At 44.8% G+C, this 245290-nt stretch overlaps 3 protein-coding genes and 1 non-coding gene across 7 annotated transcripts; 3 read left to right on the top strand and 1 right to left on the bottom strand.

Moving 5' to 3' along the window:
• Positions 1-54729: 54729 nt before the first annotated feature.
• PHLDA2 (pleckstrin homology like domain family A member 2) lies at positions 54730-58491 on the top strand. The gene is made up of 2 exons (XM_059722591.1): positions 54730-55240; positions 58057-58491. The coding sequence occupies exon 1, from the start codon at positions 54801-54803 to the stop codon at positions 55224-55226; it is 426 nt and encodes a 141-aa protein (XP_059578574.1). The 5' UTR covers positions 54730-54800; the 3' UTR covers positions 55227-55240; positions 58057-58491.
• Positions 58492-59320: 829 nt separating this feature from the next.
• Positions 59321-169003, bottom strand: SLC22A18 (solute carrier family 22 member 18). Of its 4 annotated transcripts, XM_059722589.1 has the most exons (12): positions 168894-169002; positions 166998-167202; positions 163588-163685; positions 160035-160180; positions 158704-158836; positions 106185-106300; positions 104805-104915; positions 97277-97377; positions 76765-76866; positions 72975-73095; positions 71244-71459; positions 59321-60988 (listed from the first exon to the last, which is right to left on the bottom strand). In XM_059722589.1, the coding sequence occupies exons 2-12, from the start codon at positions 167160-167162 to the stop codon at positions 60801-60803; spliced, it is 1497 nt and encodes a 498-aa protein (XP_059578572.1). In that variant the 5' UTR covers positions 167163-167202; positions 168894-169002; the 3' UTR covers positions 59321-60800. The 4 variants fall into 4 exon arrangements, with proteins under 4 accessions (XP_059578572.1, XP_006271257.1, XP_019332658.2 ...); XM_006271195.4 differs by lacking the exon at positions 71244-71459; XM_019477113.2 differs by lacking the exon at positions 104805-104915.
• A 39727-nt stretch (positions 169004-208730) lies between these two features.
• CDKN1C (cyclin dependent kinase inhibitor 1C) lies at positions 208731-211610 on the top strand. Its single transcript, XM_019477210.2, has 3 exons — positions 208731-209340; positions 209909-210035; positions 210788-211610. The coding sequence occupies exons 1-2, from the start codon at positions 208791-208793 to the stop codon at positions 210028-210030; spliced, it is 672 nt and encodes a 223-aa protein (XP_019332755.1). The 5' UTR covers positions 208731-208790; the 3' UTR covers positions 210031-210035; positions 210788-211610.
• A 33270-nt stretch (positions 211611-244880) lies between these two features.
• LOC132248924 (U6 spliceosomal RNA) lies at positions 244881-244991 on the top strand. Its single transcript, XR_009460396.1, has one exon. It is a non-coding gene; the product is annotated as a U6 spliceosomal RNA (small nuclear RNA).
• The last annotated feature ends 299 nt before the right edge of the window (positions 244992-245290 follow it).

Here is a 245290-nt window from a genome sequence, read left to right as displayed (position 1 = left end):
TGTGGAGGTTACAGAGGGATTGCATTGCTGTCCAACCCCGGGCAAGATAATTGCAAGGCCCCTCCTGAATAGTCTCCTTCCACTTGCTGAAGAGCTCCTCCTACAATCTGCGTGGGCATCAAGAGGCACAACTGACATGATCTTCATAGCTTGCCAGCTACAAGAAAAATGCTGGGAACAACATAAACTTCTCTACATGGCCTTCTATGACCTTACAAAAAAGCCCTTGATTCTATCAACAAAGTAGTGGTGTGGAGAATCCTTCTGAAATATGGTTGCTCACTGAAATTGGTCACCATCCTTTGCCTGCTCTGTGACAGTATGCAAGCAGTGATTCTCAGTAAGGGATCTATTGCAGTTTCCTTTGAGGTTAAGGTGGGAATTAAACAAGGCTGTATCATTGCTCCAACACTCTTCTCTATTCCTTACTGCGATGCTACATCTGACCACCAACCAGTATCCAGTTGGAGTGGAGTTAAACTACTGAATGGATAGTAAGATGTTTAACTTCAGCTGACTCTGAGCCAAAACCAAGACCACCCTGACCTCAATCATCCAGTTTCAGCGTGCTGATGATGCTGTAGAATGTGCTTACTCAGAAGTAGACCTTCAGGCAATCATCAACATCTTTACCTAGGCATACGAGAAAATGGGACTGATGCTTAACGTTCAAAAGACTAAAGTCTGCCATCAACAACCCCTTTAATGAGCAGTCCCCAGCTCTGGTAATTCAGATTTTCAGTAAGGTTCTGGAGAACACTGAGTATTTCCTATACCTCATAAGCCATCTCTCACAAGGTTGATATTGATGAAGAAACCCAACATTGCCTCAAATGTGCAAGTGTAGCCTCTGAATGCCTCAGTAAATGGCTGTTTGAGGATTGCACTATCAGATTTGAAACTCATCTTACGGTTTATCAAGCAGTTGTGATCCCCACCTTTCTGTATGGAGCTGGGACAAGGACAACGTACAGGAGACACTAAGTCATTGGAGAAGTATCTTCTGTTGATGGTCCTTCAAGTCCAGTGGAAAGATACCAACACTATCGTTCTCCCGCAAGCAAATATCATGAGCATTGAGGCAATGATAATTGAGGCAACATCAACCTTGTTGGGCCAGCCACGTCATCTAGATGTCCAACTTCAGACTCCCGAAGCATGTTTTATTCTCCCAGGTCAGTCAAACCACACCTGCAAGAGGAGGACAGAGGAAGCACTTCAGGGATGTTCTCAAGGCCCACTTGAAAAAAAAAAATCAACATTGACATCACCTCAAGAGAAACTATTGCCCAGGACTGCCCCAAAGGAAGGAAGAGTCTGCTGAAAAGATCTCAGTATTTTCAAACATGTTGATGACAGGAGATGGAAAAGCAAGAGCAGCATGCTTCATGCTTATTACATAATTATCCATGAAAGGTGCTACCGTTGTATCTAAAGCATTTTGGCTTCAGCCTTTGTGGAGGGAAGACATCTGTCTCTGCATGCATTATTAGTCTGATCAGATATAAGATCTGGCCTGTCTAGTTGAGTCTGGCAATGGACTGGTAGATTCTGAATGTCATATATTTGACTCTTGTCTGTAACACTGTTCAGAAATAAGCTCCACAATGGAAGCTTTTATTGTTGATTTTTAGGAAATGAAACTTTAATTATGAGCTGATCATGAAATGTCGTCTTCCTAAAGATAGCCTGACAAAGTGCCTGTAAGAGAGCTGTGGGTGACCTTGTTTGGGGCATTCTTGCCACCAAAAGCCAAATGTCAAAAATAGCTTGCTGCTGATCTGTTTATTGGAAGCATCCAGTAATATGCTTTCAAACTCAAACCACTGGTGTGCTACTCCAATCACATAATGCATCAGTAAATGCAACTAGGGCAGAGAGCTGAAAAGCAGCAGTAAGGCCTGTTCTCAGGACAATTCAGGCTACTTCATTGCCTTCTTTCTGGAGTTTGGTGCCTGTGGAGTAGGACTCAGTTTGGGTGGGTTTGGCTTCTTGGCGTTCTCCCAGTTCTGGTCATAATGGCAGTGTAGACGGATATGCCCTCATGCAAGCATTCAAAGGTTAAACAGGCAATGGAGAAGTCTGAAGTCCTCAGCATTCTCACATTATTCACATAAGTAGAACTGGAAATTAAAGTGACAAGTGTGCACATGCGCCTTGGACAGAGATCTGAGAACCTTAACTTTTCCATCTCCCAGACTTTCTTTGTGACATTAATAGTTATCTGTACTTAATACTTCCCCAGGCTGCACTCTCAAGTAGCTGTGATGTCTTGTGGCCCAGAGATGGGAATCCCAAATGACAGCTGTCAGTGGGAGGCATTAGCCTCCTGCTTTCCAACAATAATGATTAAGCTCCTCAGGTTTGACAAGCATCCAAAAGCAACTTCTTGCTCATGAAGTTTTATGTGAAGGCCAAGCTGTTTGTTCATTGCCAGATTTGTTTCTACCCTGGTTTCTGTGCTCTGCTTGCTCATCTCTTACACAAGAAAATTTTATTCTCCACCCATCAGAGCATTCACTTGTTACACAATCCACGTTACTGTAGGGTTTTTACCGTGGGAATCTGTACGCCACACAAGGAAGCCAAATCAGCCTATTAAAAGCATAGTGAACATGCAACTTCATTTGTCAGTTGGATTGCATGTACCTTGCTAGTTCCTATGAATGAGCCACTGATAATTGTTTCTCTGCCAAATTACACCCTTATTCCTTTCTAAAAATACCTGTCCTTAGCTCTTCTCTTTTCATCACATAGCCACTCCCCCAAAATATATAGAAGCTATATACAAATGGACCTTAGACCTTTCTTTAGGTCAGGAAAGGGAATCCCTTTCTCTGGCAGGTGAGACCGGATTCTAACAACAAATAGAAATAAGTAGTGCTATCAAGTTGGTCTGTGTACTTGTGCAAAGTACAAAGCTTCACTTCTGTTCAAAAGGTAATGCATCATGCCAACATTTCAAGAGCGCTGCCTATTTCACTAAGTGCAAAGTTTCATTCGGCTACTTATAAGATTGTAATTTGGTTTGTTTTGCAGCAAATGGTTTCTTACAAATGTACATGCCGTGTGTGTGTGCATGCGCATGCACTATACCTAAGTCTCTCTGGTTGAAGAAGTAATACAAATGAGACAAATTCCTATGGGTGATGAAAGAAATGTGTGCAAACTCTGTCAGTTGTCAGACTCAAATAGCCGTTCAGGGGAAAAAAAACTCGGCAGCTTCTAAACATGGGTAGAGATGCATATGGTTCTGGATGCAAAGCAGAAATTACCTATATAACGTTGGATTTCCATATGCAAATACATGCCATGCAGAGATGACTGTATTGGTATGTGTTTTGCATCCCCTGTTCAAGGGGTTCAATTGGAAACCTTGGCCTGTAGTACCTTGCTTCTTGGTTGGCCTGAGAGTGTTTAGAACATTTGCATGAAGGTAGGAAAAAAATGCCCTTACTGCCAGTCTGAGCCCATTGCTTTGTACAAAAAGAATAAACGGGTTTGTCTTGAAGAAGGTGGTCTTCACCTGCAACAGAAAATTGAGCTATTAGAAGAGGCTACTGATAATCTGGCATCTGAACTATATTAAGAACAGTTCTTCTGTAAGTATAGATACGAGGCCTAACCATGAGAAGCACTGTTAAAATTAAGTGTTTTTGAAACCTAAACCTATCCTGATCAGTGTTTAGAAAGGCCATTGTTAAGAAAGTAACTTTGAAGCCCTGATTCAGAATGCTCCTTAAAAGCATATTCTCTTTATTCATAGCCATTTGAGTTCTTATCTTGTGTTAAATTCCTGTCTGGAATCCTTGTTTGTGTGTTGCTTGACAACTATCAAAAATTGACTTTATGCTCCTCCTCTGCAAACACAGAAGAGGATGACTTTTCTTATGGTGTTGCAGTGTTACTCACCATGCATGACTGTACAAAGAGAAACCTGCTAGTTCCTAATTCCAGGTAGCCATGGTTGCATTGAAGGTGAATGATCTGCCATCACCTAACTATGCTAGCTGTCCATTGGGCTAAGACCTACCAGTTTTTGTAGCCAGTGGTGCCCAAAGGAGAAAGATACTTAAACAGCTCTGCCACAGTGTACCTGTCTGTGCATAGTACTGGTCCAGAAATAGCCAGGTGAGGTGATGGGAGGTTCTCTATGAGACCTTTCTTTGTGGTGAACAGTTACAAAATAATCTTCATTAATGTTCTTCAGGTTCAGGATCATCTCACAAACTGGCCTGACATATTTAGGAATCATATGTTTCGGTCTTGATGTGGATAACTTTAATTCTAGGGAGACTGTAACATGTTGGTGTGCCAGGGGTGGCCATGACGGGGGGGGGGGTGTCCTCCTCCCCCCCCTCCGGTGGCTCTGTGGCTGTGCCTCACTCTATCCCTAGGGCTTCTTCCTGTCTTCTCTGATGTGCCTTGATGGGACTATAACAATAAATAAGGAGGCTGTCCATGGGCCAGTGAGCCCCTGCTAGGGTCCCCAATACCCTACTGGTCCTCAGTAACTGTGCCACCAGAGGACACCTCAAGCCTTAAGGGTTGCATGGCTCTAAATTCTCCCCTACACCACACTCCATGCCTTGTGGGTGTTACTTGTCATTGCTGCTGGGGCTTCAGCTTCCCCAGCCTCTGCCCCTTTAATCTGTCTAGGTCTTCTACCCTAGGCCCACCTTCTCAAACCTGGCTTTAAGGCTCTAGCTTGCTAGCCTCTTCTGTCACCAGGCCTCTGGCCCCTGTGTGTCTGTGCCCCCCTCTGGCACCAGGCCCCTGTCTCTGTGCCTTGCACTATACCCACTCTGGACTTGATACTTACTAGAGCCTTGAGCCTGCCCCTGGCACGGCTCAAGGCCATTATGTGCCCTGTGGGCACTAATGGGACCTCCTTAACTGCCCCTTACAGCTCCATCTCAAACTGCTGGTATAAACACAACAACTATAAGCCCATAAGCCATAATATAAAGGGATAATAGCCCTCTGTCCCTTTAAGAAGGCAATCCTTTCTTCCCTAGTACGGCATGCCTCCTAGCCTAAGTGCTTTGTGAGCTCCCTGAGCCTTCCTGTTGCAGGCAGTGAAGCGGTTGGCCCAGCATCCCTGGGTGGCTTTCTTGGGCTGCTGCCAGGGAGAGACTCCCACACCAGTCCCAGCCTTGGGCTTTTATGTTCCCAGGGCCCTGCCTACATCCGGTCAGTTGACTGCTTGCGGGTGCCTGCTAATCCATTAGCCTGTTGCTCTGACCTGCTGCTGCTGCACCTTGCTCAGCCTGCAGAGCTCCCTGGGTAGACTGCTGCTTCTCCCAAAGGAACAGAGAGCCTGGGACTTTGTTACAGTGGCCAGACATCCCGGTTTGGCCAGGACAGTTCTGGATTCTATAGGCTGGTCCTGGCCAGTTGGTCAAATGTCCCGGGCCAGGGTCCAGCAGGGAGGCAGAGTGGCATGGTGGACCAGGCAGGCATCTGGGCATGCATTGCTGCCACTGTGCGAGAGCCAAGAATGTAGGATCCTCGGATATGGCACCTTAGGGTGACACTGCGTCCACCCACCTTGCTCCCACACAACAGCAGTGGTGCCTACTCGCCTGCCTGTCTGGTGCACTATGCTCTGCCTCCTGGCTGGACTCAGGCCGGGGACTTCTGACTACCCAGCTGGAAGCTGCATGTGGAATCCAGGACTGTCGGCCAAACCGGGATGTATGGTCACCCTGTTTAAATCTAGACGGATTAGGTTTGTGCCCTGGCAAGCATCAAGGTGCATATTGTTTTAAGTTAGGTACCAAGTCAAAATTTGTAGTCGCTTGACATTTATTCTTTGGTTTGGATTTTATCTTCACTTTGAGGAAAAAAATGAGGACAGATCACAATTGCAGGAATACAGCAATGTTCTTACTCAGAACTTGAAGATATTTTTCTCTTGGAACTGATTATGAAAATTGGAGCCAGCCCTGTTCCCTGATGCAACTCCCTTTCTCCTATTGTGATCATACTGCCCTTGATTGGCATAGTGTTAGGATTCTTTGGAAGCTTGTGAGAATATTGCTGATCAGTTTTACATAAAAGGATGGCAGGTTTTTTGTGCTAACACCACCTTTCCATTACATTGGAAATTGGCAAAGATTGAAACTTGCTTCTGGAGAGTAGCAGAAGCAGGCAACACTTTCTCTGTGGGGGAGTCCATTTGTACTTCATTGTTCTGAAGTTCCTAGGTTAGCTTGTGTTTATGTTCCTATGTAGTAGGATAGGGGTCTTCACTGGTAACCAGGGATCCTGGTTTTCTCCAACTTAAAAAAAATAAGCTGTTTTGGGAAATTGGAATCTCTTTTTAAATTTGTGGAATTTTTTCGCAAATAAGACCCTGTGATGGAAAAATGAGCTTGAAGCAAGACATCAGCAAACAAAAGCAAATACCACTAATTGTTAGAGTTGCTTCTGATGAGGAACCAATTAAGATGACATAATTACAAGCAAAGAACACAACTTTTTACACTCCTGTCCAATGTAGACACACTTTATGCTGGCCACTCATCTAGAGATTGCTTGATGACTATACTACTTTAAATTCTATGCTCAGGGCTGTGCCACTGCAGCTCTTATGATGGTGGAAACCTGGTGTAGAGTGCAGAGGGTGAGGCCGTTCTCACCCTCTGCACTCACTCCAGTTGCCCATAGGTTGCCTGTTAGTTTCTGTACTCCCCTCAAGCACTATTGACTCATTAACACAGCTCCCCCATACCATAAGTTGATGTGATGCTACCAATTCCTGAAAAGCCACAGGAGCTAAAGGGCTATAACGGTCCATTTTATTTAGAAAAAGAAATGCGTGACCAACATTACGAACAGCTCAAGTTTTACATCAGTGGTCACCAACCCGGGGATCGCAATCGACCAGTTGATCCCTGAGCCTCTTCAGGTCGATCCTGGGCTGGGGGGGGACAGCTGAGTATGCACGCACCTTTCGACCCCAGCCCCAGCAGGTCAACCTGTGTGGGAGGGAAAGGGCAGGGACCAGATTGTGGCCCCTGCGGTGAGGGACTGACCTGCAGCTGAGCCAGGAGTAGGGGAAGGAAGGTAAGTAGGGTCCCAGCCTCATTGGGTGGTGGGAGGATTGGCACCACGGGGGGCTTCTCCAGGGGCATGAGGGACTCCCTCCCCATCTCTGCAGGGCCAGAGGTGGCAGAGGTGGCTGCTGCTGAGCCTCAAGCCCTGCTGCAGCTGGCCATGTGCAGCTCAGCTCAGCAATGGGGACTGATGTAGCATCAGGTCTTGGCCCGGCCAGGTCTGGGACTGCCATCCAGAAGCACGTGGCAGGGTCTCCTGCCACTGGGCACAGCCCAGTAGGGGCTCCCCCTCCTGTGCTCCGAGATAAAGTGGTTACTGCTGCGGGCTGGCTTTTGCACCCAGAACATGGGGCAGGGAGGGGACATGGGCCTCCAAAGCACAAGTGGGTGGGCACAGGCTCCCAGGTCTCCACCAGGCTGTGCACAGTGGCAGGAGCCCCCCTCCCCTTGCCATGCATCCCTGGGCGGTAGAGAGTCCCAGACTTGGCTGGGCCAGGACCTGGCACCATGTTCCTGTGACTGCTGGACGGGTGCAGCTTAGTTCAGCGTCGGCAGAGAACTGGGGTCAGGCCCTTGTAAGACCTTGTTGTGTAGTCCCAGTCATGCTTTTTATTATTTTCTTTTAAAAATAATCCACTACTAGTTGTTCTAGAAAACTTGTGCTTAAAAATGGCACTGCTTTTGTGAAAATGCTGATGTCTAGCTTGGCATGACCCATCATCGGAGATTGTAGATGCAGTGGTTCTCTTGTTCTTATCTTTTTCGTACCAGGACCGATTCGCCAAGATTGGCTTGTCCCAACCGACACATCCCTGGCCCTGCTAGTGCCTGATCCACAGTCCCCTGGCCCTGCTGTTGCCTCTTGCTCCTGATCTGTAGGCCCCTGCCCCCCAGCCCTGCCAGAGAGGGCTGCCTCCATCCCACTTGGGCCAGAGCGTGAGCAGTGATTGCAGGCCCCTGCATGTATGGGCTCTGGACCCGTGCTGCTGGCCCAGGCACACAGCTCCCCGCTACGAAGGACCACCCCAGCCTCCTTCCCCCACTGAGGGGCCAGGTGCCTTCCAGCCAGTTGCAGGTGGGAACACTGCCAGCTAGGGCTGTGTGAAATTTCATCGACTGTTTCATTTCAACGCTGTTTCAATTTGTTTTGAGCTCAAAACAGCATAATTGAGATGAAACAAAGGGCTTCGAAACAGCCTTAAAACAAAACGAGGGCAGTCAAGACATTTTGAAACTTTCAAAATGTTTGGAAGCTGAAGCTTGGCTTGCCTGCAGGGAAACAGAAAATAAGGAGAGGTGGACCGGGGGAAGGACTGCTCTGACAGATTGTGACTGTTTGGCTGCCTGAGATGCTGTTGATGCTACTGTGCTGCTTACTAAGTTATTACTTGTTGTCATTTTAAAGTGGTGGATCAGGCTGAGGCTGTAGGGGAGGGGGAGACCTCATTGGGGCAGACTACCATGTTATATAGAGGCCCCAGTGCCAACGAGGGTGTGCCTTAACACGCATGGTCACACGTCATGAGTTTTGCTTGTCAGCAGCCTCGGGCAGTTTCCCAGAAACCCCTACACCTGTCTCCTTGAAACTTGGCAGACTTCGTGCCCTCAGAAGGGGCAACCATCCCTGCTGTTTTCATCCAAATCTACCAAAAAATGACAATGTTATAGGTAGTTTCGTGCTTCCCCATTATAGCCTATGGGCGAACATTGAAACAGTTTGGACTAAACAAAATGGAACGGTGGCTTTGAAACGAAACAAAACTCGAAATGAAACACTGTCCTGTCAAAATGGTGAAACGGAAATTAAAACAAAACGGTGCTCTTTCGCACAGCCCTGCTGCTAGCCTACAAGGGGAAACCCGTGCTTTCACGAGTTTTTCTGAGGACTTGCTCGTGACCATTTCAAATTATTCTTGAGACTCACTTTTGTGTCGCGACCCACTGGTTGAGAAACGCTGTCTAAAGCACTGGGTTTGTTGGAACCAAGGTAGCCAGGTCATTATGCTTCTTCTGAGTATATGTGGAAAAGCTGATGTCATTCTCACTAAAACTTAATGCATGCACATTGCAAACCCATTTCTCGGTGGATACACAGTTTAGGTAAGGCACTGCAAGGATCTTACCCCTCTTACTTTAGAGCAATGTTGGCAAGCCTCAGGTACTAAGTTCCCTCTCCCAGGTCTGAGTAATAAGCAGATTACAATCTTTGTTAAATACGAGGTAGAAACGTTACTTCTATTTAACCCCAGTATGTAAAAGAAAATGTTCACTTAAAAAGAAAAAAAGCAGTATGCCACCTATGAAATGAAGAAAAATTAGCAGAAGTAGCTATGGATCAAGTAAAAGAGCGGAGATAGATAAACATAGTTGTAGAAAACTTTCAGGCCATTCAAAAGGGAAGAGAGTCCTCATTACCTGTGGAGTACAGAGAGGTTAGCAGAAGAAGCACGTAAACAGTAATGAGCTATAAAACCATTTTCTGTGTTCACTCCCTTGTTTTTAATATTCAGAAAAGTTATGTATTTTTCTTCCCAGGACCACCTTCTGAAGGTTTCTCTTCAGGATAATAACTGCGAGGTCAGAGAGAGAGTTATTCTGTACAACATATTCTCCTGCTAGTATTTGGGTTGTCCTTCATCATTTTTCTGAGGCAGTTTATTCTGGAGCATAGTAGTTCAGTGTTACCCATATGGTTTCCATGTTGGCATTTGGTGTACTAGAGCTGTCATTTTTTGATTAATTCATAGATGTTTGGGTCAGAAGGGACCTCAGTAGATCATTGAGTCTGACCCCCATACATAGATTTGTATGTAGAATCCATGGATTCTGATGATTTTGTTGTGGGATATGCTAATTGTAGTGATGTATTAGCAGGTTTTATATACTGCTGTTTAGGAAGGGTTTAGATTTCATTTAATAGATTTCATAGACATTAGGGCTGGAAGGGGCCTCGAAAGATCGAGTCCAGCCCCCCTGCCCCAGGGGCAGGAAGTCAGCTGGGGTCATAGGATCCCAGCAAGATAAGCATCTAATTTTCTCTTGAAGGTATTCAATGTAGATGCTTGAACCACCTTCAATGGCAGGCCATTCCAGACCTTGGGGGCTCAGACAGTAAAGAAATTCTTCCTTACGTCCAGCCTGACACGGTTTTGCAGTAGTTTATAACCATTTGACTTTGTCATCCCTTGGTGTGCTCTGGTGAACAAATGTTCTCCCAGATACTGGTGGTCACCCCTGATAAACTTTATAGGTGGCCATCAGATTGCCCCTGAGCCTGAGCTCTTCCAGGCTAAAGAGCCCCATAGCTTTCAGCCTGTTCTCATAAGGTCTGTTTTTCCGACCTCTGATCATGTACGTGGCTCTTCGCTGGACTCTCTCAAGCTTCTCCACATGCTTTTTGAATTGTGGGGCCCAAAACTGGACACAGTACTCCAGGTGCGGCCTTACCAAGGCTGAGTACAAGGGGAGGATGACGTCCCAGGATTTGTTTGAGAAGCATCTATGGACGCAAGTCAGCGTTTTGGTCGCTTTACTAGCTGCAGCATCGCATTGAAGGCTCATGTTCATCTTGTGGTCAATGATGACCCCCAAGTCTTTCTTCCGTAGTGTTAGCCAGTGTAGCACTGCCAAGCCTATAAGGATGCTGCAGGTTTTTCCTCCCAAGGTGGAGAAACTTGCATTTTTCAGTGTTAAACACAATCAGGTTCCTGTCTGCCCATTTGCTGAGCCTGTCCCGGTCAGCCTGGATCGCCCTCCTGTCTTCAGGTGTGGATGCTTTCCCACAAAGTCTGGTGTCATCGGTGAACTTGGCCAGTCCACTTCTGACTCCAGTGTCCACATCATTAATGAAGATGTTGAACAGTATGGGTCCAAGGACAGAGCCTTGGGGGACCCCACTGGTCACAGGGCACCATGATGATTGACTTCTGTCAACCACCACCCTCTGGGTCCGACCACAGAGACAATTTCCAGCCAGTGGATCGTGGTGGACCCAAGGCCACAATTGGCCATATTTTTGCCAAGAGGCGATCATGGGATACCAGATGGGAGGCTTTTTTTAAAGTCAAGATATATGACATCAATCTCTTCTCCCTTGTCCAGGTGATAGGTTATCTGGTCGTAAAGGGAAATGAGATTGGTCAAGCAAGACCTACCCGCAACAAACCTGTGCTGGCTATCCCTCAGGATGTTGGCGTTGGCCAGTCCATTAAGGATGGCCTCTTTAATAAACTTTTCTAAGACCTTCCCCAGGATAGAGGTCAGACTGCTGGGCCTATAGTTAGCTGGATCCACTTTCCTCCCTTTCTTGAAGATAGGTACCACATTGGCCTTCTTCCAGTCTTTGGGCACTTCACCAGAGCGCCAGGAGTTCTCAAAGATCCGTGCTAGGGTCTAAGACCTCTCCCACCTATGTAATGGCCTAATAAAAATATTGCCAAATAAATCTTGCTGCTCATATATTATCTAAGATAGTGGCTTCTCTGATTTGACATCATGTTAATTTCATGGTCCCTTTTCAAATGTTTGTCTCTGGTACTTTTTTACATTCAGCAGCATTAGTTAGGGAGAGGTTTGCTCAGTACTTCTAGCTATATAGTAGTTGGGATTTTACAACACATTTGGGTCATTCAGGCATGTTATTGCAGGAAGAGTTGATTCAATGGGATTACAGAACATAAGCCTGCTTCTTAGTTACTTAATTTCTGTTTGTGGACAGGGGTAGAGTGGGGCCCAGGAAAGGTGCCTTTAGTATACTCTTAGGAGGCTGTTTCTACTTACTTTAACGCCTTCTTGGAATGTCACAGCACCATAAAAGGACCTCGGTATAACTGACGAGTGTGTCCAGTTGGCCCGCACTCGGATGATAACCCACTGAGAAACACGGCCTTCTCTTGCATGCAGATTTTTAAAAATAATGCAACTGCCAACTTTAAGCCATCTGTTCCTAGCAGAGGCATGTGGCAGAGTTGGTTTATAAGTAGAGACCTACCAAATTCAGGGTGGCTGCCCCTGATTTTTTTCTGTGGTCTGAGTGCAGTGCCAGCTGCCACCTTCATGGTAAGAGTGTGGTAGTCTTTCTGCCCCCCCCCCCCCCCCAGTCATGCCTGTGGCTGAGAGGCCCTGGAGATTGAAATATGGCATGGTGGGGCAAGGTGGCCGCTGTGCTCCACTGCAAAAATCCCCTCCCCCCCCCCCCCCCCCCTTGCTGTGCTTCAGTACATGAGGACTTCTCGCTGTTTTCTGTTTGCAGTTCCCTCTCCACCCCTGCCTCCTCCCCCAGCTCACTAGCTGTTTTCTCACTTTTTTTTCATCATCCCCACACTTTTTAATAGGGACTGGGCTTTTTTTGCAGGGGACATACTGATTTTTACAGTTTCCATTAATATAGCAATTTCAGTAGATCCCTACTTTTAAGCTATCAAACTCACTGTCTTGAAAGCAGAGCTGGTTTTCCTTGTGTGGTCCCTGGATTGCTCTTTCTCACTTGCTCTGTGCCTGAACTTCAGCAGATTTGCCAGCATAAGCAAGGGCAGTGGAAAGGTTAGTGAATGGAGATGTACAACTGAGATGAAGCCTGACACTGGTGTGATGACAGCAGGCTGCCCCCTCCCACTTTTTCCCACAGTAGCCAGCCTGCCTCTCAGGGTGTGGAGCATGAGTGACTCTCAGGCTTAGCTGCAACCCTGTTCAACCAGTAGTCTATTTGCTGAGGGCAGGAAACCTGAAAAGGACATTTCACAGGAGTCTAATTTCAAAGTAAACACTGATTTAAAACGTTGGATTAAAGCAAAGCAAATAAACACCTTAATTGTGTGTTGCCTCCTCCCTTGTCAGTCTGATTTTACTTTAGTGAAGAGACAATGACATGATTTCAATTTTTAATTGATGGGTGAGTGGGGCTGGGGAGGGGTAGGTGGAGAGAAGAAGTATCTTTAAGCTGCGACTACTTAAAGCACAACAATTTTGATTGGCAATCTGAGATCACACCACTGGGGGTGGCATGGGGTGAGAGGGGGGAGGGCATTATTCATCTTGGCACCTGACGAGGCAAAGCAAGCTATGGCAGACCTGAAGAGTGTCTGCAGTACGCTATATGAAGACTGTATATGGCCTGGCTATCGGAATACTTGCTATTTGGCTTATCTAGGTAGGGGGCTATAGGGAAACCAAGAAGAATGACTCATGTAGGCCACTACCCAGTAACACTTCAGGTTTAAGACATAATGCCTGGACAGCTATTGGATATGAAGATCCTCAAGGCCTCTGGGATCTAGCCAAGGTTTAAAACTTCTGCTATGTGATGCCTGAGGCTTGACACTTAAAGGGATGGGGACAGCAATGCAGCAAGCTTTATAACCTGTCACAGGCCCTATGCTTGCTCCAAAATTCCTCACACAAGACATGAGCAATTGCTGCTTTATATCTACCTGGTCTACTATCACCACTATCAGTCTAGATGAGAGGTTGGCAGCGTATAACTTGTGGAACACATTTGGCCTACAGATCTACTGGATCCAGCCCACAGATGTTTGGTGGTGAGTGTTTCCTCCATGCCACAGCAAGGAGAACCTAGGGTGGCAGGTGCTTCCCTTATGCTGAGGTAGTGTTGGCAGTGGCTGGGTCCTAGCACTCACTTTCCCACCTCTGACCTGAACTGGGTCATTCCAGTCTGCAGCTTGCAAAGGTTGCTGACCTGTCATCTAAATATTCAAAAGGGAGATGGTGTTTGAGTAGCCTCCTTGAGTCTCCTTTGAAGTGGCTCAACTTCTGAGTGTCCTAACTCAACCTTTTTTTAAATCGGCCCTTTTTATCTCTAGATGGATATCTATAATCCTTAGTCATTCTTGAAAGTCCTAGCATCATTTTCAGTCAAGCTTGCTATTTATAAAGATGGCACCAGTTAATCTGAGGCAACACAGCAATATTATGGCAGGCATCACCAAGTGACATTCTTACATATCATCTATGCTTGCTTTGTGTCACCAAGTTTTGCTGGGAAGATTTGCTTTGTTGTTTAGGATTTGGTTACTTTTCCTGTGGAGAGGCAACCTTGGGGAGAAAAAGAGCAGGAAGTCTAAGTGAATCTGAGCTCTGAGTTATGAGCTCTGGCAATCCATTTTAGAGGCAGAGTTGCTTCTTAGAAACTGGGGTGAGATACCTGATGCTTGAATTGCTTTACTACATGATGTTTGACTACCTCCCTCTCAGGACTGCTCTGTATTGTAAATAAAGCAAGTTACACATAGAGGGCACCTGGACTCCACATGCCTCCTCCCTGGGATGCTGACCTGCAGGGCTGCAGCCTAGGTAACTTTGCAGAGGGGTGACACTGTCTGAATGGGGTACTGGTGCTGAAAGAATGGGCAACAGCATGTGGTAAAACCTGTAGTATTGCTCCCTCAGACATTTGATGGTTGCTGGCTGAGCCCCACACTTGCTTGGAGAGAGTAAATAATAAAGCCCAGGATTTTTGTCTTATCAATGCGCAGGACTCTATCGCTGCTTGAGATAGGTGCTAAAGTTAGCTTCCTGTGAATTGAACCTTAAAGGCTATCCACTCCCATGCATTTGAGCTGGTCTGGCTAGTTACTAGGGGTGTGCGAAGCAGGCCCTATTCTATTAGGATTTGGATTCAGCCCAAATTGCAGACGGTGATTTGATTCGTTGATTTGGATCACTGTCCCTGATTCGATTCGGCTGAACCCGAATCTGAAGATTTGATGCTGATTTGGCTATAGACACAGCTTTAAATGTTTTTTCTACCTACCTTGAGGTGCCAGCACGGCTTGTGAACGCTGCGTTGCTGGGGCACATGGAGCATCCCACAGGAGTGCGGGGGCCCTCCACGTGCTTGGCAGCGAACCCGGAAGTGGACTGAAAGTACTTCTGGTCTGCTTTTGAGCGCGCTCCATGCGCCCCAGCATTGCAGTGTTCACGAGTCACCTGCTACTTTAAAGGTATGTAGAAAGAACACTTAAAGCTGTGTTTATGTCCGAATCACCAGTTCTTTCCAAATTGATCAGAGGGCTCCAGTTTGATTCGGAGAGATTAAAGGGTCCTCTGGTTTGATTCAGAGATTCAGCCACTGAATCGGGCTGAGTCTCCGCCGAATCGAATCGGAGACCAAAGCTTCACACAGCCCTAGCATCTACTCCATGTAGATGCATCTTTCTTTAGCAACTGCATTCCAGTTGCAATTGACTGGAAACTATCAACACTGGAGTGGATTTCTCCCTATTTTTCTACCACCTCCAATTTCAGTTGTGTTGGTTGCTTTACTTAAGAAACCTGACGGGAAGAAAGGAGAAAGTGAGAGACGCTGAGCCTCCTGCTATACAACTCCTATATGGCTTCCATTAAACCAAAGGGAATCAAAGGGGCTTTCACTTTGGTTAGTCACTATGGCCACTTTGCCCTCACTCTATCCACGTGTCAAGTGTGGGAAGAATCTAGGGTGATGCCAAAATGTGGTGAGTGAGGCAGTTCCTAAGTTGTCATTGGCAATGAATTAGCTGAAAATACTATGGTGAGGTGCAGAGATTTGTTTCTGTTCCCTGCACTTTCTCAATGGTTACTCCTATTTGCTCCATTGAAACAGCCTGTATTTAAGTTACTCACCCTAGATCTGGCCCTCTTCTCCTTGCGACAGTATCTAAGCACCCCAACAAAGTGGCTGGTCCCATCAGGATCTGGAGCCCCTGGTTCTGTTTTTTGAGTTACTGAAGACTTTTCTTTTGTGGGATTTAAAAATCCCTAGTTTTCCCTCCCTTCACCCCAACTTAGGATCAGAAGAATGAATATATGCCTCTGTCATCCACTTTGTTCTTGGCTCTTTCAGGTAAGAACAAACACAGATGCTACTCTTCTCTCCCTGCTGTCAGTTCACCCTGTGTTTAGGCATGTCTGAAGCACAGCCCTTTGGATCTGGTGGGATCTGGGAGATGGGTTTTCCCTTGCATTAGGGCTGGCTGTGCTGTACTTATGATGCCCCGAGGCTCAATACCCCACAATAGAGAGATGGACCTAAGGCATTTTCTGGCATAAAGCTGATCCAACAGCTCTAGGACCTTTGCCTCATTGTAAGTGGCTGTTGGGAGTGTGGCTATGCTTCCCTGCACCTCCCCACTCCCTGACTGATATAACAGCCCTGTCAAGTTGCTCCAGTTTACCTGGGAGCTACCAAGTGGGTTTGAAAGGATTGAAACAGGAGGGGGAGTCCTCATCTTGCTAGTCCAGATAGAAATAAACAGCAGCTCCCCCATGCCAGGGTGAAGATGGAAAGTTGTGCTGCTTCTTTCCTTTAAGCACGTAGCTGTCCCAGTGTCAGAGCAGCACAGGGGTAGCTTCAAGGTACTTTCGCATCCCTCCTTGCCCCTCTTTGGTTGAACTGTGCGCTGAGAACTGGGACTTAGGGCTCGCAAGTAAACGACAGATACAGTCCCAAGGCAACTGATTCTTTAATGTCACTAAGTTAGGTGCTCTGCCTGCTGGAAATGCTTTAGAAAGAACCAGATAGTTCTGGGGCACAGGGCCCTCCCCACTGCTGATGTGAATCAGGGTTGCTCCATTGACATGAACAGCGCTGCACTTATTTGCACCTGCGGACAATATGGCTCTTCCTTGCTTCTTAATTTCAAATATCCCTGTGACACTTTCCATACTCCTTCCTCTGGCAGACTAGCCGGGTGAAACTTGAACTACCTTTTAAAGTGGCTATATAATCAACTCGTAGAAAAAATTACTCCTATCAGTCACGGACTGAGGGTGCTTCTAGTTGCAGATCTATTACAGGAATTGGCATTTATGATCCCAGAACTTTGGCCTATGACTGTCCTTGTACACTGGGAATTTTTTCTTCCACTTGCTCAATAAAATGCACAATCTCTTTCTGACTTCCTACTGTCAGAAATAAAATGATCCCTTCTTGGAAAGCCGCCCCCCCCTGTGTGCCAGTGGCATTTCCTCTACTGAAGTTACTACGCAGGGCCTGACCCTCCTCCTTTTTGAAGTCCATGGTGATTTTGCCCTTGACTTGAGCCAGATCTGGCATCGCGCTTTGAACAGTCCAAGATTTATTAGACCATAAAAGCTATTCATGAACAACAGCTCTGACTAGAAAGTATGCAGCAGAAATGTCTTTCTGTGACGTGCCTAAATATCTTTTCCGATAGGGCCAGATTATCCTCCCCAGTCACAGAGTGCATTTAGCCTCAGGATAGAAGCTAGCCCTTAGTAGGAATAAAAACTCTCTTTATACAACATATATTCCTTCATTTCATCTGTGCATAGTCCTGTATCTCTCCAAGATGCACAGTCCCTGTTTGAGAAGCCATCTCAATAAGGGACTTCATTTTTAGCCCTGGTTGTACCACTCAGCTGCTGTGTGCATTCTCTGTGCTTCTGTTCTCTCTTCAGTCCTTAGTCTAAATAGCTACCCTTTTTGGCAGGCATGCCACAACTTAAACCACTCCAATTCTTTTCCCCTGCCCAATCTGCTGCTCTGCTTTCTGCTCCATGCCCTGTACTCCCTCACTGTACCCCCTCTGCTTTATGCTTCCTGCCCTATCTGCTGCACTGATTTCTCCTCCCTGTACTATCTTCTGTGGTGCTACCTGCCTCCTTCCTGATCTGTTGCATGCCACACTTGTGGCACTTGTATTGTAGGTGGACTGCCCCGATCTAGATTAGAAGTACTTTGGGATATGTGCAAGGCACCCAAGCCATTGGGTCTCTGATCTTAGCTGGAGCCCCTAGATGTTACTGTACTCTAAATAATAAGGCAAGCTCCAGGGCAGTTGGCATGCAGGTGGTCTGTGGGTTCAGGTTAAGGGAGCAGCCTGATGGTCACCCTTCCTCCAGATGGAACATACTACCCTCAAGCAAGACGGTACACAAAAGAACATGCAATTATACTCCAGTGCCAGTATGAATGGGGGATTAGCATTACAGCAGAGCCAGGAAAATCAGGACAGGGTACTTTCTTGAAATAGATTCACTTGCTACGTAATCACCATTTCAGTAGTATCAAAGGCTGCTCTGTGGGCGGGCTGAGTCATAAAAACTCTGTTTATACAGCATATATTCCTGCCTATTGGACTATGAGTTTTGTGCCAGATGGAAGAGCTGTGTTCCTTTTAGAACAATAGATTGAGAAAATTAGGGGAATTAGGAGACATTCCCAATTAGGAGAAAATTCAGAATTGAACCAAATCCAGCAGCTATGAGCTAAATGCCTCTCAACTTTGAAGTCCAGAGCTGGGATCCTGTTTCAGACTTTGCAACCAGTCCTTACCTGATCCCATAAACGTCTAGGGTAAAAAGTCCTTTGATTGTAATGGAGTCAGGTCTTAACTTCCTGCTAAGCCAAATTGAATCAACTTGGTGCTGCTGTATAAATGATGATATCCTTGGTTTTGAACACCCGTGGACTTGGGTACAGTTCTAGTCTATGTCCCAGCTCTAAGACTCAGGTCTGTCTAATCTTAAGTTGTCTACCACCTGAAAGTTAGAGCTCAGTGAACCTGAAATGGAGATAGAAAAAACAGAGGTTGACTTCTGGGTGAAAGTGTCAGGGGGTGGAATTGCTTCACTGGATCTAGTTTGCTCATGCATTGGATATATTCCACTTTGTTGCCTGTTGGTGAAAGGTTGAGTGAGAAGGAAGACATTGTAGAGGGACCATTAACTTGGTTCAAGGAGTTTTTATTGCTACATAAACCATGGACATTATTGCAAACATGCAAAACACTGAGACCTGTCTATGGTAGATACCACCTGTTCAAGGAGGCCAGCTAGCCAGTATTTGGGGTTTGAGTTTGCATTCAGTGTCTGTTCCTGGCTGCTACATAGCGTGATGCAGCACAATGCTCTCCTTTCTCCTAGGGCTCAAGACAGTTTTTCCTCGTGACTCTCTTTGGGTAGTCCTTTATGAGTCAGTATAATCTGAGGTAATAGCTTCCACATGCTGCCCTGCATCTTAAATGGTGTAGTAGAAAGTTCTTTGTCATGATCATTGCACAATTGCCGTTTTTCCAATTTGGATTGTGCTTAGCACTGCCCAGTATCCACCAATTTGGTTAAGGATACTGATTTCACAATTTCAAAGATGCTGCCTTTGTGAGGTAGCCTGTTAGGAAGGTAGGTCTACAAGGGAATCTGACCTAAGTCAGAGATTTCCAAACTTTTTGAATCAACAAACCAGTAGTAAACCTTCAAACTTTCTTATGGACAGCTATGGACCTTTATCATAAAACTGTTAATGGAAAACATTGTCATGGTGATATAAATTAAAATAAAGTCCTACATTTGCAATTGTAAAATTCTTACTTAGCTTTTTTTTCTTTGAGTAATATGAATGAAATGGCTATTACTAGTTCAGCAAAACCAGTGCATCACTGTTGGGTTCTAATGTGTTCTGGGGGCCGCTTTGACTTCACTCATGGTCTGTGGGCTACAGTTTGGGAACTATTGGTCTAAACTGTTGCTGCTTGTAATTTGTGGTACATAGGCAAGTATTTTATTTACTTGTTCAAGAGCCTGAGAATTCATGGTCAAGATCTATCCCAGGGGTGTTAAACATATGGCCCTCCAGTGGGAACCAGCCTGTGGAGCTGTTCCATCTAGCCCATGGGGCTCCTGGCAGGTCAAGGAATTTGGGGGCATGGTTAGCAGGGGGTGGGGGCCTGTTGCACTGGGGTCCCAGACCCCTGTTGGGCATGGCTGCTGACAGCAAGGTGGTGAGTGAGGGCTATGCCAGCACAGCCCGCTTGCTCCACAGCCACTTGGCCCACAACCACTTGTCCCACTCTGACTTCCACTGCAGCCACTGGTCCTGCTGCTGTTTACTCTGCCTGTCCCGTGGTTTGGGCCCATGAGGAGTCCTGAAGTCAGGTGCGGCCCAGGGCACATCCTATTCTGCTTCTGTGGTGGGATGCTGAACTTTGAATATATGGATATATTTGGAGGGAGAGTGGAGAGGGGAAGGTGGTGAGGATAAAATAAATTTCTTATAAGAAAGGGGAAAATATTTTGAAGCAAAGAAGCTACAAAGCAGAGGGAAATGTTGCTTGTAGCAGCAATCCAGTTGTGGTGATCATTTTTTTTTTTTTTTCCCCCCCCCTTCAAGTGACAGAGTGAGTTGGGAAGGGAAGTGGGTTTGGTTCCTGAAATTACATACCATTTGTGTGCTGGAAACTGTACCATTAAATGGTTAAATCCTAATAGGAATCTCCAGGAATCCTGGGACACTATATGACTAACCTGTAGTCCAAGGGTGAGTACTGTACTGAGTTGGTGTGAATCATTAATTACACTCTGGTGTGGGTGTATGTTGCTGTTCCATAGCAACATAGCAGTGTGTTGCCCTCCAAATCTCTCTTCACTTAGGGCTCCAGTATTGACTTCGTATGGTTTTTTATCATTTTACAAAGTGGCATGAGCGGAAGGACATCCAGGGGTAAGACAAGCTGAAGTGCAGTCTGCGATATAGGAAAAAAATTCTAGACGCTGGACTCTCCAAGGCAGTGGTTCCCAACCTTTTTTTGCCATGACCCGCTGTTGGGAGCAGAGTGCGGTGGTGGCAGGGGCGGGGGAGCTCCCGGCATACAGTGCGGCTCGTCCTTTGTGTGCGGCGCTGCTGGCTTTGGCCCTGCAATCCTCATTTGGGTAGCGACCTAAGGTTGGGAACTGTGGCTCTAGAGTCTAGGAAACTCCTCTAGGAAAATTCAGCAGAAGTATGAAGTGCCATTCATCAATGGAGTGATTCTGATCCTGACTTACACTAGCAAAGGATGTGGCCTGTTGGGTCTGAACAGTGCTAGAAAGAAACTCTTGTTTTTCTTTTTTTTTTTCTTTTTTTCTTTTTTTTTAAGTACCTCTTGCCACTGAAAAACCACTGCTTTCAGTTGTGGGTTTCTTTGCAAGATACAACTATGGTTTGCTTCATGTCCTAAGGCAGCAGAAACCTAATGCATTAAACCTAGTCTTATTGTCCAAGGGTTCAATGATACTTGGAATGAATAAATGGAGTCGGACTATCTTTGTGTGACTTCTGGGAGCAGTAAGAGATGGGATTGCCACCTGAGGAAGGGGTGTTCAAAACTTCTAGGAAAGCAACACACACATCAGTCATGGGTGAGGGCTAATCAGCTCTCCAGCTTGGGAAGTGACATTTGATTTTCCTGGCAGAGCAGAAAAACACTCCTTACACATCAAAGTGCATTATTGTTCCACACCTAGGTTCCATTTTGCCTATTGGTCATGATGATTATCACTGGTTGTGTTATGACACTGCCTATAGGCCTCCAACCAAAACAAAGTTTCCATTATGCTAGACACAGAACATATACATGGTATAAGACAGTGCCCTGCCCAAATGACCTGGGAATTCATTAACTTGTATCTATAAAGACTTGACTCCCATTTTCAGGTCTTATCATGATGCTGTTGTGCTTTGGTCTATTCCAGAGCTGCCAGAATTGGAGCAATGGAGAAGGCACAGGGCAGGACTGAAATGTATTGTCTAAACGTGGGAAAAGCTTAAACACTGCCTTGGCCACACACAGCCTAGCTACAGCACCTGCCCTGGTTAACTGGGTACTACATTCCCATATAGTCTAGTTTGCTTCAGAGGTAATTAGACAACTTGTCATACACATGTCAGCTGTTCTAGAGTCTGAATCTATTTTATACTGGGCAAGGTACCAACATTAGAGGTGTTTGGGGAAAATGCCATCACAGGAGCTAGCCTTTTCACTTTAGCTCAGTGGTTGTCAACCGGGGGGAGTACACGTATCCCTAGGGGTACTTAAAAAGGTCATAGGAGGTATAGAGGGGTTCCTGCCACTGTGCTCCTCAGCTGCCAGGCTGTGCTTGCCCCCTGTCTACCTGGTGGCAGGATGCACTTAGCATTGCATCACTTCTGGATCAGCTGCAGCAGCGCACAGAGCCCAGTGTGCAGTGGCAGCCACCTCTGCCCTGTGCACAGATGTGGGGGAATGTCCCCCAGGCCTCTGCTGGTGTGTGCACAGCAATGGAAGCCCCTCCACGCCCCTGGATGAACCACCTGGGCTCCCATTGTCCCATGGCCCGGCCCAGCTGGGGCCCCATTCCCCCCTGCCCCTTTCTGGACCCTATTCTTCCTCACTGTGGGGGCCTTGATCTGTGTGCCCCCCACCCCCACTGCCCTTTCTTCTCCCCCACAGACTTACCTGCTGGGGAGGTGTCCCCAAATAATTTTAATATAAAGGGGTATATGAGCTGAAACTTAGAGACTGAAGGGGTACACTTGTTAAAAAAGGTTGCAAACCCCTGGTTTAGCTTATATCTCTTGAGAGTTTTAAGCTAAACCAGAAAAAAAGCCATGCTTGAGGCTGAAAAATAGTGTCTGTATAGGGAGTCATAGTGGGAGGAGAGGAAGCAGGGATCCATATAATGAAACCTATCTAACTAGTTGCTAAAAGTCTGCTAAAGAGAGAGATCTGCTTTGATTCCCAAAGAAATGAAACTGGTGAGCTTCTAGAACCTGCTTGAATTAAATGTTTTCACCCACATTTAATTGGCATAGCCTTCAAGGAAACCTAGGCAAATTCTGCAAAGGGCAACTTGAGTTTAAAGCGAGGAAGAAGCATTAATTAATAAGTCACTACAGGTAAGAGGTCAGCATCCTTCTCTTATCAGCCTGCACTGCAGTAAGAAGGTGAGGTTGGCCCCATAGTGCACCTTCATCATTCCAAAGTTCACTGTGCTCAGTGAAGAATTGCACCAAAGCCCACAGAAACCTGTGGAAAGACTCACCTTGACTTCAATGGGCTTTGAACGAGGCTCTGGTAGAGCTACATTCAGCCACCAGGTGAAGGTGACACTTTGAACTCCTGTGTCAAATGTCTGGCTTCTCTACTCTATTGACCATTTTTCACTGGCATGTAGCTCAACCAGCACACATTGACAATTTCCAGTCATGCTGCAAGTCAATACAGAAAGATATGGTAGCTAAATAAATGGCAGGTGATAAAGCAGCTGGGCGGGCAGATGAAAAACATTTGTATTGCTACTTGTTCTGCTTTCCTGTCAGGTGAACAGAAAACTGTCCAGAGAGCCTGATACACAGAGTGAGTTATCTTGGATATAACCATGCAAACAAGTTTTCAGTTCAATGGTCAAACTAGAGGGAAAAATAAACAGGGGAAGCAATGCATAATGCACCTTTGGAGTATTTTCTTACCGAGCCAAACTACTGCAACATCTCATTCCAAGGTGAATGTAACATTTCATGTTCAAGCACGTGAAAGCGATAGCACTGGTTGCCATTTTACCTACTAAGAGGGAGGCTGAAGATTTCAATTCCCTTCAATTCTCTTCTGCCTAAAGGGATTTCAACCTAAATCCCAGGATCATGCTGTAATCACTGTACTTTTTGTGGTGGGATGTGGGTTCAAATCCCATCAGGCAGAAGGAATTGGATCTGGCTTTCTACCCCTGCTAGCCCTCAGGCTATTGGGTAAAAGGGAAATGGAGCTGTCATTACCATGCTTTGGTGCCTTGGCTTTTACTGAAATGTTTCTGCATGTTTTCTTGTTTTTCATTTCAACCAACACTGTTCAGCAAATTCAATCCAAATTCACAAATAGTTTCAACTGCCCTAAAACTTCACTTAAGAATATGTGATTTGCTAAAAAGTCACCCCCAACTCTTATCTTGATTTTTTTTTTTTTCCAACAAGTCTCTTAAAATGCAGTTAAATTGTTAAGTGGAATGCATGCACATCTGTACAAATGCACCCCATTGTCTGCTCTCTGTTTTTGCGTCGTCCTTTAACTTTCATTATATTGCCATCCCTTGAGTGGTACAATGAAATCTTCATAAAGATCAATTTTCAGAGCATTGAAATACCTGAATCGCATGGGCCCAATGTTCTCTACTGACTCTGCAGTTCCTCTACCAGACCTTCATGCTCTTCCCCAGCTTAGCCCCATCACATCGGTAGTATACAGCTTCCTTAGTTCCTTTTTTCTGGAATTTCAGACACAAGGAGAGATTACTAATTTCCATATGTCTGTTTCAGTAGAGCTAATTTGCCTGAGCATGGTACTGTGTGACCATCATAAGAACATGGCTACCTCCCCTCTTGGAAGCAGTATAACCATATACACATTCCCCTCCACTGGGCTAATTACCTCTGCTTATTGACACACAGCAAGGTGCTAACTGCCACCATGGATTTGCAAGAAAGCAGCAAGTTGAAGCCATTTTTTTAAGTCCACAATTTGGAGAAAAACCTCTAATTTCTGGGGCTCTCTGGGGACACCAGGACACAGCCCTGAAATTCAGAACTGTTCTAGAAAACGTGAGAATCTTTTGCTTTACGAAGCTGCTATACCTTGTTTGGGGCAAACACACTTGTTTGGAATGAGTAATTTGTACCTTTGTGACCTCTGGTGAAAACTGTTAGACTACTAACAGATCAAAGAGCAGGAGGAAGTGCTATTTCACTTTTTCTATTGATACTTTTCTAGTAAGCGCAACTAGAAACAAACTTCCCCTGTGCATACATAATCCACATGGTTGACTATGTGAAGCCTAATCTTACATTTCTTACTTCCAAGGTCCCATCAAAGCTAATGGAGCTCTCAATGAACGGAGGAGCAGAGTTTGGACTTGCACTGATTCAGTGCCACAATTGCACCCCTTTCCTTCCTTCTTCATGTTGCTTACTCATTGCTGAGCAACTAAGCGCCAGGTGGCTCATCCATTAAAATGTATGGTTTTAGGATGCATGTGCTTATTCGGACCACGCTACAGCATGAGTCATATTTAAATCCATAACACCTTAGAAACCCCAAGCTAAAAGTGGCCCACATCTGGTCAACAGACTGGATTCCACAAGCAGGGTTGATCTGCTGGCCAGATCCAGCATGGGGTCAGTCCATGGGTCTGACCTGGCACAATGGGGAAGCTCTGCTGTGGTTTTTCCAGAGCTGCAGCAATAAACACTACTACTACTACCTCCACACCCCCAAACATCTGAACCTATGAGGAACCCTGCAGTTTGGATGACATGGCCCTACAGACTGGAGGGTGAGCATCAGTGGGTTAACATATCAGCTTTAATAAAACATGCAGGAAGGGGGAGGAAAAGAATGGCTGGGAAAACCACCCAGGAATAAAGTAGCAGCTCTTGTTGTGAGACCTTCTGAGCTAGAAACAGGGAAATACTGGGCATGTCTACACATTCATTAGTGTGCTGTAATTACAGCACATTAAGTTTAGTACCTGCAATAACAGGTACTAACTTAATGCGCCATAATCAACACTACTGCTCATTAGTACAGATGAACACTTTTGCATGATGTTTAATGCCCATTGGACTAATCTACTGCACATTAGTGCATTAGCATGGTTTTTGCCAGGCATGCTAATGTGCAGTAGAATTAGGTTAATGGACATTACTTGTATTGTGTAGATGTGCCCGCTGAGACTTAGAACTTTAGTGCATGTGGTATGGCAATCCCTCGCAGTTGAGGATGATTGTCTTCTGTGATTGTCTAATCTGTGGGTCCAAAAATGGCTGATGAGGCCAATCTAGGATTGACAGTCTCTGCTGCAACTTGGGCAAATGTTTCCATGCTGGATGGGTGGCTCCAGATTCTTGTTTTGGTCCACAACATGCTGTTTATGCCACTCCCACTTTTCTGTCTCCTGTTGTAAGGCTTTAAAGTCCTGAGTCTACCACAACTTGATGTCAATGTTGCACTTTTTCACGTTGGCCTTGAGGACATCCTTGAAAGTTTTCTCTGTTGTCCTCTTGAGGGTATGGCTTGACTGAGCTGGGAGAATTAAATTTTCTTCAGGAGTCTGGAGTCAGACATATGAATGATGTTGCAGGCCCAGTAGAGGTAATGTTGGATGACAATCTACTTGATGCTCATGGTGTTTGCTTGCAAGAGGATGTTAATGTTGGTGCATCTGTCTTCCTACTAGAGTCAAAGAATCTTCTGCAAGCAACACTGATGATACTTATTGAGGTGTCTCCTGTACATTTTCTACATCTGAGCCCCATACAGTAAGTTGGGGATCACATGGGAAAGAGATCAAGGCTGGGAAAAAGTCCTGAGGAATCTGTGAGGGGATTACTCACTGCAGGTGTGGAGGAGAGCCCAGTCAGTACTGGGAGTAGGCTGGCATGCTTCCGCAGCACTTGCTTCCTCTGGATTGGTGGACAGAGCCCAGAGAGAAGTATTTTCAGCTCCAGAAAGGGACAGTTGGAGGAGGACTACAGCTGGCTTGGAGAGGGAACACTAGGGACCTTCCCAGTTAGCAGTGCCCTGTGGCCATCCATGGCTGAAGAGGGTGAGCACACTGGCCCAGGGTAATTGGAGGATCACTAACAAAGCCCTGGACACAGCACTAGGCAGCTGCTTGGATCCAGTGGACAGAAGACTGGAGCAGCAAGGAGGGAGGCAAGAAGCCAGCAGAGAGAGAGGGAGAGAGAACGGCCACTGTGAGTGAGTCTGCAGGTTATTAAGGGCCCAGCACCAATTTGGGTTTTTTGTGTTCTTTGTCTAGGGTGTGTTTTCTTTTTTTTTTTTGCTCTTCTCTCACTGTACTGGGGAAGTGGGCAGGAGGGGAGTTCCCTCCTTGCTGAAGCCCTGTTGGTCCCGGCCCTGAGGAACCAAGCCAGGGTGGAACTGACGTTGAAGGAAAGAACATTCTTCCTGTGATGGAGCAATGTAATTTGGCCAAGACCCCCACAAATGGGGATGAGTTGATTTAAGTTGATTGTTTTATGGGCCCTTGCCAAACTGATCTAAAGTGAGTGACTTATGAACCTGGGATAGATTTAATTTAAATTGATTGTCCTATGGACCTTAAATGAATTGATCTAAATTGATTGGCCCATGAATCAGGGGTGAATTGATTTAAACTGACTGTTGTATGGACCCTTAAATGAACTGATTTAATTTGATTGATCCATGGGCCTATAATGAACTGATTCAAGTTGATGGCCTTATGGAACTGGATAAATCAATTTGAACATATGAATGCATTCATTTAATAACCCAGTGATTAACTACCAGTGGCACAGCCAGTTGGTGCAAGATCAAGACCCTGATGTATATCATCCAACTGGATGTGGTAAGGGTGGAGTGTAAGGGGAGGAGGAGCCCCACAAAGAAACCCCCAAGGAAAGGACTCAGCAGAATCATCATCCAGCCTACATCCAACTCCCAATAATAAAAATAGAACCATCAAGACATGGTGGGTAAGAGCAGAACACCAGAGGTAAGTGATGGCAATATTTTCCCAATGGTGCATGGAAATAGAACATCAGGCAGGCAGAGGCCCTGGCCTTATAATATCCACCCCTGATAGGGATCACAACTGCTTGATAAACCATAAACTGCTTGGTTTTGGGTATGATCTTGTGATCTTCAAACACCTGTTTCCTCAGGTGTCCAAAGGCTGCACTTGCACATTTGAGGCGATGTTGGATTTCTTTGTTGATTTTAGCCTTCTGTGAGAGATGGCTTCTGAGGTATGGAAAATACTCAGCATTCTCCAGAGTTTCAGCATGAATCTCAGTTACTGGAGCTGGAGACTCCTCATGAAAAGCTTGTTGATTGAGAACCTTCATGTTCTGAATGTTAAACATCAGTTCCATTTTCTTGTATGCCTTGGTAAAGATGTCGATGATTGCCTTGAAGGTCTGCTTCTGAGTGAGCACAAAGTACAGTATTGTTAGCACACTGGAGCTCAGCTAAGATTAACCAGCTTACCATTCATTTGGTAGTTTAGCTCCACTCTGATAGAAAGCTTGTTGGTAATCAGATGTAGCATCCTGGTAAGGAATCTCAGGCAGAGTGTTGGAGTAATGATGTAGCCTTGCCTAACTCCCATCTTAACCTCAAAGGGATCTGTGATAGATCCATTATTGAGAACCACCATTTGCATACTGTCATGGAGCAGTCAGAGAATGGTGACAAATTTCTGTGGGCATCTGTACTTCAGAAGGATCCTCCACAGTGCTTCTCAGATGACAAAATTTAAGGCTTTCCTGAGGTCAAAGAAAGCCATGTAGAGAGATTTATGTTGTTCCCAGCATTTTTGCTGTAGCTGGCAAGCTGTGAAGATCGTGTCAGTTGTGCCTCTTAATGACCTAAATCCACACTGAGATTCTGGGAGGAGCTCTTCAGCAAGTGGAAGGAGACTGTTCAGGAGGGTTCTCACAGTGATTTTTCCTGTGGTGGGCAGCAAGGTGATCCTTCTGTAATTTCCACAGTCAGACTTGTCTCCTTTCTTGAAGATTGTCACAGTTATGGCATCCCTCAGGTCATCTGGGATTTTCTCATTCTTCCAAATCCTTAAGATGAGGGCACAGAGCTGTGAAGTGAGCTCCTCTCTCCCCTGTGTTAAGATTTTGGCAGGGATTCCATCAGCCCCAGATGCCTTGTCATTCTGTATCTGCTTAATGGCTTTCTTCACCTTGTCAAGGGTTAGAGGAATTCCGAGATTGTGTCTGACTGGATGTTATGGGATGGAGTTGAGAACACTCTTATCAACAAATCTTGATTGAGAAGGTCTTCCAAATGCTCCTTCCAACAGGTATTGATGGCTCCTCTTTCCTTAATCAGGTCCTTAGATTTCAAGGGTGTTGGTCCCTGAGTGTTTGGACCATAGTTGGGTTTGGTGGCATTGAAAAAAACTAAACAAATTGTGGATATCAGTGAGATGTTGAATCTCCTTCTCCTTGTGTTCCCACCATCTTTTCTTCATATCAGGACCTCTGCCTTGGTTTGTTGGAGATTCAATTTCTTTTGCTTGGAGTTGATATCATTCTGCCAAGCACAAAAGGCCTAGTGCTTGCAATCAATCAATTCTTGGATCTCCTGGTCACTCTCATCAAACCAGTCTTGATGTTTCCTGCTAGATTATCAAAGTGTCTTTTTGCAGGTGCTGATCATTTTAAACTTGAAGGCACCTCAAGTGCCGCCAACATTCTCCTATTGTTGTTGATTGTAATTTGCCATTTTTTCATTGAGGTACTGGTGGAAGAAGTATTGCTTGATTGGGTCCTTGGGTCAAGGGCTCCAGTGGGTCAAGGACTCAAGTACATAGGGTGGATGTTTTAACCATCCACTCACAACCTTAAATGACTGGCACTGAGAAGTGATTAGAGCTTACTTCTGACAAGATAGAAGGGACCAAATTCTGCTGTCAACCTGAAATGCCTGCAGTGCCAGTCAGTGGAATTATTATCTATTCACAGCAGTTGATTTAAGAAAAGAACCCAGCCTATGGTTATTTTTTCCTAGCATGCCCATTTCCTCTCTGTGTATTACCTTTCTGTTTTATCACTGATTGTAGCTTTTGATCTTTTTCCACTCATAAAAATGCTTTGCAGGCTCTCCAATCCTTTTACATGCCTAGAGAGGACTGCTAAACTGAGAAACTACTCTTGGGGTTGTGTGTTTATGTTTCATGATGTTTCTCAAGCAGCCCCTGTTCTCAGGTGTAGACCTTGAGCCACATAGTTGAGATGTGGACCAGAGCCTCTTCAAAACTCAGAGGCATTCTGTGTCAAGACTTTTCATATGGCTCAGTTCCAGGGTGAGGGGAGGAGTGAGGCAGGCTACTCCCACCTTTATAAGAAGCTACTAAATTAGTATCTAAAACTTTGGGAGATGGGAAATGGGGCAGTGTCTGATCTGGAATTTGGGGATGGGTCTGTATCTAAATGTAACCTGTTGCTGATATTTTACACCACTGGAAGTTCTGTCTTGATTTTCATATAAATAATTTCATACCATACTCAGTAACGCATTTTTGAATTTCTTAGGAGTTACATCATCAGAAACTCAATTTGCTGTCTGCCCATATCTAATTTTTATATCCTTTCTCCATTATAATTACCTCTGTCTTTTATGACGTGCTCCTTCCTCACCTAAGACAAATCAGCCCATATATAGTAAAAGAGCTTGTTGACACAACTCCCATGAACTGTGAAGAAGTGAGTAACCTCAACATTGCTGAGTGTTGCGTCATAAATTACTAATTGCATCAGGACAATTACCATCATCCAGCAGAGCGTAATCTGAGATGCTTATGACAGTGTTTGCTAAGGTGTGGCCAGTGGTTCACAGAAAATCTGAATAACTGACTGAGGCAAAAGAAAGTTATGAATTATAGCTCCATCAGTAAATATTAGCTGAGTAAATGCAAAAGAATGAAACCTGCATTCTCCACTTACTGTATGAAACAAAAGACAAAGGAGAGAAGCAATTATGTGGCACCTGGCACTTGTAAATAACAGATGCTAAAAGTATGGCTCAACGTTATTAAACTCTCTCAACTCTGATTTGCTGGGATGGGAAATCAGTAAAATTCCAAGTTTTCAGGACATAAAATAGGAAAAAAATATTTCAGCCTCCTCACCATTTGTTCTTCCCCCAACCAGTACTCCTGTGTCCATTCATGGTCTTAAAATTGAGTTTGAAATTTACATCTTTAGCCACTGGCTGGCTAGCTACTGAAGTTGATACATTGGATGCAACTGCTATTACAAGCCTATCTGTTGCTATGTAAATAACCCCAGTATGACTTGTGCAATAAACAGCTTCACTTCACCATTTATTGGGCATTGTCATTTATTCTGATAGGTATTTATAGCTGCTCTTACTTCAGTAAAAGGAGACTAACTACAGCAGGTTTTATAGCTAATATGACTGGTTATATGTGGTTATAACTATGACAAATAACAATAATTAAGCCCGCATGAAAATTGTAGCACGGTAGCTAATGATCACAGGAAGTGGACCTTCAAGAGTATGGGAAAACCTTTGAGCTTTGGAGAACTTGGGAACAGAAGAAGCTGGGACATGGTAATTGTCACACTTGATATCAGATCAGCACCCTACATGTAAGGGAGAAGTCTGCAGTAGTGGTTGTAACAGATAACGCTTGCCCTGTTACTGTGAGAAGGCTCGGGGGGCAAACAGAACTTGCAAGAGCCCTTAAAGAGCAGGATTTTTGTGGGTCAGAGGGATGAGCACTCAATGGAGGAAAAGACACTTATAAGGGCCATTAGGGAGAAGCCCCAGGTGGCAAGCAGCAAAAAGGAGAAGAGATAATGTCCCTGAAATAGCCAGTAGCCCTGCCCCAGGAGGACTGAACTAAAATGGGACTGTAGCCAAAGAGCAGGCAGCTGCCAGGGCTTCAGGGGTTGCTTATCTTCCATGGCTGTAAAAGTGTCCAGATTCTCAATGGGTCTGGCTGGCAGGAAAGGGAAGGGCTTGTGGGAATAAAAGGCTTTCCCTTAAGCTAGTGAAGGTACTCTATGCCTGGCTGCAGAGCTCCCAGTTAGGCCATAGTAGTATCTGGAAGTGCAGTAAGGGGAACCCTGGAGTGTAAGAGCTTAGAAGTTTCTTTTCCATTTTCCCCCAAGTGGACCCAGAAGAGATACAGATATAAATTCACGTGGGTTTTAGTTGTGAGTGCCCAGAGGGGCAATATTTTGTTTGGGTTTAAATTACTAAACATCAGAGCACTGGGATAAACAGCAGGGAAGGGAGGTTTGGAGGCTGTATTGCAGGCACGTTGAAGTGCCCTGCAAGTATTAACCTCTTTTAGGCCCAAGGGCCAGAGAAAGAGAGAAAGAGGTAAGTGCTATGAGGGCTAAGAAGGCCAAGAGAAGGAAAGGGAGATGAAGAACTTAACCCCCTTGAGGCCAGAGGGCTGGGGGTCCAGAAACTAGTTTGTGGGGTCTTAAATCCTCAGTTTAGTAGCTGCTGCCAAGGAACTGAGGCCAGAATAAGGAGGCCTAGGGCTGAAGGTAGCAGTGAGAGTAAGCAGGCCAAGACCAAGAAGGTCAAGGTTTAGATAAGCACAAAGGTTGGAGCCAGGGCACCCAAAGTAAAAATACTAGTCTGAGGCTTGGGACACATCCTGTAGAAGTAGTTATTCCATCAAGGCATGGCAAGCAAGAAAAGCTGGACTGGGGGCAAACTAGCTGGCTGCTGTGTGTTGCTACTGCCCAGCAGGGCTAGCTAGCCCTGTCACATAGTACAGTAATGAACATTAGGTAAGACACCATCTCTATGTCCTGTCACCTCACAACTCTCGTTCTATGCAGAGAAGCAAAGTGGTAGAGAGAGAGATTTTTTTTTTAACATAGATGGGAGCAGGAAATTCTGAAAATCTCAGAGAATAACCTGATCTTATGAGATTTTTTAGCCTAATTTTGCAGATCCAAGAAACTGGACAAGTTTGTTGAGTTTGGATAAGTCTTCAGATTTTGCAAAGTTTGAGAGCATACCCTGAAGTTCAGACTTTGCTACTAGAAATCAAAGCTGTTAATTAACTTTCCAACATTAAATATGCTCAATTCATGCCCTTTTAAAAGAAAAATAAAAACACCTGTTTTCAAATGCTCTTTTTAGTTGCTCTTATTTGAATCCAAGTATTTTTGTGCTCTGCATTTTTTATTACTGTAGCATTAGAGTGATGTTATAGGTCCAGGAATTATGTGAGAAGCAAGGATTTTGGGGCTGTGATATCTTTTGGACAGGGACCATCACTTCCTGTCTTTTACTGGACCAACTGCACAGTTAGAATAAAGTTAGGCAAGCTTTTGAATGCAAGACATTCTTCATCAGATTTGAGGAGAGAAGCAAGTAACAATGGCCGATGTCCAGAGCCGAGAGTAGAACTTCTTCACGGTTGTACTCAGCTCTGGACATTAGCTATTTTTACTTGCTTCTCTCCTCAGACCTGATGAAGGATGTCTTGCATTCAAAAGTTTGTCTGACTGTATTTCAACCATGCAGTTGGTCTAATAAAACATATAACCTACCCCCAACCCCAAAGATCCTTGCTTCTTGTATTATTAATTGTCACTCACTTCCTGTGGGGGTGGATGATAATGATGGTCCCTGTCCTGAAAAGCTTGTTGTTCAGGCTCATTCCTCATTATATTATGACACTTTTACAGCCAAGGAAAGATGGGGTTCTGTTCATAAGATCATTACATGAATAATGAGTGGATTACTAAATTATCAGAGCTTAATTTGCATTAGCAACCTGAAGGTGAGAACATTTTCATCTTGTTTTAGTCCTCTGAACCCATCAGTGATCTGAAATACTTTCACTTTATGAACCTCAGCACAGCTGCATACAAACTTGCTTCAGCCCAGGGTCCAACTTCACTGATTTCTGAAATCAGTATGAGCCTTTCCATTGTCTTCGGAGGAAATTGGACTGAATTCCATTTGAGAGATCATAATAGTTTCCTTTCTCAAATCCAGGGCCGGCCCACAGTTTTTTTTGGGCCCCCTGCAAGTTATCATTTTGGGGCCCCCTGATGCGGAAAAAGCAGATGGGGCGGGGGGGGGGGGTGAGTGTCCGCAGGAGCCATGGTGGGTAGGGTGGGGTGTGGTGGTGCCACAGTGTTCATGGCCGCAGGGGGCTGCTTAGCTGCAGGACTGCCTGTAGCCACAGGTTTCACAGGATAAGATGGGCTGGCCCTCCTCAAAGCTTCTTTCTTTGTGTTCAGGAGAGAAGTGTAATGGATTTGAAGTAGTTAGTATTAATAATCATCAATAGTAACAATTGATGGAAGAGTTACCATATTTACTCGAATATAAGACAACACTGATTATAAGATTATTTTGAATTTGTTCCCCTTCCACTGCTACAGCAGGAAAAATAAATAAGGTAGCCCCCTTGCCTTTGCCTCTCCTCAACTTCTTCTCCCTCTTTGCTATCAGACCCTGCTCTCCCTGATCACATAGAAGTGAGGAGCAAATTTGAAAACACGGACCTTGAAATAAACATACCTGTAGTAATTTGCATAGGGTACCCATAGACTTAGTTCATCCAGAATTGATGCATTTTACCTTTTTTTTAAACTGCTGCAACTTTTAGCACAGGTACTCCATAAACACACATTTAAGCATCACTTTGGCACCTACATACATACATACATATACATATTGCATTTGGAACTGATTTGACCTTGATAAAGATGATATATACATACATATGTATGATGGATACATACATATATATGTATATCTAACTGATTTAATCTTTATCTTTGTCAAGTCACATCAGTTCCAAATTCAATTGGGGAAAGCCCAGTAGTCAGGTTCCAAAATTTGACTGAGCAGAACTCAGTCATTAAATGTGTGGCTCTACTACTGGGCAAGTAACCTCCCTCCCAGGCCCATTGCCCTGGAGTTTTGGATACTTCCCAAACTCAGGCAGGCAACTTATGTGCAAGCCCTGGGCCCAGAGACTTTGTGGTTATCTGAAATATATCACTCGATATAGTATTTTTTTGGGGGGTGGGGGGGATATATATAGATAGATAGATATCTACATATATAGATATAGATATTCACTTTACAAATCTGCCAGTCTTTAAAACACAGTTACAGAATCATATTACAAGGCCCAATAATGATATAGTCACTTGATACAATATAAACTATACATGATATTAATCCAAAGCCAAAAGGCTCATGATTTACCACACAGTTCATTGGGATGGGCCCCAGAACTCAACAGGATTTAATGTCATGGTGACCCCATAGCTCAGTACTGCTCAGTATCTGTGTGTACTCCAGATACCCCACACAAAGGATCCATGTACTAATTAGGCCCCTCTCATGACTGGAACTAGGTGTTCTTGTCATAAGTCCTGAGATCCTTCAAAAATGTGTATGCATATGGGGCACAAAGCAACCTGGTCTGGCGTCACCTCATGGAGGGCAGGACCATACTAATTGTGCAACAGGCTGAGAGGGGGATGACAGAAGGATTCCAGGTGAACTGTTTGGGGCCTTGTCTGGTGATGTTTGCCAGATATTTAAGGCTTGTGAAGAAACAGGAATGATTGGAAATGGAAAGAAAAGCAGTTTAACTATGGGAGTGAAGAAGAGAAAGTCTAAATAATACAATGTAGTGGCTCACCATGACTTGAAAAAGAGTCAATGGTGATGGAGACTGCACTCAATGGGCTCTGCCATATATTTTATTCATGTAAGCTGTACTAACTTATCCTTGTGGTAGGTTCCCTTCAGTATGGTTACTCAATATGGGCTATGTTTTATAGCCATGCTCAGTGATGACTCCATTTAATCTACTTTATAGTTGGTTTCCATTACTGGGCACACACTGCTTTTGGCAGCAGTTCAATGATTGACAATCTATTTAATGAGGTTTTCTTGTATATGAATGTTAGATGAGAGATTTTTTTTTCCCCTGTGCTGATTGGGGGGAAAAAATCTCTAGTATTAGAGTAAATATGGGAGCTTGATGTGATATGGTATTTATATGCATAATGCAAACATTGAGAGAATTCTATAGCAGGTTTATTGGGAAATGCTTCCAGAAGAGAGGAGTGGACTGAATCTTCCTATATGTTTCTCCACAGACATTTGTGACAATGCAGGAAGAGTTCACTTTGTGCTGGCTTGACCATTTGGAGAGCTCAAACTGCTTTTGATCAGTAGGTCCAAGTGTGTGCCCTGACAGAACAGAGACCTTGGCCTGGGCTCGAGATAGGCCTTTCGGGGGGGAGACTGAGTGTATGCACTAAGGTAAATCCAGACTCCAGTGGTTGGGGAAAGCTGGAGGAAGTTTGACCTACTATACTGTTCCAAAGGAGCATGGTTGGGAGAGTTCAGTGGCCTGTCTGTATACATACATACATACACATATATATATATATATATATATATATATATATATATATATATACAATAGCTTTTGAATAATGCATCAGATAAATTCCAAGAGTCGAAGGGATATACTAGATATCAGTGGACAGAAATCCATTGGTGCTTGGGAAAAATGGAGCACTGAAATGTAAAAAAAACAATAAACGTTCTCAGCTCTGTCTATCCTCCCAATGGAGCAGGGGTGGCCAGCTTATGACATGGGTACCACAAATGGCACAGACTGCCTCTGTGTGGCATGTAGCAGATTGGGGAAAGGATGGGCAGTACAGTGGCAGATAGGGCAGGAACAGAAAGCAAAGCATCAAATTGGTCAGGGAGCAGGAGAAAGCTCCTAGTGGGGGTGCGAATCGGGGCAACTGCCCCAGCCCTGTACTTTGGGGGCCCTGCAGACAGTGCCATACAGGCCCTGCGTGCTGGCTCTGCACTTGCCCCTCCCCCCCCCACTCTGGCCACTCACCACCCTCCCCTGCCCCCTTCTCTGGCCTCCTGCCATCCCCTGGCCCCACACGGGCTGATATGCCCTGGGCCCCACACAACCATAGGGACAGCTCTGGGAGAAAGGAAGAAGAAAGCAAAGCATCAGGGCTGGAAACAGAAAGCAGAGCAGTGGATTGGACAGGAGAATGGGATTTAAGTGGCACTTGAGGAGGGTATCAGGCTAATTTGTGGGACACCTGTCAAAAAGGTTGCAATAGAGTATACGTGTTGTCAGGCAGAACAATTGATCTCCCAAAGTAATGGAAGAAAAGTGATGAGGGAATGGGTGCATGCACATACTTTCTGATATAGTGGAGGGGAAAGAAGTGCATTGGTATGCAGGGGAAAATGATACAGAGAGAGGGGAGGGGGGGGACTGGTGGAACCTGATTTGGGGCAAGGAAGAGAACATAAAGACCCTGGCATGGGATGAATGGGCAAATAAGATATATCCAGAGTCCCTGACATGGGGGACAGACTGGTGGTCTCTGGGATGGGGTGGGAGAGAGGGGAATAAGGTTCACAGAATCCCCATATAGAAGGCGGTGGGGACTCTGGTTGGAAGGGAAGCACACTACAGGACTCTGGCTTGAAGGGGTGGGGAACTCCACCATATAGAACTCAAGGCTGCGGGAGCTGCAGGTATCCTGAAAATGGAGGGAGCTGGGAGGGTGGCCCGCACGGAGCTCATGGAAGGAATGAAGGGAGCCTGGTGTGTGTGCAATATGGCTTGGTCTGTGGAAGGTCTGAGATATATGACTCCCATAGTAAGACTCAGGGTAAGGTTAACATGCATGTGGTCATTTTGTTGTTAAAAGAATCATTCCTCTTATGTTTATGCTTCCTTCTTCCTGTTACCCAGTACTTTGCCTAAAGAAGGCTGTTTGTGCTGGGCCACCATGGGTGCCTATACATGAGCACAGAGGCTACTCTTATGCGCTGTAATTATAGCATGTCAGGGCAGACTCAATTAATCAAATCTGCTGGAGTGTGGTAATTACTGTGCTCCAGCCAGCCTCTGTATCTCATGTATGTATCAGGGTCTCTGTACTTCAAAATGGCGGCGGGGGCACTTTTTCTAAAGCTTGTCAAACGACAGCTTTAGGGGCAGGCTATCTAAAGTGGGTGGTCTCTAATTTAGCATGTGATGGTCATATGAGATCATAGCTCATAGTTGCAGTTTTCACCACTGAATACTGTACTGTAACACTGGGGAGCCCACCAAGGTAGACAAAGGTTAGTTGTGGGACAGAAGAGCCACGTCAGACTGATTTGTAATCAGTATGGACTACTGTAGTCAAGGAGTACCTCAAGGGCAGATCCAGCATAAAGTCCCAGAGGTTTATTACTGTTCCCATAAAATGAATGTATCCAAATATTTACACTGTATAAACTTGGCTTTGGAGACTAAACATACGGGGTTGGGAACATTCTCTCATTTTAAAATTGTGAGATGCAGTTAAATGTGTTCTGATCTCATTAATAAGAAGTAAACTTTCCATATATTCTCATGGGCAGATATTTTGGGAAAGGGTTAGTAATGATAAGGCGTGTGTCTGTTCCAAGCTGAAGGAAAACCTTTGTGCCAGGACAAGTAGTGAGTCACTGAGCTGTTTCCTGGGAAGCATTACACTCCAGCTTTGTCGTATCTGATGACTGTGATCATAGAAAAAGATTTTAGGAAAAAACCTTCTCCAGATGTCATGCTTGTTAAACAATATCATAAAGAAGATCCCGGCAATGGGCTAGGTCGCATAAGGGTCTAATACTTACTTTTTTTTTTTTGTGCCCAGAGTAGAATCCACAACCCTAAGTGAATCTTCCCAAACAGTGCCTGATAGTAGAGTGGATTGCTTCACAGAGGCAATCTGTAACATCTCATATGTTTAGCAGGGAACTGCATAAGGCTGGACAGGAGGGAATCACTGAGCACAGGAATATTTCTGAAATCCTATCCCTCTCATCATCTCAGATCCCGAAGTCAAAGTTGCAGGCAGACACCTGTCCCTTTGTACTCCAGGGAGCTGAATCCTCTCCTGAGGGTACGTGCCTACTGCTGTTCTTTGAAAGAATCCAAACAGAATGTCATTGTTGGTGCCATACTATTCTGTGATAGCCTAGTGGTTAGAGAAAGCAGCCAAGAAGTCAGGGACCCAGATTCAATACCCTCAGCATGGAGGAGGAACGATCAAAACACACATCCCCTGCCCCATTCTGCTAGGGTAGCTTAGCCTAGTGGCTAGCTCTGAAGGCCCTAACAGGTAGTCAGGACCAAGGCAGAAGTCAGCATGCAAAATCAATAGCCAGGTATCCAAGTCCAAGCAAGAGTGAGAGGCGAGTCCAAGATATTGGGCCAAAGTCAGGTGCCAAGGGTCTGCAACCTGGACATTAAGTCAAGGTTCTTAACCAAGGACTGAAAACCAGTAGGCACCCAGAAGACAGTAGCCAGAGTCACAAAGCAGAGAAACAAGCCAAGGACAGGATGATGTTTTAGAGGTGATGGATGAAGGGTTGTAGCCTGGTCCACTTGATGTAGGCATGGGGTAGGGTCTTTCTTTTGATAGAGAAAAGGGTTGAGGGACTCTGAGAACCAACCAGGAAACAGGAATGTGCTCAAGACTCTGTGAAGGACCCATGGTGGGACATGGAATCAGGTCAGAGCAGAAATATGATCACCAAAGTTTCTTGCCATCCATATGTGTCAGGAGGTCCATCCATTTTATGTTGTAGGGGTGGGACATGACATTGAGCAAGGGGGTGGTCTGGAGCACAAGCCTATAAGGATGTTATTTGGAGTGTGGTTCAGAGGTAGACTGACTTGCTTTTTGGTCAACTTACTACAATGTTGTACAAGGGGTAGCTGAGGAGGCTTGTGGGGACAGGAACCTGATGATAAGACCTGGAAGGCAAGGAACTTAGGGGGGGCAGGGATCAGGATTTGCTTGAGGTGGGAGAGTGTGGCATGGGGTCAGGCTGTCCTCAACCATAGAATATACAGTGGGGGACATCCTGGGTGGCCTTCTTCATATGGGAACTGAGGCTGAAGCCACCCTAAACTCCAAATTGGACTGGGGCAGTTCTGAGCATGTGCAGAAGCTAAACAGTGCGTGCCCAGAATGCTATCAGGCAAATTGGGAGATGTCTAATGTGTTGAGCCTCTAGGATAAGGCAGCCACTGAGGGGGTGAGTGTTTTTGCATCACAATTTGGGACTTGGGCTTATCTAAAATTCACCTGAGTCTTGATTTAGGTACCCTAGTCCTTCAGTGAATCTGGGCCAATCAGCCAAAGAAGGAAACAGCTTACTGGAACTAGCTTGTGGCTTCCTCTCCCTACTTTACTGTTGTATTGCAGCATACCTGTTTTCTGTATATAACAATAACAGTAACATATTAGGTTAGTCTCAACAGAGGTTTAGAATTGCTTAAGAGAAAGGAATTGTAGATTCATAAATATTAGTAAAATAAGTAATGAGAGCTATGTGATGTCACTGATTAGGAGATGACATTTGTATCTCACAGATTGAGCAAATATGCTTCCGTTATCCTCCTTGTTTAAAGGCTACCAAGGTCAAACATTTGCAGAATCCAAAATGACTCAAGCTATAGGTATTTCATCTACTGTGTTTGCTGAACGATCACTAAGTAATTCTTACTTCACCTGCCATCAGGCTTTGTGATTTACATGTCTACAATTAATTTAAACTGGTCCTTCAGATCATTTGCAAAGATAAAGAGCTGAAAACTGCTCAGAGTCTGGAGTATAGTTTTTATACCTTAATTGACATGAAATAATAAGCTTTCAATTTCCTAGCAAATAGCTAGATATTCAAATATAGTACACATCACCCAGCTATATTATAATAATATATGGATTTATGGAATATGGATGTTTTAGGAGACTAACCAGCATATACACTCATATATACCCATATTTATGTCTATAACTATAATAAACACTTACTTATTATGGCCCCGTGAATCAGGGAATACATACTTCTGCTTTTACATAAATATATTACCATTGTATACTGTAAATGGTTATATTTTAATATAAGATTGGCGGACAGAGTAAGGTATAAAATTTTAAGCTGTACAGCTAATGCTCACCTGACCCCCTTTCCATTGCTCTACCTCAGCTGAGACTACTGTTATTCCAACAACAGTTTTGTTTTTGTAGCTGTGATAGTTCAGGGTTATAAGAAAAACAAGACTGGTAAGGTGAGGTAATATCTTTTCTTGGCCCAACGTATATAGTTAGGGCAAAGATGAAGCATCTAATGTTCTTCAGCCAGTCTCTGAAAGATGCAGTTGTGAATCCAAACTAGGCACAAGTTAGAACAATTGCTGTAATTTAATTCATGTTCATTAATGAATCTGACCACTTCAAAGGTAATTGGAAAGCTATCACTTGTGGACTCAAGAGATACTAGCAGCAATAGTTGCAGTCCAAACTAAGTACAGGTTACAAATTCTAGAAAGTTTCTTTCCCACTACAGTTCCTATTTTTTAAATAAAAAGAAATAACCATGAGAAGAAGAAAGCTGGGCTTGATTCTTTAATCAGTCACACCAGTAAAAATCATGGGCGACCCTGCTGCAATTAATGGAGTTCCACCAATGTAAAAGTGGTTTGAGAGCGAGGAAAGTCAGGTCCATTGTCTGGAAACAGGGCAGATTCAGTGAAAACAAGAACTGAAGGTTACAGTGGTGGAAACTCCAGTTCCCTGGATAATATGAATAACTTCTAGTGAAGTCAGTGAGAATTATTTGTGACTCCTAGGGTGCAAAAAGAAAAGTTAAAACTACCCAGTTCTCTCTGGACAAGACAACGAGGCATAGAAAACTTCTATAGCCCATTGGAGGGTTGGAATTCCTAGCTTGAGGGAATGTATCCGGATAGGAAGATCATTTCCTGATGTAAATTGTTATACTTGCTTACTTCTGAAGATCTGCAACCTAGTTTGTAGCTTTGTCAGTATACAAAATGTCAGCTTTCAGCTCACATTGCCATCTGCAGACAGTCTATTAGGGTATTTAAAAAAAGGGTATTTTTTCCTCAGCATGCTGTTGGTATAACTAGTTTGTGTTAGATATAGGTTTCCCTCACTTTATGTGGGTTCTGTATGTCCAAATTTGCTCTTATGCAATGACCCTTTTTATACCAAAAATGTGTTATATGCGAGGTAAATTCACTCTTATGTGATTGGTGTGGTAGAAGCCTGCAGTCAGCTGCTTTGTGCAGTGCATTGTGGGAGTGATGAGCACCAAAATATAGTCTCCTGTGTGGATCTGTGCTCCTCGCTCATCTGCTACACGTGTTTCTGTAGTTGCCATCCCCATTATGATAGTGCCCTGTGCTTGTGTGTACTGTCTACTGTTGGTGAGTACCAAAATTGTGTTGTAAAAGTAGTAGAAATGGGTCTGGGGGTCAGTACAGTCGAGGTCTTGGAACATATCCATATTTGTTACATTGTAAAGTGGGTTTCCTTTATGCATAAAGTGAAGGAAACCTGTACTATGATTCATGGTAACTAAGGCAACTGGATTTTGTAGGAAGAAGGGTACAAAATATTTTTAAACTCTTTAAAAATGCACCCAATAAACAATGTGAAGGTGTCCAGATTGTACAAGCACGATTTATGGCTGATGTACACAGACTTACATTAATTCTCTAGTACCTTTCTTGGCTGTAATGTCTTCATACCAAACCCATGCTATGAAAAAAATTACACCCAACTACACGATAAATTATGTACACTGGGCCAATCTTGCTCCCAGGCATTTCAGTGGGATCTTTTTTTTCCTATCACCATTGATAAGATGAGTTTTAGGTCTCATTAATATAGCTGTGGGTGTATGTGTTTGTAATTAATCCTGCTGCTCTTCATAACAGAAATTGCTTTATAGGATACTTACATGAAATGCTTAGAATGTGTCAGATTTGGTGTCTGCTATCTCATAAATGAAATAGCATTGGTAAACTAGAGAAAAGTACATAGCTGTGTGTACATTAGCTATGTACATACTGGGCTGCATTAGTAAGTGCATTGCCAGCAGATCAAGAGAAGTGATTACTCCCCTCTATTCAGCACTGGTGAGGCCACATCTGGAGTACTGTGTCCAGCTTTGGGCCCTCCATGACAGAAAAGATGTGGACAAATTGGTGAGAGTCTAGTGGAGGGCAATGGAAATGGTTCGGGGACTGAGGCATACAGAGCCAACTCTAGTCGGTGTGGGGCCCTATTTCTTTTTATTTTCCAAGTTTCAGCTTGTCGGTTTTAAGACTGCTTTTTAGAAACTTTGGAAATGAGGAGAGGGAGCAGCCTTGAAATGGATTAGGCTTCTAATAACAGCATTTTGACAATTGCCTGTACTTCTCCTTCACTGTGTCAGGCCCAGTTAAAGGAAGTAAAATTAATTACAGAGTTCAAAGTTACAGTCAGTATGCCATTAACCAGACCACAATTACATACCAGGTAGACAGCAGGGCTGAAAATATACTATGCTTTTAAGTGGATTATGCATTTTACTGATATACAAGTGGCTAACGTTTGTTACGATGTAAGCAATAGCTAATAAACTGTGACTAGCACTGTCACAGAGTAATGCAACTAAGCACTTATTTGTTATGCATATAACTGGAATATACTGCTTGTGTAAATGCCTCTCAATACAGGCAATCAGGACTCTTGGTAGACGTGATATCTTTTATTAGACCAACAAGATTTTTGCAATAAAATTCTTTAATTGCAAGCTTTGGGGCACAAACAACCTTCATCAGGCATTGGAGAAAAGATTGTAAAAGTTCTCCTGTGTAGAAATGAAAATTTGTATTTCATAGGATTTCACAGAGGAGCCAACAGATGGAAAACTTCTCTGGGCAGGCAGTTCATGACTGGTATGGAGTCTCTCACCTCTTGTGAGGTTCTGTGATGATGCAAATCACCTTGAAACAAAGGCAGGAGCAGTATCTCAGGTTCCAGATGGTCACAGCTGCTTCCTCCTTTAAGATTTCATTTAAAAAATCAGTGAAAATCAGTGAAAATTCAATATCTTCCATGTGTTGGGAATCCAGGTTGTAACCGTATTGGTCTAGAGCGCATTCGTCACCAACCAGTGGATCTTGATCCACTGGTAGATCTTGAAGCCTCTTGCAGTAGATCTTGGAGCCTCTTGGAGTTGATCAGAGGCTGAGGTGGAGGGCTGAGTGCCTGCGTGCATGCACGCAGTGCACCGTAGCTCAGCAGGTCAGTCTATGGGGGAGGGAAGGGATGGGGACTAGATTGAGGCCCCCGCAGTGAGGGACAGTGCCGCAGAGGCAGGAGTAGGGGTAAGTTGAGTGGGGCCCTGGCCAGGTGGGATTTATCTGCTGGGGAGGCATACCCCCAAATAATTTTTTCTCCCTCTTCCTTGATCTGCCCCCCTCTTCCATCCCCACAGACTTACCTGCTGGGTGGGGGTGCATGGTAGATCTTAGGTTGCTTTTAAATGCCAAAGGTGATCTCCTACTTAAAAAGGTTGGAGACCACTGGTTTAGAGGAAAAAGCAATACAGCTACAACCTGACCAACATAGCTACAACCTGGATACCTGCCTCCATACATGTGTTTTCTATGTGTGCTCATTCAGCAACAACAATATGTGGCCTTTTGCATCACTAAATGTCGCAGGTTTACACTCAGCACTGACAGATCTGCTCATTACAGAATGTAACCAGAACTGATCTTGCAATGAGGCTACAGAGGAATTACTCACAACATATAATGTTAAGCACAGGCATAAGTGTTTTTTAGATTGGAGCCCTAGTTTTCAGTAAGTATAAATTAGAAGAACTTATATCAACCAACACAAACCTTATAGGCAGACAAATATGCAAATGCACAAAAGAGAAGTTACATTTCTGTCTTGCATTTGAGACCTTTTCTAACTTTATCCCAACTACACAGTCAGCCCAATAAAATATAGTACCTGAAGAAATCCTTGCCTTTGTTATCATGGGCATACTAAAATTTCCCCAAATGGTTACAAAAGCTTCATTACTATTATTAAGAATAGCTCAAAAGGCATAGCAAGTCTTGGAGGCCCATAACCGACAAATAGCTTAAACCAGAGTAAATCTCAGTAGAGAACAAGTCTCAGCAACAGCAACACACCAATTTGAAAGGACTGAGAAACAGCCATTAATTAGTTAAAGGTAAATGCCATAGCCTTAATCTTTCTCCATGATTTTGCATTAAGCTGTTATTATCATATTATGTGTAGGAACTGCTTTGCTCAGACTTAGGTATGTAATTGAGAAAAGAGAAAAATCACACATGTGCATATTATTGTCGTACCCTTTAATACAAAAAAGAGGTTAAAATGAAATAGCTTTTTTATAGCAACAACATAATGTTAATTGCATTTGCAATGCTTAGGGTAGCAAATACAATGCAAGTCCTCATCACACACTGGCACAGAAATCCAGTACAATCTTGATTTTCCAAATGTCATGGGGAAAACTGAATAGATCTAGATAATTGACAGTTTGGATAATTAAGGGAATTTTCATGTCAGAGGACATAACCCCATTTCAGATAACACTGCATTTTGGATAATTGCAGTTCAGATCATCACTGTTGTACAGTATACAGGAAAAGCAAGTCTTTTTTTTTGGCTAAGAAAGCAGGTCATTGTTGCTTCCTTACTTAGTGATTCAGAGTCTGTAAGCTAGATATGGGAATTTGCATTAAGCAGCAAAACTCTGAGTAGGGTTTATCTTCAATCATCCCTGCTATCAGGCCTGTGTGCTGGCAGGCAGTACATGGATTTGTATAATGTAACTACAATGGATGCCCATTAAAAAGTCAGCTTTCATTATGTTTGTCTATGTTTACTGCTCTGTCTAAAATTTTGCATCTCCCCTACGTGCATCATAGATTATGAATATACTTTGCCGGCAGTGTGGAGACAGCTATGCCAAGAAAGCTGCACTTCACCTTGATTCCAGGAAACGCTCCCCATGCTCTCCCTTCCTCGCATCCCAGCATAACAAGCTGTAGGGGTCAGGGCAAAAAGTTGCAATGGTTCAGCGAGGCAAAATGTGTTTGGTAACAGCTTTCATTGGACCTATTTTATAGTTGAGAGAAATGTGTTGGTCCAATGAAAACTATTACCAAATACCTGTTGCTTCTCAGTTATGTCAGTCAGGGATTACACTTCAATACCTGCAATATAGCTATCTCAATAGAAGTCCAGGGTATAGCTATGGGCTAAGCTACCTTGTGTGAGCACTCTTGGCAAATGCAAGAGTGAACCACAGTATCCTTCTACTTAGCATAGGAGAGCCCTGTGGTAACAAGAAAGAAGTATGGTCACTAATGACTAGAAAAGGGAACACCATATACTGGTATTCAGATCTTATAAAACAACAAGCCATTCTGTCAATATCATAGAATCATACAAAATTAGGGTTGGAAAGGACCTCAGGAGGTCATCTAATCCAACCTCCTCCTCAAAGCTGGATCATCCCAATGAGATCATTCCAGCCAAGGCTTTGTCAAGCCAGGCCTTAAAAACCTTCAAGGATGGAGTTTCCACTACCTCTCTAGGTAACTTTTTCCAGTGCTTCAGCACCCTCCTAATGAGAAAGTTTTCCCTAATATCTAACCTAAACTTCCCTTGCTGCAACCTGAGACAGTTGCTCCTTGTTCTGTCATCTGTCACCACTGAGAACAGTCTAGCTGCATCCTCTTTGGAACCACCCTTGGGGGTATTTGAAGGCTGCTTCTTTCACCACTGAGGGCTGCTCACCTTCTTCCCAAATTGCACTGCCCAGTGCAGTAGTCTGACAGCTGACCTTGTCTGTAAAGACTGAGGTAAAAAAAACATTGAGCACTTCAGCCTTTTCCTCAACATCTATAGCTAGTTTGCTTCACCCATTCAGTAAGGGACCCACACTTTGCCTGATCTTCTTCTTGTTGCTGACATACTTGTAGAAACCCTTCTTGTTACCCTTCACATCCCTTGCTAGCTGCAACTCCAATTGTGCTTTCCTGATTTCATCCCTGCATGCACAAGCATATTCTTATACTCTTCCCTAGTCCTCTGTCCAAGCTTTCACTTCTTGTAAGCTTCTTGTTTTGTGTTTAAGCTCACAGAACAGTTATCTGCTAAACCAAGCTGGTCACCTGCCATACTTGCTGGTCTTCCTGCATGTTGGGATGGTTTGTTCCTGCATCCTCAGTAACGTTCCTTTAAAGTACAGCCAGCTCTCCTGGACTCCTTCCCCACTCTGACTGGCCTCCCAGGGGATCCTGCCCATCAGTTCCCTGAGGGAATCAAAGTTTGCTTTTCTGAAGTCCAGGATCCATACTCTGCTACTTTCCTTTCTTCCTTTTGTCAAAATCCTAAACTTGATCATCTTGTAGTCACTGTTGCCCAAGGTGCCATCACTACTACATCCCCCAACAATGCTTCCCTGTTTGTGAGCTGCAGGTCAAGAGTATGGCCCCTAGTTGGTCTCTCCAACATTTGCACCAGGAAATTATCTTCAATGCTCTCCAAAAACTTCCTAGATTGCCTGTCCACTGGTGTATTGCCCTCCCAGCTTATGTCAGAGTGATTGAAGTCCCCCATGGGAACCAGGGCCTGTGATCTGGAAACTTCCACTAGTTATCTGAAAGCTTCATCTACCTCATCCTCTTGGTTTGGTGGTCTATAGCATATATGCACCACAATAGACCTTTTCCTCTCTCCTCTAACCTTAACCCAGAGACTTTCTTTAGGTGTATCCCCAGTGTCATAGTGGAGCTCTGAGCAACCATACAGCTCTTGTACAGCACAACTCCTTCTCCTCTTCTGCCCTGCCTGTACTTCCTGAACAGTTTGTACCCATCCATGACAGTGCTCCAGTCATGTGAGCTGTCCCACCAAGTCTCTGTTATTCCAATCATGTCATAGTTCCTTGGCTGTGTGAGGGCTTCCAGTTCTTCCTGTTGGTTTCCCAGGCTCCGTGCATTCATGTACGGACATCTGAGGTAACTAGCCAATCGCCATACTTTCTGAGGAAGAATGAGAAGGTCTCCCCTGTTGCCCCCTCTTCCTTGTGCTTCCTCCAGATCTCCCACTTCTCTGCTTACCTCAGGGCTTTGGTCTCCATTCCCCAGCAAACCTAGTTTAAAGCCCTCTTCATTAGGTTAGCAAGCCTGTCTGCGAAGATGCTCTTCCCTCTCTTCATCAGGTGGATCCTTCCTTGTCCTAGGATTTTCCTTCTCCTTCTTCTTGGAACAACATCCTGTGGATGAAGAAGCCGAATCCCTGCCGACAACACCACTTGTGCAGTCATGTATTGATCTGTAGGATGCATCCGCTCCTGCCCAGGCCCTTCCCCTTGACTGGGGAAGACAATCTATCAAAAATTAGTGTCCTTTAAAAAAATAGTAAAATTCATATTACTGGTAATCAATCATTTCTGGAGCATTTCTAAGACAAGGATCTCAGAGCACAAATCACACAATTAATTATGCATCAAATACCCATTGTGAGTTATGTATTATTATTCAAAAAGGAGAAATTGAGTCTTGGAGCAGTTTAATTGATTCATCTAAACTCACACAGTGCTGAGAAGAGAACCTCTGCCTTCTGTCTCCCTTCTATATTTATTTCTTAGTCCGCTACTCAAACTTCTTAAAGTAGGTTAAGCAAGTGGCCTACAGTGGAGTTAAACCAATACCTGAAACAAGCATATGACCTCAGTCTTTTCTTACCTAAGTTGGTTTTCTGTCCTAACAACTCTTATTTTTCACTTTTCTGTTTGCCAACAGGATGGAAACAAATCTAGGAGCATGATTTGTGCATGTCTTGCATTCAAAAACATGTCTAATTCTATCCCAACTGTGCAATTGGTCCAGTAAAATATACCACCCTAAGAAATCCTTGCCCCTCATTTTATTATAGACACATTTTTTGTTGGGTGAGGCCCCTGGCTTTTTAAAATGAATAAGAACCCCCCCAGGGGAGCAAGCAATTCAACGCAAAAAAAGCACAAGTGCGATACTGAGTGTGCATCTAGAAAAGCAAATGCATTTTTAAAATACTTCAGGGAACTGGAACAGGGTGTGTGCAGACATGTATCTTCCTGTAGACCTAATGCTCATCTGAATCTCCCTCCCAGTGCTCCCTTTTCCACTCTTCCTGGACAGACCTCCACTTTCTGTGCACAAAGTAATTCCCTATTCTACTCCATAGCTATTATAAACTCACCTTCTGTTTAGACATCCAACCCTAATCTCTTCCCAACTAATGTCAGTCACCCTCCACCTGCTTCACCTCATCCTAGATAGTTTGTACTTGTCCAAAGTGAAGTGTGATCTTATGTTAGCCAAAAGTGCTACTGTAAGCAGGCTTGGCCAGTGTCTCATTTGAGTGACTTTGTTAAAGAAGTAATGTATGCATAGTAGTATGTCCTGGCACATAGTTTAGTTACAAGTGGACAGCTGCTCTCACTGATGGAAAAAATACCCCACTACAAATCACTAAACTCATAAATTTTGCTTACTTTCTGTCTAGATTTTAGTGGAAGTGTACTTTGGTAGTTCATACATAAACTAAACCAGAAGGCAGGGCAGTGTGGCTCCTAATAAATGAACTAATTCAAAGAGGCTTCAGCTTTCATAGTCTACAGTCTCTTTCATCAGAGGCTAAGAAACTGGGTTCATAGGTCAAACTAAGTTTGATTTTTGAAGCCAGGGCACTGGCTTTTAAGGTTAAAATGTTCTGTTTCTATTCCTATTCCAAGACTAGCTAGACAGGCGATGGAGCTACCTATTCTCTTATTTGGGTTTATTGTGCTGGTCCTAATTATGTCTGAACTCAATAGAAGTATTTTCAGAGGGGCTAGCCAGCATGAGTAAAGGTGGAAGAATAAGTGCCTACAGCAAGACATACAAGCCAGTGCATAGGGCCCTCCTCAGTGCTGAATTCTCACTATTCAATACTGAAGCTGTGTGTGGTATAGAAGTTTTGCCTTTGGGCTGCCTCCTGCCAGAAGTGCACTCCCTTGCGAATAACCAAAAAAGGAATGTTGTGTTCTATGTATTGAGTCAATTTGCATAGGAAATGGATTTGGTAGCTGCAACAATTGGATATTTAGGATAAAAACCTGGTCCCACTGAACGTAAAGGGCCTTTTGCCATTGGCTTCAATGAAACTAAGAATTATTTGAACAGGATATACTTTATTCCTACTATTTGTTATGCCTGGGTAGACTCTTGAGCCCACATGTTACCCCAGGAATACCAATGGGACATCCTACAGGATGGAAATCTGAGTCCACATACAACAAAGGGTTCTGATCTTGCAGTGGCTTGCAGGATTTGGGCCTACAACAGTGATTCTCACCTGGGGTTGAGGCACCCTTGGGGGTGCCTTGAGATACTTTCAAGGGTGCTGTGGGGCTGCTACAAAATATCAGCACTGTTAGGTGGTCAAACATGATTCACAAGCTAAAGCCAGAGATTTCAAATAGGGATCAATAGTGTCAAAGATATTTAGACTTGCCACGGTTTTTCAGAGTTCTTTGCAACAAAAGAATGGCTTGATTGTTTTTCTGTAGTCAAGACGTGAGTGAAAACTAGAACTGGTATTTTCTGAAGGGTGAGCCAGTGAGGGGTGGTCTGAATCAAAATAGGGGTGCCTTGAGTCTACAAAAGCTGGGAACCACTAGCTTACGAACACCAAACTACTGTGCAAAATAAAAGCTTCTCATGTGCCTCAGTGTCAGTGTATTGCCTTGCTCATGGGCAGACCCAGGGTTTTGAAAAGTGGGGTGCAGAATCTGGGGCACATCATTACATATATGACACGACACATTTTTTCTGCAGTTCAAGAGAAATTAGATGCTTTACTAATCTGCTAGGGGGGTAGTGCTATATTCTTCAGTTTAAGATCAGAGCAAAAACAAGTATAACTAGGGGAATGTGCACTAATTTGCTAGGTTATGTATAAAGTTTAAAAGACACCCGGTACATGAGGCAAATGGTCAAAACAAAACAAAAAACTAGGCAAAAAACAAAAATGCAACAACCTAGGCAAATAGTCAAAAAGAGACGGTGTCCTGACTCCTGTCATTAAATATACATCACTTCTTCAGCTCCACAAAACAGAATTGAGCCTTCTTGAGTGTTTTGACAGTGCCTCTAATACTTCGGTGTCAGTCATTTCTATACCTGAGTTAATATTACCAAGCCTGAGATACAGTTTTTAGCTAGAGCTAAAAACAGCCTGCAGGGCTGTGATAAAAGTATGGGGCTGTGCAACAGGAGGGAGACATTACCAACAGTGGCTAAGAGGCAGCACAACTACTGGAGGAAAAACTAGTTTGAATAGTGGAACCTCAAGGGTTTTAAAAAGGAGAGAGGAGTCTTAACACCTGTGGAGTGGAGAGTTTAGGAGGAATGAGGGAGATGACAACAAGCCACAAAGCCAATGGCTCCCTCAGTGCCGCCTGAGTAGAAATACTGCTGCCCGTGCCAGGCAGGTGGCTTTCAAGTGAGGGTGAAGCAGGAATCCAAGGGGGCAACTGCACCACTGTGGCCAGATTGGTGTGGACTGTGGGGAGTTTTACCTTTCTCTGTTGTTGGGGGGGAGAATAGGGTGCAGCCCTCTACCTGGGACCTCTTGAGCATATATTGCCATAATTTTATAGAAGCAGGACGTTGCCTGCCGTGGTTCCCCTGCTTTACCTGCTTTACCTGTGGCAAATTAGGGTGTTAGGTCTGTGCTGAGTCAGAATTGAGGGGAGACTTAGTAGAGTTTAGATTATGGATGTATGGGATGGTTTGGATAGGGGTGATCCTGCCTCAGGCAGGGATGGGGGTGGTTGGACTAGATCGGGGTTTCTCAGGCTGTGGGTCGTGACCCAAAAGTGAGTTGTAAGAATATATGAAAGGGTCACAGACAAACTTTTAAAATGGTTTTTCCTTTAAAGGACAAAAATGTGGGAAACAATGGCTTTTCCCTTGCAGGTTGGCAGAGTTCCAGCTTCCAAGGGGCTGTTTGGGCCCTCCCCCCCACTCCATACTCTGGGGGGGCTGGGGCCTGGGGTGGGGCGCAGTGGGTTGGGAGTGAAGGGCACTGGGACTGCCCATTGATGTTTACAAATGTGTCCTGGTACAAGAAAGGTTGGGAACCACCCAACTAGATGACCTCTGGAGACGCCTTCCAGCCCTACTTCTGTATGACACTGCACCCCCTCCATCTGAAAAGGATGAGCAGGCATCTTCTGAAGGGCACCTTGTGTCTAGCAAGGGGCACTCTGAAGCTAACTGGGGCGCCTTCAATCTCTAAAACCTGAGCCGTGCTAGCCTTGCGTTGCCCTGGGTTAGCCAGAGGGCTTCAGAACCTGACCGAGGTTGGGGCCAGGTCCTGGGCTGCAAGTACTCCCACTGCCAGCCCCAAGCACCTGGTATGTGTGTGGGAAGGCTCTCCCTGCTCCTGGCTCTCTCTTCAACTCAGCGAGCAGGTGAGGCTCCCAACAGCTTGGAGCTGGGTAGGTTTGACAGGTCTTAAATATGAAATTATCATATTGGATGCTCAAAATTATTGCATTTGCTGAAAAACTATTGAACACTGAAAAACTATGCAAATAAATATGCAAATAAATCTTCTTCTTTACTTTATATCATTCGCTAGAAGTCGCCAGTAAGTGTGTGAACTGGGTCATCAAAGTAGAAGCATTTCTTTATTTGAGGCAAGCAATCATAGAAAAGTGCTGATAACAAACCCAAAAGTTAGTTAAGATTTCCTGAGAGTGACCTGGGTTTTGCATATGCTGCATCCATTAGCTGAACTAACTGCCTCTAAAGTTATATGGGGTATAGGGTTTAGCCACGTTGGTCTAAGGTTCTTTGTGTAAATCTTCTATTAGACCAACTAAAATAGTTGGAAAAATGGCAAGCTGTTGGGTACAGGCCTGATGAAGGGTGTTTGTACCCAAAAGCTTGCAAAGAAGAATTTTTCCAAGTATTTTAGGTAGACAAGTTTAGTTGGGTAAATCTGATATCTTTTATTATTGGTCTAATAAGATATATTGGATTTACCCTTGTCTGCCTATGTCCTTAGACCAGCAGTTCCCAATCTGTGGTATGAGTACCACCAGTGGCATGCAGACAACCTGTCAGTGGTACACGTTAACAGATTTATTATAATTACTTTATATGACAAAGGTTTGCTGGTGGTACTTAAGGCTGAACTGAAAAATTTGCTGGTGGTACTTAAAGCTGTATCATTATAAATTGGTGGTGTGCAATCTGTCAGAATTTGGGAACTGCTGCCTTAGACCAATGTGTCTACAACCTATATGCCCCTCCAACTATTTGAATTGGTCTAATGAAAGATATGGGGAGAAGTGGACACGCCGGAGGGCAGGGAACAGCTGCAGGCAGACCTGGATAGGTTGGACAAGTGGGCAGAAAACAACAGGATGCAGTTCAACAAGGAGAAATGCAAAGTGCTGCACCTAGGGAGGAAAAATGTCCAGCACACCTACAGTCTAGGGAATGACCTGCTGGGTGGCACAGAGGTGGAAAGGGATCTTGGAGTCCTAGTGGACTCCAAGATGAACATGAGCCGGCAGTGTGACGAAGCCATCAGAAAAGCCAATGGCACTTTATCGTGCATCAGCAGATGCATGACAAATAGGTCCAGGGAGGTGATACTTCCCCTCTATAGGGCGCTGGTCAGACCGCAGTTGGAGTACTGCGTGCAATTCTGGGCGCCACACTTCAAGAAGGATGCGGATAACCTGGAGAGGGTCCAGAGAAGGGCCACTCGTATGGTCAAGGGCCTGCAGACCAAGCCCTACGAGGAGAGACTAGAGAAACTGGACCTTTTCAGCCTCCGCAAGAGAAGGTTAAGAGGCGATCTTGTGGCTGCCTTTAAGTTCATCACGGGGGCACAGAAGGGAATTGGTGAGTATTTATTCACCAAGGCGCCCCCGGGGGTTACAAGAAACAATGGCCACAAGCTAGCAGAGAGCAGATTTAGATTGGACATTAGGAAGAACTTCTTCACAGTTCGAGTGGCCAAGGTCTGGAACGGGCTCCCAAGGGAGGTGGTGCTCTCCCCTACCCTGGGGGTCTTCAAGAGGAGGTTAGATGAGCATCTAGCTGGGGTCATCTAGACCCAGCACTCTTTCCTGCTTATGCAGGGGGTCGGACTCGATGATCTATTGAGGTCCCTTCCGACCCTAACATCTATGAATCTATATCAAAAGTTCTTGTACAGTTGGCAGACAAGGGTCTTTGGGTAAATCTGATATCTTTTATTATTGGTCTAATAAAAGATATTACATTTACCCTTGTCCGCCTATGCCCTTGTCATCCATCCTGGCACACCAACATCTTACAAGTTGAAGTTGTGGGTGTTTTCGGCACTCTGCCCAAAAATGTTGCTGACCCCTGCTTTGGACCAATACTGCTACAAGCTATATACCCCTCCAATCATTTGAGTTGGCCTAATAAAAGCTATCAAAAGTTCTCGTACAGTTGACAGACAAGGGTCTTTGGGTAAATCTGATATCTTTTATTGTTGTTCTAAAAGAAGATATCAGATTTACCCTTGTCTGCCTATGCCCTTAGACCAACACGGCTACAACCTATATACCCCTCCAACTATCTGAGTTGGCCTAATAAAAGCAATCAAAAGCTCTTGTACAGTTGGCAGACAAGGGTCTTTGGATAAGTCCAGTATCTTTTATTAGACCAATAATAAAAGAGCTTGGGTTTACCCAAAGACCCTTGTCTGCCTAAAATCCTTGGAGGGTGTACTTGGTGGCCATGTTGGCCTGAGACAAGAAGACATAAAAAAAACAACTAGAACTCTTGGTTCCAGAATGATACCTTTTATTAGATGGAGAAAAATCTTGCGATTTCCCAGTCGGTCTAATAAAAGGTATCATTTTGGAACCAAGAGTTCTAGTTTTTTGTGTATTAAATTCTTGGGAAAATTCCTCCCTGCCAGCTTTTGGGTACAAACACCCTTGGTCAGGCTGGGGAAGCGCCTGCAAGCTGGCCTGCACTCTTCCTGGAGGGAGTCCTAAAAGAAGCCTGGGCTGGTAGGCAAGTAAGAGAGCTGGTCAGGGGCGATGTAAATGGATAGCAGTCGGTGTTGAGACTGAGGTGGTCACCGGGTGAGAGACAGGTGGGTGGGGAGAGGGGAATGAACGCGGCTAGTAAAATGTGGAACGGTTTTTGAGTGTCCACTCTTGAGGATACATTCGTACCCATACAACCCTTTTGAGTATCCAGTACTGAGTACAGCATGCATCGTGCCAGGATTGAAACACTTCTGGAGACGGGCTCACGCTTGGGCCGGGCCAGCAGGCCGCAGAGGGCGCTGGCGGGGCCGGGGCCGGGGCCGGGGCCAGGGCGGGCGGGCGCGGGGAGGAGCGGGGGCCGGGCCGGGCCGGGCCGGGCCGGGCCGGAAGCACGAGGCGGCGCGGGGCTATATGAGGGCGGCGGCGCGGGAGCCCGGCTCAGCAGCTCAGGATGAAGCCGGTGCAGGCGGAGGGCGCGGTGCTGCGCGAGGGGGAGCTGGAGAAGCGCAGCGACAGCCTGTTCCAGCTGTGGAAGAAGAAGCTGGTGGTGCTGACGGCCGAGAGCCTCAGCCTGTTCCCCGACGGGCCGCCGGGCAAGCGCGCCGCGCGCGCCAAGGAGCTGGGCTTCGGCTCCATCCTGAAGGTGGACTGCGTGGAGCGCACCGGCAAGTACATCTACTTCACCATCGTCACCACGGAGCGCAAGGAGATCGACTTCCGCTGCCCGGCCACCAGCCGCTGGAACGCCTCCATCACCATGGCCCTCATCGACTTCCAGAACCGCCGCGCCATACAGACCTTCCGCGCCCGCCGCGACCCCGCGCTGCCGCTCGACCCGCCGCCCGCCCCCGAGCGCCGCCCGGCCCGCGCCTCCTGAGCCCGCCCGCCAAGGTGCGTGCCACCCCAGCGGCCACCTCCACCCACCCCCATGCGTCCACTCTGGCCTCGTGTCTCTCCGGGGGCACGGGACCAGCTGCCGCTCTCCATGCCACTCCAGAGTCCACCGCCACCCCCCGTGGGTCTGCCCCGGGCTGCCTCTCTGGGGTGGCACTGGAGAGAGGTAGTTCACCCCGCTGGCCTGAAGGCAGGGAGCACCTCTCTACACTGATTAAATGAGGTCTATGTAGAGAGCAGGAGCTGTTGCCTGCCAAGCCTAGTCAGCTTTATCAGAGGCTGGGAGAAGGCACAGAAAGTGGAGTGTTGGTAAGAGGGAGAAGTTGGAGTACAAAAAACAGGGGACACGGAGGGAGGAGGGCAGTGTTAGGAGAAAAAAGCAAAGGAGCCTAGGAACAAAGTGGGTTGCAAAAGCTAACCGAGGGATGGGATAAGAATCTGGGCTTGCCTCTGGCAGGGAAGCTGGGGGAGGTGAATGGGATGTCAGTGGAGAGGTGGCTAGTCCTGTTTATGGGGTGGGGGGGAGAGCTGTATCTCTAGACCAGCTACATACGATCTATTTAGAGAGAGCACACTGTAGCTCACTTCATCAGAGGCTGGGACAAGACGTGCAGAAAGCAGTGTTGGGGGAGAGAGAAGTTGGAGTACAAAAGACCAGATGGGGAAAGGCAGTTCTACGAGGGAAAGCAAAGGAGCAGTAAACCCATAGGTGCAAAGCAGGGCATGAAAGCTAGCCCAGGTATTGAGAGAAGAATTCATAATCCCTGTTTAAACTGTACTTTATGGGGGGAGGGGGAGGACTTCTGGTTCCAGTTTCCCTTTTAGATTAGTTTTTAAAAGCTTTTTGGCCTAAGAACAGCAATGCTGAGATCAGCAATGGAGTGTCCAGGGAGGTTGAAGTGTTCTGCTGCAGGCTTCCGTCTTCCCCAGTGGATGGCACAGCAGTCGGTGTTCATTCATTTTTTCACATCCAGAGATGGCCCTGTCTCACCCTATGTAGCTGCCAGGGTGAATAGATGATCTGCCCCCGCAGATGCCTTTATTCAGCTATAAAAACCTGCCTTGCTTCTGGTTACTCTGCATCCACAGCCCTGCTGCTCTGGGATTGTGTACATGTAATTCCAAACAAGGCTTTGGACATGCGGAGAATGTGCCCTGAAGTGAGGGTGTGAATTGTCAGCCCACTAACTAGAACTAACTCCCTTGGTGTTTGGCGATACTGTGCACAGAGGCCAGTGTAGCTTACTCGAGTCCAGAAACAGTTCCCAAAATGGGAGATATTGTAGGGATAGCTAGGTTGTGCATCTGATACATTGCTTCCTCTGCATGAATGTCCCAGGCCTCAGAGCCCTGATGACAAACTGAAGTTGTCTGCACTTGAAATGAGCTGTTGGAGGGAAGAACAGAGGAACAAAACTTGGCCACTTTACTTGTGAATTGCAGTGTCTGCATAGGGATTCAGTACAGCTTAATCCTCTTTGAATGGTGATTCAGACAATTTTCAGGAGTGTTTCTGTATAGACACGTCTCCAATTTGTGCATGGGTGCAAGATCTAATTATTCTGCCTTCATAGTACTTCATATTGTTGAAAGCCAGCCCTTAATTAGTTGAAACTAGAGAACAGTTTAACTGCTTTGGAAAACAGAAAAGTTGGTCTTAAGCTGATCTAACTTTGTGGAGACAATTTTCTTCAGTGCCCCCCACCCCCCAAGAAACTAACATGGTTAGTTCTTTCAAGCTTGGTTCTCTCAGGCTTTTGCTTGTGGTGTGCTTAAAAGGTGCTTTATCCTAATTCTGTCTAACTGTATGTAGACTCCTAATGTCTTGAAAAGGAGCCACAGGCTTTTCCTGTAGGGCTGAACAGTGCTCGTTTTAGACTTGTTCTTAGCAGCCACACATTTAAGTGAACATCCGGATTGAGGGAATTGGCAGAGTCTTTCTGGGTGCTAAAGGGCTGAATGAATTGTACTGTCCTGCAAGTTCCATTAGAGAGCCAACCTCCTGTTTCCCAGAAAGCAGATATGTAGCATTTTATGCAAAAAACTTTAATTGGAGCACATTTATGACTTTGCTATACCAGTGTCTGGTGGTCTGTAGTAAAAAGTGGATTTTTATTTAGATGTGTGCAGTATACAGGGGGTGTACGTGCTGTGTGTTTTTTGTTTTTTTGCCTTGAGACCACTGCTAATGAAAGCATGGCAAGTAGCTCCATCTAGGTTAGCTCTGTGTAGATGAGAACTGCCACTGGGACTCTGGTCTGTTTCTGCTCCTACTTGGGTATCCTCTAGTTGTAACAGTGATGGCCATTCCTGTAGTTTTTCCCTTGCCTTATGGTGGTTTACTTGATTCTGAGGCTAGTAGTACTAGGTGTGGATGACTCATGGTTGCAGTGAAGTGCTAAGCTATTTTGCCCACCAGGGAATACTAAAGAAAAATTATAGATGTGGGTCCATGTCCTTTTAAAAGTGCAGCTGTTCAGCTTCTGCTGCAACCAGGGATTTAGGTCTTGGTGTCCCATCCTGCAGGCAGAGGTTTTCTCTCCTATGTTTCTATGGACAGCGGGGACCCTCTGTGTTATATTGCAATTTCATTAGTGACTAACAGGTGCAATTTTGAATAATTATTCAAATTAGCTGAGGATACAAGAAAGGACACTTTTAATAGAGATTTCTTTAAGGGAATGTGCATCTAGATTGAAGTCATTTGTAAGAAGGGTGCTAAACTCCTTTGAGCTCCTTTTGAAAATTCATACTTGTAAAGAATGCTATTCTCTTACGTGGTTACTGACCAACTTCTCTCTCACTCTCTTTAGAACTTACCGCTGGATCAAAAACAAGATCAAGTGTCTTGGACTGAAGTGTGACAGGGTACCAATGAAGGAATACAAAGAAGAAAGCTGGAAGCACCGTGACTTCCTTCAAGTCTGTTGAGGCTGCTAAGGAAAGAGCCCTGAGCTTTGTATGAGATTTAATCTTAAAAACCAAAGACTTTCTTGAAAGGACTTCTTGTGAAGCTTCCGTGTGTTTTAAGTGGTTCCGCTTTGCAAACTATTCTTTTCTATTTATGGGATGCAAAGAATATTCAGCACCTATAGGTGTAAAAAGTTAAATTATTTGTAGTATCTATATTTGTATTTATTTTGATGAATGTTGTTAAGCAGTTATTGGTCTTAATATTGCTTTTTTTTTTTTTTTTTTTTTTTTTTTTGCATTAATGTGTCCATTCCAAATAAATTACTTGAAATGTTCACTTTTTTTATTACTATACAATTTGGTACAGTAATTTTTATTGCGTCATGCTGTGGCATTAAGAGTTCACAGACTCCATCTGGAGAGGGAATATAGTAACAGACACTTCTGCTAGCACTAAAATTACCAATGTTCTCTGGCACCAGAAAGCTTTTCTATCTGGGGGGAATGGAGGGGACAGGGGAGAAGGTCCTGTCTCAATTGGTTTCCAAACAAAAAACTCAGTGGGGGCTACATGTCTACATGTTCATTAATGTGCTGTAATTACAACATATTAAGTTTAGTACCTGTAATTATAGATACTACCTTAATGCATCATAATCAGCACTACTGTGCATTAGCACTGGCACATGCTTTTTTTGGTGATGCTAATGTGTGGTAGACTAATTCTACTGTGCAATAGCACGGGTTTTGTCCACTGAACTAATGCACAGTAGAATTAGTGTACTGCACTTCAAGCATCTTGTGTAGACACGCACAGTTGTATCTAAACTAATGACACTGGAAATTGTTGCAATACACTAAGCCTCTGGTCCATCTAACCAGGAATCCAGTGGCTATTGCTTTAATTTTCCTCTGAAACATCCCTATACCATAGAGGGGACAGGATAACCTGCCTTAACCCTCAAAATAAGCAAGTACTTTCCCACTTATTGAAGCAGAGATATGGATTACCTGTTTCAGGATAACAGAAGGACTGACCTGAAATGTCAGGTTTTGAAAGGCATGCATGTATACACATGCACCTATCTTGTCTTCCATCTCCCTATGTATCCACAGTTTCTAGATCCAGCAAAGTTCAGGCATGGTGAAGGAAAGAGGCTACTCTCAGGTGTTTCCAATTTTAATGCAAAAGCTGGAATTGCCATTGGATTGTTTGCTCTTAACACATACATAATCTAAGGGCTTGAAGAACTTTTGGGTGTACTGAAGTAAAATCTTACAAGACTTAACTCATCACCAATTCTGTTAACATAAAATGATAGCCTCTACAGCTACAATGCTGGGAAAGCGGGGTATAAGGATGGGGTGGTGCAGGGGAAGCAATCAGCACTAAAAGCTGACTTGAATGCAAGATCTTCAGGCCAGTAGTAGGCAACTGAACCTGAAATTGTTAACCAGCTAAAATGACTTGCTTCAATTCTTGCTTGAGGGCATTGCAGGGAATTACAAGTAATAAAAACAGCATGTAGCAACCAAAAGCAATGTAAGCAGAAATGAGTTTAACAAAAAGGGGCGGACAAAACCAGGGTCCTGGGAAAGAATATGGTTGTGCAAAACCAAGAGGACTAGTGAAGTCAAGTGTGAGTCAAGGCCTGGGTAAGTAATTTTGCTGGGTGAAGCTGGCTTGTAGATGTCATCTCTTGGGATGTACAGAAGAAAGACCTAGTTCTCTACCTGTGTATGGATGGTAGGTGGAGAGAAACATGTATAGAGATGTCTGAATACTGAAGTAGGATAAAGTACTGTTTCCTTGTCTTCTGCTCCACCCCGGCTTGTTTCTTCCCCTCTGCCTTGTATTACTGCATTTTAGGCTGCCTGCCTTCCCTCCTCTAGTGAGGTTTTTATATGCCACATGAAAAAGCAACATGTACAGCCCTTGTATACTACACACATCTAAATAAAAAGCTGTGTTTTATTACAGATTACCAGATGCTGGCTTAGCATTAAGTCATAAATGCTTTCTCCACTTATATCTTTTTGTGCAAAATGCTATATAAACTATATATGCCGCATGGTTTAAGTATGGATTTAGGGAACCAATAGTAGGGACACTTCCCCTGAAAATCTTGGCCAATGTGCCTTTACCTCCACACTAGTAGTGCAAGAGATGATGCCTGTGTCTATTGGTAAACTGAATGGAATCATTGGTTCTGATATCTTTTGTCACTAACATTTGCCATATGGGCCTCATGGAGGCACTGATTACAACAGAGAGAAGTGGAGGGGAGGGGATTTCCAGTTGCTATCCATCCGTGTAGCCCCATTGACTTCAGTGGAGGTATCCTGATTAACAACAGCTGATGGTCCAGTTCTGTCTGTTAAGTGCTTGCTATACAATTACAAATGACTTTTTCATCTGTGAAGGCTCTGGAGCATCTGCAATCTGTCAGCTCCATGAATTATTGCAAGGCTTTGTAAGCAGTAGCTTTCTAAGTATATCCACTGCAGAAATATGAAGCAGTGGTTTAATGTATTTTATTTTCAATCTTGGTTGCTGCAGTCAAAATACACTCATATATGGGTTTTTTTTTTAAGTGCTTTTTAATTTTTGTGGACAAAAGGATAACATTCTGTGTAACCTGAATTATTGAACTTTTTCCTCTTTAGGAGGGATTTTATTCTTTGAAAGATACAAAAACAGAACTAGGTTGACAGCCAGCTGCAAGTAACCAAAGGATGAGACTCCAAATTGTTTGTACAAAAGTCCACCTATTGTTGGGCCCACAGTCCGCATCAGGGGATGAACTGATGCACATATCCCAAGCATGGCACCTGGAGAAGATAACAGAGAGCAAACATGGAGAAGGTATAAGTTAATTGTAGTTACGAAGGAACATAGAGCTGGAATGAACCTTGTGTCACAGGGTCTAGTTTCCTGCTATCAATCACAGGCAATTGCATCACATAATTCCTCTTATCTATCTACACTGTAGTCCATGCCACGCAACACTGCTGCCTTTGTATCTAAATTACTTTATTTCTTTTTGTTTAGTGTCCCTGCATTCTGCAAGTCTGTCGGCATTTTTGACTGGTTAGGAAGAACAAGAGTCCTGTTTTCAGGTATAGGGGCTGCACCCTGAGCTCTGTCTAGATAGCACAATATGTAAGCACACCTGCACTATTCCATTTTAGTGGTTTAGACTGAATACTGGAGTAGCAGGGATCTGGATCAAAACAGAGACTCTGAATCCTTTTGTTGCAGGACAGAGAATAGTGGAAATCTAACCACGTGTCACATTAATGGGGGTTGAGGAGTGCTGCACTTTCATCCAGAGTGCTAAAAACTAGTTGAGAAATAAGCCAATAAAGAGGGGGTGGGGGTGAGAGGAAATATCTCTGGGAGCCTTCTGGGGGCTGCTACCAGCAAATGAATAATACCATTGGCCATTGTTTGTGTGATTGTTGGTCCCCTTGTGTAGGCTTGGATGAAACAGAACATGTGTGTTGGTGTTCTGACTGTTTAGGAAGAACAAAAGGGTCTGTTCTCAGATTTGGGGATCATGCATGGGGCTATCCCATGAGATGTGTGGATCCCAAAGCTGCCAGTTCTCCTGTGGGAACAACCACACAGATTCTTTCTATCTTTTCCCCCCTCCCCCCTAGCCAGGCATTTGAACTAACCTCATTATTATACACAACTGCTAAACTGGTTTTTAACAGTTGAGCTGGCACTCTTTCTTTCTAAAGCAGAGATCTGGCTTCTAAACTGGCTGGGTTGCCAGGTTTGCACCTCTGAGACACTGAAATCTGCAGTAAGGTAGTAGTGATTTCTGTTTCCTAAAAAACTAGATGGGTCAAAATTAGATCCCGTAGCTGTAAGCACCATTGAGCTTTGGGAGGTTTCAATCTATGGTCCACCTCTAGAATGAGCTTGCATTTGTAGGGCTCAAAGTGAAGCGCTTACCAGTACCATTCTAAAAAGTGTCTCATTAAGCCAAATATCTATATGCTGTCTACCTTTCATTCTAACTTGGAAGCAGGCCACGTAATGCCAGAAATGGCAGTTGCATTAATTCTTTCTGTGACTACCCCACCTTTCTTTCTGCATGGTCCCTCTCCCTACAATTCTTCCCTCTTCCCAGCCATTTCCCTTGTCTCACACTACAAGTGACCTGTTCTCATTTCCCTTTCCTTGATTTGTTCCCAGCCTCTCACCCTACCTTGTCCAACTCAGCCCCATAATCTCTCTGACTCAGTTTTCCAAATCACTCGCTATAGACTTTAGGGTTTAGACCCAAAGGTGTCTACTAGGCAAGGGCAGTGAGGTCATTGGCCTCCCCTTGGTGCTTTTACTTGAGCTCCTACATTTCTGAATACTCTAGCCACCCTCCTTTTTTGATTTTTATCATGCTACCATGCTAGGTGTCACGGCAGAGCCCTCTAGGAGGGCCGTGATCTCCTTGAGGCCCTCTCACCACGCTACTTCAGCCCGAGGGCACCCTCCATTCTCGCCTGCCACGTCTTGCTGGAATATGTAATAGGGAGGCTGCCTTGTGTTTCCTCGGGCACGTAAGCTCCTGGACCCCTCGTGGGTCGCCCCGTACGATGGGTGCTACTCAAGCACCCCAGCCTTATGGGCTGTGCGTGGCTCCTACCAGCCCCTAATACCATGCCCCAAGCCTCGCAGATGTAATGGACGTTGTTAGGTCTGTACGCCCGCTTCCCGGGCCTCCTCTAAAGTGTAGCCCACTCAGGGCTCTCTCTCTTGCACCCAGCCTCTCACTGGGACTCTCCTGATGGTGCGGTCCCGCTCAGGGACTCCCTAGTGGGCCCCGGCCCTTCCGGCCAACCGCATGGGCACCCTCTCTGACACCGGCTCACCGTGCTGCTACTCCCTGTCTTTTTGGGGGCAACCGCAGCGCCCTGCCTCGGTCTGAGGGGTGTTGCTGTACTAGCCTGCGGCTGGGCTCGCTATGCCCATCTCAGGCTCCTCAATATGGCCCCGCTCTAGGGCATGCCCGCCTCGGGCTCCTCAGTAATGGCCCCGCTCCCGGGCTCCTCAGTAATGGCGCTCCCCCTCTTTGGGGCTCGCCATGCCCCCATGGGGCTTCTCAAGAATACAATGTGGCGTTCCCCCTTTTTGGGGCTCGCCGTGCCCCCACGAGGCTTCTCAAGAATATAATGTGGCGCTCCCCCTCTTTGGGGCTCGCCGTGCCCCCATGGGGCTTCTCAATAATACAACGTGGCACTCCCCCTCTTTGGGGCTCGCCGTGCCCACCCGGGGCTTCTCAATGAAATTGCCCCTCGCTCTGGGGCTGGGGTCTATGTACCCCCCCACGCGATCCGGGGTCTATGTCCCCCCCGTCTGCAACCTACTGGTTGCACCCGCAACCCACTGGCCGCACTCCTTGCCGCCAGTTGCTCCCGCACTGGCGTGCAAACTGCGCCTTCACTGGCGCTGTGAAATTAATGTGCCCTCTTGGCGCTAGGGCTCCCCACACTCTCTGGGGTCCCTATGAGGACACTGCGCCCTCTTATGAGGCCTCCTCCAACCCCTACAGCCTCACCCAAGCCTTCGGGTGTAATAACAAAGTCAAACAAACTCAAGCCTCCTGGCTGTAACACAAACCTAAAGCCCCCTGGCTAAACCCTAGTGCCCATCCTCTCAGGGCTATCATGAGCTGTACTTGCAAGTCATGCTCCTTTCCACATCCTCGCTCCCAGAGCTCCTGCCTCCCAGGCTGCTGGCAGAGAACTGCTAGCCTGGCTTCAGCCCTGGGCTTCATAAGGGCCAGGCCCTGCCCCCTACAGGCAGCTGGCTCCCCTTAGTTGCTCCGGCAACTCGCAGCTGTGCTCAATTGGCTCTGCCAGGGCTCTCTCCCTGGCAGTTTCTCCTCTCTAGGAGCAGGCACTAAGGTGCCCTGCGACACACCTCCCCCCTTAAGATCGAACTCACCGAGGGAGATCTTCATCCATTCAAATCCAGTTGGCTTCGGCGTCTCTTCTCGGCCTCTCTTCCCGCACCCGCCGTTTTCTACACAAGTGGCAGAGGTTTTAAGGCGCCCCCTGCTCGCCTTTTCCCCAGGGTGCACCGCGTGGGATTTTCCGGGAGTTACCCTGCCAAAGGTAGTCCCTCCACACTAGCTTGTCCCTGGTAGGGTGCTACTCAGGCCTCTCTCTCATTCTCTATTACCGCCTTTACCCTGTGGAGCCAAAGCCCCTTCTCTCTTACTGGGAGAGCTGTTTCCTGCTACATGGGGTGTCTCGCCCCTCTTCCTCCGTCTGTGTCCCAGGTCTTCTCTTTTCCGTGTTCTATTCCATACCTCCCTCCTTTCCTTGGCTTCCTGGCAATCCTGGAGCTTTCCCCAAAGCTCCCACTGCACCTTAAGTGCCTGCCGGGCATTTTCCATCCTCCAAAACTCTATTTTCCCCTGGCCAGTCGGTCTTCCACCGGGCCCTGTATATATTTTCACCCATGCTACCCCTCCGACTCTGGTCTCTACTATTTTCCTTAGGTTCCTCCACCTGACTTGCCGTGGGAGATTATTAATATAAACATAAGGTCGTCTTTCTCTCCTTTGTCTTGTCTCCCCCTGAGTTGCTTTAGTCATAGCTGGACCTTCTACCTTTTTAGTTGGACCTGCCATCTGGGTTTGACACGGTTCCTTTTGCTTCACAGAGCTGGGTAGCTCCGCTCTAGGGTACAGCTTGGGATGCACCTCTCCTCCCCCCTTAGCTTCCTTGGGGTTTCGGTTTCTCTGCTCCTCTTCAGGCCTCTGGACTCTTCTCTCACCAGGAGATTCTATCGCCTTCTCCCCTATAGCAGCCGCCCCTTGTCTGCTATACACCTGAATCTGAGCTGTCTCCGGCCCCTGGTCTAGTTTCTTCTGTTGCTTTTGTTTTAGGGCTGCCAATCTTGCAGCATCACCCCCACTAGCAACTTTTCCCAGCTTTTCCCGGAGGTCACTCATTTCAGTAGTGTATTGGACCACCCACTGACTCCATCTCTGATTGAGATCCTCCATAACTGCAGTGGTGATCTCTTCTTTCAACTTCATGGGGTTCACCCCTAAGAGTACCTCCCCCTTTGCATTCTTTTCTTGCTGCTCAAGTTCCTTTCCTTCTCTAAGGATCTGTAAACTTTCCGTTCTAGGTGGCTCCTGACTCTTTTCCTCTTTCAGGAGCATGGGCTGCACCGCTTTTAGCATTTTCTCTGCATCTACTAACACCTCTTTCAGGCCTTTAAGCTCCTGCAGGTGCTCCTCATATCCTGCCTTGACCCTGGAGGCATGTCCCTCCAACTGACCTTATTATGACTAGTCTTCTGCAAGGTATCTGAGCGGTCTGTACGGGCTGTTGTACCACCCTCTCTTGCAATGCCAGTTCCCTGGCTGTGCTTTCTTTTAACAGAGTCTTTAGGGACTGGATCTCTTCCCCCTTTTGGTCGTGGTCCTTTTCTGCTTCTTGCAATCGAGCTCGCAATTCTACACCCTCCTTGGTGCCGGCTCCCACCTCCATTAGCAGGGACTGTCTCTGTTCCTGGAACGTTTTAATCTGTTCCTCTAAGGCCTGTACCTGCCGTCTCGAGGTTTGCATCTGCTGCCGTAGCTGCTCCCTCTCAGTGTTGGTTGCTGCCTCTTTAGCTGCACTCTCTTCTAGAAGGGCTTTAAGGTGCTGTACCTGGTCTTCCAGGCAGTCGTTTTCCACTTCTGTGGTCTGCAGCTGAGACTGCAGCTTCATGTGCTCTGCCGCTTTATCCTCCAGGTGGGTTTTAAGGGCCCGTATCTGTTCTTCGCAGAGGTCCTTTTCCACTGCCCCTCTTTCCAACTGGGCCCGCAACTCTTCAGTCTCTCTCAGCTTGGCCTCTAATTCTTTCTCTCCCCTCTGACACTGGGCCTGCAGCTTTATATGCTCCTCTGTTTTGGCTTTCATCTCAGCCTCAAGGGACTGCTTCTGTGCTTCTAAAGCCTCCTCCCTGGCCGTATATTCTTTCACTCTCTCCATTTCTCTTATTATCACCTTCCTGGTTTCTTCTACCTGGGTGTGATTCCCTGTCAGCTTCTTTCTAAGCTCTTCAGCCATGCGTTCTGCCTGGTCGCATCTCTCTCGCCAGAGCCCCCGGCTCTCCTCCAGGCTTTCTATCTGTTCCACCTGACTGTGGACTTCTTTCTGGAGGGTTGCTATAAGGCGCTTAGATATTTCGAGCTTTTGCATTGCCTCCTTTTGTTCTCCTGTTTGGTGCCTCTCAGGCTCTGGGGACCTCCTCCTCCATTCAGCCAACTCCTCCTGCATTTCTCGTAGCTGCTCCTCTCGCTGTCTGCTCTTTTTGGCCTGCTCTGCCACGAGCCGTTCTAATGCTCGAGTCTTTTCTGCTCCTGATGCCATCAGGTGCCTTATCTCTTTGGAACCGCCTTCTTTCTTCCTGGGTTGCACCCGCAACTCTAAAGCGGCCACCTTTGCCTCGACTTGCTCCTTCTTTGACCTTGTCACTTCTAGCTCCAACTCTAGACGGGCAGCTTTTTCCTCTGCCTCATCCACCTGCAACTGCCAGGTGAAGGCTTCTTGCCACCTGCCTTCTAGAGCTACTATTCCTGCCATAGCTAAGCCTTTTTTTTTCTTTCTAGACCTAACCCAATGTCTTTCTATCTGCAACTCTGACTAGCAGTCTTGTGATTGACCTGGGCTTATCCTCTCAAGCCCCTCAATCTTACTGCCTTGTCTTCTCTGCAGATATGTCTTAGTCCTAAGGTTCGTTTCCCTTGTAAGGGACACGGGTTCTTTCCCCGTGCACGGCCGTTCCCGGCCAATGCACCAGTGTCACGGCAGAGTCCTCTAGGAGGGCCGTGATCTCCTTGAGGCCCTCTCACCGCGCTACTTCGGCCCAAGGGCACCCTCCATTCTCGCCCACCACGTCTTGCTGGAATATGTAATAGGGAGGCTGCCTTGTGTTTCCTCAGGCACGTAAGCTCCTGGACCCCTTGTGGGTCGCCCCGTACGATGGGTGCTACTCAAGCACCCCAGCCTTATGGGCTGTGCGTGGCTCCTACCAGCCCCTAATACCACGCCCCAAGCCTCGCGGATGTAATGGACGTTGTTAGGTCTGTACGCCCACTTCCCGGGCCTCCTCTAAAGTGTAGCCCACTCGGGGCTCTCTCTCTCGCACCCAGCCTCTCACTGGGACTCTCCTGATGGTGCGGTTCCGCTCAGGGACTCCCTAGCGGGCCCCGGCCCTTCCAGCCAACCACACGGGTACCCTCTCTGACCCCGGCTCACTGCGCTGCTACTCTGTCTTCTCGGGGGCAACCGCAGCACCCTGCCTCGGTCTGAGGGGTGTTGCCGCACTAGCCTGCGGCCGGGCTCGCTATGCCCATCTCAGGCTCCTCAATATGGCCCCGCTCTAGGGCATGCCCGCCTCAGGCTCCTCAGTAATGGCCCCCCTCCCGGGCTCCTCAGTAATGGCACTCCCCTTCTTTGGGGCTCGCCGTGCCCCCACGGGGCTTCTCAAGAATACAATGTGGCGCTCCCCCTCTTTGGGGCTCGCCGTGCCCCCACGGGGCTTCTCAAGAATACAATGTGGCGCTCCCCCTCTTTGGGGCTCGCCGTGCCCCCACGGGGCTTCTCAAGAATACAATGTGGCGCTCCCCCTCTTTAGGGCTCGCCGTGCCCCCACGGGGCTTCTCAATAATACAACATGGCACTCCCCCTCTTTGGGGCTCGCTGTGCTCCCACGGGGCTTCTCAATGAAATTGCCCCTCGCTCTGGGGCTGGGGTCTATGTACCCCGCACGCGATCCGGGGTCTATGTCCCCCCCCGTCTGCAACCTGCTGGTTGCGCCCACGACCCACTGGCCACGCTCCTTGCCACCAGTTGCTCCCGCACTGGCGTGCAAGCTGCGCCTTCACTGGCGCTGTGAAATTAATGCGCCCTCTTGGCGCTAGGGCTCCCCACACTCTCTGGGGTCATTATGAGGACACTGCGCCCTCTTACGAGGCCTCTTCCAACCCCTACAGCCTCACCCAAGCCTCCGGGTGTAATAACAAAGTCAAACAAACTCAAGCCTCCTGGCTGTAACACAAACCTAAAGCCCCCTGGCTAAACCCTAGTGCCCATCCTCTCAGGGCTATCATGAGCTGTACTTGCAAGTCATGCTCCTTTCCGCATCCTTGCTCCCAGAGCTCCTGCCTCCCAGGCTGCTGGCAGAGAACTGCTAGCCTGGCTTCAGCCCTGGGCTTCATAAGGGCCAGGCCCTGCCCCCTACAGGCAGCTGGCTCCCCTTAGTTGCTCCGGCAACTCGCAGCTGTGCTCAATTGGCTCTGCCAGGGCTCTCTCCCTGGCAGTTTCTCCTCTCTAGGAGCAGGCACTAAGGTGCCCTGTGACACTAGGATTATAGTGCTGCTCTAGACCAGTTCTCAGATCATCACGCTGTAGTGTAGTTTAATTCAAATGTCAGGCAGGTAGCAGGCTATGGATCAGCAGTCTGAATAATGGAGAGAAGCCACACTGAGCTAGGAAAACCAAACAGGGTATGCCCCATCTGTTCCAAGAGCAGGGTCATGTAGCAGGATGCAGGCTGCTGGAATGCAGCAATATAGGGTAGGCTGCCATATTGCTGGATACTGGATAAAAGCAGAGCTGAGAGCTCAATTTGTTCAAGCTCCATTTTAATCTCTGGCTATTCTCATACCATTGAACAGAATCACCACCTATGGTGCCATGAAGCAATGAGCCTGTGAAAGGAGACCCCTAAACAGAAACACCTCCCCTCTAAGAGAGGGGATTGAGTTCTGTCAGGCATTGTGCGAAGACAAACTGTGACTGCTTGAACCAGCATTCCCATCGGCTCTTGCATGTAGATAAATGGCACTCAAACATAGTGTAAAATGCCTTCCTGCCTTTGAAGAGACAAAATCAAAGGGAAATGAATGAAATAATTTCCAGTCTGTTCCTTTCAGCTGAAAGCCCCAGTGATAAGTTAAAACTGAATGGTAAAGTCATCAGCCCTAATTGGAAATGGCTTTAGGAATTCAAGCTCTCATCCACAGAGATGAATGCCTACTGCAAGTAGTGATTAGCATCCTAGAGTGTACATATTTCCTGAGAAATCTACCTATCTAGAAAAGGCAGAGAGCATATCACATTTAGAGCCAGTGGAAAAGAATAATCTATCCCGCCCATCCCTTTGATGAGAGAGGCACCCTATTTTGTGGGTGGGTCCTCTCTCTCTTGTCATGACTCAACCCTCAGGAAAGTCAGTGGAGAGATTGATTCCTCTGTAGTGGATGCTGAAAAGCTCTACAGAGGACTGTAAATGCAGGGCAGGAATTCCACTGGTGAATACAGCAATCACGTGAATGTGGCTAAAGTGAAATGCTAACACCACATCCTGAATTTTTTATATGAAAAAGCTTGACTATCAACTGTAGCATCAAGGCAGGGCAGGGTGGGACCTTATAAACTCACTCTCACTGACTAATAAAAAGATGAAAATGTAACTAAAAATGACTAATTTGCAGTGTAAATTTCATGTTTGCATAGTCAGGAGATTAGTGTAGCTGATATGTGGGTGGAACAGGTAGTGTGTGGTGCCACCCATGATCGGAAATGGGTGGCAGGCACTTTAATAGCTGTGCCTCTCCATGAGACACCCATGCTGCTATTCCAACCTGCTGCTCCAAAGGACCTGATCACACATGCATTGCCCTGTTGTGTTCAGCCCTCTGGACTGAATGGCTGCCCCTGCCTGAGTGGACTTTATTGTTAAAACGTTTTTTTTTTTTTAATGCAAAAACATAAAAAGGTGAACAGATGGCATTTGGCTTTCGGATCTGGACATGTGACTTTTATCCCTGGTTTTTCCCTTTCCCTGGTCACCTGCCTTTGCTAAAGCACTGCAATCCACATCTTCCAGCTGCACCCTCTGTTTATCTAGCCCTAAGCCCAAACATCAGACCACCTGTTATTTGCACTGCTGAAGGGCTTGAGTAGTTGTGGCCCACTGTGCTAGGCACTGTACAAACATGCACTTCATTCCTAACCTGTTATAGTTCCTACCAGTTTACCCCTCAGCCCACACACAACTCCCTTATTGCAAAGCAATCTTTTCTTGCAACCCACCCTGGAGTGTCACTCTCTCCTCAGTTCCTGTGAAGAGTCTACCAATCTGGCTGAATTGCATGGTGACCTAATAACATACGCAAATAAGGATAAGGATGAGGCCACTGAATTCTCTCATTTGTGTCTGACCGTAGCCCCTGGGCTTTAAAATCAGAGCATGTTCCGTTTCCCCCTGCTCACAAAAGCCCTTTTGAGAGTTATCTGGATAAGTTCCAACTTCGCTCTATGTTTAAATGCCATTTACTGCCCTTCCCCCACAGCTTTCACTCTTCACTGAACATTTCTTAAATGTCTTGAAACTGAAAATTTTAATTTGAGCAGAACTGAGCGCCCAGGAAAATGTAGGCCTTTACCTCAGGAACAGCTAAATGGTTTATACCAAACAAACGTTAAGCTTTCATCTATGGTGCATTCAATGGGAATTCTTTCAGCTTTACAAATAAGTCAAGGATGTGACCTTTCCAAAGGTTTTCACCCAGAAGGAATCCAAAAGTGCTTTAAGAAACTTTCCTGACAGGTTTTACAATCTGTGGGTAAAATTGCAACAGGGGTTTGCAAACACCCATGCCTGTGTGTGTGGGGAGGGGAGGGTGCATGTGCAAGCCAGAATTTGGAGTTTGACTCTTCCAACACTGGATCCCCTAAAGGAGGGAAACTGCATCTATGTGGTGACCAGAACCATGTGTGCAGTGCTTAAGAGATGGGAAGCATGGTCTGCAGATAAGGACAGCCCAGTTCAGTACGCTCCATTCCACACAAAAGGACTCCTGGCTTCTACGCAGGAAGAAAGTAGATGGAAAAGGCGAGGGCTATGGAAGGCTTACAGTAATATGACTGGGGTAGCCTTAAGGTACATGCATTTCTAGCTGTACCTTGAGAAACAAATAGATACAACAACATCTGTGTTTACCACTGATTTGCAGCCACTTCTACACTGAAATGTAGAAATGTCTAACAGCCCCTAGAAACACACCAAAACGGGTAGGCAACTGTATCCAACTGCAATCCAGATTGTAGATGTTCTTCTGAGATGGCTGGATACATAGTAGTTGGCTCTTCTTCTTTGGGAGTCTTCTTTCACTACAGCAAGGCTTGGAGCTCCAGCTGAGGTTAGCTTGATGCTTAGAAACCCCTTCAGCCTCTTCACCCTTCCTTTCCAATAATGTGATGACTGAGTATCTAACATAACCTACAGCAATCAAGAATTCTTATAAAATTCATCCTTGCAGCATCCCTGTGCAAGTGTGTGCGAGAGAAACTGCATTTTAACTCTGACTGCATAGCTGTTTATGGTAGCAAGATGCATGGCCAGAAGCATTTAAATGTTAAAAAAAACTATGTAAACCTTTCTTTATTGATGGGAATATATGGCCACATGGACTGATATTTGCAAGTGCTACAGAAGTGCCAGCAGCCTGTGCCTTAATGACAATTTGGAATGGGCAGTTGTAAGTGCAGTGTTGCTTGATACTGCGTCATTAATACTGCATGGGTTCATTTCCGTTGCCAACATTCACTGCATGCAGCTGTCCAAACCAGATTTCTCAGGCAATGGCATGTTTAATATAACTAGACCAGTGCCTCAGTGTTAAAGCACCACAAGTGTACTTACGTAACAGTGACAGGGCATAAGGAAGTGCAATAGCCCTAAATCAGGGCTGTCCAACTTCTGAGTGGCTGAGAGGCCACAGACCACATGGGCTGCACACCACACTACACTATGTGGGTTCTCCATCATGTTCCTGCACTGCATCAGTGCCCCTGCATCCTGTGGGCTCCTGCCATGCTGTGAGCCACTTGTTGCTACACTGGGCTGGTGCACCCTCACCACATAAGGTCACCAGGTCTCTTTTCTGCTCCTGGTCCCTCAGCCCAGTGAACTGCACCACCCTAGCCCGCCCTCAAGTGTGGGGGCAGGCAATAGAAGCCAGGGAAGGGACAGGGAGCCTGGAGACTCTGGTAGTGGTGGTGGCAGCAGCAGCTGAAGTGATGGGGTGGGAAGAGGTACCCAGACTGGGAGCTTAGAGGCCCCAGGTTAAGCCCTCAGGGGCTGCATGTGACCTGCAGACCACTCGCTGCCCTAAATCATGACCTGCCACTTGCTTCCATCGCAGCCTTCTCAAGGACCAGAGCCATCATTAATTTTCTGTTTCTGAGGACAGATTTGTTGTGAGGGGGGTGGGGGGAGGGCGGTGGTGTTGAAATGCGACTGAACACACAGGACTGATGCAAGGCCCTGCTGAGCCAAGCCCTTAAACATATGCAGAACTATGCACAGACCCTCTGTGCTGGGGCAGATTTCAGACTACGTCAAAGCTCCACGATTTAGCCTCTTGTTATGTTTCTGGCAGTGCCAATTGCTGCTGGTTGCTGGCTCACTGCAGGCACCCTTGTAACTCTAGCCATGCTCATTCTAAGCAATGTTCATAGGCTGGCAAAGATGTGGGACTAATATAGGTTACCCTTTGTTCTAAGGCAAATTATGCCTGATGTGATGTGCTCAGCCCTTGGAACTCGGCATTCTTCCCGCAGATCTCTAAGTCTCGGCTGACAGCGTCGGGTTCAGCAGCACACAGAGGGTTTGTGCACAGGCCAGCTTGCAGTTTAAGCTCGCAGGCTCTAAAAGTCACAAGCCCCGAGCTGGAGTAGGAGGAGCAGCTGACTGAATTTAGGGAAGGATAAAAACCCCATTAAGGAGGCTTACCGGTGTCTGAAGTGGGAACGGCCTTGGTGAGAATGCTGTCTGTGATGATGCCCACAGTGCAGAATGCAAACACCATGGGGAGAGAGATGATGCAGTAATGGAACACGTTGGTCATCAGAGCCTGGGTGGCAGAACAGAAAACATCATAGCCTCTTAGAGAGCCAGCTCTTGGGCAGCACAAGTGGCACTGTCCTATCAGTGAGATGCAATCCCCACAGCACTTAATAAAAACACTGTGCCAGACCCTTAGCTGGTAGAAACTGATACTGGGCCAATGGAACAAAACTGATTTCCACCATATGAGAAGCTGGCACGTTCAGGTCTCTTATCCTACCTTTGTGTTTGTTTAATGCATTATTATGTACACTCAGCACATGTCACAAATTATATCCTACAGAACAAGTCAAAGTCACATTTAGCCTAGCTTTGCTAATTCACAAAGTCTGACAATTCTCGTAACCCCTACCCTTCTCCCCACCCCCTTGGTTGTCTCTCCCAACCTCGTGGGAAAGGTTTAATAGCAGGGTAGCATGGTCTCATTAAGTCTTTATTACTTACACAAAACCACCTAACTCATTATCATAAATAATTAAAGCTTAACTACACTTGCCAAAATAACCCAACAAGGTAGGTTATGTAATGCTGTTCTCTGGGATTTCTAATCCAGTTTGTTTATTTACTTGCCAATAGCTTCTCTGTGTTTAGTAATCTGGAGTGGGTCTCCTGGTCATAAGTGTATCACTGTAAAAATCTTCTTATTGAACAATCCTTAAGGGAGACATCCTCCCAGCTGCTTAGTACTGTGAGAGGTACTGAACACACAGGTGATGGGGCTAAAGTAGCTTTCAATTCACTCACAATCCTCACCGGTCAAATTAACTCATTTCTCTGGGGCATGGAAAGGAAATTACTCTCTCCCCTGCTCTCGGATGTCTCATCCTAGGGTTAACTTTCAAGGTGTATTTCTTCTATTGTGGTCTAGAAATCCTTTTTATCCTTTGTTAAGCCGGAAGTTTTACTCATTGTATCATACCAACTGGATTTTTCTTTAATAAAATCCAGTCAGTGCCTCTTGGCTACAGAGTTAAAACAAGCCCAGAAACATTTCTAACTCATGATTTGGTAATGCTGAGGTTAAGAACAAGTTTTTTTTTTTTTAACTGGATTAAGATCTACAGATTAATTCACTGTCTAGAGACCTGAGAGATAATGGTTGTGACTCTGAGGGGACCTTTGCCTCAGTGTTGGAGGAAGGAGTGCAAGTTCTAGTCCTTGGTGTGCAAGATAGTCAGAACAAAGCAAGGATAACAAAAGCACCTTTTCTAGAGCAAATGCTGGCAGGAACCAAACAGGGATCAGAAATGTACACAGCTACAGCAACCAGCTGTTTCCCAGACATTGTGGTAGCTGTAGTGAACGGTCAGAGCAGATCAATACCAGGATGATAGCTCCTGAATGCTGTGTGGGCCCATCAATCCTGAGCACTAAGATGAGGGAAATGACATAAACATGGAATTGCTGCTGAGGAGAATGCCTCCTCCACTTCCTGATGATCTAGGCTAGGGACAGACATTCAAAAAAGCCTGAATTGATCATTTTGTAACTACAGATATCCCCTCTGACCTGATAAAATGCTGGCACATGCCTGCAGTGGTTCAGGCTGGAAGCTGGGGGGTGCTAGAGCAGCCCTCCCTTCCCTGCTACAGGGCTGAGCAGAGGGGGGCATGGCCAGGCCCCAGCAGGATGCTGTGATTAGGGAGGGAGTCCCCTCACATCTTCATGACAGAGCAATTATCATTTCTGTTATCAGCATTTAGCACCCCATCAGAAGACAAAGCCTTGCTCATTAGTTCAAGCTCTTCTTAAACAGCTTTTTCCAAAGGGAGGAATGCAGGGACATCACCAGCTGAGCTGTTGATTAGCTCCAAAAGCCCTCACCTGTCTTATCTGCCTTACACAGCATTAGCTAGCATACCGCATGCTGGCTACGGTCCGTGCTGTGGGAGAGAGGAGGAAGGGGATCTCTGCTTAAGCAGTGAGGTGGGGAAGGGGGAGGTAGGGCAGGGGGAAGCCAGCAGACCTTGTACTGCCTGCAAATCTCTCTGCCAGAGCTGCAGCCAGGGAGCAGAGGGGAGGGGCCAGCTCTGCTGTGAAGCAGAGAGCCCCTCCCAACCCAGAGAACATGCCAGGATGCTGGGGGAGTCTGATTTAACTTAAACCAGCAAGGGGTCTGGGACAGACATTGCATAAACTGGTTTGACCCAAGTGAGTTAAGGCTGATATTACATTCAACCAGGTTTATCTCAAGCCAGTTTCAGCCATTTTCAAACAGGTTTATGTGTGCTGAACATCTGTTCTGTTACAGGTTTAAGTCAGTTTCTGATCACTTAAACCAGTTTATGTGTAATGTTTGTCCCTAGCTGGAAGGCCACAGTCTCTGATGTACATTAGGGTATGCCTGGATGCTGGGACTTGAATTTGTTTTTAAACTAGTTTGTAGACTCAGCATCTTTCTGGAAAGTTAAATGGCTATCTTTTTGTGTATGGCCAAACATACATTTTTATCTGCTTTAAAAGGGGAGGAAGGACTGCTGTTTGGATAAGCACATCAGTTGTTATGATGTAATCGCTATATTTGCATAAGCCTTTGATGATAGAAGTGAGCTAAATTAGCTTTGACCCTGAATGAAGCAGGGTTATAGTTGGAGTGGTTCTGTTATGCTCTGGCATTACAGCCCTATCCCCACAGCTTGTATGAGTATCCCTTGATAGTAATACAATTTTTACCTCTGCACCCTTTGACACTCTCCCTTGCAGCATGGAGGAAGAGGGTCCAAGTAAAAAAACACCTTCTGCCCCAATAGCTGTAATCAGTGCATTGAGGTCCTGCTGATGACAAGTTGCCTCCACACAGCTTATTTCTGCCATGACCTCCGTTATGAAAAGCCACCCCAGAAACGGATGTTTTCTTGGCAACGCCTTGAACAGAGTGCTTTTTAATAAGCTTGACTTGGCGAAAAGGCCTGCAGCTGCCTTTTCCTATGAATAGTTCTCATGGGAAGTCATTCCTGACCCTTGTCTCTCTCAAGCCCAAGCTGTCAGGATGTCCTAAGCCCTCTGGGCACGGTCTAATTGCCAGCTCTGTAATCCTTCCACTCCAACCCCCCTCAGCAGCCACCAGGATCCTCTCAGGCCTGGATTGCTTCCAAATCTGTCATATTAAGCCACAGTGAGTGTCTTCTCTGCATGAACACAGTGATCGATGCAGTGAAATTTTAATAAGGCTATTTAAATTACTGTGCTTTTACTCATTTCTCATTGTTATTGCTGAAGACATGCCTAGCAAGCTTATGCAGCCTCATTCATACTATTCTTGATACTGTTTAATGCTGCTGCATCCAGCAAATGCATTTAATGAATAAAAGATAACATCTCACTCACTTTGCTTCTCATTTTCTCTTTAAGGCCCTCATTCCTCAGTTGTTTCAATTAATTAAACTGTTGTGCCTTGATAGGAATGTTAAGATGCCTCAATCTGCTGCATCACTCACAAGACAGCAAGATTAAGGTGGAAACTCAGACTGCCCTTGGGTTCTGCAGCTCAAGTGGTTTGATCCAAATATAAGGTTTGTATTGGTATAACCATTCTGGTTAGTGATAGTGGGCTCACACCTCCCCTTCCTTACAGGAAGAGTTATCATGCTGCTGCTGTAGTTGAAGTGATACCGCCCACATGATGGATACTTTTGTCCTCTTCAGGCATTTTTGAAAATCTCATCTTGACTCTTACCAAGGCTAGCCCCACGCCACCAAAAACGACAACGCCCAACATGAGTAGGGTACGCTCTGTGTAGTAACTAGTTAGCCTTCCAATTACCAGGCCCTGGATCACCTAGAAGAAGGGTGAATAAGAAAAGTTAAATTCTTAGCTGAAATTCCTTATATCAACCAGTAGGACGGAGCTCTTGCTAGTGTTGCAGGCCAAGAACTGAGAATCGTAACTCTGGTGTTGTCATTCTGACTGTCACTTCACTGAGTGATCTCAGGTGAGATCAGTTCCCATCTCTGCTTCAATTTTCTTGTCTGAAAAATGGAAATAAGGTTACTTCACTATCTCAGTTGGTGGCTGTGAGACATCATTCATCAATGTGCATAACATACCCTAGGCTGGATCCTATGTCCTCTGTATGTGCCTAAGGGGTGGTTTTTTGGTCCTTACAAACAGTTTGGATTCTTTTTACATTTGTGTAGTTATGCTCACCCTGCACCTCTTCTTTGGAGCATGTTCAATAGGCTTCATTATGGGTGTTCAGGCACCTAGGTGGCAAGGAATCATTTGGGAACATGTGGAATGCAGAGCAAGTCCCAAGACACTAGTCACAGACAAACCATGATTAACAGATCCCACAGAAAGATGAGAGCAGTTCTCCCATTTTCTACCCCAATAACATAGTAGTTGAAGAAGTCATTTACTTGCTCAGGGAGGAACATGTGGGTTTTTAGCCCTGGCCCTCCTTCTCTCATTACTTATAGTGGATTTGGACCTCAATCTCTCACTTCCTAATTCTGCAACCACTAAGCCAAGGGATAGACATTACCCAGAATGCTCCCAAGCCCTCCTCTTGAAGCTGGCCTACTGGGCAGCCAGTAGGGGAAGAAATGTGGAGCCAAGCAAGAGGAGAACAAATAATTACAGGATGGCTGGCTCAGTGAGATGAATGTTGCCTCAGAGAGGAGGAGGGCCCTGGGTTCTGTCTGTAGCCCCAAGCATCCGGCTCAGACTATGACCTGTTTCTGCCTTGGAAGATTTAGACACACTGGCAGATATATAAGCCTAGGAACCTGGGTTAGGCAGAGGCTTGTCCTACTTCAAAGAGTTGTTTCAGCTGGGAAAGACCTTGCTTCACAGGGGGAATTCACTGAGGCAGGAGCCTATTTCAAGCCAGAAAGTTTTTTTGTTCAGTGTAAACACAGGCTTGTTCCTACTCTGCGGCTTTTGCTTCAGCTTGCAACATGCTGGCATGGGAATATTTTGAACCACAGGAGTTATAGTAAAATTAAAATCTACAGAAAGGAAATTCAAAATAAACCAGAAATATAATACATACATCCCAAGTTACTAAACAGAAAAAACCCAAAACATCAAAGAAATTAACATTAAACAAAAAATAGATATATACTACTAATGTATACACAGAAAGAATATATATATAAATGTAAAGTTCAAATTGAAACAAAACATTTCAATTGATCCAAAATGAGTTTTTGAATATGTTGTTTAATGGTCAAAAGTTTAATCAGCTATGTCCCTAAATCTCCCCTGCCTTCAATCCTCCACTGCTTGCTCCACCTCTCTGCTTCATGGTAACAGAGTGTATGATGCTACATTTTCATGTTAATTGGGGCATTATACACTACTATATGGTATGGAAGTCAGATACTAGGTTACAAGTTCAAATCTGAATTGGGTGGTTTAGTGATGTGCACTGCTACTGCCTTGTTCAGCAGTTGAGTAACCTACTGTGAAATGAATTTGGAGGGTTCAGCTCACTTCCTATTGGGAAATAACCTCCCCCTTTAGGAACCCCCCCTCCCCCCCAAACTGAGTACCGCATCTGGTGTTAACTGAATGTCTGGTTGGCAGGCTCATCTGAGAGCCCATGGACAGAACAGGCATGAAGAATTGAATCCTCCCTGACTGCAGAAAAAAGCAGGGATGAGACATAATAATGGGCAGCATAGGGAAGGCTGTATTAAGGCAGTTCTTTGCAACTCAGCTGCCAGTCATGGGTGTCAAGCTGACTCCGGTCATGATTCCTCCTGGGAGATTAATAAAAGAAGTATCCAGCTTAATGTAGGGAAACTTAAAAGGGCCCCTCAGGTGTCTATCACAAACTATTGTCCCTAACCCATCCTCATTTTGACTCTGTAACACACTGTAATGCTTAAGTACCAATCCCAGGGTTAACTAACATTCCAAGCCAGCTAATCATCTTGCTGTTATGCAATGCTGAGCTGGAAAACCCATCAGAGGTGACTGATATATTACAAGTACACAGTAAGTAAGCCTTTCCATTCATTAACAAGGATTAGCTAACAAAGGCATGTTCAAAGGCAGGGAAAGATCATTAGGAAACTGCAAGGCAAAGAAAATAATAGTGCAGGGGAAAAAATAAAGTATATGGTCTAGATCCTCAGCTAGGTGAGATAAGCTCTTATGGAGCTACTACCATTTATACCAGTTTGGTATCTGCCCCATACTTAGGATTTTTTTTTCCTTCAAAGCTTGTTGTTTGTGGCTATTGTGGCCCTTTATCTTCCAAGCAACTAGATGGAGGGAAGGGAGAAGAAATGCTATATCTCTGCTCTCTCACTAATAGGAAGATGGGAAAGGATGGTCAACACCCTCCTACATTCCAATTGCCAGGAGCACAGATGACAAAGAAACGAGAATGCGGCAGTGAGCCACAGGCTATTGTGCAAAATCCTACCACTGACCTTCAATTCCTGCATTATGAAGCTGTGTCAATATGTGGAGTGCCTTTGAGGCCTTGTCTACATTAAGCTGGTTCAGATGGCAGAAGTTCCAGCAGCAAATAGCAGCAGCTGCTGCCTGGCTGCCAGAAAGCATTCACAGCCTTACACTTCTGGTACCTCCACCCAGCTTCACTGCAGCAGCTGTACTAGCAGAGTGTAACTACAGGAAGGGACAGACAAGAATCTTTGGGTAGATGTGTTATCTTTGATTAGACCAACAAAATAGTTGGAAAATTGTTCTTTGCAAGCTTTTGGGCACAAACACCCTTCTTCAGTTGAAAGTTTTAAGTTCAAAGAATCAGCTGAAGAAGCTTTTGTGCCCAAAAGTTTGCGAAGAACAATTTTTCCAACTATTTCATTGGTCTAATAAAAGAAAGATATCACATCTACCGAAATAACCTTGTCTGCCTATATTCTTAGATCAACTTGGCTACAACTAACCACCCTGGAAAGGTAGCACTAAAGAAGGTAGAAGGCACGGGAGCATCTACATGTGCCTTCTGTTGGGTATTGCATCATCGCAGAAACCTACTATCATTCAACAAAAATGGGGATTCAACTGCTATAGAGAAGCTTTGAGTATGGATGCATTCAAAGCTCTGACAGCCTGACAGTGTAGTATAAATTAGGTCACCGTAATGCAACTGAAAAAATTATGCTATAAAGGCTGTACAAAGACAGGAGGAAGTTACTGTAAAAGTATCAGCAATTTGTGGCTCCTTTCTAAGGTAGGTGGAGAAGGGGCTGAGTCACTAGGTGAATCAAACACCCTTTTATGGGTGTCATGATCAGTCTTTTGCAACTTTCCAATCTCTACCAATCAGATGTCAAGGAGCTGCACACCACAAACGCCTGCAGCTGCTGGATTGGACATGCCACCTGTGCTTAGTCAGGCCTGCTCATCCAACAGGTACCATAATAAGACCTGGGAGGTGAGCCCAGTCCCAGGATATGGTCTGAGTTCTGTGTGCCTGACTCAGCAACAGGTGCATTCCAATCTAGATTTAGCAGCTTAAGTTACACACCCCTTCACATCTGATCCCTGCAAGAAGAAGAAGAAACCGTTCCCAATTAGGCGAGACTTGGACAGAGTGTTCCGTGGGACAAATTCAACCTATTTTCCTGTTTTAAATTGTCCATTGTCTGTTTGATCAGGGTGTGCCCTCAGAGAACAGCATCAAAATGCACAGGAGAAATCCAACCTGGTCAGACAGAAGAAACTTGGCTGAAACATCCTGTTGCAAAAGTAGAAAAAATGAATGATTCCAAGAAAAAAGTTTTAAGCTCAAAGAATCAGGACACAAGAAAGGTCAAATTCTACTCAGCATGGTTCTCCTGAGCTAGGCTGATAGACACCAGCTGAGCACCAGGCCCAGTGTGCTTAGGAAGCAGGAGGAAGGGGGATAAAAAAAATAAGACATTACCTCTTAGCCAAAAAGATTACTGTTACTCACAGGGAGAGAAATTCAAAGATGAAACAGTATTTAACCTTTGCTGAGCATTTAGTTCACTGGCTTTCAACCTTTTTGGACTCGAGGAACCCATCACTGGACTTGAGGCATCCTTCCATAACTTTTGTGAATTGAGTGGCACCCAATTTCAAAAACTAATTTATATATTACAGTACTAATCTCCTTGCAGAGCGGCTGGGCAGTGGGGGTGGGGGATTGCCCAGTCTGTACCTATGTACCTCCTTACACTTAGCTCCTCACAACTGAACCCTTCGAAGGATCTGGGGGTACCCAAGGATGCCCTGGCATCCTAGTTTAGAACGACTGGTTTAGCTCTTGTCTGCCAGTGGAATCAGAAGAAGAATGCTCAGCGTTAGCCTGCCTACCACTAATAAATGGCTTTGCACAGGGAATGCATTCTTCGGCATGGTGATATACCATTTACTTTTCTCTGTTGAGTGGATTTAGAGGTGGTCTTTGTGCAGGTAAATGTTTCCTTGGTTTGATCTCTTCTACCTACCTTCACCTCCCTTAGCAGTGCCCCTTCCCCTCCTCTCCATTTCCCTATCCTTTGTATATAAATGGCCTTTCAATTTACTGTCCCTGCTCTCTACAAGTCCATTTATTCATTGCATCTGACAAAGCAGGGTCTAGCCTATGGTGTGCCTCTCTGACTGAGGTGATCTAGTCTATAAGGTGCCACCTTGTCTTCCTTCTGCAATTCAGAGTTCAGCATTCAACTTAAGATCTGTTATGGACTTTGCTGAACCTACAGTTTGAATTCACAGGGTAGATCTTCAAACACGGCACCGTAAAAAGGCTGCGCAAAAATGAACTAACTCTCATGGAACTGCACACTGCAGTGTTCCACTTTTTGCCACATCAGGGTCCAAGGTTTGTCACTTGTGTGAAGGTATTTGGTTAAAAGAATGACACAGGCACATGCTTTTACCATGAACCCGGTTCTGGGTTTGGTTTTAGTTCTAAACAAGCAGGCATAACATTACATTCTCTGCTCACTCCAGGGGCAGATTAAAGCATGGGCCTGCAGGGCCTGGGCCCAGGGGCCCCTGTCAATCAAGGGCCCCCTGGGGAGCCAGGGTCAGCATGGCCCAGTTGGGCACTCTGGCCACAGACATCTGGGGTGGGCAGCGTGTGCCTCCTCCTGGCCAGGGGGCTTGCTCCAGATGTGCTGAGGAGGCTGGATGGGCCCAGCTGCAGCCCCCTGGCAGGTGCAGTGAGAACCTGCCCTCACCTCATGGGGAGCCTCCAATTTTCTGTTTGCCCAGGGTCCCAGTAAATCTTAGTCCAACACTGGCTCACTTTGCTGCCTTCTGGCCTTTTGTGAAAGACGCAATGTAATTAAAGGAATTTTTTTTTGGTTTTGCTTGCAAAAAGCCATGAATATCCCTGAGGAAGCCACCTGCAATAGTTTTATTACTGAAGGGAAAAGTTTACAGCTTCAATGAGAGAACATTTTCTGCAGGAACAACTCAGCCAAATGAAATTGAAAACTACCTCATTTCACCTCAGTGTCAAACGTATTAAGTCGCAAACTTCAATCCATTAACTTCAGTGTTAAATAGTTCAAACAACAATGTTCAGACCAGAAAAGCATTGCATTTCAGATCCATTTAAGTGGCAAACCTAACCCCATTGCGGTGTCCATTATCAAAGGTATATCAAATATCCTTATAAGCTTAATGCTTAAGAAGTACCACATTTTAGCTCACATCTGTTTCAAATCTCAGACCATTGCAGTGCCAGGACTCAGACCACAAAAAGGCTAAAATGCTAAACTTTAGGTCACATGCTGTGAGGCCAGGACTAAGGGACTGTGATTGGGTTAGGAAAGGGCAGCAGATGGGTGCACGGGGGCACGAGTCCATTTATTGTAACAGGTACGCGGTTTCTTAATGTGGTTTAAGGTGTGTGATGAAAAGTTTTATGTTAGATGATATATATATTTAACTATATATAGATAGATATAGAAATATATTTTTCCAAAAAAAAAAAATTAAAATAGCAATAATACTTTTTAGGCAAGCCTTAGTTAGCTCACTTAAATATTTTAACCTCTAACACTAACGTCCCAAAGAGAGGTATTTTTTTAGTTTGACTTAAGCGATAAACTTGACTCCATTTTACTTGCATCTACTGATTTCTAATGATTGTTTCTAATGGTAACTTTCTGGCCACTTAACACCACATTTAAAAAAATGTAAATAGCAATCTAAACCCCTGGACACTTGGATAGTTTTTAAAGCTAGCACTTAAATTGTCTGGGGCTTGGACTGCTAGCTTAGTTGCAGCTTTTAAAGGATTTAAGTGCCAACCTGATGCTATTCCTCTTGAGTACAAAACAAATGTCAAGAGGCAAACCTCAAAATCATAATTGCAGCAGTAAACCTCACTCTTCTGATGGGGAAGTGGCAAACTTCCCTTCAGTTGGTATAAGCTGGTTTTAGTGACAGAAGACAGAGACATCATTACTAAAAAGCTGGATTCTCAATCAGCCATGCTGATGGGAGGATCCTGCTCAGGACTTCTAGCCTTCTCTTCTATACCCTTTTCAAAAAGCTGTTTGGGGATGCTACTGCGCAGTAACACTGATTACTACAGTCACTTAGTACTTAAAAGTACTAAAAGTATTTCCACTGAAAAGGAAGCAATAGAAAGCAAATAGCACTTTCTCAGTTTGGATGTTTTAGGGGACTTTTTCCTTGCATTCAACCTCCATTTCAAACAGCAAGCAATCCGTTGTTTCCCTTGGATTTATTCTTGTCCATATGGTGCTGGCCTTTGTAACCTGATCTCTTTTGAAGTGCTGAGAAAAGAGCTTCTACCTTGCAGGAATCTGTTCTGTCATCAATAAACAAAAGAGGAAGGAAATAGTTTGCAAGTAAAATAACAAGAGCTGCCCATGGCTCTGTACACGTCAGAGGTTAAACTAATTGATCTGTTTTTTTCAGATAAGCTTCGGAACTTGCACAGAAAATATTTAATTGGAAACTCCCAACCAATAGAGTAAAGGAGTGATTTTTTTCCCCTCCCTTCAAGCTCCATTTGCTATGGTTGCTGTGGTGCAAATTCAGTTGGCAAAGTAGAAAAGTACTGGTCTCTTGTTGGCCATGCTTAGGAAGGTCTTGCAAAATGGGAAAGACTTCCCTTTCCTAAGGTTTAAAGGCCGGATTTCTCAGAAAGGGTTTCTGATAAGCAAGCAACAGCCTTGTTGCCTGGAGCCCTCTGATGACTTACATCTGACCTAGGCCAGGGCTTACAAGTGGCTATCCAGGCAGGTGTTTGGATTGCTCACTTGGAACAAGTTGGTGCAGTCAGTGCAGCTGGATGGCTGCTGTCCATTCTGTGCTATGGCTAGAGTGAGTCAGATGCATGCAACCTGTCTGCAAACCCGGTCAGGAGCCAGAGGCCAACTGAGAGAGGAAAACGTGGCTTTGGAATCAGCTCCTGCCTGAAATTTTAGGGGGAATACAAAAGAGCTGGGGAGACAAGGCTATTTCTGGAGTGGAGCTGTCAGAGAATGACAACTTCAGAAGGCAAGAAGCTTCTGAACCACCGAATGTATGTAAGACCTGGACCTTGTTTCTGTTTGAAGAGAGTTACTGGTATAACTATGCCCAAGTAGCTACACTGGCAAACATCCTTATCGAGAGATGGCCAACCTGTGGCACAAGTGGCATGGACAGCTGTGTGCGTGGCATGAGGCAGATGGGAAGGGGCAGGCAGTACAGCGGCAGATATGGCAAGGAGCAGAAAACAGAGCAAAAGATCGGGCAGGGGGCACAAAGTGGGGAGCAGAACAAAGAGCAGCTGATGGGGAAGGGGAGTGGCAGGCAGGGAGGACATGGGGCTAATTTGTGGCATACCTGCTCTCCCCCACTGCCTTAGTGCAATATTTATGCCAGTTTCCCCAAAGCTCTACCGGATAAAAGATTCCCTCCCCTGCCCCAGTATAACTGACTTTACACCGGACTTTATATGTGCCTAGTAATGTCAGCTGTGTGTGTGTTGTGGGGGTTAATCACACCCTTGACAGACACATCTATGCTGGTAAAATGTTTCAGTGTATAGCAGGCAGGCAAGGTTCTTTGGGTAGGTTTGATATCTTTTTTTAGACCAGCTGAGTAGTTGGGAAAAAGTTCTTTGCAAGCTTTTGGGTGCAATCACCCTTCAGTGTATACTAGGCCTGAGAGAAGCCCATGAATGTATTGAGAGGGGGGGGAGGGAATAAGGACCTGTTCGGAGCTGAACATGGCAGCTTGCCTGAGAGAGTAATGGGATTTTTTAATATTTGGCCGCTTTTGTAGTTAGCAAGCTCCAGGCTCTCATTCATCCCCTCTCCCCCCCGGACTTAAATTCTTCAAACCAAGGAAACTGAAGAACTTTCTGTTTGTTGTTTCAAGCCCTCTCACCAAGAGGATATTTCCTTAGGCCTACTTGGCAATAATTAAGTCCCCAGGCCTTTAATCATCAGTCTATTACACAGAAGAAAAAGCAAGGAGGACAGAGTGGGTGATGAGGTTATATATAACTAAAATCCCTCCTCCCAGTGACTCTGTCTCCCATCTTCTCCAAATCAACCAGTCACAGCATGTTGCCTCCAGAGGTTGCACAGCTGGAGGTATAGTTTCTACAACAAGAAGTACATTTAATGAAGGGGCTAGAATGTCTCATTTTCCTTGAGCCTCAGGGTAATAAATATCTACCTCTGTCACTCCTCCAGGTTTTTTTTTTTAATACTGTGTGGAATTTTAGTGTTTTTTCCTACTGTTTAAAATCATGCCAGCAATTTCAGGTGTTTCACCTAATCTTCAAACAGCAGATCCCATGCTGTGAGTTTTCCAGTTCCATAGGCTAGAATTTCTCTATATAGCAATGTATACAACTCTAAGGAAAACAGGAGTATAACAGCTTTCCAATTAAGCCACCTTCAACCAATTATGCAGTAGAAAAAGACCTTTTGTAGAAAGAATGGATGAGATATGCACCTCCAGGCAAAAGTTTTCATTCAGTAAATGTACTTCAAGGGGGATTTGAACTTTATGATATTAAACCAATGGCCCTGATTGAGAAGGAATTTGCATTTTTGAAGAGCATTCAAACCTCTTGATGAAACTCCCTACAGAGATTAGATATAGGTGCCTACTGTAATGTATTATATATCTGGGTGTCTCCTAACACTAAACAGATAGTGTGGAAGTGTCTGCTTACAAAGCTCTGAAACTTATTTATTTTTGTTACCTTTTATCAGGTCCTCCCTCCTAAAGCTATACAGGGCCTAACTACAAATAAGTACACATCATCATGATTTCGTAACAACTTCCTTATTACTGTGATTCTGGCTTGGGCAGGGGGTTGGAGTAGACGACCTCTGCAGGTCCCTTCCAACCCTACTTCTCTATGATTCTATGATTCAGCCCCTGGCTTTCTTTTACTTCAGGGGTGCTAAACATATGGCTGGCAGGCAAAATCCAGCCCACAGATCTCTGCCATCCAGACCCTGATGCTGCCCTTGGATTTGATCAGACTAACACGGAGCATGGTGTGTGCTGGACCAGCCACGTGGGCAGGGCCTGGGACATGCTACACACAGCACCCGCTCTGCCACTATGGAACTGTGTTGCATGGGTGGGTGTGGTGTGTGAAGCAGTCCACCCAGGGGCATGTAGTATGGGTCCCACACTGGCTGGAGCAGGCCCAGGCTCTGGGAGATGCACTGCATGTAGTGCCTGCCCCATGAATGACGTATGCCCCCCGGCAGCTGGTGGGGCATGGCAGTGGTGGGAGCACGGAGGCAGGAGCATGGAGGCAGTAAGCGTGGGAGCTCCCACAGATGGCACCTTTTTGTAGGGGGTGCACTGCCACACTCGGGGGGTGCACATGCACCTGCATGCACTCCCTATGCATCACCCTGGCCTGCCCTAATAGCTCTGGGGCCATGCAGCACATGGCATCCTTTCCAGCCAGTCTGAGACCCATGCTACATGTGGCATCTGAGAGCACCACATGCAGCGCGGGTCGTGGACCAGCTAGAGTAGGCATTGTGTGTGATATGGCTCCCAAAGTGGACACTGTGTGGGGTGCAGTCCAGCCAAGCCAGGCAGTGCCCAGGGCAGATACCACATGCAGTGCAAAGCTTGCTCTGGCTAGTCTGGGATCTATGCTACGTGACCCTGACGAGACTGCACCACACACACTGCCTATTCTTGCCACTCTGGGATCTGTACTGCAGGCAGTGTGGTTCCCAGACCAGCTGCAGCAGGTGTTGGCTGCAGTATGCTGGGAGAGGGGAGGGGAGAAAGTCTTTGAGCCTGATCCTGCCCATGGACTGGCTCCATGACATTCTTGTAACTTTATGTCTTGTGCCAATGAGTTTGACACCCTTGTTATACTTCATTTGCCCCTGCCATTTTCATGTATTCACCAGACTTGTGCAATTCCAATTTTGGTCATATTCTACTTTCTAAATAACTGATTCCTTTGTCCTCTGGTCAAAACCCTTTTGTTGGTCTTGCCTTTAAGTTGTTGCATTCCAGAACCTTGTTGTCATTCTCTGATCTTATTTCACTCTTCATTTTACCAGAACGTAACTCCTCCCTATCTCCCTGCGCCCCACTCCACCCCTACTCCCTGGCCCAAGCCTCATTACTTTACTTTATTTTAAGGCCACACAACATTTAATAATATCCTATATTATTAAACTGTGCCCTTGGCTTAACTGGAAACAGAGGTATCTGAAAATTATTTCTAAACAAATAATCATTAAAAAGTTGAAAACTTTCAGTTAGGCATAGATCTAGATGTGCTTCTACAGGATTTAAAATATTCCTACATTTCGCTATGGGAGTGGCTGCAAGTCAATGGTGAACAGTTTACTCTTGTACCATTAAACTGTGCAATCTGAAGCTGATAAACAACCCACATAATGCTATTTATTCCCAGATGTTCATATGCTTCACAAAGGAAGGGTAGAACCAATACTGTCATTTTAGAGAGAATCTGAAACAGAAAATATTTGATCTAAGATCAAGCAGCAAGCTAGCAGCAGATTTAGAACAAGAATTCAGGTTGTTCTTATGTGCAGGCCAGTGGTCAAGTTTTTCAGGGAGGACGTATAGGGTGCCTGTAGACATGCAGGGACACTGCTCTGATGTGCTGTAATTAATCAAGTCTGCTGGAGTGTGATAATTAGCATGCTCCAGTAGCATCTGCATCTTGTGTAAGGTATATTCAGCATCCTTGTGCTTCCAAATGGCGGTGGGGATGCTTTAGCTAAAGCTCATCGAATGAACTTTAGTTAAAACACCCCTGCTACCATTTTGAAGCATGGGGACACTGAATACATGAGATGCGGACATGCTGAATACACAAGACACTGTCCCACAAGGCATGTCCTACACGGCAGGCACTTTCATTAAAGCAGCTCTCACTGAAGTGCCCCATCCCCCACCCCCAGAGCACATGTAAAGATGCCCATTTAGGCCACATTCTCAGCTGCTGAATGTGAGCTCCAGAGCATTAACATACCCAAACTGAGGCTGTTGGCACTGGAAGCCAAAGAACAGAGGACTAGATAATTTGGGTCAATTAAGAAGTCAAGATGCACAACCTTCAGGCCTGGTGGATGCTGCTTTGTAGATATTAAGCATTCTGTTCTGGCCAGATTCCATCCTGGGATGAGGCTGATCCCACAATTACATTTTAGAGGGTCCTTTTATAAAAATAAAATCTATTTTGTTAACTTTTTAAGAACAAAATAAATGGGAAATGAAGCTATATCAGACCTGTTGGCTATAAAAAGAGGCCCAATACATCAGAGAATATGTATTTTTCACAACATGGTATTAGATAAAACAATAATGTGCCAAGGGTGCATCTACACATGCAAATGCTCCAGGGTAGGTTTACTCTGGAGTCAACCTACCCCAGGCTGGTGTCTACATGTGCAGGGAAGCTGAAGCAGATATGCTGCTCATGACAGCAATCTGCTTCTGCCTCCACTGGCCCTGCACCAGCCCCCTGCAGCAGCCAGGGGGAACTCTAGGCTCCCCTTGAGTGCTAGCCCAGGGGCTGGCAGGGAGTATGGGGCCAGGAGACAGCTGTCTTCTGGCAGGGGCTGGGAAATCGCTGCCTTCCCCTGGGAGCTCCCTGCCACCAAGGCAGGCTCCACCCATGGGAGCCTGGGGGGGGGGGGGGGGCGGTGACACAATATCTCCCTTCCCCAGCAGCAAAGAGTACCCAACCCTTGCTCCACTGATCAAGAAGTGGGGGCCAGGATAGTCTCATCTCTCAGCCCTGGCTTCCTGATCATGGAGCCCGGGCTGGGAGATAAGAATCTCCTGGCCCCTGCTCCACAATGGTGATTACAGAGCGGGGGCTAGGAGTTCCCAGCTGTCAGGGCAGAGGGACATTGTCCCCACCCAGGCTTCAGTGATGGAGCCTGCCCAGGCAGCAGGCAGCTCCCAGGGGTAGGGAGCTAGCTCCCACTCCCTGCTACCCAGTGCACATTTGCTCCTGTTCAGCCATCTACATGTATTGTACAGTGCAGTAAGTAATCGTAAGTAAATTTGCTACTTGTATTTACAGGTAGCAAATTTACTCATGATTAAAGCAAATTACTGCTCAGTAAGTGTCTGCAGGTGTAGACAGTGATGCTTACTACACAGTAACTTGCTTTAATCCCAAATAAATCATCTTGTGTAGCTGAGCCCCAAGACTTGTAGACCCTGCTCTTCATAGGCCACGTGACAACTGTGCACCCACCACTTATCTTACCCCCCTTCTCAATACATGCAGTTTGAATTGTATTCATGCTGTTGCATTTCTGTCTTGAAACCAGGACTGAATTGTAGTTGTTCAGCTAGCTCACAACAGGATATCTTGTGAAAATCATGGCAGCTTTCTTATAGTACTTAAGTATGGGATAATGCATCCAGAGCACATGCACACAGAGCAGTGCCAGCCTGTCATGGAAGTATCCTATCAGACAGCAAGAACTGGGATGAAGGAAATCTAGCCAGACTGGCCACACAGACTTACAGTGAGTGTCCTAGGTATGAAGTAAAAGAAACAGCGAGTCCAGGCAGTTAGAAGATGATAGTGATGTCAAACATCAAGAGCTGTAACAGTTACTAACCAAGTACTGCACACGGGGTACATCCCACAGGGGATGTACACAATCATGCAGAAATCTAGATCCAGCATGCCAGAGTGCTGAGAGCAGTGAAAGGTGGCCACAGCCAGGGATAGTACAGGAAGGGATGGAAGAGAGTTTTCTCCACCCCTTCCTCACAGAAAGGACAGGTCACTGATACCACTGGGTCTAAGTGATGGACAATGGTGCCCGTGGCCAGAGCCCCGTGCATCAGTTGTCACTGCAGGTTACCAATTGTTTTGGGGATGAGATGCTTGTATAGGGAGCACAAGGCCAGGTGGGCTTGCTCTGGTGTTGCTGCCACTAGGTGAACACATCTGGACTTGGGAGGCGGGAGCCTGTGCAAGGGGTATGACTGGCACACATCTCTATTGAGACTCCCTGGGCATGCCTACATGTGATATTAATGTGATGCAGTAAACTCTGGTGCAGTTTGTGTTGGAGTTTATTGATCCCAGATGCAGTGTTTACATGTGCTCCTGGGACTGCAACACACCAAGCTGGGGCAGTGCAGCCCCAGCTGGCAGGGTACCTGGGGGTCAGTCTGCCAGCCTGGAGCTGCTCCACCACACCACACCACACCACACCACACCACACCACACCACACCACACCACACCACACCACACATGTAGACAGTGAGCAGGGCTAGCTGGGGCATGATGGTGCTGCAGTGTGGGGCTAGCCATCAGGCAGCCCCTGCACAGTAGCACCCTTGTGCCCTAGCCAGCCCTGGTCACTGTCTACATGTGTGGTGAGGTGGAGTAAATAACTCCACCATAGGATAGTACTTATGTTGGGCAGTACTATCCTACAGCAGAGTTAATTAATTTGTTCCAGCTTAACAGCACCACATATGTCGATGGTGATGCTTTACTGAGGAGCTAATTAGTCAGCTCCGCAGTAAAGCATCTTGTGTAGATGCACCCCCTGTGCAAGAAGCTAAAAGGAGTGGCAGGACTGTGAACTGGAGACTACATCTCCATCTAGTCTTCCTACTGTCACAGGTCTGCCTTGAGGTTCACATAGAGGTCTACAACTTGGAGGAAGGAGTCAGCTCTCCTCCAGGCTGAGCAGTAGGTCTATGGATTTGGCTTTAAAGGCCAGTTCTATAATACACTAACTGCAATTTGAGTCTTTGGATATTCAATCTGAAAGAGCAATAAAACATTCAGGGAGGCCTTCATTAAGCCTGCCTGATACCCCGCTAACTTGATGTTTGCCAGCTGCTCTAATGTGTCTATTTTAGTTTCTTGAACAATTTACAGGCAACAAGGTGATATATCTATTATCTCCTGGGTGGTTCGTCTCACACTGGTCCTGCTGTGGCAGCTGGCTATTTCAAACTGCCTCCAAATTGCTTTTTTAGCATAATGCAGTTGCAACTATATTTTCTACAAAATATTTCCCCCTCCAATTGACAAAAGACTATTTTACATCTCCTTTCTTAATGCTTTTAAGGAGTGCTGGACTTGGATGAATGGTGCTGGTGAATGGGTATTGTTGGCATCTACACCACACCCTCCATTCCTCACTGCTGCTTGCTAACAATGGCTGAAAGGCTGAAGACAAAATAAAAAAAAAATCAAAAGGTTTAAGTGGCTAAAGCATATAATCTTTTGCAGGACCAGGGAAGGGGGCATGGGGGATAAAAGGACATTTTTAATTTTACAGGCTATAGGAAGCAATAGTCATTCTGTTCTGTAAGCAAAGGGCTACCTGATGGAAGTTTTTTTGTACAAGATGAAAATATCAGTATTGCATTAAAAGAAAAATATAAGCCAAACCTCAAAAGTCATGAGGTTTGCCTAAAATCAATGAGCTTTAAAAATAATTTGTGGGGTCTTCCATTTTTGAGCTTTTAGGGGGTCATGTTGTCTTCCTCTTCATTCTACCCATGTAGGTAGATATTACATGAAAAATTAAGTTGAGATCCTCATACAATCACATAATTACTACAGCTGTGGATTTAAGACTTCAAACAGAAATGCCTTGTCTTCACTTTCAAAGCCCTTCATTGTCCCCCTCAATCAAAAAGAGAGCTCCTTCAATACTGAGAAGCCAGTTCCCACCTCTAACCGGCCCACGATACTACCTTTCCCTGCCCAAGTGTTAAATTTTCAGTCACCTTTGTGTTTTCTCTCATGCTGTCTCTCATGTTTTTGAGGAGCTCTCACCAACAGTATCTCATCATCTATCTTCAAATCCCTCATTAACCTCTCCTTTGCCATGATGCAAAAGTCCCTGAAAATAAGGTCCAACTGCTGATATGCTGAGACCAACGCCTACCACATGAACCAACGGTTTATCATCATCCTCTTGTTTGCTCTGTCTGCCTGTATCTATCTCTTCACTTATATGCTTCAGATGGTAAAGGACTTCGGGCAAGGCCTAATAATTGGGACTAATAATTGTCCTTGTTGTTGCTTTTGTTCAGCACCTAGTACTATGGGATCTGGGTTTATGACTAGGGCCCTTAACTGCTACAGTAACGCAAGCAAGGAGCACAAGACAATAAAGTTACAAGACTTTACAGATCTGCATCCAGCTCATACCCTCACTTGCTCCTTTCGTTCCAAACCTGCACACATCTGTTTGCCACTGAGCATGTGAAATGTAGGTTAAGACGACAAACAAGAAACACTGCCCGCTTCCCATCAGCCCAGAGGCTGGTTTGTTTCTGAAACACAATGGTTATGTGTGCATGTGTACGTTTAGCTTGCTGTATAACCAAGCTATTCCGTTTTGAATATCGACAGAGAGAGGTTTAAAGTAAACAGGACACTGCCTGGTTTTTTTCCATTCATTGTATGACATCAGCAGCCACCTTCCTAGCCTGTCCCTTAAAAGTGAATAACCCACCGCTTTACAGACCTGTGGGTGGTCACCTGTGTTATCACTCATTCGCAGAGCTCAAAGAAAGTTAGACAGGAAAAAACAAGCAGGTTTTTCTGAGAGGGAAGAATATGAAAAGAAAGAAACAAATTAAATCTACAGTTGAGGATCTAGTTGATTTACTTAATTGAAAAATACATTGTACTTGTTATGACTAAGCCTGGAATTCACTCAGCAAAGTAGGCAAACCAGTCAACAGTTGTTCATCAGCATTCATCCATGCCACCAGGTGGAATTCGCCTGCACTTTAAGGACCCATAAATATCCCGTCAGTATTAACTGACCCTCTCTTGGAAACAAATGTATCTGAAATGCCTATCTAAGAAAGGTGTGGGTATGCAAGCCAAAAGGCCCTTTCTGACAGAGTCAGTACTAGCAAGTGTTCAGAAGCCCTCAAGCACAATGAACTCAATAGAAGATGTTTCTAAGCAATTAACCTGTCATGACTGTAATTTCCATCAGCCACATGTGGACTCTTTTATTTAGTGACTAGAGCAGAAAAGAGAACATTAATTCTTGCTCAATACAAGTATGTTTTAGACCAGATTCTCAGGGGACGTGTCTACTTGTGCTTTTATGTGCGCCTAAACTTAATGTACATTTGCCTAATGCGCATTAAGGTGATTTAGGCTCGTGTCAACATGTGCATGCTTTAAGGTGCATTAACAGGGTATGCGGACTGACTTGGGACTAAAGTTAATCCCAAGTCAGTCAGCATACACAGCGTTAATGTGTCTACATGTGCGTGAAGGTGCTTTAGCTTTTCATGCTTAAATCTGATACCTGCAAATTCATATATTTACGCATGAATAACCTAAAATTGCTATTTTAAGGCACATTAAGGGCATGCACATGTAGATGTGTGCCCTTAATGTGCCTTAAAGTGGGCTAAAGTGCCTTAAATCAGCACGTGTAGATGCACCCAGGGAACTATTCTGATTTGTATTCATGAAGATTTGGTCCTGTGCACCTAAACGCAGTTGCTAGAGTGGAACTTCAGAGAGCAATTACATGAAAAAAATTAAATCAAAATATAACAGAAAGCAATAACCTAAAACACCTTCACATAACAAAAACAAAACAACTCTTAAACTTGAGTTGTTCCCAGATCAGATATCTAAGCAGGATTCCCTTGCTCATCAGGCTGCGAAAGGGAGGGAAGAGAGTGCAGGAATCAGTTTTACTAAGTATTCCCCTTACTGCATTTTATCCTGGGGCTTTTGGCACCCTGACAATATCCCAGAATGCAAGATGACAAAGAAAAGCTCTGCAATGCACAAAAATCCTGGTGTTTGGGATGTCCACAATAATATGTTCAAGGATACAGTCAGAAAAAATGGAAATGTACAATTTCATTTTATGGAGGGAAAAAAAATTATAAAGTGATTGGTTAAAACTTATTTCCATGCTGAATGTCTCTTTGCAAGGCCTCTGACCAAACAAACTCAGCATATGCCTCTGCAGACACAGCCAGGTTACAGTTTGATAATGGATACAATCTGATAGGCTTCAGTCAACCTATGCTTGGTTATGAAGCATTAATTGTTTGCAGGCTGAAGTCCTCAGTTAACACCAAAATCTGATTATTGTTACTGGTAGGGTCACAAGCCCTGTGTGTGCATTCAGGGTACATCTACACCAGTAGGTCTCACCTGGGGTGCCATGAGACCCTTTTGTTGGTGCCACCACAATGGCCAGATGAAACTGCCCCACCCATCTCATGCACCCGCAGATTGGGAAGTGGCTGTAGCAGAAGGGGTGCTCTTCCCCGTGTTAAGTTTCTCAGATAAATCTAATGCAGGCAGGAGCACCTGCTCTTGCCAGAGCCTTTTGCAGTTTGGCCATGCACACTCCCCCTGGAAGCAGAGGCACATGGGGCAGTTCCATTTGGTGGCAGCAGCAGCAGCAGCAGCATGGTGATGTGGCAGCTCGCAGAAACACAGGAAAGACAGAGATAAGTCTTTAGGTTGCCTGGCTGCTCTCACCACCACCAGGTGGAACTGCCCCGTGTGTCTCTGTTTTCAGGGGGAGCTGGACGGGGAGGGCTGCAGCAAGAACAGGCACTCCTGCCCACATTAGATTTATATCAGGTAGGAACACCTGCTCTTGCTGCAGCTGCTTCCTGGTCTGGCTCCACATAAGGTGTGTACTGTGTAGGGCAATTTCAGCTGGTGGCAGTTGTGGCAGTATCCCAGTTGAGAAGCACCAAGGTAAGCTGAGGCAGTACAGCAGTAGTCCTCAACCAGGGTGACATTAAATTAAAAAAACTGATGGAGAAATACCTTGAATCTAAAACGTTTAATAACCACTGGTCTATGCTGTAACCAAAGGTGTGTGCATACACAGCAGTGATTCTCAACTAGGGGATCACGACACCCTACACAGGTGCTTTGAAGGGTGCCACTAGGTGTGAGGAGATAAATGAAGAGTAAGGAGATAAGCAGATAAGATAAGCCAGGCTCAGGCTTGTCCCTTCCTGGATGATTCTCCCACCCTTACTGTCCAGTCCATGTATAAGGAGGTTAGCACTGTAATCTATAAATTATTTTTTGAAATGGATGCAGGTCAATTGACAAAAATAATGGAGGGGTGCCTCGAGTCCAGTGTGAGGTGCCTCAAGCCCACAAAAGTGGCAAACCCCTAGTGTATAGCACAAGGAGGCACACCCATTTGTGACAGACTATGGGATTTATTGTAATATTTCTGTAATATTTTCATGTTGTTACAATGTTGCATAGCTCAGTTTACCCAGAAAACTAGTACATGGGAAAGGAACAGGTTAAGAGACAGCGAAGCAAGAGATCTGTCTAAGCGTGGGACAGGTCAAGATGGACATTTAGCATCAACAGAGACTTGAACAACCTTGGTGACACATCAACAAATGTGAGAAAGTCAACACCCTGCAGATGGGAAATAAGCCAAATAAGATGAGCATAACGATGGAGGGGGGAGTGTAAACGAGGGGTGGTGGGGAAAGGAGAGAGACCAGCAGAGCAGTTTGGGGCTCAGGAGCTGGGCTGACTGGAAAGAGAACAGTGGAGCGAGCTTTCAAGGGCACTTTAGGCTGTGTGGACTATACTGGGGACAGAAGAACTGTTTAACTCTTCCAAGCCAGGGCAGAGAACCACTGGCTAGTTGACCTTCGCCCAATAAACACCTTTATTGGTGAGGAACCATATGCTAGCTCTTTGAATAAGGGCTATGGAGAAACAAGGAGAGTAAGAATCTGAAAGGCCAGGCAGGGTCTCAGTGTATGCTAGACACCATGCCTGGGCTGGCTTCGGGGGACAGTCTCACAGACCAGACAAGGCTGTGGCAGCCCTGAGCAAACACTGCCTTGGTGGGGACTTTGTGACATCACTCCAGTTTCAATCTAGCATCAGCAGCAGTAAAGATACAGCAGTGTATAGTGTTGACCTATAAAGCAAGTACTTACCCAGAGTCCCTTGCAGGCTTGCACAACTTATGCTGAAGTCCTTACCGCAGCATCTTGTTAACTACAGTAGCTAAATTAAACAAAGTGCAGAGATGTCTACCCATCTTGAAATCACACCTTTGAACGCAGCATAGACATATGATGATAGACACTCCCTGTGCCCAAGAGCTTATAATATAAACACTGCCATTTTCCAGGTGGGAAACTTGAGACACAAGGAGATTAAGGGCTAGCTCTTCAAAGGTATTTAGTTACTCAACTCCTACTTAAACTTCTCATTTCCACTGAAGTCAAATGAATGTAGGAAAGTCAACGCCTTTGTGGCTCTAGGCCTGAATGACTTGTTCAAAGTCACATAGGAACGCTGTGGTAGAGCCAGGAACTGAACCCAGATTTCTTAAGACCCCAATTCAGTGCTTTAACTACAACATCATCTTTCTTCAGGACATAATTCTAATTTTTACCTTGAAATTTGCCTTCAAACTATCATTGCTATTTCTGCATTGCCTTCAGCCTTAGAGTGATTTTATGGCTAATATTCAGCCTGAAGTGATCCTGAAGCATTTACTGCAGTAAAAGCGGAGTGAAAAGCATGGATAATGCTAGCTTGGCAACAGCTGGACTTTCCTTCAGCTCACCTAATGGAGGAGTCTTCTCAAGATTTTGCAGGGCTTAGTGCAAGTCTCAGCTGCTATGGGGAGTGCTTCTTACAAGTTCATCTAATCTAGCCACAAAACAAGGTCTCTGCTGAGCATCTGGATGCGGCATGAGGAGTATAATAGGTCAAATAATTCCATCATTTTCACTTACCATTTGAAGAACACCAAAATATGCCAGGAGATACCCAGACTCTGCTGCCTCCAGTCCAAAGAAATCCATAGAGATGATGGAGAACATAATCAGGAACAAACCTGAATGGTAGTTATTGGAAAGAAAAACTTTTTGGAGGACTACAGTTATAGTGCAATATTATCATACAAATAAAGGGCCAGACCTTGCTATCAGCCATTACTGGTATAGAGTCAAGAGATTTACTTTGGACTCCAAGTGACTGGGCGTAGACAATAGGTGAATCAGGCTCAAAGTCAATCGAATAGATTTTTTGGATTTTTCAATTTTTAATGTGAGCCTATTTTTTAAATCTTTAATATCCTTATAACTTTTACCATTAAAGCAATACCTCTGTGTAACAGAGAGCCTGGGGATCCTTGTATAAAGGCAGCCCAGCCAGGGACCTCTGCAGGCTAGCAGCTGCAGGTTGCTGGGGCACCAAGCTACTGGGCAATTAGCAGACATTTGCAGGTGGTCAGCTGGCCGGAGATAGGCAGGGCCCTGCGGGCATATAAAGCTGGGGCTTGGGTTGGCAAGCCAGTCTAGTTCTGTCAGCTGCAGGATTAGCAGCTCCTGCCCAGGAGCCCCAGCAACCCAGGCATGCTAGGTAGATTGCTCTGCTGCATTCAGGAATGCTGAGGCTCGGGGAGTTCACAAGGAGCCTGCGCTGGGAGGTATGCTGGCACAAGAGGTGAAAGAAGGTTTGCCCTCTTAAAGGACCAGAGGGCTGCTTCCATTATTGCTGTTTATGTTACAGCCCAGGGGCTTATGGTTTACATTACTGTTTCTACCAGCAGTTTGTGTTGGTATTGTAAGGGGAGCTAAACAGAGGTCCCATTAGTGTCTGAGCAGTACACGACTGCCTTGAGTCCTGTGAGGGGCAGGCTCAAGGCCCTAGTGAGTATTGAGCACAGAGTAGGCGTAGTGCTAGGCACAGAGTGAACAGGATCCCAGTGCCCAAGAGGGTCCCAGTGCCCAGTGCCAGAGGCCTGGTGCCTGAGAGGGGCACAAGCACATAGGGGCCAGGATCCCTGCAGATGGGGGCCAGGGGCCTGGTGACTGGAAAGGGACGAATTGGAGTTAGCGCCTCAAAACCAGGTCCAATATAGTGGGCCTGGTTTTGAGGCGCTAACTCCAATTAGTGCCTCAAAGTTTAGCTAAAGTAAAGGGGTGGAGGCCGAAGCCCCAACAGTAACACCCATGAGGCATGGGGCATGGTGTAAGGAAGGATTTGGAGCCACCCAATTAGCCCTTAAAGCTTTGGGTGCCCTGCAGGGCACAGTTGACTTAAGAAGCCCTGTGAGGAACTTGAGGCCCAGTGGGCTGCTGGGAAACCCTAGTGGAGGTTCAGGCAAAATGGGGCCACACAAAGACCTGCAGGCAGCCTCCCTATTTGTATCATATTTCCATTAAGGTGTGGCAGAAAAGAGTGGAGGGTGCCCTAGAGGGGCATGATTGTAGAGCTGGCAGCGGCCATCAAGGCTGCTCCTGGGACCCTGACCTTGTTATACTCTGGGAGTTAGATAGAGCTGCTTGTTGAAAGTTGCTCTGTTGTTTTGTTGTGCAATTCAGGCTAAATGTTAGCACAGCACAAATAAAAAAACATTTGTTCAGACAAGATGGTAACTTTGGAATAATTTCATAAAAATCCTCATTCCTTTTTGCCTAACTTGAGATTTTCACCACTGGACATAGTGTCTGGGAAACCATCTGGTGGCATTACATTAAATACAGTGGTTTTACTGTACCCATAGTCAATGACTTCACTGGCACATGGAGTTTCTCTCTGTCTCTCATGCATCTCTAATGTTGTTAGCACACAGAGGCAGTAAGTGAAGCACGGACAGACACAGCATATACTGACTCTACTTTTCAATTTAATTTTCTGAAAAGGATATTAGAAAAATGCTCACTCACTGATCCTTATATAAAAATAATGTTTGTATTTCTCCCTTCCTCAAGTATGCACACCCTCTCTCTCTCTCCCTCATTCATGCATGCCCCCACACTGAACCAGACGACAAATATCCTCCAAAAGCTATGAGACTCTTAAGCCATTCCATAATGCATACTATCACATAACATGAAATTGTAGTTTTATGGTTTTGTATCTAAACATCAAGACATCATGAATTAGAAGTACACTGACCTATTAACTGTAGGGTTTATAGGCTGGCACATAATTAGGAAAAAATAAACTATACCACAAGATGTTTGAGGATTGGAAAACAGTTTGTGGCTTGTCATGACTCACAAATCCTATTACAGTAGAAAGATCTTGTACAGTTATCCTGTATTTGTGAGGCGAAAGATAATAATTTCCTCTTTATAATGCTGTACATTCACCCAAAGGCTAATTCTATTCTGCTTGTCTAGGCCTATAGCTAGATTATTGCTTATTGTAGCTTTTGAAGTATCTTGACACACAAATATATGGCTAATGGAAGAATTCCATTAAAGGGAAGTTTTAGCTTAAGGTTATGGTGTCTGGAAGAATGCAGCATGTCTGTAGGACATAATGGCCAAGATCGTCAGTGGAGGCAAATCAGTGTAATTTTACTGAAGTCCATAGAGCTACACCAATTTACATTAACCAAACCTTTGGACTAGATGACTGCATCATTCATAACTTTTCAGCCTTGGTCTATCTTGGCCAGTCATCAGAATTCAGAAGGCTATTGAAGTACCACCAAGTGATATATCACTTCTACATTGTCTGGGATGTACAGATAGAGGGCATATATGTTGCCTATCAGCATCAATAGCAATTGGGGACTGTGGTGTGCTCATTTTGGCTAGGGACAAGTTACACATAAACCGGTTTAAGTGATTGGAAACTGGTTTAAACCTATAACAAAACAGCAGTTCAGTGCACATAAACCAGTTTCAAAATGGCTGAAACTGGTATAAGATGAACCTGGTTGAATGCAGTATTAGGCTTAACTGATTTGGGTCAAACTGGTTTATGAAACTTCTGTTCTAGACCCCTTCCTAGTTCAAGTTAAATCACAGTCCCCCAGCATGCTTTCCAGCCTTAGGCTGGGCTGGGCTGGGCTGGGCTAGGCTGTGCTGTCTGCTCCAGCAGAGAAGGGTTGGGAAGGTAGGGAGGAGGCAGGGACAGCCCCTCCCTCCCTGCCCACAGGCAAACCCCATCTGGGGCCAGGGAGTGGGGGTTAAACTTCCTTTTCCCTGAGTACAGAGCTGCCCTACCCTGCCCTGCTAAAAACTTACTACTGCCTGTGACTGTGGACCACAAGTCCTAGAAGCACCTGTAAGCAGAAAAAGGAAGTCATGAGCAACTTTGCAGAGTCCTGCTTCTGTGATTATGGACTGCAAATCCCAGAGACCTCAGGGAAAGAAGGAAGAAGTAGTGAATACACAGCCCATACTGACTATGTGCCAAAGAGGTCCCTGATTCAATTTGGTGGAGATTCAGCCTGATTCAGTGGCCGAATCTCTGAATCAAATCAGGAGACCCTTTAATCTCTCTGAATCAAATTGGAACACCCTGAATTGATTCAGAGAGATTCAGAAATTCGAACATAGACACCTGTTTAAATGTTTTTTCTACATACCTTAAGGTAGCAGGCGGCTCATGAATGCTGTGATCCTGGGGCAGATGGAGCATCACACAGGAGCGCAGTGGGGTCCCCAGCGTGCTCGGCAGCAGACCTGGAAGTGGACCAGAAGCACTTCTGGTCCACTTCCAGGTCCACTGGAGAACGCGCTGGAGACCCCTGGTGCCCCTCTGGCTCAGCGACTGGTGCCTCCTGGGTCTGTTGGGGGCACCCAGGGTCCCCTCTCAGCCAACTGCTGAGCCAGGCAGGGTGTGGGGTGGGGGAGCCCCTGTGGGCTCCCCGGCAGACCTGGAAGTGGACCAGTACTTCTGGTCCACTTCCAGGCTCACCTCCAAGCATGTGCCCCCGCCCCCCACATACACACACTCCTGTGGGACGTTCCATCCACTCCAGCATCACAGAGTTCACGAGCCATGCTTGGTACCTCGAGGTATATAGAAAAATCATTTAAAGCTGTGTTTATGTCCAAATCGCTGATTCTCTGAATCAGCATCGAATCTTTGGGTTCAGCTGAATCAAATCAGGGACAGTAATCCAAATCAATGAATCGAATCACTGTCCCTGATTCAGGTCAAATCTGAATCCAAATTGAATACAGCTCATTTTGCACACCCCTAATTCCTATACCTAACTTCCTGTCCAGTGGAAAAATACCTCTATGGATCTGTCCAGCCCTAACTGCCTGCCCTAAATCAAGCTCTATTGATTCAAATGGTGTCAGGTATCTCCATGCTTTGGAAAGTCCTAGCTGATGCTTGTCTGTATCTTTGGCCACCAACTCTTAAATATCTGCCCATTTGAAAATTTTAACCTTTATCCATTTTGCTTTCTGTCTTTCCCCTGCCTACAATGTTTTAATGGGGCATAGTTCCCAATTAAGCAGAGAATGTAGTATTGGCCTACATGGTAGAATGCCCCACCCCATCAGTGACTGGTAGAGGCTTCCATTATTAACTGGGTCATTCCATCTTTACTTCTGGGTGAAGCATTGAGAGATTCACAACCCTTCTTTTAACATACCTTAGTTGGTAAGGCTCTAATTGTTTTACTCAAACTAATTATAGAAAAGAGCAAGATAAATGAGGGACTGCAGACTTGCCCTTTATATCATCACAAGCTTGTTTACGTGGTAAATAAAAGTAGGCCTATAATCTAGACAATAGAATTAACTCATAATTATATGGCTGCAGGAGAGAGATGAAGATAAATAAGAAGGTTTCTTTGGAGTTTAGCCTCCAGCAGTGAAGTGCAAAGAAGTGAACAACAGTCAAATTGCCTCTGGCTAGGGATTATCTGGTCAGAAATGTGAAGAGAGACCTGAAGTGAGGGATTAGGAGTGACAGAAATGTAAAAGGTGTCACTCTTTCTTGTGTGTCAATGATTTGCTATGCCAATGTGGCGCATAACAGGAGACTGTCATTCAAATGAGACCCTGACTGCTTCTGTCATTGAAAAATCTGACATTTTTTTCAAGTGTTAAATTATAATCCCCTGCAAGATGCCCAAATGCCAGCTTCATTAACTACATTCTACTTTCCTAATATTTCCCTTGATTTTTTGTTCTTGCTGGAAATGTTATTCCTTATTTTTTCCTTTCACTGGAATAATGAATTGCTGCCTGTTTAGAATAGTTGGTGTGTTCCACAACACTGGATGTTGCACTTCAGAAGTGCTGCATAATGCTTAGAGATAAAGTGCATTTTAGGGTTCCTTTGGAGGAAAGCTGCTGCAAGGACTGATATATGATATCGTACTGCAGATTGTACTGGGCTGTAGTTTCAGGTTTATTAAAATATGACTATAAACCAACATCTGGATTCAGGAACCCCTTTAAGAGTGCCACGTTGTTCTGTAAAACACACTGTAGTTTTATAAATGGCTCAATACCTGCAACTAATGTCAAACTGCATTCAGTTGAGGGATTGGGTTTTCCTTTGGCCTTACTTGCTTGCTGTTCTTTCTTCTGGTAGATTTTCTTTGGATAGAGGTGTTAGGTTGCACAAAGCTCAGTTTTCTCAGTCAAATCAAAGTGCAAACAAAAAGAGACATCCAGCAATCCTTTCCTCCTTTTAAGGTTCCTCTAGAAAATTAGTCAGCTCTGTTTCTCATCCAATTAGGAGATTTCCCAGGGAATACAAGAAGCATTTTATGAGGCCCAGGAAGGCTGAAATGTTATCTCACTCATTTGTTCTGCTTCAACCCCTCCCAAAATATCTATTTTCACAAACAAATTAAATTTTGTTCTACTTAGACACAAAGGCTGCCTATACATGTGCTCAGAGGTGGGGGTGGAACATTTTAATTACAGCAGTTCCTGGACAGCTACTGTAATCAAAATGGCTCACAGTCATGTGTATTAAGTACCCATGTTTTAAAATGGCTGCAGGATGCTTTATCTAAAGCTTATTTGATAAGGTTTTGATAAAGCGCCCCTGTGGCCATTTAGAAACATGTGGGGGTTAAATACACACGATGATGAAGCAGCGTTGGAGCATTCTAATTAGAATGTGGAGCAGACTTGATTGAGTCTGCTCCGACGTGCTCTAATTAGAACACAAACAAGCACGTGTATAGGCAGCCTAAGGGCTTATCTACAAAGGGACAAATTGACGAAAGCTGTGAAATTAATGCATATAAAGGGCCATCATTCCAATAGGGACGGTCTCATTTAGAGGTACACTGGTTTATGTTTATTTAGACTAGACTACAGCAAACTTAAATCACTTACTTTAGTGTAAGAATGCCCACATAAGGGTTTAATATGCTACCTTACATGGATTGACTCCCCCACTTTCAAAGTTACTGTGTTTGAAATTTCCTGAGTGTCTCCGTGTGAGATAAGAGATTCCTTTTTTAAAGGGCCTCCACCTTTCTGCAAGTGTACAACAGCTTGCATATCCATCACAGTTTCTATGGCCAGAGTCTGGAACTTGCTCAATGTTTTAGTTCCTGAATCTGCATGGACTTTTATGGTGCTTTTGCACACTTTTAGCAAAAAAGAATCTTGAGGATTCTCCAAGTGAGACAGGCTGAGAATCCTCCCCACTTCCTTATGTCATCATTTACACATTTCAGGTGCTGGCTTAATGCAGACTTATGCAGTCTCTATGCAGACTTTCAGAATGCCTTAAAGTAAAGAGAACTCAAAAGGTGCTAAATTGTGAGCAAAGAACTTTTAGACTGGCAAAGCGGAGGCAGGACCAGGCAAAGACTACCACCAACTCAAGGGAAGCAACATGATAAACAGATTCTTTGTTCATATACAGGATGTTGGCAGCTTCCTAACACAACATGTGGAAGGCAAGAGGAATATTTTTTTGAGCAATGTAATATTCACTAATAAGCAATACCATCAAGGGAAAGGAAAATCATGGACTCTGTCGACTCATCAATATGTATATATCAATTAAGAAACATTGTTGGAATAGTAGCTGCTGCATATCTAGTTTGTTCCCTCCTCATTGTTTAAAATACATTATTACTTTGTTCTTAGAGGCCTCCTGTTGAAATCAGGACATGCTGTCCTAGGCACAGTGCAAACAATTTGGTCTAGTTTCTGCCCTGAAAAGTTTATAGTCTAAATAAACCAAACAGGGGGAGGAAGAAATTAAATTATCTTTTTCTCCCAGTTCTACCAAGGAGGAACTAAGGTAGCAAGATTAAACGATATGTCTAAGGACACATAGGAAGTATGTGGGAGAAAATCTGCTGTTATAAATTAAATCTAGAATTACTGTCTTGAAGTATGTAACCACCAAATTAGATATAGCTTCAGCAGAACAAATAGCAGTTCCACTCCTTTCTAAGACCCTAAAGACCAAATGTAAAGGGCCTTTAAGCAACTCACAAAAAACAAATAGATCTGGATTTGTGCTTTATGCCATGTCATTTCAAATATTTTAATGATCACAGATTAAGTGGGGAAGTACCTGTAGGAAGTCCAGAAAGGACCTTGATTATGAAAACTTCCATTACTCCTGGAAGCTTCAGCAGGCGTAGGATTTCTCTGAAGCTAAACACACTACCAGACTGTGATGCATCTACGGAAATAACAGAGAATCACCTCCTATTTACACAGTCTAAAAGCAAGAAACATGAAACCAATACATTGCCTGATCATGTTCACAGCCAAATCTGCACAGGGAAAAATTCCTTCTGTCTTTTCTGCATCTCAGCCAGAGCCATAACCAGGCATTTTGGCACCCACTGAGGTCACATGCACAGCACTCCCCCTCCCCCCGCAACCGGATGTGCTACTACATAATTACCTCTATTTGAGTTGGCCAATGTGACGGTGCCTGATACCAGTATGCTACTGGCACTTCCCTTGCTACACTACTGGTCTCAGATTCTCCTGCCCCACTGGCACTGGTTCTATGCTTGGGGAACCACACTGGTCCCAGTGGGTTTTTGGTGTCCAAAGCAAATGCAGAATGCTAAATGGGACTAGAAGGAACCTCAGTGAGTCATCTAGTCCAACCTCCTTCTCAAACTACGGTGATCGTACCTTGAGCAGGGAGTTGGACTAGACAACCTCTTGAAATCCCTTCCAGTCCTATTTTTCTATGATTCTGTGAATGTGCAGTAGATGCTTACAGTGCAGGTGAGAGACCTGACTGGAGAGGATGATGTTGCATTTCAAAAATCCTACGATCCATTCCCATTTTATATCCTACCAGCTCCAGGTATTTGGTAACATGAGAGGACATTTTCATGACATTTCTATTTTCTCACCCTTTCTCATTCTCACAATCATCCTTTTCATTTTTAGCTCCACACACTATTATTTTTTTAAATACTCTCAAGAAGGCTTCTGCAATGTGGCATAACAAACTAGTCAATGTATATGGAATATACTTTCCATATGCCATTGTCTACAGAGTATACTTTCCATATGCCATTGTCTACAGAGTAAACTCTTGAAAGGATCAGTGAAGGCTGGATGAATATCTTTGGAGCATTAGACTCATCTACAAACTAATGTGGTTTGTAGAGTGGATTATAAAGGATCAGTGTTTGGCCTAGTTCAAGTGCTTAATGGGTTGGTTTTAACTGAAAAGCAGCTAGGTAGTCTTATCTTTACTATCACTGTAAACTTTATTCTCTGCTGAAAACTTGTACCATGAACCCTGTCTTCTCAGGTAAGAATGAGGAACCAGGATTGAGGTGTTCTGGGACAGCAGATGAAGGTGAAGTTTGCTTCTGTTTACCCCTAGGCACAACTAGAATCTTTCAATTCTGTCTTTAAATTAATGTAAACTGCCCTTCTACATTCCTACAACTATTGTTCACAAATAGTTAACACTCACTTGGCTGCATGGCACGTCCTTCTGACTTTGGCTTCGTGTGAGCAGGAATGCAGGTCATTACTATCACTGTGTTTATGAGACTTCCCACTAGTGCAATGTATGAAGGAAAGTAAATGCTGTGAACAGAAAGAGCATTAACAATATAAATGCAATGGATCTAATTTAATGAAGGAAAAGTATTTTTGTCCTGACCCTGCAGCAAGTTAAGTGCATGAGAAGTATTCCCACTAAAATCACAATGAGAAAGGTTATGCAGGTATTTAAGTGTTTGCAAGATCAGGATTTTATATGATTGTCCATGGTCTGACAATGCTTTTTTACCTGTAAGTGCTAGAAAGTGCCACCTTATAAATATAACAAGTTGTTCAGTAGGATTCATTCAGTCCTGCAATGGGACAGATTCTGATACCCTTTTTATTCACTCTGGCACCTTATTATGAAGACAGTTCTATTGATTTCAATGGAAGCCCACAATTCATCATAAGTACGGAATAGTTCAAAAGCGCGCCACCGCCACTTTCTCAGTGCTGACGTGCATTTCGCCGTTTATACAAATGCATGCCCTTCAGCACAGGGCTCTTTTAAAAGCGCCTGGTGCTGCAGTGCAAACATGTACAAATGCCCTGTATGTACAGGTACTAGAAAACAGCACATTAGAAAAAAGGTTTTAAAAGTCAAGTTGTGTGTTTGATTTTCAGGTTCTTTATTATGTTTCATACTTGGATGAATCAGTTGTGTTTATTGATGATAATGCAGCTCCCTTAATAATTTGCTAGGGAGTTAGGATATAAATTAATATTAATGGGAAAGGGTGTCAAAGAAGGTCTCCTGCCTAACCAAGAAAACAGGCTAATGCCAGCACAGCGCACTGTAAAAGCCTGGACAGAAACTCTTGATAATTTAGACTAGGGCTTTTTTTTCTTTTCTTTTTAAGATGATGCAACACCTTTTAACAGAGGCATTGTCCAACAGGCTACATCCTGTTCCCAGCTATGATCTCAGAACCTGCCTCCCCTCTCATTCACAATCACATAGCATCTCTGTGGCTCCCTCTGCAATTACTTTCAAAGAACAGCAGTCTCAGGAGTAAATCAAATGTATGTTTAGCCATAATTTGTTGCAGTTTAACTGCGGAAGACAAACATGAGATCACTACCATATAGCATACTGACTCCCCATGGACCATCAGGGTTCACTTTGAGAAGCTGTGGAGATGAAAGAAGTACCTTTGCGGATGAAACACGGTCTGTTCAGAACTCCTATGACAATCGGAACCAATATATAAACAGGCTTATGTTTTTCCAGGATTTTTCCCCGCATTTTTGGATTTTCCAGGGAGCTTTGCATTTACAGGTGGTGGGTTCTGTATTTCAACCATGCCTTTGACATGGAAAGGAAATTGTCACAGAGATGTGCTTTGCTGTGTACTGAGGGAAGGTAATATTGACACCTTCCCCAGCCACCTGGCAAAGCTTTTATCCCAGGGAAAGAGTCCAATAACTGTCAGCACTGCAAAACAGCTTTCTATGATGATTGGTATTTCATTGTGCCTGATCATCTTGTGATGATTGTTTTGTGGTTTATTTAGGTGAGGGCTGGAAGATTGCTAATACCAGCAGAACAAATAGTGGACATTCCAGGCTCCTGTTAGTTAAGAACACATATAGGCAGCTATTTACACTGCCAGGTAACAGGATAACATATCATAGAGTATGAAAATAACCCAATAAAGTATGGTACATGCAATCCATGGGACTAAATTGACAGAGTCTTACAAACATACATGCACTGTAGTCATGGAATCAAATCTTTGCTGCTATAACTGGACAAAATTCCATTGAGCTCTACCCATTTTGCACCAACAGAAAATCTGAACCCAGTATTAAGCAATAATGGTTTCAGGTGTACAAGTAGGGTGTAATTATTATCACCTGGAGACTATTGTTTTGTTAACTTGATACATTTTTCTGTACATTTTCTGACCATACCCTTTTATCTCTTCCTGAGGCAATAAAAATGCTGTAGGAAAGAACAGTCTACTGGTAGAAGGGAGACAAGATGTTCTAATAGTAATAACTTCTTGGGGAATGGTGTCTGAAAGGCTACTGAAGAAGGGAAGCCATTTGCCTCTACTGCAGTTACATATTAATATGAAAAAACAAAACAAAACAACAGAGGTATTGTGAGATCTCTCTTCCTACTCATCTGATGTGTCCTGGGCTTGCTGGTATCAGGCCTGTGGAACACAGATCACCTTCCTGACTTCTTGGCTTAAAGAGAAGCTAGCACACCTCCCACCATTAAAGGACCATTAAAGGATGCAAGTAATGTAAGCCAAGCACACACTACTTCCATTACCTCTGCCTGTACCTAAGCCAGGACTTTTGGGATTTGGATGAAGAGATCTATTAGGTAAGCTCAAAGGGAGAATCATCCTTGCTGAACCAGCAAGAGCTGCACTAAGGTTGTCTGAACTGGACACTATTCTTCTCATAAGAAGGAAACTTGAGCAAAGAGCCTAGAACACACACAGTCTACAATGTTAGCAAAGCCATGCTTAAATCATATGACTGGTTCCTTCTTTGAGACAATTAGGTGCTCTTGAACTTGATAGCATCCTGTTCGCTCACCTGGATTGTTGTATTTGTAAGAAAAGAATGAGAGCTAGAAGTTCCCTGTGATAACAGACCCTATCATCCCCTCCTCCCCACCCATTTCTTCTCTATCTGATTGAACTCTGTGCTTACAAACCACATCAGTCAAGCATGATACAGTGTCTGACATGAATTTTGGATGGGAATCCTACATCACGAATGCAGGATGATGGCTTTGGATTGTTTGTAAGCAATACACATCAGCCTCTGTTTCACAAGCATGTCAACATGCAGTAAGAGATGGAGATGATGCACCAGGCTTACGCCAGACAGCCATGCAGTGCCTAGCTGGGGGAATGTGCCTTTGCTAGGCCCACATAATATGCTGTTTATATTTTGTGTAAACTGCTAAAGCTAAGTCAGTTTGCTGTAAACATTTATATTACAACATCAGCTTCATAGCCTGTGGCAATGGTGGGCCACTGGATGGAAGAAACATTTTTCCATCTGGAAGCCCTGTCCTTGTACTAACTGGAAGGCAGAACTTGCAATGCATGGTTAGGAAGTAATGTCACGGTAAAGAGATTAAATCCAAAGAAAATATTATTATTCAAGGCTGGCTAAAATGGGGTTGAATTTCTTCTCATCCAATACACCAAGCAGCATCTGTAAACACTTTAAGATGACAGTAAATCCTAAAATACACCAAGCTTCCTGGATGATGCAATAAAGGGGATGTATTGTATGCTATACCCCAAGGAATCGTATGGATTGCAGACTATGGTTTGATCTTTGCCATTTCGAGTAACCCTAAACATCAAAAATATGCGGAGGAAGGAAAACATGCATATGGCTCACTTAAGTGCACAGGAAACAGCGTGTTTGTGATAGAAGGTGATTTAAATTCAGTAATTCCAGTAAAGCTGCAAAGCTTTAGGTCAGAGAATGAGTTAGAACCTTGTTCAGGTTAAGCACTGCAAATGCTATCAGTTGGTACAAACCGTTTGGGTGAGACAAACAGAAGTCTGGAGTTCTCTTTGGCCTGAATGAGAGCTGTATATTGTATTCCAGTTGGAATCCATTCTTATTAGAACAACAGCATTGACATGATGAGGATTCAGTTTCTAGAGAAATGCCTTGAAGGATAACAGAGTAACACAGCAGGCCTGATTCTGTTTTTGCTTGCCTTTGTTTGCACTGGTGACTTCAGTTGAGGTACTCATTATATAAAGTTATATAAATGACAGTTATATAAATGAGAGGAGTGTCAAGCCCCTAATCTCAAGTAAACTCATTATCTCAGCATATATTCCAAGCCATCTAGCATTTTGCATGTATGTGGTTTACGCATCTTGGATGTGAATGGACAGGCAGAATTGCACCCTTCCAAAAGTTCACATAACAATCTCATCTTGCTGATCAGACCAAATACCAGGATGGAATTCCACAGCCTTTACAGCAAAAAGCCTTGAAGAATAACAGGATTCTTGTCATATAAACCACATATGGATAATACCATTACAGATCATAAGAGAAATATAAAATGATGTAACCCTTAGGAAAATAACAAGTCATTCAAAAAGAAAGAGAAGTTTTGGCAATTAATAGGGAGAGATGTGAGGGTGAAATAAGAGTTGTTCATAGCTAGACTCAGCTGGATTTATGTATGGCACAGAGAAGAGGCAAGGCACTTTTACAAGGGGGTTTGCTCTTTACTTTTAGGTCTATACTTTGCACCCATATACTGAGAAGGTTTATGTCAGAGACTGAGTTAGAATCTTGTTCAAGTTAAGCACTGCAAATGCTATTAATTGATACAAACAGTTTGGTTGCCAGAGAATGCCATCTTTTATTTCCCATATAGCCCCTAACATCCTAAAAAAGAAACAAATGAACCAAAAACTGACACTGGTTTCTTTTGGATATGCAGATAAAGGAGACATAAAGGCAACAAGGTTTTGTCTCCTGCCTGACAACTGAACTAACAACTCCAGCCAAAATTACAAAAATCCCGTCCAGCAGCACTGGAAGATAAGAAGTGCAAGGACTGACAAGCAAGATAGGTGAGAGCTATCACAGGAGATAAAAAAAAACACCTCAGTGTGAGGAGTTCTCCAGCCTAGAAATCTGGACAGGATTGTGAGTAATGGACTTTGAGATCTAGCCCCTGCTGTGTGACCGTAGACAAGTCACTTTATCACTCTGTGCCTCAGTTTCCTCCATGAAATATTGATAATGCTTACTGCAGTGCATGTAGCTAGGATTCAGAATGCAGCCTTGTAAGCATGTGGTTGAATGAATGTCCTCAACCCAGCAACAATATTGCCAACTTTAAGCATTCAGAAATCATGACTTTCAAAACCTATTGGCTTCCTGTCACAAAAGAAAAGGAAAGAATCAACTTGCCCCTTTCACAGGGGAAGGGGAAAGCTCTTCCTTGGGACTCCCCCAAGAAGCAGCTTTATCCAGTCTCCCTCTCCTGTGAGGACCCCCTGCAGCCAGCCCTAGTGTGGCTTCACAAGGGTTAAGCCTCTGACTTTGAGACCCTGGTTCTTCTCAGTCCCGGGCTTCCCTGGTGATCTGTAGCAGCCCCACCTCTCAGAGCTCCTTCTTTTTGGTAAGCTCCTGGGAAGGAGGGTGGGTATTTTCTTCCTTAAATGAAGAGGGTTATCAGAGTGACAATGTCCCAGCTGGCACAGCAGACACAGCTTTGAAACAGTCTTTATTGAGCCATTCCAGTTCCTTCTGTCCGCAGTGGGACGTTACTCTGACTGCCCTGGAACCATTCTTTCTCTCTGTCTGCCCTGGGACCTTCCCTCTTGAGCCAGCCTGGGACCTTTTCCTCTCTTCAGCTCTCTCAGAGCTTCACTCATTCTCCTCAGGCTCAGACAGCCACACTTGCAAGAAAACATTAAGTCATGGAGAACCAACAGAGAGCAGTCTCTGGGCTCTGCTGCCAGGCCCAGACTGTCATCTGCCCCAGGAGTGAAAAGGGTATATAGATGACTGATTTAGGGAACACGTTACAAGTATTGTTTACAGTAAAAGCTGCCCACATGGAGACTCCCAAAGTGCTCCCCACTGGAACTGCAGGCTAGAATCCAGCTCACCAAGCCTCCTTTGTCACATTTGCAACTGAGACTATTGCACAAATTAATACAATTTGGACTCTTTATTTTGTCTTCTGGTCTTTGAGCCATTCTGAAGCTTTTCTTGCAATGACAATGAAAAGTTTCCATGACAATGAAAAGCAAAATCATGACAATGAGTGACATTCTACAAGTGATATATCTGTGGTGTTTAAGAAATGAGGGGGGATGGAGGAGGCCTTTATTAATGGAAGGCCAAACAGGTGCATGATAACTTAGAAACTTACTTTAATAAAGAACTGGGATTCTTCTATAAATAGCTGACTCCATCACCAATGCTAAAATTCAGTGGTTTGGAATTAAGTGGATTCAACAGTATAATTCCAAAACATGATAAAGATCTCATGCTGGTGGCCAGCTACCGAACAACTGCACTACTGTCTGTGTGCTGCAAGGTCTTTGAGTGCCTCATTTTGCAATGGATATCCCCAGAAGTAGAGACCATCCTTAGCATCGAACAACCCAGATTCCACAAGGGCCGCAGCACATGCCATCAACTACTGGCACTTACAGCCTACATCGAAAATGGTTTTTAGTAGAACCTGAAGACAGGTGTAGTGCTGCTGCACCTTACAGCTGCCTACAGTACAGCATGGTGCACTGGCCTGCTTCTAAAGCTGTCAAAAGTAGTTCCAAGCTGGGTCATTATAATCATCGAAACGCTCCTCCATAATATATGATTCAGAGTCCACCTTGATCAGGGGATAAGCACATGGGCTCAGTGTTGGTCCCAACTTTGTTCAACTCATACATAAACAATCTACCAACAACCACATCTCACAAGTTCATCTATGCTGATGAAATCTGCTGCACCACTCAAGCTCCATCTTTCCGCACTCTGGACCATACCCTGAACAAAGATGCGACAAAGCTGGAAAAGTACTGCACCAAATGGCAGCTCATGCCGAGTCCTGCAAAAAACTGTGTCCAGTGTATTACATCTCCACAATGCCAGTGCCAAAAAAGAACTTAACATCTATATGGGTGGTCAGAGACTAAAGCATGATCCCTGCCCAACATACTTGGGAGTGTCTTTAGACAGAGCCCTGACTTTCCAGGAACACCTAAAGAAAACAGCAGCAAAGGTCAAATCCCAAAACAACTTGCTAGCCAAGCTTTCTGGATCAATGTAGGGAGCCACAGCCACAACACTCTGGGCCTCAGCTCTTGCCCTGTCATACTCAGCAGCAGAGAATTGTGCATCTGTCTGTCAAAGGTCATCACACACACATCTTGTTGACACTCAGTTGAACACAACCATGCGTATCATAACTGGAACCCTCCACTCAATACCCCTCCCCTGGCTTCTTGTCCTTGCAAATATCACTCCCTCACACATCCATTGACTGATGATGACCTGAAAGTTGGTTAAAACCATCTGTGCTGCACCTTACCTACCACTCTACAATGACTTTGCTCAATCCACCCAAGGCCTACCTTTCTTTGTGATGCCCCTTATGGAGCAACCTCCCTGACCAGCAGATCTGGTCTGCAGATGCCCTCTGGATCAAGAAATGGGAATCCCAGGAAGTCACAAAAAAGTTCCTTGAGACAAATCCCATTCGCCAACCTGCTGGCTTTGAACTATCATGATGAGAGTGGTCCCTGCTAAACAGGTTCAGGACAGGCCAAAGCCCCTGTGCAGCCAACCTTCACCACTAGGGCCTCAGTGTGCACTTGCAGAGAGATGCAAACCATGCTGCACATCACTGAGGAGTGTCCACTCTACAAACTAAGCGGTGGATTAATAACTTTTAACTCATCTAACAAGGAGGCTACTGCTTGGCTTTGCAAATTTGCATTTGCTAAACAAACAAACAAACAAACAAACAAACAGTATAATGGGAATTTTACAGATGTAATATGAAGGAACTGTATGGACACACTGAAGGGATGGGGCAAAAAACAATGTCTTCTAATTATACACAACAACTGAGGCAAGCCAGGGCTGGACAACTTCCTGCCCAACCTGCACTGTAGCCAGGGGGCGGGGAGAATTGGCACCAGCATGGATGTGGCATCTAGCGGCCCGGCCTCTGATTGGGTCCCCACTGACTGGGGTGCAATTGGGCTGCGGGAAGCAGGGGTAGTGCCTGGCCCTGGTGCAGGTGTAGGCAGAACCCCTCACTTCTGATGTGCTACTGAAGTCATGCCAGACTAGGGCTGCATTGGTCCAGCTCGCAGCTTATAAATGTTGCTGACCCCTGATCCACAGGATTTTTAAGCGGCATTTAAACCATAAGACCAAAACCATTAAAACCATACCACGACACATACAGTATGAAGAATACAACCAGCAATGCATGAGGTAAGGGGCTACTGACAGCTGGCTGCCACATGGCCATGCTTACAGGGATTCTAGCCAAGAGTGTTTTAACTGCTTCTGTGCAACTTAACACACAAGGTCCAAACCCCTGGAAATGCCATCATTCCAGTGGCTGCTGGTATGTAAGAGGCCTGTCACTTTCTACAGGAGCATCAGGAAAATTCAGCTTTTAATATATGTGGTTTTCAGTGTGACCAAAGCAGCAAGTGTCTTCAACAATTAGAAAATTAAAACACTAAAAGGTATGGATGAAGGGATCCCAATAAAATTTCAGCCCCAAGCTACCCCCTGTAAAGCCTGGGGTGGTTTAGTTAGTTACTTACCTAGAAAGGGGTCTAACAAAAGTGTATTCTGCTAATAGCTGATGGCACAGTAGTATAAGCTCAGCTGCTTTCAGCTTCAGACTCCAATAGCTGCCCGGCGCTTCATGCTCTGCATGACAAGAGCTGAAGAAAATCCATAGGTAATTATAAAATTAAATTTTGCAGCTGGTGTTCATTTAGTTTTAGAAGGTTGCCCTTCCCAGTGGTCCTCTCAGGATTCAAGGGTCTGGGTGTGTCTCCTCAGTGAATGGCGTTGTATTTATTTTCTTTCCCTTTTTCTTAAAAAAGTCAAAGTTGAGAGTGGAGAAAGTGCAAATTGTTTTTTAGTGACTCACTCCTACTTCAAAACAATGCTGCATAAAGCTCGCATTCATGGCAGGCTCAGATTCCTTGAAGAGCTCTAAGAAGACTCTTAAATATTCCTTTGATTGTGTTCCAGAACGCTATCTTCTCAAACACTTCAGCCTTCTGCGAGAGGACAGCTGTAGGTGAAAGAGGTTCGCTGAACACAAAATGGGTCCAGCTAGAAGCCAAGAGGAAAAAAAGTACTGATGAAACTTTGACAATGAGTGACACTCTACAAGTGTTATATCTGCATAGTTAAAGAAACTGAGGGCTGGATGAGGCCTTTATTAATGGAAGGCCAAGCACATGCATGACAACTCTAAGATGTATTAAAGCAACACTAGTTGGCACATATGGAGGATGAAAAAATCAGTTTAGTTCAAGAGCTATTTTAGCTGCAGTGACCATACTTGAGATACTTGCATCTCAACTTTGACCCAAAGAACCTGCTCAGAAGTGTAAAGATTCCCCATAGGGATGACTGAACTGTCACAAAATTTTACACAAAGCCTGGACCCAAAGCCCAAACATTTTTATTTCTAAAAGATCAAAACTAATTCAGTTAGCCTGTTTGTACAAAGTTCATGCATTTCTGAACCTTGCTCATAAATACATAGCTCCCTAGGGTGCACCCAAGATGAGGGAAAAACTGGTCTGGCTTGCAGAAATCTTGCTTTTGTGCCAGTACAGGTCTGTCAGTAGCATTCACACCACCCTTTATTCATGTCTCTGTACGAGTCAAATCTCCTCATTGTGTGAGGAACATACTGCCCCTTAGGCAGGATTATGCAGTAGAAATCTTGCAGCATTGACTCAGCTGTCCCCACAGAGAGGATTTCAAGCAAAGGCACGAATAGAAGTGGCATGAATTCTCCTTTTGGGCTGCCTTGCCTAAGGAAATGCTTCCATTAGCATCACATGCAAGCACCATGCTAAATGAAGCAGCAACAAGTCCCACACTGAAGCCAACCAAGCGCGGGAGGAGGGGAGGCTGCCAAGGAAGGAGATGCCTGTTTCCAGTACACATCATGAAGCTGTGTTAGCGGATCCTTCAGAAGGGCAGGGCATTAAGATTCCCCCACCTCACTGAAGCCTGATTGCCTATGAGCAGGGTTCATTTGTCTGATTTTTGTCACTGCCCCGCCACAGTCATTCCCCCATTTAATCTCTTAGCGTTATGAGTTCTATTTACATGTCAACCCGAGTTTCGCCGTGAGGTTTTGTTCATTGCTCAGAAGCAGCAGGTAGTGATAGAGCTTGTTAATTTCTTCCCTAATGAAACTGGAAATCATTTCTGAGATGTCAGTTTGGCACATTTATTCTTCTATTGAAGAAACAAAAAGCCAGAAGGGGGCTCTCAGCATGGGGCATTTGAGGCTTTCAGTCTTCACTGACCTGAATAAAAGACTCTTCATCATTCATGAAGTAAGCTACGTCACTTCCAGGGCTGACCTTAGAAGCTGGGGAAATGTAACAATCATTCACATACTAAGAGTTATATCAACATGGCTTAAGAGGGCTATTTGACCAGTGGATGTCAAGTGTCATCTCACAGCCTATATTTGTTCCCACTACAAAACTTGTACACAATATTTTTTTTACCATTTGCTATTCAAAATTTATTTTACGCTAGTACCCAAAGACTCAGAGCAGGATCAAGCTCCCACTGTGGAAACTGGAAGTAGACATGGCCTGAATCCAAGAGTCTTTCAGTCTCAGACTGATATTTTCTTCTGGAGAAACCTAAAACTGAATTGTGAAAGAAGAGGCACAACTTGAATGGCAGCAACTACTTCAAGTCAGAATGGAAGCGGGTTGGCAAAACCAGGGCTGTGTCAGAAATTACCATGACAGGGTCAGGAACAAGGTGCATGAGTGTCACGTGGCTAGAGGAATCCTTTGTCCTCCCTCAAAAGCAATTTTATGTTTTCTTTTTGCCTCCTGCACAGGGCAAAGGGGAACTTAGCTTTGCCTAACTTTTGCCTGTTACATGAGTGACTACACAGTGCATTATATATCAGTACATTATGTTAAATTAATAAGCTAGCATTTCCAGGGGGCTTTCATCAGAGAATCGCTCTCTGTAGGTAGCACAGGGTGAAGTGATATGAATATCTGAGTATGTGAGGAGTTTCTGAGGGGTGAGGTTGCATGCTTTCTGCAAGTGTTTTGTTAGCAAGGAAACAAAACAGTAAAATAGTGCTGTGCTAACTGGCACCTGCTGTCATACCACCCTGAGTGTAATAGCATCTCCTGCCTCTTTGTGGAATCAATGAATTACTTGTGGCAGAATGCTCTCTCTCAAGGCAGCTGGGAGCAGCATCTTTACCAATTCACTTTACTCCTTGATCTGATGCATCACTATTATAAGGAACTCTGCTAGCCACAGGAAGAGGCATATCTGTTACACTCAAATAAAAAGTGGATGGATTTGCACATTACTGTAATCCAGTAATATTAATCCTGAGAGTCAAACATTTTAGTGCCCAGTGCTCTGGGTAAAATACTCTATTTCAGAATAGAACATGTTACTTATTCAAGCTTGCACTTCCCTGTGTTATTATTACTGTTGCTTCCTGTTGTGTGTCTTCGAAAATTCCATTGGCATCTTTGCCTGCCAAATACCTCAACATTTACATTCATTTATAACAAATAGAAGAGCAGGCTTTGCTCCCTTAAATCAGTGGCTTTCAATCTGTGGTCCACAGACCCTTGGGGGGTCCACAGACTATGTCTAAGAGGTTCATGAAAGATGACTATGATCAATCAAAAGTACAAATACCCACACTTACAATTTAAAGGGGTCCGCATCTCCATTCAAATTTTTGAAAGGGTCGGTCCACCAGTGTAAAAAGGTTAAAAACCTCTGCCTTGAAGGCCAACTGGAGAACTAGATCCCTGACTGGGCCCCTCTTATTTGTTGCTTGCTTTGCCTTCCATATCTGGAAAGCAGAAAGTACTGGCAAGGATCAAGGCAGGTGGGTTTCTCTTAGTTAAGGCTCAGAACAGGGACTCTTCTGGCTCTGACACCCAGCTCTGCAACAGGTTTTCTGTTTCACTTTGAGCATGTTACTTAGGCCCAGAGCCACAAGAAAACTTGAGTATCTTGTTCCCACAGCAGAGTCTACAGCTCTGAATTAGGTACTTACACTCCCTAAACAAATCATTATGGAGGCTTGAGCATCTCACAGTGGGATGCACAAAAGCCAGCATGTGGAAGGGAAGCTGTCTAACTTAATGTAGCCAAGAGGAAATGCTGAAGATGGGGGGGTGTCTTAAATCCCATCCCTCTCCAAGGCTTAGGTTCCTGAACCTCACAGCATGACTCCAACATACAAGGACTAGGGGGCATAAAATGATACTGTCAGGTATTAAGTTTTAAAATAACAAAATGAAGTTATTTTTCACAGAGTGCGTAATTAATTTTTGGAACTCATTACCACAAGCTGTTGTAGATGCCAGCTGGAAGGGGGATTGAATCAGTTCTTGGACAAAAGGTCCGTCAGTGGGTATTGAACATGGTAGATAGAAGTGCAACCTCTGAATCAGAACTTCCTAAATCTCTAATTTTTAGAAGATGCAACATGAGAAGAAGATTCTGGATATGCCCTGTTAACCCTCTCTCTCTACCACTTATGACACAGACTATTGAGCTGGATAGATGTAGGGTCTGACCCAGTAAATGTTCTTATGTTCCTAATACTGGGAGAGTCCTCACAGCACTGAATCCTCTCCTGAAGGTAGGTTTCTAAGCAATTTATTCTAAAAACCAAGCAGAAATCAGTCTGCATTTTAAAAACACAAATGCAGGAGACATGAGGAGGTAGTGTTACCAGCATTTTATGTAACAGTTCGGGGTATATCTAAACTCTGGTCAAGGCCAGGAAACTGAAGTAATAAGTCCAACCTACTTGCTCCTATCTTGTGCCTGGCAGAGGTCAATAATTAGGCAGTGTAGATGACTCAGAACAGCCAGGTACCTCCAAAATGTAGAAGACTGAGCATGGTGCTTGGGCATGCACTCTGGGCTGCTCTGAGCCAAGGAGGCTGCTTAATTAGGGGCCTGGCCATGCACACTGCAGGAGCAAGTGTGTGGGACGTTTCTTGGTAGCACTTTTGAGATAACCTTGGAGGCAGCCAAGACAGGTTGCAGTTCTCACTGGGGACATGCAAAACCCTCTTCTGAGAAGATGCACACATATACATTTCACGGAAGAGCACCCTAATCTTACCTGGCTAGAGGCCATCTGGGGTGTGAGCAGCTCTCCCCCCACCCTCTATTACCATTTCTATTGTTAAAGCTGCTCCACTTTGCACTGAATACCTGTGTCACTGGTTTTCAAACTTCCTAAAGTCATGGTACCCTTCATATCACTATTCCTGCAGCAGAAGCTCTACTTCTATCCTGTGAGCTGATGCGGAGCTAGGTGACACAACCCAGCAATGGTGGCACACTGCCTCCCTGCCCATTCTGCCATTACCCACAATGTCTTTATGGAATCCCTAATGATCTACCTCAAAACCCCATGGTTCTGTGAAACACAGTTTGAAAACCACTGACCTAAGTATTCATTGAGCCAGAGAGAGCATTACAAAGGACTATCAAGCCTCCTGGTTCAGGTACTGCAGAGGAAAGAGATAGGGGGAGTCCTAGGCTCCAAGATCTGTTTACGTATTTGTCCAGTGCCCATTTAATATAAAATGCAGGCACAGTTGCCATCAGTAAAACAAGGATAACAATACTTTCTTACTCCTAACCATTTTACCTGTTTAGACTATAAGCTTTTTTGAGGCAAGGAATGACTTGTATTTGGTGCCTAGCACAATGGGTCTGCTGCTGTTGTATCTAGAAGCTATAACAGCAGCAGCACCTTCGATATCAGTGCAAGACCTGGTGCATTCCAAGGTAAAATAAACTGGGCTGGGAACTCTCATTTCAGCTCGTTACTTTTAATCTCAGATTCCTAGCATTATTAAAATTCAGGCTTACGGTGCACCATTCCTTGCAGACACTTTATTTTTGCTAGTAAAACAGTAGATGTATCAGAAAATTGAATACTGCTGTTGTTTGACTTTGGTAACTTTTAAAAAAATCCCCTATCTCACCTTATTTGGAGAGTGTAGCCTGTCACTGGTTTTGCACAGCACAGAAATACAAAGAATGCTTTATTTAGCTATGACAAAATGCAAAACTCTAGATCTCTTGGTTCAGAGATGGTACCTTTTATTAGACCAACTAAGACATTGCCAAAAATCATCTTTTTCTGCTATGAAACATCTGCTATGAAATTTCTGCTTATTTAGCTATGAATGTTTTATATATTCCTGAACAGAATGGTCTGTCAATTTTCATAGTAGGCAGTAAAGGATTTAAATACAAAGATTTTTAAAAATTTAAGTAACAACCCTAAAAACTCTTCTCCCTAATTAGGCATATGGAATAAAATAAGAACACTCAGTCTAGGTGTGTCATTGCATAAGGACCAACACACAGAGAATGGCTGGCAGGTGAGCAGTGCATGCTGCAACTTATCCAATGACTCTGAACTGAAGACATCATTGTGTTACAGCACCTCTGACTTCATCATTCTGTAGGTGGTAAAATCTGTTTGCAAGGTCAGACTTTTGTTAACCATCACATCCGGTATAAGTTACATACTTCAAAGAAAGGGGATCACCGACTCCCATAAGAATCAACCAGGCAGAAGACTGACTGAGTGCTTGCCACAACCATTTGGACTATGGTCATTATTGAACAGGAACCAGGTCACCACAGTGGCTTGGATGAGATGCAAATTGTCTGCCAGCTGAGTTTGTGATTTTTTACCCATCTAAGCCATCTCATCTACCTCCTCCAGGGTTTCTTGAACCATATCTGACACTGGCCATTTTTGTTGGATCATCAATCTAATTTACTATCTATGTTCTTCTGGCCCCAACTCTAGACCTCAAGCCTAATAACGTAAATAAGGTCAGACAGTGGTTTCACTGTCTGAAATCTGAATTCAGTCTTGACCAGGACTCCACTCAAGTGAATGAAATGTTTAGGCCATATCTTGGCTGGAAAAAAAGTACACTAAGCTTTCTAAATGTGAATTCCTAGTGGAAACAAAGTACAAGTTGTTTTTTCCCTTGATTTAACTAGCTGAAGTCAATCCTGTGCACCTAACCTCAGGTCAGTCTTAACTAGCTAAGCAAGATAAGAACTTCAGTGCCTTGTTTCGACTAGAATTTTGCAATAAGGTTGCAATCAAGCTATAAATAACATGGGTTCTTTCAGCAAAGATATAGTCAGAGATGTTTTAAGCAACTAATTCAATTCCATGAACAATTTTACCTCAGAAGCAGGTATCTACATAGGAATGAGTCACTTAATTTAAATAAACAGAAGGGCGAAACCATCAATTAAGGCGTACAGTTTGCCTGCTTGTACAGGCTCCTTCTGTTTGAGCCACAAGTAGCCTTTCTGTTACTATTTATACAGAGCTCCTCTGATAAAGGTATTTTGCTTGCTTGATATCATAATGAGTACGGTTGCTTTACATTAAATACATTTAAAACGTGGTTTGCTCTGCATTTGATATGTGTGAATCTAGTCAACTGGCTCTTCACTGTTACTTTTTCTTCTGGTGGCAGTTTATCAGTTTCTTCTGATAAACACTAATCAATGAACGGCTGAGACTTCAAACAGACTATTGTCCTTTGAGCATTTTATTTCCACAGTACAAGATAGACTTGGGTGTAAATCAAGGAAATATTTATCTTAATGTATACACTGACCTTATCGTTTTTTCAGAGGATAGCTGGAAAAAGATTTTGAGTAGACCACACCTATCAAAGGTGAACGCTTACTTTTCTGCTCATATTATTGTGTTTCTAAGTGGATCTCAATAATTCCATAGGCCTTGGTTTGCCCAGTGAACAGACACTGTTGGCAGCAGCGCTACAAGTTTTCCCTAAACGAAATGAGCAATTGTAACTCTCAGTAAAGGGCCTCATCTCTAAGATACAGTCTTTTCCATTTCTATAACCTGTTCAGTCCTAACTCCTCTCTTGAGACCATCCATGAGAATGACCACTACCTTGTGTCGTATTATTACACAAGTGCTCATCAGGGATCACACCCCCCTCTTGTTCAGGTTCTGGTGAACAACCTTCCATCCCAACCAGGATCAAGTACTCCTGAGGCATATGCAATTCTCTTCATGGACAAACAAATAGCAGGGTATTTACTATATTATTTGGAGTGCAGTTTAGCAACAGGGAGAAAGGAAAGGTGAGTATTGTGTGACCAACCTGTTCTCTGCACAACACAGTCTGGCATGCCTTGATACACATATTTCTGTAAAACTCATAATTAGCAGCATTGGCCAACAGCGCAGCTGGATTTTGATATACCTCAGAGCCTTACATTACAGTCCATCTGGTATATCAAAGAAATATGATTCCAAAGCAAATGTGTTTGCAGCATGTCTGTCATCTTTGGGAGCAGTTACATTTTACAAGGGTAGACACAGAAACTATTCAAAGCAACCCAATCAGAGATTATTGGACAGTATTCTTAAATGTTAGGCCAGGATGATGGTGACAGATTGGGTCTTTTGAAGGGTGATCTTTTGGAAATTCTCAGGTCACGGCTATTCTTAGGCACTTTCTTTCTTCCAAATACAGGTGGCAACAGGTGTACCTGCTAAATTGCAAACACACAGATCTAGTGACTGCACACTTCTTTGTGTACATATTCACTAGCCCAAATACAGGTTTTCTTTTCGGAATGAGAAAACTGAATGAGATCTGCCTCTTTGACCAAATATGGATGCATTTGAAAATTTAGAATCTGGAGCACTGCCAAGTGGATGCAAGAACCAGAGGCAGAAGAAAGGAAATAAAAGGATACCACGAAGAAAGGGGAAGGTCTCATGAAACCCGACTTTGCCTTATCCATGTCACAAGATCACCCTAGCTGATCCCATCTAAATGCTTTCAAGAAAACTATTCTTCCCCAAAATCCCTGTACTATTTTTCTGCCTTAGGTATTTGGCCCATTATTGGAGTATCCAAGCTCCTTTAATGTATGTCTTTAATATATTTATGCTCATAACACCCATCCAGTATAAGAAATCATAGAAATGAAGTGCAGAAAAGCTAAATGACTTGCCCCAGGTCACACACAAAGGTGGTAGAAAAGAAGGGACTTCAACCCAGCTCTTCAGAGGCATGGTGTCATTGAAGTGAGAATAAGCCACACATGCACACGCTTTAAACCAAGTTATATTTCCAGAACCATGTCTTGAAAGCCTTGCTTGCTGCAAGCTTACTGTACCTCCCCAACCAGATAGCTGTGTCCCCATGGTGTGAAGGGCAAGCTAATTAGCAGCGAGGAGTGACAGTTACCCCCTCCCCACTATTGCATGGATATAGTCATGTAGCTTCTGGCTGGGAACCAGCACACATGGAACAGAATGGCATTTTGAGGTGCCACTGTTAATCATTGTGAGTTTGCCAGTTAATATGGACTTTGTCATCACTGGGTGGCTTCAACTAGCCCAGGTCCAATGACTTAACCCTCTGGAATAAGTCCTCAAATTCTTACACAATCAAGGTTTACATTAAAATTCAGTGGAAGCTTTGCCTGAATGAGAACTGAATATTTTACTGCAAATTGTCCTGTATGCAGTGGAGCCTGAAGGAGGTAGTTGAGGGGAGTAATTCTTAAGGAGGCTTCCCTTGCATCACTCTTCAGTCATCCTGGTGGAGAGCAGAGTTTGGAGTGCTGGGTGCTCAATCTAAAAGGATGACCAGGGAGCCACATAGACTCCAGGAAATCAGGGGATAGCACTGTGCTCCTATTCACTCCCTGCTATGCTCTACTTTGAGTCTGAGTCAGTTCTACAAAGGTGATGAGGATGCACCAAAAATACCTTGCGAGGCTGGTTGTATACAACCCTGTCTGATCCCTGCCAATATTGCTCCTGCCAGCAACAGTCCTAGGAGAGAAGGGGACACCATGTTCTGAGAACATGGTGCAAAAATGGCTCAGCACCATGAAGACCTGGTGAGATGCCAATAGGAATTGAAGGAGATTTCTATAATCTGGCACAGGCCTAGCAGACTAAGTTTCCTGTTGGCAAACAGCAACAAAGTGGCAGCTCTTGGTGACAAACACTGTAGTTATACCCAGTATTAGAGCTATTAAAAGTGGCAGGGAGGTACTAGATCTTAACGCAGCAGTTCCTCTTTAATAAATTATCAGGTGGCAGAAAGAGATAAAGTGTAGAGGAGAAAGGTGCAGCGGCCTAAGTTTTGCCTTGATATATTTTATCTTCAGACTGATTTAATCAGAGGTAATATTTAAACTGGCTTTGGACAAAGGAAGTTTTATACAAAGCAAATGTAAACTAAATAAAGCAAATGGTATTTCCTGATATGATCAAGGGACCCACTATTTTAGATATACTAATAATCAGATTGCCTTAAAGCAAAACATTGGTTGTATTTGGAGTATGGATTTACAGACATGCCATTCAGTTTTTCCATTGCTCAAAGTAAGTGGGATGTTGATGTTTAATTCATTTCACAGGCCTGTTTCTTGTTAAGTAGAAACATGTTTGAAAAAAGAGAAGAAGGAACATTACAGGAAGAAGACCACCACTTGGCAGCAAATATGAGCCCACAGGGAAAAAGAAAAAACATCTGATGAAAGGCCTACCTAACAAACACTGAAACAGAGCAAATGGATTAAAAAGTGTACTGATGGGAGACAAGAGATAGGTACTAAACCTCTGTCCTGGGTGGTACCTAGAGAAATAGTGTATCCTACAGTCCAGGGTTAGTGCGACTGAGACATGCAGAATTCCAAAGAGTACCTCACTGGGTGCATCTGCACGTATGCTTTAACGTGCATTAGTCTGTGCTCATTAAAGCATTACAAAAAACTGGGCATTTATACACGTACCTTTTTGTCCCGTGATGCACCAAAGATCCACCACTTCAGAGCAGATTCAATTAACTGAGTCTGATCTGCACATGAGCTGACATGCACTGCACTGTACCACGCACAGTTGCATAAGTGGCACAATGCCCGTCAGTGAGCAGAAAATGGTGGCGGTGCGCTTTTGAGCTAAAGCATATCTGAGGTGTTTTAGTTTAAAAGTTCACCACTGCCATTTTTTTCACACCAATGCTTTTGCCACTTATACAATTGTATGCGTCGCAGCACTGGGCACTTTTCCAAGAGACCAGTGCTGCGGCACTTGCACATGTAAAAACGCTCTGTGCTCTTTCGCTAATGAGCATTAAAATAAGCTACTGCGCATTTTTTCTAGTACTTCACAATGGAGGTACTAGATTTAATGCCCATTACCTAAAGTGCAGTAATGAACATGTAGAGGCGCCTGCTGTGTCATACTGGGGAGCATATGGAGCTGGTTAATCCCAACTTCTGTTTCTGATTAATCCTCATTACCCTAGCCAGCAACATTGGCCCAATGCCCCCTCCCCTGCATCAGGAAACGCCAGCACAGGCGATCCTACATCTGTTATTGAGTCATAATTGGTGTCCTTCTGCCCCTGGTCATGAGCAGCCTTGGACATAAGAGGTATGCCTGAGATGAGCCAGATCAGGGGTAGGCAACCCCCGGCACGGGTGCCAGAATGTGGCACGCAAAGGCATTTTGCTTGGCACACGTGCCTTGGGGTGGACAGTGGGGAAGAGGCCAGGGCTGCACTGTCACAACAAAGATGTTGTCTCTCATGGCTCCCTCGCCATCCACCCCAGCACTCCAACATCTTACAAGTCAAGGTGGTGGGTGGTTTTGGCACCCTGCCTAAAAAGGTTGCTGACCCCTGACCTAGACGAATAGGAAGGAGGATTAGCTAGGATGGACCCTGGGATTTCTCTGCTTCAGTAAAGCCCTGAAGCAAGATGATATCCTGGGTTGTACTAGGGGCTTTGCTGGTCTCTATATTCCCTGAACAGGGGAGATACAAGCACTCTTTCCCTCCACCTATATATTATCCCATTTGCTAGTCACTGGAAAGTTTCATCACTGACTCAGAAGCTTCAGCCGCTCGGAAATCCTAGTTATTAATGCTGCCCGCAAGAGGAAGAACAAATGGGGAGAGACTGGGCAGGGCAAGCCTAGGCAAGCCCAGCTCCCTCCCAGCCATGTTGTAAATATCCACATTCCTCAGAGGAGGAGAGAGATCAAAAGAGACAATAAAACTCTTTTCAGTAATCTTTGCCCAGGCAGGAATGTCCTTTGAACAGAACTGAAATGATTCCAAGAGGTAAGATGACAGGAAATTAAATAGTCCCCTTCAATACCATATCACCACAAAAATGAAAGCTTTGCCTCAGACTTTGTATAGGGTTTATTTGAGGAACTGTGTTCATTTATATCAACAGGTCTAACGTGGAAGGGGTCATGAGCTTAATGTTCCCAAAGTCTGTTACTACTTCTTCCTGCTGTACCACAGTCATATTATCCTCTCAAGCTATGCAATACTCATTTTCTTCTATGGACAGGTGGCACTATCACAAGATCCAGGTAAATTCGATCATATTATTTAAAAGACACTGTATCTGAGGTACCAGTACTCTTGGAAATGACCAGTACAGAAATACATAGACCTATGGGCACCTAGGATTTTGAAAAGGGGGGAGGGGGGGTAGGGGCAGAGAGCAGAGGATGTGGTACATCATCACATACAGCACAACACACATTTTTCTCCAGTTAAAGAGAAACTAGATGCTCTACTAATATGCTAGGGCTCTAGCATTATATTATTCAATTTAAGTTAGACTCCTTCAGTGCAACCTGAATAGAAATGCTGCTGCACTTCCCAGACAAGTGGTTTTAACATTTGGATGGAGCAGGAATCAAAGCAGGGTGCAAATGAGTCACTGTATCCCTTCTCCCCTCCCTGGATATACCTAAAAGTCTAACAATCTAGTGAAATTTACACCAAACAATGGCTAAAAATGTTTTATAGTTTATTCAGTTCAATCCTGTTAATAGCTGTTGGCTTCTTAAGCCTCTATGGAGCAGAGGAGACCCCCTTGAAGACCCTTATAACCAAAGCAACAATAACCTTCCACTCAGATGAAGGAATGAACAACTGACGCCCAGGAAAAAGCCAACCTATTAAATGGGTACTTTGCGTCTGTCTTTCATCAGTCCCATGGGATGCCCATGCTTGCTACAGGACAGGGAAGTCCGGGTGAGGGTGATCCCCTGCCCTCCATTAATGCTGACCTCGTGAAGGAACATCTTGAGAAGCTGGATACCTTCAAGTCAGCCGGCCCTGACAATCTACACCCCAGGGTAATCAAGGAGCTGGTGAGCATCATAGCCCAGCATCTAGCATGAATCTTTGAAAACTCTTGGTGCTCTGGTGTAGTGCCCGAAGACTGGAAGAAGGCCAATGTGGTGCCTATCTTCAAGAAAGGGAGGAAAGTGGATCCGGCTAACTATAGGCCCATCAGCCTGACTTCTATCCCGGGGAAGATCTTAGAAAAGTTTATTAAAGAGGCCATCCTTAATGGACTGGCCGACGCCAACATCTTAAGGTATAGCCAGCACGGGTTTGTCGCGGGAAGGTCTTGCTTGACCAATCTCATTTCCTTCTACGACCAGGTGACCTATCACCTGGACAAGGGAGAAGAGATTGATGTCATATATCTTGACTTTAAAAAAGCCTTCGATCTGGTATCCCATCATCACCTCTTGGTGAAACTGGCCAATTGTCACCTTGGGTCCACCACGAACCACTGACTGGAAAATTGACTCCATGGTCGGACCCAGAGGGTAGTAATTGATGGAAATCACTCATCATGGTGTCCTGTGACCAGTGGGGTCCCCCAAGGCTCTGTCCTTGGACCCATATTGTTTAACATCTTCATTAATGATGTGGACACTGGAGTCAGAAGCAGATTGACCAAGTTTGCCAATGACACCAAACTTTGGGGCAAAGCATCCACACCAGAAGACAGGTGGGTGATCCAGGCTAACCTGGACAGGCTCAGCAAGTGGGCGGACGAGAATCTGATGGTGTTCAATGCCGATAAATGCAAGGTTCTCCACCTTGGGAAGAAAAACGCGCAGCATCCTTATAGGCTCGGCAGCACTACGCTGGCTAGCACTATGGAAGAAAGAGACTAGGGGGTCATCATTGACCACAAGATGAACATGAGCCTGCAATGCGATGCTGCGGCTAGTAAAGCGACCAAAACGTTAGCTTGCATCCATAGATGCTTCTCAAGCAAGTCCCGGGACGTCATTCTCCCCTTGTACTCGGCCTCAGGGAGGCCGCACCTGGAGTACTGCGTCCAGTTTTGGGCCGCACAATTCAAAAAGCATGTGGAGAAGCTTGAGAGAGTCCAGAGAAGAGCCACGCACATGATCAGAGGACAGGGAAGCAGACCCTACGATGACAGGCTGAGAGCCCTGGGGCTCTTTAGCCTGGAAAAGCGCAGGCTCAGGGGTGATCTGATGGCCACCTATAAGTTTATCAGGGGTGACCACCAGTATCTGGGGGAACGTTTGTTCACCAGAGCGCCCCAAGGGATGACGACTAGGTTGAACGGTCATAAACTACTACAAAACCGTTTCAGGCTGGACATAAGGAAGAATTTCTTTACTGTCTGAGCCCCCAAGGTCTGGAACAGCCTGCCACCGGAGGTGGTTCAAGCGCCTACATTGAACACCTTCAAGAGCAAACTGGATGCTTATCTTGCTGGGATCCTATGACCACAGCTGACTTCCTGCCCTTTGGGCAGGGGGCTGGACTCGATGATCTTCCAAGGTCGCTTCCAGCCCTAATGTCTATGAAATCTATGAAATCTATGAATACAATTCAACTAATGAAGAGATAAAACAAGGGCAAGAGAAAAGTCAGATCACTGAAAGATGCTACACAGGGCTAGCCTTTGAAAAGCCTATCTGAGAGGAGATCCATAAATAGATCCCATCCACCCATGGCTCCACCATTAGTCAGAGGAAATAGAGAACCTGGACAAAACTTGTTGAAACAAAGGAAACACAGGACTAGAGGTCTAGAGTCAAAACACAAAGGATGTCAATGGAGAATGAGAAAAAAAAAAAGCACTTGAAAGCTTAAAAGGTTGGAAAGGTAGTAGCCCGTACAATCCAGCTGGAGGTAATGAAGCTACCTCTCAAAAAACAAAATCAACAAAATACTACTCCTTCAAAAGAAAGAATAAGGTAAGAAGCCAGAGATGGGAGAGTGTGGGCAAAGGACCAAAAATAAAGACCAAAATGGCAAGAGTAGATAAAAGCTAAAGAAAACAGCCCAGGAACAGGAGTGAGGTCACATGCTCAGATCTTCCAGAGAAAGACAACCAGCAGAGAAAATTCCTGGCTTAAGGAAATCCAAGAAGACTACATCCCTTAAACAATGAGGCAGCTATCAAACCCAGGACATAAACATAAACATTTAAGGGAAAAAGAATGAGAGATTGGAAAAAGCTGCAAGTCCCAAGATCAAAATGAGCATTCGAGAGGGGGACACTGTGCAAAGGCGCTCAAAACAATATGGTTTGACCACCCGGCAGGACAAAGCCCACTTTTTATCTACACAAGTACAGAGCATTGGGTTTGGGGAGGAGGGGGAGGGGGGTGATATTTCCATACTTCATCTGTTTAAAATATGGGCGGTCTCTGGTCAGGTAACTAGGAAGCACGTTATTTAGTGCTACAGCTTTATGCCATGGCCACAAAGTATTGAACAGAAACCTTTATGGCACAGCCCTTTAACATGATGCCTCCCTACAACCATTTACCTGACAGCTATCAAGTCCATAGCTTTTTACCGAACCACCCAGGCTACCACTAGTTAGAAAGGTTACTATAAAATTAACAAACAGACCTTCTTTTTTATCTTTACTAAAGCTATTATATGGAACAACGGGTCCAACTCAGTATTTGAGTGTAATCTCTGCTCATCTAGTGTGTTGTGTTAATATCCTCCTACAATCCGAGACAGTAATTACCGGACTGGTACCCATTTGGAAAAAAAACAAACCATGAAAGCAATTTCCACTCTTCTAAAGTAAAGCAGACCAATTTTCTAATTATAGCTTTGCTATATCAGGTTTGAAATATCCAACAGTTAATGCTTTAGACCAAATCCCTTTGTATGTTTTGCTTTTTTAAAAATGTATTTCACTGCATCGGGGAATTTCTCTTTCTCTTTCCTCATTATATAGCAGTTAGGAAGCAGACATATGGATGAAAGAGCCATGAACAATCATAGAGAATTTTCCAGAATGAGGCAGTAATGTAAAAGGTCTTTCTTCTTTGCCTTCTGATGGGGGTGGCATTTGCATCACTAAGTGATGACATCATCAGTCTGCAAACAACAAACCTTTATATTCTCATGGGCTGCTTTTGCAATTTCTCACAGATGACTTGGTTCTTCATTTGTATACAAGCATCAAATTTTGGGAAAGGGAGTTTAAAATCATTTGTACTGGAGGGAGTGGCTTCTAATTTTTTTAATGCCCAGTGAAAGTAAAAATAAAACAAAAATTTTATTACCGAAATACCCAAACCAAACAAAACCACACCCCCACAGCTTGTGCTAAAATGAACAGTACTATTTTCAGTTTCACAGAATCACGTCACTCAAAACTGACTTGTAGCCACCAAGAGAGGCCATGAAATAAAGGGTTTAAACAGATTTTTACACACTGGGACTACTCACTTGCTTAATATTAGGTTCATACTTATCCAAACTGGGACCAGAGAGAAAAAGTGGCAGTTCAAGAGCATTTGCTAACAGAACATGATGGCTAAGAACAGGAACTGAAGAATGCAGTGGAAACCATACATGAACCCCAAGCTGCATTATGCTGACTCAATTTTATTGGGTTCTTTGGGCTTGATCCAGAGCTCCTTTAAGTTAGTAGAAAGATTCCTAAATGCTGAATAGAGTTTGGTTCCTGCCCTTAGTCTGTCTGGGCTAAGACAACTCATATTTTATTCCATTCAGCTGTTATATCCCCTGATATTTTCCCATGTTCTAATAAAATTTGCTTTGTCTAGGGCATTATGGATTTATACAGGTGCTAGTTTTGGCTTGCAGCATTTGTCCCAATCTGCTGAGAAGAAAGACCAAGCTCAGGATGTTAATTCATAAGTCTTGTTCAGCCAGCTGCCAAAGATGACTGGAGGCTGGAAGTGCTCATTTGGGACACACAGAAATCTGTAAGACTTAGAGGTGCTAAAAGCAGAGGGAAGAAGAGTTTCCTTTGGAATGGATTTCTCACTCTCCAGAACCAATGGCAGGAACAAACTGATGCAGGAAACCTAGGCCTTGCTCAGAAATTGTGAGCCTTGCCCCCATAATTCACTCAGCTCCTCCTGGCCTGGCAGTAGGGTGACGATCATAGAGGATGGTCCGGTTATTCTCTGTCCTCCATTGATACGAAACCGGATGCCTTTATGTCCTCTATTATTGTCTTGAAGAAACCAGATACCTTTATATCTTCAAGAGAAAAATAAAGGATATAAAGGCATTGGGCTTCATATCAATAGAGGGCAGAGTAGCAGAAAACCAGAATGTCCTCTATGATGGCCACCCTACCTGGCAGCAAAACCGGTCTCAAACACAGACATGAGCACAATTCCACACAACAAGTTGTGCTATTGCTAGACAAACAGGTGGCTCAATACAGTACACACATTTGCTGCTATGTTTGCAGTTTTTACACTGAGTGGAGAATTTCTGTAACATTTTGTAGAAAGTATCTACAACAGGTACATGGCAGCCCACTAGACCTGAAGGGTTAATCTCTTCCTGGAATAGGGAAAGAAGAGTTGTTTTTTGGCATGTACGAAGGTCTAGGCTGAAATCAATGAGAGAAGTAATATTTGTGAGGTAAGGTAATACCTTTCATTGTGCCACAATTTATGGTTAGGACTTCAAATAAGAGGTTTGCTGCCCAGTGCACTGGGAGAGATGAAATGTTGTGTATGTTGGGTTAGAGAGGCAAGGGATAATCTGCCAGAGGGGAGCAGGTGTATTAGCTATGCTCTTCCATTCTAATCTAAGGACCCCAAAATTATATTCTAGTTGACTAATAGAAGCTGTCTTGGTTTGAAAACGCTGTTGTAGATTGCTGGAAACATCTAGCTCATTCGGTAGCTCCCAAAAGTGGGGTAAAGTCTCTAATATGGCCATGTCCACATGAGCCTGGACATTTGGTTCCCTGGGGACAGCCAGCAGTGACACATCTTGTGCTGCTGCTGGCTGTCCACAGGGAACGACTGTGCCATGTGCCCTCTGGTGCCCTAGGTGGAGTAGGGGAGACTGGGACCAGCACTGGGCTGTACCTGGGGCCCTGGGGGTCTCCTGGGGCTGCAGTAGTGGCGACCTTGCCACTTGGAGTCTGGTCGGCAGCCACAGTGTGGCTCTGGCTGGCCAGGCTCCAGTTTTAAGTGGTGCACACCGCCCCCAGGTGCGCCACTCTGCTTCTTTTTTGCACAGGTTTTATTAACCCCTGGATATCCAGGGGTCAAACTCCCCCTTGCAGCATGGAGAACAGCTGAATGTGTGGTATGTGACACATCTGTGGCACCACATACTGCACAGCTGTGCTCATCTGGATGTGGCCTGTGAATTCAGGTTCTTTCGGGTTCATTGAAAGAGTCACATTGAGAAACAGAAATACTGAAGGTAATGATGTTGTGGTAGAGTAGCAGAGTGATACAGCTTAATCACACAAAAGAGGTTTGGCACTCAAGGATTATACGCTAGAGACTGGAGACACAACAGCCACCATGTAGCTCCTTCAAGAGGCTATTAAACCTGTTAGGGTCAAATTAAAAATAATGTATTATTATTATATTGGGACATTTAAACCACAAAAATGAAATACAAAATCTTAGCTTCACAACACATATGTGTCTCATGAAGCATTGACAGCTTACAAAAATTACACTTTATTTTATATACAGTTCACTGATATAATACCCCAAACCCTAGCTAATGTACTTATCTTCCTGCCGTTATTAAAAATAACCAGAGGGTTCAGCAGTGACTTAAAAGGATCACAGTCAGCTAGTTCTGGCCCTTACCGAAGGCTGGCAAAGCAGTTCTGTGACTCTGAAGCAGACAATGATGGCCTCTGAATCAAAACCAGCCTCCTAAGCCTGCGGGTGTTTGCTCATTCTTCTGGGAACCAGGAAGCCATTTCTCACCAGTGTAGGAAGTTAAATGCTTGGCAGCAGTTGAAACTCAGTTCTGTCGAAACCATGGTTATATAAGCAGCTGCATCTCTTGGATTTCAACATGGCTTGCTTGCTGCTCCAGAAATAATTTCCTGTTTGATTTGATATAGCTAGCAGGGAAGAGAGAGCACAGCAGGAATAATTGCACCATTTCAAGCTGTGTCCAGCTAGTCATCACTTCTAGAAAAAAACCCCAAATTGCTTTCTTCTGCCAGACAGGGATGACTTCACAGGAGGAAAAGGTAATTGGAGTGATGCTGAAAGCTTTTTCCTTCCTCCTCAGAGACATGCTGTGACCCAAGTCTGGCCCGCAGCACCTGCTATTTGCAGTCTTTGTCCTCTGGGGCCTCTCTTTTCATTCTGGGCTTCTGCAGCCCTGCTCACTGCTACATTTGCCTACAACATATACAAGCAAGACCCAGTCAGCTTAAAGGGAGGAAAAGCCAGCAGAAAATCTCACAATAAATCAGTTCCTTGCTCTGGAAGGGTACCAGGGCTCTCAAAGTACCACAAGAAACAGGTAAAAATGTCCTTGCTGTGATCCTGCCTTTACCTGGGGGCTAGACTTGATGACCTCATGAAGCCCCTTCAGTTCTAATTTTCTATGATTATACAGGTGATTTCTTGTTCCTCCTCCTATCTGCCCTGTCATAAGAGTCTTCTTAGAGACAGAAGAAGGTTTGTTGCTACAGAGGTTTGAGCTGGCCTTGATAATGAAATGGTCCATAGGCTGGGCCACTCTTCCCCAGAGAACAACACAGAATTTGACTCAGACAATGTACTTCATGACCATTATGATGGGCACTTGCAAGCTGCAGACTCATCAAGTTCTCTCTGCAATTCCCACTTGAAATATGGTAGAGGGTTAATGTATGTCCAGGACCTGGCTAGACACATCAACATCCTTCTCAATAAAAAAGGAGGAGGATAGAAGTATCCTCAATAGCACTAAAATAACCCTAGCATTTGCAGCTCCTCACCTGCAGATCCAAAAATATTTTACAGGGGCACTTTACGAACTGAAGCACATAAAAGTAAAAGAACTTGTATTCAAGACTCATACAGAGAAACAAACAGCAGAAAACCCCAAATCCAGGCCTCCTACACATAGGCTGGTGCCCCAGCCACTATACCACACTGCCTCAAGGCATCCCAGTCCTTCCTGACAGACTGGTCAAAAAGAAGGTGTGGACAAAAAGAGGGTGTGACGTCTTAAGGAGGCTCCCAGCTGATGTCTTCCCCCAGAGGCAGAGGAGCAAAAGAAGCCACTTCCGTGATGCTTCTGCCATCAGCTGGCTCAGAAACAGGAGCTCATCCCAGCACCACCCAAGAGAAACTGTTGGTGCTCTTCTGTTTAGTGCCAGAGAGAAAAGAGAAAAAGGATAGAGTCCAAATCATACAGTGTTATCCTCTTACAGTCAGACATCTTAAGCCCAGAAGTAACCATTATGATAATTTAGTCAGACCTATTGCACAATACAAGCCAGATAATCTCACAGAAAAATTTCTGCCTTAAGCCTCTCGCTTGAACTACCTTATGTCTTTTAAGAAGATACCCAGTCCTGACTTAAGAATCAAGTACAGGCGATGGAGAATTGATGGGTCTGGTAGGGCATTTAGGTTTGGGACAGAAGTTTCATAAACCGGATTGACCTAAATCAATTAAGCCTGATACTACATTCAACCACGTTTATCTTAAACCAGTTTCAGCCATTTTGAAACTGGTTTATGTGCACTGAGCTTCTGTTCTGTTACAGAACAGTATTCTGTATATTTTTAACAGTATTCTGTTACAGGTTTAAAGCAGTCTCTGATCACTTAAACTGGTTTATGTGTAACTTCTGTCCCTAGCCTTAAAGAGAATGAAATGCTACCTAGAGATAACTGAAGTGCTAAGCCCCATATTGCGTCAATGAGCATGGAAAGACTAATTCTGCTAAAAGTGAAGCTGAATTCCTTTTCCAAAATTGGCTAATGTGCCTGGAATGAAGCCGAGTATCAGCTACCTGACAGGTGTGGAGCAGTGCATTCCAAAGAGGCTCTCTCACCCTCTTTCATGTGGCCAGGAGAGAGGAGGGGCTTTACGTCCATCTCTAAGAAAAGAGTTCCCCTGCAGCTCTGGGAACAGTGAAGTCCTCCCAAAGTTGCAGGAAACAAAAAGAAACCCTAACTCAAGTCTCCAGTCTTCTGCAAGCTACAGGGGAAAAGGGGCTCCTCACTAATGTTCCTGCCTGTAGTATGAGCATTTCAGATGCCAGTCAAAAAATGACACATGCATGAGGTGCACAGGACCTGGTTGTCTTACATGTGTGTGGGGATAACCTCATGGAGCTCCAGAAAGCAGCTGGACTGGTATTCAACCCTCTCAACTGCCAAGGAGGTAAAGGTGGTGGAAATGATGAGGTAGCAGTAGTATCTGTTGCTCAGCTGTCCAAGCTCTGCAGCTGCTGCTGCTCCCTCACCCTTGGGGAATAACGGCAGGTTTCACTCTGAGCAGTGCTGCCTCTTTACAGCCCTGAGGCTAGGCTTTTCCAAAGCATGAGTGAGAGTTTGGCATCTATTCTTGCAGGAAACCAGGTGTTGGAACGGTTCATCTAAGGTACCCACTATGCTGCATTAGAACATACTTGAAAGAGCTAGCGAAGACAGGCTAAAAACATGGATTCCTGGAAAAGACAGTTGTTCTTAAGACCATATCTCGTTAGTAATGGGCTTAAGACAAAATGCTGCACCTGAACTCCGCAGGACTGCTTTGGGGAGTGAGCTATAACTTCAACTGAGATCTAAATTTTGGAGTTGGCCAATTAAGTTGGATCCAGGTGGTGGAGTCAAACAGTATGGGCTTTTTCCTGTTCAAAATGGTGAGATTTTGGCCTCACTTGATCACCCTGCCAATTCTTTAAATTGAGAGTGTTTATGCATCCCTTACGTCCTTAGACATGTAGAGAGAGCCATAGCTATAGGGTTTGTTCAAAACACCATTTCACTGTAAGTGGGTTAATCCATTTGGAGTTCTAACCTCTATGTAGTCTTAGTTCCATGGTGCAGTGGTGATCCTATCTGCTTTTTACATGCACAAGATCCTTGGTTTGAGACCCAGTTTATAAGACCTTCAGCAACTTTCTCACTATGAGGTTGGCCAAGCATTGGAATGGGCTGCCTAAGGAAGTTGTGGAATCTCCATTCCTAGGAACTTTCAAGCACAGGATAGATAGACACTTGGCTGGGATGGTTTAGTCAGGGATGAGCCTGCCTTGAGCAGGGAGCTGGACTAGATGATCTCATGAGGTCTCTTCCAACCCAATTTTCATATGATCCTATCTGGGGTCAGACATTAGTATGAATGGGTAGAGAAAACAGGGAACACTCTCCTTATAAAATACTATCACAACAACAAAGAAAAATTATTGATGCTGCACAAAGTACCAGTGGAATCTGAAGGACCAATGCAACTGAAAAAAGCTCAAGCTTAAGTAAAGAAGTGCTTAAGTAAAGAAGGCTGCACAATTGATATAGAAAGAAATGCCTTAGATATGTCAGTGTATGTTCTGAAATAAGATGGTTGTTATGTACTCTTTCACCTATGGAATAAGCAGTTTTCTTATGAGCCAACCATAAAGTAAGATCTCTACTTATGAAAACTTATGCTATACACCTCTGATTTAGCTAGGCTATAAGATATAAAACTACTTGGCTTTCCAACTCACAAAAGGATCAGAGAATCTCTTAGAAAATGGCCAAGGCCCTACAGTCTGTCAATAAGGGAATGGACTGGCATGCACAGCAAATGTCCTAATATTAAATGTGTTTGAGTTACAAATGTGGGGGGTTTTAAGCCTTCTCTAAAAGTTGTAACATGGCATTATAGTTGTGCCCTTGCACAAGGGCCATCAAATGCTCAAAAGCAGTTACTTCAGTGATGGAGAAGTATCTTCTACATTTCTATGGAAACTTCAGCTTAAATAGTTCTCAGACACACACAGATGTGCCAAAGTATGGCTCAGGCTTCAGAGGAAAGAAAAATAACTGCCCCAAGCAAAGGGTGAAACTCAGCCCTCACACCTGCAGTTTGAACCTTGACTCTCATACACAGCCCTGTACTAGAGCCCCACAGCAGAATGACTTCCAAGCACATGTACCCAACAGCAGTGGTAGACCGGGGATGCTCACTAGACTCTGTGCAAGACAACTGTAACATCAGTAGATTGACTTCTTTTTTCCTGCCTGTCCAACATGGAAGCCAATGGAATGTGTGTGGCTGAGCCTTAAGCAACACCTCATTTATTTCCTTTTCTTCTGCGTTTTAGATTTTATGCTAACAATCAAGGCACATGTCTCAAATAAATACCAGCATAGCAGCCACAAAAACCTGCCCCTGTCATAGGCGTGTCTTGCATTCCAGAGAGCTTTCAGTGCCTGGCTAAATATTTGCACTTGGATGGCTCATTTCCAAAGTCCAAAAATAGATCATGATCCAGGGCTAGAAAACATCCAGGTCTGTCAGCTAATTGCTTCAGTGCCCATTTAGTATTGTATTTTAAATCCTTAGAGATTTACTTTTCACATGGTACTGACTGAGGCCCCTGGCACATGTTCATTTAAAGGCGCCATGGGATATGATCCCAATAATCATGCCTCCTGCCATGCCACGCATACAGGGCAGGAGGTGCAATTCTGGGATCAGGGATCAGATCTCAATCATGCCCCTTTCTTTTTGCTAGTGTAGGGAGAGCCCAGGCTCATGATCTTAGGCTTCTTCTGCACTGGCAAGTTGAAAACCAGGTGCCTGCAGTCTCATGACCCTGGGCCCTCCTGGGGTCAGGGCCATTCAAAGACTTCTCCCCAAGGAGTTTAAAACCCACGCCTAGCAGCTCCCTCTGGGGACTTTAAACCACAGGTATTGGGCGTGCCTTTAGCAACCTCCTCTAGGAGCCCCGTGGCACAGCACATTAATCACGGCATAAATGTAATATGTAGAGGGGTCCTAACTTGCAGCCTAAATGTTATCAAGGTTCTGGGTAAAGGCTGACCCAGACAGCTGTAGAATAGCTTTGTCTGTATATTAAGGTCAGGCCTTACAGTTCTTAGTGGCAATTTTGGCAATTTTTTAAATACCATCTGACCCTGGGTCCTGTTGCATTAAGCTAAGGCTTCCTAGTGACCAGCCTCTTTCTCTTTCTTCTTTTTCCCCCTCTTTTTTCTCTTTCTCAATGGACTCTACTAGACAGGGCTCCATCCTCCCCATTCATTTAGAAAAGCATAAATTGGCACAAGTTTGTGAATATGAAATTGGGATTTGCAATGTAAGTGCTTGCACATAACAGTTGTTGTGATAATAAATATTGGGCATGCAGTTTTATGAAGCACTTGGACCAAAACCACTATGGGCCAAGCTTAGAAAAAAATCATCCTTTGTCTCTAGTTATTTTAGATCCTTATCGAATGGCATTCAACCCATATTCAGAAAAAAAATCAAGCCCTCTGTAGCTGCACAGAAAAGTCTTTTGAGGATCCTTAGACAACTGCAGATGACAAATGGAAAATCACTGCCGTGCAGTATCCAGGTGAATAAAATGAAATAATGCAACTTTTGAAAGTGTAGATGAAAAACCATGCTTGAGCAACAGGACACAATAGTTCATGCAGCCTTATGCAACAAAAGCTCATCTTTGTGTGAGTTTCATCAGCCACCAAGGTGTGAACCTGTTGCATGATGCCACAAGATCCTTCTGTTGCCTTGAAGGTTTATTTTCCTTTTTTTATCTAACAAGCCTTTTAGAAGTAAGGGTCCCCCTACCATGAGAAGCAAAACTGGAATTTGTGCTGTATCATAATAGAAAGGATCTGCCATAAAGGATTGCCTCTTCTTTGACCTTGCAGCTGTCATTACATGCTACATCCATGTTAAACAAAAGGGAGAAAAATGCCAACAACCAAGGATGCACCAAATCAGATCCAGAATTCTGCGAGTGGGGACAATTTTTTTCCTGCAGGGTATTAACTTTAAGACCTGAAGCATAAAATCTGCTTCTCATAATTTCTCAGCCGGTCTAATTAAAGCACGTGGAATGTCTCATGTATCAGTGTCCTCACGCTTTAAAATGGCGGTAGGGGGGCTTTACCTAAAGCTTGTCCAATGAGCTTTAGTTAAAGTGTCCCTGTTGCCATTTTGAAGGGCTGGGATGCTGATACATGAGACGTGGAGGCTGGCTGGAGTGCAGTAATTATCACACTCCAGCAGACGTGATTAATCCAGTCTACTCTAACGCACTGTAATTACAGGAGTGTTTTTTTTGACTTGAGTGGTCTTTAAAGGTATCTATACACAAGCTGGGAGGGTGCTCTGATGTGCTGTAATTACAGTGCATCGGAGCAGCCTCCTGGCTCATGCACAGGCACCCTTAAAATCCACTCAAGTTAAAAGAAACACTCCCACTGACTGCAGTGAACTTTAGATCAGATACACAAGGGTAAAAAAAAAAGGGGTGGCAGGGAGCCAAATTTTGAAAAAAATTAAACAAAGCAGATTTTAAAAAACTTTAAAGCAAAGTTCTGTATTGATTCCAATCCAGTCCAAGTATCTTAGTTAAGGGCATTAGAAAATAAGGAAATACTAAATGGGACTGAGAAAGCTAATAATGTATATGGGCTCAAAAAAGGTGTTAACACACATACACAGGGCATGTCTACATGTTCATTAATGTACTTACTGCATTTTTAAGTTAGTACTTGCTAAATGCACAGTAACTTGCACTACTGCGCAGTAGTGCCAGCACACACTTTTTTTGTGACGCTTACTGCACAGTAGTGTATTAACACAGTTTTTGACCAGCATGCTACTGTGCAGTGTTATTAGGTTACTGTACAGTAAGCGTCTCATGTAGACACGCTCACAGAGTATTCCTTTGGAATAAAGAAATATTACACATAAAAGCAAAAGATGCTATAAAGCTAGCCAACACTTTTCAAAGTAGTTAAAGATTTTTGGCCCCTAACTGTAGATACCTAAAGATATCTGAAGGGGGGTTCATTTTCAGACAGTGTGAGCACCCACTTTTTGAAAATCAAGTCCCTTTAAAATGATTCAAGTTGGACACCCAGAAGCAGAGGCACCCCTAGCCACCAGTTACTTCAGGGAATCCCAGTCCCTGCTTTTATTTAGAGAATCACAAGGGTGCATAGTACTTCATGAATGGAGAAGGTATCTCTGGGTGCATCTACACATCACCCTACAGCAATGTAGTGATGTGCTATGTCGCTGTATGGTACGCTATAGTAACATAGCAATTAAGTGGGATTGCTAGCTTATAGCATGCCACTACAGCGACATAGATTTAAGTGTGCGCCACCCATATGGCACAGTATAGGTGGTTACTGCACCTTCCTTTTGGAAGTGCTAAAACATGGTGCAGTAACAACATCACCATAAGGTGACATGTAGACACACCCTCTGTGTCACAGATGGTTTCAGAGTGATACCTTGCAGACACGGTGAGGACAGCACTGGCAGTGGAAGGAGGTTTCATAAGGAAACGTGTTTTCCACCCAGGGATTTGGAGGAGACAGAGGACTCATGGGGCACTGACATGGGAGGTAGTTACAATTATGAAAGAGGGAAGGCCCTGGGCACAAGAACATTATGAGAAGAGGGGATTTGCTATAATCCTATAATCACTCCACTCCTTTTCTTACATCAGCAGCAGTCCAGCCCTTCCCTTCTTTGTGCCATTTCCTCCCTTGGGAGCCTTTTGTTTTCTATCTAAGTAGAATCATAGAAAATGAGGGATGGAAGGGACCTCAGGAGGCCATCTAGTCCAACCCCTGCTCAAAGCAGGACCATCCCCAACTAGATCATCCCAGACAAAGCTTTGTCTAGCAAGGTTTTAACAAACCTCCAAGGATGGAGATTCCACAACTTCTTTGGGTAACCTGTTCCACTGCTTTGCTAGCTGCCCATGCCTTTTACTGTGTCTATGAGGTACCAGGTTACTTGCAGTTTGAAGCCTTTCTTACAAACTGGGGCAATGCCTGAGGCTAAGGCAGCAGCCATTTCCAATACAACACAAGATCATGGTTAGGGGCAGAATCCTGCACTTTGTCTTGGCAGCAAGGGGAGGAGCTTGAGGCTTGTCTTGCTAATGTAAGACAAGATACCAGAAGAAGCACAGGAAATGGAACAGCATGCCCCCTGCTAAGGGAAGATACTAGCTACTGGCTTGCAATATCTTGCGACCGTGGCTGCTCTAGCACACTTATTAGATTGGAATCTGGTCTTGCTGCTTTGTGAGTGCCCTTGGGCAGGGGGATACAGAAGAGGAAGAGAAGAGGTTTCCTTCCCTCTATTCCTCCAGCCTACCTGCTCAGCATAGAACAGGATCTGGCTCAAGGAGTGCAAGTCTTTGGAACTCAAATGCTATAAAGAACATTTCTTCTCAAAAACTCTCCCCTCCCCACAACTCCTTCCTCCCCCGCAATTGCTGAGACACATCACTAGCTAGGTAAAAGACAAGCTTAACAAGCACTTCAGTCTGGTTAGCATGGAGATGACTAGTCAAAAACCACTTTGGCCTGCTGGATGTAGGAGGCATTCACTGCCCAGATGCTTCTCTCATACTCTTGCCATATGCAGGTCTGAAAGGTTGGTGTGCTGGCCAATTGAAATCATTCATAAAGTGTGTTGAAATGCAAACCTGTGCTGACCCCTGTTAACTGGGTATAGTTCATGATGAACCGGCTAAGGCCGCATGCTCCAGGACCATGGTTGTCATGGGTGACTTCAACTACCCAAGCATCTCGTGGGAGGATCACTCAGTAAAATCTGAGCGGTCGCAAAGCTTCCTATCACATGTGGATGACCTCTACCCAACTCAAGAAGTCTACGGGCCAACGAGAGGTAAAGTGCTGTTTGACCTGGTACTGGCTACTGGGGATGACCTAATTGGTGACCTAATGATCAATGGGAAGCTGGGTGACAGTGACCATGAGCTGATCACCTTCACCATCCACCGTAAAGCTGGCAAGTCAGTCAGCAACACTGAAGTCCTTGACTTCAGGAAAGCTGACTTTGACAAGCTCAGGAGGCTTGTCAGTGAGGCCCTAAGGGACCATGACCCCAGGGGGAGGGGAGTCCAGGAAGAGTGATTGCTCCTCAAGGGAGCGATCCTCAATGCACAAGCTAATTCTATTCCATCTCAGAGGAAAGGCAGCAAGAGGGCACAGCAGCCCCCCTGGCTCGCCAGGGATCTAGCAGACCTCCTGAAGCTAAAAAGAAAGGCCTACAAAGGATGGAGGATGGGATTCACCTCCAAGGAGGAATATTCTACTCTGGTCTGGTCCTGCAGAGAGCAAACCAGGAAAGCCAAGGCTGCAACTGAACTCCAACTAGCTTCTAGTATCAAGGACAATAAAAGGTCCTTTTTCAGATATGTGGGGAGCCGGACGAAAAGCAAGGGCAACATTGGACCCCTGCTGAACCAGATGGGACAACTGACAACTGACGCCCAGGAAAAAGCCAACCTATTAAATGGGTACTTTGTGTCGGTCTTTCATCAATCCCATGGGACGCCCATGCCCACTATGGGACAGAGAGGTCTGGGTGAGGGAGATTCCCTGCCCTCCATCAAAGCTGACCTCGTGAAGGAACACCTTGAGAGGCTGGACACCTTCAAGTCAGCTGGCCCTGATAATCTACACCCCAGGGTACTCAAGGAGCTGGCGAGCATCATAGCCCAGCCTCTAGCACGGATCTTTGACAACTCCTGGTGCTCTGGTGTAGTGCCCGAAGACTGGAAGAAGGCCAATGTGGTGCCTATCTTCACGAAAGGGAGGAAAGTGGATCCGGCTAACTATAGGCCCATCAGCCTGACCTCAATCCCAGGGAAGGTCTTAGAAAAGTTTATTAAAGAGGCCATCCTTAATGGACTGGCCGATGCCAACATCCTGAGGGATAGCCAGCACGGGTTTTTGTGGGTAGGTCTTGCTTGACCAATCTCATTTCCCTTTACGACCAGGTAACCTATCACCTGGACAAGGGAGAAGAGATTGATGTCATATATCTTGACTTTAAAAAAGCCTTCGATCTGGTATCCCATGATCACCTCTTGGCAAAAAACTGGCCAATTGTGGCCTTGGGTCCACCACAATCCACTGGCTGGAAATTGGCTCGGTGGTCGGACCCAGAGGGTGGTAATTGACGGAAGTCAATCATCGTGGTGCCCTGTGACCAGTGGGGTCCCCCAAGGCTCTGTCCTTGGACCCATATTGTTCAACATCTTCATTAATGATGTGGACACTGGAGTCAGAAGCGGACTGGCCAAGTTCGCCAATGACACCAAACTTTGGGACAAAGCATCCACATCTGAAGATAGGAGGGTGATCCAGGCTGACCTGGACAGGCTCAGCAAATGGGCAGACAAGAACCTAATGGTGTTTAACACTGAAAAATGCAAGGTTCTCCACTATGGGAGGAAAAACCCGCAGCATCCTTACAGGGTCAGCAGTGCTACGCTGGCTAGCACTACGGAAGAAAGAAACTTGAGGGTCATCATTGACCACAAGATGAACATGAGCCTTCAATGCAATTCTGTGGCTAGTAAAGTGACCAAAACGCTGGCTTGCATCCATAGATACCTCTCAAGCAAATTCCAGGAAGTCATTCTCTCCTTGTACTCGGCCTTGGGGAGGCCGCACCTGGAGTACTGCGTCCAGTTTTGGGCTCCACAATTCAAAAAGGATGTGGAGAAGCTTGAGAGAGTCCAGAGAAGAGCTAGGCGCAAGATCAGAGGTCAGGAAAACAGACCTTACGACGACAGGCTGAGAGCTATGGGGCTCTTTAGCCTGGAAAAGTACAGGCTCAGGGGTGATCTGATGGCCACCTATAAGTTTATCAGGGGTGACCACCAGTATCTGGGGGAACATTTGTTCACTAGAGCACCCCAAGGGATGATGAGGTTGAACGGTTATAAACTACTGCAAGACTGTTTCAGGCTGGACATAAGGAAGAATTTCTTTACTGTCTGAGCCCCCAAGGTCTGGAATAGCCTGCCATCCGAGGTGGTTCAAGCACCTATATTGAACACCTTCAAGAGTAAAGTGGATGCTTATCTTGCTGGGATCCTATGACCCCAGCTGACTTCCTGCCCTTTGGGCGGGGGGCTGGGCTCGATGATCTTCTGAGGTCCCTTCCAGCCCCAATGTCTATGAAATCTATGAAGTCACCCAGCTCTCAGTCTTCTTTATACACCCTTTTCAAACAGCGTGGTTTCCACCTGAGGACTGTAGGGGGCAAGAAGTTTGTGTGGATGTGGAAGCGGAAGACTGGGTTGCAGGACGGAAGTGCCTGAAAAGATTGACACCCAGGGCTCCAATCCCAAATACTCACCTTAAAGAGTTCCTCTTCAACATGCAACTTTTCCCCAGAAGTGTTAATTATCTACATACACATTGGAGGATCCAACCTCCCTCCTTCCCCAGTGTTTTACTATCTAAACAGACAAGTCAGACAAAGGGTTGGAGAAAGAAAACCCTACTATCCCCATGTTACAGATAGGGACTAAGGCACCAAGAGATGATAAGACTGACCCTGATAATGCAGGAAGTCTGTGGCAGAGCTGGGAACTACAGTAAAATCTCTCAAGTCCCAGGCCAGAGCCTTAACCACAAGCCCACCCTTCCTTCTTATTTTGGGTTAACAGTACCCCACTTGGCCTCCGCCCCAGTATTTTCCCCCATAGTAATGTCATGGCTACAGTTCAGTCATGGAATTTCCCATTACTGGGATGGCCAGATGAAGCTCCAGTGATTCATGACTACTTCTCTATGACTCTATGAGTAAACGCTGCGGTATTATCTCACCTGCACATCAGGGTCCAAACCCTGCCCTCAGATGCTACTCCCATTGGCACTGGGCCAGAGTCCAGCCTCAAGTCCTTTGGCTCCTTCCAAAACAGTCCCAGCTTTTGGAAGTATGCTGAAGTGACATCATATTTTAATTATTTCCAGGGTTCTAGCTTTTTCCACTGACACATAGCTTGGCTGTGTAAAACTACTGCCTCCTATCAATCTAGTCTGGCAGAATTTCTATAGAAAAAAACATTCGAGAGTCACTGATAATACCTCCAGGAGCTGCTGTGTTTTCAAAGACTAGGTGGAGGGTATTTAAATTTCATGACTACTTTGTACAGGTAACCTAAGAAACTACTGGTAATCTACTGACTGGCATTTAATCAGTAAAGTGTTTAAAAGAAAAAAAGGTCCACGCATCCTTCACCCCCTCACTCTCCGGATACAAGCATCTCACCCTCCCTGCCTTGAGAGCAGGACTTTCCTGTCCCACTGCATAGGCTTGGGCTTTTTTTCTTGCCCTTTAATCTCTGACAGAGTCCCCATTTCATTTCCCAAGCATCCTTCCTCTGCTGTAATTGCAGCCACCATGCTAATCCTAGCCTAGAAGATTGGCTGAGACTTGTCTAATAACAGCATATTGCATGGCCTTGATGGACCATGTGATGTTAAATGCACATCACAACCTACACTTGCTAACAACCTAGCAGACAGCTTTGCAGCGTTGAGGTTCTGGTGTTCCAGGAGTTGAGGCTGGAATTTGCCATGCTGGAGACTCATCTCACAGCCTTTTAATTATTTCATATGTTACCTACTAATATGTATTACTGCCGGATCCTTTCATATATGTTACCTACTAATGTGTACTACTGCTGGATCCAAAGACGTAAAACATGGTCTGGGCTAGTTTTCAAGCATAAAAGGGAAGCTCAGACAGTCACATTTTAGTGCAGTGGGGGTCAACTTTTATGGCAGGCATGCAACCAATTAGCCCTACACCCTCCCTGAGTACCACTCTGATCCCTTTTCCTATCTGTTGCTCTGCTTTCTGCTCCCTACTCAGTACTCCCTGCCTAATTGCTTCCTGCCCTATCAGCTGATATGCTGCCTGTTCCCTCCCTGATCTAGGTATTACATACAGAGGCTGCCAGTGGCATTCATGCCACAGGTTGGCCACCCCTACTTTAGCTCATTCCATCCCTACAGCCTGAACAGCAGAGGAAAGACAGCCACATAAAGGAGCAGCTGGCCTGTTCCTATCTCCCGACATGCTGTGTTTGGCTCCCACCTGCTAGCAGGTCAAGGTCACATCAAAGCTAACAAAAGAAAACATATGCCTAAAAACCCACGCACTCTGTAGACTCAGCGTGGTAGATTCCTGCAGCACTAGTTCAAGCAGGTCATTCCCCCCACAGACACATGATACACAGCCAAAGCAGTGGTGTGACTGGGTACTGTGAGCTCCTGTGCTGTAATCCCAGTTCTGACACTGGTTCTCTCTGAAGCCCTAAGCTATCAATGCTGAGTGAATGATATCTTTTCCCCCAAACACACGAGTCCCTAAACCAAACTCTGAAACTGAACACCTGTAAGGTCTTGGAGAGCTGAAATTAGATTGGTATCCAAAATGTTGCAAATTCATCTCTATTTTACTTCCGTTCCCTGACCCTGCCTACAGCCTCTCAATTCCTTCCTCTGAGCTGCTGTGATCAGGATTGCTTGACAGTACCTAATGCAGTGATTCTCACCTTTTTCAGACTCTAGGCCCCCATGGACAGACTCGAGGCATCCCTCAGAAAATACCAGCTCTTAGTTTTCACTCTTTTTTGGAATGCAGAAAATAATAGAGCAGCTTTTCTGTTGCAAAGAACTCAGGAAGTGCACAACTATAGGTTTCTATTTGGAATCTTTGGGTTTATCTTGTGAATTATGTTTGCAAACCTCACAGTGGGGCACCCCATGGCACCCCTGAAAGGATCTCATCGCACCCTGGTTGAGACTCACTGATTTAGTACATCATTGGGGTACAGTCAGACAGATGCTATATAAAATAAAGTGGAATCATACTGCACTATATCAAAGAGAGCGATGGGACTAAAAAAATTAATGCTTGGCAGATGGGAAGATTGTTAAAAAAATATAAGTAACGTCCAAAGCACTGTATGCTCTGTTGCTGGGCAAGGTACTGTGCTTCTGGAGGCACTGCACCTGGTTTTCCATTGTATGATTTCAAAGAGCCAACAAGGGAGTGTTACTTTTTTATGAATGAAATAAGCAGTCTCTTATCTTGCACTTAAGCCTCATTCATGAGGTGCAGTGCCCTGGAAAGAGGAAATGCTTATCTGAAATACCATACTCATCAAACAGGGAGGGGCAGGTGCCAGCAGGTGCTGCAGGCTGGAGAGAAAGCAGGAAATCCCCTGAGAGTCCTTGACACAGTCAGAGTGTAATGTGTGTCACTGTGAGAGAAATGGAGACTTTAAAGAAGAAACAGGCAGTTTCTGACACGTCCCCAAAGGGCTGTTAGACACCAAGAGTCACAAGATTTCAACCATTCAACAGCACTCTTGACTTCCTGCACAGCCCTTATATATACCAAGGGACATAGTCCCTGAGCATAAGGATCTGAGGCAAGAAGGAGGCTCTTTGAGAGTTCCCTCTCTAACTTTGTGAGTTCCCTCAAGCCACTTTCGCTGGGGATGAGTCCGGCCATAACAATTAGCAAGGTCTTTCAAAGCAAAGACATTTACTGCTCCCCAGAAAAGCCAGCACTGGCACCATTTTTCTTCTACAACTGCAGGCACAAGGCACTGAAGCTATTCTTCACATCTTCTTTCCCAAGGAGACCAGGATTGATGCAGGCCCTCAAGTCATGGTGGTACCATGCAGAGATGACCAGCCTGTGCAGGGCCTAGATGCAGTAGTGGCAGGGGGCGGGGGATTGGGGTGGCAAGTGGCCAGACATGAAGCCGGCCGGATCCGTGGGGCCCCCCCAAAGTGCAGGACCCAGGGCAGTTGCCCCTATTTGTGCCTGCCCCCTGCCTGCCCCCCCCCACCGGGGTGGCCCAGGTACCATGATCCCATGATCTCTAGGAATTAAATCAGTACTAGGCAACGGGGAGGAAAGGGAGGGGAAGTGGGGGAGGAAATGATAACACTTGGGTGCAAATAATTGTAATTTTGCAGGTCCTGCTTTTTCTAGCCAGCCAGTCAAAATCAACCTGCCCCTCCTTCACAAATGTTTTGAAAGAGTTAATTTGCCTCCGAGGAGGCTCTATTCCAACTCTCATCTGATAGCTCCACTTGACAAATAGCCCATTATTCCCTTCCCTGTTCTCCTACAACGGCACGGAACAGGAACTCCAATGACAGGCTGTGCTGAGAGGCCAGGCCAGTTCAGCAGGCTGGACATCAGCTACAACAACCTCACTCTCCAAAGCTGCTCGACATATAGAACAAAGGAACATTTGTGTCAGTGGTCACCAACGCAAGTGCCTTGGCAAATCATCATCATCTCAGGCTGAGACTTGCCAGAGCTTCTACTGGAAGACAGCGTGCGAGATTCCAGTCATCAGAATGGCTGGCATTGTGTAGCAACCGAGTGCAGGCCCACAGCCCTTTACCATGTTCTGACCCTTGCTTCCAGTATCTTCTTCCCTATTAAAACCCACAACTGTTCCATTCTGCAAGTCAGCAAGAGAAGCAACGGGAAATGCTGAAATATTCCCCGCAGGAGACACTGTTCCATCAGGCGGTGGAAAAAAAAATGCAATGCTCTGCTTCAGGCAAGACAACCCCACTTTTCCCGGTGAGGAAGAATAGTACAACAAAACATGCATACACCCTCCCGCCACTTCCCACCACTACCCGAAACTCATTCTACTAACAGTAAATAAGAGACCAAAAAGATTCAGTGACCAGAATCCCAAATTCAAAGAATTACTGTCCCCAGAGATTTAAATTTAAAATCGAGTGGCTAAAATGGAAGCTCCTCCTCCCCCTCCCCTTAGAAGCCAGGTAAACCGTGGGATCACACAGCAGAGCCTCCATTATGGCCTAGCTAACAGGAGGCAAATTGACATTAGTCCCAGAAGAAAGTCCACACCATTACACTATGCAAGTTAATTACTGCCCTTTGGAAACTAACCCACTCTCTTTTCTTCCCACTAAATTAACAGCATTGAAACAGAGTTTATGACACTGAAGCATCCTGAGCCATTTAGGTGTTTATAACCTGGTTTTACACACTTTTCATTGAGCAGGTGGGTGACCTGGAAAAGATGGTATGAAAAAATGGATACACTTAAAATGAAAACAATCTATGAACATGAAGCTGGGTTTGTGATTGTTCACAGATACTGTGAAAGAGTCCTGGGCCAGATCATGCACTGAGTACCAGTGAGGCCTTACCATGGTTGGATCTAGGAATTTGAAAAGGGGAGTGCAGGAGATGCTGCAAGTGCTACATGAGGATTGCGCCCTTTCCCCATCTTGTGGGAAGGCCATGCCATGGCAGCAGCAGCCGGGGACTTTTTGGAGTCCTATAAACGGGGATCCTTACCCTGTTACTGAACCCAGGCGGAAGAGAGAGAGATGGAGAGGCAGGAGTCAGAGTGGTTCAAAAGAAAGAGAGTGAGAGGTATACCTATGCTAGGGAGCAAGGTCCTGTTGCTTTAACAAAGGAGCAGCAGAGTGGCATTGATGGCCCATAAATTAAATGATTAGTAGCTTATTAACAGGTGATCAAAGGCAAGCTGTGGAGAAGGGGGAAGGATGCCTATATAGTTAAACCCCTACCAGAGGGCTGAAAAAGGATGAGGTGGAATTCTATCCATGTGGGAGGAGGCCCAGCAACCATTGAGGAAGGAGGGAGATGCTGTAGCTCAGCGCTCGAGAAGCCAGAACACTAAAATTCAGAAGCAGAGAATGAGAGCAAGGCTGCCTGGCAGGGCACGGCAGACCACTGGTGAAGTTTGAGTACTCAAAGAGAAACTACATTTGGAAGGGTTATCACTTTTGCTTTCTTTTTTGGTTGTGCTTTATGTTGTAAATGAGGGGAAAGGAATTTCTGTTACTAAACAGATGCTTAATTTTTTTTTTTTTTTTTGTAAAATTGATCCGGCCATATGGCAGTAACTATAAAGGGGAGGAGAAGTCACAGGGTGCCTGCAGGTATATTAGGTCCAGTCCCAGGGTGCAAAGATTAGATTTGGTAAGCCTGGCTACCTGGAGTTGAGAGCAGGTCACAAGAAGGTGGGCCGGGGGCTCAGGAACTGGGGACAGAACAGTGGACCCAAGTTAGGGGGCCCAAGCAGAGAAAAAGGAGTCCAAGGCCAGGGAGGCTGAGACCCTGGCAAAGTTTACGGAGGCTGGAAGACCAAAAAGACAGGAAGTCTAGAACCATTTCTCCATAAGACCCGGGGATGCCACACCCAGCAAGACTACCCCGCCTCTCCTAGTAGCTCTCCAAACATACAACTTAGAAAGACCAAGACATGGCAGGTGAAATAGGAGGCAAGATGGGCCAGGGGGTTGTGAGCAAGTGACTCTAATAGGCAAGGGGCTTCTAGGAACAGGCAGAGTGCCTGTTAGCTGTCACAGTCCCCAAACCAGTTGAGACCCCCCACACTGCTCTCAGAGCCCCCTCCCCTCCAGTGCAAGTACACAACCTGGCCTCCCATTCCCCTCTCGCTTTCTCCAGCAAGAGTAGATCTGGGTGTAAGAAGGGGAGACCCAACCACTGGCCCCACTGGCCCTAGCTGACCCAGGGGCAGGGGAGACCCAGGGCTCTTCCTGCCCCACTCCAGCCAAAGACTTTGGTAACTGGCAGTCAGAGCCGTTCCTAGAGTATGGTGAATCATGGTGAGCACCCCAGGCCCCGTGCTTGGTGAGGGGGAGAAGGGGGAGGGATCCCACAGAACCAGGTGTGGCCCCTTCCGTGGGACTGCCTGGAGCTGGCGGCTCAGCCCTACACCGTAGAAGAAGCACAGAGACTCCCCTCAACCTGTGCGTGGGTACCATGTCCCCGTGCAGTGTTAAGAGGGCCCTGCACAGGCTGATTTGCCCTGGGTCCTGCACCCCCTAGGGTCAGTTCAGCTGGCAGTGACAGATGCCAGGCTTGGCTGGGGATAGTGGCAGTGATGGACAGGCTCACCAAATCTAGTCTTTCCACCCTGTGGCTGCTTCCAGACTGTGGGGAGCACCTGGGGTCAGCAGGGAGCAGAAGCAGGCCATACTTACTTTCACTGGCTGAGAAGCTGGCCTCCCCATGGCACCATTTAAAAGACCACTTCACTTTTGTACGGTTTCATTCATTCCATTATAGAAGCGGTTCCCTCCCTGTTTCCAGTGAACAGAATGTGCTTTGCTTTCTGTGGCAAACTGCTCTGCAGTGTTGCTGGGTGCTGTAATGGCTGTCACACTTCACCATTCTGCATATGGATGGATGAATACCGTGCTATGGGCGAGATCTACAGCAAATTGATACAGCAAGTGAAAGAGCCTAACAGCAACATCTCTCTTAAGTTACTATAGTTAGATCCACACAACACTGGAAAACCACCACTTGATCTCTAATGGTCACAGCTCCTTTGCTACAAATTTACACAAAGTTTGGACAATAAGGAAAAATATTGCAGCATTTTGTAGAGAGAAATGTGGGCGACTTGGAACGAAATCAATCAACAAGCTTCTACACCTCCCTTGTGCCATCTGCTACCTGGGGTTAATAAATAGTTCCATAAATGTTCACAGGGACATTGCAAAGACAGAGGGATTATTTTGTAAGGTGCTTTCAGAAGCACAATTTACATTGTTATATGAGAATAAGGCATAACAAATGGTATAAGACAGCTCCACTGTAGTCAATGCTATCTCAAAACTACTTTGGCTGAGGAACGGAGCCAGTCATTTCCATCTCCCACCCCAGCACACAAATATTTGACCACCACAAAAATATGAATAATATTATAAACAACAAGACAGAACATTGGCCAAGTTTGGGGGAGGGACAGGAAATGCAGACTGGACAAATCTCTAGTTGCATTCTTCTTCAGTGACATCACAGCAAAGTTTTTTCCTTCACAGTCAGTGAATGGACAATTTTTTCTGTCAAAAATGAAGGGCCATGAAAAAGTTTTAAAGCAACTATGCAAATCAAAGTACAACTGAGGCATTCTCATATGGATCTGAGGGCTTTAGGATGGCAGATTGTACCGTAAGTACTTGGCAGGTGTCATGCCCTTACTGCTAGTGCAAAAGAACTCTTGGACTTAATAGTATGAAGATATTATCATGCAAGTGAAGAGCTTTGTTTCCTTGTAATGTAATGAGGAGTCTTTTACCTCTAGGCTGATTCCAGTGTAGCAGATCTTTCTGATGACCCTTTGAAGTCTGTTTGGTGACCTATGATGGCTTTTCCCTGATGCCCAGGGAACAAAATTTGCATGGCAAAATTCATCACCACAGTCAGTGGTTAATGTCAATCCCACTGGAAGGAACTGTTCTTGAATGAGCATGAAGACTAGTCTGCCACATGTTTATAGCAGAAGTTTGATTCTAAGATATAGATATTCTGTAAACCAGAAGGAGGACTCCAGTCTTCAAACTTCTGATACCCTTCTTTGGCTCTGCATCTGCTGTTATAAAGTCAAACTAACATTCCCAATGTCATGGAATCTCCTACTATGAGAAGTCATGGCATTAGGAGTGGTAGTTTCCTGCTAGCATGTTCCCACACAGAAGCTGGGGAGCAGCCAGAGGTCAAGAATGAACTGTAAGCCAAAGCTGCTCGCTACAGGAGAGAGGTGAAACCACCGTCTTGAGTACTAAAATTCAAAGCTAAGTAATTTTAGAAGAATTGGTGCCAGCACTTCCCCAAGATTACCTTTCATCTTTGTTAGGATTAAGTGTGGAAAATGCAAGGGCCAAAGATTTTTCAGGGGTTATGAGTGATATTCTAAGCCCAAAATGAGCAGCCCCCATCTAATTATCAGACCCCTTGCAAGATTCCCAAATTGGGCACCCAAATTCTCTTTTAAAAATCATCCCATTACTGGCCAAATGAGTTTGGGAGTCTACCTAAGGGAGCATGTTAGAGCAAAGAACAGGAACAGGTTTTAGGACTCCCCTCTTAGATGTAGAAAGGGATGAAAGGGAATCAAAACAGAACTGCCCCCTCTCTGTGACAAGCCACATTGACAAAAGCATTGTTCCTCTAGTCTCCCCAAAGCAGCAGCACCATCTAGCGTGCATCACCATCAACTTGTCTTCTGACATAAAAGTCACAGCTTCATGCTGCAATATCTTTTATTAGACCAACTAAATAGTTAGGAAAAAGTACTTTGCAAGCTTTCAGATACAAGCACACTTTGCCAGGCCTGAAAGCTTGTAAATGACTTTTTCCCAACTATTTAGTGGTCTAATAAAAGATATCACATCTACCAAAAGAACCTTGCCTGCCTATGTCCTTAGACCAGGGGTGGGCAATTATTTTGGGCGGAGGGCCACTTACTGAGTTTTTGCCAGCCATCAAGGGCCACATGACAGGCAGCCAGGGGCAGATAAATATTAATTTTCTAAATTTTTTAGGGGCCCTGTGGGCCGGATAGAATGGCCTGGTAGGCCGCATCTGGCCTGTGGGCTGCATTTTGCCCACCCCTGCCTTAGACCAACATGGCCACAACCAACAACCCTACAGCTTTGTGTTGTCTCTCCTCTGCTCTGTAGTACATGGGTTAGTAGCTGGTATGGAATTATGGAAGCATTCAAACCAGTGGCTGATATTGCTATATTGACATGTTAATGAAAAGTGCTGCATGTTTTAAAACTTGGACAAACAGACAAAATACAGCATAGTATATAAGAGCCTTCCCATCTTCTACAGTGACAGGAGTCACAGTTCAACAATATTTAACAATGTCTGGAATGTCAGGAAAATGCTGGGGTGAAAAATACGTAAAGCAAAACACCTAATAGTCTATAAATCCCAATGCACTCTGAATATGGCAACCTGCTAAAACATAGGCACAGGACCCAGAACCACTGTGGCTAAGCTGAGACTCTGTGGCAATCTTTCACAATTAATGTTTATGAAGAAAGGAAATTACACCATTTAGTGAAAACATCCATATAAAACCCTTTAAAACAATGACATATGTACTGACACCTCATCTCACAGAACTAGACACATACTAGACAAGGGTTTCCCACTTTTCATTTAAGTTAACCATATTACTGCTGACCAATGGCCTGTGCTAAATAACATCTTTAAATATCAAGTGGTAAATGATAAGCACAGACTACCATGAATCAAATTAAATCCTGTCATGGTGAAAGCCTGCGGCCTCATGCAGCTATTCAGTTTCTCCTGGGGGAGTCGCTGCCCTCCCAGAAGAAACCACAAGTGTATAAATGTTCAGGCTGTTTCTCCCAGAGTAAAAATGGCTGCTCCAGGAGAAAAATAACCTGGGAATGACCAGGGTTAGATCACTTCCAGGAGAGTTTCTCTTGGGAGGGCAAATGTGCAAACATGCTGTGGCTTCTTTCAGAAGAGAACACAGATCTCTAGCATCTCCTCTCCCACCTCCCCCTGGTCTCCCCAAGGAGACAGTGTGTTGCTTGCTGGACTCTACTGCTCCAGCAGGGAGCAAAACATACCTCCTTCATTATCCCCACACTGTGCGGCAGGCTGACCATGGGCAGTCTAGGTCAGCCACTCAGGGCTGCCCTATGCCCTTCTGTCATCTGTTGCCAGGCAGACTAAGGGAACTTGGAGAGCATGCACTGTGTGCACAGGGCCCCTCCTGGCTGCACAGTGTCAGCACTGCAAGCTCTCCACTCTTCAGGGCCTTAGTATTCAAATGTCTGTATACATGACTCTGGGTAAATTTCTCTACCAGGACAACAAACCTGGGAGAATTCTCCTACTTTATTTGAATGTGTGTACGCAACCTAAATCTATCCCAACTAGTTGGTCCAATAAGACGTATTACCTACAAACATTTTTGCCTCTCACATATTTCCTGGGCTATCATGGCTACACTATTACCCCAACACCGTTGCCCTGGTAATATTCTGAAGAACTGCATCAACTTCATGAAGATGCCTTTTAAATTAAATAGCTTAATATTTAATTAAATGATGCTATGATATATCACTATAAAGCAACAAATCTGCATCAACATAGACAAGGGAACCACATCAAGAATGGCTGTGGGTGAACAGTGACATCTACTGGACACAAAAGATTATTAAATAATTTTGATTTCTAGCTCTGAGAGTTCTTAAATAGCATTAGCTTTTACATTGTGGTAGTGCTGGAGTGATGTCATAGCTCTGACGATCCAGGAAATGTGCAAGAGGCAAGGATTTTTGTAGGTGATATCTATTATTGGACCAGTCTCATAACAGGGAAAGCGTGAGGAAGGATATTTTGTGTCTAAAAGTTTGTTTAAATCCCTCCCAACTATGCAACTGGTCCAATAAAAGTTGCCACCCACAAAAATCCTTGCCTCTCACATTAATTTGACTATGTACAGTATTTAAAAAATATTAGCAAGCATCAGAATCATGAACACTTGTGCCATTGTGCCTCCTGAGAGAAGTAAAAATTCTCGCTCCTTTTCAAAGCATTACCAAATTGCAGCAGTCTATTTTTTGGACAAAATCAAGAAATTGGCTCTTACCTGTGGTCACAGGTATATGGCAAGATTGTGCCAATACAAGAATCCAAGCAAAAGGAGGCCTAGCAATCAACCTCCCATAACAAAGCATGCTGGTAAGAGTTACGCAGGGCCCAGTAAACTGCCAGCTTTTTTTTCCCTTGGGAATTGTGGAAGGCTATGCTAAGGGGAAATGCATAATAGACGGGGAAGGGAAATACAGATAAAGGTCCAGTAGTAATTTTCTATTTAAAAGACTGACTTATATGATATCTCTTACCATAGTATGAGAATCCCTTAAAATCACTGGTACATCCATAGTACCAACACTCCTAGAAGAGATGGAAAGGGTATTATCTTAATTTTATAAATAGTGAAACTGAGGCAAAGAGACCTGTTGTCTGACCAAGAGTCATACAGGAAATCTGTGACCATAGGCGACGCATACAGGTGGCACGGGGGGGAGGGGGGGGATGGGGGCACATGCCCTCCCTGAGATTGGCCGTCACCAAAGCCACCACCAGCTTCTGCGGGCAGTCACCACTCGCCCCCTGAGACTCCCCCGCCACCACCAACACTGCCACCGGTGTCTGCAGAGGGTCATTGCTCGCCACCCCCTCTCTCCCCGCTGACACTGTCACCAGCATCTGTGGACAGTCCCCGTTCGCCGATGATGACACCGCTGTCAGCATCTGTGGGCAGACCCTGCTCACCACCACTACCGCCACCGCCTGTGGGAGGTCCCCACTAGCCACCATGGTGCTCCCCCAGTCTCGGGAGATACCAGTTGTTCATGTCTGTGACAGAGGTAGGAAATCAATGTAAGCTCCTAAGTTTGGGCCCTAATCACTGGACATCTCTTCTTCTCTATCTGTAGACAAACTTGGGAAAAAGCTGTGACACTGAACACTTGGGAGACCTGATCTATATCAATTTTATTGTCTAATAAAGTACTAACCCCCATGTATTTTGAAAAAGTGTTTTCACTCCTATCTTCCTTCATCTCCCCATGGCTATGGTAGACAGACCATCCTGACTTAGCGCTGTGGCTGGTGACATGAGTCTCCCACAATGTGAAAAGCTTTGCACTCCTTCTTATTTATTGTTTGTACTGCCACAGCTCCTTGTCAGAGTTCAGGACATCCCAATGTTAGGTGCTGTATAGCATAATCCATTTCAGGCATGTATAAAGATACTGTTACTATAGAACACAGATGGCAATCCTTGCAAAGAAGCTGACTTGCCTGAATATGACAAAAGACCAAAAATCAAAGACATGACACTTGCATGCTGAAGTCTGATCAGGAAAACACGAACTGTTCTAACTACTCAACAAAGCTCGATCTCCAGAGACAATGGGGACTCAGAACGCTGGAGACAGACAAAACTTTTCTCTGATAGCCATTTGTCTCTAAACCCTTTTCCACCACTTGACATCACTAGCTACCTACCAATACTTTAGTTTCCCTGTCCATTTCTCTGAGATTTTATTAAAATCCAGCATATATCAATTTAAAGTGTTCTCCTATTTTTTCCTGCCCAAATAGCCTCTTTGGGCTTATCAGCACAATGAAGTGATGTGCTGTAAACTTATCTTCAGCAGGAAGTTTGGCACCATTGTAGGATTTGCAAGTTTTAAAGAGCTGAGATCATTCCCAACTCATCTAAAAATTTGGGGTCAAAATACCAAGGAAAGGTAAAAAGGACAGAATAAATGCCCTTTCGCTCACATTTAGCTAACAATCACAAAAATAAAGGCATTTCTTCCAGGAAGGTCACGACCATGTGTTTGCTTGAACCAGGGTATAAAATCCCTCTCTGACATACTGCACATGTTATGCTGATTTTATTGCATGCTGGGAACTGAACTGAGACCAAACTCAATAAAATCAGGATTTTCATTTCTCTTGCAGCACGTGCAGAGGCTCAAGCAAAGAGGAAAACAGCCCCTTATGTTTCCCCAAAGCTCTAGAAAGCATCCAGGGAATGACTGTACTTGGCAAGTTAATGCTTGGCTCATTCATCCTGGTTTTGGTGGGGTCAGACAGCCTCATTTGTCCATCTCCACCCCCACCCATCTGCCCCATCAACTTTTCCCTCTTGTCCCATTCTACACTGAACATTCCTTAAACCCCAATGCCCTGTGAGCTGCACACTGCTTGATTTCAAGCTGGATCCATGTTTCAAAGTAGCAGCAGTAGTGTAACTGATAGGGCATGACCAAGGCAGCAGCCCCAAGTGCTGCCTTTCTGAGGACAAGCACAAAAGCACTGCCAGCTCACTGCTCTGCCACAGTTAACAAAGCAGGAGCCAGCATTGCCCCAGGTGTTGGCAGCTGCCCCAGGTGCAGACCTGCCCTGATAAACCTCTAAGCAGCAGTTAATACCAGTGCCGAGCTGTTCCACAGCACCTTCCATTTCCAGTTGCGAAGGGAATTGGGATACTATCTGGACTAGAGCCTGGACTTGGATCACTTGCAGCTTTTAATGTAGCTTTATAATTATGGCTGCTTTTAAACCACTTTAGACACAGATATGAGCTCAGCTTGAAGAAAGAGGGATTTTCTATTACGCTAATTTAAGGGTGAAAATACTTGCGTGTCATGGCCCAAATGACCAGGGGTCCAAATTCTTGTAGGATTCCTGTGTGTCTGCAGCATGGCGCAAGTAGACTTAAAGAAGCTGAGCAATTCCTCAACCCATGACCAAGTATAAATTCCCAGTTAGGGCCAACTGGAAGCAGTCAGCATTCCAGTGAGACCAAAGACAAATTTGCAATGCAATTAATTCTGTCACTCCCTGGCCAGTGAATTTGAGTGCAAATTTGTGGCAGGTTGAATTCATGTAAAGGGCTGATTTGGTCACAGGATCAGGCACCATCAGCCAAAAATGGCAAAGCATGCTCTGAAGAGCAAGGAAGGAGTTAAAACACTGACATTTTCAAATGCTGGAGAGAACAAAAACCACATCCTTCAGCCAACTGTTTTCACCGCAGGATAGAAGTCAGTGCACAGCTTGATCACTCACCCAAATTTTGTGGCAAGAGTTCCACCCAGTGAGGATCCAATGATCATTCCTACCCCAAAACAAAGGCCAAGCTTCCCTAATGCCTCTGCACGCTGAGGAGGAGGAGTCAGATCTGTAACGACCATCTGGGCACCTACAGAAGGTATCAAAAGAAATAGATGATGAGAAATATTCTACTGAAAAAAACATAACTTCAGATCAGGGAACACGCTCTTTGAGAAGGTCTCTCACTAATGCAAGGGACAGAGCTCTGGCAGGAAGCACTTCTTGCAATACACATCAGCTGAAACACTGGGCCAGATCCTCATGTGAGGGCCACTGGTTGGGAGCCAAACCCAAGAACTTCTTGATCAGAGAGCACAAGTTTTTACTGCTTAAGCTAAAGGACCAAGTGACAAGTCTATTAGCCAAGAGAGGCACAAGAACCTTTTACAAATCAGCTACTCGCAGAATTTACCACCCAATGTTTTAGACCAGTATAATGTAACTCATGTTAGAAAGTAAGTCTTTGTTCATGTCCCCCTCCCCACACTGCTGGTGATGCATGTGCACATTTGCTCCAGCTGGGGGTTTGGTGTGTTGGTTTTTATTAGAAAAAAGTCAAGTAACAGCTGGAGCCAAACAGAGTGAAATGGAGGATAGCGATGGCACTGTAGCTCATGTGCAGCGCGTGTCCAACATGCTTATTTATGCTGAAGAGTAACAAGTTGAGTAGCTTATGGCTACATGTTGCAAAATAAATTACCCTGGGGAAGCTCCTGATTGAGTGAATGCAGTTGAGAAGCCTGAAATAGCTGCACTTCACTCAAAGCCCCCCCGTCACCCAGGTCTATTTTATTGATTATGGTTATTCATTTGAATGAATTAAAAGACACAGTTCTTAACTCCATAATAAAATCAGGGCTTGGAAAGACACATTTAACTACAGCAAGTATAACTAAGTACAGCCTGGGAACTTCTGACTTCCCTTTCAAGCCCATGAGGGGAGAGAAAAAGAATAGACTTGTCCAAATACTCTCTTGCCCTTGACAAGGAGGCTAAGATGAAGCACAGCAGCTCAGGTATCATGAAGGAGTGGGTTGGAGGGGCTACACTCTTTAAAGGATGAGTCACGTAGGCAGGCAGCAGAATAGCTTGTAAGCTTCTACTTTAGAGAGGGCCTAGGTGGGAAAAAAAAAAGAAAAAAGGAAAGCAGAGGGTCATGTCTATTTATTGGTCTGCAGAGGAAGGGGCTTTAGTTGAAGGGGGAGGGAGGGTAAAACTTATTTCCTAGGAGGAAAATTAAAACAAGCAGCTTTAGGAACACAGTGACACACAAAGGTTAGTATTACCTGGAAGCCCATGCATGAATATGGCTGGAATTCTGGACAGGAAGAGAAGTGGGGTGCTGGTGGAGACAGACAGCAGCAGGAATAAGATAAATCCAGCAAAGGATGAAAGCGTTAATGCAGCCCGAGCACCAAACTGGTCAGCAAACCTGGGATAGAAAATTATGCAGCAAATTCAGAAGTGGAACTATTTGGCAGTTATAAAATTAATATGCCCAGCCTGTTATTCCAGCCAACTCTACACATGGACATATACTCCTCTCTCCCTTCCCTTCCCTGAGGAATACTGCTCAGATTTTCAGAAGTGCTCAGCACCCAAAACTGGACTCAGGTTTTCAAAAGGAGTTCACCATGATGGGTGCTGAGGATTTCCAAAACTGAAAATCAAGTTTTTCAGTGCTGAGCACTTGAAAAATGTTGCCTTGTGAGAAGCCTGATGCACTGTCTAGCCTAGGATCTACTAGCATCCTATTAGAACATGTTACCCAATGCAATCCTACTATACAAGGACTTTGGCCTAGGTTGCCTGTATAACATCAGAAATCTGTGCAATATTATGATGTCATAAAATTATGGCATTTTTGGAGCAGTCTCTGGTAGAGGCTGGCTTTTCAGACCTGTGTGACTGTGACTTGCCACTAGAGGGCTGGAGAGCAGAGAGTGGACAGGAGCTAGGACTCTATGCTGTGTTGGGGGGGGGGGGGGGAGGGGGGGAGGGAAGGTGGCTTATAGCCGGGAGACTGAGAAACCAGTTTGCAAGCTGGGGTAGGGGAGGAAGTGCTTGCCTACCTCTGCAGCCAGCAGGACCCCAGCAAGAGAGAAGTGTGAAAGGAGAGAAACCCTGGAAAACTGAAGTGGGGGAGGGGGCGGGATGGAAATAAAGAGAAAGAAGTGAAAAAAAGATTTTTTTAAAGAACTAAAATCTTGCATGCGTCTCAGTGAATTAAGATTGGGTTAGAGGGGGGAGTGGGGTTAGGGGCATCAAGGGTTGTGCTGGCTGGGAGTCTAGCCTCCATGCCCATGGGTGGATATATGGGAGTCACCCTGGCCAGGGTGGGGAAAGCATGTTTTCCCCAGCTCCAGGGTCCTGCAGCTGTTACGCAGCTCTCCATGCAGTTGGGTCAGTTTCAGCCCAAATCTGCTTCTCTGGGGCTCTGTGCTTGGGCTGAAACTGACAATGTCACTCCAAGCTGGGAGCCATGCATCCTGGGATGCTGGAGGAATGAAAGTAAAACATTTGACTTCCCCTGACCATTCAAACAATACCCTGGAATGGCACGGGTAAAGTTTCTAAGATAAACCTCCTTCTGAGTGGCTTATCTTTTAAATGTTTAGAGAGTACTTATGGTGGTTTCTTCTTTTTCACATGGTGTCAAATATCAACTTCCAGATCTATGAGCCACTGTCTGGTATTATCACTCAATGTGCGGATTCCATCTACCGCATCTGGACATTTGTAAAGATTGCAGCTTTCAATTAACTGCTGTGCTGTTTGTTGGACACCACATTCACACAGGGGGCTGTCCAAGACGTTCATCTTGTGAAGTGTTGTTTTGAGGCATTCATATCCAGATCTCAGCCTGTTCAGCTTAACCCACACTTCTCTGTCAGTGTTGTGTCCCATGAGGTTTGGTGCTGGTATAAAACACTGTTGGAATAGGCCTGACCTTTCCCAGCAGTTGGCCCACCCTGTTGCTGCCCGAAGGTTTGTTTCAGCATCCCCAATCTCTTCCAGGAGTTTGGGGGCTTTGTGTACAAATGGTGTATGACTTTTAAGCCTCCATCTATTCAGGCTTTCAGTTAACGGTTGATGGAGTAGGTGATTTTCATCGTCTCGTCTCTATTGCCAGTTATGATGTTAGGGTCTGTCTTCTTATATCACTGTCTAATGTCCGAGAGTACAGGGAGTACATCTATGTGTGTGTAAATTGTGCAACCTGTTATAAGTCTCAGAGCACTGTTACTACAGTGCAGAGCTTTTTAGTGTGACAACTTCTGAACCCAACAGGAGCACAATATTCTGTTGGGACATATTCTGTTGGGCCATCACAAGTACAGTGGTTCTGAGCACTGTAAAGTTGGCACCCCATGTTGCGCTGGCTAAGATAGCTACCTGTGTAGAGACTTTATTGTTGACCTTTTGAATGTGATCTTTCTAAATAAGGGAATGTTTTAAATGCGACTCCTAGGTGGGTTGAAGTACGCTCATGGGGAAGGATGTGGTTGTCTACTCTGATATTCAGCATGCTCTTGGCTTGATGACTGTCCAGGTAGAACACTAGAATTCAGAAGCAGAGAATGAGAGCAAGACTGCCAGGGACAGTCAGGGACAGTGCTATCTTATGCTGGGATAATTTACTGAGATTAAACACACCTGTAAACACTGAACATGGGCATAAATTGTGCTTGGTCTGCCCAGCCTGCTGGGGGCCAGACTCCTAAGTCTACTGCCTAACCACACAGCTGTGCACTTTTAGCACCCATGTGCCCCAGCCAGCCCCTCTGCCATCCAATGCCACCACCCAGAGCCTAGGGCTGACCCCCCATGCCTTCTACCAGGCTGAGCCTGTTTTGCCTTGGCTCAAATTGCTTCTGTCCCAGGCGCATGTGTAAACACTGTGCCCAGGAGTAATTTACTTTGGCTCAAACTGCTCCAGAATGTATTGCTTTGCATTAATTGCAGGCGTAGTTGCCCCCAATATGTAGGATGCTGCACTATAGCGCTATACGAGAAAAGGTTAAGAGAGCTAGGAGAGCTAGTTAAGAGGTTAAGAGAGCTAGTTGGGAGAAAAGAAGATGAAGCGGAGTGGAGAGGGAGAATATGATAAAAAAATTTCAGATGTTGGGCTGCCATAAAGTAGAGGGAGAAGGACTATTCTCCCCTGCCTTGGGAGCCTGGACACAAAGCAGTGGTTTAAACTGAGATGCTCTAAGCTGCTGATGCTGCTTGATATGTGGGTTTGGGTGAGGCTTGTTTCCTGTGGTGTTGCTGGACTTGCTCCAGAAGTGGTATAGACAAACCTTCAACAAAGAGGTACTAATCTATACCTTGCTGACATCAGCATAAGTCAGGAGCAACTCTGCTGATGTCAGCTGCACTGAGATCATGCAAAGCCAGTGTGAATAAGGTCAGAGTCAGGCACGGAAATCCTATGATTCCCATGAGGAGTATCAAATAGCTCTACTTAGATAATACTAAAAAAATGCCATGTTACTCTCTTCTTCTGGGTTTCCCCACCCTGCTGACATATATCTAGTTACTCACATTTGTAAATGTTTGCAGGATTAAGGCATTAAATTGCAAGCTCTGTGGGGAAGAGATGCTCCAGCCTTTTTGTCCTTAGTAAGCCTGCTGCCCGAGTTTAAATAATAATCAAAATTGGAGATAAATGACCTGGCTAACTGTCACAATATTTTTTTAATTATAGACTTATTTTCTATAGCCCAGATGGCTCCTCAAAAACATATTTCCCCAAGATCTTGAACTAGAAATAAAAGTATATTTATTAAAAAAAATCTGATCATACATGCAAATGAAGGGGTCATGAGGGGTTACCTTCCAAAAACAGGACCTCCCAGAAGCTGGAGCACACCAAAGATTGTCTGAAGGTAGCCAAAGTCAACTGAATCCAGACCCAGGCTCTTCGCCAAGTACTAGAAAATGGGGAGACAGCAAAGTGAAACAAAGTATGTTTCTGAACAACAAGGTTAATACTAGTTTGCACAGGACTGTAGTAATAAGTGATCACTTGATCCAGTACACAATAAAGCAAGTGATTGTCCATAGGTGCAGTGTGTAAAGGCCAGGAATAGAGAGGTTAAATGATAGAGATCATAGGCCTCCAGCCCAGCTCATCAACTGATACATGTCAGAGTGACTTCCATTTAAAACCACTCCGAATTTGCCTCTTTTTTATATTTGCATTTTGAAACCCCTGGTGGGCAAACCACAAGACAAGGGAGCTCTGAACAACTCGGCTATTGCTAACTGGGGATGATTTAACTTTTAAATAGCCCACCTGCACCTCAAGTACGTCAGTCTGAGCAGCACCCAAGTGGATCTTGTGGTCAAGTCATCCAGCTACTCTGTTTAATCAAAGCAAGCTGGGTTAAAAGGCAAAACACAACACAAACAAAAACAGCCTCTCTCCTTCCAACCCAGTTACATCCCCAACATTATCTTTCTGGCAGTCAGCGACACAACCTAAAATACCCTGGAAGACCTTGTGCCCCAGGGATGGATGATTCAGAGTCAGGCTTTTGCTTTGTAGCATTTTATGTAAACTTCATGTGACATTTGGAGCCTCCAAGATCATCCCAACAGTGTGTTCTGCTCATATCCATTGTGTACCTGGACACATCACATGCACACACACCTGAATACTTTAATATATATATAATGTTCAATGTGTGTGTGTGTGTGCATTTGCATTATGTACACATACACAAACACTTCATAAACAAACCTGAGCATAACATAAACCTTCCTTAATGTAGCACAGACTATATTGTACACCTTCACACACAATAACGTATCTGGTATACGGTACCTGATACTTCTGAGGTATTTTGTATAGCAATGCAAAGTGGCTTCCTCCCATAAAACATGCCGGAAGTAAATATAGTGCTGAGAAAGGTACCAGATTGACAGTACTAGGGATTCTGTACATAAATATACAATGGACATGAGCAGGACACACTGTTGGGATGTTCTTGGGGGATCCAAAGGTCATGTGAAGTTTACATAAAATGCTCCAAGGAAAAAAAATCAGTGCATCTCTTCTCCTGGCTTTTCAGGGTATTTCAGGTTCTACTGAATTTCAGATTCTGACTGTCAGAAAGATAATACTGGGGACATGAGCTGGTTGGAAGGAGAGAGGCTGTTTTTGTTTGTACACATACACACACTCTGAGTGTTACATATACATACACACACACATACATATACATATACATACACACACATATGTATATATATATATATACACATGTATATATATGTGTGTATATACATATATATATGTGTGTATATATATATACATGTATATATATGTGTGTGTGTGTGTGTGTGTAGATATATAAGTGTGTGTGTCCAGAAGAAACACACACACACACACACACACAATTTATAAACAAACCTAAGCAAGTGGCTTCCTGGTAGCCCAGACTACTAGCTTTCCTAAAATGTGTACTCCTATACTCTGTTGGTCAAAAACCTTGGGTATTTAAAGGGCACGTCTGACCTATTATGTTACAAAGACCACCTAGGAATACTGAGAGAGATTCAAACTTCTATCTCCCACAGGGTTTTTGGTGGGTTTACTTTGCACATAAGCAGTATTGCCTCTATGCCAATAGGCTCTTTTAACTCCTACTCTCACGGTCCAGGGCAATGATATTGACCTCACTTTGGTATATCCTAGCCCACCTCTAAGAGACCAGGTAATGCTGCTGGGTTGGCTTATTGCCAGAAGGAGTAGGGCAGACCATCACTGGGGACAAGGAAATGGGAGGGAGCTCCCACAGTAAGACAGGGGAGGTGGAGATGGGGTAGAGGTTGGGGGAAAGGGAGTAGAAGGGCAGGGTTGCTGGAGCATTACAGTTCCCTGCTCCTTCTCCTACAAGGTTTGTAAAGAGAAAATGGAACAAAAGGGGACACATTTTTTATTTGAAATCACTTGTGACTAGACCTTCTCTCTGGCCTCACCACATGCAATCTCCTCTGTGGCCACTGAAAATGCTGCTGCAAGATGGGCATCTTGACTCACTGCTCCTATTAAGTAATAGCTTCACTTTGGGCATTTTTACACATGCATGCGTCACAGCGCCAGGTGCTTTAAAAAGCACCCGGCGCTGCGACACATACAGGTGTAGAAGTGGCAAAATACACATCAGCATTGAGAAAACGGTGGTGGTACACTTTTGAACTAAAACACCTCAGAGATGCTTTAGTTCAAACGTGCACCACCGCCATTTTCTGCGCACGGACGCGCATTTCATTGACTATACAACTGCATGCAGCACAGGGCAGTTTGCCTCAGTTTGCATTCAGATTAATCAAGTCTGCTCTGAAGCAGTGGATCTCTGGTGTGTTGCTGGAAAAAAAAGTATGTGTATATGAACCCTGCTCACAGTTGCCACTCCTCCCAGCACAGCAAACACAGATCTCCTATCTTTCCCTTCAGTCTCCTTCACAATTCAGTCCCACCATAAAATCTGTGTTCTTATATTGAAATACAGCCTGTTCTCACCCCTATCCAAATGGGTCAGCTGTGAACCCCTGCAGTCTCCTTTTGCTCCATCCCAGAAAGTTTATCACTCACAGAGGAACAAACCCCCTATCAAACTCTTTCCTTTCCCATCTCTCACTACAACTCACCTCTCTAAGAACAGCCAAAGAAGCAGCAAGTTCCAGTTCCTGCTCCTGATGGGCCGATTACAAACTGTCCATACAGCACTAAAACAGCCTGTTACCATTATCCAGTCTTCCCTAGGGCTGCCTGCTCATTGGTTCACCCATCCGGTATTGCAGGTTGCATTTTAAATTTAGAAGAGCCTTGGGGCAGGGACTCTATTTTGAATCTGTATGGCCCATACACATTCAAAATAGAGTCCCTGCCCCAAGGCTCTTCTAAATTTAAAATGCAACCTACAATAACAAATGGGTGAACCAATGAGCAGGCAGCCCTAGAGAAGACTGGATAATGGTAACAGGCTGTTTTAGTGCTGTATGGACAGTTTGTCTAGTCAGTGCTATTGAAATATTAATAATAATAATACCTTTCACAACTGCTGTCCTTCTATCCACCCTGAGTACATGCAGCATCCTGCAGAATGCCTCTCGATTCAAGTATAGCTTACTTGCTAAACAAGCTGAGATCCTCCTTCCCTGGTCCTAGTAAAAGCTGCTTGGACTGAAAGACAGAAGTGGCCAGCTCTGGAAAAGCAGTCAGGAACGGTACTCACTGGAATGATTCCAGTCTGCATGAACAGGAAAGTCAGGTCCAGGGCTGTGATCAGGTAGGTGATTCGGATCACCTGCTGCCGTTGGATCATGTTTTCTGGCTTATGTGTCTCCAAAGCCTCTTCCCTGAAATTTCTGTTTCTCTCTTCAGAAGTAGGCTCCTTCATTCACGCTGCCCAGGGAATGACGTCTAACACACTGCTCAGGCTGAAATTTGACATGAAAGGGAATGTTCAGCAAAAGTGCAAAAGTCATGTTTGTAATCTAAGGTTTAACTGTGTGAGAGCTGCTGAGTCATTGTGCTGTGGTTTATTCCCCTTCCCCCATTCACTTGTGTGTTTTGTGTGATCCATTGTTAGAGTATATCGATGATGACCATGTTATTGAATAAAGAATCCCTTTCTTCATTCCTGTTCTAGAGCTAACCATTAGATCAAGAGACATGTCAGTCCTTGAGATGAAAATAGATTTGGGAATCCCAAAAGAGCTGTAACTGGACTTTGCACTAAAGTCTATACAGCATATTAGTCTCATCATCTGTACCTCAAAGCTAGGAACAGAAGTTACACACAGGCAAGCTTAAGTGATCAGTAACTAGCTCAATTCTGTAACATAACAAAAGTTCAGTGCACTTAACCACTTTCAAAATGGCCCAAACTGATTTAAGATAAACCTGGTTGGATATAGTATCAGACTTTACTGATTTAGGTCAAACTGATTTATGGAACTTCTATCCCACAACAGCTCCTGATTCAAGTTAACTCACAGTCCCCCAGCCTCCCAGGTTGCTTTCTGCACTATTGTGCAGTATTATTAGGGTACTGCTCAGTAGCATCGCTAAAAGAGTGCATGCTGGGGCTACTGCACAGTAACCCTGGTTACTGCACATTGATTTAGTACAGTACTTAATCATACAAGTGCTAAACTTAATGCGCAGTAACTATGGTGCATTAATGAATGTGTAGACGTGCCCATAGAGCTTGTAATTTCACCAACACTGAAGTCAAACTACTGGAATTGCCCCATTTTAAGTTTGTCTTAACTATCACGACATTTCAAAACGGTATGTTTGTGGATTCCTTTTAGTTGCCTTCTTGATTTTGAACCTGCCAAGGGCTCATGTCAAGCTTTTTCTCTAATCCTGAAATTGCTTGTTGAAACTGCAAATGTTAACACAGATTTGCAGCCAGCCACCTGATTCAGGTGCTGGGGCTCTGAAGTAAAACACCAAATTCTGAGAGATTTGTAACAGACTCCTGAAATTGGTACCTCAGCAAAATACACAACTGGACTTGCAATGCGGGCTCCATAGAGTGGCTTGGATCCTACTCCAAAATGTTTGAGATCTGTCAGGAGGGAGAGTCTGAGTTCTGTGGGGCAGGAACTATCTATTTGTTCTGTTATTACTGTAGCAATATAAGTTATGATTTAGAGAGGCTCCCTAATAAGAGACTGAAGGAGATAGAAGGATATTTGGAGATAGTCCCTCGGTTAGCAGCACCTAGTTAGTTAGAAAGACTGAAGGCCTGCAGAGGATCATATACTGCTCCACAATAAAACTTGTTAGTTCTTCTTATTCTTTTTATGCCTGCATTTATTGAATCTGGGGATCACTACAATTTCCACAGTTGAACTCTGGTGCCTGACTGAGAAACTCCTGGTTGTTTGCAAAAAGCTTGAGGTTTCATGTTACACAAGGAGGTATTACCCTCCTCAGAGATTTCATTGCAATAGCATATTTTGCAAATGGACTCCCAGCGTGAGAAGCTGAAAGCAATATAAAGTACTAACATGATTATCGACTGGTATTATAACAAGCTCTGTGTTCAAGATGATCCAAAGCCCTACAAGTCAGGGGGGGCCACTAGTTGCTAATGAAGAGGGATGGGTTTACTTACAAACTGCCTTCATTTAGTGGAGGATCATTGCAAAACGTTCAGTTCATCTGAGCACAAAACAATAGATTCTCCTGCAGCTGGTGTTCCTGGAGGAGTACAGCACACCCAACTTCCTGCTTTACCCTGGGCAGGGAGAGTGTACAAATTATCAGCACTAATTATAAGAGCAAAACTCACAACAAAACTCTTGTTATACAAGTTTTGAGGCAAGTAAGAGGCTCAGGACAGACAAATGAAATACAAATTGTTTCCTGCTTCCAGGAAAAACTGCTGTCCTGCAATGGAAAAGCCTTCGGTGTTTGGATTGATCAGTAAATCTAAAACAAAACAGCTCCCTCAAAACAAACAAAGAATATGATGCTTGCATACACAGCACCTGACTCAGCCAGGGTCTGCCGCAGCTGTACCTCACACTGCCCTGCAACCAGAATGCAAATGCATTCTCTTTATGTGCAGCTTGGATTTACCTTAAAACCCGTGCTTCTTGAATGTTTCCTGGACCATCATAGCTACAACATCACTCCAAAGCTGATGGCTCATGATGCATACCGGGGAACTGAAAGAGGAGATGTCAGATTTTATGGCTAGTCTCTGAATCAATATATCTGAGAGGCAGGACTCTGAAAAGCTGGTACTCTAAAGCTAAGCTGTATGGCCCAAATTTTCAAAAAACTGTTAACCTTGCCAGGCCATTGCTCTATGTGGCATGTTCCTTTTTGAAGTTACAAAGCAAAAGGTACTGTACATTGCTGCTGGTCAGTGGGCACATCTACACATGCAATGAATGCCCAGAAAGTTTACTGCAAGTGAAATACTGCACAGTAAGCTTTCCCTGGAAGGGCATCTACACATGCTCCCGCTAGGAGAAATTTGTGTCCCAGGGAAGCAGGGCAAGGGGCTGGGAAAGAGTCCCCTCCCCTGTAGCTCTTTCCCAGCCCCCTGCCCCAACTGGCCAGTGCAGCAGCTAGCAGTGAGTCCCTAGCTAGGCAGGGATTCCCTGCTCAGCCAGGGGCAGCCAGGTGCTGTGATTAATTTACTGCTCAGTAGCTTCTGAGCACAGTTACTTGGTGATGCTTTACTGTGCAGTAGACTAACCTAGACATGTAGACACACCCAGTGTTGTTGAACCCTTCCTCCAGAAAGCAGCAGGCCTGTGTCATGTGGGATTCAGTCTTTTGAGACATTGCTTATTGGGACCCCCAAGAATGGACTGGGATCTTCCCTGACAAGTCCCATGTTCTGCACATAAGGCAGTTCATTGTGAATCTGCCTGCTTTCCCCAATGCAAAGTCTCCAGTCCTAAGAGGCTGATGCAGTGGGACCTGTGACTCTCAAAGGACATGAGACTTAATGCAGAACATCCCCACTGGCTTACCAAGGAACGGGGAGCATCTTGCCAAGTTCTTTACAAACTAAAGGACCTTTAACTCACAGAAAGAATTACCCTAGTTACTCAAATTCAAGATGAAGTTTTTTCCCCATTCAGCATGGGGAGAAAAGCCCTTTGTCTTGGATTTGAGTACAAGCTGGGGGACGGATAGAGGGGGCAGGTGGCTGCTGCAGCTCTGACTCCAACCCTGAGCCCAGGTTGTGGCCAGAGTCATCCATCTACCTCTTTTCTCTACCTGCCTACTCCCTACAGCTTCTGCCCTCTCACCTGCTTAACTGTCAGGCATGGCTCTCGCTCTGGCTCCTACCCTGTTCCCAGACATGGAGCACATGGAAACTCTGGCCCCTGCCCAACCATTCAAGGAAGGCACTGGCAGCCCCAGTGGTAACGCATAGTGGGTGCACGGGTGAGAACAAGTGGTAGGGGGCAAGGGGATAGGGGACAACCTAACCCCCCAGCTGCCTGCCTCCTTCTGTACAGTGGTGGGGAAAACAAGTTTAAGACAACCTGATAATTAGATTCTATGCATTGAAAATTATACACACACACACACACACACACATATATATATATGTATATATTTATATATATGAATAGAATCTAATTACTACAGATTTAATTATCTTAAATTCAAGTTGTCTTGGATTCAGATAAATACAGTACAAAGGAGATAGACATCTCCACAATCATATGCCTTCATTATAGACAGAGACCTTAGCATCCTGACAGTGGAACACAACCATTTAATTCTGGGTAAAGTTCAAGAGAGACATACACATAGTTGATGACACGATACAGCTGCCAGGATTTTTATATTCAGGAATCTATCTAATTTTCACTTCCTTATTCTCTCTTGCACAGGCTATTCAGAATTAAGCTAGAATCAGATTTTACTTAAAACAAGACACCTAGTTGTGGAGTGGAAGGTGGAGTTAACATAGGGATGTGGTATTCAGAGACACAGAGCTGGCAGTCTGGAGGATGGAGTTAAGCCTTCACTGAGGTTTAGCCTTCCTCTTTCTTTACTCACTATAGAAATTGTATTATAGCTGCACATAGAGTGGCAGATAAATATTCTGATTTTAATCCAGTTTGAGAGCCTGGATAAATCAATAAAAAGATTCCCAGTGACTTCCACAAGCTTTGCGTCGAAGCCTAAAGTCTTCTGTTATGTCAGAGAGCTTTTTTTCAGGCCTTGCAGGTATTTATGTTCTGCACCCTGCCTTTACAGGTGCAACAACAGCACTGCTGGTACTGCACTCTTTACGCTCTGAGACACAATCCTCCTTGGCACCTGGCTCAGTCCCTCTGAGGACAAGATATAACATTTCTGCCTCCCCCCTTTCCCAAAAAGAGCCTTGTTTTTATCAAAGCTGTTGAAAAATGGAAAAAGACAAATTCTGTGGAAAACGTTGAAAAGAAAATTTTGAAGCATTTCAAATGAATCCATTTTTTTATTTCCATGGATTTCCCTCCATAATCTTTTAATAATAATAGAGACTTTTGTATGCTGATGGCAGTTTCTGGAGAAATTAAAACTTCCTGTAACCCTTATGCTTTCAAAAAACAACAACAACAACCACCTTTGAAAAATATGTTTGGGCCTGAAAATCTTTCATGAACATTATTAGAGACCATTTTTCAAGCATAGAAATCTAGCTTGAGAAATGTCAATTACTTTTTTTTTTAAAGGGGTATCTTTTTGTATATCACTTCCCTATAAGTGAGAAAAGCTCAATAGTAAACAAAAACATACAAGATGAGTGAAGAATTTCCAAATATAAAGGTTCATAATGCATGTCCCAACAGCAATACTAAAAATATGGGGTAAATATCACTAGTCTAGATGCTGAACCTCAGTTATGCTGTGCCACTGGCCTAATCCTCAATTATGCGGAGGTGTGTTATGTAGCCATTCCAATAGAAAGAGGCCTCAAACCATCCTCTGAAAACTCTACATGCACAGAGGGCCTCTGTGAATGACCCAATGTTGTTTTAGGGTCCCCAGTGGTGTGGGTAGTGGTGTGGGCATGATCAAAGTATGTGGCTATTTTGTTCCCTAAGCAACCTTGGGAAGCAAACTAAGCTAAAGCAGTCCTGAGGCTAAATTAGAATCATCCTGAAACCTCTCAAGAAAGCCCCTGCATGGTCTCAAAATACAGGAAACAAAGAGTTGGATTCAAGCTCCCCTGTACTGGTCCGTGTCCTAGATTTAGGAACAGAGAGAGAGAGAGTCTCATCTAAAGGGGCTGCCCAGAGGAAGGGTTTCTGAGTTTGGCCCTGCATGCTTACTTGCTTACTTTTTTTGGTCTCAACTGAGAGGTGTAGGAGTGGACCTAGAAACGGAGTGATTATTGTATGACTCTCTGGTAACGCATATGAAACTAGTATGGGGATATCAGGCTAATTCCCAGGAGGTATAATCCCCAACACAAAATGGGTGCTCTGGACTTGTGCTAGAGGTCACTCCCAGTCCCTCAGCTGTAAGTGGTAGCTGGTCATTTAGGCCAAGGAAGGCTGGATGTGAAATTGCATAACCCTTGTTGGCAGTATCACAAGAGCAGGCACGATGCCAAGGTGACCAACGTCACTAACAACCTTTTCTTTCCTGTACAATATAGCAGTGAGTCAGAGGTTTGTCTGAGAAAATGTATTTGGCCAAAGCTTGAGAGATCAGAAATCCCTTTGAGTTAAATGCTAGTCTCACTTACTTTGGTGTAAATTTCCACTGGGGGGGAAAAAACACAATTCAAAACGGAAAGCTCATTCACTCTTCTCAAAACCATTGTTGTAGTAACAATGATCAATAGGCATCAGGGAAGCATTGCAGTTTTATCCCAAAGCACCAAGAATATTCATCAGCTGTATACTAACCAACTCAGGACAAGGTGTAATAACTGATTATACACATATTTTAAAAAATAGTAATAATAATAAAAAAACAAGAATATTTTTAGGGGGTTATGGAGAAGCAAAAGACAAGTGATAAGACTCTTGCCTTGTCACTCTGTTGACTGCCATCTCTGATATTCATTGCTAAAATTATTCTGTTTTTTGCTGTACTATTAGGGATCAACTTCGCTGCCTAGCACAGCTTCTGGGATGCGTTTTTACCTCTTGATTTAGAATTTAGAGTGGGAAAACAGAGGACATCTTCAAAGCAAGTATTTTTACAGCTTAGTGGATCCTTTCCTCCCTTAGGCCAAATTTCAGCTTCAGTCACTAGAAGTTACAATCAGGGGTTGCTTCTACATGAGAAGTTAAACGTGAAGTAGATTAATTTTACTCTGCATTAGTACGTCATGGCAAAAGCTGTGCTAATGCACAGTAGATTAATCTGCTATGCATTAGCGTCACAAAAAAACCATGCACCAGCACTACTATGCAGTAGCACTGGTTACTGCGTATTCAGTTAAGTACCTGTTATTACAGATACTAAACTGAATGTGCAGTAACCACAGCATGTTAATGAATATGTAGATGCGCCCAGGGTCAGATGTAAAAGGAGGGAGGGCGTGGTAGGGGTGGGGGAGAGAAGGAGGATGGATATCGAGTAATGCCAGCACTTGGAAATGTTAGTTTAAAAAGCAGTTGTTTCCTTAGCCTTTTTTTTTTTTTAAGTGCAAGGAAAAAACATAGCTTCCTCTTTTCATCTTTATTTTTTTATATTTTGAAAAGGAAACCTGCACACTTGTAGAGCTACTTGGAACTCTCTCTAGCCCCACTGAGCACTTTCTTGGTGAAATTCACCTGCCCGCAGAAAGCCAGAACAAGGCATATGCACCACTTTCAGCCTTACCATAAGGGTTAAGAGAGATTAAAATGAAGAGTTGTTGCATGAGAATGAACATCATCCCTCAAGAAAGTAACACAAATAACATTCAAAACACTAGAGCCTCAAATCCAGGACCAGCTTACCCTGATTCTTCTTTTCAGCTATTCAAAAAGCAATGAGCCAAATTTAGCTTAGCTCTTATATAAGCTGGTGGAGGGTCAAGTGTACCTGCCCACAAAAGCATCTTCACCCCTTGTCCCTCCACCAAAGATGCAAGGAATCTGCCAGAAGAGAAGCATAGAAATGTAGAGGAACAGTATTCCACAATTCAGACTAACTGGAGATAGCAAATAATTGCCAGGTCCAGGCATTGTATTTGACTGGAATATACATATGATGGCTTCTTAAATAACTATTTGCATTGGAAGACTTGGGAAGGGTGCCCTAGCTTATAGTAGTGCATAGTGCTAGACACGGTATTCTTGGGTCTACTATGACCCCTGGATCTGCCCAGAACTGGGAACCTGTCAGAGCTCCCATTTCATGAACCTCATTTGTTATAATAAAGAACAGGGCAGCACATCTTGTATTATAAAAGCCACCAACTTTTCCAAGGGCTCTTCCAGCATGAACCTTTACTCCTATTGACTTTGACAGAAGAAGCATCTGTGCCTGTGCGTTTGTTTTACAGAAACATACCATAGGGCCTTTTGACTCAGATCCATTGAGGATAGCAATATAATTTTCAGGCATCTGGTCTGGGTGGTGGAATCTCCAGCCTTGAATTAGGTGCACAGGATCCCTGCACAATGCATGGGGAAACATGGGCACTTCAAGATGGAAACCACAAAACCGAGCACTAGACTGGCCACCCAAGCTGGGCAATAACAAAGGCAGAGGAGAGGGCAGGTTTGAGTCTTATATTCCAGTCCTCTCCAGGTGCCTGATTCAGGGCTACAAAGAGGCACCTCCCTCGCCTCAGTCATGCTTGCCCTTGCATCTACTCTTACTGACCCAGTGAATTTTGAATTATTTCCTGCAATGCCAAGAGCTTCTGTAGGAGGAGCTGAATGTACCTGAACCCCAAAGCAGACTATAATCTGAGGGCATGGGTGCTCTTTGAGAGATGAAAAACTGTAGGTTTTAATCCCCCCCAGATTCAGTTTCTTCAACCTGGGTGAGCAGTGTTGTAAAGAGGAGGCAACAGTGGTTGTTGTTATGTTTTGTGGAGAGCCCAAACTTGATGTTTCTGTTAATATATATGTTTCACAGAGTTATGTGGCAGGGGAAACACCATGTATCTGGGTCCATGAAGGCAGTTTTCCTTAAGCGTTCCCTGGGATAACTGTTCTTCTGGTGTGGTTTAGTACTTGCTGAGGTGTTGGGGCTTAAAGCCCACTTTATGGAAATGGGAGGTTCCTCCTTAGCTTGCTTCTGCGGCCATATGGCTGAGGGCAGGCAAAACTTAGGGCATCTGAACCCCAAGCCTTCAGGCTTGGGCCTGCATGTAGGATGCCCACCAAGAGACTTTGGAAATATCTGAAGCCCCTGGTGGGGGTGGAGGATGTTTGCCAGTTGTAGGGCCACTGATGGTTCTGGACTGACTCACAGATTTGGTCTTGATTTGGCTTGGAACGTGAAACGTTTCTTTAAAAAAAAAAAAAAAAAAGCAGAGCCTTTTGGCTTAGGATACTTACCTGGCAGGGGAAACACCATGTACCTGGGTGCAAGAAGGCAGTTTTCCTTAAGCCTCCTGGGGATAACTGTTCTTCTGACGTGGTTTAGTACCTGCTGATGTGTTGGGGCTTAATGCCCACTTTATGGAAATGGGAGGCTCCTCCCCAGCTTGTTCCTGCAGCCATATGGCTGAGGGCAGGCAAAACTTGGGGGCATATTAACCCCAAGTCTCCAGGGTTGGGCCTGTATGTAGGATACGTGCCAAAAGATTTTGGAAATATCTGAAGCCCCTAGTGGGGGTGGAAGATGTTTGCCAGTTGTAGGGGCACTGATGGTTCTGGACTGACTCTCAGATTTGGACTTGATTTGGCTTGAAAAATTGCTTTAAACAAACAAAAAAAACCCTAAAGAATTGAAAAGCATGTTGCTGTAAAATATTATTTATTCAAATGCACCTCTAGGAGACACTAGCTCCATTGCAGACAGCCTGAATAAATCACCCCTGTGTGAGGAAGCTATGCAGGGGCTCAGAATAATGCAACTCACAGACAAAAGGTCATCTCTACAACCTCACTGTGGTCATTACTTCACCCCTTAGGTTGAACTGGGGTGGAAAACTCTGCCTGCCCTTAAAGCAGGGTGCTGTTGGCCTGGGGTGCGTGCATACTGAGACCACCCACAAGACTGACACCCCTTTACCTCCAGACAAGATAGGCAGATAAATGAAACTCTTCTGAGTAGAGACACACAGAACTTCAAGCGGTCTCCTGGGCCACTGAATCCAATCCCCTGTATACACAGGTACTCATTAACCAAAACTGCTACTTCAAGGCATTTATGGACAATCAGGCACCCACAAGTTGAGGCAGCAACAGAACCAAGGTTTTGACAACCTGAGTTTTGGGCATACACACCTGAATCCCACTTCTGTACCATTTTAGAGGCCCAGTTCCTTTTTTGGATCTTATACGTCAAGATCTCCAGTGCTGTCTCCGTGGCTTCCATGGACTCAGAGGCAGAGATGACTAAATAATAGTTAAATATCCTGGGAAATCCAGGTCAAATCCCCTGCTCTATCACAAATTTCCTATATGAACCTGGGCAAGTTGCTTAGGCCCAAGTTTTCAAAGATACTTCAGTTCCAGCCTCAGAGTTGAAATCAAGGATTCAAGCATCTAAATACCTCTAGGGATCTGGGCCTTAGTGTCTCTTCCCCAGTAGTTGCTCCCAACAAAGCATGCCAGAGACTGAGGTGTCAAGGGCAGCAGCAGCGGTACATTTATAGTATGTTTCCAGGTTTACAGCATGTAAGTAGGAGTGGGTGGGTAGGTTCTACTTGAAGTATCTTTGCAGAGACATGAGGTTGCTACTGTGTAGACATACCCTATGTGCTCAGATCCCCATTTGTGAAATGGTGATAGTAGTTGTTCCCTAACTTATGAGAGAGGTGAATTACATTAAAAATGATGAAGCATATGAGAGCAATATGAGTACCTAATATGCATATATGTGTTATAGAACTAGCATATTAATTTATTGTTTAATCACTGACATCTGTAGGATACATGGAAGACAGTAAAAAGATTCAGCAAAAAACCTGAGAAACAAAGAAACAAAGAAAAAACAAGTTATATACCTGCCTTCCAGATTCTACCTCCGTATATACCTTGGGAAGGCACCTAGCAAGGTAGAAGAGGGAAGGAATATTTCCAAATAAATTAAAATCACAGGTATCTTGATAATACTATATTGTCTCAATGTGGCCAACTCTTGAACAAAGTTATTTGTCCTAGGAATACTTCACAGCCAAGGGCTCTAGTTTGATCTGACATCCATTCATTCTAAGAATAGCAGTAGCAAGGAAATGGTCTTCTGCATTTCTCTCTGGGGAAATACAGTACAAAATGCTTCCTCACTTTCCTAGTAAGAATCCAAGAATGCTACGTAAGATCTCAGTACTGAACACTTTAAAAATCCCCACCCCATCATTGACTGGAACAGTCTCGCTTGTAATCTGATGAAAGATTTATATAGTTAAGAAAATAAGTCTATATACAGTATGATATTGCCAGAATTATGTCCCAAGTTTGATGACTGATTTTTTTCCTTTGTTTAATTGTGCTCACAAAAAAAAGCTCACTAATGAATGGAAAAAGAAACCACATGGCTAGGGGAAAAAAACAAAACAAACAAAAACCAATCCCCTCCCTCCATGTTTAGTTTACAAAATAGCACAGTTTTTAGGGATGTTCATAAACACTACAGTCATCTAAATCAGCAATGAAATCAGATTCCCAGTGGCTGCAGATTTCATTTGGCTCTTTCTATGCCTATATTAAATTGCAAAAGGCAATTATTTATAATTTGGGGTTTTTTTAATATTGGTGCAATAATTTTGCTTTGTAATTTTTCTTTAAAATGGAAGGGGCCACTGTTTGTCCTTTTGGTAAATCCTTTGTTTTTTGTGCATTAAACTGCAAATCACATTGTGAGTCATTATTAGCTTTATAATTCTGCATGCCCAAGAGCTCTATCAGAGATTGGGGCACAGGGTGCTGTACAAGCACACAAAGAACTTACAGCCTAGACCAGGGAAAGGAAGCATATTATTTTCATTTTACAGAATGGGAACTGATGCCCCGTCTACATGTGCAGGTAAAGGTGCGATTGGATCCAACACATGAGCTGCACAATTACAATTCCTGCCTTGCAATATGTGCACAATTACAACTCCGGCCTTGCAATATGTGTGCAAGAGCCATGATTACGGGATCATGCAATAGATCCAATCACACTTTATTTCTGGTATAGGGGGAGCCTCATTCTGGGTTCCCCATGCATCGGCAAGAAGCCCCCTTTGCTGCAGGTGAGGTAGGCGTGGACCCAGGAGTTTCATGCACCCCTGAGCCTTGGGGATCACAGCAGCCTAATCTTCAGGGCTCAGAGGTTGCATCCCTGTGGCTGGGAGCCTTGTCCACTGACAGACTCCCAGCCACAGGGAAGACCTTGCTACACCTGCTAATTAAAGCTCAGTGCAACCAGCTGTAAAGTTAGTACACATTTTCAAGGTCTAACTTTATAGCTGATTGGAACTTTTGATTATGTAATAGCTACTTTGCATGTGTAGCTGGTCTTAAGGTAATTGTGCAATTAACCAGTTCATTGTGGGATACTTGTAATGTAAAGAGGGAGCCTAATGGACATAAGGAATGAACAAGCTGCCAAAGATCACTCAAACTGCAGCAGAGCCGGAAGATAGCCCCAGATCATCTCCCTGATCCCAGGCCGCCACTTTTAACTACAAGACATACCTTTCTATCTGTCAGGATTCTGGATAAATACAACAAAATCTAAAACTGTTGTATATTTAAACTGACATCTGTATATGCTTAAGCATAAAAATAGCATGTCACATCACAGAGTTTTTATATGTTATTTGGAAAAATAGAATGGTTTAAATGTAATAGAGTTAGGCCAGGAATGAATAGGCTAATAGCCCATTGGGCTAAATATTGTTCTGCTTTACATGCATGCAACTTTATTGGCTTCAACTAGGCTTCATTAGGACTAGATTTTGCCACCCATATTCACACTGAGTAGTCCCTCTTTCTGCATGCAGTTCAACTGAATTTGGCTGAATTCATTTCATCGTAAGGAACAACTCCTATAAGAAAGCAGGGGCCTATGTCTTTTAGTGCTATGCTGTCATGTATCAGAGCAGAATCCAGCCTAACCTATCTTTGTAACAAAATACTTTGGAACACGTTTTCAGTGGCAACAGTTGGTACAATCTCTCAATCAAACCAAGACGGAAGAAAACAAAGATTACACGGTCAAACAAGGCATATAATAAGAGACTGCTCAATTAGCTTTGAAAGGAGTTTGAAGTTAAGAAGCATGTATTTTTTACCAGAAGTAGCAAGCAGCCTTAATTAGATGCCAGCAAAATAATTAGCTCTGCATTTCTGTTTTGAACACTGTGCTGACCTTTATTGTGGCCAATCATGTTCTTATTTATTCTAGTGCAAGAGAGGGGTTACTTCACTGGCTTATTCCAAGTTTAATGGGGCAGAATCTGGCCACCCTGTAGTTAGCTATTATCTCTCTTTCATGTATCATCCTGTTCCTATGAATACATATATGCCATCAACAAAAGTCTGTTTGCACAAGACACAATGGCTGAGCATCACTGTGGTCCAGAAGCATGAGACTCATGTTAAAGGCTGCCTCTCCCTGACTAGATCAATGCTCCAATCTCAGCTAAATACCAGCTAAAGCGATAAGATCTGAAATATATTGCTTATATATTGGAAATCCAGTTTTATATTTTTGTAACTGAGAATGTTATGTACAAATAAAAATAAAATATAAAATCTTTCCTTCAATAAAGGAATATTTCATTAGACTAGAATTATACAGCCTCTTTTGGGAATCACAGCAATGTCTGGAATGCAAAGCTGTTTATTATTTAAACAACAGTAAAGCCATTATGATAATTTATAAGAGAATTGTAAATGATTGGGGCTGCATGAAGCTTGTTGTTGTGGTTTGCTGCAGGAATGTGGTAGATTTTCTCTGCACAGACTACATTTTGCAAACAATGGCAGTTTCAGCCTGTCTCAAGCCTCCTGCATTTACCAAAATATTGTCCTGTGTCAGAATCAAACAATTGCTTGATTTATAACATTTGAGAATTCAAGAGACCACCAGTATAACAGTACAGCAAGAATCCCTCTGTTGGCTACTGTTCCAAGTTACATAGAGCACAAACAAAATATGAAATGGGACTTGACATTTTTGTGAATATATATTTCACAGAGTAACTAAAGAACTGTTGCTGTAAAAGCTTGTTCATTCAAATGCACCTCTAAGCAACCCTAGCTTCATTGCAGAAAGCCTGAATAAATCACCTTTGTACAAGGAAGCTATGTAGGAGCCAAGAGCAATGGAACCTGGATCTCTAACTCACAGACAAGAGGTCATCTCTGAAGCCTCACAGTGGTCATTACTCCACCCCCTGAGTTGAAATGGGGGTGGCAAACTGCCTGCCCTTAAAGCAAGGTGCTTCTGGCTTGACTTATGCCAGTCCCCCTGTAGTTCGTCCCTCCCTGGCAGACCCACTGCTGTTGAGGCTTTCATAGTTTCATAGTCAGTCGGGTCAGAAGGGACCTGAGCAGATCATCTAGTCCAACCCCCTGCCATGGCAGGAAAGAGCACTGGGGTCAAACGATCCCAGCAAGGTGTTCATCTGACCTCCTCTTAAAGACACCCAGGGTAGGAGCCAGCACCACTTTGCTTGGAAGTTGGTTCCAGATCCTAGCCACCCTGACTGTGAAGTAGCGCCTCCTGATGTCTAGCCTGAATCTACCCTCTGCCAGCTTGTGACTGTTATTTCTAGTCACTCCTGGTAGTGCTCGGGGGAACAGGGACTCTCCCAATGCCTGCTGGTCCGCTCTGACTAGTTTGTAAAAGGCCACTAGATCCCCCCTCAGCCTTCTTTTGTGGAGGCTGAACAGGTTCAGGTCCCGTAGCCTCTCCTTGTCGGGCCATGCCCTGCTTCCCCCTGATTATGCGGGTGGCCCTCCTCTGAACCCTTTCAATGCTGTCCACATCCCTCCTGAACTGCGGCACCCAGAACTGGAAGCAGAACTCCAGCTGTGGCTGACCAGTGCTACATAGAGGGGAGGATCACCTCCTTGGACCTGCTTGAGATGCACCTGTGGATGCATGACAAGGTGTGGTGGGCCTTCCTGACTGTGTCCCACACTGCCGGCCCATGTTCATTTTGGCATCAATAATGACTCCAAGATCCTTTTCTGTCTCTGCACTGATGAGAAGGGAGTTCCCCAGCCTGGAGGTATGCTACTGGTTCTACCTCCCCAGGTGCAGTACCCTGCACTTGTCATGGGCTCTGTTGTGATGGATGAATTTTGCTTCTTTAAGCCCATTTCAGCAAACTTTATTCTTGCCTGGCAATACTTAAATGACTCAAGACTATGGTCAGCTCAACAAAGAAAGACTGCAGGATTGGGCCCTTACCAATTTAAAAACCAAAAAAAGGGGGGGGGGGGGAAGGTGAGAGAAAGAGAGAATGCCAGCAACAGGTTATATGTCCCTAGCTGTCCAAATAGCAAGACAAGACCCAAATTGAGGAATTATCCAGCGGGAAAAATTAAATGAAGGTAGGATTCATTCCTTTTAGAGAAACATTTTCCTAAGTCTTCTCTTCCTCAGTTGTGATGATATCAATGAGAACAAAAATGATGCCAAGACCAAATATTAGAGACGCAAGTCAGAAGGTGGGCTGGCAAATCTGGGCCTCTACTATAGAATATTTCTTCTCTTTAGGGAAAGGTCCCAGTTATTATTTGGACTGTAGTAATGTCTAGAAGACCCATTCCAGGACTATTGAATCAGGTGCTGCCAAACATGGAACAAAGAAGCAGTCCCTGCTCCAAAAGCTTCTATGCTAATTAGTTGCCTTCATGCTTTTTGCCATCATAGGACGCTTTTTACCAGCGGGTTTAAGGGTAGTGCAGAATAGTGTTTCCATCTTTTATCTATGGCCAGGGTGAGATTTTATGGTCACTGCAAATGTATACCTGAAGAAGTAGTGATGTCCAGTGTTCCTAAATTTTCTTTGATAAAGGCATTATGGAGGTTCTTGAGTTGACTCTGAGCACTTGGGTTTCATTGTTTGTTGATCTCTATCTTCATAGTATCTAGAGCCCCAGTCCTGGATATAACTATAAACTTCACCTAACTGGAGGGCCTGGTGGCAACATGGTGAGGCTACTCATGGCAACAACGTTGCAACCTCCAGAGTAAGGTGAGCATAGGCACCTCAAAATCCAAGCCCCCACTGCCTTGTGGATAGTCCTTGGTTGGAGAAAGGCTAAGGGACATCACCCTAACAGAACTGTGCCCTCACTGTGGTGTTAGATGGTCAGCAGCAATTCTTATCTGTTGCTCTCTGACAAAATCTACAACTATCAAGGCACTGAACGTCTGGATTCAATCTGGCCTTTGGATTCTGTTTCAGTGGTCTAAAGGGAAGATGGTAGGTCTTGGACAGCCTCCGCTCCTCCATACTTTTGCCTAGGTGTACACATCAAAGGTCTTGCTGTGATGGTCGCAGGACTCCATAGAAGCGGATTCATCAGGCCCTTGACTAGACCTCTTATGCATACATCATGATCCAGAGGATCAATGGTTTCCTACTAATACTTAGAGGCCTCAACCAGTTCAGGGCAGGACTATACCCAAAGGGTAGGCATGAATCCAGGAGAGTGGGTAACAAACACCGGAAGAGGTTTTTAGCAAGGACTAACTGAATCCACATTACCTAGCCAGTCAGTAGCAGGAGTCCCAGTGAATCACAGCTCATTGCTTGCCTAATTATTATCAGAGAGCAGTAATTTGTGAGGCAAATGCAGGGATTTGGACTCTGCCAAACTCCCATCTCCTATTTTCCCCATGGGCTGAGGGAGTATGACAGCTAGATACTTAATCCTCACTTGAAATCCTAGTATGCGGATGAAATTAAGGCAAAGGTAATAAGCACCTCTCTTCACATTCCACCATCCACCAGCTTCAGTCTTGAATGTTGCTTCAAACACAAAAAGTTTAATTCAAGTTAGCTTGACCTTGACTTTTCCTGTAGAACCCAGCCTTATCAGTTTAGTGGCTGTCAGTTATGCTCCAGGAAATTCAGTTTCTATGAGATGCTTCTGCATAGCGCTCACAAATCTTTTTTTCCCCCTTCACACTAGAGAATTTTTCTAACCAGTTTTTAAATCAGGTTCTACTAAACCCGTTTGAAAAACTACATCCTGCTGTCACATGGAGTGACTGGAGGTGGCCTGACCCATTTTTTATTCAAACAACTTCCAAACAGTTTCAAATTAAAAATAGAACAAGTCAGCTTGGACATTAACAGGTGTCCACATTGTGGCTATACCTGGTCTTTACCATCAGTTTGGCTACACCATCTTGAACACAGTTTAGAAATGTTTTCAGGGAAGAGAAACCACTTAGGATAACTACACTACATTGGGCACACGGAGCCAGATCAGGGTGGCACAAGGCCTGATCTTGGCACATGGGGCTGGACTGGGGCATGCTGACCCCACACAGGATTCAGCCCATGGACTGGCCCCATGCCACTCATCTGGCCCATGAAGCCAAAAGGTTGAGCTCCACTGGTTTAAATCAAACGATAAATCCAGACTAGACACATTCCTAACATGCCTTGTGCTTCTAGTATTAAAAATAGCTCAACTTTATTTTTAAACTACTTTTTTCATCTTACTATTACTTACGCTAATCCTTTAGAAATGTAAAGCAACTCTAAGCTCAGAAGGATGAAATTTACCCCTGCCTATTGGACTAACAGAAATCCCATATGCTCTCCAAGTCTCAAACAAAAAACAGTTTAAGTGGGACATGAGTGATAAAGAACTGTGCATACCCTCCACATAGCAGGTGAATTTCACTTGATTGAGTTTTCCCATCATCACAAATGTGTACTTTTTCTTTACCATAGGGTTGCTAGAGAGAAAAGTACTGTAACCAGTGATGAGCCCTCAGCAGCGTTGGAATGAAAGGAATTCATTTTCTTAGACTCCTGCCAGATGTTACACTTAAGATGCAATTAACCTATTTGTCATGTCTTAAATAGCAATTTGGTCACATGTTCATGAAATTAATGGTACCACAAAATGCAAAACTGTTCCACAAAATATGTGTAATAATGTTGTGGCTGGTTTCCATCATGCCTTTAATTGAATATATGGCAAAGTCCCATGAAGCTTGATGTCATTTGCATGGCAGGGCTTGGCTGACAGCCCTGCCAAGCCCCAGGACTGCATCCACAATCACCTGGATCCCCTGTGCAGGCAGGTAGTAGTGGCACGATTGGGATCTAATCCTTGATCCCAAAATTACATGTCCTGACATTCACTTGTGGTAGAGCAGGAGCAATTCTTGGGATTGGGGAACAGATCCCATTGTCATTAAATAAATGTGCGCTAGGAGCCTTAGCTATCAGCTGAAACAGATGAACCACTAGAGAGTGCCAAAGACCCTTCTACTTATTGTTAAAAGAAAAAAAAAAGCATTGAAATATTGACGCTATAGAGAGAACACACAAAGGATTATGACATTTAACTACAGCTAAGCAAAAAAGAAACAGACTTAAAACATGGGATACTGGTTATATCTAAAATGACATAGTAGTTGTTTTTTGAATACTTTTGCTCTGTTACAAGTGCCTGAGTGAAAGCAATCCTCAAGGCCAAATTCAAAGCTGGCATAAGGGAGCAGCACCTTCACAGACTAGATATAAACATACCAATGTCAGTACATCTTGGCATCCATTTATTTTTTCATACCATGGAGAAGGTGGATATTCCAAAAGTCCAAAAACAAGTAGCAAAATGATAGCTTACCTCCCCAGTTCTGTCATTCCACTCTTCTGGATTAACGTAAATCTCTACGTAGAAGTCATTGTGATCTTAAATAAGAATCTACAATGTGAATTTTCCAAATATGAAACAATTTCCACATTTCCCAAATTTCAGTCAAAACTGTGGTCTATTCTTGTAGTGATCACTGGGTTCAATAAATACATAGGCATATGTGCATGAGAAGAACACCACACTTTAATTAATTTGTGGAGCAGTACGCAATGTCTGCAGGCCCTTGGTTGTCTCTCACTAACTGGGCACATCTACACAAGATGCTTAATGCGCAGTAGCCTAATAACACTGTGCAGTAACATGCCAAGCAAAAACTGTGCTAATAGGCTACTGTGCAATAAGTGTCACTAAAAAACCATGCACCCGCACTACCGTGCTGTAACTATAGTTACTGTGCATTTAGTTAGTACTTCGTTGAGCAAGTACGAAACTAAGTTTGCAGTAACTACTGCACATTAATGAATGTGTAGAGGCACTCACTAATTAGCTATTGTATCACTAAGGGACCATCTCCCAATTCCCAACTCCCTTGGCCTCCAGTTAAGGAGTAGCTACAAATTAAAACTTCTATCACTAGATCTTTCCTCTTAACAAAAGTACAAAACTAAATTAACACTAAATTCCATGAATTCTTATCTATAGAGAAGCAGTTACTAGCACATCACTCTGGAGTGAGTCTTTACCACTCACTTTCCTATTCTCCCCTTTCTGCAGCTCTTTTAACAAGTCTCTATGAGTCTTTCAAGAATGTTTACTTTATTGTCAGGGCCTTGTTACAAGTTACACTTTGAGCCGCTCAAATGTTGATCTGTGCTAGTGCTAGCTCTAGTTTGGAGCAATCTCACCTTAAGGCTAAAAACCTTCTCTGTCTGTCCTTCCCCTGCACAGCTGTGAATTGCCACTACACTACAGGGCTGGTGAGTCAGGACAGGCTTCAGTCCCTGCTCTAAGTTGGGGTGTGTGACGGGTTGTGGTAGAGTTGGGTTGCGGATGTGGGGTGGGAACCTGAAGCTGGGAGGTGGAGAGTTAATGGGATGGGAGTAGATAATGAAATGGGAGATGGAAAGGAAATAGGGGTGGGGGAATGAAGTCAGCCAGTGAAGGATAGAATAAAACAAATTTTAAAAAGAGTTTAAAAAGAAATAAAGAGGAAGTAAATTAAAGAAGATCTCATGTTTTAATAAATTGGGATTTGGGATTGAGGTGTGTGTGTGGGGGGGAGGGGTGCTAGTCATGCTTCCTGGGGTTACTGGGAGGTGGGAGCAGTGAGGGAAGGTACTTTTGGGGAAGCTACTGCCACTTCCCCAGGAAGAAAGCTCCAGCTCTTGGAGACCCAATCTGGGCCCCTACCTTGTTTCCCCCTGCCCCCACCCAACTCCCACTCCTGGACCTGTCCATGCCCTGTGACCTGGCCAGCTGGCATGTAATCTGTAGGCTGCTTGCACAGGGTTGCACCCTTTGGGGTGGGAAGATAACACTCCCGGGGCAGGAAGGGGGAGTTGGCTTGGTACCAGAACCTCCCTCTGGACCATAGAGTTCAGAGGGGTGGAAAGTTTATCTACACAGAACAGGAGGGTGGGGGAGGGGACAGTGCATCCTGGGAAGCTGGAGGACTGCAACTTGGGTGGCTCATCTGTGGGGAGTGGCCACACATGAATGGAATACAAGCTGGGTAACACAGATCAGAGATAAACTTGTCCTGTAGGAGTAATTTTAAAGCTGCCTAGAGTGCAATTAAAACTACTTTCAAGTGTTAATGTGTGGACAGTCCAGGGGTTAAAAGCTCTAGGAGACGCTGAAAATTAATGTGTAACAAGGCCCTCAGACCAACAAAGTATCAGATCCAGTTTCTTATTTGTTTTTATAGTAGAAAGCTTTTTCTCCATGTCCTCATAGACCCGAGTCCTTACATTGGGATCCAACTGACTTGCACTTTTGGCAGTTCTGCTTCTGCACGTAACACAAAGTTCATTAGTTACAGACCGCTGAGGCTGATTTCCTCTTTCTGCATGGTGGTATTTGCATTTGTGTCTGTAGGTACATTTCTTCTCATAAGGACATGGTTGCTTCTTCTGGAACAACCAGTTTCTTCCTAAGAAAACTGTCCAGATTTGGGACATGATGGACAAGAGGATCCTCAGGAGGCGTGAATGCTACATCTTCGCAAACACAAGCTTAACTAGACTGTTTAAACAAGCTGCCTGACCTAAAATTGGTGTCATCTTCTTAAGTACCATAATGAATGGGAGTTTGCATATTCTGTTTTTATATTGGAAGTTAACAATGTATCTCCCTTTCACTGGTATATTTATTCCTGAATAGCCAGTTATTTTGACGTTTGTAGGACTTACTTTTGGTCTCAGTTTTAATTTTCCGTGTTCATGTTCTGGTAAAATATTAACCTGTGCTCCAGTGTCCAATTTAAATGAAACCTTTGTTTCTTGCACTTCCACTGGCAAAATCCAGTTCCTCTCCTTGATTTTGCTTGATTCAACCATATCTATTAAAAAAACTCCTTCTTTACTTTATGCTCAAAGTTATTCATTTGAGGCTTTCCTGTTTGGGATATTCGACACTTGGAAAAATGGGTCTTCTTGTTACAGTGAAAACACAGCTTTCTAAACGCAGGGCAGTGTTTGGGGCCACGTTACCTATCACACTTGGTGCATGTCTGTATTTTGCTCTCTCTCCCGTAGAGGCTCCTTGTCAACGGAAAATTCCACCCTGTGAAGCAGCTTCTTACCAGTGGAAAATTCCACTCTGTGAGATGGCTTCTTCTGGCCACATGTCTTCATGTCTACTACATGGACGCTCCCTTTTGGTGCATTCGGCTCGGCAGCTTGGGCCTTCACAGTTTCTATGGCCTTGAACATTTGGTTAGTCTTCTCTAGGGACAAGTTTCCCACATACTAGAACTGAGCTTTTCTTGTAAAGTATTGTCTTCAATGCCATAAATAATTTAATCTCTAATCAGAGATTCTGTCAAGTTCCCAAAAGCACAGGTCTTAGTCTTTTTAGTTCAGTAACATATTGATCTATACTTTGTTCTGTTGTTTGTTTGCACATAAAGGGGGTTTGTGCATGCCACAAAATTGGCTTTTAAAGTGGCTTAAATGCCCCTTTGCACCGCTTTAATAGCATTGCTGTTTACACTATCGGTGGCATATTGTGTGTTGAATGACTTTGGGCCATAGCAAACTAAAAGATATCTGAGGTGTTTTAGTTTGCTACCTTACAGCCACGGAGGGAAGCACCGGGCCCCATGCAGCTCAGAGGCTGTGCAGGAAGCCCAGCAGCAGCTTGTGCAGCCAGGCTACACTGAAGAAAAAAAAAACATTGAGCCTGATCTTTTTTTTTTCCTCCGAGGAGCCTGCCTACCTGAGCTGTGCGGGGGGCCTGGTGCTTCCCTCCAGGGCTGCAGTGCCACCTGGGACTGCCTGGGCTGGGTGTATGCCACCTGGGGGGTGCCGCGGCCATGGTGGAGGGAAGCACAAGCCCCCCAGCTCAGGGAGCGCTCAGTCCACCATCAGCTTGCCCTCCCCTCCGGCCCAACTGCCGGAGAGGAAGGTAAGTATCGCGCCTGACCCTTGTGTACACATCATGGGGGTTTACTTCTGTTTAATATGAAGCAGTGTGTTTTTAAAAAACACACTGCTTCAATTCAGGGAGAATTAAACCGAAGTAAACCCCCATGGCATGTACAAGCAGCCAAAACATTCTGTTTCTTTCAAGAGTCTCATTCTTTTCTGGCATGCATTACTCCTCAAATTTGGACAGTATTACACTTAACTGCATATTCTGGCTTCTTTGAAGGTAAAGGTATTACAAGGAGGAAGCCAGGACTTCCTCTCCTGCAATATACAAGAAGACAGAGGGATGATTTAACTTTGATATTTTTCTCTTCTGCCCCTGTGGCTGCTAGGTATCACTCAAACCTTTGTCTGAATGCCTTCCAGTTGTCTCCTACATTACCAAACAGTAGAAAAGCAGGTGGAAGTTGCAAACCTTCTATGACTAACAGTCCTTAGACTTTAACTGTGTAGGAAGATCACTTAAAGAGGCCTGTGTCCTTCCACTTGGCTCCGTTGCCCCACTTGTTCTCAGTTTCCAGTTTCTTCTTCAGTTGGGAACTCAAATTCTTTTATGTTCTTTTTCATTCACCACTTCTGATACCTTGTAGTGATCACTGGGTTCAGTAAGTACAGTCAGACATGAATGAGAAGAACAACATAGTTTCATTGGTGGAGCAGTATGTAACATTTGCATACCCTTGGTCTATCTCTCACTAACTTACTACTCTCACTAAGGGACCATCTTGTAATTTGAAACTCCCTTAGCCTCTTATTAGAGAGCTTCTATAAGTGATAACTTATAATCACTGCCATCTTCACAAATAACCACACCCAAACAAATCTCAGGCCTACGTGCTTTGTAAATGTGTTAGCTACTAGAAAGTGTTGCACGCAAACAGCACTGTGCAAAGAACATTAATATCATTCACTTTCCTGATAACCAACAGGCTATCAATATAATTAACTTAACTGAGCTGTCCCAAAGAGAGAGTGGCTAAGTTCAAATGATGGCGCCTTTCCACAGAATAACACCGCAAGTATAGCACCATTGCGCCCTACAGCCCTACTCCTTGTGTTTTTAGACTCTTACTTCATGACTTCAAAGACCAAAATTAAAAAGAGGGAGATGGGGGGCGGGGGAAGAGAGATTTTACTCATTTTGTCATTCTGTTAACTCAACAAAGCCAGCACAGCCATAGCAGTGCAATGGATTACATTCCTACCTGTGCATCAACAAAATCACTTGCTAAATTCCAATTAGTTTCACATCTGCCAAGTCAGTAATAGCCTTGGTGACACTGAAGGCATAACTGAGACTCTAATTTGGCTTGCTAAACCTTTGTTTGCTGGTGGTGAAATACAAAAATCAAAGAACCTCATTTCAGTTTGCATGGCTGGCAGTTAAATGAATACTTTGTTATAGCTGCACACTGAGCAGCATTGGGCTGGAAGTCAATAAGATATGATATACATAGAACCCCAGGATGTTATTTCATATCGAGTCACTTTCAGATTAGGATTACTATGAATAAGCAACTATCACTTTACCTGTAAAGTTGTCTCCATTGTTTTATATTTTAGCTTAAAAGTACCAAGAATAACCAGCTGTCTTACTTATTTAGAGAAAGAACCAGAGCTGTAACATCTGATCCAGATCCATAGATCAAGGTTATTTAGAAGTAGAGTGAAATAGCAAACCCATTAAAGTTGGTGGGAATTAAAGTTTGGACATTTTGCAGGAGTACTTCCAGATTGTAGGAAGTAACACAGAAGATTAATCCACAGAAGTAACACAAGCACCACTTGCTGATTGTCAGTCAGCCCCAGCACCACACTGGAGTTTTGAACCAGCCCTGGTGACTCTTCCAGTAGCAAAAATACAGCTCACCCCAGTATGCCAGGGGCAGGTGTTCCCCAGCTGGGCAGTCCTGGACACATGGGCTAAGTACAGACAGTCAAAAAGGCCAAGGCTGAATCGATTCAGTTTTTGAAGGTTAGTCTAAGCTGCAGATATTAAACTGTAAAATAACTGGACAAACATTTACCATTGATTCAGGAAATGGAGCCACATACCTGCAGTGGCTCAGGCCACAAGCCAGGGGCACTAAAGCATGGCTCGCTGGTATGTGGTCAGCATGGTCTTTGTATTTCTTCCTCTTCCTGTTGCCCCTGAGGTCTCTGGGATTTTCAGTCCAGAATCACAGCAGCAGGACTCTGCACGGTTGCTCATTGCTTCCTCTTCCTGCTTCCAGGTGCCTCTGAGATTGTAGTCCAGTTGCAGCCAGTGGTACGTTTGAGCAAAGAAAGTGGTATTTAACTCCCCTCCTTGGCCCCAGACCTCAGCCTGGGTTTGCTGGGGAGGGGTCAGTAATCCAGCTAGGAAGCAGAGGGGAAGGACCATCCCTGCTCTCTGGAGCAGGCAGCCCAGCCCAGGGCTGAAAAGCATACTGGGATGCTAGGGAACTCTGATTTAACTTAAACCAGGAAGGGATCTGGGGGCAGAAGTTTCATAAACTGGTTAGACCTAAACCAGTTAAGTCTGATTCTACTTTCAACCAGGTTTACCTTAAACCAATTTCAGCCATTTTGAAACTGGTTTATGTGCACTGAAATTATGTTCTGTTACAGGTTTAAACTAGTTTCTGATGACTTAAACCAGTTTATGTGTAACATAATGCCTTCAATGTCTGTCACCCTAGCTATGGTGAGGAGGTTACAAGCTATAGGTGTGGGGGCTACACATCCTCACAAACAGATGTGTGAGCTATGGTGCCTGTTGTACTTAGAAACTGCATTTTTTAACTTAGTGCTTAAGAATTGACACAACACCCGGTTGATAAACAGTGGGAAGTCTTGGTTTAATAACTACCAACAAGTTACAAAACTAAATGACAGAAAAAGACTCTTTTCCAATATAAAATAAATGAGCTATATTACCACATGGTCCTTGTATTATCCACAGGAGATTCTTTACTCATGCAGGCCAGAAGCTGGTTCAAGTTGTCAGCTTTCTCAAAGCATGGATCCATCACCTTAATCCGGTTGGGGGCATATAGTGTCCCTTTTTCCCTCTGGAGAAGATGCTCACCATCTGCTGGCACTCTTTCCTTCTTATACTTGTTCAATTGTATAGCTTCAAAGCATTCTTTCTTGATATTTGGTTAATCAAAATCCGAACAAAGCAGGCAAGGACAGAATTAACATATTACAGTTATATCCTGTTTGTGTGTTTGTAAAGTTTCCAAGCTTTTGATCAGTTTTGGAAATAAATGGGATGGGTATTGATTGAATGAGATACCTTTAGGAAGTTGATTATAGAATACTATCTTTTGGTAGTTTTAACAATGGAGCTGCATCAAATGGTTTATGAAGATATTTGACAGACATTGAATGCGTGTTTTGAGAGATATATCTTGATTTGCAAGTTTCTTGGGGTGTATAGGACACCTTTTATTAGACAAAGCAGGTTTGTTAGAATGTAAATGGAGGAAATAAGAACAATAGGTGTGAGTTTCAGGCAAATACCCCAGTTTAGCGTAATATACATTTAGAGACTGACTGTCTATTTTGAGAAATATACCTTAATTAATAAATGCAAATGCAAGGTCATGAGGATCAAAGGCCAGTGGGGACAATAAATATGAGTTAGTTTTGGGTTAGATGCAGTAAGTAGACTGACTTAGCATAATAAACACTGAGTACATTTGCAATGTAACACAGGAAATGTAACACAGGAGATGTGAGATCAGTTTGGGATTGCTTTCTTTCACATGGTCCCAACCACAATCTTGCATTTTTATACAAAAGGTATTGTTTTAGCAGTTTAACAATTTAAATGTCAGGTGTAGGTCTGGCCCAGCTTTTACAGCTATCAGTGCCTGGTGCCAGGGTCAGTGGGAGGGGGTGTTGGGTGGTGGGCACAGCTGGCTCCAACTCTGTCCAGAGTGGGCTGAGATCTCTCCATGCGACTGCTCAGAACACATTCTAACTTTTACTATGGCACAGTACTGCATACTACATCTCAGATAAAATGCATTTAAGTGTCCTGTGTGATAAGATCCTAAGGGTATCAGGCTCTGGCCCTCTGTATTTATGTGGAGAAGACTGCTTTTTGCGGGACAATAGGATATTTGTTGTCTTGTGTAGGGCAGGGGTGAGAGTGTGCCTTTACTCTCTTGTTTTCATAGACTTTACCCAGGCAAAAACATCTTTAAAATCAAGGGGTGAAACATCTGCAGCAAGCAGTCCAAGAAATAGATGCTAGCAGGAAGTCATACAAAAAGAGGCAGAGTAGCTGGGATCTCTACAACAGAGGCCACAAAGCAAGTAGGTGTACAGGTGTCTAACTTTTTTTTTCAGTGCAGACAAAACTTTAGGTTTCACGTGGCTTTCCTTGTTCATGTGAGGGGCACTGTGTATACATGTCTCACTGTGTATACATGTCTATACCCATCAGCACTTGTGAAAGAGCCAAGGGACTGCCAGTCTGGGTTCCTTAAGGTTTCTGCCACACATTTGGGATCAGATTGAGAGAAATTACATTTGCAGGTTTAAGACTGGCCACTGATTTATAGTGCTGCCTTAATCTAGAGTCATCTCTCCTCTCTTCCCGCTCTCTGTTTTTATTAGGGATACAGCAATTCCATTTTTCTTAGACCCAATGGAATAACAAACACTAGTTGGATTTATTTTTACTGCTGTCATACTAGATGGCAGGTATAATTGTTTCAGCTTACACATCTCACAAACAGCATGAGTTCTGTTGTGACAGATAAGCAAAGACAATATAGCATCATATATATCAGAGCTCTATAACAAATTCAAATGTATATTTCATATAGAATTATAGAGAAGTAGGGCTGGAAGGGATCTCCACAGGTCAGCTAATCCAACCCCCTACCTGAGGCAGGATCATCCTTATCCAAGACATCCTATACAAATCTACTGTCTAACCTCTTAGCAATACTACCCAGTCAACCCTGAAACAACACAAGACATAACACCCTAACTGCAACGGGTAAAGCAGGGGGGCCATGCTGCTGCTGTAAAGGTTGTTAACATATACTCAAGAGGTCCTAGGAAGAGGCACACCCCCAGCTACAGAGGAAGGCAAAAACCCCCACAGTCCATACCAATCTGATCATGGGGTAAAATTCTTTCCTTCCCCCAAATATGGTGATCGGTTTGACTCTGAGCACAGGGGCAAGACCCTCTAGCTTGAAATCTTTGGTTTTAAGTCTCAGCAGGAGCACTGACACACCCCAGTCAAAATTCCCAGCCTTGGCTGAAACCAACACCCAATACATCTGAGGAAGGCTTAAAAAACAAAAAAACCCACTTCTGACACATGTAGCACCAGGGATTTGGGGGACTGAGGGTGCTACATGTGTCAGAAGCCTCATGTGGCATGTATAATACATAAAAGTAACTATATAATGAGCGCACAGTGTACTGTGCAGAGGAGGTAGCCTTAAACAAGCTTTCATTATATAACCATATTTTAGGCTCCCCTCCTACTCCTCCCATATACTCTTACATTGTAGATAAGTTTGAGCTGAAAATTGCCAGACTTGCTGTGCAGGCCAAAGAGAATGTACCCTGCAGAGTCCAAAGAAAATTGAATCTTTTTTGAATTACAGGTCATTAAAATGGTATCCCAATTTAAAATGCTGACTTTAACATTTGCTTGTCCCTCTTTAGCTCACAAATAGATGGTTGTTCCATGTTTATGAGGTGACTTTTCCAAACCTGAGAGGCCCACAGAAATACAATTTTGCCTTTAATATTTTGTTATGGACAGCGTATCAAAGTTTTCCTCTGATTAAGTGCAGAGGGTCTAATCTCTCCCCATGGAGTCCTGCCACCAATATCTGGAGGAGAAATATAAAAAAATGAGAATGTCAGGGATAACTTTCAGGAAGAATGTGGACTAATGGATATGGATGGGAAAACGCACTGGAATCCTGCCAAATTGCTGAGACTAAGTTTGAGTGCAAGCTAGAAATTTTGGGGAGCAAAATATCATTTTGATATCATTATTATGATATCATTTTGCTGTTACGGCAGCTGGTTGATGTGGTGCCACTGTCTTACTGGGAAAGTGTAAATATTTATTACAATGCAACTAATATAACTTGCACTGAAAATCCAACCTCAGTGCTAAGTCACCTAATGCCTTCTAGATATGCTTTTCAAATAAAAGTGGCTGCTTTTAAATGTGTTGAAAGACAAACCTGGTGCCATCTGACAGTGAGAGGTAGGTGAAAATGATTTTCCCCAGGTGGTGTTTGAAAGGGAGGTTGGATTGTAATAAGCCTCAGAGGTGAATTATTGCAATGTTCTCTCTCTTCTCTGTACTCTGCTCTGAGGAGTAAATGAGGAAAATTCTCTTTTCAAGATCTTTGGACATTAGAGGGCACCATCACCCCACATATCGATGACATCATTCACTGGCACTAAAAAAATCTGAGCCTAGGAGCAACCCCCTCTTTTCTTGTTATCAGAAATAAACTCAGGGCAAACAGTTCCAACCCTTGAAGAAGCTTTAGAAAAAAGTTTCAACCTTAGTGTAGAGAGGCAAATGAGAGGCCCACCAATGCCCCAGTCCAGATGCAGCTTCTGTAAACTCTAAGAGCACACAGAGGATGAAACATGTTCAGTTGCCCACCCTTTTCTCTTGCAAACCTTCACATCTGTAGAAATTCCAGTTAGCTTGTCATCCTGGAAGGTTCGTTGTACCAATGCTTAGTGTAATCTCTTTGATAATAAATAAAAGCATTTTAAAATGGGAAGACTTTACAATTGCGATAGAATTACCAAAAAACCCTGTAAAGCACTCAGATACTTTCACACTATCAGCGATCCTGGCATATACTATCAGAGCCTGCTTAATCACACATCTCAGAGAACAGTGACACTCCTACTCCTGGCACCAAAACTTTTCCCCACCTGTGCAAAAACCACACGATGCGGGGAGAAGGTGATAGATTTAGTTTGACAAAGAAAAAAAATACACAGTTCATGCTTGGCCAAATGGATCTTATTCTATCCTTGCATGAAAACTGCATGCACTCTATATTTTTATTGTTTTTGTGGATAAACAGATGACTTCAGAGCTCAGGCACAGTGGATCCTTAATGACAACTGATTTAAGGGCTTGACTGCCTCGACCCTCCACATTTATCAAGATCCTCTTTCACAGCCATGCCCCTTGTGTAACAACATCATCTTTACTTTCTTAGCACTTATTTTAATCTCATCATTTCTGTTGGGTTGTTTTTTTCAGGGACACAGTTGCTTATTTGTTTTTATTCTAGAACAACATTTTGTTTGTCTGGTTGTTGCTGCATTTGAAGGAATTTTCTTCAGAGCCGTAAACCCCACCTATCAGTAGCATAACAGGAAAGTTTTGACAAAAAAGCAGGTTTGAACCACTCTGTGGGCATTTGTACATGTGCTTGCGCCACAGCACAAGCATGCATACACTTTTTAAATCCTTTTAAAAGGATCCGGCGCTGCAGTGCATGCATTTGTATAAATGGCAAAATGCGTGTCAGCACTAAAAAGATGGCGGTGATGCGTTTTTGAACTAAAACACTATTGATGTGCTTTAGTTCAAAAGTGCAGTGCTACCATTTTCCACGCGCTGATGCACATAATGCCACTTATACAACTGCACATGATGCAGCGCAGTATGCATCAGCTCACATGCAGAGCAGACTCAATTAATCGAGTCTGCTCTGACACATCGGATCGCTGGCACATTGTGGCACGAAAAGGTATAAACTCTCTGTAAGCCTTGAGCAAAGGCTTACATGTGGACTCAGTTCACAAGCTATGCTCTGAGCTCATGTTTTTGGTCAAAAATGGGGCAAAAAAAATCAGAAATAGCAGCGACTTTAATTCCATCTACTAGGAACAACATACACCTTCCAGCCAGGAAGAATTACTGCTAGGAGAGCATGCCTATACAAGACGTTTACTGTGAAGCTGCCTAATTAGCTCTGCAGTAAACATCTCCACATCTACATGTGTAACCCCCTTAGGCCGCAGTAAACCAATAAACTCCACCACAGGCTAGTGCTTGTAAATACAAGTACTATCCTGTGGCAGAGATGTTTAGTGTGCAGCAATGCACATGTAGATGCTGACGGGACTGGCTGGGACACAAGACTAACTATCCCCACACTGGAACATCTTTGTGCCCCAGCTGGCCTGTCCACAGCATGTTGAGGAGGTTGGAGAAGCCCTGGACTGGCAGGCTGACTCCCCAGGTCCCCTGTCAGCCAGGGCTGCTCCAACCTGGCTCAGCGTGCTGCAGTCCTGGGCATACATTCAAATGTGGGACCTGGAAGCAATAAAATCTGGAGCGATACGTGCCGGATTTATTTCTATGCATTAATAGCACATGTAGATCTGCTCAGAGTTAGCCAATGCCATAATATCTGAAAAAGGTAGACAGTAGGCAGTAAGAGCTATAAAATAATAGTTATGTTCATACATTGAACAGTCACTGGAGAAAAGCTCCCAGAGAAACAGTGTAGTCCAATGGGTAGAGGACTGAATTATAAATCAGGAGCCTGTGTTATATTCCTGACTCTGCCACTGATCCACTGTTTGACCTTGCATGAGTCACTTCACCTCTCTGTTTCCATTTACACTCTTTGTCTATTTATATTGTAAGCTTTCCAAGGGGGAGTGGTTTCTTGCTCTAATGCATTATACTTAACACAATAGGGTCCTGATCTCAGTCAAAAGATTTAAACACTTTTTGAAACACAAATAATTAATATGAATCTTAATTGCCACAATAGAGGACATGAAAAATCTCCAGCAAAACCGACACAAGACACTGAGATTTTAGTATATCATGCATAAAAAAGATATGTTACTTTGGGACCATTATAATGAATGAAAACAAAATAGCGCTAGACATTTACATGTAAGGCTAGGTCTCTGAACTATAAACAAATCTTTCTAAAATTCCTGCAAAAGAGAACATTTTTATGGTATAAGATAAGCAAAGGGCACAGAGAATGTTAAACAAAAAAATAAAATTTGAAAATCCACATCATGACAAGGAATGATAAAGAGCAGTAAGTATAATGGTAAACTATGACTTTCAGTACAAAAAGAACCTAGCTAAAAAAGGGACAAATCCATTTACATCCAAATTCCAAAAAAGATATCCATAAATCTTGACCTATCGATGATGAAAGACAGAACAGGAAGTCTAATCCAAAACCAGAAGTAAATGGAGCAGTGGCATTAACTAGCAGGGTGATAGGGGCAATTGCCCTGGACACCAATTGTGGGGAAAGGGAGAAAAAAAAGTGGCTGCTGTTGGCAGCTGCCTGTTCATGCTTGGGGCATCAACAGAAAGTCACCATTTCCACTTTACCACAAACACCCAGCTTGTCTCTACACTGCTGAAATGGAGAATTTCATCTCCAGTCAAAGATGACTAATAAGTCACCAGAAAGTGTCATCTTCTGTGGTAAACCTACTGCACAGTTGAGGCACTGTTTGTAAAGTGTGATTTTTTCTCCATGGTTTTTCATTTACCACAACCCTGTCAGTTAGGCTTGCTCAATGTGCATGAAGATAGACTAAGCTGCACGGAGGATCCTGGAACTTATACAAGATTCAAAATTAGTGGCTATGAATCAGGTTGCAAACAGCACTAGTGCATTTAGCAATGACTCCAATCTATGGAAAGTCATACATCCAACAAAAAGAAAAGGTTATTACTAAGGGGAAACCTATGGACCAAGGTGCGCTGGTGGACTATACAATATACCCAGTTACATTCACAGCTCAATGGTTCTCAACCTTTTTAGACTCAAGGCCTCCCTCGAAAAATCTTGGCTTTCACTTGTTTTTTTAACTATGGAAAAATAAAAGTAATTCTTCTGTTACAAAGAACCCAAGGGGCACATCCAGACAAGCGCGGAAGTTTGTTTCCCCAGGAACAAGTAGCAGTGGCACACCTTATGCCTCTGGCGTGCTGCAGGTTACCTTAGGTGAGGTAGGGGAGGCAGGAGCCAGCAGCTGTTTTGGCCCCAGCAGACTTACCTGGAGTGCTGGGGGCCTCCCAGGGCTGCAGCCATGGCAGGAAGCCTAGTCAGTAGCCAGAGCATGGCTCCAGCCAGTCAGACTCCGATTTTGGGTGGCATGCGCTGCCATGTGCACCACCCCAATTTTTTTTGGACTGGGTATTTTTGACCCTGGGGTCTCCTGGGGTCAACACCCTCCCCCCCCTGCAAAGTAGCAGTGCAAGGAATGCTTGCATGTGCAGTGTTTGGTGCCACGGACAGGTCTGCAGTGCCACATACTGTACATCTGTGCTCGTCTGGATGCACCCAAGAAGGCCACAATAGGTCAGAATTTTTTTGATACTACAGATTCCTTTTTGAAATTTCCAAGTTTATCTTGTAACTCATGTGTGTGCCTTTGCACACTTAAGAGTGCTAATATTGTGCAGCACCCCATGGCACCTTTAAAGTATTTTGTGTCACCCTGATTGAGAATCACTGTACAAGCTGCTTGGTGTGGCTTTAATGATACAAAGTATCTGTAAAATCAGTTCCTTGGTCAGTTAACGACAGAGATCAAAGCTGGTTTCCTAGGTGGAATAGAACCAAATATTGGGCCACACCTAAAAAAAATACAAAAAACCCCAAAGAATTAGTTGACAGATGAAACATTTTCATTAAATTTTAATTTCTTCACAGATTTTGTTCTAGTTTTTCAACTGAAAATAGTCCATTCAAATCAAACAAAGTCTAAAGAAAGCCATTTGAGTTTGTCTCTTTTTTTCAAATTCACTCCCCACGCACACTGGTAGCACAAAAACTAACTCATTCTGTTTAGAGTCTGTATGATCCCAATTAAAATAATTTAATTTCAATTTTCAAGAAATCAGAAAGTTTTGAGTATGAAAGTTTTTCATTGGTCAAAAATCCATTTGTTACTGAAAAAGCTTTCATGGAGAGTTTTTGACAACCCTGCTTAAATATTTACCTTTTGTTATATTTGGGTCCTTTAAGCAGCATAGAGAATAATAAGCAAGTTACACCTGTCATGACCCAAAGGTCTGATTTTTTTTTTGTGTGTGCTTCAGCACTAAGAATTATCCCCGTGGGTTTACAGCTTCGTTGCACGGTGGAGTTCTGCTGCACAGAGAACCCGCGTGCAGGGAAGAGTGTTCCCGCCACTTTGCAGCGGTCTTTGCAGGGTGCATTTTCTTTGCAGCACAGAAATGCACGGTGCAAAGAGTTCCCGCTCATCGTATGCAAATTTGTGCCCCGCAATTGGCTAGTGCTAAATTATTCACACGTGGCGGCTGGCGATTGGCCTGCTAGCCGTATAAGAGGCTTGAGCAGTTTCCACCCAAGCCGAAGAGGACTCCGCATCCATCTCGTGGGGACTCTGGGTGTGCGCGGCAGGGTAATAGAAACCCTGTGTGTTGCCCAGAGGAGTTTGGCAGCCTGATCCACCGCCCACCTCTTCCCATCTTCAAACGGAGCCTTCTATAAGATGTATCGACGAGTTTTATGCGCGCTTGTCCTGGACATCCAGAGTTCTGTCTGCGTGGAGCCTAGCAAACTCCACGTGATTGTTCGTGTTCTGTCTGCGTGGAGCCTAGCAAACTCCACGTGTGTTCGTGTTTTCTGTTGTAACCGCAACTCAAGCAAGTTCTCAGCCTGCACCGCGACCATCTCGGTGTAAGTAAACAATCTTAAAATCAACCGTTACATGTCTGTGCCTAATTCTAGCTCGGCGCCCGCCCTCTCCGACCCGGCCTGCCCGGGCTGCTGGCCACAGCCCGCATGCAGAGCGACAAAAAGGGCCCGGGGCCTGACCCGGCCTGCACAATACCGTGTGGTTCAAAATTGTCACTGATATAAACAGCAAATTACTTTTGCTCATATGTAAAATGCCAAACAAATATTTATTGCTCTATGTCTTTAGTTGTTTCAAGTTTAAGTACTTATATTTATTTTGTTTTATGTTTAGAGTTTTCATATACAATGCATTTTGGATAAATATAGTAACTTTACACATAAGAAGTACACTTGAAAAATAGCCTAAAGCATAGGCCTTTTAGGCTTTTAGCAGAGTTTATCAGGTTTGTTCAGTTTACAGTATAGAGACTTGTTTCTGCTAGCTGATAGCCCACCAAATCCAGTCTGGCATCTGACAATCAAACTGGGTTCATTCCAGTGTGGGACTAGTTAGAAGTAATAGAAGTAAAGCAATCGCCCAATTGCTTTGCAAATCTTTAATGGTGCACAAGCCAAAAAGGAGTGGAATATTCCCCACCACTGCCCTGCAGAGCCAAATCAGTTAATAGGAGTAAAAGCTGGTTAAAACTATATTGTCAGCAACCGAAGCAAATACAGTTGTGACTGACATGGTAAGCAGGTCTTCTGAATAAAAATGTGGTTTTCTTATGCATTGTTTTGACCATATCTGTACTTTAATTATTCTGCTCAGTATTCTGTTTACTCTCCTTTCCTGAAACACAGAGAAAATGCCTTTTTAAAATTCAACCAGAAGTTTATGGGCCTGGTGATAAGAACTCTTGGGTAACATTTTATGACTTATGTTAGGCAAACAGTCAGACTAGATGACCATACTGCTCCCTTCCGACCTTGTAATCTATGAAAACACTAGATTAAATGTATATTCATGGGAACAGTGTTAACCTGTCAGGTCAACCAGGATTGCTCTCCATCTCCAAAAGGAAGATAATGATGGATGTTTTTAGTGCTAGTAGAATTAGCTACCTTGACTGTGAGGGTCACAATGGAGTCACTGTTGCTATCACTGTCCATAAAGCCTTGATTAAGTCTCAGTGCAAGGAGACATGATAAAGGGATGCAATTGCTGAGAGTAGGATAGGAAAGGTGAACATTTCACTGCAAGAATGCTTCCTTTACCAAAGCCTCAGCATCTGGGCTCTAACTATAGAACTATTCCAGCTAGTAGGGGAGATGGAAAGTGAAGAGACCTCAGAGGGTTCAAAGAGTGGAGAATCCTTTTTGTCTTAACAGATCCACAGCATCCCACAAGTGACATATGAACAGCTTTTATAATAGTGGATAATGGTGGAAAATACCTTGTGTAGGCTAAAACATAGCTTTTGAGAGTCTTCCACATGCTTTTAAATATCAGCCTGCACAGTTTGTGCCTATTGCTTCAGACATCAGGGATATATTAAATGATAGGCAAACACAGAAAACAATTGAGTTTAACCTTCTTCTCGCCCCACCACCACCTTCTTGAACGAATCTGCTCATAGTTCTAGCAAATTTGTGTAGACTCCCTCCAAGACACCACTGTCCAGCAACACTGTTATTCTTACCCTAATGTTCCTTACCAGAATGCCATGGGATACAATGGTAGAGTGGTTAAGATGTCTTGCTATGCCTCTAGAAGCTTGAGTCCTGAGCCTTTCACTGAAGACTGTCCCAGCTGACCCAGCTATAAATGGGCATCTGGTTGGGAAGTCATAGTTTCATAGTTTCATAGTTGGTAGGGTTGGAAGGGACCTGAGCAGGTCATCAAGTCCGACCCTCTGCCATGGCAGGAAAGAGTACTGAGATCAAATGACCCCAGCAAGGTGTCTATCTAGCCTCCCTTTGAAGGCTCCCAGGGTAGGGGCGAGCACCACTTCCCTTGGAAGTTGGTTCCAGATCCTAGCCGCCCTGACTGTGAAGTAGCACCTCCTGAATCTATTCTCAGTCAGCTTATGGCCGTTATTCCTCATTACTCCTGGTAGTGCTCAGGGGAACAGGGACTCTCCCATAGCCTGCTGCTCCCCCTTGGCCAGTTTGTAGATGGCAACCAGATCCCCTCTCAGCCTTCTCTTGTGGAGGCTGATCAGGTTCAAGTCCTGTAGCCTCCGCTCATAAGGCCTGCCTTGCTGCCCCCTGATCATGTGAGTGGCCCTCCTCTGGACCCTCTCGATGTTGTCCACATCCCTCCTGAAGTGCAGTACCCAGAACTGGACGCAGTACTCCAACTGCAGCCTGACCAATGTCGCATAGAGCGGGAGGATCACCTCCTTGGATCTGCTTGTGATACATCTATGAATGCATGACAAGGTGCGGTTAGCCTTACTGACCGCACCCCCACACTGTCGGCCCATGTTCATTTTGGAATCAATAATGACACCAAGATCCTTTTCTGCCTCTGCACTGATGAGAAGGGAGTTCCCCAGCCTGTAGGTCTGCTGCTGGTTCTTCCTCCCTAGGTGCAGCACCTTGTACTTGTCAGTATTGAAACTCATCCTGTTCTCATTCACCCACCCCTGTAACCTGTCCAGATCTAGTTGTAGCCTGTCCCTCTCTTCTAGCGTGTCCTCTTCTCCCCACATCTTAGTGTCATCCGCGAATCTGAACAAGGTGCTTTTCACCCCCTCGTCCAAGTCGCCGATGAAGACATTGAATAGTGCGGGCCTGATGACCGAGCCCTGGGGGACCCCACTGCCCACATCTCTCCAGGTCAAAAATGACCCATCCACCACCGCTCTCTGGGTGCGGCCCTCCAACCAGTTTGCAACCCATCTGACTGTGTAGGCATCAACGCCACAGTTGCCTAATTTTTTAATGAGAATGGGGTGAGAGACAGTGTTGAAGGCCTTCCTAAAGTCCAGAAAGGCTACGTCCACCACGACACCTGCATCCAAGGATTTTGTGACCTGGTCATAGAAGGCCACCAGGTTGGTCTGGCAGGACCTGCCTCAAATGAACCCATGTTTGTTGCCCCTAAGTCTAATCTCTTCTGCTGGTCCCTTGCAGATGTGCTCGTGGATAATTTTCTCAAAGAGCTTCCCCAGGACCGAGGTAAGACTAACGGGCCTGTAGTTTCCTGGGTCCTCCTTCCTCCCTTTTTTGAAAATGGGGACCACACTGGCCCTTTTCCAGTCCTCCAGCACCTCACCAGAGCACCATGAGTGCTCGTGAAGCAGTGCCAGGGGTCCCGCAATGACCTCTGCTAATTCCCTCAGCACTCTGGGGTGGAGATCGTCAGGACCTGCTGATTTGAACACGTCCAGTCCCTCCAGAAGTTCCCTGACTAGGTCCTCACTGACCCTGGGCCTGGCTGCACCTCCCCTGGGTCTGTCGGGAATCCCAATGGGGGGGATGCCCCGGTCCCTGCTCAAAAAGATGAGGAGACTGCTTGTGATGCAGCTCTGTAGCTCCTTTGTTTGTCACTCGCTAGAGAAGTTGGACTGCCTTAATCATGGTAGCCTGACAACTGGCTGACTGATGTTACTGAAATCCTCTGGGATGGAGGATTTAAGGGATTTTCTTTCCATAACTGATTTGTGAACACTATAACCCCTTTCCAGTTAGGAACATAGGACTGGTTAAAGGGCCTCCTCTTCCCTAAGTCCACAGACAAGAAGTTATCCAAAGTCAGGTCCCCTACCAATCCCCTTGCTTTGCCAGAAGCAACCAGGATCTCCAGGCTTCCTCCCCCGCTACAGGGGATGGGGCAGTTTAGCATGGCACAGCCTGCAGCGCTGGGGAGCCTATGGCTTGGGGTGCCTGAGAGGTACAAAACAGAGGGGAAGCCTGTGGCCAGGGAGTTTAGGGTGAGGTAGGGGTCCAGACACGCACTGCACCAGGGGGGCATGCGGTGCACAGCTCCAACAGTGTAGCCTCTGCCTCTTATAAGTTGGACGCCCTTGAGGTATACTGTTAGTGCTAGTGAATCATGGTAGCCTTTTTATGAACTGTACATCAAACAGTATCTGAAGACCATCTTCTAAATGGCCATATGACTTTCTTAAAGTGAATTACAATGATGAAAGCCCATGAAATAGCATTGCTCCTTAACTCTCAATGCTACGCTTTAGGAATTCAAGGGTCTTTGACAAGACCATGGCATATTCAGTTAGCTCTTAAATTAATTTGTATGCCCAGGAGAGTAGCCCATACCTATGATCCTTACTAAACTCATCCATACCTATTGTGTATACCACCACATTCCCATGCCATTCCAACATTGTCAGAAGACCATCTAATCATCCTTTGGCAATATTGCCTACTAACATGTCCAAAGAGTAAAGAAAGTTGCTGCCTGAAGAAATAAAGACCCCGGTATTCATTCTGAAGCTGCTTCAACCCCTCTAGTTTATATTGCTCACTGAAAAAGCTAAGTGGTTGAGTATCCCCTTGGGCCAGAAAAAGCTGCATTCAAGAGTCTAAACTTCCCTTCAGAATCCTTTTACTCTTCAGTCTGAGTGAAAAATGCATGTTTCTTCAGGAGATGATATACCGGTAGCACCGCATTTGCAACCCTTAGTGATATCTAATTTTTCCCCAGTGTGTCAATGAGGGAAAGAAATGGCGCAGTCTCAGTCTCTATAATCTTCTCTGTCCCCTTGCTTATACAATCTCACGTATTGGCCGATTGTTTCCCTACGCACGAGTCCAGAGACTTCAGCAAAGCTGACAGACGTCACAATTCTCCCCCTGCAGAATTAGGTAACACTAAAGACAAGAAATGGTCTCTGTGTCTTGACATACCCTAAGAAGTGTCTGTTTCCACACTCAAAGGGATGCTGGCAGCCTTATCCAATGGTCTCACCATCTGTTCCTGCTTCAGGTGATTAATGTCTTCACTGCTAAGGCTTTGAAACTGACAGGCCAGAATGGCTGTTCTGAGGCCTGCTATTTCCTAGCACCGGAGATGAAGATGGGCAGGAGATTGGGAAAGGAGTTGTTTTTGGCCTGATAGAAGGATATTGGAAAGGAAAGGCTTTCCTCCAGCTGGAGGGGACCGCATGACTCTTGGAACTAGCAATGGGATAAAAAGCCTTTCATCTCAAGCTGTCCAAACCGGTACTGATCTGCCACAAGTGAGCAATGACTAATCTTACAGCAGCCTAAGGTGATTTGATTTCTTCTGCTCATGTCTTCTACTATCTGGGTAGATGGTTGCAGTTGCACCCCACCCTTTGATTCCTGGTCCAACCAAAGTTTAAAACCAACTATCTGACAGTGGCAGCAGCATTTTTGTTCCAGCAACAGTGAGGGAGTAGCTTTACTTCATGGCTCATTGTAATCTACCCGATTCCTTCTAAATTCCTCATTCTACAGTTGTTAATGGCCCTCTCTCCTTTTTTAATGGTTCTGCTCTAAGCTATCCTTTCTTCTGCAGTTCTGTTAGCTGCTCCTGGTAATGTAGCTCCTATTATATAGCCCTGCACTCTAGCTAAAATGTGAACTTGGGTGTGGAAACATTAACATAAGTGAATATTACTTCAGGTGTGGAAATAACTTTCAGTGAAGCACTGGATGCACAATCCAAAGGTCAAGAAGGCTAGACCTAGTTTTATGAATCAGAAAAAAGAGATGTGCATTTAATTTTAATGAGTACAAGACTAATAAAACAACATACTTGGATTATTTTTGCCTAGTTTGTTGTATTTTTATACATAATAGATAACAAATGAATGCGCATTCCAGTAGTTATATATGGTTTTGCTTCAATCCCAAACTGAACAATATAGCTGGGGTGGACCCAGGGGGACAGCAGTGGTGCAGGTGCACCCCCTTTTGATTCATGCTCCACCCACACTTTGAAAGCAAGGGCCCAGGAGAAGCTGCAGCATTTCTTCTCAGGCAGTGTTGAAGGAGTCACAGTCAACTACCTGATTCCTGCTAATCTGTCTTCGCTTCACACATGCTAACAACCCTCTCTCCTTTTTAATGGTTTTGAAGTTCCACTGAGCAAGTTATCCTTTCTTCTGTCGTAGCCACAGCCAGGGTGCTCAAAAAGGCTAGATTTTGTTTTACGAACCTGAATAAGAGATGTACATTTAACTATAAGGGCCACAAGACTAACAAAACCATTTATTTGGACTATTTTTGCCTAGTTTGTTGTATTTTTTACATTAAATATATAAGCTAGCAAATTAGTACACATTCCAATCAAGTTGTATTTGTTTGTACTCCGATTGTAAGCTGAATAATATAGCACTGGGCCTCTAGCATATTAGTAGATGTTCTAGTTTCTCTTCAACTGGAGAAAAATGTGCGTTGTGTTATATGTGATGATGCCCTGCATCACTTGCACCCCCACTTTTTAAAATCCCAGATCTGCCCATGAATATAGCTCTGGGCCTCTAGCTTGTTAGCAAAGCTTCGAGTTTCTTTTTAACTGGAGAAAAATGTGTGTTGTGTTATATGAGAGGAGGTACCACGCCACCTGCACCCTGCTTTTTGAAACCCTAGATCCACTCATGGATGGTTGAAGTAACTCTTGACACTACAGGTATACCACTCTGTATGGGTTAAATGCCAGTCCCCAGAGCTCAGTCAAGTTGTCACTTCACAAGCACAAACAGGTGCACATTCTCCTTCCCTCCTTGTGAGAAGCAGCAAGAAAACATTTAAAAAAAGGCCACTCAAGACAAGGACTCAGGCTTCATAGAAGAAGTTGCATCACACGTGTAGATAGTGTGTGCTCCCTAAAATGCAAACGGCTATAAAGTTGAGCTCTTCCATTGTTGTGTGCTTCTGTGAAGAAAAGCATTAAAGGAAACCCATTGTGGTGACAAGGCCCCTAACACTTGCATTAAAATTGTGATCATGCCACCGCCCCCATGTTAGCACCACAACAAGATTTCCCTCCCTCCAACTCCAGCCCAGAACAATAAAAGGCAGGGTTTGCAATGACCTGCAGAAAATGTAAAGCCTGCCTCAGCTGATCCCTGCCAACACAAGAGCGAATTGGTCCATCCCCAGTGGACAAACACATGTTATATGAGTTGGGGGGGAAGCAAAACACCACATTGGTTTTTCATGTTTCTTTTCTGTGGGGAGTGGAGTGGAAACAACAACCAAAAAACTAGTATGGCAGGGACGCCAGGTAAGAAAGCGAGCAAGCAAGCTCTACTAAGCATCTTTCAGCCCCTTTGGACCGCTGCCTGCATCCAGCCTTACTCTACCCTCTGTTTTTCCTCTGAGGTGTCTTTTCTGCATTGGATGACTGCGTTGTCTATTACTACTGTACTGCCTGTTAACCTCCCTCTCCGCCAAAACCCCCCAAGCTGGATCTTAAGAGTGGAAATGAAATGCATGGGGGTCATTTTCTTTAACTCCCCCCCTCCCCTCAAAAGTTGGATCTTTAGCATGGAAATGAAATGCATTGGGGGGGGAGGTCATTTTTTTTAACCCCCTGCCCAAAAGTTGGCTCTTAAGAGTGGGAATGAAATCTATTGGGGGGGGGTTTCATTTCCTTTAACCTCCCCCCCCCCCCAGCAGGATCTTAAGAGTGGAAATAAAATGCATGGGGGAAGGTAATTTTCTTAACTCCTCCCCCTCCAAAACAAGCTGGATCTTAAGAGTGAAAATCAGAAATGAACTGCATGGGGGGGGGGGGGGGAATTAATTTCCTTTAACCCCCCCACCAAAGAACTTGGATCAAGAGTGGAAATGAAATGTATCTGAGAAAGGGGGGGGGGGGGGGGGGGTCTTCTGATTTGGTGGGGAGAAACCCAACACCTTCCCCTGCCTCCTCGTATTCTCATCATTCTTTTTTGCCCGGCTCTTAAATGTTAAGAAAAACCAAGAGGAAAAAATGAAATCAAAGCAAGCAGGGAAGGAGGAGAAAGCAAAGCTCCGACGAGCAGCCGCCGCCGGCTGCAAACAAAGGGCGCAGGAAAGTGTTTGCGGCCGGGTGTCACGTTACTAGCGCAGCGTCTCCTCTTTAAACCGGAGCAACCTGCACCCCCGCAGCCCCGCCCCCGCGCTGACGGGCAGGCGCCGCCGCCCAATGGCGGGGCGGGCGGCGCGGGCGTGGTGCGGCTCCGCCAATGGGCGGGCGGGGCGGGCGGGCGAGCCCCGCGGGGCGGGGCGACCAGGCGGGCGGCGGCTGTGAGCGCCTAGGCGGCTCGGGGCAGTGTTGCAGCGGCCGGGCTTTAAATAGGGGGCGGGCGCGGGCCGCGCTCAGAAGCGGCGGGCGCGAGCGCGGGCGGCGGCGATGTCCGACGTGCAGCTCCCGGTGGCCGCGGCGCTGGAGCCGCTGTGCGCCCCGCGGGCGCTGCCGCAGCCCGGCCGCAGCGGCGTGTGCAGGAACCTGTTCGGGCCCGTGGACCACGCGGAGCTGAGCCGCGAGCTGCGCGCCCGCCTGCGGGACATCCGCGACGACGCGCGGCGGCGCTGGGACTACGACTTCCAGAGCGACACGCCGCTGCGCGGGCCCGGCCGCCTGCGCTGGGAGGAGGTGGACGGCGCCGCCGTACCCTCCTTCTACCGGGACACCGTGCAGCTCGGCCGCCGCCGCTGGCCCCTGCTGCTGCTCCGCGCCCGGCCCGCCCCGGACCCCGCCGGCTCCCCGCTCGGCACGGCACCCGGCCCGGAAAGCACTGCCGCGGGGGGCCACGACCGGCTCCGCCCGGACAGCCCCGAGCCCGCCCCGGGCCCCCCGCCCCGCACCCACTCAGGGATTACAATCACCCCCGCGCCCGACGCCGGCAACGCCAACGCCGAGCTCACCAGGGTCTCGTCCTCCGGTGCAGCCCACATCAGAGGTGAGGTGCCCCTGCGTCCCCACCGCCTCCCTACTTTCCTTTTGGGGCTCCCCCTCTTTCTCCTTTCAGGCTCCCCGTTCCCCTTTTTCCAAGACCCCCCCCAGGCTCCCCCTATACCCCTGTCTCCACCACCCTACAACCCACTGCCAAGCACTCCTGTTCCCACAACCCTGCTATCCCCCCCTTCCAGGCTCCCCCTATTCCCCCGCTCTAGGACGCCCCTCCTAGCATCCCACTGCCCTTGCCCCCAGGCTGTGCGGCACCCTTGGTCCTGGTTTAAAGAGCTCCCTGCATCTCTTCTCCCTCTCCCCCTCCCCCACCGTTAAAAGGCCCTACACAGGTCCCCCAGGGCTTGCGAAGGAAACGCTTACACAGCACATTGCAAGCAGAGTGCTGGCGAAGTCAACAGACCTGCCCCAGCTGCAAACCTCGGTGGGGGGGGAGGAGAGGGTTTCTGGCCATGCCCCTCCACCCGTATGTTCATACCTGGGTTCGGGGGGGGGGGTGGCTCTAAGGCATCCAGATTGTGTTCTCCAATTACTAACCCCCCTCTGGGCTTGATCCCCAGATTTCTTTGTGAAGCGGAAAAGGCCAGCTGACTCCAAAGCAGCCTGCGAGCATCCCAGCGGCTGCCCGGCTTCGGTCTTGGACGTGCCCACTGAACAGACCCCGCGCAAGCGGCGGCGATGAAGCAGGTGAGTGAAGCTATTCCCTTGCCCAGCCAGCATTGCTTCTCCCAGCTTGGGAGGCATCTGCCTCTTTCTGCTTGGCGAGGGCTTTTCCTCCACCCCATAAACACTCAGATCCCAGGGAAATGAGGGCTAGAAGGGCCCCCACCAGGTCACCTAGTCTGGTCCCCTTTGCTTCAGGCAGCATCAGCCCTGCCTAACTAATCCCAAGCAAGTGCATGTCCCCCACCTGCTCTTGAAAACTTCCACGGATGGAAATTTCACAGCTTCTTCAAGCAGCTTGTTCCAGGACGGGGCCTCCCTCCTTGTCAGAAAACCCCTCCCAGTTTCCAAGCTGAATTTCCCCTGCTACAGCTTGAGGCAGTTGGCTCCTTAGATCTGTCCCCTTTGGCCATAGAGAAAAGTCCCATCTCCATTCTTTTAAACAGCCTGGGATGCCCCTACTACATGCTCCCCTTCCTTGGTATGGATGGGGGGAGGGAGGAGATGACTGCAGGCAGTGAAAATGTGTGCGCACAAAAAGGGGCGGGGGGGGGGAGCAAGGGGGCAGTGAAGGAGATCTGACTCCCTTTGCTCATGCTGGGCAGCTGGAGCCTTTGTAACCCCCCCCTTCCCCTTTCTCCCCACCTCTGGCAGGCGGAGCTGGTTTCACTGACTCATATGCAGGGGGTGGGGAGGTGGGGCAGGGTCTCCGCCTGCTCCTTTGTGGCCACTGCTGTCTGTGTGCACTCACCTCGCTGCCTCTTCTCTCCCTCCAGGACTTTTGCACTATGGCACCGAAGGGAGATTTTCTTCTTCTTTTTTTTTCCTTCTGCTTTTGTTTTGCTTCGCCTCTGAAAGGCACCAGGACCCTGCTGCCAGGGCGGGTGGGGGAGAAAAAAAGCAAAAGGGGCAACTCCAGGAGCAATCAAGATCCAGATCTGTGCTGCCAACATGCCCCCCACCCTCCACCCCCTCCAAAAGGAACTGCTTGTACTTCTTGTAGTGAGAGTGGCTCTGATTTTTTAATACCAGCCACGGACGGAGCAGTGTTAATTGACAACTGTGCAATGTATTAGGTTTTTTGTTGTTTTTTTAAATCTATAAATGTATTATGCCTAATGTGAGTACACTGGCCAGAAGTGTAAAGCTTTAAAAGTCATTTATATGAAATGTTTAATCTCTGCTGATCTCTCAGTGTGCAAAAAGAAAAGGAAAAAAGGACAAAAAAGTGTATATTTGTACAAAAATCTTTTTTAAGAGTTATACTAACTTATATTTTCTATTTATGTCAGAAGTGTGGATAACTTTTTTTTTTTTTGGTTGACATCCAATAGTCTTGTTTTTTTTTTTCTTTTGGTTAAGCCAAAGGGCACTATATTTGCTTTTGTTATTTACAAAAATGTAAATTTATTTTTATAGTGGAGGGGGGAGGGGGCAAGTGGGGGGTTGCATTTGCAAAATGTAGCTATGAATTGAGGTTCTGTTTTAGTTTTTACTTGAAGACAAATCTGTTTCAATGGTTCTTGAGCCGGTCTGTACCACTGCCATTGCAAATCATGCCACAACGTTCAAAATAAAAAAAAAAAATCCAGAAAAAAACCCCACTATTGTCATTGTGTGTATTAAGCAAACACCACCTAGAACAAAGGGATGGGAAATGCCATAGCTAGGTGCCTTCAAGCACTAGAATCTCTCTGCAGACATTCTGTTCCCCTCCCAAGTAGAAAATGATCTAATATTATATCTTAGGGCTGGAACTGGGATTGCTTCACCTCCAAAGAAGCACTGTGCCAGCTCCACCACTCTACTCCACTCCATTCCCACACGTGCGCACACATGCCCCCTGCCCCTCCATTGCCACATGTGTGCACCCACCCACCATTCTATTGCTACACATGTGCACCCCTCCTCACCACTCCACCTCCTCCCCCACACACACAGTCTTCAGAGGTGTAAAAAAAGGCAGATGCCCAGCAGGGTTATGATTAAAATGAGTAATCTAAGAGGTCCCTGGAAAAATGACCAGTACACAGCTACCCATCCCTGGAAGTGGCTTTAGAAACCAGAAGTTTACCTCTCAATTCCTTTCTCTCCTCTTACACATTGTACAACCTCACCTAGCTCTTCTGGCTGGAATGATTGTTTTTAGGCATAACTCTCCTTTTACCCATGCACAAACTGAGTAATTGTCTGCAGTGAGGCTGGGGGCGTTTACCTAAAACAAGAGCGTCATGGGCACAGCTGGAGTGAGCTGGAAACTGGGACTAATTCCTATAATCTTAACTACAGGACAACAAAGGCTGTTTTTTAAACAACAAAAGGTCCCATTCTCTCAGCCCTTGCCTTCATAACTAATGCAGCTGTATGCATAACACCCATAGGTCCTGACATAAAGGTCTGACTCATTTTATGCTGGAAGCCTGAATTGTGCAGGCTTTATAACACTTGTCCGGGCTCTTTCTTGGTTGGTGGGACAGGGAAGGTTTTGTTTCCTGAAGCCTCTCGCCATCGATGGGTACAAACCCAGCTCCCAGGGCTCTGTTTTAGGAAGGGCAACAACTCCCGGTTTAAATTTCTCCTGGGTGAGGCCGCAGGATGACACTCCATCAGGAGCTGCCAGTAGCACTGACGTGCAAAAGATGTGACACACCCTTTTGCAGGCATTGAATGTCCCTATTAAAAAAAAAAAAAAATCTTCCAGTGACCCATTATTTACGGATCACTGGTGTGATAAACCATAGTAGCTTTTCTGCTGTATGGATGCGCTAACTGAGCCCTTAATCCTTGGCACAATAGATGGAGCCATACTGCCCTGGTGCAGAAGAGTTTATAGATTTATAAAGTAGATGGCAAGCAAGAAAAAGAAATCAAGCCTTACACGCAGGCTGACAAACTCCAAAAGCTGGGTCGATCACACTACAAAAATACCCTGAGGCGCTCGTCTCTGAGTCAGTGTTTCAGTGGAGCACAGGGATTTCCTTGTCATCCTTGCAAGCAAGTATGTCCTGGCTTGCCTAGCTGGATCCAAATTACGGTTTACTATGGAGCAGCTGACAAACAATAGTGCTGTGAACAATAAGATCCAGCTATAAGGGGGCGGGGGATTGGAGCAGATAAAATAGATGGGAAGTGAGACAAAATGTGCACAAACACTGTAGCAGCAACGCTTTCGTGCCTGCTTTGTCACAATCTAACCTTAAATAAAACAACGCCTCGGCCAGGGAGTCCACTCGCAACTGAGGTTACAACGGTGGCTGCTGGTGCAGTAACCCCACTCCAAACCCCGACATGGACGGTGGGGCAGGCACCCCTGCCAGGGACGACAGGAAAGGGGTCCCACAAGCAGGACCACAAGGACTTAGCGAGGACCGTGCCTGCCAGCCTCTTTCCACACGCATCTTACTGGCACTGCTTAGTCCTGCCGATTGCATCTCCCTCTCTCTCTCTCTGTATACATATACATGCACATGCGCACGCACGCACACACGTGGTGTGGGAGGCTTCTGCCTCTCCCTGCTTGGCGTGTGTGCGCATGCATGTGTACACACATATTCATATATAGACACACATTTATATGCGTATGTGTAATGTGTGTGTATATATACACATATATGTGTATTACACGTGTGTGACACACACACACACACACACAAGGTGTGGGAGACTTCTGTCTCTTCCTGCTTGGCATGTGGGCGCACACATATACATGTATATAGACACGTGTGTATATGTATATATGTATGCGTGTATACACACACATATAATGTGTGTGTACATATATGGGATATGTCTGTGTGTGTATAAGTGTGTGCATGCATGTAACACACACACGTATGGGGGGGGTATACCCCCCCCCGGCTTCTGTGCTCTTCTGTACCGTGGACACGGCTGGCTGCGGCGCTGTCCGTGCCCGAGTCACGCCGGCAGGACGCAGCGCGCTGCCCAAGCCGCCAGCTGTGAATCCCGCGGGGCCGGAAGCGAGCGCTCCTGCGCCGGGGGCTGCGCCTCTTTCGTGGGCTTTGCCGGAAAGCGCCTCCCTGCCCGCCCCTTGCGGCCGTGCGCGCTCCCCGCCTGCGCCCGCCGCCGCCTCCCTGCGTCTGCCGGCGCGGGGCCACAACCTCCCTGCGGCACCTCCGACACCTCCCTCAGTGGCTCCCCGGCCTCTCCCATTCCTCCGTCTCGTTTGGCGAGTGGAAGCCTCTCCCCCCACACACACACACCCTCACCCTCAAAAAACCGAATCAAATCCCTCTGCCGGCTGCTGCGCTGAAGGCGAGCCGGAGAGAGCGGCCGGGAGCCGAGGGTCCCTCTGCCCCCTTCCCCCAAACACCCCCGGCCTCCTCGCAGGACTTCCCCCAGGCCCCCCCCTTCTCTCTGCCCTGCCGCGGTTTAAAAATGCCTTGAAGCTGCCCCTGCCCGTCGGAGCAGCCTTGATCCCCTCCGCGAGATCCCGCCGCTTCAGCGGAGCCGCAGGATTTCCTGCCCCGCGGCTCAGTGGGCGCCGACTCAAAACGATCTTGTTTTGAAAGAAGAGGGGGCTGGGGGAGGGGGGGGGGCAGAGAAATAGCCTTTCCCTTTCTTAGGGAAGCCGACAATGCCGAGAGGGAGGGAGGCAGCTGGGTCCGCCAGGATTTACGGGCTTTTCTCTTGCTTTCATGGAAGCAGGTGCCTTTGGGACTCCCATTGTCTCGGCCCCTGACTCATAATGGGACCTTCTGCAGTGAAAGATTCACCCCGGGAACCCCAGAGCCTGCCCAGCTCCCCTCAGCCCTTCCCATCACCTCCCACCCCCATTTGATAAACACTAAAGTCTGGAAGAGTTCCTGTCTTTCAATGACTTGCTCTTCTTTTTGGGAGAAAGGTGCAAGAGAGCGAGCGAGCACGCGCATAAGTGAGCGAGCACGAGAGCGGGCCAGCGAGCATGAGAGCAAGCCAGCATGTAAGAGCGAGCAAGTGCAATAGCAAGAGCGAAAACGAGCGAGTGCAAGCATAAGAGTGAGCAAGCAAGCAAGAGAGCACAAGCAAGCAAGCGGGCACGAGAGCACTAGTATGGGAGAGTGCAAGAGCGGGTATGAGGGGATGTTAGGGGGGCTTTTTTATTTGAGGATCTTTATTTCTGCCACCCCACACCCAGGGTATCTTTTGGAAGGTGTGTAGCCCTGCTTCTCCTTCAGCCTTCACTGCTCCACCCAGCTTGGCACTGCCTTCTTCTTATTCCCATCACAAAGCACACTGCCCCCATTCTTCTGGCCTTTGTAGCCATATGGCAAATCCATGTAGACACAGCCAACATCCATTTATTCAGGCACATAATGTCCCGCAACAGGGAACAATTGGAACTTTGTTTGCGTCTATTATGGATGCGAATGGGCGAGAGAAAGGGAGAGAGGGGAGGGAAAAAAATCATTTAACTATAAGAGATATCCAGCTAATTATGAGCCATATGTGCCTATAGTTTCAAAGCAATCCAATGAAGTTCATTTTAAATCTAGACTACTTTATTAGTAGAGAAGACAGATGTCCCAACAGTATATGCATCAGAGGAAGCCATGTAAAGAAGTTCTTGAAATATTTAACTAGGGCTCATTCACTGTCAGAGGGACTTTAAAGTGCCCTTTACCATGAGGACACACGGGTGAAATGGAGGGGAGATTTTGGACTGTGAATGCCAACCCCTTGCACGGAGAAGCAGCCCAGGACAGGGATTTTTTTTGGAAGTAATTCAAATACCGAGAGTCCTACTGATACAGAGACTAGCCATTGTTCAAGCTTTGTTAAAGCTGGAGTGAAGACAGCAAGGCAAGAATAATTCCCAAAGCCAAATCCTTGCTCAGGTCTTCAAGGGGGAAAGCTACATTTTGCGAGAAGGTTAATGCACGTTCACTCCTGAACTGAGCACTTTTCACATCTCCACGATTTGTTCAGTCCAAGTCTTGATAAGAGAGAATCCTGCCATGCCTTTCAAAAGGGAAATGGCATGGCAGGAAAAATAAAGGGAACTCGTTAGGGGAAAAAAAATCTGCATTAATTTCCTTAAGAAATGCAGTTATTGGCAGGCTCTGCACTGCCAAGCAGTGCTAGTTACACAGTAAAGCCAACAGTCTTGGTTAAATTAGTGCTGACTTTTGCAGTAATTGTAGTATCTATTAGTAATTAAACTATTGCAGTTAGATGGACTGGCATTATGTTTTGGCCTAAGGGATTTTCCTTTCCCTCAGTCTTAGCAGAGAAACATGGTGGATTCTTTTGCCAGCTTTTTTTCCCCTTTACACCAAACTTTCTTGTATTATTGTTTTTCTAATAGAAAGTCATTTTCCACCTAGAAGTAATCATCTCTAGTCAATGGAAAGGGAACATTCAGAATAAATTATAGAAGGAAACTTTTTTTTTTTTAAATGATCTCTCTTGAAAGCAATTTCTTTTAAAATATCTGATCCACATCAAATGCATCATGTCACTTGGTGACCTATTTCTTGGTGTGATGACTATATTAAAAGTAAGAATGAAAAATTCCACTCTGCTACAGACTTCTTAGACATCATCCAAGGCAAGTCACTTACAACCAAGGCTTTCTTAGGTGGCCATTAATTGCATGTTCCATCTCATCTGGGACTGAGTGGAAGAGGAAGTGCTGAGGATTCCCAACTGCAACTGAAGCCAATGAAGGCTGTGCTTTGAACATGTTTAGCTACTATACAAAGTCAAGTACTTTGAAAATTTGGGGCTTGAGTACCTCAAACAGAATACTCAGAATTATTTTTTAAACCCTAATCGCTTTGCACTTCAGTAAAATGGAAATAACACCTCTTTTCTTGTAGAAAAATATGAATCTGAAGCATGAGGGAAATACCAGGAGAAAAATTAATAGTTTTGTCTTTTGAACAGTCAGAATAATATATAGTTTAAAAAAAAAAGAAAAGAAAAAGGGAGATGAGACCACCCATTGAATAGCTAAAGGAAAAAGAAAAAAGACCGACTGGCTGCCCACTGTCCATTCTGTGCATTGACTATAACCATGTATCATAAAGCATATGCATGAGGGGTCACATTAACATAGCAGTCAGCCATAACTTTGGTGTTCCCTGCCTTTGAGAGCTTCATTTTGGAACCGTGTATATATTTCCTTAGAGGTGTTGGCTTACTCCAAAGAGGAACTCAATATTTCTATATTCTGCACTTTACGATAAACTCTTGTAGTGTTATAAATATGGGGGAAAGACCATATGTAACACTGGAACAGGCTTTTTAATTTCAGCTAACTCCCACAGAATTCTTAATGCTTGCATTAAGGGACTGGGTTATGAGACTACGAAACATTAAACATAATCCCTTTTCCAGTGCTGTATAAGACGCACACCTCTATTTGAAAAGGGATACCTTTCTGACTGGACAAAGAATTTCTCCATGCTTTTTTTTTTTGGGTCTATTTAGATTGTGAAGAGTCTTTGGCAGAAGGAGCTCTCCCCCGTTACAGATATGCACAGAATCTAATAGAACAAGGCTCTAATTTTAATTGTGCACTTTGGTGGGGGGATGTATACACCTTGTCTCCAGTGCTCCTGAGGAGGGTCACTCCTACACACCTGCACCTGCTCATATGTGTCAAAGCAGGATATGAGGCAGTGAAGTTGCTCTGTGGGCACACCTACCACTGTTCTTGATACCTATACCCCCAGTGTGTTTGAGAAGGCTAGCGTAGGCACGCCTCAGGGTGATTTCACTGCCTCATTGTTAAATTTGGCACAGCATATAGGTGCTGCTTGTTTGGGGAGTGATATGCCTCAGGAGGGCTGGGGACATGGTGTAGACACACCCTAGGCACTTTCATGGCTCCTTTGACAGCTGTATTCTGCCCCAGCTATATTTCTTTCAGTTATACCATTGGATCATAAAAGCCATCCTGTTCTTACTATACCTTTCTCTTAAGCCTAACAAAACATTGTGCCTTCCAAATAAAACATCACCTTATATAACTCTCCATCACCAAATAATTTTCTCTCTGCACCTCACTTCCTCTTCTCTTTCAATATAAAAGAGTTCATCACAAATACTAGAAGTTTCCTCCTCTGGTGTCTCCTACTTGGAACCACGCAATCAAATCACATATTGCTTTCCACAGGAAAGTTAAACAATATCAATCAAATAGAGCAGTGGTTCTCAATCTTTTTTAGATTCAAGGCACCCTTCATTAGGCTGAAGACACCCATTGGAAAATGCCAGCTCTTAATTTTCACTTGTTTTCTGACTACAGAAAAATGGCGGAACAATTCTGTTGCAAAAGAACTCAGAAAGACACACTATGGCAGCACTACAGATTCCTATTTGAAATCTCTGCATTTAACTTGTAAATCATGCTTGCTCACTTAACAGGGCTAACATTGCATGGCATCCCACAGCACCCTTGAAAGGATCTGCAGGCACCCTAGATTCCATCACACCCTTGTTGAGAACCGCTGGAATAGAGAGTGTCACACCACTCAATGGCTTAAACGTTGTGCCTGAATAATTGGCAAAGGTCCCCTGAAACCAATTTTGTTCTGATAACACAGGTGCATCCAAAAAGCCTGCCAGCCCTTCCCTCACTTCCCTTGCCTATGGACAGTCTGAAGGGCAATGTTCAAAAGCTTTCAGCTCCTTTGGGGCACGGTTTTGTCTTTGGATACATCTGCTCCCATTTGGGCAGAGTCTTCCAAATGTCCTTAATGGCTTGTTTGCCATGCATCACGTCATGCAGTTTCTTTGTATTTAGCTGGCACTCTAAGACTTTAAAAGTGCCAGAACCTGTAACCACACACCATTGTCTAAACAACCTTGGACTTGGAGAGGCTGGTACACTCCACATTCCAATATTTGCTAATAAAACACACTTCTGGGACTCTCCCCCACATCTTTCCACTGTATACCTCACAATAGCAAATGTTTACACCTTGTCACTAGGTAATTTGGCAACTGGCCTTTATTACCACCCATCCAAAAATCTCTTCACTGCTTCCCTCTGCAATCAGCCCTCCACTTCTATGTTCTATGGGGGATCACTGCCCCATTCCACCGGCCTCATGGCTCAGGTTCACATGCCTCTTATAAATCTGATACATCTGCAACCAGCCTTCCATTCCCAGCACTCAATTTCACGAGATGTAGGATTGTTGGCACATCTAGTCTGTTTAATAGTGCAAGAGGTGTCCAGTTATCTAACTCTGCCTTGTCTCCTCCTCTTGCCCATAGTATCAGCATGCCTCCACTTGGTTAAATGCTGCTGTTAGCACTCTGACAAGCCATTCTGAAGAGCTCTAAGAAAGCCCTATTTTCAGACCACCCAATCCTGGCAGCACTTTTTCTGGAGGAACCAAAAACCCACTTCTACTTCAGCTGTGCGAGTGGCACCTTCAGACCCTCCACTTTTTCTGGAGTACTTCAGAATACTAGCCAGCATACCATGCCCTTTCTTTACCCTCTGCAGACTTTGACACCTTCGCTTCCTACCATTCCAGAAAAATTGACATCTCCTGTGGCCTCAAAAATATTTGAACTTCACACATTCTTCCTCCGTGTTGTGTGGTCACTTCCCCCTTCTGATCCTTTGAGCTTCCATGGCTAGGGACAGACATTACACATAAACCGGTTTAAGTGATCAGAAACTGGTTTAAACCTGTAACAGATATTCAGTGCACATAAACCCATTTGAAAGAGGCTAAAACTGGTTTGAGATAAACCCGGTTGACTTAACTGATTTGGGTCAAAATGGTTTCTGCAATGTCTGTTGCAGACCCGTTAATGGTTCGAGTTAAATCAGAGTCCCTCAGCATCCCAGCATGCTCTCGGGGCTGGGCTACTCCAGAGAGCTGGGCCAGCCCCTCCCCTCTGCTCCCTTGCTGGAGCTCCGGCAAAGACTGGCAGACACAGCAGCATCTGCCTGGCTTCCCTCCCTCCACAGCACAGACAGTAGCCAGCATGTGGTATGCTAGCTAATACTGAGAGGTTTCTGCATAAGGCAGGACTTAGGGCTTTTTGGAGTTAATCAACAGGTAGCTGGTAATGCCCCTTCTTGGAAAAATTGTTTATGAAAAGCTTGAACTAGGCTTTGTTTTCTGATGGGGTGCTAAATGCTGATAACAGAGCTGATAAATGCTCTGTTATCAAGCGGGGGGGGGGGGGGGAGGGGGGCGGAATGACACCCCTCCCTAATCAGAGCGTCCTGTCAGGGCCTGGCCATGCTCCCCTCAGCTCAGCACTGTGAAATGTTGCATATGAAAATTGTGAAAGCTTGGACAGTGTACAAGACAAGACAATGGCAGGGGCAAAACTGGATTGTGGTAACAAGACTGCCACAAGACAATCAAAAACTCTGCTAATGGCTTGCAACACATTAGTTGTCAAGATGGTGGAATTCTTGTGGTACCCAATACCAGACCCATGCCATAAAATAATAAAGGTGGTTAAAATTGTTGGCAGAGACTTGACCCACTCATCACATGTGTGTACCTAAGAAAGGAAGAAAAGGCTGAGCCAGTGAAAGCCAGGTAACTACATATGCATTTCAACTGACCTAGCAGCTAAGCAAAACAAAAGGCTAAATATGCATCTTATGAGAAACCTGTAAAAAGTGCATCGAATATAGGGAGGATGTTCTGTACGTCATGTCCTCCCATTTACCAAAACAGGCATCCAATGTGTAAGTGTCTCAACCATTCAGTGTGTGTCTGAAGTTTGGTAAACAGACCATTACCAGTATAAGCTATTGCAAATTTGCCCCATTAATAAACAAATACCCCAAAACATGTCTCGTAACCAATGCCTTTAAGCAGAGACAATCCTAGCAGGGTGTGGGGCTCGGACGTGAAGAACCTGGCAGTAGCGGCAGCGGAGGGGAGATGAGCAGCTGGACGTGAAGCCAGTGGCAGCATGGAGTCACCAGCACTAGGCGGGCCCTGCAGGAGGGACTGCCCCCAAAGCATGGGGCCCGGGGAGGTCACCCCGATTCGCAATTAACAGTTGTGATATGATGATCAACCTTTTCCTCCCTGTTTGTTCAGACTCTAAAATCGGCCAACCATCAAGGAAAAATTCTTTGAAGCTATACAATTAAATAGTTTAAAAACTAAGCAGATTTGCTAGTAAAGGTGTGTGCAGCCCAGACCAAGAAGCCATCCTGCCACCCAGCCAACAAGTGAAGCACCTATGCTTTGAGACTGTACAAAAACTGCTTCTTACCTACATTGGGTAAAGATCTCTGTATAGGTAAGATAATACTAACAGCTTGTTTTATATTGAGAAAGAATCTTTTTCTGTTATTTAGTTTTGTAACTTGTTGGAAGTGATTAAAACAAGCCTTTCTGTTATTCATCAACTGAGTGGTGTGTCAATTCTCAGAGCACTAGGTTTAAAAACCCATTTTCTAAGTGCAACAGGGAGGGCTGCTCTAGCACCTCCCCCCCGCCCCTCCCGGCTTGTGGCCTGAGCCACTGCAGGCATGTGCCTGCATTTTTTCAGTCCAGAAGGGATAGCTTTACACTTACAAACTGATTCAGCCTAGTCAATTTAGGACTAACCCGCAAGGAATTAATCAATTCAGGCTCAGTCTTTTTGAATGTCTGTCCCTAGCCTATGTGTGTTTAGCTATCCACCTTTCCCTTGAACTGCGAGGGCTTCAGTTTTCTCGACCACAGCATGCACTTCAGGGAGAGAGGACTGCTGGGATGAGACAGCATCCACCTCAAATGGAGGGGTAAGTCCCTGTTGTCAACCAGGATGGCTGATCACTAGACAGGGCTTTAAACTGACTTCTGGGGGATAGGGAAACTCCAAGTACAGCATGCCTGGGGACTGGCACACAGGAAAGCTCCCATATGGAGGACACTAAGATAACAGTTTTAGAAAATGCTAATGGAACAGTTCTCCCACAGCGTCTCAGAAAATTGAGGATGTCAGTTGAGGGCCTCAGCTGCCTGTATACCAATGCCAAGAGCATAGGGAACAAGCAGGAGGAGCTAGCCTTCCTGCTCTCCAGTGGGCAATATGACCTGGTAGGGATTACGGAGCCCTGGTGGGCCTCCTCGCATGATTGGAGCATAGCTGTAGAGGGTTACACCCTGCACAGAAGGGACCGAGCAGGGAGAAAATGCAGAGGGGTAGTTCTCTATGTGAGGGAGCAGTACACCTCTCTGGAGGCTGACACTGGCTTCAAAGATAAGCAGCTTGAAACCCTCTGGGTCAAGCTCCAGGGTGGGTGGGGGGTGCAGAGAGGGAGTGAGAGAGACTTAACTGTGGGCATTTACTACAGGCCACTGAACCAAGGAGGGGAGCTTGATCTGGAGTTCTCTCAAGAACTGGCAGAGGCCATGCATGCAAGGGACTTGGTTGTAATTGGCGACTTCAATTACCTGGACATAGATTGGGAGGAACTCAGCTAGGTCATATCAGTCATGTAGCTTCTTAACTGTAATTGAGGCGCTCTTTCTGATCCAGGAAGTGCAAGGGCCAACCAGAGGTACCACTCTCCTAGACTTGGTCTTGGCCAAAGGAGATGATCTGGTGTGTGGCCTGAACATTGAGGGTAACCTGGTCAACAGTGACCATGAGCTCATCAGGTTCACTGTCTGCCTCAAGGTTGACAAATCAACTAGCAGGATTGAAGTCCTGGACTTAAAAAATGCTGACTTCAACAGGCTCAGGGCATTAGTAGGGGAGGTGATGTGGGACCAGGGACAGAAGGCAAACGGGGTAAATGAAGAGTGGTCGTTCCTCAAGGACACAATCCTTGAAGCACAAAAGAAAACCGTTCCCATGAAGAGGAAAGGTAGCAGAAGGGCTGGCAAGCCCTCCTGGCTCAATAGGGACATCACGGTCTTCTTGAAAAAGAAGAGAGGCATACACACAATGGAAGCTAGGGACAGTCTGCAAGGAGGACTATACAACAGTGGTCTGCACTTGTAGGGAAATGATTAGAAAAGCTAAGGCAGCGACTGAGTTTAAGTTAGCCAAGGGAGTTGAGGACAATAAGAAGTCCTTCTTTAGGTATGTAGGAGCAGAAGGAAAACAAATGGAAGCGTTGGGCCCCTGCTTAATACCTTGGGACAGCTAGTAATGGACACTCAGGAAAAAAACTGAATGGAATGTCCACTTTGCTTTGGTATTTCACCAGACCAAGGGGAAAGACAAGCAAGATAAGGATCACAGGGGGAATGGTGGGAATGATAGCCTTCCCACTCTGGATGCTGAGCTGGTGCAAAACCAACTAGAAAAGCTAGACGTAAGTCAGCAGGACCAGATGGACTTCATCTGAGAGTACTGATGGAGCTGCCTGAGGTCATTGCAGAACCCCTGGCAAACTCTTTCAGAAATCATGGCACACAGGGGAAATCCCTGAGGACTGGAAGAGGGCCAACATTGTGCCCATCATCAAGAAGGGGAAGAGGGAGGACCCAGGCAACTATAGGCCAATCAGCCTAACCTCCACCCCAGGGAAAATCCTGGAAAAGCTCATTAAAGAATCTATGTGCGATATGCTCATTGAGGGTAAGATTCTGAATGACAGCCAGCATGGCTTCATCGCAGGTAGGTCTCCTCTTACCAATTTCATCTCCTTCTATGAACAGGTCTCTCACCACCTGGACATGGGAGAGAAGGTCAACATTATATACCTAGACTTCCAAAAGGCTTTTGATCTAGTATCCCACAATATCCTTGCGGAAAAATTGGAAGATTGTGGGCTTAACTGCTCAACAGTTCAGTGGGTAGGAAACTAGCTGCATGATAGGACCCAGAGAATTCTCATGAATGGATCTGTGTCATCATGGTGAGAAGTGGCCAATGGTGTCCCTCACGGGCCCATGCTTGAACCAGTGCTTTTCAACATCAATGATTTGGATGCGAGGGTGAAAAGCTCACTGGCCAAGTTTGCAGATGACACCAAGTTATGGGGGGGTGCAGTCATGCCAGAAGATAGGTTGTAACTACTGGCGGACCTGGATAGGCTTGAGAAATGGGCAGACCGGAACCAGATGAATTTCAACACTCAGAAGTGTAAGGTGCTCTATCTGGGGGCAAACAATCCTCAACATACCTACAGGCTCGGTGGTGACAGTTTGACTTGCACCATGGCTGAAAGGGGCCTAGGAGTAGTGATCAACCATTGCATGAATGGAGCTGGCAGTGCGATGCTGTGGCCTGAAGAGCAAACAACACGCTGGCATGTATTAACCATTGCATCTCATGCAAAACTAAGGAAGTGATACTCCCACTGTACTCCACGCTGGTGAGATTGCAGCTGCAGTTCTGCATCCAGTTCTGGGCTCCGCACTTCAACAAGAACATGGAAAAACTTGAGAGGGTCCAGAGAAGAGCCACCCACCCGTATGATCAGGGACTTGAAAGACAAGCCATACAGGCAGAAGCTGAGGGATTTGGGCCTCTTCAGCCTACAGAAGAGAAGGCTGAGAGGGGACTTGGTAGTGGGTTACCGCTACATCAGGCGAGTACATCAAGGACTTGGTGAATAGCTGTTCACTAGGGCACCCCTGGGGAAGATCATGAACAATGGATACAAACTCCTGGAAGGCCGCTTCAGGCTCAATTCCAGGAAAAACTCCTTCCCAGTCAGGGTGTCCAGACTGTGGAATAAACTCCCTCCAGTGGTAGTGTAGTCACCTACTCCAGAAATCTTCAAAAGGAGATCGGACAGTCACTTTGCTGAGGTCACTTGACCCCAGTTGTCTTTTCCTGCCTAGTGCAGGGGGACTGGACCCCATGATCTACAAGGTCCCTTCCAGTCCCTAACAATCTGAATCTATGAACACGCACAGAATTACTGGTATTGTCAAAGCACAATCTCAGATTTTTACTGCCACCTGACATCACCGCCTCTTCATCAAACCCTAACTCTTGTCTTCCCAGGAGAAGACCATAAATCATCACTGCTTTATGACTTCAGTTTCTCTCCCTCTGAGGCTCTCAAATTTCAGCCTTTACTTGCCAAATCTCTTATTCCACACGATAGTTTTTTGCTTCTGCATATAATCAAATCCAGTGATTTTCAAATTCAGGTAACTATAGCCTAGTTAGGAGGATCCAGGTAACTATAGACTGGTCAGTCTCACCTCTATCCTTGGGAAAACTCTGAAAAAATTATTAAGGATCATATCTGTGGGAGTCCAGCAGAATAAAACAATGCTGAAGGGCAGCCAGCACGGATTCATAGCAGGTAGATCCTGCCTGACTAACCTTGTTTCTTTTTATGACCAGGTCCCAAAATGCCTGGATGCAGGAATCGAGGTAGATGTCATGTATTTGGATTTTAAGAAGGCCTTTGATACAGTATCTCATCCTATTCTCATAAATAAACTGAGCAGTTGTGACATAGATGATTACAGTCAGGTGGGTGGCAAATTAGCTATGGGGTCGCACACAGAGATTGGTGGTGGATGGGTCAGTATCGACTTGGAAAGATGTGGGCAGTGGAGTCCCACAAGGCTTGGTCCTTGGACTGGTGCTGTTCAATGTCTTCATCAGTGATTTGGATGAGGGTGTGGAGAACGCTCTGTCCAAATTCACAGATGATACCAAATTATGGGGTAAAGTTACCACACTAGAGGATAGGGAACAAATCCAGGCAGATCTGGACAGGTTGGAAAAGTGGGCAGAACAGAATAGGATGCAGTTCAACAAAGACAAGTGCAAAGTGCTGCACCGAGGGAGAAGGAATCACCAGCACACTTGCAGGCTAGGGGAGGGAGAGGACCTTCTCAGCAGCACAGCAGCAGAAAGGGATCTCAGTGTCATTGTTGACAACTCATGTTCATCTTGGTGTCAATGTGATGAAGTGATCAGTAAAGCTAACCACACTTTATCATGCTTTAGCAGGTGCATGGCAAACAGATCTAGGGAGGAGATACTTCCCCTCTATGCGGCATTGGTCAGACCACAGTTGGAGTACTGCATTCAGTTTTGGGCACCACACTTGAAGAGGGATGTGGATAACCTCGGGAGGGTTCAGAGGAGAGCCACTCGTATGGGCCTGCAGGCAAAGCCCTACGAGGACAGATTGAGGACCCTGGATCTCTTCAGCCTCCACAAGACAAGGCTGAGAGATGATCTTGTGGCCACCTACAAATTTATTGAGGGAGGGTGGGCAGCGAGGAATAGGAGATGCTCCGTTTACCAGGGCACCCCTTGGAACAATAGCCACAAACTGACAGACAGCAGATTTAGGATAGATATCAGGAAAAACTTCTTTATGGTAAGGGTTGCCAGAATCTGGAATGAGCTTCCAAGGGAGGTGGTGCTCTCCCTTACTTTGGGGGCCTTTAAAAGGAGGCTAGACATGCACCTGGCTGGGGTCATCTGACCAGGGCAGGGGAGCAGACTCGATGATCTGATGAGGTCCCTTTCAACCCAAACATCTATGAACCAAGCAGGGTACTGCAGCACACTAAGGTGTTGCCAGATCCTTTGAAGGGGACTGTAAGGAGGTAAGGAAGATGTAAGGAGATAAGCAGTTAAAAGGCTCAGGAATGCCCCTGCCTGGTGGACTGTCCCCCTCCCCACACTGCCTGGCCCCTCTGCTAAGCACTGTAACGTATACATTTCATTTTAAAGATTGGGCATCACTCATTTCAAAAAAGTTAGAGGGGTGTCTTGTGTCCAGTGAGGGGTGCTTCGGGTTCAATTTATAAGGCACTCAATGGTCCTAAAAATATCAAGGCAACTTCTTTGCTTCAGCCTTCGATAGGAATGGGACTGCAATCAAACCTTGCTGAACCCTTTTGCCCTGCACTTCTGTGCAGGCCTACCAACATTTCTCCATAAGGCCCATTGTTTTAAAACAGAATGCAGGTAACCAAATCACAGTCACCAATCACAAAGAAGTTTGCATGCAAATACTTGTCATCTCACTTCCACTTCCTTCCAGCCCTTTGCTCTGTCCCAGGTTCATATGCTATCTCCCTCTCACTCATAAGGGTCTTAACATACTTTAGTCTTTCATCCTCCTGCAGAGTTCTAGTACAGTCCCAACTGCTTATATCTGTACAAGCCCTAATTTGCTTAAGTGGCTGGGTAAATAGGTACTTTTGGGATGGTCCTGCAGTCTACAGGAGGGTTCTCACTCCTATCTCACTCCCCTGCTGACATGTTAGGTTCCTACAGGATTCCAGGGTTAATGTTCCCAAAAGGAAGAAAAGTTCTTTTGTCCCTCCCTTACTGATGGGTGGATCTAGGATTCTGAGAAGGGTGCTGCAGATGGCATGGGACATGATCACATATAACACATATTTTTTTTCTAGTTAAACAGAAACTAGATACCTTACTGATATGCTAGGGCAGTGGTTGTCAACTGGGGGTACACATACTCCTAGGGAGTACTTAAAAAGATGTAGGGGGTATGCAAAATGAATGTACATGCATTGGCAATTGACTTTTTTTAGCTGATAACGTGGCCGATAAATGCCCCGTGCATGCATGCAGCGTGCAGGCAGCCAGGAGCACAGCCTGGCAGTGTGGAGAGCAGCGGGTCCAGCTGTTAAGTCTTTTGTGAGGGAAGGGACGTGGTCGGGAGTGGGGGCAGATTGAGGCCTCTGAGGCAAGAGAGGGAGTGGGGCTGGGGCAGGAGCAAGTGCTGCACAGCCAGGGCAGGATGCAGGACAGAGCCATGAGTGACTCACCCAAAGGGTGCAGAGTGGGGGTGGCTCCTGCCACTGCACGCACCCTGGGAGGCCATGGGGGATGTGTGCTCCCAGAACTTCCAGCGGGATGAGGGGGGGCTGCCACTGTGGGCTGGGGCGGCACCGGGCTCTTCCTGGCGGGTGGTTGGGCCGGGCCAGCCAGGAACATAATTAGTAACATTAAAAACAAGAAAAAAATATAAAGAGGTACAGATTTCGCTCGATTTATACGGTTTCTTTATATGTGAATTCGCTCTTATGTGATGAGCATATTTAGATGTATAATTTGTTATATGCAAGGTAAATTCGCTCTTATGCAATCAGAATAGATGCCCCCCCACCCAAGTAGGTAAGTCTGTGGGTGGAGGGGAAAGGGCCATGGCCCCACTCACCCCAGTCCTGGCTGCAGCGGCCCTGGGAGCTGGCTAGCACCAGCTGCATGGTGCAGCCCAGGAGCAGAGGTGAGTGGGGACAGGTGGAGCACGATGCAGCCCAGCCCCTGCAGGCAGCTGGCGCTGGCCACTCCCGGGGCCGCTGCAGCTGGGACTGGGGTAAGTGCCGCTCTGTTCCCTCTGCTTTGCTGCCTCGTGCAGCCCCAGGAGCAGCACCCCTCTCCCCAGCTCTTCCCTAGTCCCAGTCTCACTCCCTCCTTCCCTCCCTCACCACCATGGGAACCTATCCTTATTTGTTACATTGTAAAGGGGGTTCACTTTATGCAAATTCGATTTATGTGCCATTCTCCGGGAATGCATGTACAGCATAAATCAAGGGAAACTGATTATGAGCTGAAACTTTGACACAGAAGGGGTACACTTGTTAAAAAAGTTTGAAAACCCCTGTTTTAGCTTAGGATCAAAGCAAAAACAAATACAACTATTGGAATGTGTATTCATTTGCTAGATTATATATAAAGTTTAAAAAAAAAACCACAATGCATTAGGCAACAAATAGTTAAAAGATCACGTCATTAGTCCTGTAGTAATTATAATTAAATGTAGATATTCAGATCCATAAAACAAAAACTAGTCTTCTTGAGAGTCTTGACAGTGCCTCCAATACTTGAGGTAGTTATTTTTACACCTTAGTTAGTATTACCACATGCGAGTTAAAGCTTTTAGCTAGAGCTAAAAACAGTCTGCAGGGCTGTGAAATGGAATAGTGACATTAGCTGAAATAGCTAATAGACGGCAACATTTCTAAAAAAGGGATAGTCTGAATAGTGAAACATCAAGACCATTTAAAAAGATAGAGGGTGGTGAACACCTATGGAGCGGAGAAAGATTAGCAGGAATCAGAGATAGGCCCAGGCCCTATGAAATCAACTGATTCTTTCAGCATTCAATAGAAATGCCACTACCCCCCTTACACAGTTGTTTTTAAAGTTTGTGTGGAGTAGGAACCCAGGGGAGGAAGGGGCGGGGAGTGCACCTACCCTGGATCTGCCCCTGCTTCCTCATAAGGTTCACTATGAAATTTTCAAATACCTCCTTATGGCTCCCCAAGTAAAAGAAGACACTGGAAAGGTGAAGCAGTTCCCCTTCTGGATGCTATTTTCCCTTTCACCCCCTCCCTACCTCCATTTTATTCAATGATACTCCAAAGATCAGGGCTCCCATAGGTATGGGTGACCAGAGCTGCTCCATACTCATCTGCCCCCTGTAGGCTTCAGAGAAAACCACTGCTGCTGCCAACCATCTTCAACAAGGATACTACTTATCCTAAAACAGAAACCACCCACTTCCCATCATCTTAATTATCCCCACTGCCAGGGCAGCCAGTCCTAGCCCCACTTTGCTCACCTTGGATCTGGAATAATTGTCTCGACTGCTCCAGGGTGCTCCATCATGCCTCTTCTTGCCCAGGGAAGGTCTTCTTCAAGGCCATTTCCCAGCATCTCCTCCTCTTCCATCACCCTCTATCTCTTAAGTTGCCTCTGATCTTGACAGGGTTGTAACTACTGTCTTCTGCCAAACCCTACCCACCACCCACCCTATCCCTTGTTTCTGGTAAGTCCCTGTAACTACTTCCCCTTTCAGAGTTCTGGGAATTGCTGCAATGATCCTTCCTCCAAAGACATAAAAACCACTTTTCCCTCCCTCCCTATTAGGCCCTTAACCACAGGGACTCCAGAAAGGCCTGCCTGCCACTACTGCTCCTACCTCCTCCTCTGCAGCCTCCCCTTCCAACTCTTTCTTTCCCAGGTGAGCTCCCTTCCTGCAGCAAGCTTCAGTATAATGGCTCACCCCAAACTGAGGCCAACAAGCAAGCAGTTTCAGCTGAGCCATGTTAAGGCTGATATGATTAGCAGGCTTGTTATTTAGGGCAACTTCTGGAGGTAGTTGTTACTTAAAGCTCTCCTTCTGCTTATTGTTTGAATTCTGGTTGTTGATTGGGTGTCCTGGCTGTGGACTTTGGCTCATCAATCCTAGCTGATATGTCAGTTCCTGTCCTTAGCTTTTGATACTCAGTTTATATTCTGCTTCCTGGTCTTAACCCCTGGGATAGATGGACTGTCTATATCCCAGTGTCTTCCAGGTGCTACTAAGATACAGTTAAATGCTAAACAGCCACTATGAAATGGGACCACTGAATAAGGTGGAGGACAAGGGTTGGGCCCTGTATCTGGTTTGGGACTGGAGGTAAATGTTCTGAACTGTGTTAAACAGCCTCAGATATACTAACATGAATTGAACAATTTACCTGGCAATTACCACAGCCTCAGCTGGTTTAGTGTAGGTGCTTCTGTAACAGCCCCATTTTTCCTGGACCACCAAGCAGAAACAAATGTAAGAAGTACTTCTAGATATACTAGCTACAACTATATTTTCAGGATCACTTTACTTCTACAACTTGGACTGTGGCAGCCAAAATGTCGGCACAAATTGTCCTGCTCTCTTCAGTTAGGATTACTGCACAAATCCTGCTTCTGAAAAACTCCTCATGAAAATAACTCCCTTGAACACAGGGATTCTTGTTTTAAATATATCAACTAGTTTTTAGTTGGTTACCAGTATCCCATAAAAAAACCATAGTGAAGCCAGAATTGGACAAACCATGCATGAGACCTTACTCACAAACCTAATCTCAATTGAGATTATATGTAAAAAAATAAGTAAATAAATAAAAAACAAACCCTGAAAAAAAGTGTTACATACTTTTTGGCTTCCTCCTAAACTGGGATTTTTCCCATCCTAGGCAAATAATCCAGATTTCAATGCATTGTTTGAGGTTCATGATGTTCCTCCGGCATGTAGAGGGTCTGATGGAACCCTGCCTGTCGCATGACTTTTGGTCGCTGCCTGGCTTCTTGGTAGCCTGCCTAGCTAGCTACTGGGAAACCTGGGCTTCCAGGCTGCATGGACATGGAGCAACCCGCTATGTTGGCTGTTTTAGGGCTCGGGATGTTAGCCCATCCAGAACCTGTGGCTCTGAAACAAGCAGGCAGACAGACTGTCCTTAGTCACATTCCCCCTGGCTTTCAAGGTCTATGGACTACCCTAAAGGTGTAAATCCAAAAGCCTGTGCCAGCTGTAGGCTATCTTCTATGGCAAGCAGGAATACCTTTTGTTAATCTCCTCTGTTAACCTCTTAACTCCCTGGTTAACTTCTAAGAGGGTAAAATGGTTACTATAGTTGATTGATGATAATGCAAGCATGAAGCCAAGTGAAGAACTTGAAGCTAAAAGCATATCCAGTTATTAAAAAACATTTTTCCCCTCAAAGATTTGGGATTAGTGAATTAATGCATGCATGCAAACTCATTGGTGGCATTTTTCAGATCAATATGCTGCAATTTGGCTCTCAATTGAAATTAAAACAAGACCCACCAACCAAGACTGAGCCATTGTAGACTGTATCTCTGTTTTTATAAGCTTAGACGAACTACACTCTTTCCTTGAAACAGAAAAAAGGCAAGATTGATAGAATCCTGAGTGTGATATGCTTGGAAACAAAGACAAAAGCTTATTTTTGCACAGAACTCCAGTGCTTCTGGGCATGTTCCAGGTTTTCATCTGCTTGCCAAGAGCTTGAAGTTCACTGCAAAGATCCCAGGTATTTGAGTTTCTTCACTCTGATATCTTCTAATGCCTTGCTTAAAATAATACACTGCTGTTCTAAGTCTGTGTAGGACACCTTCACTACTTCATACAATCATCATATGGCACTCCTAAAGTGCTATTTTTTTTCTTTAAGTGACTGGATAGCAATATTGAAAAAAAATTAAAAATGTCTTTATAATGCTCTTTCTGGATTAGCTAGCAGTTCATCTCAGGCCTCATAATCAAACATTCTTTTTTTTGGTTTGTTCACTAAACTGTTATCCTTGTGGGAAACTGGTTTTGACTTTTAGGTCATCAGCTTTAGTTAGGGCACTTACAAATCCTTTGTTGGAAGGCAGGGCACTGTGGCACCCCTATAGGCTAAATTATTCAGAGAGTTTACAGTGATATGCGTCTCTGAATGAGTTAGTCTATCACATGCCCACTGCTCTGCCTTCTGCCTGATTTCAGACCAACACAGCTAATTCCCGCTCTGAAATCCTTTGGTAGTGTACAAGGAGGAAATCCTGTGAGGTTTTTGCTTCAACTTCTTGTAGCATTTTACTTGCAATGTTGGCTCCTGGAAGAACATCAGGTCAAATACCACACTACACAAAAATGAAAAGATGCGGATTTTGTGTGCCAGCTTCAAGTTTTGAATTAATCCTGTGGCTCACCTTGGGTTTGAATCCTTGGCATTTAAAACCAAAGTGGTCACTGAAGTCTGAAAGCTGATACTGAAATATAAGGATCATATCTATTCAACTTTCTCATCTTGTTTCATTTAAAAGTTTAGACACAGTTTGGTCACGTATCAGTGCATCACATCCCAGTGCTGCAACCAGGCCAGCTGATTGTAATGCTGCCGTTTCATGTCTCAGTTGCTTCTTCTGCAGAAACAAATCTAACTATCATTGTTCTTTAGCTTTTTTTTGACTATGGTCAAACATTTTGGCTATAGTTAAGAATAATAGAAAAATACTTGGCTTCTTTCAAAGCAGAATATTTTTTTTCTTGATTGAGTTCCCAAGAACTTAAATAATTTCATTTGGAATATTTTTGCCAACGTAATGATAACTAATTTCATTCCAGGTAATTTGTTAGGGATGTTCTTTCATCGCGAGGTCATGCTGCCCAAAAAACTCCACAAAAATAAACAAAAGTCTATTGTGGGATGAATAGAGCTTGTTTTTTTGAACTTCATAGGAGAATATTTTCTATTGCATGAAGCCTGATCAAAACAAATTTGCTGCTAGTGTCATATTAGAAAATGACTTTGGTATTGCTTTTCTTAATGAATCACGCAATCTTGCTTAAGTCTAAGTTTTAAGTCTCTCCACATATAAAAGCTATTCATATGATCTGCCAATTTCTCATGTTTCACTAGCATACTTGATATGTTTTTCCAGCCTCAAACACTATTCTGAGCTAAAGAAAAATCTCCAGAGTCGATCAATTTGCAGCAGAAGCAATAAAAAGAATTGAAATATAATAATTAGGGAAACCAATTTTACTTTAAGGGCTCTGATCACCACACCCCAGGGCTCTTTCTATTTTGTCAGTCAATAAGTATTTAAGGTAAAATGCATAACAAATTCACTCTGGGCCTACTGGCTAGAGTGCTCTTCTGGAAGATACAGGTTAGTATCCTCTTAGATAGAAAAGGTCAGCAAACCTAGGTCACCTTCCTTCTGGGTGAGCAACAAAACCAGTATGAAGCAGGTGACCAAAGCAACAGGTTATAGTTAGGCCAGGCAGGGAGGAAATTCTCCATCCCTTCTCCTGAACCTGTGCCGCTGTTCAGACAGAAAGGCAAGGACCAAGAGGTCAGGAAGAGAAAGGAGAGGAGGAGGCTGGACACTATAGCCTTTTGGTTTTCAACTAGGTGCAGGCTCACTTCTATGTTTTCACCTCCACATCCCCAGGCTGTTTCTCACCAATGACTGCTTGATGTAAAATGGACATGCCATCCAGGGAGCAGGGCTCTAAATCCACAACTCCAACTCTGTGGTGAGTGCCCAAACCACTAGTCAACTAGCTATGCTGTGCAGGGAACCTTGTATCACTCCTTACAAGACTGGGCCACTTTGCAGACAGGCATTTAAGAGTCATCAAACAAGAAAGAGAGGGGAGAAGGTGTCAACTGACTCTCTGTCTAATTGATTTGGGCTTATACCTGTGAGCCAGGGGTTCTAGGTCTGGATCTCTGGCACTTGGGTTATTTCACTTATGCAATGACTGTTTAATGTAAAATGCAAAAGGGTAATAGAGAGGAGAGGCCTGAAGTCAGGACTCTCAGCTCTTCATGGAGCACTGGAATAGGCCATGAAAAGGAGGGTTACTCTTCACCTCTTCTCTTGAGTGCTAAGCCAGGAATTCACACTCCTGAAGTCAGTACCTAGCCTGCTGCTTAGGGACCTTTCTTGTGTGGTAAACAGGGGTAGGAACCCAGGTCTCCCACAGCCCAGACTAATGCCCCTTCACATTTTTGGCTAGTCTGCCCCTCTGCCTCTTGAAGACATGCCATGGTATAGCCAAGACTGCAGGAACCATCCATCAGAATGCAGAAGGACTAGAAGCCAGACAACGTAACATCAGACAAGCCTCTTTCCTCATCTGTAGCCTATTTGCTAGTACCACCCTGCTCTGCTGACTCTTTTGGATCCCCTTCTTTGGTGCCTAATCTTTTACATTACTCGTCTCCATGCTGCCTGGGTATGTCATGGGTCAGATTTCATGCCGTCGTTAGCTGCTGTCATACTGATCCTAGAATTCCTTCTGTGGCTGCAGCCTTAAGGATAACCAGGAAGGCACTCCAGTTGCTCAGGAGGCTCAGCTGACAACCGCCTGCTGAAGTTAGGTACATCAACCTGCCCTTTGTCACAATGGGCAGCTGCCATCTTGGAGTTCAGACTAGCAAATCCTGATTAGAGCTAAGTACCTCTTTTGGAGTAAGGCAGACAAGGTTCTTTGTGCGGTGCAGTAATGTCATTGTAAAAAGATGATATCTCTTATTAGGCCACTTAAATAGTTGGAAATATTGTTCTTTGCAAGCTTTTGGGCACAAATACCCTTCTTCAGGGCATAGGGAGTAAGGCACCTAAGCCCTGGAGATGGGAAAGCCTTAAGGCCCATGGCCTGGGCAGGCTTTACCCTGTTTTGTAGGGTAGACAGTACTTTCTGCTACTGTCTAAACGAACATCCAAACTCTTCAGTAAAAGGAAGCTAGGAGACTTAAATTCATTAGTTTTGTTTATTGATGATGATGTGAGTCTGAAATGAAGTGAAGAACTTGAAATTCACAAGCAAATAAAACCCATCCTTTATAGCTTTTTTTCACAAAGATTTGAGATTAGCAGCCAGGATCTGTAGCAAATTGCTGTTTTTTTCCACACTTTAATACATAGGAACTCATGGAGGGCATCTTTCAGCAAGATCCATCAACTGAGACAAAGCTATTGTATAATGCAAATATGTCTTTCGAAGCTTTAGTTTTGAAAAACTGAGTTCTCTGCTTGCAATAGATAGAGGCAAAGTTAATAGAATCCTAAGTGTGATGGATACATTGGAAAGCAGGAGAAAAGCTTATTTTTTCACAGAAACTCCCAATGGGGATTTTGGGTGTCTTCCAGGTTTCAGTTTGCCAAGAGTTTGAAGTTCACAGCAAAGATCCAGCGCATTTATGTCAGAGGATGTCTCTTCACCAGGCTGTCCATTTCTTAATGCTTTGCCTAAAACAATGCATTGCTGTTGTAATTCCTTGCAGGGCACCTTTATCATTTGGTTCTCGAGTTGTAAAAATCCTGCTTTAAGTAACTGTACGGCAGTAAAAATCCTTCCTCAAGTGACTGTACGGTAGCATGCAAAACACAGAAAAGAGAAAAAAATCTGATTTTATAGTTCTTTTCTGGATTAGTTCACTGTTTACCTTTGACCCCATAATCAAACATTCTCATTTTGGTTCATACCTTCAGTTATTTGTCCTGTGGGAATCTGGCTTTGATTTCCAGCTCATCAGCCAGGTCCTTAGCATCAGTCACAACGATTATGAATCCCTTAGCAGAATGGTAATTTACAAAGAAATTCTTGGAGGCTTCCAGATGATGCATAATTTGTTCAGTATCTGCTTCACATTCTTGAAGCATTGGCTTGCAATGTTGACTTCATAAAATAGATCACATTACTGCACCGCACAAGAATTTTAGCAGTGGATTTTGTGACCGTACCTTCAGCATCGCTTCAGGCTTTGAGCCCCCTGTAAGTCTGAGTCCCTGGCAACTGAAAATAAAGCATCAAATATTTCTGTAGTGGGGTCACAAAATAAGAGAACATAAATTTCTCTTTCTCTATTGCAATTCACTGAAGCAGTTTGGAAAGTCGAGATCTCCAGAGTGCAGCAACTGACAACTTTTTAGAGACATGAGCCACAACAGCTTGGCTTAGGGTTGAGGTGGGCCAATGTTCCAACATGGCTGCTGCCACAGGGGCTGTTACTTGCCATTGCTTCTTCTTAACTCCCAGTGGAGCAAATGCAGCTTCTAACTGCCCAGCCCCAGTGCAGCTCCTCATTGCTTGGCCAAAGCATGGGTACGGGTCAAGCACCGCAATGCCAACATGCTGCCAAAGACCCCCAGCTCCACCAGGGCCCAGACCTGGCCCGCAGGCTCTATGTTGTTGACCCCTAGCTTAGTGAGTAGCTTGTTAGCCTTGAACTTATGAGATGTGGGTATAATTCTCTGCTTTGCCGCGGACTTCCTGGGTGGCCTTAGGCAAGCCACTCAGGTTATGTCTAATCCAGGGGTAATGAGCTCATTGGACTCTGAAGGTTGTATGTACACCACAGGACGTCTCACAGACCAGATCTGGACCGTGATGGTGGAGCCACTGTTTTGGCGTGGCTCAGAAACATGGGAAGTTAATGCCACTTCACCCCCCCCCCCCCCGGCCCCTTCACCTTTTTCCCTTGCTACTGATCTTAGTCACTAGGGGTGGGGGAAGTGAGCAGTATTAAATGGTTGGGGTCCAAATTGCTCCAGAGCCCTTGTGGGGGCATGAGAGATTAACACTGCCACCAAAGGGACTCTGGCAATGAGCACAGTGGGCTGAATTGGGGAAGCCCACCTCCATGTGCCAGATCTGACCTGCAGGCTGGTTGTTTGACATCTCTGGGCTAATCTATCTGCTGAGGGAGCATGGGTGTCCCACCAAGAAATAAGCCCCTCCCTTGCCATGGCAAGGCCTGTGGTAAGGCCTGTTCAGTCAACAGTGTAGACCCTGCTCAGGCCTGATCAGAGCTGTCTGCCCTGCCTAATTTGCAGGCCTCAGCTTACACAAAATAAGCAAGGTTTATTTCTTGAGGATATATCCAGGGCTACTCAGGAGGTAGTTTGGGCATGCTCTTTCATCTCCTGGTTTCTCAGTAACCCATCTGTGAGATAGGGATAATAGTACCTTATCTCACAAAAGAATTATAAGGAGAAATACAAATTATAAGGATTGCTTTGTGTTCACCTGCTATGACACTGCAGGGCAAATAAAAACTGTAAACAAGGGATCCTTCTTCTTTATTTTAAAAAGCAGTTCTAACCAATATGTAACTTATGGACATCACATCTTATTTGGACCTGTTGAGTCTCACTGAGCCAAGGGACTTTAGGTGGACATGGCACCCTCTCCAAAGCTCAGAGAGGCGGGAGGTAACTAAAGGAACAATGGAAGAAGGTGTAAATTAAGCCAACCTCTGTGGGTACAATTTCATAGCGGTTGAGTTGAAGATCTGAGTTGGAGGCAGTCACCATATTGCACACTTCACCCAAGCCAAGAACGAAGGCAAAGGTTACATGCCATGCGATGTACATTCCACACATGAAAAAGAAAATATAGAAGGACATTAATACGGTCTCAAAGCACTCTAGAGTCAGGAAGTGGTGGGATATGTGCCTATGCACCATGAGACCGTCTTTAATTTTCACAGAGATGGTGAAAGGCATCTCTCTGGCACACCGGCCACGTTCCTGCCAAATTTCACATTCTTTCTCCATTGCAGAGAGGCACTAAAGCATTTCAAAGAGAAGATCATCAGAATTTCAGCCTGATTCTCAGAAATGACAATAACCATTTTGCCTGAAATTTAAGAAAAAGAGATCAGTCTGAGGCAGACACTCAACATATACATATTTCAAATGGAACTATTAAAAATCGTCAAAGTTATAAGCAAAAAAAAAGTGTGGGGGGGTTATAATAAGGGACTTCAGTCTCCCAACCTTGCCTATACTATAGAAAAATAAAGTGCTACAGCAAATATATCTTTTCAAATTAAATTAAATGCAACTTAAATGCAGTATAAACAACACTTTAAAAAAAAGCGGAAGCAGTTTCACAGCTTTATAATGCAATTCCATTTAACCATGATCTCCAACTCAAAGATGTTTTCAGAAATACTGGTGAGGGAGAGATGGAGGGAAAATAAGAATTTTTAGAAGCCCAATTCAAATTCAGTGAGAGATCCTGCCAGAGATGGAGGAAGCCCATCAGGAAAAGCAACAGTATACATTTCTAGCTACACTATCTCTATGAAAAATAAATAATACTGAACTGGGAGATGATGACTGTTTGTAGGGAAATGTTGTAGAATGCTAAAGAATGGAAAGAGTTTTTCCTGACCCTAGGGAATATAATGGTCGATAAAGAGATTGACCATTTTGGGAGGAGGATGCCTTCATTTCTCTACGTGACTGTAGATTATTTCGGCTTCAGAAGACAAGAATGTCCCTTTAACATCTGACCTGGCCTTTATTTAAGAGAACCACTTCACGGTTCAGGAAAGACAGACAATTTTCTAATTCCCAGCTCTGCTGGAGGCTGAGGCAGCAACTTCCAGACAGGACACCTGCTAACACTAGAGAAATGGCATTATTATGTCTACAAGTTTACAAATCTGAGGATCAAAAAAGCCTTTGCTGCTGCTGCTACTACACAGGCCAAGGACGACGACTTTTTCAAAACAGTGTTTTAGAGAGGTTTTTTTCTTTTTGCAAGAAATGGTTTTCTTTTCACTTCCAGTCACAGAAGATCGGTTTCCACGTGAAAAAGTCAATAGTCAAAGAGTTTTCTAACTTTCATTGGTGTGTAGCAGAAAGAGGATTAGACGTGGGGCCTTTTTACTGTCAAGCCTTTAAGCAAATAAATGTTCTTGCATTCTTATAGAAACAAATCTAACTTAAAAAAAAATCAGGAATATATGGGGTTATCCCCCAGGCCCATATTCAGTAGTTAACAGATCAATGCAGAGTATTTCAATAAGAAATTGGAGAAAATTAGCATTGAATCTTTGTTGCCTATAATTTTGCTTTATTTTTTTTTTTAGGTCATCAGGCTTGAGGGCACAGATGCTTCAGTATGATAGTACATCAGTACTGAATATTATTCAACAGTTATGTCAAATAAATTTAAATATTCAGTGTTTTAACATGTTTTCAGTGCAGGCTTGATTCTCAGCTATTATCCTGAAGATGATTACAAAAGGATTGGTACTTGTGCCCAAGATGTTTTAGTACTGTAATTCATAATCTTATTTTCCAACAGTAATCTGGCTACTACTATGATTTCTGGCAAATGAGTTCGATTTTAGTACCCAAAGGACAACAGTATAACTAATATTTTGCACTCTCGTAATACCTTGTACTGAAAGTGTTCACAAACTAATTTCCACAACCATATACATTTTTATGCATGTGAGTAATTAATAGGACTGCCTAAATACCTGATTGTAGTGGGAGGGCTTCCTTAAGTCTCATCTCCCAAGTGAGACAGATAAGCATTATCCATTCCCAACTTCAGATTGGAGAACTGAGGCAGAGAAGTAATTTCCTGAAGGTCACCCAGCTAATCAGTAGCAGAAATGAAGCTTCCTGCTCTAACAGAGGAAACAAATTTAGAGGAGGGAGCGTATGACAGTAATTGGCTTCTCAGGCAGCCTATACTTTTCAGTCAGGCTTTCCTTACATTATCTAGTACTCCAAGATTTTATGTGTATAAAATGTTTTTCATTATGGCCAACTTTAGCTTCATCTTCAATACCATCTCGCTCTGTCCTGTCTTCTTATTTTGGAACCCCTCTGATTCATTTAACTAGTTTGATAAGAGTGGAATTTTATTATGTTGGTACATTAAACATGCTAGTATTAGGCTGAAAAGGGGGGACTTTGTATGTGTGTGTGCTTAATAAATACAATTATTCTCAGTCACGATTCAGGCTTTTACTCTACTAGCATCTCTGGGCTTAATTCTGCCCTTACTTAGACCCTGCTCTAAACCCTGCTAAAGTCAACTGAAAGTCTTCAAGTTTTTGGAGCAGGCCCATATAGGAGCAGCTCTACTTGAAACCAGTGTTTTTACACTAACATGAAAGGAGGATCAGGCTCTTCTATTTCGAAACTAGTAAAGAATGATAGCTGAGAGTGTCTGCAAGTGATCAAGTGACCCTGGGCACCCAACCTGAGATCCTTTACAAAGGGGCCTACATATTCAGAAACAGCTGAGCTTCAAGCCTTCTAAGTCCTAACCTGGGACTTAAATACAATGTAGGTGCCTAATTCCAAAATTTCAATCCTCAAAACTACTCTGGAGGTGCCTAGAGCCACCTCCACTTTTGACAGTAAAGTAAGTTCTGTTTTGTACATGCCTAGAAACACATGACCTTGACCAGGCCGGACAGGTTAGTACCTGGTTTATGCCTTAGCCCTCAGAATCGCTAAGCTAGGTGACCTTCTCTCTGCCTATCTTGCCTGAGGGACTTGATCTAGTAGGCATTTGCAGAGACTGCTTACCAAATCCAGCTTTTCACAAAATTTGAAAGGAGCCCCCATTTCTTTTAATCAATGGCTGGAGTAGCTACATAGCTTTTTGACAATGGTTGAACAGTTACAGCACCTAGGACAGATTGTTCTGTAGTGGGGTAAGGGCAGGACTTTCATTTCCTCCTGTTGAAACTGTTCCACTTTGCATGGACTCCCAAAATATTGATGGGACGAAGGGGGTGAGACAGCCTGAGCTGGACTCTGTATCCTAATAGTTAGGACATTTGGAAGGGAGGGCCTCTGGATTCCAGCCCCATCTTGTAGGACTGTTTATGAATTTGGTATGAGACAAGTCACTGGAGAAAGCACATGAATGATCTTTGGAGCTGGGTTGGGATCCCAGGATCTCGCCCAGCTCAGGTGAGTGCACTAGCCAATCACTTTATTCTGTCTCAATGACCCTTTGAAAATTTAATTCTTTTAGGTTCTTTTTAATTCTCCCCTCTAGATAGCCTCTTACCTGGTGGTTTGGGCACCTTCCCAGTCAGGGGGGAAATGGACTTGAATCTCCGCAAGCAAAGATAAGAGTTGAATCCAGGTCTCTCATATCCAATACTGATACACTTCGACACTAGACAATGCCTCCCATCTTCTTTTTTTTTTAAATAAGAGGTGTAGGTGCCTACCTTTATGAAAGAGTTCAGGGCTACAAATCCAGAGGCAGTTGTATACTCTCGTAGTGTTGAGTGATGCCCTTAAACCCTAATGAGAGGTAGATTTAGGACATGCCCATGCACTCAGCATTTCCTATGGACTGCTTGAGGTGGCTTGGGGCTAAGCATGCTGTTTTCTCAGGATCAAATCCTGAGATACCTGCCTCTCTCTCTGCAGCTCACAAGGGAGCTTAGGCCTCTAACTCAGAGCTTTGCATTCCACTCTAAAGGCCAGTTGCCTAAAAGCTAGGAACGTCAGTGCTCAGCACAGCGGCTCCTTAGCAATAGCCTTTTGGAACATGGGTCTATATTGCTCTCATAAGCTTAGCCTATATATATCCAGAGCAAGTCCTACCACGTATAAAAAGGAGCAAAGCCATTTCTATACACATATTAGAAAGAGGCAGGTAATTTATTCCCATCCAAGAACAACCTGGTTTCAACCCCCATCTCAGGAAGCCGCTTTCTCCCTGGCACCTTGCCTTGTCCGCTGTGGCAAGGTTTGGGTTGTGTTCTCTTTTCCTCCCAAGCACAGACAGTAGCACCACTTCAGGGAGAGAAGGATTTTTTTTTGAGAGGGGGAGGGGGGGGCTTAATGGGAGGGAGAAAGGAGGCAGGTCTCATGTGCAGATTTTAATCTGATCACTTCCCTGTCAAACTAATCCCTGCCTGACTCGGATCGGACTTTAAGAAACGTGCCTGGAAACCAAAAAGCAAACCTCATTTGAATGAAGCACACACTCCGCAGCCCCCATCTGCAAAGGGCTGCAATTAAATGCAAAAAAAAAAAAAAAAAAGGAGAGGGGAGAAAAAAATTAGCATTTTCTGCGGCCATCTGGCATGAGGAGCAGGCAATGGGGAACAAAAGGAGATTTAGGCAAAGGGGAGAGGCGAGTGTGCCATGGCATTGACCTGCAAATGAGCCTTTGTGAGCGAATTAAAGCTTCCCGGACCCCCCGGGACACCCCAAAACAGGCACCATTACAAACCATCCGGACAAAAACCCACTCATCAAAATTGTCTGCGATTTGGGGAGGGGGTGGGGGGAGAACAGGATCACAGCCATTTAAATATGCACTAGTCCTCTCCCAGCTCCTCTGTAATAGGAAGTTAAAAGTGGGCTGGCTGAAATGAGCTCCGATGTTCGGATGAACCTGCTACAATTTCTAGCCCCCAGTCTTTGCTACAAAACCCTTGCCTCCTTGGGGAAATGCAGCAGGGTCCTACAGTTTAAGCTGGGCCTTATGCATTAGATTCATTTTTACGAGAGGAAAAATATAACCCATCTGAGGCCTAATTTATAACCCCACTGCCAAACAATACAAAGAAGAAAAAGGCAGTTGGTGATATATTGGCCTCCAGATGCTGTTTATTTAAGTCTTGATCTGTTGTGGGGGCGGGGTTCTTCGAAAGTATATTTCCAAAGCAAACAATAATCATTTCCCAAGGACAATGTGTGGACCTTTTGTGAAAGCAAGAGGAACTTTTCAGGGTGAGGGGAGAAAGAAACAAACCTGCACGTTCCAAAAAAAGAAACCTAAAACTTGTCAGGGCTGGAGAGAGGGGTCTTTTATTTTTTTCCCCCTTTGCTGACTCTTGCCTTCCAATAAAGAGGAAACAAAGAAAATGTTGAGGATTTTAAAGCGTTTGCCATTATTTGTTAGGAGCCGAAGAGAAAGATAATTTAAAAACCTTTCCCCAGAGATGAAGGAATAAACTAGGGGCCGGCAGAGGGAAACTTGTAAATGAAATGTGTTTCTTTTATGATCCTCCTCTCCCTGGGGCATCACCCCCATTATAACTCCCCAGCTCTATATACTCAGCTGCTGTTCCTCTGGGGCTACAGCAGGTAGATTAAGAAAGGGGGGTGGGGAAATGAGGGAAGCACTGACTGTCTCTGGAGAGGACGGGGAAACAAAAGCAAATGGGAATAGCAGGCAATTTATTCCTGCGAGCAATTCAAGAGGAGCCTTCTAGAGGAATCATCAATCGTGGTGGGGTAGGGGGGGCAAGGACTTCAGCTAACCACACTAGGACAGACACAGAGAAAAATAAAAAGTGACAGCTCTGGGTCTTCCCACTATTAAAAAAAGCCCATCTAGAGAAAGTCAGAAGTCTGCAGGGCAAAGCCAGCCTGCCAGGCCACAGCCGTTCCACTGAGCATCCTTTGCTCGTAAAGCAGGAGGTTTGGGGTTAGATGCAATTTTGGCTCACGTTCCACTACTGCAGGCCAATTCCGAGCCTCACAAACATACTCCACAAGAATTATTTGTGGGCCGCTTTCCTGGCTGGAGAAAAGATGATGCATGCTCTCAGGCTGATTCCCTTCGCTCCTAGCACTGAGTCTCAAATATTCCCATCAGGAGCCAGCGATCTGCCCTAACCCAGGTTGACTGGAATGGGGCCGAGTATCTCTTCCCTTTCCCTACCTTGACCCCAGCTGCGAGCAGGTGAGAGTGATCGATTGGTCTCTCTGGACTACAGCCCTCTCTTCCCCCTCTGCCCCCCTGTGCTTGGAGCTCCCAGGTGCCGCTCTCCCTGGGTTTGTTTGCAGTCAATATTCATGTGTTTCTGTCACCAGGGTGGCTCTTTTCACAGTGATCAGCCGGGCAGAAGGCTGAGTGACAGGAGACTCGTGGCTCAGGAGCTTTGGGAGGGGGAAAGAAAAGAGAGGGATTCCAGGCTCCAAACCCCTCTGCCTTGGCGAGTGTGTGCGAGGAGGGAGCCCTGTCCTTTCCTTACAGAGGTGGGGTAAAGAATTATTCCAGTCCTCAGGGTGGTCAGAACTGGCCTTTGCTGCCCCTTGAAATCCCACCTTTCCCAAAATTGCCTAATGCAACGGAGCAAGAAATATAAAAGAGAGCCTGAGCTCTTATTTAAAAAAAAAGAATCTGGGCATCTCTTTTTTTCCAGTCTGTGAAAAGCCTTGAAATATAACCTGTGCAACCCCAGCATCAGGGTTAACAGCCTGGCATTGAGTTTTCCTAAGAAGTCTTGGCTCATTTACTTTCCCCTCACATCCACCCAGGGATGAACTTCGGGGGGTACAAAAAAAACCCAAAACACTGCCGGAGTCCCTTGATTTCTGGAAAGACCCCAGATCAAAGTCACAGCTGACAATTTTCCTTCTACAGATATTATTTGGCTCTGAACTTCACTAGTTCATCAGACCCAGGCTAGAAGTGAGTATAGGTCAAAACATTTTACGAGAGCCACCAGGGATGCATCCAGGGTTGTGTGATCTGTCACAAAGATGGTTTTGTGAGAAAAACACACAGGATTGCAAGGCTGCCGGTTCTGCTGGAAGCAGAGAGAGGGTGAGTGACAAAACATATCAGAGGCTTGTTTGGCAAAAGTGTTAAGGCCAACTATGAGAATAACTACTTGCACTTACCTAGCTAAGGTGCTAACCTTCCATCTCCATTAAGCCATGTACCCACATAGGTAAGCTTCAGTGTCCTCTTGCAATTGGGGAACTGAAGCAGGGACAGGGTAGGCCACACAGTGGCATTGTGGAAAATCATTACACTTTTATACCTCAAGTTATCTTCAAGTCAATCTGGCAGCAAACTACAAATTAAAAAGGAATCCTTTTAGTGACAGATGCCAGTGTGAGGATTTTGAGAAACTTGGTTGCATGCATGAGTGCAGCTCGTTATAAGTTATCATTTCTTTCAGCACATATACTAAAATTGGAACGATACAGAGAAGATTAGCATGGCCCCTGCGAAAGGATGACACGCGAATTCGCTAAACATCTTGAGAGATTTGTTGCTGCTGCTGCAGTCCAACATTAGGCATGATGTAAGAATTAAATTACTGCATAATTCAACGGTGTGAAACTGTACACTACACTTAAACTAGACCAAATATTTCTTTTCAGAAATCTTATAAATAGATCATTGGGATTTGACATGAAGTGCTGAAAACTGTGTGCACTGGGTGTGATATATTCTATGGAACTACATAGGGTTTCCTTCTATATTCTATTGGTTTGTATTTTTTGAGTTTAGTTACAATATGCTATTTTGTCTAATACTCAAGGCCTTGTAAATCATAAGCAGAAAAAAT

Source organism: Alligator mississippiensis, chromosome 2, assembly GCF_030867095.1.
Source record: "Alligator mississippiensis isolate rAllMis1 chromosome 2, rAllMis1, whole genome shotgun sequence".
NCBI lineage: Eukaryota > Metazoa > Chordata > Crocodylia > Alligatoridae > Alligator > Alligator mississippiensis.
Note: the sequence above shows the minus strand (reverse complement) of the source record. Positions and strands in the feature narration are given on the sequence as shown.

Excerpts from the sequence above, each read along its gene's own strand:
- PHLDA2 (XM_059722591.1), top strand. The coding sequence starts at position 54,801 with ATGAAGCCGGTGCAGGCGGAGGGCGCGGTGCTGCGCGAGGGGGAGCTG.
- SLC22A18 (XM_059722589.1), bottom strand. The coding sequence starts at position 167,162 with ATGAAGGAGCCTACTTCTGAAGAGAGAAACAGAAATTTCAGGGAAGAG. Across the intron at positions 71,460-72,974 it reads CGTTCCCACTTCAGACACCG|GTTATGTTAGATACTCAGTC; the intron begins GTAAGCCTCCTT and ends TGATTGCTGTAG. Across the intron at positions 60,989-71,243 it reads ACAGTTGCCTACCCGTTTTG|GTGCCATGCTTGGGATATGT; the intron begins GTGTGTTTCTAG and ends TATCTTCTCCAG.
- CDKN1C (XM_019477210.2), top strand. The coding sequence starts at position 208,791 with ATGTCCGACGTGCAGCTCCCGGTGGCCGCGGCGCTGGAGCCGCTGTGC. Across the intron at positions 209,341-209,908 it reads CGGTGCAGCCCACATCAGAG|ATTTCTTTGTGAAGCGGAAA; the intron begins GTGAGGTGCCCC and ends CTTGATCCCCAG.